The sequence below is a fragment of the Hippopotamus amphibius genome, unplaced genomic scaffold (genome assembly GCF_030028045.1).
Source record: "Hippopotamus amphibius kiboko isolate mHipAmp2 unplaced genomic scaffold, mHipAmp2.hap2 H_1, whole genome shotgun sequence".
Taxonomy (NCBI): Eukaryota; Metazoa; Chordata; class Mammalia; order Artiodactyla; family Hippopotamidae; genus Hippopotamus; species Hippopotamus amphibius.
In genome coordinates, this window is record NW_026648280.1 from 2,708,171 (window position 1) to 2,966,508 (window position 258,338).

At 53.5% G+C, this 258,338-nt stretch overlaps 22 protein-coding genes, 4 long non-coding RNA genes, 1 other non-coding gene and 1 pseudogene across 52 annotated transcripts; 17 read left to right on the top strand and 11 right to left on the bottom strand.

The window, feature by feature from the left end:
* The first annotated feature begins 4,963 nt into the window (after positions 1 to 4,963).
* On the top strand, positions 4,964 to 14,788 carry ZSCAN22 (zinc finger and SCAN domain containing 22). The gene is made up of 3 exons (XM_057719509.1): positions 4,964 to 5,097; positions 8,408 to 8,860; positions 12,139 to 14,788. Exons 2-3 carry the CDS (start codon positions 8,461 to 8,463, stop codon positions 13,128 to 13,130), a joined length of 1,392 nt encoding a protein of 463 aa, XP_057575492.1. The 5' UTR covers positions 4,964 to 5,097; positions 8,408 to 8,460; the 3' UTR covers positions 13,131 to 14,788.
* A 3,491-nt stretch (positions 14,789 to 18,279) lies between these two features.
* Positions 18,280 to 22,079, bottom strand: A1BG (alpha-1-B glycoprotein). The gene is made up of 5 exons (XM_057719498.1): positions 21,287 to 22,079; positions 20,716 to 21,012; positions 19,862 to 20,158; positions 18,822 to 19,109; positions 18,280 to 18,441 (listed from the first exon to the last, which is right to left on the bottom strand). The coding sequence occupies exons 1-5, from the start codon at positions 21,606 to 21,608 to the stop codon at positions 18,434 to 18,436; spliced, it is 1,212 nt and encodes a 403-aa protein (XP_057575481.1). The 5' UTR covers positions 21,609 to 22,079; the 3' UTR covers positions 18,280 to 18,433.
* A 147-nt stretch (positions 22,080 to 22,226) lies between these two features.
* LOC130842932 (uncharacterized) lies at positions 22,227 to 22,730 on the bottom strand. The gene is made up of 3 exons (XR_009050642.1): positions 22,633 to 22,730; positions 22,377 to 22,412; positions 22,227 to 22,291 (listed from the first exon to the last, which is right to left on the bottom strand). It is a non-coding gene; the product is annotated as an uncharacterized LOC130842932 (long non-coding RNA).
* A 2,895-nt stretch (positions 22,731 to 25,625) lies between these two features.
* On the bottom strand, positions 25,626 to 32,403 carry LOC130842930 (uncharacterized). Its single transcript, XR_009050639.1, has 3 exons — positions 31,501 to 32,403; positions 27,599 to 28,564; positions 25,626 to 26,127 (listed from the first exon to the last, which is right to left on the bottom strand). It is a non-coding gene; the product is annotated as an uncharacterized LOC130842930 (long non-coding RNA).
* Positions 32,404 to 39,040: 6,637 nt separating this feature from the next.
* On the top strand, positions 39,041 to 44,047 carry RPS5 (ribosomal protein S5). The gene is made up of 6 exons (XM_057719503.1): positions 39,041 to 39,175; positions 39,880 to 39,988; positions 42,487 to 42,696; positions 42,855 to 42,983; positions 43,748 to 43,846; positions 43,926 to 44,047. Exons 2-6 carry the CDS (start codon positions 39,881 to 39,883, stop codon positions 43,992 to 43,994), a joined length of 615 nt encoding a protein of 204 aa, XP_057575486.1. The 5' UTR covers positions 39,041 to 39,175; position 39,880; the 3' UTR covers positions 43,995 to 44,047.
* Positions 44,048 to 44,788: 741 nt separating this feature from the next.
* On the top strand, positions 44,789 to 49,772 carry RNF225 (ring finger protein 225). The gene has a single exon (XM_057719500.1). It carries the CDS (start codon positions 45,437 to 45,439, stop codon positions 46,415 to 46,417), a length of 981 nt encoding a protein of 326 aa, XP_057575483.1. The 5' UTR covers positions 44,789 to 45,436; the 3' UTR covers positions 46,418 to 49,772.
* A 12,980-nt stretch (positions 49,773 to 62,752) lies between these two features.
* LOC130842924 (iron-sulfur cluster assembly 1 homolog, mitochondrial-like) lies at positions 62,753 to 63,367 on the top strand. The gene has a single exon (XM_057719506.1). It carries the CDS (start codon positions 62,840 to 62,842, stop codon positions 63,227 to 63,229), a length of 390 nt encoding a protein of 129 aa, XP_057575489.1. The 5' UTR covers positions 62,753 to 62,839; the 3' UTR covers positions 63,230 to 63,367.
* Positions 63,368 to 63,931: 564 nt separating this feature from the next.
* Positions 63,932 to 71,932, top strand: ZNF584 (zinc finger protein 584). The gene is made up of 3 exons (XM_057719499.1): positions 63,932 to 64,261; positions 65,104 to 65,230; positions 69,528 to 71,932. Exons 1-3 carry the CDS (start codon positions 64,244 to 64,246, stop codon positions 70,520 to 70,522), a joined length of 1,140 nt encoding a protein of 379 aa, XP_057575482.1. The 5' UTR covers positions 63,932 to 64,243; the 3' UTR covers positions 70,523 to 71,932.
* Positions 71,933 to 73,353: 1,421 nt separating this feature from the next.
* On the bottom strand, positions 73,354 to 82,687 carry ZNF132 (zinc finger protein 132). Of its 3 annotated transcripts, XM_057719466.1 has the most exons (4): positions 82,285 to 82,367; positions 81,133 to 81,273; positions 80,000 to 80,126; positions 73,355 to 76,885 (listed from the first exon to the last, which is right to left on the bottom strand). In XM_057719466.1, exons 2-4 carry the CDS (start codon positions 81,145 to 81,147, stop codon positions 74,955 to 74,957), a joined length of 2,073 nt encoding a protein of 690 aa, XP_057575449.1. In that variant the 5' UTR covers positions 81,148 to 81,273; positions 82,285 to 82,367; the 3' UTR covers positions 73,355 to 74,954. The 3 variants fall into 3 exon arrangements, with proteins under 3 accessions (XP_057575448.1, XP_057575449.1, XP_057575450.1); XM_057719465.1 differs by lacking the exon at positions 81,133 to 81,273 and having other exon boundaries at positions 73,354 to 76,885; positions 82,285 to 82,687; XM_057719467.1 differs by lacking the exon at positions 81,133 to 81,273 and having other exon boundaries at positions 82,051 to 82,687.
* A 19,965-nt stretch (positions 82,688 to 102,652) lies between these two features.
* On the bottom strand, positions 102,653 to 103,400 carry LOC130842927 (ADP-ribosylation factor-like protein 6-interacting protein 1). Its single transcript, XM_057719508.1, has one exon. The coding sequence runs from the start codon at positions 103,386 to 103,388 to the stop codon at positions 102,777 to 102,779; it is 612 nt and encodes a 203-aa protein (XP_057575491.1). The 5' UTR covers positions 103,389 to 103,400; the 3' UTR covers positions 102,653 to 102,776.
* A 169-nt stretch (positions 103,401 to 103,569) lies between these two features.
* Positions 103,570 to 106,618, top strand: LOC130842922 (60S ribosomal protein L17-like). The gene is made up of 2 exons (XM_057719505.1): positions 103,570 to 103,740; positions 106,235 to 106,618. The coding sequence occupies exons 1-2, from the start codon at positions 103,570 to 103,572 to the stop codon at positions 106,616 to 106,618; spliced, it is 555 nt and encodes a 184-aa protein (XP_057575488.1).
* A 2,309-nt stretch (positions 106,619 to 108,927) lies between these two features.
* ZNF324 (zinc finger protein 324) lies at positions 108,928 to 114,884 on the top strand. 2 transcript variants are annotated; one of them, XM_057719478.1, is made up of 4 exons: positions 108,928 to 109,287; positions 110,886 to 111,012; positions 111,342 to 111,458; positions 112,077 to 114,884. In XM_057719478.1, the coding sequence occupies exons 1-4, from the start codon at positions 109,252 to 109,254 to the stop codon at positions 113,495 to 113,497; spliced, it is 1,701 nt and encodes a 566-aa protein (XP_057575461.1). In that variant the 5' UTR covers positions 108,928 to 109,251; the 3' UTR covers positions 113,498 to 114,884. The 2 variants fall into 2 exon arrangements, with proteins under 2 accessions (XP_057575461.1, XP_057575462.1); XM_057719479.1 differs by lacking the exon at positions 108,928 to 109,287 and adding an exon at positions 109,974 to 110,056.
* LOC130843072 (small nucleolar RNA SNORA30/SNORA37 family) lies at positions 109,874 to 110,004 on the top strand. Its single transcript, XR_009050699.1, has one exon. It is a non-coding gene; the product is annotated as a small nucleolar RNA SNORA30/SNORA37 family (small nucleolar RNA).
* Positions 114,885 to 117,206: 2,322 nt separating the features above from the next.
* On the top strand, positions 117,207 to 128,205 carry ZNF446 (zinc finger protein 446). 3 transcript variants are annotated; one of them, XM_057719497.1, is made up of 6 exons: positions 117,207 to 118,305; positions 118,380 to 118,581; positions 118,923 to 119,017; positions 120,229 to 120,313; positions 120,480 to 120,563; positions 120,700 to 128,205. In XM_057719497.1, the coding sequence occupies exons 1-6, from the start codon at positions 117,775 to 117,777 to the stop codon at positions 121,062 to 121,064; spliced, it is 1,362 nt and encodes a 453-aa protein (XP_057575480.1). In that variant the 5' UTR covers positions 117,207 to 117,774; the 3' UTR covers positions 121,065 to 128,205. The 3 variants fall into 3 exon arrangements, with proteins under 3 accessions (XP_057575480.1, XP_057575478.1, XP_057575479.1); XM_057719495.1 differs by having other exon boundaries at positions 117,207 to 118,218; positions 120,477 to 120,563; XM_057719496.1 differs by having other exon boundaries at positions 117,207 to 118,218.
* A 941-nt stretch (positions 128,206 to 129,146) lies between these two features.
* SLC27A5 (solute carrier family 27 member 5) lies at positions 129,147 to 140,823 on the bottom strand. The gene is made up of 10 exons (XM_057719468.1): positions 140,127 to 140,823; positions 139,539 to 139,748; positions 138,972 to 139,130; positions 136,294 to 136,418; positions 135,260 to 135,454; positions 135,086 to 135,176; positions 134,297 to 134,495; positions 133,904 to 134,001; positions 133,644 to 133,774; positions 129,147 to 133,562 (listed from the first exon to the last, which is right to left on the bottom strand). Exons 1-10 carry the CDS (start codon positions 140,812 to 140,814, stop codon positions 133,386 to 133,388), a joined length of 2,073 nt encoding a protein of 690 aa, XP_057575451.1. The 5' UTR covers positions 140,815 to 140,823; the 3' UTR covers positions 129,147 to 133,385.
* Positions 140,824 to 142,705: 1,882 nt separating this feature from the next.
* Positions 142,706 to 146,943, bottom strand: ZBTB45 (zinc finger and BTB domain containing 45). Of its 11 annotated transcripts, none has more exons than XM_057719488.1 (4): positions 146,856 to 146,943; positions 145,560 to 145,650; positions 143,578 to 144,862; positions 142,706 to 142,965 (listed from the first exon to the last, which is right to left on the bottom strand). In XM_057719488.1, exons 2-4 carry the CDS (start codon positions 145,572 to 145,574, stop codon positions 142,709 to 142,711), a joined length of 1,557 nt encoding a protein of 518 aa, XP_057575471.1. In that variant the 5' UTR covers positions 145,575 to 145,650; positions 146,856 to 146,943; the 3' UTR covers positions 142,706 to 142,708. The 11 variants fall into 11 exon arrangements, with proteins under 11 accessions (XP_057575471.1, XP_057575469.1, XP_057575468.1 ...); XM_057719486.1 differs by having other exon boundaries at positions 146,479 to 146,929; XM_057719485.1 differs by having other exon boundaries at positions 146,351 to 146,929.
* A 184-nt stretch (positions 146,944 to 147,127) lies between these two features.
* Positions 147,128 to 151,102, bottom strand: LOC130843056 (60S ribosomal protein L37a-like). Its single transcript, XM_057719716.1, has 2 exons — positions 150,829 to 151,102; positions 147,128 to 147,342 (listed from the first exon to the last, which is right to left on the bottom strand). The coding sequence occupies exons 1-2, from the start codon at positions 151,100 to 151,102 to the stop codon at positions 147,128 to 147,130; spliced, it is 489 nt and encodes a 162-aa protein (XP_057575699.1).
* A 9,413-nt stretch (positions 151,103 to 160,515) lies between these two features.
* On the top strand, positions 160,516 to 166,918 carry TRIM28 (tripartite motif containing 28). 2 transcript variants are annotated; one of them, XM_057719449.1, is made up of 17 exons: positions 160,516 to 161,179; positions 161,538 to 161,650; positions 161,860 to 161,995; positions 163,646 to 163,781; positions 163,858 to 163,974; positions 164,081 to 164,195; positions 164,351 to 164,497; positions 164,593 to 164,707; positions 164,789 to 164,895; positions 164,993 to 165,029; positions 165,110 to 165,155; positions 165,236 to 165,479; positions 165,568 to 165,887; positions 165,967 to 166,090; positions 166,173 to 166,259; positions 166,342 to 166,479; positions 166,565 to 166,918. In XM_057719449.1, the coding sequence occupies exons 1-17, from the start codon at positions 160,816 to 160,818 to the stop codon at positions 166,739 to 166,741; spliced, it is 2,523 nt and encodes an 840-aa protein (XP_057575432.1). In that variant the 5' UTR covers positions 160,516 to 160,815; the 3' UTR covers positions 166,742 to 166,918. The 2 variants fall into 2 exon arrangements, with proteins under 2 accessions (XP_057575432.1, XP_057575433.1); XM_057719450.1 differs by having other exon boundaries at positions 161,863 to 161,995.
* A 669-nt stretch (positions 166,919 to 167,587) lies between these two features.
* On the bottom strand, positions 167,588 to 170,647 carry CHMP2A (charged multivesicular body protein 2A). Of its 2 annotated transcripts, none has more exons than XM_057719501.1 (6): positions 170,266 to 170,435; positions 169,340 to 169,553; positions 168,262 to 168,441; positions 168,058 to 168,188; positions 167,911 to 167,972; positions 167,588 to 167,795 (listed from the first exon to the last, which is right to left on the bottom strand). In XM_057719501.1, the coding sequence occupies exons 2-6, from the start codon at positions 169,505 to 169,507 to the stop codon at positions 167,668 to 167,670; spliced, it is 669 nt and encodes a 222-aa protein (XP_057575484.1). In that variant the 5' UTR covers positions 169,508 to 169,553; positions 170,266 to 170,435; the 3' UTR covers positions 167,588 to 167,667. The 2 variants fall into 2 exon arrangements, with proteins under 2 accessions (XP_057575484.1, XP_057575485.1); XM_057719502.1 differs by having other exon boundaries at positions 167,593 to 167,795; positions 169,340 to 169,549; positions 170,266 to 170,647.
* A 423-nt stretch (positions 170,648 to 171,070) lies between these two features.
* Positions 171,071 to 174,290, bottom strand: UBE2M (ubiquitin conjugating enzyme E2 M). The gene is made up of 6 exons (XM_057719504.1): positions 173,658 to 174,290; positions 172,432 to 172,526; positions 172,271 to 172,309; positions 172,054 to 172,157; positions 171,682 to 171,745; positions 171,071 to 171,596 (listed from the first exon to the last, which is right to left on the bottom strand). Exons 1-6 carry the CDS (start codon positions 173,764 to 173,766, stop codon positions 171,456 to 171,458), a joined length of 552 nt encoding a protein of 183 aa, XP_057575487.1. The 5' UTR covers positions 173,767 to 174,290; the 3' UTR covers positions 171,071 to 171,455.
* Positions 174,291 to 174,967: 677 nt separating this feature from the next.
* LOC130842931 (uncharacterized) lies at positions 174,968 to 184,521 on the top strand. Of its 2 annotated transcripts, none has more exons than XR_009050640.1 (3): positions 174,968 to 175,021; positions 175,402 to 176,749; positions 183,296 to 184,521. It is a non-coding gene; the product is annotated as an uncharacterized LOC130842931 (long non-coding RNA). The 2 variants fall into 2 exon arrangements; XR_009050641.1 differs by lacking the exon at positions 183,296 to 184,521 and having other exon boundaries at positions 175,402 to 175,511; positions 176,638 to 177,256.
* On the bottom strand, positions 178,441 to 188,741 carry MZF1 (myeloid zinc finger 1). 4 transcript variants are annotated; one of them, XM_057719461.1, is made up of 6 exons: positions 188,441 to 188,741; positions 186,498 to 186,933; positions 185,920 to 186,103; positions 185,359 to 185,429; positions 185,140 to 185,260; positions 178,441 to 180,051 (listed from the first exon to the last, which is right to left on the bottom strand). In XM_057719461.1, coding segments are annotated over exons 1-6 (2,250 nt in total). In that variant the 5' UTR covers positions 188,443 to 188,741; the 3' UTR covers positions 178,441 to 178,615. The 4 variants fall into 4 exon arrangements, with proteins under 4 accessions (XP_057575444.1, XP_057575446.1, XP_057575445.1 ...); XM_057719463.1 differs by having other exon boundaries at positions 188,306 to 188,741; XM_057719462.1 differs by having other exon boundaries at positions 186,498 to 187,032; positions 188,306 to 188,741.
* A 1,396-nt stretch (positions 188,742 to 190,137) lies between these two features.
* On the top strand, positions 190,138 to 191,106 carry LOC130843018 (WW domain-binding protein 4-like; annotated as a pseudogene).
* A 2,108-nt stretch (positions 191,107 to 193,214) lies between these two features.
* On the top strand, positions 193,215 to 197,122 carry LOC130842891 (tigger transposable element-derived protein 1-like). The gene is made up of 2 exons (XM_057719433.1): positions 193,215 to 193,345; positions 195,259 to 197,122. Exon 2 carries the CDS (start codon positions 195,372 to 195,374, stop codon positions 197,115 to 197,117), a length of 1,746 nt encoding a protein of 581 aa, XP_057575416.1. The 5' UTR covers positions 193,215 to 193,345; positions 195,259 to 195,371; the 3' UTR covers positions 197,118 to 197,122.
* Positions 197,123 to 198,918: 1,796 nt separating this feature from the next.
* Positions 198,919 to 207,071, top strand: LOC130842888 (tigger transposable element-derived protein 1-like). Of its 5 annotated transcripts, none has more exons than XM_057719429.1 (4): positions 198,940 to 199,057; positions 201,282 to 201,739; positions 204,674 to 204,753; positions 205,161 to 207,071. In XM_057719429.1, the coding sequence occupies exons 2-4, from the start codon at positions 201,340 to 201,342 to the stop codon at positions 206,991 to 206,993; spliced, it is 2,313 nt and encodes a 770-aa protein (XP_057575412.1). In that variant the 5' UTR covers positions 198,940 to 199,057; positions 201,282 to 201,339; the 3' UTR covers positions 206,994 to 207,071. The 5 variants fall into 5 exon arrangements, with proteins under 5 accessions (XP_057575414.1, XP_057575412.1, XP_057575411.1 ...); XM_057719428.1 differs by lacking the exon at positions 198,940 to 199,057 and adding an exon at positions 199,104 to 199,452; XM_057719427.1 differs by lacking the exon at positions 198,940 to 199,057 and adding an exon at positions 199,104 to 199,851 and having other exon boundaries at positions 205,161 to 207,070.
* Positions 207,072 to 208,745: 1,674 nt separating this feature from the next.
* Positions 208,746 to 210,724, top strand: LOC130843057 (tigger transposable element-derived protein 1-like). The gene is made up of 2 exons (XM_057719717.1): positions 208,746 to 208,853; positions 208,988 to 210,724. The coding sequence occupies exons 1-2, from the start codon at positions 208,746 to 208,748 to the stop codon at positions 210,722 to 210,724; spliced, it is 1,845 nt and encodes a 614-aa protein (XP_057575700.1).
* A 2,323-nt stretch (positions 210,725 to 213,047) lies between these two features.
* On the top strand, positions 213,048 to 227,825 carry LOC130842892 (uncharacterized). Its single transcript, XR_009050625.1, has 3 exons — positions 213,048 to 213,592; positions 214,126 to 214,202; positions 227,788 to 227,825. It is a non-coding gene; the product is annotated as an uncharacterized LOC130842892 (long non-coding RNA).
* Positions 227,826 to 227,856: 31 nt separating this feature from the next.
* Positions 227,857 to 234,899, top strand: LOC130842890 (disintegrin and metalloproteinase domain-containing protein 21-like). The gene is given in 4 exon segments (XM_057719432.1): positions 227,857 to 228,246; positions 229,668 to 233,146; positions 233,149 to 233,634; positions 233,637 to 234,899. Coding segments are annotated over 3 exon segments (2,205 nt in total). The 5' UTR covers positions 227,857 to 228,246; positions 229,668 to 232,458; the 3' UTR covers positions 234,668 to 234,899.
* Positions 234,900 to 258,338: the final 23,439 nt, after the last annotated feature.

Genomic DNA, 258,338 nt, shown 5'->3' on the forward strand with positions numbered 1-258,338 from the left:
GTTGTGCTGTGTATCTACTTAATTCATCTTTGTGGTTGAATAATAGTATGTTGTACGGATATACCACAGTTTGTTTACTCAAACATCGCTGCTGTGAACATTCACATGCAGGTTTTTGTGTGGACGAACGTTCTCAGTTCGGGGGACTGAAGCAGTTCGTCTGTCCCAGGGGAGCCCTTGTGAATGGCTCTGAACACACACACTCCCTGCTGCCTGTGCTCACCCAGCAGTACTTCATTTACCAGAATTCCAGCCCTGGGCCCCAAGGTTCAAGCCAGAAGCTTGGAGCCCCACTGCTGTGTGAGAAGTAGGCTCGGGGGACAGACATCCACCCCCGCAAGTGTCATCTACAACCTGGGCCCTCAGCCTGGGACTAAGACCACAATCCTGTATCTGCTGAGGCCAGGCAGCCCGGAGATGGAGCAGAATGGCAGGTGCTGGATCCCGAGGCACCAGGTGAGGCAGATGGCAGGGTGGTGGTCACAGGGCTGGACATTTTCAGAAACCATATCTCCCTCAAAATATGCCCTGCTCTTTGCCTTCCTCAGCCTAGTCCAGGCCACCAACTCCTCACAGGTCTCTGCTGCCCTTTGCCCCCTCCATCACACTCCACATAACACTAGAGGAGTCTTTAACCCTGAACAGTGAGGCCACTCCCCTTAAACTCTCTGTCACTGCCCAAGTCATTAGAGCAGGGTCTGCAAACTCTCCCTGTTAAGCTCTGGATAGCAAATATTTTGAGCTTTGCATTCCAAGAGGCAGGATGAAGGATGTCATATAGGTTCTTATCTAATAAGAGGGAAAACACACACACACACGTTTTTGTTTTTGTTTTTTTCCCTGACAAAATCCAGAACATTGTTGATAGACACTGAAATCTGAATTTCACTTAATGTTGGTCTTCTTTTCACCGTTTACCCTCCCCGCAACCCCTTCAAAATGTAGAAACTGCTTTTAGCTTATAGACCACACAAAATGGGCAGTGGGACCGAGTTTGCTGACCCCTGATTTGAAACAAATTCGCACTTCTTTCCATGCTTTGCAGGCCCTGCATGACCTGATTTCTGCCTGTTTTCCAGGCCTCCCCTGGGGCTCTCCCTTTGCCCACCATGCTCCTCTTCCACCCTGCCGGCCACTCAATGGGGTGTAAGCTTAGCTAGTCAGAGGGCTTCTTCGGCCACTCACGCCCACATTACGCTTTTATCTCTTACCACCTTTGAACACCTTTCACTTGTTCCCTTTCATCACAGACTGTAAGTTTCATGATGTGATGCCCGGTCCTTGGAGTATTTGTTAAATGAAAGAATGAATAAACAGCCTCCCACAGGAGGTACTATTACCCCATTTTACAGATAGAAAACGGAGGCCTCAGGGGAATTGAGCAGCCCAAGGTCACTCAGCAAGGAGTGGTGAAGGTGGATTTGATCCTCGATCTGACAGACTCCACTTACCCACCACGCTTGCTGTTCCCAGCTTAGCAATGACACTAGGAGGAAGAGCCCCAGGGATCTGCTCACCACTTTCACCCCTGTAGGGAGGGGAAAAGGCCCCACTCAGCCGTTCCCTCCTGGGAGTGTCTGTCAAGACCTGGATTCAGGACAGCTGGGACTATGATCTTCAGTGCTCTTGAGTACTTGCCGTCCTGGTAGCTCCACTTCATCCCCAACCGTCCCAGTAATGAGGGATCCCTGACACGTCTGCCGCTGCCGCCACCCATAAACCTGAGAGCTTGGAGCTGAGACCTGATTGTTACACACGTTGTGGGAAGTTCAATAGGTAGGACACGTGCGCTGTCAGAAATCCCAGCAGTAACCGGCTCCTGGCTGGGGAGGGGCCTTGCCTGGAAGGGGCTCAGGAGGGAGCTGTCCACGGTGCTGAAACGTCCCAGGGCTGAACTTTCCAACTGGTAGCTGTGAGCCACGTGCTTATATTGAAATATGAATTAAATAAACTTAAAATCACAAATCTACTTTCCCAGTCACACCACCTGCGTTCCTACTGCTCAGGAGCCACATGGGGCTGAGGGCTGCCAAATTCCACCCTCACAGAAGGTTCTAGAGGGACTTCCCTGGTGGCACAGCAGTTAATAATCTGCCTGCTAACGCAGGGGACACGGGTTCCATCCCTAGTCCGGGAAGATCCCACATACCTCAGAACAACTAAGCCCATGCGCCACAACTACTGAGCCTGCGCTCTAGAGCCCATGAGCCACAACTACTGAAGCCCTCATGCCTAGTGCCTGTGCTCTGCAACAGGAGAAGCCACTGCAATGAGAAACCCTTGCACCACAATGAAGAGTAAGCTCCGCTTGCCACAACTAGAGAAAGCCTGCACACAGCAACAGAGACCCAATGCAGCCAATAAATAAGTTTATTAAGAAAAAACAGTTCTAGAGTTTGATATGGACAGTGGTTACACAGGTGTGTGCATTTCTCAGCACTCATTGACCTGAGCACTGATATCTCTATTTTTTAAATTATCAGAAGGGACTTCCTTGGTGGTCCAGTGGTAAAGAATACGTCCTGCAATGCAGGAGACTTGGGCTCGATCTCTGGTCGGGAAACTAAGATCTCAGGTGCTTCGGGGCAACAAAGCCTGCGCGCTACATCTACTGAGCCCATGCGCCTCAACTAGAGAGCCTGAATGCTGCAACTAAGACCCAGAGCGGGCAAAAATAAAAAATAAAAAGTAATTAATTTAAAAATTATCGGGAATTCCCTGGTGGTCCAGTGGTTAGGACTCAGTGCTTTCACTGCCATGGGCCCTGGTTTGATCCCTGGTCAGGGAACTAAGACCTTCACAAGCCAGTGTGGCCCCCCCCACCCCCGCCAAAAAATTATTGTTTTGAAGGCACAGACTCAAGTCTGACTGCCTGGTTTCAAATACCCACCTCCTCATCATCTGCTTCATAACTTTTGATTTAAACCCTCTCTGCCCCCATTTCCCCCCATCTGCATAACAGAGGGTGGTGACAGTACCTCCTTGTCCCCGCACTGAGGAATTGGGCCAGCGTGGCACAGTGAGCCCTAGAGAAGCTCATTGGCTAGGGGTGGCATGGGGCTGCAGCACAGGGACTCTGTCTAGGCTCAGGGACCGTTTTAGAGGCAGGGGTCTGCTACCCAGCCCCCAAGCATGAAATCAGAGAGCTGCTTTCTATGTAGCCCTGAGCCCCATGACCCCTTGGCCAGGCTGGGTGCCAGGCAGGGATGCAGGGTGTGAAGGTAGTGTGGCCTCGGGCAGCAAAGGCCCTGTGCACTCTTCCTGTGTTGTGTTTCATTTCACAAGGACTTTTCACGGCATAATGCCTTCCATCCTCCCTGGAGACTCTCCCTGTTTTACCCTAGAAGAAACAGGCCCAGAGCAGGGATATGGGGCCAGAGGTCCAGGGCTTCCTGCTCTAAGTGTGCATCCTCCCCGGGACACCCTGGTGGATCCATGGTGGCTGTGCAGATCCCTGTACCAGAGCCCAGGTGGGGTGCCACAGACTAATTCCAGGTGCACAGATCACCCCATCTGTCCATGTGAACTCAAGGTGAACATCTTCTCCTCTTGATGCCTCAGTTTCCTTCCTGTACACTGGGCCAGGTAATGTTGCCTCCCTCACAAGGACAGAGTGAGGACCAAGCAAGCTGATGGAAGGTGCCCACAGCATGCCTGGCCCATAGCAAACGTCGGGGACTGTGGTTCCGTGAGCTCTGGAGGGGAGCAGGAGGGAGCAGGTCCATTTATGGGCTATTTGATGTTTTCTTTGGATAAATGTTACTAAGTCTTTCCCCATTTTTATTGTATTTATTTATTTATTTGGTGCCACTGTGAGGCTTTGCAGGATCTTAGTTTCCTGACCAGGGATCGAACCTGGACCCCCAGCTGTCCTAACCACTGGCCCGCCAGGGAATTCCCTGCCCACTTTTAAATTGAGTTACTTAGGGGCTTTGTTGTAAGAGTTCTTAAGAGGGCAGGGCTGGAGGGTGGGAAGCAGGAACTGCCAGAGAGAAAGCCTTCAGTGGTACAAAAAGGGAGAAAATCAGGGGTAGAGTTGGCAATTGGATGAATTGACCAGGCTCAGTAAGTGCCTGGTGTGCAAATGGGGCTCAGTGCAGACGTGGTTTATTGTTAGGATTATTGGGAATGGGCATCTTGGTGCTGTGCCTTTGACAACAGAAGTGGGACAAGACCACAAGGAATGCAAAGAAGACCCAAAGAAATGAAGGCCACCAGTGCCACCCAGCACTTGAGGGGTGAGATGGGTCTTGGCTGGGGAAAGTGAAGGATTCCTTGGATTAGGGTGCCTGTGGTGTGCCTACCAGTGGTCAGGAAGTGCAAAGGGACCATTTACACAAAATTTCCAGAAGAGACAAATCTACAGAGGCAGGAGGCAGATTAGTGGGGGGCAGGGGTGGGGGGCAGGGGGAATAGGGAGTGACTGCTTATGGGTATGGGGTGATAAAACTGTTCTGGAACTAGGTGGCGGTGATGGCTGCACAGCTCTGTAAAGATACTAAAAACCACTGAATTGTACACTTTAGAAGGGTGAACTGAAGGTATGTGAATTACAGTACCCAAAAAATGGTAAGATTTTTTAAAGGAGAAAGAAAATGGAAAGAGGACCAGATAAAGAGGCACTGTGACCACATCATTCCAGTGGCCTACACACACTACATACATGATACACACCTTCCCCCAGCATCCACAGCCCTCACACCTCTCACCTCACATCCCCTTCACCTCCTCACACAGCCCTCACACCTCTCACACACACACACACACCCCCACGCACCATGCACGGTTCCACCTCCCGCACACCCTCCGGCCGGATCAACTACACACTGCCACCACTCGCCCACGAAGTCACGGTAGCGGTCCCCTCGGCCCACGTGCCAGCTCGGACTAAAATTCCCGGCGTGCCCCGGGCTGCGGGGGCGGGCGACGCGGCGCCTTCTGGGAATTGTAGTCCAGGCGGGCGGGCCGGCGCGCCGGCTGCGGCGCACGAGACGCGGCGCATGCTGGGAGCCGTGGTCCCGGCTGGCGCGCGGGCTCCTCCCTTCAGCGCCGCCGTGTCGCCTCCCGGGAGTGTCCGCCCGCCTGCCCGCGGGTGAGGTGGGTCTGGGGAGGGTCCTGCTGGAGAGGAACGACAGGAGGCCCCGCAGCCGCGAACGCCCGATGGGCAGCGAGGAGCTGACCCCGAGCGGCGCGTGGACCGACGGACGGAGGGTGGACGTCACTGCACCGGTGCGGGGCCGGCTGACCCACCAGTTGTGTGTGCGGCTGGTTGTGTTTCTGGGTCTCACTTGTCTTGGTGTGTGTTTCCGACTGACAGGCTGGGAGCGTGGAGTTGGCTGGGAGGATGTCTGGCTGAACCGATCAAGTGCGCGACTGACAAAGAAGCTGTGCGAGACTTTGTCGGAGGCTTGTGTGCTGCTGTGAGTGAGAGGGTGTGTCTGTGACTGACTGTGTGATTTCAGGTGTGACCGACAGTCTGTGTCTGTGACTGGCGGAGACAGTGACTAGTGGTTATGAATGACTGTTGGAATGATGGTGATGCTGTGAGCGCCTGTTTATTGGACTGACTGAGTGACACTGAGAAAGTTTGGGTGCCGGGATATATTTTGGGATATGACTCACAGACTGTGCCTGAGGTAGGGTGTGTGCATATAACTATGTGATTGGAATATTGTCAGGGGGACTATATTTGGGTGATTTGCAGGGAGTTTACCAAGTTTGTGACAGAGAATTTGTGCTGTGCTATGCCTGCAGCTGAAATTATGTGACCTGCAGTCCCCCAGCTGGATTGAGGTCCACCAGCACCTTCTGTGGGCTTAGGCCTGGCAGGGGCTGTGAAGTCATCAGATTGCGCATCTGCTGCATGTTTGCTGTGTGCCAGGCCTGTTGCCAGGTCCAGTACAAGGAAAGAGCAAGAAATGAAATAACTGCCCTCCTAAGTTCGTTAAGCATTTGCGGAAAGGGGACCTCGACCTGATGCGAGGTCAGCACGTTGGAGGTGAGCTGGGCATGGTCCGCGTCCATGTGTCTCAGAGACTGTCATAAGAGATTTTCCAAAACAGTGGTTTGAGGGGTACAAAAGGGAGCTTGGAAATTGTGCTGCATTTATTGTCAATCCTGCCACCCCTGCACCCCCTCCTCTAAACAATGATAACCTGCATCAAACTCCACCTTTCCTGGTCCCTCTGTTTGCTCAGCACCTGTTTACTGTGCATTTGCTCTAGGCGCTGCGGCTCCAGCATGCCCAGTCTCTCTGGGGAAACATGGTGTGAGGACATTTTCCCCCGGGGCACTCAGAAGGATACTTAGCCTGCTCCCAGGTGCTGGGACAGCTCTTGGAAAAGATAACAGCTGGAGTGGGGACTGGAGGACTAAGAGAAATTAGGTGCAGAGGGGCATTTTAGAAGAGGAGAGTAACAGGGACAAAGGAATTGAGGAATTGGGATAACAGCAAGGGCAAGGTTGCAAGAGGCCCAAGTGAGCTTCACGGTGGAGTTAGGGAGTAGGACACAGCTTTACCAGAAATGACCAGCTGCCACTGGAAGTTTTCAGGATTGAGGTCTTGTTTTACATATGTTGACTTCTCCATGTGCCCAAGGTCATGGCTCAAGTGCCAACAGTTGTTATTTGTCATTTTGAGTATTATATCCTAGCAGGTGTAAAGTGGTATCTCACTGTGGCTTTGATTTGTACTCCTCTGGTAGCTGTCGAGGTTGAGCATCTTTTCATGTGCTTATTGGCCATTTGTATATCTTGTTAGGAGAAATGTCTAGTCAAATCCCTTGCCCATTCTTTAATTTTGGATTATTTGTCTTTTTATTATGGAATTGTTCTAGATACAGGTCCCTTATGAGATATATATTTTGCAAATATTTTCTCCCCTTCTGTGGGTTCCCTTTTCACCTTTTTTTTTTTTAACCTTGCCGCAGAGCTTGTAGTATCTTAGTTCCCCGACCAGGGATTAGCCCCTGCAGTAAAAGCACCAAGTCCTAACCAGTGGACCACCAGGGAATTCCCCTTTTCACCTTCTTGATGGTATCCTTAAAATCACAAAGGTTTTTAATTCTGATGAATTTTATCTGTTTTCTCTTTTGTCACTTACCTAAAATGACTTTGCATTATTTTTAAGGGTATGTGGAACATTGACCACAATTAACCACACACTGGGTCACAAACCAAGTCTTAGCAAATATCAGAGGATTAAAATTGACCAAAGGACATTTTCTGAGCACAACAGAGTTAATCTGGAAATCAGTAGTAAAAAGACAATTAGAGAACTCTGAATTGTTTGGAAACGAAGCAGCAGAGTTCTAAGTAGCCCATGGTTCAGGAGGAAACCACAAGAGACGTTAGAAAATATTTTTAACTAAATGATAATGAAGATGCGAAACCAAACTTGTGCTAAAGTTACGTTTATAGGGAAATTTATAGTCTGAAATACATGTATTAGAAAAGAGAAAAGGCAGAATGTCAATCTTCTAAGAATTCATCTCAGAAACTACAAAATACTTAGCAAATAAAATAAGGGTATGCCCCTGTGGCTCCCTCGGGAATGGGGTGTGTTTCAGATAGGAGACAGATCCACTCTGTGTGAGAAGAGCATATGCCTTAAGCAGCTTGCTGGTGAGGTCAGGGTTTGCTGGGTTTGTAGCTCAGCAGCTGCCCTTCCTTTCATTATCTGGGAAACTTTGGACAAATCTTTTTCTCCTGTCTGTTTTCATACCCATAAAATGGAAAGAAAGCTCCCACCTCCTGAGTTTGCTGTGAGTTTTTTTTTAACTTTTTACTTTATATCGGAGTATAGCCAATTAACAATGTTGTGATAGTTTCAGGTGCACAGGAAAGCGACTCTGCCATACATATACATGTATCTATTCTCCCCCAAACTCCCCTCCCAACCAGGCTGCCACATAAAGTTGAGCAGAGTTCCCTGTGCTATACAGTAGGTCCTTGTTGGGTATCCATTTCAAAGATAGCAGTGTGTACATGTCAATCCCAAAATCCCTGACTATCCCTTCTCCCCAACCTTCCCCACCGTAAGTTCTTAGTCTGTGAGTCTGTTTCTGCTTTGTGAATAAGTTGGTTTTTGTCATTTCTTTTTCGATTCCGCATATAAGTGGTATGCTACGATATTTGTCTTTGTCTGACTTACTTCACTGACAATCTCTAGGTCTATCCACGTTGCTACAAATGGCATTATTGTTGTGAGTTTTAGATGAGTTACTATATGCAAGCATTTAGAAAGGTGCTCAGCATCAAGTGGGCGCTGTCCTGATTATTTCGATCATCTGTGTCTCTGTGAGAGTGAGTCACATCTCACAGGCCCCAAGCTCGCCTCTGCCGTACTCAGCAGCGGTGAGGCAGGCACCCAAGTTCACACGATGACAAAGTTCTGCTCTTTCTGCAGACCCGGTTCCAAGGCTGCAGCCATCCCGTATCTCACTGGAGGTCTGCTGCCCAATGGCCATCCCCAAGAGCCCTGTGAGCCCGGTGCCCTGGGAACAAGATGGCTTTCTACAAGTGAAGGTGGAGGATGAGGAGGCCAGCCTCTCTCAGGTCCAGGAATCTAGCTTTGGCCACACTGCCCACCCCGAGGCTGCACGTTTGCGCTTCCGACACTTCTGCTTTGAGGAGGCATCCAACCCACACGAGGCCCTGGCCCAGCTCCGTGAATTCTGCCGCCAGTGGCTGCGGCCCGAGGTGCACTCCAAGGAGCAGATGCTGGAGCTGCTGGTGCTGGAGCAGTTCCTGGGCGCGCTGCCCCCTGAGGTCCAGTCTTGGGTGGGGGCTCAGTGCCCCAAGAGTGGCGAGGAGGCTGCTGTGCTGGTGGAGGATCTGACTCAGGCAGTGGACAAGAGAGGTGAGGGGGCTGACCGGCAGGTGCCTGTGGCACACCAGGGGCAAAGCCTGGACTGGGATGTGGGGTGCAGGTTTGGACTGGGGCTCCCTCACCCTCACCCGCTGCGGTAAGCGGGTCTGCTTTGACTGCTACCAGATGAGGGGGCTGGATGCCTGGGGTGGGGGCGGGGGCAGAAATGCCGTGTGTCCCGACGCACCCCCTCGGAACCCTCCCTGCGCTGACCCCCAGCATCTGGGTGAGACAGACCTGCCCTAGGCTAGAGTGGGCGCCATCGCTCAGAGATCCACGCGGGTGGCGCAGCCCAGGGAGGTCCCACGGGACAGCAGGGGGACCCAGCCCTGAGACAGCCCAGAGCAGGGAGTGAAGGCTCCTCCCAGAGGGCCCAGCCCCACCTGATGGTAGCATTCGGTGGGGCGGGTGTGCCAGGAACCAGGACGGAGGCCGTGGGCGGGGGGAGCGAGGAGTTTGGCCTCGGAAGGATCACGGAGGCTTGGTACATCCAGCCCCTGCTCTGCCTCCTCCTGGCTGTGTGACTCTTTTTTGCCTCAGTTTCCCTGTCAGTAAAATGGGGATTGTCGTTGTAATACTCACCTCAGTGTCATTAAGAGGTGTGAACGAGGCAGTCTGTGCAGCCTATGAAGCAGTGCCTGCACAGATCAGACACGCACTAGCTGGAGCTGTTAGGAAAATGTGCTCAGCTCCTTGAGAAATGAACCTTTCTGAGAGAGGTTGGTCAGATCTGCTCCCTTGGGCCCATCAGCTATGCCCGGACGGATGTCACAAGGATGGGGGGGGGGGGGGGAGGGCGTGGCCCTTTCCTCCTATAGGGTCAAGAGAGTCTTCAGAGAAAATGCAAAACAGCACTGAAACAGCAAGAAAGAACTACAGTCCAGGCAGGGGGAATGGTGGGAGGCAAAGGCCCCATGGTATGATATGGACTGGTGCATTCTGGGAAGAGCAGGGGGTGCATTGTTTCTAAAATAGAGGAAGAAAGGGTGGTCGGGACCCAGTATTTTTGGCTGGGAGGTTGGAGGAGTTAGTGGGACACCTATGGATTTAGAGGAGGAAGAGATTCTATAGCTGAAATCCCGACTTGGCCACTAGCTAACTGTGTGATCGTGTACAGGTTACTCAACCTCTCTGAGTTAATCATGTGGTCTTGTACCAATTACTCAAGACCTCCCGTCAGCTGGGCCTCAGCTTCCTTGCCTGAAACACAGTCATCAAAGTGCCTCTTTCTGAGAGCAGAATGAAGCTGAAACAAGGCAATGAGAGTTACCCACTGCACTCGGAGCCCAGCACAGAGCAAGTGCCAGTCGTGGCCAGCAGCCTTGGGAGGCACACAGCATCGTCCTCCCTCTTGCAGATGAGGAAACTGCGGCCCAAACAAGGGCAAGACTGCCCAACCCTTGGAGCTGGGGAGTGGCAGAGCTGAGGCCCCACTGTGGACCTAACCAGCAGTTCATCGAGCCACCCCCCTTCCCGGAATCTGTCCAGTAAACGATGCCTGATGGAGCGCCCTCAGGTGCCCTGTGCACCCGTCAAGGCTGGGTCCGTTCAGGAAAGCTTCTGCCTCGTACACAAGCCAGTCTCCAGCTGCCCCTTAGCTGTGCTCTGCCGTCACAGCACATTATAAAGAGTGGGCCTCGGGCTTCCCGGGGACTCAGGGAGGCCAGGTGGGGGCATCACCCACCCACAGCAGCAGGTGTCCACTTGGGGTTCAAGGTAGAGTCTACTGAATCCTGGATTGATCCTCATTCAGCCGGTATTTACTGGCCATCTGCAGACCCGTGCAGGTCCAGGTGACAGGGACCTTGTGGGAGGCACAGAGCTCAAGCCTGCCCTGAGACGCATGTACACAGGCGCCTGGCATGCTCGCTCTCTTTCAGATCCGTTCAACCTCAGGGTTTTCCTCCTGACACTTGAGACAAAATCAGGAGCCTTAAAGAATGGAGAGTTTGTGGGGTTGGTGTGAGGGGTGGATGGAAACCTGTGATACAGGGCTTTTGGTTTTGTTTTTGTTTTTTGAAGTATAGTTGATTTACAGTGTTGTGTTAATTTCTGCTGTACAGCAAAGTAATTCAGTGGTACATATATATACATTCTTTTTAAAAATATTTTATTTATTTATTTGGTTGCGCTGAGTCTTAGTTGCGGCTCCTTAGTTGTGGCTCACCAGCTCCTTAGTGGGATCTAGTTCCCTGACCAGGGATCGAACCCGGGCCCCCTGCATTGGGAGCACGGAGTCTTAACCACTGTGCCACCAGGGAAGTCCCTACATTCTTTTTTATATTCTTTTCCATTATGGTTTATCCCAGGATATTGAATATAGTTGCTTGTGCTATACAGAAGGACCTTGTTGTTTATCCATCATATATATAATAGTTTGCATCTGCTAATCCCAAACTCCCAGTCCATCTCTCCCCCATCTCCCTCCCCCTTGGCAACCACAAGTCTGTTCTCTATGTCTGTGGGTCTGTTTCCGTTTCATAGATAAGTTAATTTGTGTCACATTTTAGATTCTACATATAAGTAATATCATATGGCATGTGTCTTTCTATTTCTGACTTCACTTAGTATGATCATCTCTAATTCCATCCATGTTGCTGCAAATGGCATTATTTTGTCCTATTTTATGGCTAATATTCCATTGTATATATGCACCCCATCTTCTTTATCCATTCATCTGTTGATGGACATTTAGGTTGTTTTCATGTCCTGGCTATTGTAAATAGTGCTGCAGTGACCATTGAGGTGCATGTATCTTTTTGAATTATAGTTTTGTCCAGGTACATGCCCAGGAGTGAGATTGCTGGATCATATAGTAGCTCTATTTTTAGTTTTTTGAGGAACCACCACACTGTTTTCCATAGTGGTTGCACCCATTTACATTCCCACCAACAGTGTAGGCAGAGTCTCTTTTCTGCACACCTTTTACAGCATTTGTTATTTGTAGACTTTTTGATGACAGCTATTCTGACTAGTGTGAGGTGGTACCTCGTAGTTTTGGTTTGCATTTGTCTAATAATCAGTGATGATGAGCACCTTTTCACGTGCTTTTTGGCCATCTGTATGTGTGACACAGGTTTTGATGGTGTGGGAAGACAGCCTTGTGCCCTTTTGTCATCCAAGACACTAAATGAGAAGCTTTCCTTTGGAAATGGGGCCAAATATTAGGAGTGGCCCACGTCTCCCCTTTCGGAGTGAGGCCAGGGCCCAGCAAAGGGGGGAGGCCTGGTATGGAAAAAGTGGTGACGCTGTGGTTCGGATTGTTGCAGGCTGGGTGCTGGGATCTGAGCTCTCAGAGCTGAGCTGTAAGCAGAGCCGTTTGGAAGAGTCAGAACCATCCGACAGGGCCCCTGAAACCCTGGGAGGAGGGCTTTCCCCGGGACCCACCTTCAGCGATGCCTGTGAACCCGAGGGCAGCTCGGAGAGGCAAGCCAGGCTCTCAGGGGAGATGTGGACGAAGTGTGTCACCCAAGAGATGGATTTCAGAACTTCAGGGCCTCACAAGGACACCCCCACAGACCAGCCCAGCTGCGAAGCTCCTGCCTTGGGGGACAGTCCCAGCGTGTGGCCTGATGTCACCTCCCAAGAGGAGACTCCTTCCGAAGAGAAGCTGGATCCGCTGGATGCTCGTGGGGCAGAGCCTCCGGGCACGGGCTCGGGGTGGGCGCCCTCCAGGTGTGGTGAGTGTGGGACGCTGTTCCAGAGCCCCTTGGCCCTGGAGGCCCACCAGAAGAGCCACGCTCGGAGGACGCCCTACACCTGCAGCGCGTGCGGGAAAGCTTTCAGCCGGAGCGCGCACCTGGCCCAGCACCAGGTGGTCCACACAGGCGCTAAGCCTCACGAGTGCACGGAGTGCGGGAAGGCCTTCAGCCGGCTCACCCACCTGACCCAGCACCAGCGCATCCACACCGGGGAGAAGCCCTACGCGTGCACAGACTGCGGGAAGGCCTTCAGCCGCAGCACCCACCTCACCCAGCACCGGCGCATTCACACCGGGGAGAAGCCCTACAGGTGCGACGCCTGCGGCCGAGCCTTCAGCGACGGCTCGGCTCTGATCCGGCACCTGCGGACGCACTCCGGGGAGAAGCCCTATCGGTGCCGGGCTTGTCCCAAGGCCTTCGCGCAGAGCTCCTCCCTCATCGAGCACCAGAGGGTCCACACGGGGGAGAAGCCCTACAAGTGCAGCGACTGCGGGAAGGCCTTCAGCCGCAGCTCAGCCCTCATGGTGCACCTGCGGATCCACATCACCGTCCTGCAGTGACCGAGGACGCCTCCCCACAGAGGCTCGGAGAGAAAGCGGAGTTCAGAAGGAGCTGGGGGGGGGGGGGGGGGCGGAGAGTGGGTGACCAGTGAATTGCCCCCAATGACACGGTGCTGCAGGGCAGACTGCGGGGCTGTCCGGGAACCACTCTTCATTCGGGAACCCAGATGGAGGCCGCTGATGAACATAAAGCTGTGCAGACCCGCTGGAGAAGCTTTTGGAAGGCTCCCACTGCCCTCCGTACCCCACGCAAGGCCCTCTCCCAGAGAGGACAGCTGGGCTGAGGGTGTGGATTGGTCCTCGGAAGCAGGGCAGTCGGGCTCACGTTGCTCTCAGGACTCAGTGGTCTCCGGATGCTTGGGGCGGGGAGGCTTCTGCTGCACACTCCCACATGGAGTCTCTTCTTCCGGTCCTCTCCTGCCTAGCACGGGAGGGAGACCTGCCTGTGCCCACCTCTGTGCCTTTGCACATGCTGTTTCTCTCCACCTTTTCATGTCTGACCCAGGGCCGGCTTCTGAGGCTGCCCCTCCAGACCCTCAGCCTCTCCCACATTTTCTCTGTCCTGAGGGTGCTGTTGGCCGCTTCTCCTTCCCCCTCCTTCCACATCCCACCAGTCATCAGCCCTGTTGGCTTTCCTTACAACCACCTCTACTCCATCTTCTCCACCGTCATTACCTTCTGTGAGCCCACACCGACTGTCACCTGGATTCCAGCAGGGGTCTCCTTCCTGGCCCCTTCCTGCCTTCATCACACACACACACAGCACACAGCACACACATCCCAGACCACACACACACACCACACACATCCCAGACACACACATCCAGACACACACACAGCACACACATCCCAGACCACACACACACCCCACACACATCCCAGACCACACACACAGACACAAACACAGAGACACACACACACAGCACACACATCCCAGACCACACGCATACACCCCCCCCCCCCACACACACACACACTGTTGTTCCCTTTTCCTCACCGGCCTCCAGCAGGCTCTTTCCACAGCCCGAAACTGATTGTGTCTCTCCATGGTGGGAAGCTCTCCACTGCGTCACCTTCTATAGCAAAGCTTCCTGAATGGGTTACAAGTTTGCTAAGACATAAGCCGCTTTGGGTGCCAAGCCGTTTCTCCAGTTACCTTCCTATATGTTTATGAATATTGTCATTTTTCTGTGTGTGTGCAGTGAAGTGAAAATGGTTTCAGAGTACTGCCCTGTGGGATAAACCTCAAGCTCCGTCACCTGCCATTCACAGTCATTTGTGACTGGCCCTCAGCTTTGTGTCCCGTGGCCCCACCTCCCATACACCAGCCACATGGAACAGTATGTGGTTCCTGCAGAAGCCATACTTGTTTCCCGTGGACGTGCCTTTGTGCCTGTGCCTGGAACCCTCCTCTCTTCTTCCCTCCAAGGTGTCTCCAGTATCCCTCCCCAGCCTCCTCGAACAGACTTCAGCTTGCCCCCCTGCTTCCAGAGTGCCTCCTACTTACTCCTCTTAAACCTTCTACCATATTATATGTACTCCTACAGCGCTTAGCGTTTGTGTTTCCGAAGGACACTGTCATCTTCCAAGAGCAGGGGCCGTGTCTTTATTTATTTGGCTGCACCCGGTCTCCGTTGCAGCATGTGGGATCTTTTCGTGGTGGCACGCGAACTCTTCGTTGCAGCATGTGGGATCTAGTTCCCCGACCAGGGGTCGAACTGGGACTCCTGCATAGGGAGCATGGAGTCTGAGGCACGGAATCACCAGGGAGGTCCCAGGGAGCTATGTCTTATTCCCGGTATCCACAGCACACAGGGCAGCAGGCCCTGACCCGTGTCTGCTGAATGCATGACTGATGCCTTCCTGGAGCGGGTCAGCACGCTGCACCCTGCGTCACCCTCAGAGATGCTCACGTGGCTGTCTCCCCACCAGCTGTGGGCCCTGCAGGGCAAAACAGTGCGACTTCTCCAGGGCGCCAGCACTCAGACCAGCCTGGCATGCAGGGGCTGTGATAGAATGTTCCTGTATTGAGTCTGCCCTCTGCAGCCCCAGAGCCCCCTGGTGCCGTGGACCCAGTGGCTGCCAGCACCCTGTCCGTGTGCTCTCTGCCTTCTCACAGGTCTGCATTCCTGTCCCTCTTTCAGGGTCCATGTCTGTCACTGCCTGTCGCAGCCTGTGTTCCTAACTGTCAGGGCCTCCGCCTTCTTCCCTCTGTTTCCCTGACGACCCCATCACGAGTGAACCAGCTGACGCCCCCACACTGTTGTGTGCCGGTCATCGTCACCATCTCTCCCTGTGTTTCTTGCTCCATCTTGGATTCCTTCCTTCTGTGTCACGAGTAAACAGAGACGGACTGACAGGTGAGGTTCAGAACAGGGAGGCTGAGACCCAGGGAGACGGACACCTCACGTCAGCACCTCTGAGAGAGTCCCAGGTACACGTAGACACAGGCCGACTTCCACACAGGGTGCGGCCACGGGCGAGAGACTGAGGAAGTTGACAGACATGGGGGGAGACTCAGAACACGCGACAGACGCATGCGGCATTCGGACTTTTATTTGCTACACGCGGGATCTAGTTCCCTGACCGAGGATGGAACCCGGGCCCCCTGAATTGGGAGTGTGGAGTCTTAACTGCTGGACCATCAGTGACGTCCCATAAGGTCATAGATTTCTTATCAGAAATCATAAAGGCCAGAAGGCAGGGAAAAGCATTTTTTTTTAAAGTGCTGAGGAAAAGAACTGTCAGCCCAAATTCTATATGCAGTGAAAATACACTTCAAGAATGAAAGCAAAATAAAGACATCCTCAAATGAAGCAAAACGAAGACAATCTGTTGCAAGCAAGCCTGCTCTAAAAGAAATGGTAAAGGGACTTTAGATGGCATCCGTTTGATCTTTAAGATATGTATGATGGTTGAAAGCAAAATTTATGACATTGGTAGGGTTTTCAGTGTATGTTAATGTGGTATATATGACAACCACAGCATAACGAGAGGAGGGTATCAAAATTCATTCAGTGATATAGTTGAGATTTGAAGACTTTATATAAATTATGTCAAAGGAAACCATTAGTGTACAAATTTTTTTTTTAATTTTTAAACAGGGGAGCATAAAGAGACCTATATATTGATAAAGTTTCTACATCCCACTTTAAGTGGTAAAATATGAATTCTAAGTAGACTGTGAAGAGTTAAGTCTGCATATTGTAATCCCTAGAGAAATCCCTAAAAAAAAGACTATACAAAGAGATGATCAAAAACTCAGTAGATGAATTAAAATGGAACCTGAGAAAAAATAATCCAAAAGAGGGCAGGAAAGGGGAAACAGACAGATGACAGAATGAACAAACAGAAAAGAAAAAGGTAGACCAAAACCCAAGCACATACATTGTTACAAGTAAATGGTCTAAACATAACAATTAAAAGGAATTTTTAAAAACAAGAAAATAAAAAAATCTACTTTAAATATAATGATTTAGGCAAGCTTAAACTAAAAGAGTGGGGAAAGGTATATAATGTGAAAACTCCATCAAAGAATGCTGTAGGTGAGTATATTAAATCATACTAAGTAGACTTGAGAACAAGGAAAATTACCAGGAATAAAGAGAGAAATTAAATAGTGATAAAGGGCCAATTCACCAAGACGACATAATTCCAAATATGTATGCTTCTAACAACAAAGCCTTAAAATACAGCAAACAAAAACTGATAGAGAACTTCCCGGGTGGCACAGTGGCTAAGAATCTCCCTGCCAGTGCAGGGGACACGGGTTCAATCCCTGGTCTGGGAAGATCCCACATGCCGGGGAGCAACTAAGCCCCTGTGCCACAACTACTGAAGCCCATGTGCCTAGAGTCTGTGCTCTCCAAAAAGAGAAGCCACCACAGTGAGAACCCGCACACTGTAACAGAGTAGCCCCTGCTCTCCCCAACTAGACAAAGCCCATGCCCAGCAAAGAAGACCCAACACAGCCAAAAAATAAAAATCAATAAATTCACTTTTGAAAAAACAGAGCTGAAAAAAAGTAATAGACAAATTCGCAATTGTCGTTGGAGACTTCAACGCCTCTCTAGATTCAACAGAACAAGAAGACAGAAAATCAGTAAGGATACAAAAGAACTGAACATCATCAACCACCTGGATGTAATGCATGAAGTTGCCAATAGTCGACCTTTTTTATCCACAAAGAAATAATTGCCCATGATTTAAACTAACACAAACATATCTTAAAGCATAACATTAGGCTGTTACTAACGTTCACCCCCAAAAGTCCACCTGAAGGAAAAAGAAGAAATTAATTCAAAAGTGGGTAGAAGGAAGGGAATAGTAATTAATGATACAAGTAGAGATTCACAAACTAGAGAAGAGACAATACAAACATGAGCAAAGCCAAAAGGTGGTAAGTTCTTTGAAAAGATTAATGTAATTGATGAGCCCCTAGCTAGACTCACAGAGAGACAGGGAGAAGGGACTCAATGTCAGTCATGAAAGCGGTGACATCGCTACAGACCCTACAGGCATAAAAAGAATGCAGGAGTATCATGAGCAACTCTTTGCCAGTAAATCAGACCTCTCAGAAGAAACGGGCAAATTCCTTGAAAATACACAATGTATCAAGTATTCGTGGATGCCAGCCTAACACACAACTGCTGTATGCCAGCACTTGGAGGGCCAAGCTCCAGGCAGGGGCTGGGCAACAGTGCAGCAGGGTGTCTGGGTGGGGAATGGAGGGCTGGGCGGGTGGGGAAGAACACAGAGGACTCCCACTCCTCCCACAGCTTCAGGCTCGGATGGGGGCGACCTGGCCTCCGGTTGGAGCTGCAGTCGGGCACCACCACCTGGTGGCCACTCAGAGCGGGGAGACAGAACTCCAAAATGCAGACTCTCTCAACTGCCTCCCAGAACAGCCAAGGTATGTCTGGAGCCTCCAGCTGCCTGCCCGCACCTGCTGGGGACTGGGCAGAGGTGACTGGGAGTAGCAGGCAGCTTAGTGGAAGGAGGCGGAAGAAGGGAGTCTTGAAAACTGGGGGCCCAGGAGCCACACGTCAACACCCCTACCCTCAGGATCCAGCCCAGTCCCCTCAGCCCTGGGGCTCCAGGCCCCCTGCACCGGGGGTGCCATTGGCCAAAGACACATTTGAAAGTCTGTCTTCACGTTTATTCATTCCTGGCGTGGGTGAGGGAGCGCCGGCCCCCCTCGCCCCAGGGGGAGTCCAGCTTCCAGCTGCAGGAGGAGGGATCAGAGCCAGGCTGGAGACAGGACTTCCCAAGGACACCGTCAGCAGCCTGGGTCTGCAGCTGGATCAACTTCCTGGACAAACGTGACCAAAGAAAAATGGCAGGGGAAGGAGGCTCCCTGCGCCCTCCCCCGTGGTGAGTGGGGCAGACCTCACCAGGACCCCTCAGGTAGGAAGCGGCTCGGTCAGCTAGCTGCCAGCTGAGGCCCCTCCCACACACAGCCCTGGGCCTCCCTCCAGGTGCTCCAGCTGAGCAGCCACTCTCTGCCTTAGGGCCTTTGCCTGTGAGGTTCCCTGCCTGCAGTTCCCCACGCGCACCGCAGCAGACTAGGCCAGGGTGGGGCTGGGGGGAGGTGCGGGCAGAGCAGGCCTGCAGGAGGGTGTAAGCGGGCAAAGCCGGGAGCCGCCGCCGCCGCCCACCGGACCGAGCTCCGCCGGCCGCCTGGGGCTTCACCTGCCACCTGGAGCTCCACCGGGTCGCTGAGCTCGGACAGCAACAAGCGGGGCCAGTGGGCGCGGTAGCGGCAGCTGTAGGTGCCGGCGTGCTGCGGGCCCACGTAGGGCAGCGCGAGGTCCGCGGAGCGCTGGGCGGCGAAGACCACGTCCAAGGGCTCCTCCTCGCCGGCCCGCAGCAGCAGGAAGGAGACGTGGGGCACGCGGCCCTCACAGCGCAGGACGGCCTCGCGGCCCGCAGTCACGGCCCCCGTCCACAGGGGCCGCAGCTGCGGCTTGGGCAGGGGCCCTGGGCGAGCAGCGGGTCGGTCAAGGGCCGCCCCTCGCCCCAGGCAGCAGCTGCCTGCCCGCCCCGCCAGCCCAGGGTGCTGGCCTCCCACGGGGGTCACCGCGCTGCAACCGTCCTGCCGCCTCTTACCCGCCCCACCCCCCACCCCAGACCGAGCCTGCTCTGACACTTCCTGGGGGCCCCGAGGACAGGTGAGGGGGAGGAAGACACGACCCAGGGGAACGGGGTTCCCGCAGAGGGCACAGCCCAGTCAGTGGTCTGGGTGAGGTGGGACCTGAGCGGGAGTCTGCCTGGCCTCTGCCCCCAGGATGAGGAAATCGGAGGAACACACAGACCCCAGGGCCGGCGGGGCCGCGGGCAGGATTACACCGCAACCCTCCCCCGGGGGCACCTGGGCCCAGGCAGGGACGGGGTCGTAACCTGAGCACAGCGGACAGGGGCACCGCACAGGGAAACTAAGGCACGGGCCAGTGCGAAGCCGTCAGGAAGCTGAACCCTAAAACCTGGGTGCGCCCTCCACGACCTCCACCAAAGCGCTACCCGTAGCCCAGGTGTTCACGTCGGTGGCAAACAGGCCAAAATGCGGGGCGTCCCGGGGCCCTGGCGGCCGCCCTCCCGCCGCCCTGAGGAGCCGGCTCTGCGGGCAGGACGGGGGAGGCCAGAGCGCTTCGCGTCGGCGCCCCGGCGCAGGCGGGCAGCCCCGCTTGGCGCACGGGCAGAAGGCGGCTGGCGGCGGCTGTGCCCACGCTCACCGTCCACGCGCAGCTCCAGGGGCGCGCTGGGCGCCGAGCCCGCGAAGGGCGGCGCCGTGTCCGCGTAGACGCAGCTGTAGTTGGCCGAGTCGACCGCCAGGACGTCGCGCAGCTCAAAGTGGGCCTCGGCGCCCGCGGGGCTCAAGACACCGTGCACCCGGCTCCCGCCCGTGCCCTGGCGCACCAGGGCGAAGCGCACGCCGGCGCGGGGTGCCCGGCACCGCAGCTGCACCAGCGTCCCCGGCGCGGGGCTCAGAGTCGCGGGCTCGGCCGACAGCTCCGGCGCGGGGAGCGTCCCTGCGGGGAGGACGCGGCGAGGCTGGCGCCCAACGCCGGATCTTTCCGCGCGAAAGAGGGCGCCCGGCTCCCTCTGCTCGCCCCCGGGAGGCCCGCCGCGACTGCCCGGCCTAAAACCGCACAATCCTCCCGGCCTGCCGGTCTCCGTCCTCCCTGGACGCTCGCCCACACTCCTGCACTGTCCCTTACTAATTCCTGTGCCCATAAAAAGAGGGGGGTGAGGTCGTGTTTTGTCGGAGGAGCACCTGCCGCCCCCGCGCCTGTCGGCGTCCACTCCTGGGCTTTGCGCCCCTGGTCCGAGGCCTTGGCGAGTCCTGCAGCCCCCACCTGGCCGCGTCCACCTGGACCCCGGAGCGCCCGCATGGCCAGACGTGCGTGTGGACGCAGTTCTTCTTCGCGGGTGCACGAGGCGGGGGCATTGTTCTCGCCTCAGCGGCGGAAACCCAGGCCGGGCTGCTGAGTCGGGACTGAGCCGCGCAGTTACAGGGACGCTCGCCTGGGTCTCTCCTCCCGCTCCCCCAGGGCAGAGCGCCCCCGCCCTCCCAGCCCCGGCTCACCATCGCTCAGCAGCAGCTCGGCCGGCGCGCTGTCCAGCGACCAGTGCGCGAGCTCGTCGTGCAGCCGATAGCGGCAGGTGTAGGCACCGCCGTCCTGCAGGGCCAGCGTGTGCAGCTGAAAGAAGACGCGGTCTGGACTGGTGCTGGCCTGGGGTACCTGCAGCACCTCCTCGCCCCGCCGCAGCTCGAAGTGCACACCGCTCAGGGGCGCCACGCAGGTGAGAGTCGCGCGCGAGCCTGGGCGCAGGACCTCGGCGGACGCTGTACCGACAGTCAGCGTAGGTGGCGGCGGCGTGGCTGCAAGGCAGAGATGGTCACTGGGGCGGCCAGAGGCCCCGACATCCCCGCTGTGGGCCCGTTCCTTGGAGCCCAGCCTCCAGACCTCTGCCCCAGGAACAGCCTTCCCTGTGGCAAACCTTGCAGCTATCAAGGTGGGGCAACTGTGTGGCTACTGTCTCCCAGACCCAGTCCTGGGTGGGCGTGCTCAGGGTCGGGGGTCAGGGTAGACGCTGCTCTGTCCTCCCGGAGCCTCCTCCCCCAGGAAGCCCTCTGGGATGGTCCACACACTCACCCAGCTCCTCTATGGTCACAGGGGCACTGGGCTCCGAGGGGGCGCCTGCCGCGTGGGTCCGGTAGCTGCAGCTGTAGTTGCCAGCCCGGTGGACTGGGAAGGTGGCCTGCCTGTGCTCTGGCGCCTCAGCCACCTCCAGAAACTGGTCGTCCCCCTCCCGCCTCAGCAGGAAGGTCACACCGCGAAGGCCCCCGAGGCACAGCAGCGTGGTGTTCAGGCCCGGCGTGATCCAGGGCACGGGGCTGGTTGAGAGCGAAGGTGGGGGCAGCGGCTCTGTGGGTGGGGTAGGGTCACGGGTGGTTCCGCATGAGTTGGGAGCCATGGGGCCCCAGCCAGCCCTGGACCTCGGCACTCATGGAGCTGTGAGGGAGCCAGGTGCTGGAAGGCGTTGGAAGGCATTGGTGCGGCGGGGGTGGGTGAGGGGGTGGCGGACAGCGGGGAACACAAGAGGAAGCCGGGTTCAGGGCCCCACTGTGGGCCAGGCCTGCCCTAACCACTTCCTGGGGATTCAGTCATTTATTCCTCACAGCCTTCTAGGGTCGGTGCAAACACCACCCTTATTTGACAGATGGGGAAACCAAGGCTCAGAGATCCCCTCTGCTTGCCCAAGGCCACCAGCCTCTCGGGGAGGGGGCCGGAAGAGGACAGGGAGAGTGAGGAGTGGAGGGAGGGAGGCCTCTCCAGCAGCCCCTCTTCCTGACTCCGGGCCCATGAGCCCTCTCTCACCTGCTCCAGTCACCTCCACGAGGTTGCTCAGGCTGGTCCACCCACTGCCCACATTGTAGCTGCAGCGGTAGAGGCCCCGGGTGTCACCGGTCACTGCTCCCAGGGGGAATCTGTACTGGAAGCCAGGTGAACCCAGTTGCACCGGTTCCTGGGCCACCCCATCCTTGAAGAGTTGGAACTCCTGGGCCTTCAGGGGGCCCTCGCATGTCAGTGTCACGCTGGCCCAGGGTTCCAGCAGCGATTCAGCCTCTGCCCACAGGGTTGGCCTCGGGTCGAAGACTGGGTGGGGACGGGGGTCGGAGTGAGGTGCCCAGACAGGGGCTCACCCCACAGCCCCCACCATGTCCATGCCTGGCCCACTTACCTACAGCCTCCTCGCTCACTGGGCTCAGGGCGAGACCTGCAGAGACCCACCTGTGAGGCCCAATGGCTGTTATCTGCCCCCCCCCATTCCTGGCCCCGGGGACCGCAGGGCAGATGCCTCACCCCACAGCAGCAGGAGGGCTGCCCGTGCGGACATGATCAGCCTCACCCCAGCCCAGGAGTGTCTGCTGGGTGATGGGCGCAGCCAGGGCACCCTGGGGGTGTGGGAGTGGGGCAGGGGTGGGGAGGGCACTGACCTCCCTGCCGTAGCCCTTCCGGGAAGGCAGGGCTCCAGGGGTCGGGACAAAGGTCGAATCCAGGCCTCAGGAGTCTCCGCTACAGCAACAATCAATAACTATGCAGAATGAATAAACTAAATTAATAATAAAGAGTAAAATTAACAAAATAAATGATGTAAAAACAGTAAATAATAAATGAAGAAAACAAATAATAAAATGATTTTGTAGTAAATTATAGCAAATATCTTCAAATAATAGAATGGAATCATAGTTAGCAAATAAAATTACCAGGACGTAATAAAATGATTAGACTGAAAATAATGATGAGAATAAGGATAAAACACTAAATATTAAAAATAGATAATGCAATTAATGACAACAAATTAATAATAAAAGTAATAAAATAATAAATTATAGAAATAGTATAATAAATAAAAAATACATTAAAGTGGGAATTCCCTGGCCGTCCAGTGGTTAGGACTCCTTGCTTCCATTGCAGGGGGCACAGGTTTGATCCTTGCTTTAGGAACTAAGATCCTGCAGGCTGCACGGCCGGACCAAAAAAAATAAAATAGCTGAAAGTATAAATGAGTATGTAAATTGATGACCTTTTTATAAATAAGAATTAATAATCCATGATAATAAATGATAAAGTAAAATAAGTAATAAAATTGAGGCAGCTACCGCTGTGTGCTCAGTGTCGTGTGCCTCCCCCACTCCTAGCATCCTGGTTTCCTCTCCGCTCATCCTGCCTCCCAGCCTTCACTGTCTCTTCCCTCTGCCTGGAGGCTCCTCCCCCAGTGACCCTCAGGGCTCAGCCTCCCCAAGAAGCCTTCCCTGAGCCGCCAGTGCCACGTGGCCCCTCTGCCCCAGTCTCTGCATGTCCTCGGGATGTGTGTCCTTCCCAGCACCTCCATCTGCCTGACCAGCCTGGATGGACATTGTCCCAGTGTTCTCTCTGTCTGGCACACAGGAGATGCTCAGTGCAAGCTTGTGGGACGCATGGGTGAGGAGTGAGAGCTGGGAGGTTTTCACGGGCCCTCGGCAAGCAGGAGATCTGGGACTGCACACCCAAGGTGAGGACCAGACCTCCAGGAGTGGGATGACCAGACCTCTTCAGGGGTCCAGAATGAGAACACCAGTCCTCACGCCTCCTACTCTCTCCCATTGGGCTGTGTCTTAGGGAGAGGGGGAGCCCACTGGGGACCATGAGGCCTGGCCTCTCCCCAGTGGCTCACAGCCACACGAATGACTATGGGCAGCTCAGACAACTGTCCACAATCTGAGCACGGGGCCAGGGTCAGGGTGGGAAGTGCAGGTCTGAACTGAATGTCCTGGGTGCAAATGTGTCTCCAGATCCATGGTGGGTCACACACTGTGGAATTAACCAGCTATGGAGAAGGAACCACAGCTCGAGGCGAGAGCCAGGATGCGCTTTCAGGAGGCCCGCATGGTGCCGAGTGCAGAAAATCGAGACACAGGCGAAACCCACCTTGGCCGGCACATGTCCAATGTCGCACATTGGGTGGGCCCACGCGGGGCTTGGGGTAGGCCTGGGCCCTGCCCACGGACTTCAGCTGCCCCAAGGTGCGTGGGGATCCCAGTACTGTTCGGCTGTTGGGGGGAGGTGCCAGGAGGACAGGCCCCCACCTCATTTCCTTCACGACTAACGTGGAAGTGATAGTAGCACCACCTACTGCCAAGTCCACACGCAGAACACTGCAACCACAGCAGTCGGTACCTCATAATTTTATTACTTATTTTTATTTTATCATTTATTATTTTATTATCAATTATTAGTTGTTATTTAGAAACAAACCATCCATTTAAATATTCATTTTTTACTTTAAAGTATTTGTTATTTATACTGTTTCGAACATTTATTATTTTATTACTTTTATTATTAATTTATTGTCATTAATTGCATTATCTATTTTTAATATTTAGTGTTTTATCCTTTCTCTCTATTAATTATCTTCACTATAATCATTTCATTACTTGCTGGTAATTTTATTTGCTATGATTCCATTCTATTATTTAAATTTGTTGTTATTTGTTATATTACTTGGCTTAGTATTTATTTGATTTAGATTTATTTATTTAGTTTATTTATTTATCCCCCCGTGCAGCATGGGGGATCTTAGTTCCCCAACCGGGGATCCTAACCCGTGCCCCCTGCAGTTCAGACTGCGAGGGAAGTCCCCGCTTTATTTTTATTTTATTTTTATTTTTTAAATAAATTTATGTATGTATGTGTGTATGTATGTATGTATGTATTTTTATTGGCTGTGTTGCTCTTTGTTGCTGCGTGCAGGCTTTCTCCAGTTGTGGTGAGCGGGGGCTACTCTTTGTTGTGGTGCGTGGGCTTCTCATTGGGGTGGCTTCTCTTCTTTCAGACCACAGGCTCTAGGCATGAGGGCTTCCATAGTTGTGGCTCTCGGGATCTAGACTGCAGATTCAGTAGTGGTGGCGCACAGGCTTAGCTGGTCCTCGGAATGTGGACTCTTCCCAGACCAGGGATAGAACCTGTGTCCCCTGCATTGTCAGGGGGCTTCTTAGCCACTGCACCACCGGGGACGTCCCTTGTTTTTATTTTAAAAATTGTAATTATTATTTTCCATTTATATCCCTTTATTGTTTGTTATAATGTTCTTCATTCATTATTGTTTGCTGTTCTTATATATTTGGTATTTCAAGTCTTTATTATTAATTTAGTTTCTTCATTCTGCATAGTTACTGATTGTTGCTGTAGCGGAGCCTCCTGAGGCCTGGATTCGACCTTTGTCCCGACGCCCTGGAGCCCTGCCTTCCCGGAAGGGCTACGGCAGGGAGGTCGGCGCCCTGCACTCACCACCACCACCCCCAGCCCTCGCGAAGCCTTATCCCCCAGCAGCCGCTCCTGGGCTGGAGTGAGGGCACTGGGACCGGCCACCAGGCTTCCAGGGACTGCTGCCCCCGTGGGGTCGTGGCTGCGGGCCTGGCAAACCGGTTTTCACAACGACTGGCAGCCAGAGCAGGGCCTCAGGCCACCCCCCCACCCCCCACCCCACACCCCCGTGTGACGTCCTGGGCCCCCAGGAACCTGGAGGCCGAGGAGCCACAGGATGGGAGAAGATGCCGGGGGCAGCCTGGGCGACACAAGACCGCCAATCGCCATGAGATCAGAGGACACGCGGCCACCCAGGACTGAGCAGCGGCCACTGACGGAGGCCGTAGTGCGTTGAGCGGCACCTCCACCCCAAAGAGATGTCCGCACCCGAATCCCTGGGACCTGCGAATGGGGCCTTAACTGGGGAGAGCGTATTTGCAGGGGTACTTAAGGATCTTGAGGACGTCCCTGGTGGTCCAGTGGTTAAGACTGCACGCGTCCACCGCAGGGGGTGCGGGTTCAGTCCCCCGTCAGTGACATGCCACATGCCGCTGGGTGTGGCCAGAAAAAAAAAAAAAAAAAGGACCCTGAGATGAGATCATCTTGAATTCCTGGGGTGGCCTCCACATCCAAGGACAGAATCCCTGTAAGAGGGAGGCAGACAAAGGAGAGGAAGAGGCCAAGACTGGAGTGCGGCAGCTGCAAGCCAAGGAACACACGGAACCACCAGAAGCCGGGACAGATGTGCGGGGTGGTTTCTGCCTCAGAGCCTGCTGAGGGTACGGCCCTGCCAACACCGTGATTTCCTACTTCCGGCCTACAGAACTGAGAGAATAAAGTTCCGTTGTTTGAAGCTGCCCAGTAAGTTGTAATCTGTAGTAGCCACAGGAAACCAATGCAGAGACTGGCCCGGCACCCTCGACAGGATGGGTGGGTTGCATAGGGGGCTCGCTTGATCCCTGGGGATGCAGAGTCAGATGACTGCTCAGTGCCGAGACAAGAGGGTCAGGGAAGACTGGGTGGTCCCAGGAAGCAGAAGCCCCCGTCTTACAGGAAGGGACCCTGAACTCACAGCAAGCAGGGGCTGAGGGCATCGAATAGCCATGTGCACAGGGCACCTCCAGAACTGTCCCCAGACACTCTGATTCCACAGGTGGCTCCTCTACCCGTCTGCTGTGACAAAAACCTGCTTCCCAGCACCAGACACCGCAGATGGAATCTGCAGACCACGGCTGCGTCTCTCTGCGTCTGCTGTCCTGCTCCTAGCCTGCACCATCGAACTACCTTACCTGTACCTGGATGACCTTCTGGCCATAGACCCAGCCCTCAGCAAGGGCTGCCAGGAGCCTGTCCCTAACTCCGAACGGCAGCTGTCCCAGGTGTTCTGAGAGTAAACTCCCATCTGCCCTGGGTGACCATGACCTCCACCCTGAGTGCTGCCCAGCTTTTCTAACTGTCCCCGGGGCTGCTGGTGAATGGGAAGAGGACACGAGGCAGCCACCTTCGGGCGGGGGCGGGGGGGTGCTGCTGAGAGGTTAACGTGACTCGAGCCGAGTCCTGCAAAACCGCATGGCAACAGCCCACGGAAAGGAGATTAGTGAGGCTGGACGTCCTCAGAACTTGGACATGGCCGACTGAGGCTGATAAGAGGGTTTTCAGGGAAGTCCACAGAGGCAGCTTTGAGGTGCGGAGGGCACAGATGCCGTGCCGAGCCCGGGGCGGCTCCACCACCCTGAATCAGGAGCCGACCTCACCCTCCCGACAGCCCCAGAGAACGCAAATCCTAGCGCGTCTGTCCTAGTCTGCACCGTACATCCAATGCGAAGGCAGTGCATGACACACAGTAGGGCAGGAGTGTCCTCTGAGTGCGGGCTAAACTCCCTCCTATGCCTGTCCTCCCGGTGGTGCCTCCTTTCGTGGGCCTCAGTCTCCACGATCGGGATGGGGACGCGGGAGCCAGAGCTACAGCGGACAGACCCGCCCGGAACTGAAGGACCGAGGTGCGGCGGCCAGCCCGGACCCTGAGCGTGAGGACCGGAAGTGTGCGGGTCAGGCCTCCGCCGAGGCCCCCGCCTCGCAGCCTGGGGTCGCGGGTACGCGCAGGACGGCACCTACTTGCTGGGGGCGGCCGGCACGGGTCCCCAGGTCCCTGTCCCGCACGCAGCGCGGAGCCTTCCACCCTCCTCCTCCTCGTCCGGGCCGCGGCTCTGAAGGGTGGGTGCCGCCTCAAGGGCCGGAGGGAGCCCTCGCGGGGGCTGCTGGGAAGCGTAGTCCCGCCGCACCCGGCTCTCCGTCCGCCCCAGGACTCCGGTTGTCGTGGTAACCGAGGCCCGCGAGGCGTGCCTGCGTCGTCGCCAAGGAGATGGCGTCCCGGACGCGGCCGTCGGGTCCGCCCCGCCGGGAGAAAGCTGCTGAGTGGCGAGGACGAAGCTTAACAGCCCTTTCCCCCAGTCAGGCTTCTAGGGTATCCAGACCGGGAAAGGCATGGGAAGGTCACGCGTGGGAAACACCTGGGCGGCTCTGAAACGTCCCGGTGAGCACGTCTCTCGCCAGAGCTGAAGTCAGAATCTCTCCGAGTGGGGCTTGAGCATCTGGGCGTGAAAGCTCCAGGGCAGATTCTAGTACGTGCAGCCGCGTTCCAGAACCGCGGCCCCCGGGGCCCCAAAGGTGGCGCTGAGCCTGCTTGCTCTCCTGGGTGGGATGCGCTGGTCAGCCCCCCGCCCACTGTGACACCCGCATCTGGTGCCCACCTGTCCCGTGGCTCCTGCACCACAACCAGACAGACACATGTGACGTAGTTAGTCGATGCGGCTCACGTGCGGCACTCAGCAAGAGGCTGTGACGGCCCCAGCGGTCTGCTCCCACTGTGTGTCCCCTTCTCCATCCTCTGGGTGTCTGGACATCGAACGCCCCGTCTCGGTGAGGTCTGTCTCCCTGCCCAGGGGCAGTGTCAGGGCTTGGTTGAAGCTGCTGGTGGGCCTTACCACTCTCAGTATGGTTGGAGCGGTGGCTGAAGGGCACTCGGAAGGCCGCTTGCCCATGTGCCTACCCTGGTGGAACACGAAGGCCTCGCCAGGGTTGCTGCAGAGAAAGGGGGGTGGTGTGTCGGCGCACCGGGGAGTGGGCGGGCTCCACTACCGGCTGAAGACGGATACACCCCTTGGGGTTTCTCGCTGCTGGGTCTCTTAGGGCTCAAGAGGCTTACAAAATGGGGACCTCTCATGCCTGCGGGTGCATTGCTGCTGGAGGAGCTTCGAGGTCTTGCAAAAGGACCCCCTGCTCTGGTACACAAAGGGCCACTCCCTGGAGTGAATTATTTGGTGCTGCTGCAGGCCCGCCCACCAAAGACCTTGTTGCTGTCAGGCAGGCATGGAGGTTGGAACCCCAACTGAAGGCGTGCGCCTGTGTGGGGGGCTTGCTCGGGTGGGGCTGCTGCAGGGTCTGCTTTCACAGAAGCTTGTTGCCGAAGATGACCTCCATCCCTCTCCCCACCCTCCACCCCCTGGCCTCCAGGGCTTATGCTGGGAGCAGCACCACAAAAGCACCTCAGTCCACTTCTGGGGCAAGGGTGGAGTGGTTAGGAGCAGGACCCCTGGTTACATAGGGCACTGGAGAGGAAGTGGGGCTCCCACACGGGGTCCCTTGAAATGTCAGGTCCCTGGACTGGAGCTCCTACTGAGGTCCTGCCGCGGTCCTGCCACCCACCACCTCTCCACGCAGGCTTCCCTTCTGAGAGGGGGGCCTCTCAGCTGTGTCCTCTGCTGGGGTCCTAGGCTCCACCTCAGCCCCCCCTGACGTCCCAGGGCAGCCCATTGGGATTCAGGCTGCTCAGTGTACTGGGGCCAGCCTCCAGCTTTGAGTCCTGCTTGCAGGACTTGGAAGAGCTGAGAAATGGAGAAGCTGGCAGTTCCCAAGAGGGGAAAAGGTGCCAGGAGCCATGAAAGCAATCCCCAGTGGCTGAGGCCTCCCGGATGGCCTGGCCAGATTTCCTCAAGGGCCTGGAAAGCTGTAAAAAGGGGAGGACATAAAGAAAGGAGTTGCAGCTAGAGCTGAAGGCAGCCAGCTCAGCGGGTGAGGTGGTCAGGGGGTAACTGTTTCTCCAGGCTTGGTGCCTCCCCTCCCCTCCACTGTCCTCTCTCACCTGTCTGACCACTGGCCCCCAGCTGACCTCTGCTTCCTTCAGATCCATCCCCTTTACCAGCTGCCCTGCACATGCTTCCAGACTGCCCCTCTGACAAGCCACACCCAATGCTGGCCATTTGGTGGCTATGCCAGCCCCATGATGGGAACTGCCTGCTGACCAGGGTTTAGAGTGCAATGTATATGTGTGGTGGACAGAATTATGGACCCCAAAGAGGTCCATGTCCCTATCCCCGGAGTCTGTGAATGTGCCACCTCACATGGCAAAAGGGACTTTGCAGCTGTGACGAGAGATCAGGAGATAGGGAGAGAGTCCTGGCTCATGCAGCTGGGCCCTAAATGTCACAATGCTCCTTATAAGAGGGAGGGCGGAGAGCCAGAGTCAGAGGAGGAGGAGGTGTGATGACAGAAACAGAGGTCAGAGTGACATGGCCACAGGAGTAAGGAATTCGAGCTGCCTCTGGAAGCTGGAAAAGGCAAGGAGCCTCCAGGAGGAACGCAGCCCTGCCTAACCTTGATTTTAGCCCCTAAGACTCACTTTGGACTTCTGACCTCCAGAACTGTAAGATAATAAACATGCGTTGGGACTTCCCTGGTGGTGCAGTGGTTAAGAATCCGCCTGCCAATGCAGAAGACGCAAGTTCGAGCCCTGGTCCAGGGAGATCCCACGTGCCGCAGAGCAAATAAGCCTGTGCGCCACAACTACTGAGTCTGCACTCTGGAGCTGGCATGCCACAGCTACTGAAGCCTGCACGCTTAGAGCCCATGCTCCACAACAAGAGAAGCCACTGCAATGAGAAGCCCGTGCACTGCAACGAAGAGTAGCCCCCACCCGCTGCAGCTAGAGAAAGCCCGTGTGCAGCAACAAAGACCCAACACAGCCAAAAGTAAAGAAATTAATTAATTAAAAAAATAAACATGCATTAAGTTAGTGGTAATTTGCTACAGCAGCAAGCAGGAAATGAAGTCTCCATGAGGCACTGAGAGGTCTTTGAAATTTCCACTCTTGCCCCGCTCCCTCTTATCAGAGCCAGGGCAGGCCTCAGCCCGGAGCCTCTGCTTTCAACATCGTCAAGCACAATTCAGCCAAAGGAGTCTGTCCAGGAATTTATGCTTAGAGTTCCCTTCTTTTTCTGCCTGTTTTTATGTTTTGGTGGATGCTGTCAAGTTTCCTTATCAATAAATGGATCTAAGCAAAAACAAGTGAGTTGATGTAAATCAGCAGATCTCAACCAGGGAGAGTCTTGCCCCCTGGAGGACACCTTGGCAATGTCTGGAGACACTTCCGGTTGTCACAACTGGGAGTGAGGGTGCTGTGACATCCAGTGGGTGGAGACCAGGGGTCCTACAGTGCACAGGACAGCCCCATTCCCCACCCCAGGACAGAACATCAGTACTGCTGAGGTGAAGAAACCCTGGTGTAAAGAAAACCGTGAAGTACAGGAGGCACATGCAAGGAGAAAGGTTTGTTTCGACAAAGTGGAACTGGGCTTGGAGCTAAGTAAAAAAAGCCTGACATGAAAAGCCACATATTCTATGATTCCATTTTTATACAATGTCTAGAATAGGTAGATTCATACATAAGGTAGGCTAGTGGTTGCCAGGGGCTGGATGGAGGGGGAAATGGGAGTGACTGCTAATGGCTCTGGGGTTTCTTTTGGGGGTTATGAAAATGTTCTGTAATTAAGACAGTGGTGATGGTTGCATGACTTTGTGAAGATACTAAAAACACTCAATTGTACACTTTGAAATAGTTTTATGGTACATGAATAATATCGCAAAAAAAAATTACAGTAAATGGAGTGGTCAGTGAAGGCCTCATGGAGAACACGGGATTCAAAACAAAACCTGGGGGGACTTCCCTGGGGGGGACTTACCTGGTGGTCCAGTGGTTAAGACTCCATGCTTCCGGGACTTCCCTGGTGGCACAGTAAAGAATCCGCCTGCCAATGCAGGGGACACGGCTTCGTTCCCTGCTTCAGGAAGATCCCACATGCCGGGGAGCAACTAAGCCTATGAGCCACAACTACTGAAGCCCACGCACCTAGAGCTGGTGCTCCACAACAAGAGAAGCCCCGGCAATGAGGAGCCCGTGCACCACAATGAAGAGTAGCCCCTACTCACCACAACTAGACAAAGCCCATGTGCAGCAACGAAGACCCAACACAGCAATCAATCAACCAATCAACAATATTAGAAAAAAAAAAAAAAGACTCCATATTTCCACTGCAGGAGACACAGGTTCAACCCCTGGTCGGGGAACTAAGATCCCACAAGCCATGCAGCATGGCCAGAAAATAAAAATAAATAAGTAAAAAAAAATGGGAAAGTCATTAAAAAAGTAAATAAGACCTGGGGAGGGGGCAGAGTGAGCCATGAGGCTCTCTGGGGAAGAGCATGTTCAGCGAGGGAACAGCACGTGCAAAGGCCCTGAGGAGGCCTGAGTGGCCAGGATGGAGCTGAGGGGCAGAAGAGAGTGGAGAGTGACAGGGGCTGTATCCTGTGGGCCTAGCAGGCCACTGTGCAGACTGTTTTTTCCTGTGAGTGACACAGGGAGGGTTTTGAGCAGGGAAGGGATGAAATCTGACTTGGGTTTTCACAGGCTCCCTCTGGGTGTCATGTGAGAATGACTGTTTGCCTCTTTGGGGCCTGGCCTGGCCTGAACCTCTACATTTCTGCATGGTTGAGGAGGGTCTGAAACCCCATGGCTATGCCTGACTCCAAGACACAAGGAGCCTCACATGTCCCAACCCAGGTCAGAGCCCCATTCCCCCGCTTCCCTGGAAACCCGGGAAATGGCCTTGTCCCTGGCACCACCCAACCCGAGTCAGGGGGCCAGTTACTTGGCAGGGTCTGCTATCTGTCTGCTCTGCGTCCTTATCCTAATAACCTAGTGGAAGGACCTCTGGTCATTCCCTCCCCATTCAGCCTCCATGCAGACCCCTGAGGGATCTAAGACGCCACACGGAAGTTGCCAGGTGCAAACGAAGAATGCAAAAGCGAGCTCACAGGGAAAGTATTTTCAGCATTCAACTCACAGTGGCTGCCTCTGGGTGGGTCTGGGACTATGGGCCACCTCTTTACGCCTCTGTGATCACACCTTTCCTGTATTTTCTCCAATAAGTAGGTATTATAAAATGGGAAAGCATCACATTTTTGCTGTTACCACATTTCAGCGGCCCACTTATCCTAACACCTGGGCTGAGTTACATGTTGAATCACAAACCACCCCGATATGTGTGTCCCCCACTTTTCAAAAGTTTGCTTTATGTCACTTTGCTGTTATGAAAGACCTACATGAGTACCTATTTTCGCTAAGTGAAAGAAATCTGAAGAGGATTTTCACGTTTAAGAAAAAAGTCAAAAAGCAAAAACAGTGTTCAGCGTTTGTTTTGCAGTGAGCTGAGTGATAGAGGAAGCACACACCCCAATCAGGGAGAGGTGTCTCCAAGCTGCTTCCCCAGAACTATACTCACCATCTCAGCATCAAACTGCCACAGCTTCGAGCTGTGTCTTTGAGCATCTGTGCTTTATTTCTGTTTAAGATGTGTCCTAAGGTAACTGATTCTTCGCTGTACACCATTTTGATGTACAAAAGGTTTCATAGAAATACTCTACTTTCGGACAGAGGGGAACACCTGTGCTTTATTAGGCTGTGTATGAAGTTCACAATTCCCACAAAGCTCCATTCTAACCAGAGCCTCAGGAAGTAGCTCCAAAAGCTGGAGTGTCAGGAGCCTGGCGCACAGCAGAGTTCCATAAACATCTGCTGAATGGATAATCCACTCTGTTTTTTTGTCCTTGCAGTGCGGCTGCAGCATCTTCGTTCCCTGACCAGGGATGGAACCTAGGCCCTCAGCAGTGAAAGCCAGAGTCCTAAGCACTGGCCAGGGAAGTCCACTTTATAACTAAGCTAAAAGCAGCCACAATTCTGAGTGCCCGCTAGGCACCACCTGGCCCTGTGCTAAGAGTGTTACACAGGGCTTCCTTGGTGGCGCAGTGCTTGAGAATCCGCCTGCCAATACAGGGGACATGGGTTTGACCCCTGCTCCAGGAAGATCCCACATGCCACAGAGCAACTAAGCCCGTGTGCCACAACTATTGAGCCTGCACTTTAGAGCCCATGAGCCACAACTATTGAGCCCATGTGCTGCAACTACTGAAGCTCATGCGCCTAGAGCCCGTGTTTGGCAACAAGAGAAGCCACAGCAATGAGGAGCCCACGCACCACAACGAAGAGTAGCCCCCACTCACCACAACTAAAAACCCACGCACAGCAAAAAAGACCCAACACAGCCAATAAAATAAGTAAATTTTTTAAAACAAGAAAAAAAAAAGTGTTACACAGACTGATTCATTAGTCTTCATGTCAAGTTTAGAAAGGCGGTGGCAGTACCACACCCATTTTACAGACAGGTAAATGGGAGCTCAGAAAGAGGAAGCCAGGCGTAGGCCAAAGTCTTAGCCTTCAGGTCTCCAGGAATCTCCAAACTTCAGCGCCCAGAGTCAGTGCAGGGCTTTAAACGCAGCTCCGGCGCCACCGGGAGAGGCTGGAGCTCACAGCTCTCCTTGAGGTGGCTGCTCTTGTTATCCCCACTTTACAGATGGGGAAACTGATGCCCAGAGAGGCAAGCCACGCATCCCGGGCTGAACCCACGCAGCGGGACGTGCATCCACCGTCCCCCACCCGGCCCAGGGTTCGACCTGGACCAGCCCCTCCCATCAGCCCTGCGAGCCACGGGAGCACCGGGACCGCGCCCCCATCCCCAACGGGCTGAAGGGGCGCCCCCGGGGGCGGTGTCCAGGCGCTCCCGCCCTCACGGCACATGGGTGGGTCCCCGGGAGCGCTAGCCAACCCTCTCCTCTGACCTGAGGCTCCCACGCGGCAGGAGGCTCAGGCCGGTCGCCGCTCTAGGCCGCGGCCTCTCGCACCGCCTCAGCTGCGGAACCAACTCGCCGACCCCGCCGCGGCCCCGCCCGGACCGGAAGCGCAAGGAGTCCCGGCGTTCTTCCGTCACGGGTGGCCCGAACGGGCCGCTCTTGGCGCCCGGAAGATGGCCACCTCCGTGGTCCTCCAGGCCGGCGCGGCGTCAGGGTCCCGTTCCCCTAAAGTGACCAGAGGAGGCCGGGACGGAAAGGCTTGAGAAAATGAGGTTCCGCACGGGGTCCACCCCAGACGCTGTTCAGCGGCAGAGAACCCGGCGGGAGAGGAATTGGCTATCTTGTCCAGGCCTGACTCGGCCTTAGGGTTACCAAGGCGACCACCACCTTTCCCTCGCCCTCGCCTCCAAAGCGGGCCGTGAGGACTCCAGCTTCCGGGTAAAGTTGGAGGCTTCCTGCGATTCGCCATCGCCTTGGAAACGCATTACGTCACCCAGCCCGGCAATCAGTTGGGTGCTGGTGATTGGTCGTTCCCAGGGAAGGGCGGGGCTTCGGGCCTGGGTCCACGCGTTCAGTCGGTTCAGCGTACAGGACAGAGGTAGGCCGGAGCGTGCCCCTGAACGTGTAGGCTGTGTGCTTAGACCCCCGCAAGATCCCCATGGCCGGGTGCTCCCTCTCCGTGACCAGTAACTTCTTAAGTTCCCACCTCTAGAACCGCTCAATCCGGATGCCCGGTTCTCCCCCATTTCCTGCCTCTGGGTCCCCCCCTCCAAGTCCAGGTCCCCGTTTCTCTCCCAGTTTGTGTCTCGCACTTCCAGATCGCAGCCACCGGAATCTGTGAGACTCCTGAATTCATGTATCTGGTTTCCAGGATTTAAGATCCTGTACCCACTAATTCTGGATGTTTGGATGTTAATTTTGTTTCTAGATTTATCTCTTTTTTAAAAAAATAAATTTATTTCATTTTTGGCTGAGTTGGGTCTTTGTTTCTGCGCGCGGGCTTTCTCTGGTTGTGGCGAGCGGGGGCTACTCTTCCTTGCCGTGCGCGGACTTCTCACTGCCGTGGCTTCTCTTGTGGAGCTTGGGCTCTAGGTGTGCGGGCTTCAGTAGTTGTGGCACTTGGGCTCAGTAGTTGTGGCTCGCAGGCTCTAGAGCACAGGCTCAATAGTTGTGGCTCCTGGGCTTAGTTGCTCCGCAGCATGTGGGATTTTCCCAGACCAGGGCTCGCACCTGTGTCCCCTGCATTGGCAGGAGGATTCTTGATCACTGCTCCACCAGGGAAGCCCCCTCTGGCTTTTTCTTAACCCAAGCCCCTGAGACCCCCTTTTAATACCCTGTCCTGAGGTTTCCAAATCCAGCAGTCCCTCCTCCCCTCTGTTCTCTGCCCCGAGTGCTGCCCTTGAGGAGACAGGTCTGTATCTGACCCAGCATTGCCACCTGGTCCTGCACATTCTGCCCTGTTGCCCAGCTCCTGCCCCCAATTCCAAAGAGCCACCCTGAACACATGGTCCTGATTTACAGCTAAGCAAATTGAGAATGGGGAAGGGACTTAGGCTAACCCATCTAGTAGGTGAACTTGCTCAGGCATGTCCCTTGCCTTGAGGTCTACATCTTCCACTCCTGTAACAAGCACCCAGGCCAAGCCAGCCACCCGTATGAGTCCAACTTTAGACTCATGGTCAGTGGCCAGGGCAGTGGGAGGCCCAGGGCAGTGGGAAGGATCAGCTGTTCTTCAAGGAGCTGTGGGAGGGGGAGACAAACAGTCCTGCAGGAGTTGGAGAAACAATAAATATGCTTGTTTGTTCACATTCACTGTTCCTTTGAGCAGGTTTGGAATGAAAGAGACCATGCTTCCTAGGTAATTACATGGTTACTGGTTCAGCAGCCTTGTCTTTAAAAAAGGAGGAGCCTAAGGGGCAGAGAGAGCCCCTCTCTGGATCACGCTAGATCCAATAGAAAAGCCTAGTGTTGACTGAACTCATTTGTCTTTTGGGCACTTTGTATGTGCAGATATCCTTGGCACTGGGGGAGACATTATGCAGAGACCAAGGAGAGGCCAGCTGAGGCAGGAGAGATCAGGCTCTGGCGCCAACCACCTTAAACCCCCAGCTCTGCCCCCTTTGGCTGTATGACCCTGGGGAAGTCACTGCACCTGTCTGGCCTCCCTCACTACCTAGTCAGGTTGTTCTAAGGAGCAAATGGTCTGATTCGTAAACTCCTAATGCCTACCTGGAGTTAGCAAGGGGTTTCTCCAGGCTGACCTCAATTAGGACGTGGCCAGAAAGAGGGACAGACACTGGAAAGGTTTTCTGAACAGGAGACGGCAGGACTCCGAGTCTGGAATTGGTATGTGGAGGGGGAGGGAGGCCCAGCCACTCGGTGTCTTCCTGAAGCCCAGAGTGGGAGCAGCAAGACTAGGGAGAACTGCCCCATCCGTCCTTGCATACATGGTTTACTCAGAAGTTACTTGTGAGCAGATAGTGTGTGCCAGACTCAGTACTTCCAGCTGGGGACACTGCAGGGAACAAGCCAAACACACTGCCCTCATGGAGCAGTTAGAGAATCAGGGCAGAGCAGATGGCCAGGGCCAGTCAGCCCAGGGTGAACATGATGCACCAGGAATTGAAGGGGGCTTCTGCAGAGACTTTCCCCCTCCAAGCTGAAGAACACAGCACCAACATCCTTAGACTTATGGGATCAGACTCCAGATTTTGTGCATGTGTCCTGGGGACCTGGGGAGGCTGGACTATGCTAGGCCTGGCAAGTAGTGTGTGATTGTCAGCTTTGCGAGGTGACCGGCTACCCCCCACCACACAGGGCTTTACTACAGTACCTCCCTCCTGCCCTCCAATGCATGGTGGGTCACTCCGGTCAGGTCTATAAAGAAGCCCATTATTAAGTGACCACTGACAGCCAGGGCACAGGCTCCAAACTCACCTTGTCTGATTTAGTTCTCATTTCCACACTGACAGGAAACTGAGGTTCGGGGTGGGGAAGGGGCACTGTCCACTTTTGAGGAGAAAGAGGCGGGGTTGGGGGGCCCCTCTGGATCTTGCCGAGTTGTGAGGGTGCCTGGTGCCTACTCCCAGCCTCCCTGCTTTCCCCCAGCGAGCGCTTCCCCAGCTGCGTCCCCCCTAGGACCAGGGAGGGCCCCTTAATGATCAAAAGGTCCCTCCAGGACCAGAAAGGAGCCTACTTAGCCCCTCTTCATCCCCACAAACCCCAGTGAAAGGCCCAAGGCTGCTGCTCTGCACATAGCAGTGGCTGGTGGCCTAGCCTCTGGGTGCAGCTCCTGGACTTCCACCGACCAAAGCCTGAGGTCTAACTCCCTGCCCAGACCAGCTTCCAGGCCTGTGTCTCCCTAAGCAGTGGCATGATCTGTGACTGACGACAGTCCAAGGGGGCCCAGAGTTTCTGCTCTGAAACGCTCCTGGAATTGGGATGGAGTAGTAGGGGCGAGCCTTTATAATCAGTCAGTATCCTTTACAATGAGTCAGTCAGTCAACAAACAGTGCGGCTGCTAAATGCCTGCAATGCGCATGCCCCGAAGGTGGGCCAGTGGCTTTGCCAGGGACAAATGAAAGACCGCCTGGGTCACGTGGCTGGGCCCCTTCGGGTCTGAGAAGGGGAATGTCCATCCTTGGAGGTTGAGGTGGGCACCAGGAGGTGAGGAGTCTCGAGCGGCCTTGGAGGGAGGCCCACCTCTGCCGGATAGCGCTCCCTGCCATCTGCAGCCAGCATGGATATGCAGCTACGGTGGTCGCTGCCTCTGCGAAGCCCGCAGAGGAGGCTTCCACATCCCAGCTCGGCTCTAGAGTCTAGGCGGGGGATGTGGAGGCTTGGCACGTGCTCTCTACGCAGACCGCGGGGGTCACTGGGTGCGGATGCAGAGTGGGAAGGGCACCCATCACCATGCCGACCCTGCGCTCGACCAGTGACCTCGACAGCTCAGGCCCCAGCTGGATCAAAAAGGGCGGCATCTGCCCCCCCAGACTCCTCCTCCAGGGCCTCGCCGCAACCCCCTCCCGCACGTGGTAATAGGGCAGGAGAGGTGGGGGCCAAAGATAGACAATGGTGGGGCAGCGGGGAACCTCGGCACGGGGTGGAGCGAAGGGTGCCCTGTCGTTGGCTCAAGCCCCAAGCAGCCCGGAGCGCGCAAGTGCGGAGGAGGGGGACCCGCGAGGGGTGGCCGCCCACGCGCCGCGGGGCCCGGGCCACAGCGGAGAGCAGTCACAACGCCCTGGCCGCCCTGACCGCGGGGTCCTGCAGCGCGCGCGTGTCTGCAGCAACGAGCGCAGGACAGACTTCTGCCCTCACTAGATATGGCGGCATTGACCTCAAAGAGACTTCTGCGCCTGTGCAGCCCCCGCCCCGAACTGGCAAGTGCTGGAAGTCGGACATCCGCCAGGCGTGTCTTTGGGCCCGCTTCCGCAAGTACGCATGCGCCTAGGGCTAACGTATGCCGTCTGGCCCAGAGGGCGCCTTTACATGCTCGATCCAGGTTGGTGTGTGAATGCATCGTGTCCTTCTGCGCACGCGCCGTTTCATCTGACCCGGAAGTTTTCGCCTCCGTTAAAAGCGTCGGCCGGCTGCGAGCGGCCTCTTCCTGTCCGTGCCAGGGCGGCGCGTGGTCCCCGCCGAGCGACAGAGACGCCTCGGCTGTGCTTTCAGGTGAGGCTGCCGCGGAGTCGGGGGTCCGAAGGCCAGTCCAGGGTCTTCTGGGAGCCATGGGTGGGCCCCGAGCTCTTGGGTTCTCCACGTGCGGAGGACAGGGATGGAGGCACGGGAAAGACTACTACCGCCTTGTTGCTGATGCCCTGCCGCCGCCTTAGCCTTGCGGCGCAGCGGACTGGGAAATGTTGGTTTGTCTCTACAGTTGTATGTTATTTATATAAAAGGTTTCCGTCATCTTTACGTGCAGGATGCACACTTTGGTCTGGATACGCTTTTCTCTTAAATAGCAGGCCCTAACGCCTCCCTCGGGGTCGGACACCAACCTCAACTTTTGTATTGATAAAGCGCAGAATTCATACCATGGAACCTTTTTCTGAGTGCAAAGCGCCTTGTAGACTCTCTTAGGGTCGCAGAGGTCTTGAAGAACATGATTGGGATTTGACTTCGGGTGAATGCAACGTCAGGGCAACTGGCATTACCTGCCTATCTCTGGGCCGCCTGGGCCTCAGGGGTCCTGGTTGAGAGACAGGTGTTTCTTGCTGACAGATGAATGGTTTTCCTAGGGTTCAGCAAGATGGAACCCTAGGAAAACCAGATGTTCACAGCCTTTATTGGTTCCTAGTAACCTCCCAATTCTTAGGTTGTGGGCTGTCCTCAGTCAGTGGTGAGTATGCTTGAGCTTTGACCGTTTCTATCCTTAGGATGACGGAGTGGGAGACTGCTGCACCCGCAGTAGCAGAGACCCCCGACATCAAGCTCTTTGGGAAGTGGAGCACCGATGACGTGCAGATCAATGACATTTCCCTGCAGGTGAGAGGGTGTAGTGATGTGCGCTCCCCAGCTGGGGGGTGGGGTCACTTGAAACTTGCAGCTGTCCCACTGGTAGAGTTGAAGATGGGACAGGCAAAGGAGGGATCCCTGGACCACTGCACCCATCCTGTTTGTTTTTCTTTGTATCCTGTTAGAGGTTGCTACAGTTTCTGTCAGGAGGTGGTTCCTTGCTCACAGGGAGTATCATGACCCGGAGGTTGTTTACTTTCTTGTTTTGTAGTGAAATAACATAAAATTCAGTTTGACCTTTTATTTATCTTTTTAGTTTCATGTATTTTCTTTTTTAAAGAACATTTGTAAGTTTTGAGTGTTTTTACTTTCCTCAGGTATTGAAGATGACATGGACAACACTTTCATTCAAGCTCTAAAATTTTATTTAAATTAACGTGCTTTAGACTTAAATAAAAATGGGCAGTATTCTTCAAGTTCAGAAGTTGTGCCTTGGAGAGAAGAGTCAAATCATAAAGATTCAAATGCCTGAAAATCTAAGTGCTTTACAGTCGACCCTCGGTGTCCAAGGGGAGTTGGTTCTGGGAGCCCCCAAATTTACCAACATCTCCAGATGCTTAGGTCCCATAGTTGGCCCTGCATATCCACAGGTTCTGGGTTCTGAATCCACGGATGCAGAATCCATGGATTTGAAGGGTCAGCTGCATATTTATTGAAAAAATCTGCCTCTGAGCAGACCCATGCAGTTCATACCCATGTTGTTCAAGGGTCGACTGTAACTGTTGTACCATTTTAAAATGCAAGGGCCCGACATTATTATTTTGCGTGGGGAAATCCAGTTGTCTCAGCACCTTTTTTTTTTTTTTTTTGTCTATTGGAGTTTTGTGCATCTTAAATTTAGGCCATAAAATGCAACTTAAATCTAGTTTATACATTATATGTATGCGTCCCAGCAACGTTTGTTGAAGACAGTATTTCTCCCATGAATGGTCTTGGCACCTTTGTTGATAATCAGTTGAGCAAAGATGTAAGGGTTTGTTTCTGGATTCTGAACTCTGTTTCATTGGTCTCTGTGCCTGTCCTTGTGCCAGTACCACACTGTCTTGATGACTATAGCTTTGTAATAGGTTTTGAAATTGGGAAATGGGAGTTCTCCCGCTATATTTTGCCCCCATACTGTTTTACACTTGGCGTCATTAGGACTTGTGGGGCCTTCATGAAAAGAAATTTAAGTTTTGTGACTGCATTGATATAATGACACAAAATTCAGGTTGGATCATACTCATTTTTTCCTTTTTTCTTTTAAAAGGAATTAAAACTGCTTGTTGCCTTTAAATATATCATTGTACCTAGGCACTGAGTCTAACAGAGAATTCAAACCTGTTTTTCACTCTGAATGTCTCATAGAGCTGTTTTCCTTCATGGGTGGGTTGGCGGGGGGGGGGGTCTGCAAACTTAGAAGGGCCAGATAGTAAATGTTTTATAAAGTCTTTGTGGGTCACATGTGGTCTTGTCACATGTGTGTTTGCTTCCTTGTTTTCTTTTTCTTGGTTTTTTTTGTACAACCCTTTGATAATGTAAAAACTATTTTTCACTTTTCTTTGGTGTTCTCCTGGGGGCTGGGAGAGCAGAAGTCAGCATGGTACCAGCGTTCTCACACTCTTTAAAGCTCTACCATGGGGCCCAACAGCTTAACCAAACTTGCTGGGGCATTTGGTATTTACGGTTTTTTCTTGGCACAGTGTGAGTCCTACTTGCCTATTTCTGCAAGTGTTTCTCTCTAGGCTCAACACCAGACTGTTGTGCCTGCATCAGAATCCTGTGTTCTTTTCCTGTTAATCTTTGTATTTGTAGAAACCCATCATTTGTACACGTTTTCATACCTTTGCAGCAGAATGACTTTGTGTAGGTTTCATGCTGGACGTATCAGAAGTCGTCCTCCCGTGCACATAGTTCCTCTGACCCAGCACCTCCCCCCACCCCCAGCCCCAAACAGTTTAGTGTTTTCTAGATGTTGTCTTGGGATATGTGTGTGTATGTAGGCAGGATCTTTGAATGATTCTTTTAGAACAGTGGTTCTCTGGGTCGCTCTCACTTCCTCCTGCCCCCTGTGGGGGACACTAGGTAGTGTCTGGTACATTTTTGAGTGTCGGTAATGAGTGCTGCTGGCATATTGGATGCTGCTGAATATCCGACAGTGCACAGGACAGCCCCTCCACCACAAAGAATTATTTGATACAAAATGGCAGTGCAGAGTGAAGAAAGCTCTTAAAACAAGACTGGAATCCTGGGTTATCTCCTTAGTTCTCTACACCCTTCCTCCAGGTGTAAAGGAAGTGCTCTTTTTAGTGACTTGGTAGAGCCATTTGCTTGGGTTTTATTTTTTTGTGGCAGGCAGGGGCTCACGGCGAAACCCCCGCAGGAGGGTGAGGGCTCCCCTGCGCGGGTGTCCGGCCCCTCCGGTCCCCTGCCGAGGTCCCTCCTGCTGCTGACCGTCATCCCTCCGTCCCCTCTTCCTGCTGCCCCAGGATTACATCGCAGTGAAGGAGAAGTATGCCAAGTACCTGCCCCACAGCGCAGGGCGCTACGCGGCCAAGCGCTTCCGCAAGGCGCAGTGCCCCATCGTGGAGCGCCTCACCAACTCCATGATGATGCACGGCCGCAACAATGGCAAGAAGCTCATGACCGTGCGCATCGTCAAGCACGCCTTCGAGATCATCCACCTGCTCACTGGCGAGGTAGGGCCCTGAGGCCAGGTGGGCCAGCGTGCCCTTAGTTCACCCGAAAGTCAGCAGCCACCCCCACGATATGCGTGCCAGGGTCCTCCAGGTTTTAGGGGTGAGGGGACGGGGAGGGATGCTGGCTGGGTGTCTGGCTCATGGCCCCCCCCTCTCAGAACCCCCTGCAGGTCCTGGTGAATGCCATCATCAACAGTGGCCCCCGGGAGGACTCGACCCGCATTGGGCGCGCTGGAACAGTGAGGCGGCAGGCGGTGGATGTGTCCCCGCTGCGCCGTGTGAACCAGGTGGGCTTGGGGCTTTGGGGCACACGTGGCTGGCCAGGAACAGCCACCAGGCTGTGGCAGAATCTAGCCTGGGACAGAGGCGGGCAAGTGGGAACGTTCATCTCTGTCTTCATGTTTTACCTGAGTGTCATTTCCTCCAGGAAGCCTTCCTGGATTCCCACCCCACACAGAGCAGGTCCTAGCTTTGGGGCCTCTCCTTGGAATTTGGCTGAAGGGCCGGTTTCATTTGGGTGTATGTTTTTACGCTGTTTTTTATTTTCTTGGACCATTTGAGAATCACTTGCAGGTGTTTTTGACGTTTCCCTGTTCATGTTTCAGTGGGTGTCTCCCAAGAACAAGGATGTTCTGTCCTGTCCCCACCGTCATCCCCAAGGAATTTAACAGCAATCTAACATTCAGCATTACGTCGCGCTTCCAGTTTATGGTGCTGTCCCCAGCATACCCTCTGTATAGCTGTTCGTTTTCAGTCATGGGTTCTAGGCCAGGAGCACACACTACATATCCCTGTCACGGCTAGTTTTGTGTCCCGTCATCAGAGACCTAACTTTAGCCTTTGTGTCCAAACACTTTTGTGCTGCTCAGTCTGGTCCCAGCTCCAGCAGCGTGGCATCTGGGCAGTGCTGTGGGCTCCCACCGTGTCTTGCCTCAGTTGGTCTCTGGGTGGCAGCATGGTAGCCAGCATTCCTTAGGGGCCCAGGGAACTGGAGAACTGTGGCCCTGCCTGGCCCTGCCACCCCTGCTCAGCTGACCCTTGTGCTCCCTAGGCCATCTGGCTGCTGTGCACAGGTGCCCGTGAGGCCGCCTTCCGGAACATCAAGACCATTGCCGAGTGCCTGGCAGACGAGCTCATCAACGCAGCCAAGGTGGGTGAGGACGCTTGGGTGGGAGGGGGTCTCAAGGGGAGGGTCCTCCAACATTTGAGCTAACCATCCCTTCTTGCAGGGCTCTTCCAACTCTTACGCTATCAAGAAGAAGGATGAGCTGGAACGCGTAGCCAAGTCCAACCGTTGATTGCCTGGCCACAGCCGCAATAAACCTGTTTGCCCTTTGGGGGTGGCCCCAGCCACCTGTGCCACTGTGTGTCCTTGATGGGCGGGGGGCAGGGTGGGGGTCGTCTGGGAGCAACTGGTGAGGGGCAGGGTGACCCTGGGGTCTGAGGACCTGTCTGCATTCCTGGCATATGTTCTGGTCTGTGGGGACCTGGGTTCACCAGGGAGGTACTCAGCTCAGGAAGCACCACTGACTCATAACCGTGGCACCCCGGGCTGCAGGCCTGGCTGCCTGGACTGTTCAGCCTGTGTTGGATGTGAGAGGGGTGGGGTTGTCCTGGCAGAGATGTCACTGGTCTGGGGAGGGGCTTGGTGGTGCAGCCCACCCCCCTGAGAAGCAGGTTGCCAGGAAGCAGCCCCAGGGGGAGGAAGCCAAGGCCTGGGCCCTGGTCCAGAAGTTTCTGGTCCCTCCTCTCTGGCTGGACGGGGCTGGCCCAGTCCACCAGTGTGGGGTCTGACTGCCTTCAAGCTCCAGAAGTCCCTCTCTCCTCCCTGGACACACTGCCCCCAGCTCCATGTCCCCCACAGAGCCACGGACGCCCCAGGTTGCACCCACCCTTCAGTGCAGGGGTGGAGGACTCATGAGGTGTTGAAAGCTGGGAGTGGTGGTGGGGATCCCCGCCCCTAAGGAGCTGTTGTCACTGATCTGTCAGCCCGTGCCTCCCCCTTCCTGCCACCCCCGACATCCTGCCGATGTCAGGCTTGGTGTTCCCTGCCCTGGCCAGACCTTCCTGGGGGCGGGGTGGGCAGTCAGACAGGTCTGGTGGGAACCTGCAGTCTGGAGGGAGTGGTCCCACCACGGGCACCCTCCCACAGGGAGGGGAACGGAACGTCCAGCTGCAGGCAGGCCTAGGGTTGGGGTCAGAACAGGCGAGGAAGCGCCAGCCAGAGGGAGGAGGCACCAACAGGTGGGAAGAGCCTGCTGGCTTGCTGGAGTCTGTCACTGGTGGGGAATCTGGCTCCAGGGCTGCTGGCCACCCATCCTGAAGCGCGCATCCTCTCCTGCCTCTGCCTTTCCTGTTTGTCTTCTGGGGTCTCCCCTGGGTCTGTCTGCCCAGCTCTCCTGGGAGGCCCTGGCTCTCCTCCGCGCGCATCTGGGCTCCTCAGGGAGCCACCCTGGTCCGCTTGGCTTCTGCCCGGGGCACCCGCCAAGTCTAGCTCAGGATCTGCGGCGTTCCCTGTCTGTCCCTGTCCCTCATCTCTGACCTTTGTGTCCCACCTGCCTGTCCGCCTCCAGTCCAGATCCTTAACCCGCGCTCCACACTGCCCTTCTGTGTCACTACTCCCGGTCTCCTCTCCTCCCGGGCTCTGGACGCCCCTGCCCTGTGCTGGGGGATCCCTCCAGACCCCCTCTGCCTTCTCCCGCCGCCCCCTTCGCGGCTTCTCCCCGCAGGCCCGGTCCGGATGCCCTGCCCTCGGCCGACCTGGCTCCGGCGGCCCCGGGTCCCCCCGGGCTCGGGGCCCGACAGCCCGGGCTCGCCGTCCACAGCGCGCTCCCCCAGCAGAGGGGAGGAGGAAGACGAAGGCGACGAGGAGGAGGGGGACGGCGGCCCGGGCCCCATCCTGCCGCCCGCGTCCCCCGCGGACTGCCTCATCTGCGCGTCGCCCTTCGACGGCGTCTTCAAGCTGCCCAAGCGCCTGGACTGCGGCCACGTCTTCTGCCTCGAGTGCCTGGCCCGCCTGTCTCTGGCCACGGCGGGCGGCGGCGACGCGGTGGCCTGCCCGGTGTGCCGCGCGCCCACGCGCCTGGCCCCGCGCCGCGGGCTCCCCGCGCTGCCCACGCAGCTCGGCCTGCTGCCCGGCCCCGCGCGCGCCCCGCCGCCGCGCCCGGGCTCCGTGCGCTTCGACCGCCGGCGCGGCCTGCTCTACCTGCGGCCGCCGCCGCCGCCCTCCGCGCCCGGGCCGCGCAAGGCCCGCCCCCCGCCGCCGCCGCCGCCGCCGCTACGCCTCGGCCGCCCGCTGTCGCGCCGCCGGCCGCTGGCCCGCTCGGCCTGGGCCTTCCACGCGGCCGTCGCCCTGGCCGTGCTGGTGGCCGCGGGCCTGCTGGTCTCGGGCATCTACATCTTCTTCCTCATCCCGCGCGCCACCGCCGCCGGCCCCGCGCGGCCTCAGCTCGTGGCGCTCGCGCCGGCGCCCGGCTTCTCCTGGTTCCCGCCTCGGCCCGCGCCGGCGGCGCCCCGGACCACCGCCCGCACGCCGCGCCCCGCGGGCCCCGACCCGGACGCCGCCTCGCGGGGGGCTGCGGGGGGCGCGCCGGCGCCCGAGGGGGTTCCCCCGGAGACGGAGCCGCCCGACCGGCCCTTGGACCGCAGGTGGGGGGCGGAGCCCGGCCCCGACGGGGCCCCGCGGGCGCGCCGCCGGGGGAGGGCGTGGGGACCCCCGTAAACGCACCTGCTCGGAGGCCCCGCGTCGTGTCCTCCTGACGCTCGCCATGGTCCCCGTGGAGGCCTCAGGGGGCGCACGGCAAGCACCCGCTTCCCGAGAGAGGCCCGGCGGGATCAGTCCTGGCGTCATCAGCTCGCGGCAGGGACCCTCTCAAGGAGCACCCCGACCCCGATCCCCGTGGGCATCCCGCTGTGAGGCCCCCACGTCTGTACAGGTGCCGCCGGGAGGCACCCGTAAACCAGTCGGGGACAGCTTGATCCTCATCTCTTGTTGGGAGTCCAGCCACAGATGCCGCCTGAGCCACATCCTGTAGGGGCCCTGCTAGGGGTGCCCCCATCCTTCATCCTCCTCAGGGTCCTCGTGAGTGCACCCCAGTCATCAGAGCCCCAGGAGAGCGCTCGTCCTTGGCTGGCACCAAAGCGGAAGGCTGATTTACACATCCTTTGGGCTTTCTGCAGGTGCCGGGGACCCCCACCTTTAGAGGCAGACTAATCCCTGGCCACACCTGTGAGTGGCGCATTGCAGGACCAGCCGCCCCACTCCTCCCCAGGCTGTGGAGCTTGCTTTCTACTCTGCTGCTTGCAGGCTGAGCCTGGGTGCGACCAGCCATCTCCATGCTGGTCCTGCATTGCTGCCTTGAACACCTGGCTGGGGCTTGGGCGTGGAGGGGGAGGGGTGGCCTGGCCAGGACTGGGGAGGGACAGACAAGGCCTGACCCTCAAAGACGCGCCCACTTGGGTCCCGAATATCAACTTGAAATGGGGCCTCAACTTCCCCTATGGCTAGTGGCTTCTGGGATTCTCCTAATATGCAGAGGGGCAGCTGTGGTCCCTGAGGCTCAAAGAGGCCAAAGTTGCCCTGTGTCAGACAGTGGCTGTGATTTCGGATGGGGGCTTGCTCCTGGACATCCCTGGCCCCTCTCACTAGCCACTAGAACCCTCGTTATCACCATCTCCACTCATTGAATACTCAGGGTGGCTTACAGGGAAGGTGGTCCTCCTCTCAGAAGCTTTCCTGGGTTAGTCACACGGGCTAGATGGCAGCCACCCTCTGCACAAGCTGAGCGTGGGCCTTCCGTCTTCCCCCGGGCCCTGGAGCCCCGTCTGCCTGACTTCACCCAAGGTTGGGATGCTGTGTGTGGCAGGTGGGCATCCAGCATGTTCCAGAGAGACGTGTGACTTCTTTGGGGCTAGAGGCTCCTGTTTGTTTACGTGTGTGTCCTCAGCACCTGGCGCACGTACGGTGGGTGCCAAGTAGTTTAGTAGGGAGTGACAGCATTGCAGATAACCAAAAGGCAGCCCAGGAATGCCTGTGGGCATCCTCGGTTCACCTGGCTCCCAGCCACCCTGACCTGGGCATGTCAGTGGCGCTCCTTCTGAAGGGAGCTGCTGCTTCAGGTGGGAAGCAGGAGGAGCGACTCAGGGCGTCCTAGGGAGTATCTTCCGGGACCAGTTCTTGTCCCACATCCAGGGCCAGTGACACACACAGGGCCCGGGACCAGTGTGCTGGGTCACTGGGCAGGCACAGCCCAGCCCCACAGGGAGGAAACCTGGTCAGGCAGGAGCAGGACTGATTGGTGGCCTGTATGGGTTTTCCCCAGCTGCTGCAACAAATTACCACCAAATCAATTCCTTAGAACACCACAGGTTAGTTATCTTACAGTTCTGCAGGCCAAGACTGTGGAAATCAGTTTCACTGGGCTGTAGTGGAGGTGGGCTATTTCCTTCTGGATGCTCTGAGAGAGGATTTCCTTAGCTTTTCTCTCTCTTCTGTCTGCATTCCTTGGCTTCCTCCTCTGTCTTCAGAGGCAACAGTGTAGCATCTTCCAATCTCTTCCTGACTCTCCTGCCTCCCTCTTTTACTTATAAGGACACTGGGCTTACACTGAGCCCACCCAGATCATTCAGGGTAACGTCTCCAACTCAGTATCCGTCTCCAACTCAATATCCTTAATTTAATCACATCCACAGAGTCCACTTTGCCATGGGAAGTAATGGGTTCACATATTCCAGGGATTAGGATTTGGGTATCATGGGGAGCATTATCAGGCTTACCAAAGGGTCTCAAATATCCCCCTCCTCCTCCCTTCTGTCCTCTACCCAGTCTGGGAGAGTTGCAGTGCAGGAGTAGAACTGGCAGGTATGGGCCCAGCCAGGGGAGTCAGAAATGGGGCCCTTGGCTGGCGGCGCACAGAAGAGATGATGCCTTCTGCCTGAGGGTGTTCAAGGAAGGCTGCCTGTAGGAAGAGACTTCAAAGCTGTATCTTTAAGGATGCTGAAGGGAAAGGACAGCTGGCACTGAGGCAGGGAGCTGGTGGCTGAGGGCAGTGGGCAGGGCTGGCGCCTCCCTGTCCTAACCTGCTTCCTCCTCAGGACTACGGGGAAGGGTTGCTTCTCCACCCTCCCAGCTGGGAGCCTAAGACCTCAGTCTATCTTCCCATAAGATGAAGCTGGCAGAGCTCAGGGGTCGCTGAGCGTCCCTGTTTGCTAATTACGACCTCGATGTCTGCCTGCCCACTGCCCACAGACAAAGGGGATGCCTGAAACCACCCTGGGGCCAGGATCACAGGGGACTCCTCTGACACTCGGTAACCAGCTTCTGTGGCCAGCTGGGGCTGTGTTCTCCCAGCCCTCCCTCTGCCCGCTCCATCCCTCCTGGTTATCCCCCCACACTTGCCGCAGGCTTGCACCTCTTCCAGATGGTCCCAATGCCTGTGAACAGGGAAGGGGGTGGGGGGGGGCCGGGGGTTGGCCTCTTCCTGGCATTGTGCCAGGGGTGCCTTTACCTGCCAGACTGGTTCTCTCTTCTGTAAAATGGGACACAATAAAATACTTGCAGCAAGAATTCCTTCATCCACAAGCATTTGTTGAGCGCCTGCTGTGTACCAAGGGCACACTGGAGGCACCTTGGGAACCAGGGACTTCGCATGGCAGATGATGTCAGGAGGGCTGAGCCCAGGAGCCATCCTCTTGGCAACACTGCCTGCCTCTCCACGCTCCTGGGGCCCTCAACTCCCCAAGCCGTTTCCAGGCCCTCCCCCAGGTCTCCTCCCTTTGCCCCCAGGGGCGCTTGGTGCGCCACCTCTCTCAGGAGGCTCAGGGAGGCCTCTGCCCACACCACGCCCGCCTCCGGCCACTGGGGCCTCTTGTGTTCATGCCGAGGGAACAGGGCCCACAGGGGGCCTCGCTGTACCCTGAGAGAGGAAGTGTGGATTCGAACAGCGACCAGAGAGAGAGCATTCTGCAAAACACCTGCCCTCAACTCCACTCCCTGGCCGGGAAGCCTCACTTTTCCTTCTCCCAGGGCCCCGCAGCCGCAGCTCTCTTCCATCCAGCGAGTTTTCCACTCGTGTCTTTCTTTCCCCTCACAAACCTAAGTGGCGGGACTTCCTAGGTGGCGCAGTGGGTAAGAATCCGCCTGCCAGTGCAGGGGACACGGGTTCCAGCCCTGTCCCAGGAAGATACCACATGCCACGGAGCAACTAAGCCGTGCACCACAACTATTGAGCCTGCGTTCTAGAGCTCATAAGCCACAACTATTGAGCCCATGTGCTGCAACTACTAAAGCCCACGCGCCTAGAGCCCCTGCTCTGCAACAAGAAAGGCCACCGCAATGAGAAGCCCGCCACAACTAGAGAAAGCCTACGTGCAGCAACGAAGACCCAGCACAGACAATTAATTAATTAATTAATTAATTAAAACAAACCTAAGTGGCCTTCGAGGAGGGGACAGGAAGGAGGTTGTCAGCAACGCGGCCCAATTGGAGGCAGTGTTTCGGGCTGGGGCGTGACCGTACTTGCCATAGCAACTTGGCCCGCCTTCGCCCCGCAGCTCTGTTGAGCTGCGCGCGCATAGTACCCGTCCCCGGGGAGCCTGGCGGGAGGGACAGAGAAGGCGCGCCAGGACTAATAGCCAATCGAAAGCCTGAGACCGGCGTTGTTGCTATGGCGATTTTACCCGCCTTCTGCCCATCGCTTGCTAGAGCTGCGCGCGCATCGCGTTCAGGCCGCAGTCTATTGGGAAGAACAGCAGGAGAAGGGGGAGGATGGAGTTGTAGCCTGTGGCCAATCAGAGGCCGGGAGCCGAAGCCGCAGTTGCTATGACGACCTCGGGAAAACTTCCGGCCACCAGGCTGCGGGGCCGCGGAAGGAGGAAGTGATCAGTTTGCATCGCACTGACGGCGCTTCTGCTGAGCTTCAGGCTCTGCGACCTGGACAGACAGTTCCCCGCCCTTGCAGTCGTTCGTGCTTATCTAGGTATGAAGAAATTTTAACGCAGATCAGTGCGAACACTGGTAGATTAGATTACACAGGAAGAGCCCAGGTGCAGTGACTCAGATGTGCTCTTCCAAACCCTAACCCCAACCCCCGGCAGACCTGGGAAGGGCTGGGATCCTCCGACCCAAGGGGGAAACAGGCTCGGGTGGGGACCGTCTCCCCCAGGGGCACACTTTGACAGGGCAGAGCTGGTCGTGTCCTCCTAGGCTGCAGCTTCTTCTGCCCTGTCAGTCTCTGCAGAGGCTTGGGGCCAGAAGAGACCCGCGACCTGCGTCCCTCTCTCTGGGGCATGGATGCTTCCACTCTGAAGGCTGTGGAAAACTCCACACTGGGTATGGGACCTTTCAAAGGAACCTTCCAGAAGTCTACTCATTTTTATTTTTATGTTTTTAATAAATTTATTTATTTATTGGCTGCATTAGGTGTTTGTTGCTGTAAGCGGGCTTTCTCTAGTTGCTGCAAGCAGGGGCTACTCTTCATTGCAGTGCGTGGGTTTCTCATTGAGGTGGCTTCTCTTGTGCAGCATGGGCTCTAGGCGCGTGGGCTTCAATAGTTGTGGCACATGGGCTCAGTAGTTGTGGCTCACGGGCTTAGTTGCTCCTCGGCATGTGCGATCGTCCCAGATCAGAGCTCAAACCCGTGTCCCCTGCATTGGCAGGCGGATTCTCAACCACTGCGCCACCAGGGAAGTCCCTCATTTTTATTTTTAATCATAGCTTTCTTAAAATGTAATTCACACACCATACAAGTTGCCCGTTTAGAGTGTACAATTCATGAGTTGTTAGTATGATCACACAGTTTATGCAACCATCACCAGTATCTAATTCCAGGACATTTTCAGGTCAGAAAGAAGCCCCATACCCTTTCGAGTCATGTCCCATTTCTCTTTCCCCTCAACCCCTGGCAACCATTAGTCTACTGTTTGTCTCTATGGATTTGCCTATTCTGGACATTTCATCCCATAGAATCATACGGTGTGTAGAAATCCACTCTTTATTTGTTTATTTACCTACTTATCTGTTGGCTGCGTTGGGTCTTCATTGCTGCTCACAGGCTTTCTCTAGTTGTGGAGAGGGGGCTACTCTTCATTGCTGTGCAAGGGCTTCTCATTGCAGTGGCTTCTCTTGTTGTGGAGCTCAGGCTCTAGGCATGGGCTTCAGTAGCTGTGGAATGCGGGCTCAGTAGTTGTGGGTCATGGGCTCTAGAGCACAGGCTCAGCAGTTGTGGCGTCAGTGTGAATAACCATGGTCAAGTTGAATCATATATTTTTTTAAATTTATTTTTGGCTGTGTTGGGTCTTTGTTGCTGCACACAGGCTTTTCCCTAGTTGTGGCAAGCAGGGGCTACTCTTTGTTGTGGTGGGTGGGCTTCTCAGTGGCTGGCTTCTCTTGTTGCAGAGCATGGGCTCTAGGTGCGTGGGCTTCAGTAGTTGTGGCACACGGGCTCTAGAGCACAGGCTCAGTAGATGTGGCCCACGGGCTTAGCTGCTCCAAGGCATGTGGGATCTTCCCAGTCCAGGGCTCGCACCCATGTCCCCTGCACTGGCAGGCGGATTCCCAACCGTGCCACCAGGGAAGTCCTGAAATCCACTCTTAAAAACAGCATTGTGTGGATTGTTCTTCCCAGCCATTGGGGCCAACTCAGCCATGGGTGTGGACTCTGGAGCCAAGAGAGATGCACGTGTGAATCCTACTTCTATTATGGCCTTGTTCTTAGCCCTTCTGAAACTCACTCTCCACTTGGGGAGTGGTGGGGGGTACAGTTGGCCTTGGACTTGCCTGGCTTCACTCAGGTTGTGCTCCCTGCTCTCAGGTACGGGTGGGTTGTGACAGCGCTGTGGGTCTCTGCTGGATTTTGAGGAGCCATAGGAGGCCAGACACAAGAGAAGCAGATGGGCCCTGGGGGCTTGTCTTCTGGCCAGCCTCCTTTCAGGCCAGGCATTTGTCCAGGTGAACCATGGACCTACTCAGTCTCTGTTGCATGATGACATTTTATCACATAGTTCATTCCTTATCTCAGGGGGCACCTGTGACGTGTTCTGGGCTCTGGGCTAGCTACTGAGGTTGTAACAGTGAACAAGAAGGTCACAGATATTCTTAATTCTCTCTTCCTTAGAACTCACATTCTAGGGCAGAGCTGGACAGTCCACAGCCAGACAAACCATTCATAGTATTCTTTAGGTCAGAGCTAAGTGTTCTGTGGAAGACAAAGCAAGATGATGTGACAAAGACCATTGGGGACAAAACTTTGATGGTGGGGTTAGGGAGTAGGAACACAGATGCCCAAATGATAGGAAGAATAAGGCAAGCAGAGGCCACAGAAGAGCCTGCAAGGCTGACAAAATGGCAAGAGCAAAGGCCCTGTTGCAGGGACAGGCTTATTGGCACCCTCCGTGAGAAGCAGAGGGCTGTTGGAGGAGGGGTGGCCAAGATGGACAGGAGTGTGGGAGGGTTGATGCTGGTAGAGAGCAGATGTCCTAGCTCTTTCCATGGTGAACATGGGTTCTTTTGTTTCTCTCTTTCTTTTTCCAAAAATATTTATTGTGGGAAGACATTCAGGAGCCTTTCTGAAACCTTGAAAGTGTTAAAGTATGTGGGCCGAGCGATGGGATTCAGAATGTGCTGCTTGAGCAGCGGAGGAGCTGAGGGTGCGGGGCGTGGAGACTAATATCACCCTGTTTGGCCCTGAAGGATGGCTGGTTAGCCAAAGATGGGTAAGATTCCTCAGAGGAGGAACAACCTAAGAGAGGCACAGTCGCAGAGGGGCCAACAGGGGTGGGGCACAGACCCCTAATATCTGAGAGAGGTCTCCTGCCCCCAGGGCTGTTTTGCTCTCCAGGCCCAGCTCAAATCCACACCTGCTCAACTGGGACCCAGAAAGCAAACAAAGATAATTGCCTCAGTCATGTGAGGCCTTTGATTGTTTATGGGTGTAACCTGAGAATGTTAGCCCACGAACTCAATAAAAGCAACCTGGGATGAGTCAGCAGGGCTCTTGATCCCAGAGGTCTTGAGCCCCCCGGTCCCACTTTTCTCTTCAGTCTGTGTCTGTGTCTTCTTCAAGCTTGCGGCACCCGTCACTCACCTCGAGTCGCCGAGCTGGTCTCGGCAATTTATTTATTTGATCGCGCCAGGTTGTAGTTGCATCAGGCAGGCTGCTTAGTTGCGGCTCCAGGGCTCCTTAGTTGCGGCTGGCCAGCTCCTTAGTTCCAGCATGTATGTGGGATCTAGTTCCCTGACCAGGGATCGAACCCAGGTCCCCTGCACTGGGAGGTCGGAGTCTTAACCACTGCACCACCAGGGAAGTCTCAAGCAGGGTGTTTCTATAGAAGGAGTGTCACAAGTCCTCAAGGGAGGTCCTTCTACCCAGAAGACCACCCTCGTGACACATGTAGTCCAGTCTTTTTTTTAATCCAAAATGTGTTTAAAGATATTTTCCCATTCATCTTCATCTTTTTTTTTTTTTTTAACATATACTCCATATGCTTATGGGCTTATGCTTAGCTGAGCATTGAGGAATAATCTTTGGGTGGGAACCATACATATGTGGGGCATGTGGGAGAAGCTTCTAGTTCAGAGCAAATTTCACTGGCACCCGTCCTTCGGTAATAATAATGTGTTAATAACCACAGTGGTGATGAAGTAGTAACACATATTGAAAGTTTACTGAATTCCAAGCACTATAGTTTGCCTGTCATGCCTCCCATTTAAAGCTCATAACACGCCCACAGATAAGTCCTAGAGGTTGTGAAGAAGCTAAGGACATAGACTCCAGACTAAACTATGTGGGTTCACATCCCACCCCAGCTAATAATAAGCTCTGTGCTCTTGGACAAGTAATGTAACCTTTTTTGCTTCAGCTTCCTTAATTTAAAAATGGAGCTAATAGGGAATTCCCTGGTGGTCCAGTGGTTAGGACTCCACACTTCCATTGCAGGGGGCATGGGTTCTATCCTTGATCGGGAACTAAGATCCCACAAGCCACGAGTGGAGTGGCCGAAATAAATAAATAAGTAAATAAATAAATACAAATAAAAATATGGTGCTGATAATGGCCCTTGCTTTCTTGGTGTTTGAGAAGCTCAAGTTGATATGGGTAAAGGATGTAGAGCAGAATTCAGCATGTGCAGTATTTGCTACTATCTCTATATCATACATGAGGACACCAGGGATCACAGAGGTCCAACCGCCTGCCCCAGGTGGCTCGTGTCCCCAGTGAAATTATGCTTGAGTTGGAGTTTGAACCTGGGGATACAGGACTGTTGTGTGTGCAGAGGAAGACTACTTTTCTTATTTCATGCCAAATGTACTAACTTATGAGTTTAGTAAATAATTATTGTAAAACATTAAGCAATCCAAATTTCTAAATAATTACAGGTGGAATGAGTGAAAAATAAAAACTGATGGATTTAAGAAACTAATGTATCCATGTTTAAATACTGATTGCATCCTACTCCTAGGTATTTACTCAAGTGAAATGAAAACTATGTTCACAGGCTTGTATGCAAATGTTCATAGCAACTTTATTCAAAATAAATTAAACATGGAGACCACTCCAACATCCCATTACCACGGTAGATAAACACAATGTGGTGCATCCATAAAATGAAATCCTTTAAGCCCATCAAAAGCAAAGAATTAATGATATATGCGCAACACCATGGGAAAAAAATCTTAAAAGCGTGAAGGTAAGTGAAAGAAGTCATGAAAATAAAAGATAACTTGTAAGATTCCATTTATATGAATTCTAGAAAAATAAAATTATAGTTTCTACCTTGGCTGCACTCACAAGGTGACAGCTTTATGAGCTCCTACAAGGAAAGCTGTGTAGGGCGTTTTTGACTGAAGGCTTTCCCCAGTGGCTGCCGGAGTAAAACTTCCCTCTGGTATTGACCTTGCTGCTGCAGGCTTCAGAGGTGGGGGAAATGACTGAAAGCCTTTCCACACGCCTCACATACGCAGGATTTTGCCCCATCGTGAATTCCTCAGTGGTAAAGAAGGTCTGCTTCTCCTCGCAGGACTTTTAAGCCATGCATGCGTCGGGCGCGCTTTCACCGTGCATTCTCATGAGGTTCTGCAAAAGGGACTGTGGAGGCCCCAGCTGCCTGAGACAGGTACGCACTGAGCAGCGGAGCCCAGACCCCAGGACACCCACACCTCTGCCCACGTCCAACTGCTGAACTTCCCGACACCGCCTTCTCCTGCCGGGTCTCCTGGGCCTTGGTTCCCAGCTGCTCAACGTCAAAGGCGACGAGTCCAGGGCGGCCGCGGGCACCAACCTGCTTTCGCACTGACCCCGGGCGACACCCCCGCGCGGTGCGGCCCCACTGCGGCCGGGGACGCCGGAGCTCGAGAAGGCAGGACTTTCGCCGCGGTCACAGTGCGCACAGGGCGTGGTGGGACCGTCCCGACTTTCGTGCCGTCCCTGCAGGTTCGGTGAGCCCCCCGGACACTACTCCCTGCCACACCACCCGGTCCTTTTGCCCAAATAACCTTCGGGGCCGGCGGTGGAAGCCCCGCCCATCCGCCCTCCCAGAAACGCCCATCTCCTGGGCTCTCATTGGCCGGCGCCTAGACGTAGGCGCAGTGTCTTCTGGGTAATGTAGTTCTCGCCGCAGGGACAGGCGCGCGCCGGCCAGGCTGAGCTCTGTGCACGTTAGAGCTGAAGAGAGAGGCTGTTACTGTTTCGCTGTCCCCGCTGTGGGACGGGCTGCCGCCCACGGAGGTGTCCGGCGGGGCCGCACACCCGCCCTCTGTCCCCTGGGCCTTGTGGGCATTTTACACAGGAGAGGCTGGGCTGAGGTTCGGATTGCCACGGTCAGCCCGCGGCCACCCGTCCCTCGGCGGTGGTCGTCGCCCGTCTTTCTGGGTCCGACGGCGGCGGTGATGATGGACCCGGCGCAGGGGAGTGGAGGGTGCCCCGTGACCCTCCCTCACTCGCTCGGACCCCGTGTGTGGAATGTTGGTCTCCTGAGACTCTTCCTAACCCCGCCCCCCGCACCTCCTTGCCCTTGTCTCTCGGGCTTTGGGGGAGTCACATCTGGCCCAATATCCTGAATCCCAGTCGGGGGTTACGCAGAAGGGTTCCCATTTCTGGCCGTCAACGGGGTAGACGTGGAAAGTGTTAAAGACATAGAAAGCAGCATGTGGAAATGCTTGGCAATGAGGCTGAGCTGGGAGTGTTCCCACAGGTCTCACTTACGTCTGGTGAGCACAGTGAGCAGGGGGCAGGAATCAGGCCTGGAATGAATCCGGGCCTCTGTTCCGAGGATGCTGGGAGCCATAGGAGGTTTAGAGCAGAGGGAGCTGATCTGACTCAGGGGTAAGCAGGCTCCCTCTGGCGCGGGAAGGGAGAACAGACTGTGCCTGAAGAAGGCCCACGAAGAGGCTACCGGTGATGGGGGTTTGCACCACGGTGGTGGCGGTAGAGGAGCCACAGGTGCTTGGACTCTGGATCTGTTATTTCAGTAGGACCAGTCCAGTGTCCTGATGTGAGGCAGAGACAGACAGTGAGCTCTCGAGGATGAGCCTAGGTGTTTGAACTCAGTGACTTGATGGATGGAAGTTTCATCATCTGAGATGAGGAAGTTGGTGGCTGGAGCAGGTTCCAGGGAGAAGATCTGCAGTGCAGTTTTGGAAATATTAAGCATGATAAATCCAGGTACTCCCAAGCGCAGGCACTGGATAGGCACCTGGACACGTAGCTGTGGATTTCTGCAGGATCCAGGCTGGGAACATCCAGAGGGTGGGGCTGGACCGTGGACTAGAATCAGTGTGTGATGGATGAAGGCTGGTGATGAATGCTCCAATAGGGTGGAGGATGGGAGGCTGGGACCTGAGGATGTCCTGCACAGGCAGTTTGAAGGTGATTGTAGGTGTCACTGAGGCTGTCCTGAAGGCTGGGCCTATGTCAGGAGGAGAATGCAGAGGGCGAGTGACAGGAGGCCGAGGCTGCTGAGGGGTAAGTGGACCTGAGGTGCAGCCTGTGGCATGGTGGTCGTGGAGATAGGGGGTCCATGGGGCCTGGGGTTGGGCTGATCTGCCCATCTCTGGGCTTGCCAGGTTTTTATAACTGCCCTCTTTGGAGCCTGGGACTTTTCATGCAGTGTTGCAGATTCAGTGGCAGATGGGGTTACCTGACAGACAGGCAGCAACTCAGGTCCAGGGGGCTGGGCTCTGAATGTGCAGAAATGGTAGAAAAACCTTTAGGTATAGTTCCACCCTCATTCTGCACCAGAAAATTCACAACTCAAGAAAGGACTTAGGAGTGCAGTGGATGTGGAAGACCTTTCCACCAAAGCACCAAACATCTTCAGCATGCAAGGTTTCATACCACAGAAAATCCTCTTTAGTGCAGCCAGTGTGGGGAAAGCCTTCAGTTACAGCTCCACCCATATTCAACATGAGAAAGTTCACCCTGGAGAAAGGCCTTAGGAGTACAGTGACAGTGGCAGAGCCTTTAGCCATAGCTGTCACCTTATTCAACCTCACAGCAGAGAAGGTTGAGGATGTAGACTTTGCAGTGGAGGTATCTGCCAGAAGTTCAACTTTGTGCTATTACTGCATTTTCTATAGCTATGAACCAATTACCACAATGACCAAAATGACCATTTGTTAGCTCAGCTCTGAGATCAGAATTCTAGCACAATGTGGCTAAGTAGTCTGCTCCTGCTGAAATGAAGGTGCTGGATAGACTGAGTTCTCTGGAGGTTCTGGGGGGAAAATCCACTTTCAAGCTCATTCTCGTTGGCAGAATTCACTTCCTTGCTGTCGTAGGACTGGAGTCTCTGTTTCCTTGCTGGTTGTTGGCTGAGGAACACTCTCAGCTCCTATGTGCCATCTACTTTCCCTGACATGTGGGCCTCTCCATCTTCAAGCCAGTAATAGTGGATCAAATCCCTTCCATGCTTCAGATCTCTGACTTCCTCTTCTACTGACAAATGGAGAAAATTCTCTGCTTTTAAAGGGCCCATGTGACTAGCTCAGGCCCACCTGGATAATCTCCCTTTCTGAATATCATCTGTGCCACATAACAGCCTAATCATGGAAATAAAATCCATCATATTCAGTCTCATGGATTAGAATGGGAGAATCTTGGGAGCCATCTTAGAATTCTGCCTGCTATGCTCATATGTTCTAACCATCCTACTGAGGAGATTCCCTGTGAGTACTGGGTATGTGAACAGTTTTCCAGAACTACATTGCACTTTCTGACCAGCCCTGGGTCAGGGCCTGTGGTAGAAGCCATATACCCACTACCAGATGCCACAGTGAGCACCAGTCACCCAGCATGCCCAGGGAGTGAAGACGTCAGCCCTCTCCTTTCCTAGAGGGAATCATGAGTGGTCTGAGCCCTTAATGGGCTTCATGGCTTCCTCACTGATAGTTTAAGTAGACATGACTCACCCTTGGCCAAGAGGATCTGAGCCGGAGTCGGCTCAGGCTTAGAGAAGGTCTCTCTTCTTCATGGTTGTTCAGCCCACACATGATATCCACATGAGCTCTGTCTAGCCTCCAGTTCTTCCAACCCAGGAACTGCCTTCCTCATGCTTCCCTGGATTGTATGATTGTTACCGAAACACAAGTCTGTGCACCCAATGTACAGTGAGGCCAAACAACACCAAAACATTGGTGTTTGGAGCGGAGAAAGGTTTGTTGCCGGGCCATGCAAAGAGCTGGGTGGCTTATGCCTTAAAAACTCCAAACTCCCTGAAAGCTTTCAGCGAAGCCCTCTTATAGGAAAGGTGAGGGAGGGGCGTGGTTAGTGGTTGCAAACTTCTCGGTGTCGGATCCTTCGTTCTTGAGGTCAGGGCACCGTCAGCTAACGATGGTTCCTGTAAATCTCCACCAAGCAAATGTTACTCTCTATTCTGACAAGAAAGGGCAAGGTCCCAAGGCACAAGTTTTCTTCTCGGAGGTCCGGGCCTGGCTAAGAGGAGGGGTCCCTGCAGGGGGGCGGTTACCCTGCCCTGGAGCATTTGTCCAGCACCCAGTCCAGGTCCTCCCGCCAGCGCCCAAGCCTGGCTGCAGAGGTAGATCTCAGCTGGCCGTGCCCTCAAGGCCAGGTCCCCTGACCCTGCCCAGCTGTCATCGCTGAGGGAGCCAGGCGCCCAGGACCCGACTGGCCCTCAGCCTCCTCAGGCCATCCAAATGGTGGGGGCCAGGTCCCCCAGAGTGTGTTCCAGGCACATTGATGCTGCCATTAGGTTACAGAGGCAGGGATGGGGCAGTGGTTCACCGCTGTCTCAGGGCCTGGGCCCAGCCAGTGAGCAGTCTAGGTAAGGGCCCTGAAGCCCTGCAGGACACACCCCCAGTCTGTTCCCTGGGACCCCCCTCCCCTCACCCGCTAGCCTGAGGCCAGGCGAGCTGGGGGGGGAGGGGAGAAGGCTGGAATCTGCCTCTTACCTCACTCTCCACCTGACGACCACCGCTCCCCTGACTGCTGGTTCAGATGGCCCTCTAATGGTCGCTCTTTGACAACTGCTCGCTTGGGGGAGGGCACACTGCAGCACAAACCCGTGGCTCAGTGGCCCACTGATGGTCTCACACGGACAGTTGCTTGCTTAGGGGAGGGGCCCGCTGTGGAGCCAGCCAATGGCGGAGCAGGACCTCTAAGGAGGCTCTAACTGTCCCGCATTAATGGTCTCCCAGTAACCGTTGCCTGGTAACGGGGGTGCAGGGGTAAACAGCTCTCAGCAGTGGCCTAGTGCTAAGGGCTGCACAAGGCAGCGCTCTATTACATAATGACAGATGATGTAAACCATCTATAATTCTGGTTCATTGTGTGGGGTGGACTGAGAACAGAGTTGGGCACTGCTGGCCTGAAGGGGAGTGAAGGCCTTTTATGGGGAATCTTGCTTCAGAGGGGACAGCACGATGGTAGTGAGCAGGTCGAAATTCAGGTTTGGTCTCCTTTGTATTGCTGCCCAGGATCTCCTTGGAAAGAATGAAGAGCTCTGTGGGCTAGATCTTTATTTTTATTTATTTATATTTTAAATTTATTATTATTATTTTTCGCTGTGTTGGGTCTTCATTGCTGCCCATGGGCTTTCTCTAGTTGCAGCGAGAAGGGGCTGCTCTTTGTTGCCCTGCGTGGGCTTCTCATTGCAGTGGCTTCTCCTTGCAGAGCTCGGGCTCTAGGCGCAAGGGCTTCAGTAGTTGTGTTACAGAGTCCAAGCTCGCTCTGCTTGCCACAGGACAGGCCAGTAAATAAGAGACGAGGTGTTGAGGCAAGGAATACGACTTTATTTGGCAAGCTGGCAGACCGAGAAGATGGCAGACTAGCATCTCAGAAAATCATCTTCTGCTGTCCGAATTCGGGCTCCTTTTACGCATAAGAGGGGAAGGGGGAGGGGCCCACTGTGACACCGACCAGTGGCTGGAAGAGGCTGCTATAGCTGCAGCCTGCCTCGCCACCACCACACCCCAGCAGGAAGGTGTGACACCAGAAAGCGGCCAGGTTGGAAGAAGTATGGGGCCGCTCCAACAACACTGTCCTCCAGCTCTGGGCAGAGCTAGCCACGCAAGTGATGCAGACTGCAGTGTCCACATGAAGGCAGTTAGCGCACCCACTACTGGGATCGCTATCCAAGGTGGCTAACGCTGTGGGCTTAGCCTGCTGCTAGTGTCACTGGTCAGCTCATGACAGATGAGGCAGCCTGGGAGCTGGTATCCCCAGAGGGGAGCTCCCACCTGCCCACTTGGGAGTGAATGGGAGGCGAGAGCAGGGCCAGTCTGATGAGCTAGGCCCAGCCTGCTTAGGAGAGGGGTGGTGGAGTGGCTCCTGCCTCCACTGTGCGCTGGCCGGTGAAAGAGAGAGGGAGGAGGGAAGGGCCCACCATGCTTCAGGTTAGGTCCCATCTGGGGAACCCACTGTTACAGTTGCAGCACCCGAGCTCAGTAGTTGCAGCATATGGACTCAACGGTGCTCGGGCATCAGTAGTTGTGGCACACAGGCTCTAGAGTGCAGGCTTAATAGTTGTGGTGCATTGGGTTAGTTGCTACATGGCATGTGGGATCTTCCCGGCCCAGGGATCGAACCCGTGTCCCCTGTATTGGCAGGTGGATTCTTAACCACTGCGCCACCAGGGAGGTCCCTGTGGGCTAGATCTTGTGGCCAGAGTGTCAGGGCTACATGTTGGAGACAGAGCTCAAAACAGATCATAGAGTACAAATTTTTTTTTAAATATTTATTTGTTTGTTTACTTATTTTTATTGGCTGCATTTGGTCTTCATTGCTGCATGCGGGCTTTCTCTAGTTGTGGTAAGGTAGGGCTACTCTTGGTTGTGGTGCTTGGGCTTCTCATTGCAGTGGCTTCTCTTGTGGAACACAGGCTCTAGGTGGATGAGCTTCAGTAGATGTGGCATGAGGGCTCAGTAGTTGTGGCTCATGGGCTCTAGAGCGCAGGCTCAGTAGTTGTGGCACACGGGCTTAGTTGTTTCATGGCATGTGAGATCTTCCCAGACCAGGGTTCAAACACCTGTCCCCTGCATTGGCAGACAGATTCTTAACCACTGCACCACCAGAGAAATCCTGTACAACGTCTAGAAGATAACATGGGGAAAGAAATCTAGGTGATTTTGAGTTTCGCAGTGAGATGACTTTTGGATACAACAAAAAAGCGTGATCCATGAAGAAAAAAAGTTCAGTTGGACATCTCTATAATAAAAAGTTCTGCTCTGTGAAAGACGCCATGAAAGAGAATGAAAAGCAAGCCATAGACTAAAAGTAAAGGACTTTTTATCAAAAACAAACAAGTAAACAACAAAACTCTTAAAACTCAACAATATGAAGTCAATTTTATTTTAATTTTTTAATTATTGTTATTTTTGGCTGTGTTGGGTCTTTATTGCAGTGCCCAGTGTTCTCAGTGCAATGGCTTCTCATTGCAGAGCACGGGCTCTAGGTGTGCCAGCTTCAGTAGTTGTGGCTCTCCGGCTTAGTTGCTCCGCAGCATGTGGGATCTTCCTGGGTCAGGGATAGAACCTGTCCCCTGCGTGGCAAGAGGTTTCTTAACCACTGCGCCACCAGGGAATTCCCCACAGTTCTTATTTTAAAAGCAAGTGGAATGCGCCTGCCGTGTCCATGGAGAGAGGCTGAGGTGGCCGAGCTCTGGCCCGAGGCAGCGGGGCGCCGCGACTGCGAGGATGTCGGCTTCGTTAGTCCAGGCCACCGTCCGGGCTGTGAGCAAGAGGAAGCTGCAGGCCACCCGGGCCGCCCTCACCCTGACACCTTCAGCAGTAAACAAGATAAAACAGCTTCTTAAAGATAAGCCTGAACACGTTGGTGTGAAAGTTGGTGTCCGAACCAGGGGTTGTAATGGCCTTTCCTACACTCTAGAATATACAAAGACAAAAGGAGACTCTGATGAAGAAGTTGTTCAAGATGGAGTCAGAGTGTTCATCGAGAAGAAAGCACAACTGACACTTTTAGGAACAGAAACGGACTATGTTGAAGACAAATTATCCAGTGAGTTTGTGTTCAATAACCCAAACATCAAAGGAACGTGTGGCTGTGGAGAAAGCTTTAATATTTGACTCCTCAGGACTGCTTGGGCTGTAGGCCCCGGGAGAGCTTTGGAAGCTCTAGGGCTTATTGAAGAAATCATGTGACTGTCACATGCTTGAGGTTTGTAATGTATGGCTGCCTTACAAGAAAAATAAAGTGATGCATTTGAAAATGAAAAAAAAAAAAAAAAAAGCAAGTGTATAAAACCAGTATGATTGTACAGTTTGGCCTATAAAAAATACATTTGCCAATAACAGCACAACGGAGGTGGGTGGGACAAAGCTGTACTGGGCTAAGGAGACAGAGTAACTCGAATCTAATAACTGGGTGTACTTATTTTTCCAACCTCATCAAACTCTGCATTTAGTTACACCTCTCTACCCCGGATACAGGGCGTGGTGGGAGCTCGCCGACTCTCGCCCCTCGCCTATTCCGGTGGCCGCGGGCCCCGAAAACCTCTTGGACACCAACCCCCGCGCAGCTGTGTCCTCTGCCGGCGCCGGTCCGAACGAACAGTGATAACCCGACACCGGAAGTCCTTGCCCCGTCGGCGCGGCTCGCTCGGAAACGCCCCTCTCCTGGGCCGTCATTGGCCACGTCGGCGCCGGCGCCGTCTGCGACATCACTTGTGGGAAATGTAGTTCGCGCGCTCCCTGAACGAGGTCACGGGGGACTCGGAGGCGGACTTAACCGAGGCGGGAGCCGCCTGGCCGCGCGCGCGAGGCGGGACTTCCGGCGTTGTCCCCTGTTGCTAGTTTCGCCGCCGCTGGTGTTCGGTGCGAGCACTTTGAAGGCAGCACTCGCGCCTCAGAGACCCCCGGTGGGGGAAGCGCAGGGACCCTCGCCGCGCCTTTGCTTGCGCGGTGACCCCGGGACAGGACCCCCTTTTCCTGAGGCTCGCTGTCGCCCCCTGAGGACGTCCCGAGGCGGCTCCCAGCCCTCGGCACATTTTCCTCAGTCGGCCGCAGGCTCCTGCGCGCTGGGCGAGGTGGCGGCTCCGGATCTCAGCTGCGTCTGCTGAAACCCTCCGCCCACAGGTTCCAATGGCAGAGGAGTCGCAGGTGAGTGGGAGGTGCTCCCCAGGCTCTCACCACCCGAATCCCCACCCAGCGGGTACGGACTCTCAATGAGCCCGTGAGAGGTGAGGAAAGATATGCCATGTGAGGAGGGCTGTGCAGAGACAGAGGTGGAGGAGAGCCGGGAGTCCCGGAGCTCCGTGCGTGGTTCCCGGCGGCTGGGAACCGTTGAAGCGTGAGGAGGTCCTCTATGCAGAGCTGGGGGCCATTGGAGGTGTGGGGAGGACGAGGCTGGATGGGATTGAAGTTGCTCTCTCTGGTAGCGCACCGGAGACACCAATGTGCACAGTGGCATGCGGGAATTGGGTTAGGGTTAGGAGTGATGAGGGTGTGGAGTCGAACCATGCTGCGGTACAGAGTTACGTGCCCGGCGTGCAGGAGGGCAAACTGGTGGGCCCTTGAACGACGTACTCAGGCCTAAGAGAGAGGAGAGCATAGATTTTGTTGCTTCTGAGTGGTGATCTCGGACACAGAGGGAACTGGCTGGCAGGAAATAGGGTGGGACCTGTGTGCTTGGCGGGGTACATAGATGGCATCTCTTTGGTCACCAGCCTGTTGTGGGCCGGATGTAGAATTTAATAGCAACATGAAGAGAGAGGCACCGTTGGTACCGGGGTCCCTGGGAATCCGCTGAGATAGGGGTCTTAGGAGGCGGGATGTATGAGGGTATGTGAGGTATGGGGGCTCAAAGGGAAAGATGATGTCAGTGAGAGATGTGGCAGGACCCTGAGACACAAGTCAAAGGCATGGGTGTGTTTCTCTATTAACATTTTGATGGGCTTTCTGCCCATTTTGACCCTAAGGCTCAGTCGAATTCATCTTTACAGGGCCTGGTGACCTTTGAGGATGTGGCTGTGTATTTCTCCCGAGAAGAGTGGGGGCTCCTTAATTTGACCCAGAGGAGCCTGTACCGTGATGTTATGCTGGAGAACTTTGCACTCATTGGCTCACTGGGTAAGTCTGTCACACTTTCCCCCAGCAAACCGACCACCTCTACCTTTTCTCCATGGGAAGTTCTGTCTGTCCTAAAGCCCACAGAGTCTGTGTGCTCTTCCCCTGCCTCTCTCTGAGCAGCCCTGTTGGCAGCCTCAACATCTGTTGCCCCACAGTTTCCTGGAGTAGGACTTGGAGTTCAGATGTTTACAGTTTGTCTAACAAATCCCACCCAGCTCTGCCTCTTTCTGGAGTGTGACTTTGCTGAAGCGGTGGCCCCTCGTGCTTTGGGTTTTGCCTTCTTCCTCCAAAAGAAATTATATATATATATATTTGCCTCACCGAGCGGCTTGTGGTATCTTAGTTACCCGACCAGGGGTTGAACTCACACCCTCGGTAGTGAAAATGCTGAGTCCTAACCACTGGACTCCAGGGAATTCTCAGGATTGCCATCTTAATATATTTCAATCCATGAACATGGATGTCTTTCTATTTAGCTCTGTAATTTTTTCAACAGTGTTTTCAGTGTACACGGCTAAGTTTATTTCTGTGTGTTTTATTCATTTTGGTGCTCTTTTAAGTGGAATTACTTAATTTCATTTTAGATTGTACATTGCTAGTGTGTAGAAATATAACTGATTTTTGTATACTGATCTTGTATTCCTGCAACCTTGTTAAACTCGTTTATTAGTTCTAACGGTTGTTCTTTTTAGTGGATTCCTTGGTATTTTCTATAGTGTCATGTCATCTGTGAGTAGCAATATTTTTACTTCTTCCTTTGCCTAACTGACTTGGCTAGAACCTGTAGTACTTTATTGAATATAAATTGTAAGAGTAGACATCCTTGTCTTGTTCCAGATCTTATGGGAAAAGCATTATAGTCTTTCACTAATAAGTATGATGTTAGCTGTAGGTTTGTTACATATGCCCTTTTCAGGTAAGGAAATTCCCTTCTCTTGTTTGTTGATCACATTTATTGTGAAAAGTCTTTAGATTTTGTGCAGTGCTTTTCCATGTCTATCAAAATGACCATTTTCTATTCTATTAATGTGGTATATTACAGTAATTGATTTTCTATATTCATAAGAGTTATCAATGGTGTAGTTTTCTTTTCTTGTTATGTTTTTATTCTGATTGATTATGAGGATAATTTTCATTTCAATTGATGAGTTGGGAAATGTTCCCGTCTCTTCTGTTTTCCAAAACAGTTTGTGAAATATTGGTGTTAATTCTTATTTCTGTGTTAATATTAATCTGTGAAGCCATCTTGGCATAGCTTTTTTTTCCTGTGGGGAAAGTTTTTGTTTGTTTGTTTGTTTGAAGTCTATTCAGCTGTTCTCTTTCTTCTTCAGTTAGTTTATCTTTGCTGTTTTTTATTGCCTTCCTTCTTATAGTTTTGGGTTGCTTTTTTGCTTGTTTTTGTTTTTGTTTTTGTTCCTTGAAGTATAAAGTTAGGATATTGGTTGAAGATTCTTTTTTTTTTAATTTTTAATTTATTTTTAAATTGAAGTGTAGTTGATTTACAGTGTTTCAGGGGTACAACACAGTGATTCAGTTACACATATAGAGATGTTTTTTAATATGTGTGTTGTGACATAATAAGAAATATATACTTTGTCTTCGTTCCCAGTTCCTGGGCATGCAGCTCCCAAAACCCTTGGGATCTTTGGAGTGATAAGAGAGTCTTTTGTAAGTTAATGGGTTGATGGTGGCTGGGGACCCCTAGGTCAGGATGGGGGCTGCTCACCAGAAAGACGAAGGCATGATTGGAAGGTTCGATTTTCAGCTACTCCCAACCCCCTCCTCTCTACCTCCCTATCCTGACCTTTGGGGAAAGGAGAGGTGCTGGAGATTGGGCCAGTCATCAATGGCCAATGATGTAATCAATTATGCCTATGTGATAAAACATCTGTAAAAACTCCTAAATGACCAGTTTGGAGAGCTTCTGGGTTAGCAGACATATCGAGGTGCTGGGAGGATGGTGTCATCAAGGGCATAAATACTTCTTACCCCCTACGTCATCAGTCCCCACCCCTGGCATACCTTGTCCTTTTCATCTCTTCCATTGGGCTATTCCTGTGTTGTATCTTTTAAAATAAATCGGTAATAGTAAATACATTCTTTTCCTGAGTTCTCTGATCTATTCTAGAAAATTATTGAACCTGAGGAGGGATTAATAATCGTGAGAATCCCAGATTTATAGCCAGTTCTTCAGAAGTACGGAGGCCTAGGACTTTCAGTTGATGTCTGAAGTGGGGGAAGTCTTGTGGGACTAAGCCCATAACCTGTGGGATCTGATGATAATTCCAAGTAGTTGGTGTCAGAATTAAATTGAATCCTTGAACACCCAGCTGGTGTCAGAGAGTTGGGGAAATGGTGTGGAAAAGCCTGCATGCATTTGGTGTCAGAAGTGTTGTGAATAAGACAGCTCAGAGGTGTTTCTATAATTTTCCCTCTAAGCATTACTTTTTCCCATAACTTTTGGTATGTTGTGTTCTCTTTTTCATTCATCTCAAAGTGCTTTGTAATTTTCTTTGTGGTTATTAGGAGCACTTAAATTCCATAAATTTGTGAGTTTGCCAAGGGGAAGGGGTGGGCAGGGGAGGGGTGGATCAGGAGTTTGTGACTAGCAGATGCAAACTATTATATATAGAATGGATAGACAACAAGGTCCTACTGTATAGCATAGGGAACTATATTCAATATGTTGTAATCAATCATAATGGGAAAGAATTTTAAAAAATTTGTGAGTTTCCCAAATTTCTTTCTGTTGGTGATTTCTATTTTAATTCATTTGTAGTCAGAGAACATTCTTTGTATGATTTCAGTCCTCGGAAGGTGCCTGAGGCTTGTTTTATGTCCTAGCAAGTGGTCTACTCTGGAGAATATTCCATGTGCATGTGAGAATGGTGGAGAATATGTATTCTGTTGTTGCTAGTGGCATGTTCTACAGATATCTTAGAGGTCTAGTTGATTTTTAGTGTTATGCAAGTGTTAATATCCTTGTTCATTTTCTGCGTAGTGGTTCTATCCATATATGAAAGAAATTGAAGTCTCTAAATATTTTGTTTGTTTCTTTCTTTAATTATTGTCAGTTTTGCTTCACAGGAGGTTCTTTTTTAAAAAATTGTGGTAAAACAAACCATGAGATCTACCCTCTTAACAAATTTTTAAATGTACAGAAGAGGTTCTAACAAGGGGCTACTGTATAGCACAGGGAACTACATTCAGTATCTTGTAATACCCTATAATGGAAAAGAATCTGGAAAAGAATACACACACACACACACACACACACACACACACACACATATAACTGAATCACTTTGCTGTACACCAGAAACTAACACAACATTATAAATAACTATATTTCAGTTAAAAAAATAAATAAAATGAACATTACAGCCACCTCTCTGACAATTTTTTAAAGAAATGTACAGAGGGAGTTCATGTTGGTTTCATTCCTGGTTGCCATGGTGACATGAACTTCCTGTGGTATGTGTAGGGGTGGGTCAGCCTTGATTTGGGCTGGCATCTTATTACCTTTCTCCCTTCTAGGCTTTGCACCTTTGAGGTCGCCTGTGATTGCCCAAATGGAGGGTGAGGAAGAGCCCTGGGGTCCCAAAATGGTGGACGTGACTGTGGTCAGCAGAGCAGAGGCCAGGATGGGTCCCAGTCTCAGTGAATGGGGCCAGGGGATGCCTTGGTTTTAGTGATGGGTATTTGTGTGCACTGGCATTTTGGTTCTGGGGCCAGTGACCACACCTTATTCCCACCTTTCCTTTCCCCTCTTCTGGAGTCAATGTGTGGTCTTGCTGTCTGTACCATGGCTCTGGATGACCCACCTCTCTGGCCTCTATGTGTTGTCATTTCCTCTTCTCTGTGCCAGTGCAGAGCTGTCCACTGTGACCTACTCTGTGTGTGACTTGAGATGTGCACATATCCTTCAATAATACTTGAATGCCAGCTACTCTGTCACAGTCATCTTTTCATTGGAGTAGACACATCCTCTTCACAGTGCTTGCTGTCATCAGCAGCTAAGGCCCTGCTGAAACCCTTTGCAGAGGAGTGACTTGGAGACCCTGACTCTCCTCACTGCACTGCGCCCACCTTTGTGTCCTTGCCCTGTTGAGATCTGCCCTGTTCTGAGATCTGGCAGAGTCCTGTTGCACTGGGCCAGCCCTTCCTCATCCAGACCTTTCCCTGCAACCTCCTGGCAATTCTGTGGACTCCTTTGTGGGTGTGTCTGACACGCACTGGTGATGAAGGTGCCTCTTCCCTCTAAGCCGGCTCTCAGTGACTGACTCTTCTGTCTCAGGTTGTCTGTGTAGACTGCGGGATGAGGAAGCCCCTTCCGAGCAGGTGAAGAGCTGCAGAGTCCACCTGTCAGAGAAGCCCTTTCTGTGCAGGTCATCTGGGAAGGACATCCCTGCTGCCTTAGGCTTTCTGCAGTCCCAGGCCACCCACAGAGAGGGGATGCCACGCAGGAGCACCGAGTGCAAGGAGGCCTTCCCACTCGGCTTCACTCACCAGCAACAGCAGGGAGGTCACTCCGCACAGAAGCCCTTCAGGTGCAGTGACTGCGGGCAAGCCTTCCTGAAGGCCTTCATGCTCCTTGACCACCTCATCACTCATGCCAAAGAGAGACCCTTCATGTGTGGAAATGTCACCAAGAAATCAACCCTGGTTCATCCCCAAAGAACTCACACTGGGGAAACATCCCATGTGTGTAGTGAGTGTGGGAAGGCCTTCAGTTACCCATCTAAACTGAGGAAGCACCAGAAGGTTCACACTGGCATAAAACCTTTCAAGTGTGGTGAGTGCGGGAAAACCTTCAACCGCAAAGATGCACTTGTTCTGCACCAGAGAGTTCACACTGGAGAGAGGCCTTACAAGTGCAGCGAGTGTGGGAAGTCCTTCAGTGTTTTGTCTACCCTCATTCGGCACCGGAAAGTTCACATTGGAGAAAGGCCCTATGAGTGCAGGGAATGTGGGAAGTTCTTCAAATACAACCATAGCTTCATTCTTCACCAGAGAGTTCATACTGGAGAAAGGCCTTATGAGTGCAAGCAGTGTGGGAAAACATATGTGACCCGCTCTGGGCTGTATCAGCACTGGAAAGTCCACACTGGAGAACGTCCATACGAGTGTAGCCTGTGTGGGAAAACCTTCACTACCAGGTCCTACCGCAATCGGCACCAGCAGTTTCACACTGAAGAGAGGTCCTATGAATGTACAGAATGTGGGAAAGCCTTCAAACATAGTTCTACCCTCCTTCAGCACAAGAAAGTCCACACTGGAGGAAGGCCATAGGAGGACAGGGACGTGAGAAAACCTTTAGCTATGGCTGGCACCTTGTTCAACATGAAAGGTATCACTGCAGAAAGGAGACTGAGGAGAGAAGCTATTTGAAAGCTAAACACATCACACCTAGCACCCACACTGGGCTGGTACCAGGTACGTGGGAAGGTTTTGGGAGCTACGTTGCACTCTGACCTACCCAGGCTGTTGGCAGTGTTGAGTCTGCCAGTTTCTGTGACAGAAGCCATCCTACCTCTACCACTTGGCAGGTCCCTGTGGTGTGCATCCGTCATCCTGTATGCTCAGGGAAGCTGACCTCTGTGCTCCCCACTTGATAAAGGAGAGAATCATGAGTCGTGGAGACCATAATGGGTCTTATTCCCTCCCCCTGTCTGGTTTAGGTGTGCACATGACTTAGTTCTGGCCAAGAGTAGCTGAGCAGTGTCTGCTAGGGGCTTCCAGGGAAGGTTAACCATTTTCATGGACACTGTTGACACTATATTTGGTCCCTGCTATGCATTTATCCAACCCTGGAACTGATTCACATTGCTCTGGCATGTCTGGTAATAAAGGCTTTTTTGTTTAAATCACCCTTGGTCTTTGGGATATGTGTGTGGAAGGACTGAGAACAAAATTGGGCTCATGAATAGAGGGAATGGTTTCTGTGGGGGTCCCTGAATTTTGTCTGCCTCAGTGGGGACAGCTCCAGTCAAGGTTGGTCTAATTTGCACTGGTGCCTGAGACCTCCAGGGAAAGATTAAAGGGCTCTGTGGGTGACTCTTCAGCCTGGATGTCAGGTTTACTTGTGGATTTAGAGCTCACTTGAAGAATGGGGTGGTCGGTTTAAGATCCCTGTGTGACTAGGGACTAGCACCAGCTGGGTTCCTTGTTCCCCGGGAATGTTCTGCAACCTCCAGCATTGGTCAGAAGAAGCTGTTTCCAGAATCAGCTCAGAAGCCATGCTGTCTGAAATTGAGAATGTGGAGGTAAGTTCTAGACTGGCTGTTAAGTCCTATAGGGACCTACTGAAAAGAGTAAGTAGGCACAGAAGCACTGAAGGAAGTCATGCGGAGCGGGGAGTCTGGTAAAGGACTTGAGCTCATTCTAAAGAGGCATCCAGAAATGTTCCAGGAACCACGGTTTCACAAGGTGAGGCATGCAGAATTTCTCAGGAATTGTAAACCTGTTCTGTGTGTCCAAGGTCACTGTCAGCAAATAATCTATAGGTTTCCTGGATTCTCATAGCCTTTCTGGGCATGTTTACCTCCTGGCCATCGCCCTGGGATTGAGAAGCTCCTGTAGTCCTAGGATGTGGCTTCTGTGACCCAGCCAGTGTTGCTGGTGTGTCTGTATACTACAACCTTGGCTGTTTTTGCTGCCGCTGTCCCACGGCTCCAGGGAAAGAAGTGGTTGAATCAACATATTGATCCAGATCTTATGGTTGTGGGGCCCTTTGGTTTTAAAATTTTGGAAACTAATTTCTTAAAAGGTAAATAAAATGTCAGTTCAGCAAAACTCGTTATATGGTTGTAGCTGTGTTCCTGGTCTAGAAATTGTGCTTCATATCAAGAAGAAAATGTTACTTGTGAGGCATGTTTGGGGAGAGAGCTGCCAACCACAGGCTTGAGGGCCTTTGGGCCATGGTGCTCAGCCAGTACTGTATGTTGAGGTTGGAAACCACTGCTACCTCCTTTAGCTTTAGTAATTCCTCTCATGCACCCCGCCGATGGCAGGAGGGGTGGTGGCCACTCAAGGTAGGGAGTTCTCAGCCAGTCTGCTCAGTGTCTCTCCAACACCACAAGACACATCCACCCCCAGGCCTGCTCAGGCCCTTCTCCCTGTGTGTAGTAATTGTCTGCCTCCAGCATTGCAGTCTGTGTGGGAGCAGAGCTAAGGTCCAGCTGAGCCAAGCAGGGCTCATGTCCAAGCAAGTAGGGGTAGGGTAGACTAAACCAAACTCCTCTCACCCCAGCTGACAGGGCCGGCATGACCTGTCTCCTGACCTCGTGGCCTGCTTCTCTCCCATGTGGTCCACTGGGTCTCCTCATTGTTCTTCCTGCCTGGAGCCTCTGCACTGCAGTTCCCTCTGGCCAGAATACCCTTCCCCTGGAGTCACCTCCTCAGATCTTCCCGACCACCAATTGAAGTAGCAGCCATCACTTTTCTGTCACCTCTGCTTCATTTCCTTCAGAGCTCCAGCCACTCTGCAGTGACCCTCTTCTTTAGTCTGTTTGCACGTTAGATCTCTTTACTGCACATCAGATGGAGATGAAATGTATCCACCACAGAGCTAGGCAAGAAGAGCCTGGCACACAGCAGGACCTCCGAAGGACTGCGCTGGGCCCAGACCACAGCCCCGTCATCACAGCTGGCACCGGGGAGGGTGAAGGTAGTACATCCCCTTCCTGCACTACCCAAGTGCTTACACACCTACCCCAGGCTGTGTGAACTGCCACTGTGCTCTGCAGACTGAATTCACCCAGCAGGGACAAAACCCATAGGGGCTCTCCTACATGAAACCAACATTCTAGTAGGTATATGTAGACTGAATGTTGTGTCCCCCCAAAAATACACAGGTTAAAACCTAACCCTCAGTGTTTTGTATTTGGAGGTGGGAGAATTTGGGTGGTGATTAGGTCATGAGAAACCCTCATGAATGGGATTAGTGCCCTCATAAGAGACCCCCGAGAACTCCCTCTCTCCTTCCACTGTGTGAGGACACAGGAGATGGCTATTAACCAGGAAGCAAATCATCACCATACACCAAATCTGCTGACACCGTGATCTTGGATTTTCCAGCCTCCAGAACTGTGAGAAATTTCTGTTATTTATAAGCCACCCAGTTTATGATATTTTGTTATATCAGTTGGAATGGGCTAAGACACGGGGAGACAGATATCCCTCAAGAAACCACACAACTGGCAACTGTGAGCAGGGCTGTGAAGAGGCCCCCCTCAGTGTGCTGATGAGGCCCCTCTTGATGCTCTGAGTCTATCTTCCTGTCTGTTTCCTGGGGGCTCAAGTGACTTCTGCAATTGGCTTTTACCTTTTAGTGACAGGAAGATGTTATCATGGCTTATAGTCATCATGGCTACTTCTTTTCTTGTAACTTTTAAAAAATCTAGCATTTAATGATTCTTTTTTACACTCCATAGGGCTTATTCATATTTCACCAGTATACATGGAGACAGACACACATATTTCTCGCTTGGTACTGTTTTAGGTACATTCTACATATTTTGATACGCTGTTTTCATTTTAATTCAAAATACTTAAAAAAATTTTTTTAAAAGATTTATTTACTTATTATTTTTGGCTGCTTTGGGTCTTCACTGCTGTGCACAGGCTTTCTCTAGCTGTGGTGAGCAGGCGCTATTCTTTGTAGTGGTGCGCCAGTTCCTCATTGTGGTGGCTTCTCTTGCTGCAGAGTATGGGTTCTAGGTGTGCGGGCTACAGTAGCTGTGGTGCATGGGGGCTCTAGAACGCAGGCTCAGTAGCTGTGGTGCATGGGCTTAATTGCTGCGTGGCATGTGGGACCTTCCCAGTCCAGGTATTGAATCCATGTCCCCTGCATTGGCAGGTGGATTTTTAACCACTGTGCCACGAGGAAAGCCCCTCAAAATACTTTCTAATTTTTCTTTTGATTTCATCTTTGACCATGAATTATTTATAACTGTGATATTTAGTTTCCAAATGAGGGTTTTTCACACACCATTCTGTTCTTGATTTCTTATTGAATTGTTATAGTTAGGGTCCATACCTTGTATTACTTCAGTTCTTTCCCATTTATCAAGGCTTGTTTTATGGCCCAGAATACGCTCCACTTTGGTAAATGTTCTATGTGCATGTGAAAAGAATGTGTTTTCTGCCCTTATTGGACAGAATGTTCTATAAATGTCAACTAGGTCAAGTTGGTTGGCACATCCATCCTGATTATCTGGGATGGATGTGGACTCCAACTATAATTGTGGATTTGTCTATTTCTCCTTGCAGTTCTGTCAGTTTTTGCTTCAAGTACCTTGAAACACTGTTAGGTACATTAATGTTTAGGACTGTCATGTGTCTTAATTCATCTCTTGACCGGAAGGGGTCAATACATTCCCTAAGCCTCTCAAAGGCAATGGGAATGAAGCCATTCCAATAAGCCTAGGACAATCCCATCTCAGGAAAGAAGGGAGTAAAGGGGAGGTATTTCTCTCCATATATACATAGGTGACTGCTGCAAATATTTGGATCCAGGCAGCTAGAAAGAGGTTTATGTTCCAGAGGGGAGATAGTGCTGCCTGGTTCCTAGGCTGCTCAGAAAGGGCAGAGTAGCTTTTGAAGACTCTTCCCCATTAGTGACACATTAGGTGATTTTTCTGTGGATATTCTGCTGCGTGATGTTTGACGTGGCTGAAGATCTTCTCACAAAGACCATTTCTACAAGGTAATGAATTTCCACTCAGGTATGACTCCTTTTATGTTGGGCAAGGTTGCAGAGGCGGCTGAAGATTTTCCCACAGTGGCCACACTCATAAGTCCTTTCTCGGGTGTGAACGATCTGGTGTCGAACAAGTGTGGATCTTTCACGAAAGGCTTTCCCACATTGGCTGCACTCATAGGGCCTTTCTTGTGTGTGGACTCTCTGGTGACGAACCAGGTGAGAGTTATTTCTGAAGGCTCTCCCACATTCACTGCACTCATAAGGCCTTTCTCCAGTGTGAACTCTCCAATGGTAAATGAGGCTGGACTTGCGGCTAAAGAACTTCCCACATTCAGTGCACTCATAAGGCCTTTCTCCAGTGTGAACTTTTTGATGTTTAATAAGAATGGAGTTCTGGCTAAAGAATTTCCCACATTCATTACACTCATAAGGCCTTTCTCTTGTGTGAACTCTCCAGTGCTCAGTGAGACTGGAACTGTGAGCAAAGGCTTTCCCACATTCGCTGCATTCATAAGGCCTTTCTCCAGTGTGAATTCTCCAGTGCTGAATCAGACTGGAGTTGCGACTGAAGGCTTTTCTACATTCACTGCACTCATAAGGCCTTTGCCCGGTATGTACTTTCTGGTGCTGAATGAGGGTGGAGCTATTGCTGAAGGCTTTCCCGCATTCACTGCATCCAAAAGGCCGTTCTCCAGTGTGAACTTTCTGATGTCGAAGGAGGTGAGAGCTTTGGCTGAAGTCTCTTCCACATTCACTGCATTCAAAAGGCCGTTCTCCAGTGTGGACCTTCTGATGCTGAGCAAGGTTGGAATTATTGTTAAAAGCTCTCCCACACTCACTGCACTCAAAAGGCCTTTCTCCAGTGTGAACTCTCCAGTGCTGAATGAGAGCAGAGCTGCGGCTGAAGGCTTTACTACATTGATTGCACTCATAAGGTCTTACTTGGGTGTGGACTTTCTGGTGCCGAAGGAAATTGGAGCTTTGGCTGAAGGCTCTTCCACATTTGCTGCACTCAAAAGGTCTTTCTCCAGTGTGAATTTTCTCATGCCGAGTGAGGTGTGACCTGTTACTGAAGGCTTTCCCACAGTCACTGCATTCATAAGGCCTTTCTCCTGTGTGAATTCTCTGGTGATGAACAAGTGTGACTTTGTGGCTGAAAATTTTCCCACAGTCACTGCACTCATAATATTTTACTCCAGTGTGAAATTTCTGGTGCTTCCTCAGTTTAGATGGGTGACTAAAAGCCTTGCCACACTCCTTACATACATGAGATGTTTCTCCAGTGTGAAACTTTTGGTTATTAACAAGGGTTGATTTCTCCTGTAAGGAATTTTCAACTCTTGGGCATCTAAATGGTACCTCTTCAGAGTTACTTCTCAAGTGGCTGAGGAGAACACAACTCTTGTGGAAGGCTTCTCTACAGTCATTGCACTTGAAGTGCTTCTGTGAGGTATGGACTTCTGGGAGCTGCCCATGACTGGATGGATGTGGTAAGGCCTCCCTGCACTTCGTGCTACTATGTGACTTCCCACTGCCGTCCATGTTTGGGTTCTGCAGGTGGTCATGGCCGCCCAAGACATCCTTACCATCTAACCCACACGTAAAGGGCTTCTCTGATAGGTAGACTATTGAGCTTTTCACAAACAAGTCCCTGTCCCTGATCCATCTGAAGGACTTTTCTCCACTGCACTCCTTCTGATGCTGGTGAAGATTTGCACCAAACCAGAACTCTCTTCCACATGCTACACATGTGTAGGGAGTCTCCTCAGCATGTGTTCCTTGATGTTCATCCAGGTGCAAAATGTCTTTCAAGAATGAGTCACACATGTCACAACTGTCAGCCTTCCGGGTGGAAGGATGTGCACTGGGAATTCTGACCTGCGACACCACTTCTACAGAAGCATTCTGCTTGGAACGTACCTCCTCATCTTCCACTCCATGCCAACAACCTGAAAGCAGAGAAATTTCTAGTTAACTGAGCGTTTCACTTAGTGGAAAGGGTGACTTCATTAGAAATGTGTGACTGACACATACAGGAATGGGTACAAGAGTTTGCTGATAGGCCAAGGGGGCCAGAGTAAGAGTGAGAGGCTCACTGTGCAGGACAGGGCCCAGGAAGCCACAGAGTAAAGGGGCCTCACCAGAAGCAAGGACACAGAGGCAAAGAACTTGAAAAGACATTTCTCAAAAAAAGCTATGTAATATATATATACACAATGGCCAATAAGTACATGAAAAGATACTGAGCATCATTAGTCATTAGAGAAATGCAAATTCAAACCACAATGAGATACCATTTCCAACTCACCAGGATAGCTATAAGAAAAAAAGATAGTAACAAGTTGCTGATGAGGAAGTAGCGACACTGGAACACACATACACTGCAGTGGCAATGTAAAATGGTGCTGCCAATTTAGGAAACAGTTTGGGAATTCCACTGCTATGTATCTATGCAAGAGCAATGCAACATATCTGTACAAAAATGTGTACATGAACATTCATAACAGCCATAATTTTCATAACAATCAGAAAGTAGAAACAAGCCAAATGCCCATCAACTGATGAATGGATAAACAAACTGGTATATGTACACGATGGAGTATTATTCAGCCATAAAAATGAACGAAGCATTACTGATCTGTGCTACAACATGGATGAACCTCAAAAACATTATGCTAAGTGAAAGCCAGTCACAGAAAAACATATCGTATGATTCCACTTGTATAAAATATCTAGAATAAGCAAATCTATATAGTCAGAAAGTAGATTAGTGGTTGCCTAGGAGGAATGGATCAGGTAGGATGGAGAGTGACTGCTAAAGGGTACAAAGTTTTTCTTTAGGTAATGAAAATGTTCTAAAATTAGAGTATAGTGATATTTCTTTATTTCTCTAATTTTTTAAAATTTTAATTGAATTATGTTAATTTATGCTGTACAGCAAAGTGACTCAGTTATTCATATATATTTTCTTCATATTCTTTTCTATTATTTATCACAGGATATTGAATATAGTTCCCTGTGCTAAACAGTACAACCTTGCTGTTTATCCATCCTATATATAATAGTTTGCATCTGATAATTCCCATCCATCTCTCCCCCAAACCCTACCCTGGCAATCACAAGTCTGTTCTGTATATCTGCGAGTCTGCTTCTGCTTCATAAACAGGCTAATCTGTGTCATATTTTAGATTCTACATATAAGTGATAGCATATGGCATTCGTCTTTCTCCTTATGACTTATTTTGTTTAGTATGATAATCTCTAGGTCCATCCATGTTGCTGCAAATGGCATTATTTCATTCTTTTCTAAGGATGAGTAATATTCCATTGCATATATACACAACATCATCTTTACCCATTTGTCGATGGATATTTAGGTTGTTTGCATGCCTTGGCTATTGTAAATAGTGCTGCTGTGAACGTTGGGGTGCATGCATCTTTTCGAGTTTTCTCTGGATATATGCCCAGGAGTGGGACTGTTGAATCATATGACAACTCTATTTTTAGTTTTTTAAGGAACCTCCATACTGTTTCCCATAGTGGCCGTACCAACTTACATTCCCACCAACAGTGTAGGAGGGTTCCCTTTTCTCCACACCCTCTCCAGCATTTGTTACTTGTAACATTTTTTTTTTAATTTTTAAAAATTAGTTATTTTGGCAGTATTGGGTATTCGCTGCTGTGCGTGGGCTTTCTCTAGTTGTGGCAGGTGGGGGCTACTCTTTGTTGCAGTGTGCAGGCTTCTCATTGCAGTGGCTTCTCTTGTTGTGGAGCACGGGCTCTAGGTGCGTGGGCTTCAGTAGTTGCAGCACGTGAGCTCAGTAGTTGTGGCTCATGGGCTCTAGAGCACAGGCTCAGCAGTTGTAAGCACACAGGCTTAGTTGCTTTGTGGCCTGTGGGATCTTCCTGGACCAGGGATTGAACCCGTGTCCCCTGCATTGGCAGGCAGATTCTCAACCACCACACTACCAGAGAAGCTCCTGTAGACTTTTTGATGATGGCCCTTTTGCCCAGTGTGAGGTGGTACCCCACTGTAGTTATCATTTGCATTTCTCTAATAATTAGCAGTGATGAGAATCTTTCTTGTGCCTATTGGCTATCTTTATGTCTTCTTTGGGGAAATGTCTATTTAGGTCTTCTGCCCATTTTTTCAATTCGGTTTTGTTTTTTATGTGTGTGTGTGTGTGTTTTTTTTGTTATTGAATTGTATGAGCTGTTTGTATATTTTAGAAATTAAACCCTTTTCAGTCACATCATTTGCAAATATTTTCTCTCAGTCTGTAGGTTGTCTTTTTGTTTTGTTTATGGTTTCCTTTGCTGTGCAGAAGCTTCTAAGTTTGATTAGGTCCTATTTATTTTCATCTCTATTGCCTTGGGAGACTGACCTAAGAAAATACTGGTACGATTTATGTCAGAGAATGTTTTGCCTATGTTCTCTTCTTGGAGTTTTATGGAATGTGGTGGTATTTATATAATGAAAACATACGAAAAACCACTGAACTGTACACTTTTATTTATTTTTTTTTTGGCACACAGGCTTAGTTGCTCCGTGGCATGTGGGATCTTCCTGGAGCTGGGATTGAACCCGTGACCTCTGCATTGGCAGGCGGATTCTTAACCACTGCGCCACCTAGGAAGCCTGAACTGTACACTTTTAAAAGATGAACGTTATGGTATATATTAGTAAAGCCATTTTGTAAAAAAAAAAATGTCTCTCGGGGGAGGGACAGAACCTAGGCATGGCCCCACACTAGGTCACCCAGCCAGGAACTGGTCAAGCTCAGTGGGATGCTTTCGGCAGACCAGAATGCCTGATCCCCAATCTCTGCTCCCACAAGGCCTCTGTGGGACCTAATAGCTATTAGGATTGCTCATGAGGCTGCTAAAGGAGACACAAGGGGAGTGCATACAGCCCAGTCCCAGCACTCACAGCACCTACAACAGGAAATCTGGGAAGGAAGCAGTGTCTATGGTCCAGCTTTGGGATGAACAGAGCCTTCTATTGGGAGAAAGCATAAAGCAGACGCTGGCCACCAGGTTGGGGCAGGGCATAAGGGCCTTACCAAGTGAGGTCATGAGCTCCAAGTTCTCCAGCATCACACTGTGGTGCAGCTGCCTCTGGGCTGCATCAAGGAGCCCCCACTCCTCCTTGGAGAAGTGCACAGCCACATCCTCGAAGGTCACCAGGTTCTGCAATGGTGAGACAGGTAAGCCATAGGGCCAGTAAGTGGACTGAAAAACAAACAAAATAGTCAAATGGGCACATCTAGGCCCTCAACCTGTGACTCAGTTCTGCCACATCTACCACTGGCATCTCCTCTTCTCATGACCACCTCTGTCCATCCTTCCTTCACCCACCTGCAGCTCATCCCTCTCTTCAGGTTCTCACCTCAGAGAAGATAAAAGGTGTCATTCTCTCCTCACAGTCCCACTGGCCACTGTATCCAGAGCAATCCAAACAAGAGGAACAAGTGGAAGGTGGGTAGATGGATGCTGTTTCAGCTCTAGGTTAGCATACAGCCCCTCTTCGCCCACTGGCCAATTTCCCTTGTGTCCTCCAGATCACACTTCCCAAATACAAGAAAACTTGGGCTCTCTTTTCTCCCTTAAGCCTCTAGTACCACGGCTCATTCCCTTACCTTGTACACATCACTCTTTGGACCATACCATCCTCATAATCTCCACTCCCCACACTCCGCAATACCACTGCCCCTGTCCCTGGACACACCACAGGCATCTCCCTAGTGTACGCATATACCACTATGCACATATCCTGCCGACAAAGGCAAGCAGGATCCAATACTGACCTTGGACTGCCCTTGATTGCCAAAACTTCCCACTGACAGAGACAGCCCTCACCCCTCTATTTAATGCCTCCCTTCTTTGCTGTGTTGTTTCACCTTGCACCCCAGAACCATGAGTAAAATCTCAAACACCCTTATTCTCTTCCAGCTCTAACCTTGTGCATGCTGTCCCTTCACCAGTCATAGCTGTCCCTGTCCTTCCTAATACAGAAATCCCAGACCTGCTGGCCCCTACTCTTGGCTTTGGAGCTCTTAGCTTGGGCTGACCCTTTATGTCCCTGCTACTCTAGCAGCCTGACAAAATCCCCCGGACCCAAGGAGGATGGCCACAAAAACCTGGTGAACTGTAGAGAGGTAAAACAGTCTAACCTCGGGCCCCACTGTTATCTTACCTCAGTTACTTCCATGATTCATTTTTTTCATCCCAAGTCTACATTCTACTCAGAGGCTTGGTCATCATCCTGAACCCAGCTCACAGCTACACACAGTGTCCAAGAACAAGCCTCCACCCCTTGGATGTCTCCAGCCTGGATCTGGCAAAAAGCACATTTGGCAACTCAATTTGGCAGTCTCTGGGACATTCCTTCTTAAAAAAAAAAAATTTTTTTTTTATTTAGGCTGTGCCAGGTCTTAGTTGTGGCATGCAGGCTTCTTAGTTATGGCATGTGGGATCTTTAGTTGCAGCATGTGGACTCTTAACTGTGGGATGCATGTGGGATCTAGTTCCCTGACCAGGGATGGAACCCAGGTCCCCTGCATTGGGAACCTGGAGTCTTACCCACTAGACCACCAGAGAAGTACGTCTGGGACATTTCAAATACAGTATGGCCAAAACCCAACTCTATCTTCCCTCTGAAATCTACTCCTTATGCCAACTTCCACATCCGAAAAACCTATCAGGGTCAACCATGGTATTTCACTGCCACACTTCAGGAAATCTAGTCCATCCTACTTAAAAAGGCACATCCAGGACCCAACCACTCCTACCTCACAGGCACTTCTCTGCTCCAGCCACCAAAAGCACATACCTGGACCACTTCAGTCACCTCCTTGATGGTCTTCCTGCCTCCAACCTCATCCCACCTCCCAGTCTCTTCTCCATCCAGTATCCAGAGAGAGCTTGTTAAGACCTTAGTCAGAATACCTCCCTCCTCTGCTCTAAACTACCCGTGACTTCCACTTACACTGAGAATAGAAACCCAGCACCTCAGTCTGCCATTCCGGGCCTGCCTCCAGTTCCCCTGCTCTTTATTTCCACCAGTCGAAATGGAGACCTGTGGTTTCCCTGAGCACTTCCACATTATACTCACCTCCAAGCAATTGGCACACACTGATCCCTGGGCCAGGGGTACCTTTCCAGACCTTATCCCATGTGATTCGCTTCATATAACCTCTGGCGTAGGTTCATGATGCTGGGGGAAAGTGACTCTCAGAGCCCCAGACTCATGTGCAGGCAAAGAGTCCGGGGCACCGTTCCCGAACGGGCTCCAGGACCACGAGGGCGGGGATGCCAGCGGGTGAGGACCTGTGCGCCCGCCACTCACCTGCGCCGGGTCTGTCAGCGACGCTGGTGGCCCGGTCACAATCTGTGTGCTGGGCGGGGCCGTGCCAGGCGGCGACCGAGTGGCGCCCAGTGGGCTCATCCGAACCCCCACACCCCCTGGGTGGGTGACTGCAGGTTGACGATCGCACTCAGGGCCGTAGCCTTCCCTAGTATGATACGAGAGCTGCCTCCTCGGAATGTGGGACGAAGGCGGGGCGCGCAAACTCTCTGCGTCCGTTCCACTTTCGGGAAAACCGAGGCTCAGGAAGGAGGGGCCGTCAGCCGAGGGTAAAAGTGAGTGCCAAGGTGCGATACACGTCCTAGCACGTCCCCCTCCGCCAGCCCTCTTCGCCTTGCGTCCCAGCAAGTGGCTGCCCCCCCAGAGCCAAAACCAAGACTGCAATGGCGACTCCGGAAATCCCGCCCCATCCTCTGCGGCCCGCGAGGAAACGCCCAAATCCTGACCTCTCACTGGCTCAAGGCTTGCGACCGTCTATGACGCTTTCGTCTGAGCCAATCGCTGTGCCGCCTAGTTGTTGCCTGGGTGATCAGGAAGCGCGCACCTCGTGTCGCGGCACACGAGACACGAACTACCTTTCCCAGAATCACCTTCGCCGTGCGTCCACACCAGTGGTGACCAATGGGAACCCAGGATAGGGGCATGTTCGTACGGGCCATGAGACTCTGACCAGTGATAGCCTATGGGAGGGGCGTTTCCGGATTGGCCTCGCCGGCGGGGGCGGGAATTCCGGGGTCGAACAGCTGTTTCAGTGCTCTGCGTTTCTGTCTGCACAGGGTGAAAGGACTTGGTTGGTGAACTGTGGATGGCGTCCAGGAGGCTCCCTGGGCCCGCGGAAACGGTAGTAGGGTAGAAACGAGAGCCTGGGCGGTCCCGTCTCTGTGCCCCGTGGCCACAGCGAACGTCCCGCCTCCCCAAGCTCGTGTGTCCTCGACTGTCTGGGACCGGCTGGCGCGGGGGTGTCCTCCGGTCCTCCGTCAGGGCCCGTATGTACCTGTGGCCGCCTCGGTGTCTTCTCCCTGTGCATTGTGTCCGCTTTACGGAGAAAAGACCCAGGCTGAAAAGCCACCCATTCTGAAGTCATGACTCAGTATGTAGCTGGACTGCGGACGTGAGAAGCGAGCCGACTGACTAGGCCCGGGTGAGGTAGGGTCTCCTGGCCTCCACCTGGCTGGACTCCGAACCCCAGTGCCCAAAGCCCGCCTCAGAGCCCCAGGCCTGGGTGTTCAGGACAATGGAGCGTTCACAGGTTGGGCAGGGGGGGGGCTCCGTTTCAGAATCCAGTGTGAGAAAAAAGTAGAGAGAGTGGACGCGGAGGGATGTGCATGTGTGAAAACTCGGAGGTGAGACTGACCTGAGAGTATTCAGGAACGTTATCCAGTTTCCACTGCGGGGAACCGAGAGCGTGAGGATAGGACTTCTACCTCTATTGACGGCCTGAGGATGCTAGGAGCCACAGAAATTTTCATTAGAAGATGGATGGTCATGCACGGAGTCAGGATTTGAAACTTTCCCAGTGGATACTGCGTAAACACACTGAACACACTTGTGGGAGAGGGGTTGTGGTGGGGCTGAAAGCAGGCAGCTTCCCGAGGATGAAGCTGCAGATATTCTTCCGGTGACCTGTTCTGGATAGAAGCAGGAGAGGTGGGAGAAATAATCAGATTCCGGATACGTTTTTCAAAGTGGGAGTCGATGGGGTTTCCAGTTACATGGGGAGAGTGAATGTGGTGGAGGATGAAGGACCATCTCAAGTGTTCTGATAAAGAATGAGATGAAGATCGGAGGTTGGCAGGAGTAGTATATTTGGGGGAAGATTAGCAGTTGGATTTTGTAGGTGTAGAATCTGAGTTGTCTGGAGACCTCTTGGTGGAGGTGACACATATGCCTCTGAGCCAACAGGGAATTTCGGTTTGGTCTTGTGATGTCCAGACTTAAGTGCACTGGTGGCCTGGACCAGGGAAGGTCCTGAGAATGGGATTTGGGGAGGAAAGTCTTAGGTTGTGGTTACAGATGGGGCCCGAGGTGAGTGTGTGGTGTCCAGACTAAGGACCAGTAGCTGAGTGGAGGAGGTGGGTGCAGAAAAAGAGAAGCACTGTCCAAACACCGATGGCCACAGAGAGAGTGCTTACCCAGAAAGAGGGCCCATGCTCTCAGATGTGAAAGGGTGAGCAGGTGTTGCAGGGAACAGGGTTTGGGAGACATAATGGGAAGTGTGTGGCAGGACAGAGACTGGGGTCCCAGGTCCAGTGCCCAATGCTCAGATCACATTCATGTGCTGTTGTCTGGTGTTGCAGGACCCAGTGACCATTGAGGACGAGGTCACGTGCCTTTTTTTTCTGGAAGAAATGGGTCTCCTTAGTGCAGCCGAGTGGGGCTTCTGCTGTGATGTGGTGCTGTCTTCACTAGGTCAGGCTGCCATTTTCCCCATGAGAGGTGCTACTGGCCCATGTTCTGCTACCTCTGCTCCCAGTCTACTGTATAAACAACCCCAACAACTTTTGCTTTGGGACCTTGACAACTGTGGTCCAAGGTCAAAAGTGTCACAACCTGAGTAGCAGGTCACATCCAGCTTGGTTATTTTCTGGTCAGGTGACCCAGTCAGGGTCTGACTTTTCAGTCCCTCTATCACACTTCCTCCAGTGGAAGTTTCCTGCCAGCTACCCCTTGTCAGCGCCTTTACTGGCATCATGGGCACTAACATGGTCATTGATTCTGGGGCCACTGATCTTTTCCAATGAGGCCTTCTTGGGGTGTTCGTTTTGCGAGGTTCAGTTCTCCCAGATGCATAAGTAATCCTCATCCACCTTGGTTTGTCATAGGATGAATCACCCTGACCTAGGGCTAGCTGACCTCTCACAAACGCCTTGATCCCCCTTAAGAATTACCACCTCCACCCACCCTTGCCCCAGTGCAGTCCTCCAACTTGAACATCAAAAGGGGACCGGGCGGTGGACAGGGCAGCTCAAATCAGTCCATGACCAGAGAGGCCCATGAAGACCAGTCCTGGTGAGTGCAAGACAGGTGTGGAAGGGCCTGTGGCAGCAGGCTGGTCTCTTACCTGTGTCTTCTGTTACCCTGGCACCAATGGGAGTAGCCATGCCTCTTTTCTCTGCCACCCCATCCTACTTTCCCCTGATTTCCTGTCCCCGGATTTCCTGTCCCCTGGCTAACCCCTCTTGGTCCTTTGCCTCTCAGCCTCTCTCCTTCTCCCCTCTTATGGCAGGTCCTCCACCATTGGCCTCCCTTTCACATATCCTGAACTCATACATATCCTTAAATAGTTCCTTTTTTTAAAATTAATTAATTTATTTAATTTATTTATTGGCTGCGTTGGGTCTTCGTTGCTGCATACGGGCTTTCTGTAGTTGCGGCGAGTGGGGGCTACTCTTTATTGTGGTGCACAGGCTCCTCATTGTAGTGGCTTCTCTTGTTGTGGAGCACAGGCCCTAGGTGCGTGGGCTTCAATAGTTGTGGCTCACGGGCTCAATAGTTATGGTTCACGGGCTCTAGAGCACAGGCTCAGTAGTTGTGGCACATGGGCTTAGTTGCTCCGTGGCGTGTGGAATCTTCCCAGAGCAAGGCTCGAACTCGTATCCCCTGCTTTGGCAGGCGAATTCTTAACCACTTCACCACCTAGGAAGTCCTGAATAGTTCTTAAAAATCTGTTCTTCCATGAGACTGGCTTGTTTCCTCTGAGGAAGGTTGGCACAGTGTCAGGGGTCCCAGACCCGGATGCTCCTCACTGCACAGCACCTGTCTCTCACCAGACACTGAGGCCCTGCCAGCTCCACATTCTGCAGAATCCACAGAGAACTGACACTGAAAGAGACACTCGATCAATGCACAGCAAATGCAGAGGTGTTCAAGGAGAAGCATCCCTTTTCTACCACCAATAAAACTTCAGAATGGGAAAAAAAAATCCCAAGTGTATTTTGAAGCCCTTCACCTTTGTCTCCATCCTGAGAAAGCAGGAGTACGTTCACAGCTTTGAATGTTACATGAGAAAGCCTCCAGCCAGACCTCTATTTCCCTTGAGCACCAAAATGCCCCATAGAAAGCCCTTAAGAGGGCAGGGAGTGAGTATGGCCCAAAATTTTGAGTAAAATTTTGTAGTTCCCCCTGTACGAAAGCATTACACTGATAAAGGACTAACAAGTGTGGAGAAGCGCATTTCCATTCAGAGCTCCACTCTCATTAGCACCAGAAAATTCACACCAGGAAACAGTTGTGGAAATGCAGTAACTACATGAAAACTTTCAGGAAAATATGAAACCTGTTTGATGCAGTCCCCATAGGACAAAGGCATAATGAGTACAGCTAATGTTGAAAAGCCTCTTCTCACAGATTTAATCCTGTTTTGCAGCAGCAAGTTATCACATTGTGAGTGAGGTAAGTAGGAGAGCAAAAGCTGCAGCTCTTGCGTGTTCTGCGTAGAACACTTCACACCGGAGAAGGCCCCTGTGTGTATAGCTGACCTGGGAGAGGTGTCAGCCACACTTCTGCCTTCTGAACAACAGAAACCTCACTGTAGAGAAAAGCCTTCTGCTCTCTACCTCCACCCCTCCTTTTTTTTTTTAACGTTTTATTTAAAATAATCAGGTTCTTTTTTTAACCTCCTTCAATATAAGAGAATTAACACTCAAGAAAAAGCCTACATGAGTAACCTTCAGGCAGAAGCTGGACCTCATGTACAAGGACCGCCACCAGAGGAGACTCTTACTCCAGGTCCACCCTGCACATGGGGAAGTGTGAAGGGGCTGTGTTGTACTTTGTGACTTGTTGGGGGACTTTGGGAGAGCTCTCGCACGCTGGCTCTTATGGAAGAAGCCCTTCTGTGTTTGATGGTCACCTCACAGTTGCTCAGCATAAACAGCCCCTGTTTCCTGTTTGCCCTGCACCCGCTGGCGTGGCATCATGATGCTCTCCCATAACTGAGTTTGGCATGGACTTGACTCCTGCTCTGAGCAAGGGGCCTGATAGGATAGTTTTGGGAGGCCTTCTGGGTGTGGTTCCCATTGTTCGTGGACATTGTGAAGCCTGCATTTGACATGGTGCCTCCGTGGAGCTGCTTCAGGTACTCATAACATGATGGTTTTGTACATGCCTGTCATCACTCAGCCCTGGTACTATCTGATAGTGACTACATCACCAAGTAATCTACCTTTGATACTGTTTAGTGGATGGAGTGAATTGAGAACACTGAATTGAGAGGTGCTCCCAAATTAGCCATCAGGGCCCCCCTATAGCACCTGACAAAAGGCACAACAGCAAGGCATGGAGCATCTCTGTCCAGCTGTGACTCAGTTTGCATTTCTGCCCCATGTCCCCTGTGAAATGAAAGGATGAAAGCCTCTGTTCTGAAGCTTCTGACCTGGAGTTCTCCTGGGGAAGACAGTGTTTGGTCTGGAAAAGGCAAGATGGTGGTCCCTGTTCCCAGAAATGTCTCCCTCCAACAAAACACCCAGGATAAGTGTACAATTTAATGATTTTTAATTAATTTAAAGCCTTGCAGCCATTAGCTTACCCCGTTCCCATTGCCCCAGAAGGTTCCTTTGGGCACTTTTACTCTCAAAAATCCCTCCCCTTCCCGCCCCTGTTACACCTGGAAATCACTAAATCTACTTATATCTCTATATAGTTGCCTTTTCTGGGTATTTCATATTCATGGAATCATACAATATGTGGCCCTTTTGTGTCTGGTTTCTATCACTTAGCATGATGTTTTCTCATGTATCAGCATTTTATTCCATTTTATTACTGAATAATATTCTCTAGTGCAGAGATACCAAATTTTATCCATCACCAGTTGAGGAACTTTTGAATTGTTTCCAGTTCTTGGCAAATATAAACATTGCTGCTAGGAACATTTCCTTACAAATCTTTGGGTAGAGATGTTTTCATTTCTATTGGGTAAATTCCTAGTGGAATTGCTGAGTCTTATGGCAAGTTTATGTTTAATTCTTTAGAAGCTTCCAAACCATTTTCCAAAGTGGTTGTGCCATTTTGTATTCCCATCAGCACTGTAGGACTGTTCCAGTTTTTCCACCTTCTTGCCAACACCAAGATAGCTTGATGTTGTCATCCTAGTGGGTATGAAATGGTATCTCAAGGATTTTTTAAAATCATGCAAAATATACATAACACTTATCATTTTAACTATTTTTAAGTGTGCAATTCAGTGGCATTAAGTAAATTCACATAGTGGTGCAACTTTAACCTGTATACTTCTCCAGAACTTTTTGTTATCTTAAACTGAAACTCTCTATCCATTAAGCAGTCATCTCAGTGTATGTTTTTTTAAATATTTATTTATTTACTTATTTATTTATTATTTTTGGCTGTGCCAGGTCTTAGTTGTGGCATGTGGGATCTTTGTTGTGGCACGTGGGATTGTTAGTTGTGGCATGTGGACTCTTAGTTGTTGAGGAATGGCAGGCTTCTTAGTTGCGGCATGCATCTCAGTGGAGTTTTAATAATTTTTCTCCTGAGTATTGATCTTGGGCATCTTATCATATATACTTATTAACCATCTGTTTATCTTCTTTGATGAAATGTCTATTCAACTCTTTTGCTTGTTACTGATTGGCTTCTTTTTATTATTGCATCATAAAGTTCTTCACAGATTCTGTATTTAGAATCCATACATATATATACACACACACGTATACATATACAAGTATTTTCTCTCAGTCTGTGGCTCGTCTTTTAATTTTCTCAATGCTGTCTTTTGAAGAGCAAAATTTTACATTTTGATGTCAAATTTTATACTGGAAGTCTAATTTATTAGTTTTTTCTTTTATTTATTGTCCTTTTGTGTCATACCTAAAAAATTATTTGCTTAACCAAAAGTCAGCAATTTTCTCCTATGTTTTCTTCTATAAATTTTGGAGTTTTAGCTCTTATATTTATGATCTTTTTCATGGTAACTTTTATGTATGGTGTGAGTTAAGGGTCTAAACTTATCTTTTTTGCACGTGAATATCTAATTTTCCCAGGACCATTTGCTGAAAAGGCCATCTTTCCACGTTATACCTTTGTTGGAAATTCATTAAGGGTATTTTGGTACTCTCAAATTATTCTATTGATCTATATATCTGTCCTTATGCCAGTACCACACTGTCTTGATTACCTTAGCTTTATAGAAACTTTTGAAATTAGGTAAGGAAAATTCAACTTTGTTTCTTGTCAGAATTGTTTTGGCGGTTGTGTTTTGCATATCTGTGAATTTAGGATCAGCATGTTAGTTTCTACTCAAACGTCAGCTGTGGTTTTGATAGGGATTGCATGGAATCTGTACATCAATTTGGGAGTATTGTCATTTTAACACATTGAATCCTCTCATCCATGAACACGGAATGTCTCACAGCAGTCTCTCTGAGCACTGTTTTATAGTTTTCAGAGTATAAGTAATGCACTTCTTTTGTTAAATTTATTCCTGTTTTAATTTTCTTTAGGCTACTGTGAATGGAATTGTTTCATGGATTTCATTTTCAGATTGTTTGTTGCTAATATATTTTGGGTTTTATCCCGCCTCCTTGCTAAACTTGTTTACTATAGTAAGTTTTCTTTTTTAAAATGGATTCCTTCGGATTTTTTTTATGTACAGGATCATGTCATCTGCAAATGAAAACGCTTTTACTTCTTCCTTGCCAGTGGGTATCCTACTTTGGATAACTGCTCTCCTAGAAAAGGCTGAAAGATTTCTATGTTCTAAATCTTTTGATTTGGATGCTAAAAGCTCACCTGAGGAAGGGGAGGGGGCTTTGAAAACTTCATAGTGGTCCAGGAGGAGAGGCTGCTGCTTTCTTGTTCTAAAGGATGTTTCACATCACATCCCAGCCACAATGACAGGAAGCTCTTTCCCTGGGCTAGAAGACATGCCCTCTAGACACCAGACCCTGAAAGGCAGGGTCACCTTCTTGTATTCCTGTAAGAGCCAGGTGGGTATATTAAGTGGTAAAGGAACACAGAGTGTGAGAAAATAGGGAGTGGGAGAAACTGGCAGCCCAGAGTGACCGTGCCCTTTCTGTGGGACAGCCATGAGTCTGCTCTGATGACTGAGTCCTTGTGGGTTGAGGGTGTGCAGAGTTTCTGAGAACCTGCAGGCCTGCACCTCTGCCACATCCATCATTTAAATATAGGGACATCATTATCAATCATCTGTTACATATAGGGGGAACTGAATCACAGAGACTTTGTAACTTGTCCAAGGGCACACAGCTAATTATCAGCTGTGATGTGTAGCTCCAGAGTTTGTGTCCTTTACCAGCTCACTATCTCTAGATGGGGGTGCTGTGGGCTTTAAATAAATAACACATTTTACATAGAAGCCATGTGCTTATTTGCCATACATGTATCTTCTTTAATGAAGTGAATGTTCAAGTCACTTTTGCCCATTTTTTTAAATTAGGTTGTTTGTCATATTAAGTTGTAAGAGTTCTTTACATCGTCTAGACTCAAGTCCTTTGTCAGTATTTGTTTTGCAGAGTTTTCCCAGTCTGTGGCTTACATTTTTATTTTCTTGAGAGTGACTGTTGAAAAAAATTTAAAATTTGTATGAAGTCCAATTGATTTATCTTTTTTTTTTGTTTTGCTTTTTATGATATATTTAAGAAACCCATCAAATCCAAGGTCATGTGCTTTCTTCCAGAAGCTTTATCGTTATAAGCTTTACACGTATGTCTATGATCAGTTTTAACTTTTGCATATGACTTGAGTTGTGGGTGGAGGTTTGTTGTTGTTGTTACATATGGCTGTCTAGTTGTTCCAACACTGTTGGTTGAAAAGATTATCTTTTCCTCATTGAATTGCCTTGGCCAGTTTTGGTACATAGAACCCAAAAGTCCACTTGTCATCTGGCATCAGGCACTAAGTGTATCAGGGGCTCAACTAACACTGCCTTCCTCTGTGGCTGATTCACAGGCCAGCCTTCCTGTAGAGTCAAGATGGATGTCAATAGCCCCAGTCTATAGATGCTTAGAGCCACGAGGGCTTTGTTTTGGGTGTTCAGGCACATGCACACAATCATGTACCCACAGACACACACACACACACAGACACACACACACACGGCAGGCCGCCTGCCCTGCACAGAATCCTACTCGGGGGACTCCAAGGCACGTTCAGGTCAAGGATACTCTACCAAATCAGACTCTTCACCAAAAGTCTTAATTTTATAAGATCTACACATTGCAGACCATTCAGGATACAAAGGATTGATGGGAATTCCCTGGTGGTCCAGTGGTTAGTACTCCACGCTTTCACTGCCAAGGGCCAGGGTTTGATCCCTGGTCAGGGAACTAAGATCCCATAAACCACAAGGCACAGCCAAAAAAAAGGATTGAATTCTGAAGACAGATGTCTGCCCTGTCTTTCTTGGAGGCTTGAGTCCCACATTGCTCAGCTAGACTTTAATTCTGATTCCAAGCCACTCTTCCATGTTGGTGGGAGGCAAGTGAAACACCCAGGAGAGTGGGCCTGAGCAGGCCAACTGTCCCTGGGTACCTCCTGATGCTTGGGATGAATTGGTACTCTGGGGAATCAAACACTTAGAACCAATAGACCTTTGGTATGTTCTGGCATCACCAGGGAAATATTAAGATTCCATTGAGTTGGCTGGTATGCAGAGCCCTGATGGGGAGAGTGGAAGGCAGGTGAAAGGCTTCACCCATGCACTGGGGGCAGTGTTATGTGGCCTCTCTAACCAAAGGTGACTACAAGGGTTCAAGGAGTTGAGCCTTTGATGTGTCCACCCTTTGCTAGGAAGTCTGAGGCCTCAAGGTTCAACTGATTGTAACCCTGATCCCAAGCCCCCCATGTTGGTGGAAGACAGTCATTACACCCAGAGGGGATGGTCTGAGTTCAGAGGATTCCCTGACACCTTGGGATGTCGGGGAGAGCTTAGGCAGACCTGCTGCATGCTTGGCTGACCACAAGCCAGCCAGGAATGTCATCCCTCTCGTGGTCAGCTTCAGGGAACTGGCGGGGGGTGGGGGGCAGTGGCAGAGAGTCATCCTGAGTGGAGTAGCAGCAGTGCCTCTGCCCCACCACATGCTGTGCAGTAAACACTGGGCCAAAAGCCTTCATGTCTGAGGACCCCCAGGGACCCCTGGGCTCCTGGTTTGCTTTTTTGCTGAGTCACAAATGTTAGTCCAGAAACACATATGGAGCCCGTATATTGGGCTCTAATATATAGTTTGCGTATATACCTATAAACTTTGAAGTTTGGGGAAATAGTTTTCAACCTTTACAAAATCAAAAGGCTCCACATAAAAACATGGGCCTCATATACCCGGAGAAAACCATAATTCAAAAAGATACATGTACCATAATGTTCCTTGCAGCACTATTTACCATAGCCAGGACATGGAAGCAACCTAAATGTCCATTGACAGATGAATGGATAAAGAAGATGTGGCACATATATACAATGGAATATTAATCAGCCATAAAAAGGAATGAAATTGAGTTATTTGTAGTGAGGTGGATGGACCTAGAGTCTGTCATACAGAGCAAAGTAAGTCAGAAAGAGAAAAACAAATATCATGTGCTTATGCATATATATGGAATCTAAAAAAATGGTACTGATGAACTCAGTGGCAGAGGAAGAACAAAGACACAGATGTAGAGAACAAACTTGAGGACACGGGAAGTAGGGGGAAGGAGAAGCTGGGACAAAGTGAAAGAGTAGTATTGACATTTATACACTACCAAATGTAAAATAGATGACGAGTGGGAAGCAACTGCATAAGACAGGGAGATCAACTCTATGACTGGTGATGACTTAGAGGGGTGGGATAGGGAGGGTAGAAGGGAGGCTCAAGGGGGAGGGGACACGGGGATATATGTATGAATGCAGCTGATTCTGTTTGTGGTACAGCGGAAACTGGCACAACAGTGTAAAGCAATTATATGCCAATAAAGATTGAAGAAGAAAACAAACATGGATCTCTCACTCCTCTTGGAAACCCAGAAAATGGGGCAACCACGTGTTGACTCCACCATCTCTGACCCCTATACCTGGGAACAGCCCTGCCTCAGTGGCAGCAGCAAACAGGAGATGATGAGGCCAGCAGCTACCATACTCACCTGGAATACCTACTGGGCCACTAAAATCCTGGACTGTGGCCCTTTTCTCAGTCCCAGCGTTCTTGCCTATACAGTGATGGCCTGGAAGTGAGCAGCCCAGGGAGGCTATAGGAATCCACACCACCTCTAGATTATTGCCTGGCAGTGAGCAGCACACCACTGGCTATGCGCATTCTCAAAGGGCATCTGCACTTGTTCGGAGGACAAGGCGAGAGTGTGCAGGACTCCCCTGCAGAGATAAGTCTTTCCTGTGGCCAGGGTCACCATCAGCAAGTTTGGCAAACTCTACAGATCAGGTTTTCTCAAGTGGTTGTTGTTGTTTTTCCCCAGAGAGGTAACACTTGCTAATTTCTGTGGTATAAATTCCACCATGGCTATTTCAGGCTGCCTGCATGATGCTGAACACACTCAGCTCTGGTGAGTGGGATGATGTGCGTGGTCCAGGCACAGCATTGGCCACATCTCCTCCATTTGCCATAGTCTTCCTGAACTCAAATCCAGTGTGTCCACACCCATTCGTGGTTCCACCTGGCCCCTGTGGATCTTAAATCCAGAGATACCTACCTACAGATTCTGGACATCAGGGGCCTTACTGGACCCATGGGGAGGTTCCAGGAGACAGTGGCCCCTCAACACTTTTGAGAGATGTAGGACATTCCCATGAATGCTACTCAGGAATTACTGGATATCCCCACACCAATACTCAAAACCCAAAGCTCTGGGCCCAGTAGGTATTCCTGTATTCCAAAGATACAAGATTTGGCCTAGAGACCTTCAGTCTGTCCCAGGAGGCCTTGGGCCACAAGGCAGATTAGGTTAAACTAGACTGCAAGCTATTCCTTGCTGCCCTACTCTCAAAGTCAGGGCCCCCACAAAAGCTCTCCCCTCCCTTTTCACCATTAGAGCCCAGTTCTGTTCTCAATCTCTCCCCGTACACAATGGGTGGAGTCTGAGGATTAAAGATGGCTTCATCAATAAGGTCTTTATTATGCTCTGGAGGCAGGCAGTTCCAGGGTTGGGTGATTTGGAGGCTGGACCAGTCCATTGCAGGTATCATCTGTAGACTCAACAATGTCCACGAAGAAGGGAAGCCTCCTCTGGACATCCTCAGACTCCAGTTCAGATCCTCCTGGAGAGAACTATGTCAGGGCAACACCCGAGCCACTGGGGACAGGGGAGAAGTGCAAAATGAGGCCACCCCAACAGGTTCCCAACATTCATGGCTCCCTGCAGGGAATGAGAACACAAGCCTGCATTCCCTGAGTATGCTGAGATGACAGGCACATGCTCTGGCGACCTGTCGGCTGGTAGAGATAAGAGGGCATCTGGCAGTGACATAATCTGGCAAGGCACCTGGACAGATTAGAAAGTGCAGTATAGCTCCCGAAAGCTTCCCACTTACCTGGCACTACAGCCAATCTGGGACATGCAAGTTTCAAATTTTGGCTGATGGCTTCCTCACAAAGAAAGCTCCTTTCACAGGAGTTTTTCAGAAGTGAGTCCTTTTATGGAACAAGGAGAGGGCCCTCACTAGTGCTCATCCACTCTTGCCACACTCCTAAGGCCTTTCTCTGGTGTGACCTTTCTGGGCTGAGGGAGGCTGGAGCTCTGGCTGAAGGTGATCCTATGTCCACTGCACTCAGACAGCTCTTTTCCAGTGTGACCCTTCTGGCGCTTAGAGAGGTTTGAGCTGTAGAGGAAAGCTTTCCCGCATTTGTTACATGCATAAGGCTCTTCTCCAGTGTGAACTCTCTGGTGCTGACTGAGAATGTAGCTTTCATTGAAGGCCTTCCCACACTGGCAGCACTCATAAGGCTGTTTTCTGGAGTGAACTTTCTGGTGCTTAACAAGGTTAGAGCTGTAGCTGAAAGCTTTCCCACATTCAGTGCACTCATAAGGCCTTTCTCGAGTGTGAACTTTCTGGTGCTGAATGAGGGCAGAGCTTTGACTAAAGGCTTTCCCACATTTGGAGCACTTGTAAGGCTTTTCTCCAGTGTGAATTCACTGGTATGGAACGAGGTTGGAGGGGCAACTGAAGGCCTTCCCACAGTGGTTGCACTTATAAGGTCTTTCTCCAGTATGACTTATTTGATGCAGAATAAGTTTGGACGTTTGCCTGAAGGCTTTCCCACATTTGTTGCACACAAAAGGCTTTTCTGTGTTGTGAACTTTCTGGTGCCGGACAAGATGGAAGGTGTTAATGAAGGTTTTCCCGTACTCACTGCACTCATAAAGCCTTTCTCTGGTGTGTATTTTCTGGTGCTCAGCAATGTTGGAGATACAGCTAAAGACTTGCCGACACTGTCTGCACACATAAGGCCTCTCTGTGTTGTGAACTTTCTGGTGCCAAACAACGTGAAAGCTACAAGTGAAAGCTTTCCCACATTGGTCACACTCATAAGGCCTTTCTCTAGTGTGAACTCTCTGGTGCTGAGTGAGTGTCTGCAGGTAAAGACTCCCACATTCATTGCAACTGAGATGCGCTTTTCCAGTGTGATCTTTCTGATGTGTTCTCAAGTTAAACAGGTGGCTGAACACCTTCCCACATTCCTTACACACATGGGATGTTTCCCCAGTGTAAGTTCTTTGGGGGTGAACCAGGGTTGAGTTCTCCTTGGGGGGCATTTCCACCTGCTGGACACCTGATGGGTCTCTCTTTGGCGTGAGTGATGAGGTGGTCGAGGAGTGTGAAGGCCTTCAGGAAGGCTTGCCCGCAGTCACTACACCTGAAGGACTTCTGTGTGGCGTGGCCTCCCTGCTGTTGCTGGTGAGTGGAGCCGGGTGGGAAGGCCTCCTTGCACTCAGTGTTCCTACGTGGCATCCCCTCTCTGTGGGTGGCCTGGGGCTGGAGGCCATGGCTGTCCAGGACAGCCTTACCACACTCCCCACATGTGAAGGGTTTCTCTTCACTGTGCTCCTTATGGTGCTTGTGAGAGTTTGCACAGAGCCAGAAGCCTCTATCACGTGCATCACACGTGTACAATTTCTGCCTGGGGTATATTCCCTGGTGCTCAGCCAGGTGTAGTATGTCTTTTAACACCAGGACACACACATCACAGGTGTTGGCCTTCTGGGTGGATAGACCTGCCTTGGGGGGTCCCGGACTGGAGCAGTGTTGCATGAACACTCTGCTCAGGAGGCACCTCCTCAGCCTCTGCTCCACACCAACAATCTGAAAGCAGAGAAATGCTGGTGACATGTATGTAGGCTTTGTTGCGAGAGGGCAGTCCCTTCACCGATGTGTGTCTGACACATTCAGTAATAAGTCTGTAGATCAAGTCAGGGTGAGGTAGAGCCACTGGTGCAGGACTTGTCCCAGCACCTGTGAGAACACTGGGGTGGGGTTCAGGCTGGGAGGAGAGGCAGAGATTCCAACTTATTCCTCAGCTTTCATCAGGAGAGGAGAGATCTGACAGGAAAACAGGACACAGAGCCGTGTGCACAAGCCCAGGAAAACCTAGGGCATCCAGTGCTCCAAGTCTACATAGAGACACGTGCACAGGTCATGATACGTGGACTGTAGGCTAACCTGGGACAGCCCTGCAAAGGGAGGAAAGGTGGGGAGTTGGGGAGAAATGGACATCAGAGCAGTGAGGCTGTCCGTCATCAGGGCTTAGGGACAAAAGACAAATGGCAAGGAGGTGGACTGTCCTCGCTGAAGAAGGAAGGTGGGAGTAGAGTGGGGCCATTGGCCCCAGCAACAAGCTCCAGTGGACACAGGGCAAGTGCCCAGTATAATGTGACCCCGCCCCAATGTCCCCTCTGCCCCCAGCTCCCAGTCACCAGAGCCAGGCCCCCTCCCAGCCTCTCTTGATGTGGCTAGAGACATGGACATCCAGGGTCCTTTGCCCTGTTCCTGTGATTGAACAATCATGCAGGATGTGGAAGATACAAGTCCTGGCAGAAAGCCAAGTGGGTAAGGAGCTGGCCTAGCTCAGGGCAACCTATCCAGTGAGAGACCAAAAGGAGTTCATGTCATCTTTGCAACTGGGAAGAAAACCCAGTATTAAAATCAGCCCCAGAGGAGCGTTTCCCAGGAACAGCCCAGTGGTCTGCACAAGCAGTGACTATGTTGGTGTCTGTGGTCCACAGCACAGCCAGGCTCAGAGAGGCCACCGATCTGGACAGATCTGGGCAGCCAGATTGACACTCCAAGCCCTGAGCCTTTCCCTGGAAGGCTTCAGAATCAGGTGTTGAGGCTCCTCGGGGAAAGGAGCAGGCACACAAGGCAGATGGTCCAGGGGAGGAAGCAGCACCCATGCTCAGCTGTGGGAAGACAGAGCTGCTCCTGGGAGAAGAGGAGGGACAGAGCCTAGAAGAGGAGGCTGGGAGGGCCTTACCCAGAGCGGCCACCAGTGCCAAGTTCTCCAGCATCACTTCGTGGTACAGGTGCCTCTGAGCCTCATCAAGGAGCCCCCCACTCCTCGCGGGAGAAGTACATGGCCACGTCCTCAAAGGTCCCCCAGCCCTGCCATGATGAGGACAACTAAGTCTACCAGACCAAAGGGCAGTAGAAAAATGAACAAAAAACAAAAATTGCACAGGTGCGCCCATACAGGCCTAGACCTCTGACCCTGCATCACACCACCCCTAAACCATCCTCCCCAAACACTCCAGGTCACCCACTTCCCCAAGATGCAATGTCATGGGTGCCACTGTCTCATGTCCCATTGGTCACAGTCACCCTGCAAAGAGTAGGCAGGTAGACAGATGCCATCAATACCCTGAGCCTGGCATGTAGGGCCCCACTCCTTCCTGCCAGGTAATTCCTCTCAGTCCCCAGATCCTGCCTCCCAGAAACACGAAACTGGAGGCCCCCTTTCTCCCAGAGGCCCCCTAGTACCAGACTGCAGCCCACTGACTCAGTTCCCCCGCATGCACCCATCAGGCTTTGTATTCCACATCTCCACACCTCACACCATCCCCCGGCCCACAAAGGCCACTCTGCAAATGGTGTCAGAGCCTGGCTGCTTGGGGAGGTCAACCAGGAGCCCTTCCTGACCCAGACTTCAAAAGATCCCAACTGTCAGGGGTGGCACCCAGATTTTCCTTCATTGTTTCTCCAACGCAGCCTACTCCTACCTTCGACCCGTAGCCACCAAGGCTGGACACGGACCTCTGACATGTCCTAGCCTGTGCCTTTCTGCATGCTGTCCCCTCCCTAAGCCACTGTATTCTTTCCTAAGATACATTCAAAGCCCAGCCCCACCACCTCCCGCCCCAGGCCTGCAACATTCCCAGCTGCCTGCCCACCACTAAGCTAACCTGCCACCCTACTGAAACTCACAGGTCCCACGGAGGGTGGCCAAGAAAGCCTGGTGAGCCACAGAGAGGTGAGCGGACACCAGCCCCGGTCCCTCTGTCATCCACCTCTGCCCTGGGGACCAGGGTCACCTCTGGACCCTCCTCTCCCACACACCCCTTCCCTTGTGGCTGCTACCTCCCTTCATCTGACCTTGTGACACCCACCACCCCTGCCCAGGTACCCGAGCAACCACCCAGTCCTCAGCTGCCCCAGTGCGGCATCCATCACCATGCCCTAAAGTTGCTCCCTCCGAAATCTGCACCTGCGTTCCACCTCAGTTCACAGGCCGGCCACTGCCAACTGGACGTCTGCAAGCGGAGTCCCTCAGCATAACTTAGACCCGCACTCAGAAGGCTCGGGGAGGGACATCCCTGGCTTCCAATGTAGGGGGTGTGGGTTCCATCCCTGGTTGGGGAACTAAAATCCTACATGCTGCGTGGAACAGGAGCGGGGGGGGGGGGGGGGGAGGGGCAGTCTCTGGGACATCTCAGCCTCAACATGGTCAAAACGCACCTCCTGAACTTCTGAACTTCCCTGATGTACGTCTACCTCCTAATCACTGAGGCCAGCACCTGCGGGGACATCCGCACCTCCTCAGCCTCTCTCTCTCTACCCCTCCACATAAAATCAGGCTTAACTTAGATCCAAGCTCCAACCACTTCTCCCAACTACACTCACCGCTCTGGCCAAGCCACTGGTCACTCAACTAGTATATTAAGGTAGCACCCTTGTATGCCTCCTTTTCTCTTTCCTCACCCTCACCTTCCTGTCTTCTGCTCTGCAGCCGGAGGGAGCCTGTGAACACCTAAGTCAGATCACCTCCCTCTTCTGCTCCAAACCTTCCGTGGCTCCCACCACCCTCAGGTGACAGGCCAAGCTCCTGTCCACCAGACACCAGGGAGACCTTCAGTGCCCTGAACACTCCCAGCTGAGCTTCATCTCCAAGCATTTACACATCCTGGTACCTGTGCCTGAAACAGCTTTGCACACCTCGTCCCGCTGGATTCCAGAAATGAGAACCTTTCCACAAGACCCCTGGCCAGACTGGGACCTTGGGCTTGTAGTAACCCCAGGGTCCGGGTAGCGAAGGTGGAGGGGCAGAGTCCAGGGGCACCCCCTCCCCTCTGTCGGGGGTCCTGGGCCACATGGGTAGGGGTCCGAGTGAGTGGGGGCTGCGGGGACCTTCCACTCACCCGCACCGGGTCCCTCAGCGCCGCCGCCATCAGACCCGGGCGGGCCCTGCTGATCCCCACCCCCACCCCAGGCTGGGGGCCGCCCACCGCCCGTTGCACGCGGGGCCTCTGGCCCCAGGGTATAAACGCCGCCTCCGGGGGCCGTGGGGACGCAGGCACCCCGTTACAGGACACTGCGGCTCCTACGGAGCTTGGAGGCCAGTCCCATCCTCCTCACTGTCCACTTCGGCCAGATCCCGAGGAGGGTCCTAGAAAGAGGCCCCGGCCCAACACGCGGGTCCCCAAGGGCGGCGGAAAACGACCTGTCAAGAGCAAAAGGAACGCCAACAATGGCGACGCCGGAAGTCCCGCCCTCTCCGACTGAGCAGCAGGAAGCTGATCTTGTTCTGGGTTATGATTGGTCCCGAACCCACCGACCCCGATGCCTTGTGGTCAATGTAGTTTCCGCCCTGAATCCACCTCTGTGGGGCGTGCCCTCACATTACCCCTGGCAACGCTCAAGCAGCCCGGCGAGGGGCGCTGGGAAATGGAGAGCCAAGAAAAGAGACTGCTGGGGCGAGTCTTTTCTTCCTCTTAAAGGGGCTGCTCCCTGGCTTCTTCTCGCAGAGATAACTGTCCAGAAAGTGACACGTGTCCGGGGCCTCGGACAACCAGCCCTGAGGAGGCCCCTGGGGAAACATTTCTTGCCTCTGAGGGTGTCAAGTGAAAATACTGGAGACTTTGTTTATTAACCTTAATGTCTCTAATTCAGTGGTCCCCAAACTGGTCCCTGAATCAGGAGCATCAGCATCACTGGGAAACTTGCTAGAAATGCAGGTTCTTGCCCCCGCCCCCCACAGAGATGAGCCTGACAAGCCCTCCTGGGGATTCCGATGCTCACTCAGAATCAGCTTTACTTCAAAGTCCTGTGACAAAATTTGGAAAATACAACTTTCTTCATGAGAGGTGATATGAAAAGTGCTTAGAGCAGGGCAGGCACGTGGTGCTATATATATGAGAGAGTTAGTATTGTTATTGTCTTTATTGTCACCACCACCATCATCCCAAGCCTCTTACATACACCTGTCTACAGAATGGTTGCTGACACTGTCGCTGGAAGTAATGCGCAGTCTCTGCTAGGGATAGAAGACAGTTTTATTTGAGCCAAATTGAGGACTACAGCCCAGAAGGCATCCTCTCAGGTAACTGAGGAAGTGCTCTTCAGAAACATGGCGCCTTTTTATATCTTGTCAGAAAAAAAAGAACATCGAACAGGTCAAGGATGCATTCCTTCAAGTTTAACAACAACAACAAAAAGGTCAGCATGCATACAGTGAGTCAGTATGGCCTTGAGAAAAAGATAGCCTTATCATTGAAGGAATACAAGCATTGGTGTCCCAGGAATGGAAATGGAGGCATTTAGACTTTATTTTTAACATGGACATTCTTTACTTCTGGTCAGTGCCCCCTTTTCTTTAATGATTACAGCAGATGTACCATGTATTTTTTTTTTGAGGGATTCCAGCTTTTTTATTTTTCCCCTTTTACACAAAACAAAGTAGAAGAAATAATACAGGATTAAAATTGCAAAAGTAGTTAATTGGTAGACCACACAAACATGAAAATCTGGATAGGCAGACAAGCTTATTTACAACGAGGAAATGTAAATTACAGTAGTTTGTATACAAAACATTAAAAAAGAAAAGTCAAACATATGCTCCGCAGGTGCCACTGTTTACAGCAATATTGAAGGGGAGAAAACAACACTTTATTTAGGGACAGATATACCACAAGGTCCAAGTTTTATAGCATCAGTGCAATAAATTCACAAAACTATGTTATAGCTAGTTAATCAGTCTAAGAATTGTTCCCAAATATGTCATATTTCCAGCCCTCAGACGTTCATTCCTACAGATTTCAACTATTCCATTTATGGGGACCAAAAGCAGCCAGTGTTACCATAAAATGAGACTCTTGAGACTTACCTTTAAAGGCTTATTCTGGTCTTGAAAAATTAGTAGGATAAGATTATTTTCTACTGAAATCAATCTTGACTAAACACAGAAAGAGTTTTGTCCTTTATTGGCTGGTCTTGGAGTGAAGGTCATAGACATGACTCTTAACCTATTACATACTTTAGTTTCAGTTAGCTGAAAATCTGAAATTAAAAGTTGCTAAAAATCCTAAATACCAACTTGTGTAAGCCTGCTACTAAAAAGCCTTTAAGGATGTACTAACTTCAAATTTAAGTACAAGCGAACAAGAGTTCTTCCCCATTTAGGAGGAAGGATCAATGTTTCCTACAAATTGCTAAATTCTGCACAAGGGAGAAATCAGCACATATTAGGCCATGGAGTTAGTTTCATTTTATTCCATGAGGATTCTTCTCCCATAGTATCGAAACAGAATGAGGAATGAATCTTAACTGGTCTCTTCATCAGAAGTGGGAAACTTGGTCTCTATATTCACGAAGCCAGATAGTTTTGGAAGCAGACTATGGAAGCAGATGATAGAACCAGCTTCCTGTAGTCACAGACCACTCATCTTGTAGCCAGCTACAGCAACGATCTACTTGAACAGTTATCCCACATCACTGTTAACTGTACTAAAGGGTGAAGTTCACCACTGTATTATTTTTAAAAGAGTTCAATTAAACCTGGTGAGAAAAACAAGACAAGTGGTGCTGATGAATGAGCTGTCCATATAAGGCCAGCTGATGAGAACACACCCATGAAGACACTGGGCATACAGCCTTACTTGGCAAGTTGGAATTTCTACTAACTAAAGGCAGAGTAAGGGACAGCAAAGAGCTACTTCTGCAACGTTTTAGTATCCAGACAGCAAAACAGACACTGTTCCCAAAGACAATGTACATGCCATTCATCACACTGAATAAAGCAGATGCATTATTCATTTTTCTTTCCTTTTTGTTTGAGAAGCTTGTTTATCTCTCTTTTGGCCATTCCAATGTACTTCGAAATGATTCCATGTTGGTTTAGTCCAGGAAGCAAGAGTAAGAAAGTCACTATCAGGTAGGTGAGAAGGAGGCTGTGGACTTGCTGTCCCACCCAGGCAACCGCAGCAAGAGAAATGATCATGGTCATGAAGTACATTTTAGGCTTTTCTTCCTTTAGCGTAAAGAGGCTTTTCCACCAGCCCACAGCTCTGCGTCGAGTTTTTACTAGATTGCTGCAAATTTCATGGAATCTTTGCTGTTGCTCAGTGGTCCATTTATTGGAGCCAAAAATTCTAGGCGCTAGAATGGGAACAAGGTAGTCAGCCAAGCACAAAAACATAACAAAACAGGAAACACCTGACAGAACGGATGGATCTAGATAGTAGATAGTCAGAAACACCAAAGAAACCACACCCATGATGGCAGGTGGAAACCTGGCTCTTTCCCATCGAAGGACTTTATCTGCCATGAGCATCACTTCTCCCCATCCTTGCAGCTGCTCTTCCAGACTTGCAGTCTCTGCAGCCAGCAGGTTGGTGCTGCGATTATCCCCTTCCGCCATCGCTCCGGAGGTGTCATCTCACCCAGCGCAAAACAACCCCCAAAACCGGCCTCCCTCACAGCCACTAACTGCAACCGTCTGTACCATGTATTTTTGATAGGCCACAAACAGGCTCTTTTAGTGAGCATAAAAGTCGTTACTTTTTTTTTTCCAGCAAGTGGGCTGAGGTTGACCTCTAAATATGGTTCGCTATTCACTTGCCCCAGAAAACCCCACAAAATCATGCAAGTCAAGAGGTTCGAATCTTCCTGTTCACTTTAAGAACACTTGTGAAACTGCCCAGGCCATTAAGGGTATGCATATCCGAAAAGCCACCAACTATCTGAAGGATGTCACTTTAAAGAAACAATGTGTGCAAGAGATAGGATTAAGATGGTGGAGTAGGAGGAGGTGTGCTCACTTGCTCTTGCAAGAGCACCAGAATTACAACTAACTACTGAACAATCATCGACAGAAAGACACTGGAACTCACCAAAAAAGACACCCCACATCCAGAGACAAAGGAGAAGCCGCAATGAGACGGTAGGAGGGGCGCAATCGCGTTAAAATCAAATCCCATAAATGCTGGGTGGGTGACTCACAAACTGGAGAACAGTTATACTGCAGAAGTCCACCCACTAAAGTGAGGGTTCTGAGCCCCCCATGTCAGGCTTCCCAACCTGGGAGTCCAGCAACAGGAGGAGGAATCCGCAGAGAATCAGACTCTGAAAGCCAGCAGGATTTGATTGCAGGACCGCCACAGAACTGGGGGAAACAGAGACTCCACTCTTGGAGGGCACACAAAAAAATGTGCTCACCAGGACCCAGGGGGAAGGAGCAGTGACCCCATAGGAGACTGGACCAGACCTACCTGCTGGTGTTGGAGGGTTCCCTGCAGAGGTGGGGGGTGGCTGTGGCTCACAGAGAAGAAGGGGGCACTGGCGGCAGGGGTTCTGGGAAGTGCTCATTGGAGTGAGCCCTCCCAGAGTCCACCATTAGCCCCACCAAAGAGCCTGTGGGCTCCAGTGCTAGGTAGCCTCAGGCCAAACAACCAACAAGGTGTGAACACAGCCCCACCCATTAGCAGACAAGCAGATTAAAGTTTTACTGAGCTCCACCCACCAAATCTGCCCACCAAATCGGATTAAAGCTTTACTGAGCTCCACCCACCCAGCCCTACCGACCATCATTCCCTCCCATCAGGAAGTACACAGGAGGCTCCTTGATAGCTTCCTCCACAAGAGGGCAGACAGCAGTATCAAGCAGTATCAGCAGTATTTCATCTTGTGGAACTGAAAACCACAGCCACAGAAAGATAGAGAAAATGAAAAAGCAGAGGACTTTGTACCAGATGAAGGGACAGGATAAAGCCCCAGAAAAACAACTAAATGAAGAGGAGATAGGCACCCTTCCAGAAAAAGAATTCAGAATAATGATAGCGAAGATGATCCAGGACTTTGAAAAAAGACTGGATGCAAAGATCAAAAAGTTTACCAAAGACCTAGAAGAATTAAAGAGCAAACAAACAGAGATATGCAACACAATAACTGAAATGAAAAATACACTAGAAGGAACCAATAGCAGATTAATGGAGGCAGAAGGACGAATAAGTGACCTGGAAGACAGAATGGTGATCATCACTGATGCAGAAAAGAATAAAGAAAAAAGAATGAAAAGAACTGAAGACAGCATAAGATACCTCTGGGACAATGTTAAACACACCAACATGCGCATTATAGGGGTCCCAGAAGGAGACGAGAGAGAGAAAGGACCCGAGAAAATACTGGAAGAGATTATAGTTGAAAACTTCCCTAACATGGGAAAGGAAATAGCTGCCCAAGTCCAGGAAGCACAGAGAGTCCCAGGCAGGATAAATCCAAGGAGAAACACGCCAAGACATATAGTAGTCAAATTGACAAAAATTAAAGACAGAGAAAAGTTATTAAAAGCAACAAGGGAAAAATGACAAATAACATACAAGGGAACTCCGTAAGGTTAACAGCTGATTTCTCAGCAGAAACTCTGCAAGCCAGAAGGGAGTGGCATGATATATTTCAAGTGATGAAAGGGAAGAACCTACAACCAAGAATATTCTACCCAGCAAGGATCTCATTCAGATTCGATGGAGAAATCAAAAGCTTTGCAGACAAGCAACAGCTAAGAGAATTCGGCACCACCAAACCAGCCCTACAACAAATGCTAAAGGAACTTCTCTAAGCGGGAAACATAAGAGAAGAAAAGGACCTACAAAAACAACAACAAAACAATTAAGAAAATGGTAATAGGAATATACATATTGACAATTACCTTGAATGTAAATGGACTAAATGCACCAACCAGAAGACACAGACTGGCTGAATGGATACAGAAACAAGACCCATGTATATGCTGTCTACAAGAGACCCACTTCAGACCAGGGACACATACAGACTGAAAGTGTGGGGATGGCAAAAGATATTCCATGCAAATGAAAATCAAAAGAAAGCAGGAGTAGCAATACTCATATCAGATAAAATAGACTTTAAAATAAAAAGTTACAAGAGACAAGAAAGGACATTACATAAAGATCAAGGGATCCATCCAAGAAGAAGAGAAGAAGCGATAACAATTATAAATATATATGCACCCAATATAGGAGCACCTCAATACATAAGACAAATGCTAACAACTATGAGGGAGGAAATGCAAGGCAGAAATGGAGACACAGGTGTGGAAAGCAAACACATGACACCAAGTGGGGGAAGCGGGGAGGGTTGGGGGGGAATGAATTGGGAGATTGGGACACCAAACTGTGCACTCTAAATGTATGCTGTTTATTGTCTGTTAACTGTATGTCAATAAAAGTTCTTAAAAAAAAAAAAAGAAAGAAACAATGTGTGCCATTCCGTCGTTACAATGGTGGAGTTGGTAGGTGTGCCCAGGCCAAACAGTGGGGCTGGACCCAGGGTCGGTGGCCCAAAAAGAGTGCTGAATTGTTACTGCACATGCTCAAAAATGAAGAGAGTAATGCTGAACTTAAGGGCTTAGAGGTAGATTCTCTGGCCATTGAGCACATCCAGGTGAACAAGGCCCACAAGATTCGGCGAAGGACTTACAGAGCTCATGGTCATATCAACCCATACATGAGCTCTCCCTGCCACATTGAGATGATCCTTACTGAGAAAGAACAGATTGTTCCTAAACCAGAAGAGGAGGTTGTACAGAAGAAAAAGACATCCCAGAAGAAACAAAAACTTATGGCCCGGAAATAAATGCCACAAAAAATAAATTCAAATGTAAAAGCAAAAAAAAAAAAAAAAGTCAAGTTAAATCCTGTATACCAGAATGACTTCCTCATCCCTCAATATGTGAATATAAAATGCACTCATTCTTGACTTAACAAGTAGCCAGGCAGGCAATGTTTAATTCTTTTTTAAAGTATGCTAGTGGTAGGCAGAATAATGCCCCCCAACCAAAGGTGCCCAGGACCTAATCTCCAGAACATGTAAATATGTTATGTTACAGGGCAAGGAGGAACTAAAATGGTAGGTGGAATTAAGGTTGATAATCAGTTGACCTTGAAATGATCATTCTGAATTATCTGAGGTTGAGAGGGTGGGAGGAAGCAATGTAATCACAAGTGTTCTTAAAAAATAGAAGAGGGAGGGGGTAGAGATGGAGAGTGACTGAGTCAGGGTGATGCAATGTGAGAAAGACTCAAGTTGCCATTGCTGACTTTGAAGACAGAAAGACCAACGACTCAAGAAATGCTGGCAGACTCTGGAGTCTGGAACAGGCAAGGGAACCCATTCTTCCCCAGAGTCTCCAGAAGCAATGCATCCCTGCTGATGCCTTGATTTTTTAAAATTAATTAATTTACTCATTGGCTGTGTTGGATCTTTGTTGCTGCCCTCGGGCTTTCTCTAGTTGTGGTGAGAGGGGACTACTCTTCGTTGCGGTGCACAGGCTTTTCAGGGTGGTGGCATCTCTTGTTGCAGAGCACAGGCTCTAGGTGTGTGGGCTTCTGTAGTTGCAGCACATGGGCTCAGTAGTTGTGGCTCGCAGGCTTAGTTGCTCCATGACATGTGGGATCTTCCCAGATCAGGGATCGAACCCACATCCCCTGCATTGGCAGGTGGATTCTTAACCACTATGCCACCTGAGAAGTCCCAGACCACATTCTATTTATGGAAAATGTATCTCTAAATAAATCCATCTCTTACCTATCACTTTGTATCTCACTGAATTCTTTCTGTGATGAGACACAAAGAACCTGAACTTCAGTAAGTCCTAAAATCAGGTGTGTAATCTCAAAATACCAGGGGTTGGGACTTCCCTGGAGGTCCAATGGTTAAGACTCCAAGCTTTCACAGCAGGGGGCCAGGGTTCCATCTCTGATGGGCAACTAGGTTCCTGCATGCTGGGTGGCATGGCCTAAAAAAAAGACCGTGGGTTCAAGTCGCAATCTGGGTTTAGGCTGGGTTCGAGCCCCAGTACGTGGGTTCAAGGTGCACCTCAGATGGGACTTGTATATTCTTTGTTTACTGTAATTGCAGGAAACATTCCCTACCTACAAATACATTAGATTTTCTTCAATTATTTCAAAGTGAGCAAAATTTACATACAAATACTCCAAAACTGATACTATCTCTTGCATTACAAAGATGTACAAACAGTATTAATACTACAGACAGGGCTGATATAGATGCTACAAAGATCACCTATAACTTACCTAGAGAGGTAAGCAGGGAGGCAGACAGAAAGAATGAATAAACTTGACACAGATTCGTTCCATATTAACTTACAATAGCCCTATATGGTGGGTACCACTGTTGTTCCATTTTATGTATGAGGACAAAGGACCCTGAAAAAGAGACCCTCAGAGTGGAACAACAAAGAGAAAACCTTTTATTCTCTGCCAGCAGTAGCCAGGCTGCATTGAGACCGCCCTTCCTTTTGATTTTATGTGTCTTACCAACATAGGCTCCCCCCGCCCCCGAAAAATAGGAACGTCAACTTGACATGCTCGGCAAGGCAAGACCTAGACCACCTAGGCACAAGTGAGTCTGGGAAAGCACTTTTTGCGTGGCCCAGTAGAGCAAGGAAAACTCAGAGAAGTTTGAGGAGGTCTCAGAGAATGATTTCAGACGCTAGAAAAACAGACTAGGGGCTTGCAACTCTGCGTGGGGGCTATTCCCAACCCTAACGGGACGCTGACAAGCGGAGGTCACACACCGCTCTGGTACGAAGCCCCAGGAGCCGGGCATGGGATGGGACTCCCGTCGTGCTTCGTCCCCGGTGCTGCGCTGGGGCGGGGGCCTCCCGGGGCCTCAGCAATTCAGCTTTTACCCGCAGCGCTCGCGGACCAGCCGGGACCCCACCGCACGCGCAGCCCGCCACCCTGGCGCGGCTGCAGACGTCACCTCCCAGGGCCCCCACCGGCGGCGCTTGGCCGTAGCCGTGGAGACGAAGAGGGCTCCGCCTACCGCGCTGGCAGGCGGGCGGGAACCACGCCTCCCAGGAGGCACTGCGCGTGCGTCCGCGGCGCGCCACGGGCCAATGAGAGCTCGCGAGATGGGACTTCCGGCGTCCGGGACTGTCACTTGGCTGCCGGCGTCAGGCCACGCCGGTGACGGCCGGAGAGCGCCGGCTCTGGGCCGGTTTTGCGGGAGGGCCTGGAGACCCGAGGTGCGGGCAGCGAGTCCGTGCGAGCGGAGACCCGAGGCGCGGGCAGCGGAGCCCGCGGGCCCCCGGCCCGCCGCCGGCCTCAGTTTCCCGGGGTGCGGCGTGGGCAGCCCCCGAGCCACGTGCTCTCCGGCCTCCACGCAGCCCAGACGCGGCGCCCTTGACAGACCGGGAGAGTGAGGCCCGGCATCTGGGCGCCTGCACTTTTCTGCAGGTTCCGATGGCGGCGGCGGCGGCGCAGACAGACCCGGCGCAGGTGAGGAGTGGGAGCCCCGGGCCCCCACCCGCCCGGGTGCCTCCTTCATGGACCCAAGTCCCGATCGAGGGAGGCACTTTACCTGGAAGTCTTGTCTTCCCCTCGCGCTTCTTCCTCGGTGTTCCTGTCCCGGCCGATTAGACGTGCACCCGTGGGATCCCCCCTTCTGGCAGCTAAGGGGGTGAGGCGTGGAAGTTGCAAGGGGAGGGTCCCCCGTCTACAAAAGCTGGGAGGGAAGCCTGAGGGTAGATGCTTCCGAAACTGAGTTGCTCGGCGGAGAGAGGATATGTATGTCTGAAAGGGCAGGCCGAGGAGTTAAGACTATCCCGAGGGCAGCGGGAATTTTAAGGTATCCCACCGTTTGCTGAGTGGAGAACAGAAGCACGGGGTGGCGGTGTGCAGGGGGGAGGCTATTGCCACAGTCCGGGCAGTGGGGATGGGAAAAACCGTTGGATTGTGGGAAGATCTGCTGAGGCATCAAGTGCGGCGCGGTGGGGGGGTTGGGGGGGGGGAGGTCAGCGTGAGTGTCCTGCGTGAAGGGCTCGTCTAAGGTTTTCCGCCCTAGCACCCGAAGGAATGGAGCTGCCCAGCACTTTCACAGGTCCTCCCCCAGGCAGTGGGGCCAGGATTTGGTAGCTGGTGCTGAAATTGAAAACCCTTGGTTACATCCTTGCCCTGGGACTGTGCCAGTGGCAACTGTCACTCAATGGGACAGAAGGAAAAAAAAAGGACGGAGCTGATGTAGACAAAATTAGGAATTTGAGGGAAAGTAGGTTTCTGGGAGAAATTGGGAAGAGTCTGTGGTGTCACAGAGTAGGGGTGTCACATGGGCCTGGAATTGTACTTATCCAAGGACAGAGTCCTGGTGTCCTGAGCAAGGGAGAGCCTGGGAATCAAACTTAGGAGTAGGAGGGGGTCCCAGGGACTCAGCCAGGGACAGGCATGGGCAGTTAGGGCTCTAGGTTGATGAGGAAAGGCTGGCAGTCCCTGGGGCTCTCAGGGGAAGTCTGGCAGTTGGCTGAAGGAAGGGAGGGTGGCAGCCAAGTGAGGAGGAAATAGAGGGCGCCTGGCTATGGAGGGAGGTGGGAAATGGCTTCTTGTGTGCCCACCAGATTCTTGTGGCCACCCCAGTGGTGACTGGAGAGTTCAAAGAGCAGCCTTGAAATGTCACACCAAGTTCAGCAGGAAAGGGCATCCCTACAGGGATGGGCATGTCATGAGGGCTCTGCAGCTGCGACTTGCACGGTTACTTATACAAGAGTAATGGGGCCACCTTTGGGGAGGCTCTGCTTGTGCAAAGGCTGGAGGATGAGTGGACACCAGGGGCTGTCCTTGGGGTGGCAGCCTGCTGAAGGCCAGGCGCTTCCTCTGGCTGCCTTGTGTAGAGTGACCAGGCCGGTTAAAGAGGCATCTGTGGCTTAGAGGGGGAAGGTGGAAGGGAGGGGCCCAGACAGGTAAGAGAAGTTCCGTCTGTAGAGCCTTGGGGGAGGAGGGTGAGCCTCTGAGGGGCATGAGCCGAGGTAGCCTTTGGGGCGGGGAGCTGGGTCTTGGGTCACACGGCCATAGCTTAGATCATGTCCATCTTCCAACTCTTGTAGGGCCTGATGGCCTTTGACGACGTGGCCGTGTACTTCTCTCAGGAGGAGTGGGGGCTCCTGGATGCAGCGCAGAGGGCTCTGTACCGCCGTGTGATGCTGGAGAACTTCGCCCTCCTGGCCTCGCTGGGTAAGCCCTGAGCCCTCCACGGGGAGCTCAGTTGTTGCCAGGCTGGGCTGCCAGCACGAAGCTCTTAGCACCTGGTAGCCTATGAGCAGCCACGTGCCGGCCAGGCTGAGTGTCCCTGTTAGCTGTGGCGCCTCAGTGCTCAGTCCCCTCCCTCGGTGTTGCCAACATGGTTCTTCTCACAGGAACCACTGAGCTGCTCCATGAGCCCTGCCCTGTGGTGCGATCTCGGGTTTTCATGGTTGCACAGATGATGCTGTCCGTGTCCCACGAGGCCCTGTCTCCTGCCATCTGCCAGGGTCGGCCCCTCACTTGCTTGTGTTCTCCCACAGGACTCTCTGTCTCCCGACCCCATGTGGTCATCCAGCTCGAGCGTGGCGAGGAGCCCTGGGTTCTCAATGGGACAGATGTGACTCTGGCCAGGAATGCCCAGGGGAGGCCCAGCCCTGGTGAGTGGGGACTCAGGGGTGTGAGCTTGGGGCCATCCTGTGGCCAAGCTTCTGTCCACTTTCCCTCCTGGACGCTCTCCTCTCCGGCTTCCCACCAAACTGACTCCTTTTACCATCAGCCTCTTCTGGAGGCTCCAGCTTTGGCTGCCCTTGAAGGGAGCTCCAGGAGCCACCCCCAGGCCGTGGGGAGACCTGCTTAGAATCCTACCCTCAGCCAGTCTGTGTGGCCTCAGACCCTCCCCGTCTTCCCTTGCTGCCTCATCTGTGGGGTCATTCATGCACATGTTCATCGTTGAGCGTTTGCAGTGGCCATTGCCGTTCCAGGCACTGGGGACACGGCCTTACGCGGATGGCTTCTGGTCCTGCCTTGTGGGGTTGACCCTGCTAGGGGAGAGGCAGTCAGTCACCAGAGCTGGCGAGTAAGATCTGTCACGTCAGGGAGCCATGCGTGTAAGGAGCGAAGGCTGCCTGCGGAGTGCCCCAGGGCCGGACTCCGTGCAGGAGGGGAGCCAGGCCCCTGCTCCCCCGCCGCCGCCATGCGCGGTCCTGGGGGCCCCCTCGCCCCCCCGTGCGACTTCTCCAGGGTGACCCCCATGTCCTCTGTTGCTGCACCTTCAGGTTCCCCTCATCTGCCAGAGGACAGAGATGTTTCTGGAGAAGCAGCACTGCCAGGGGCCTGCGGGGATGGCCCCCCTCTGGCACCTCCTAGGGTCCTCCCCGGCGGTGGTGCCTGCGAGCGTCGGAAAAGGCTGGAAGGTCGGCTCGGCGTCTCCCCTTCTCGGGAGAGGAAACCCACCGGGGTCTCTGTGATCTACTGGGAAAGGCTGCGGCTTGGCCCGGGCAGTGGCGAGGCCAGCGTCAGCCTGCGGCTGACCTCTTCTCTGCGGGCCCCACCCAGGGAGAAGGCCCTCGCAGACCATCCAGCGCCAGGCAAGCAGCCGAGGGCGCCGGAGCAGCAGAAGCCGTATGCACGCGAGGCCCCCGGGAGAGCCTTTCCGAGCGCCCCAGAGGCTCAGTGGGGACGAGGAATGGGTGCGGCTTGGCCCGAGCCTCAGAGACTGCCCGCCAGCCCGGAGCCCCCAACGTGGGCCGAACTGGGCGAGGCCCTACACGCTGGCCCCGGCCTCCTCTCTGGGGAGAAGCCCTTCGAGTGCAGGGCTTGCAGCAAAGTGTTTGTGAAAAGCTCGGACCTGCTGAAGCACCTGCGCACCCACACCGGGGAGCGGCCGTACGAGTGTGCGCAGTGCGGCAAGGCCTTTAGCCAGACATCGCACCTGACGCAGCACCAGCGCATCCACAGCGGGGAGACGCCTTACACCTGCCCGGCCTGCGGCCAGGCCTTCCGGCACAGCTCCTCCCTCGTGCGGCATCAGCGCATCCACACGGCAGAGAAGGCCTTCCGCTGCGCCGAGTGCGGCAAGGCCTTCAGCCACCGCTCCAACCTCAGCCAGCACCGCAAGATCCACGCGGGGGGCCGGCCGTACGCGTGTGCGCGCTGCGGCCGTAGCTTCTGCCGCAACTCGCACCTGATCCAGCACGAGCGCACGCACACGGGCGAGAAGCCCTTCGCCTGCGCGCTCTGCGGGGCCGCCTTCAGCCAGGGCTCGTCGCTCTTCAAGCACCGGCGCGTGCACACGGGCGAGAAGCCCTTCGCCTGCGCGCAGTGCGGCCGCGCCTTCAGCCACAGCTCCAACCTCAGGCAGCACCGGCTGCTGCACACGGGCGAGCGGCCGTTCCGCTGCACGGACTGCGGCAAGGCCTTCGCCAAGGGCGCCGTGCTGCTCAGCCACCGTCGCATCCACACGGGCGAGAAGCCCTTTGTGTGCGCGCAGTGCGGCCGCGCCTTCCGCGAGCGGCCGGCCCTCTTCCACCACCAGAGGCTGCACACCGGCGAGAAGCCAGCGCGGCGGGCCCGGGCCGGCCCGCCACCGCTGGCCAGGCCTCCGTCGGGGGCATCGTGCGAAGGCGCGCTGGGGATGGACACCGGGCCCACGGCCGCCTCGGGCCCAGCCACGGTTCCGAAGATGGCTGAGGCTTGAGGTCGCAGCCAGGACCTTCCCCGGCGTGTGCTGAGTCCCTCCCGTGGATACGGGGCCCCTGCCCTCTGCAGAGCCAGGCTTTGGAGAAGCTCTGCGCGTGAACTGCGCTTCCACCTGCACGTGGTGGCAAGATTCGCCTCTTGTCCGCCACAGCTCACTCTTCCATCCGCAAGAGGGCACGCCGCAGAAGGGTCAGGGGGAGGCCAGCATGGTGCCGCCGGTGTGCGTGTGTTTAGACTGTGGGCGCGAACAAGAAGGGCTGGGGTGGGGGGGAGGCGGTCCTGAGAAGTTTCCAAGGTTTCCACCCAAGACGTAGGGTTTGCATGGAACCCCTCCACCGCCACCGCCACCCCCAGGATATTCCCCCAGGCCTCCGTTCATCCAGGGCTTCCTGGGAGCAGGCCCAGTAGATAGAAAGTCACGTGAGGGGCGGGTGCTGGCTTTGGACAAGTGGCGGGACTCTAAGCCTCAGCTCCCTCCTCTGGGGAAGAGCAAAGACTCAGGCCTGCAGAGGGTGTTGGCAGCACCCTGACAGGCTGCATCCTGGTAAGGGCCAGCAAGTGCCAACTGCCAGCCCCCGTTCTGAGTGCTGCCGTTTCTCCTGACAGCTCTGTGGGTGGCTGCCGGGGCTGGTGTCCCCACGTCTCAGATGAGGAAACTGAGGCACAGAGAGGGGCCGTGAGTGGCACACAGCAGAGTCACTGGCACGGCACCAGGGAGTTCCCCGCTTTTCCCCCACACGTAGCCTGCCAGCTCTGAAGGCCAGGTGAAGCCTGCCTGGCTCCCTGCTCAGGCAGACCTTCAGGAAGTGGAGGAGGTGGAGGTGGGAGGTCCCCGGGGGAAGCACAGAGATCGCGAGTGATGGTTCCCCAGCTGTGCTGGTTCATTCAGATTCTGCTGGTCCAAGCCTCAGCTTCGGTTGTGTCCTGTTGTTACCAAAGTCAGCGTTACAGGAGCCTTTCTGTCCCCATTGCCTTGACGAGAGGTGACCATAACAACTGGTTCAGAGGAGACAAGATGGAGCTGCTTGGCTCTGGGGTCCAGTGGCCATGTGCCTGCCATTATCTGAGGCTGTGTGTGGTGCTCTCCCAAGATCCCCTCCTCAGTGTGACATTACCCACACGGTGGGGACCTGGTTGACTTCTTGTGGCCTTCAGCAGACCAGCACCATCTCCACCTTGGGCTTTACCCCCCAGGGAATTTATTGGTGTTTTTACTGGGGGAGAAAAACGACTAGTAGAAGTTACAGCTTGAAATGGATGTACATTGTAAATTCTTGCACGGCACTGTGTAGGTCCACAGCCTCAGCCTCCAGGTCATGGTTCAGAAAGTTTTAACAAGACAGAGTCCAGAGATGTTCTCTAATAAAGGTTTCTTTTTAAAAACATGTGAATGGTAACAGCCTGAAGCTTGTTTCACCCTAGCACAATGCAAACGTGTCATCACACAGCTGCAAGGACTTGGCTTCAACCCTGGTCTCTTTGAGAGGCCACAGGGTAGAGGTGCAGCCTGTCTGTGGCCCACTGAGGAGCTGTGTGCCCTTGGCCGCCGGGAGACCTGGGCAGGGTGGGGTTGCCCCAAGCAGCGGCTCTACTGGGAGATGAGCCTTTGTGGACCCAGGCCTTGGAATCTGAGGCAGGGGCCACATGTTGCGACCCAAAAGGTTGACCCCAACTCAGTGGGTGCTCCAGGTCCGTGACCTCAGAGACCTTGCAGGCATCTGCCATTACCAAAGGGCAGAGACATGACGGCTCAACTCCCCACCTGCCAGCAGGGCTCCACCCCTGAACCCTCAAGTTCCTGCAAAGAAGGGAGACATGGGTGTAGGGAGAGGAGTCACACAGGGCTGGGCACCCCAGGACTTCTCAAAGGCAGGGCCTCTGAGCCACTGCCCCTCCTGGGTCCATCCTCTCTCTGCCCTGGTCCATGCCCTGGCCTCCCCCTACCTCACCTTCCCCCAGGCTGGCCTCCACGAGGGATCCTTGAGCAGGTCACTTCCGGGTCAGTCTGGATGTCTACTAGATGCATACAAACCCCACAGAGCTTACAGAGGGCTCTTGTAGGGAGCCCATGAGATTCAGGAGCAAAGAAATGTTGAACAGCAAGTGGATGCCCAGAGACTCAAATGCAACCTTTTTTGCATCTTGGACAGAAGCTCCTGGAGCCTGGTTCCTACCCTGAGCCCTGCTGAGCCCTCAAGCTGGGCTTGGTGCCCTATCCTGTCTTCCCAGCAGCCTCTTCCCCACTTCACTGAGCTTTTCCTGCCTGTGTGCTTGTCCCCTCCTATCCCTGCATTCGTCCACCCTCCAGCACTCAGGGCTGGTCAGAGGCTCCAGCCCTGTTCCTATGGGAACAGCAGCCATGAGGACCCACCTGCCCCCCATGCCTTGGCCTCTAAGTTGTCCTCCCCCAAACCTTTTTGGTCATGTTGGGCCACGTCCTGCCAACCTGACCCTTCCACTCAACCCTGAACATGTCGTGACTGTAAGTGTTCCTGGGCTTTCTGGATCAGAATGACGGGCTGAACACATACATCTCACTTAGTCCAAAAGCCCACTGAAACCACAGAGTGTTTAAAACAAACCCTTGGGAATTCCCTAGCGGTCCAGTGGTTAGGACTCCCGGCTTCCACTGCAGGAGGCCCGGGTTTGCTCCCTGGTTGGGGCACTAGGATTCCACAAGCCACATGAGGGTATACATCATGGAACAGTCTCCTCATCGGTAGATGGGTGCCTGCTGTCCCCTCGTGTCTGCAGGGCGCTCAGTGGTGGTCGAATGAAGGACCCCAGCACCATCCTTGCTGGAGAAATTCCCTGGGATGGTGGAGAAAACCCATGGGTTAGGCTAGACTTCCCAGGAGGTCCCTGCTTCCTCCTAGGAACACCGGGAGGCGAGTCTCGGCGAAAGACATTCCCCCAGGCCGCCCCTTCCTGCTTCCGGCGAGGGCAGCGCAGTACTCGGGCCGTTGTCTTGGAAACAGCTGGAGCGTGGCAGTCTTGCTCTAGGGGTTACCAAGGCGACCGCCGGGCGACCTGAAAGAAGCCTCAGGTAGGGCTCTGGGGGAAGAGCCTAGGCGGAGCGCCAACGCTGATTGGCCGGAAGGTCACGTTCCTCCCCACCCGTCACCTCTTGCCAATAGGCGCCGGGCCTGTTGTGCACATGCGCAGGATTCGAGGGTCCGTCCATCTCTGCTGTTGGTGAGTCCTAGGGCGCGGATGCAAAGGAAGAGCGGCTGCCGGGAAGGGAAGGAGACCCCCAAACCCTGCGAGTCTGCAGATCCCTCTCGGAGGAACGGGGCGCCTCTCAGTCGTGAGAGGCCCCCGAAAAGGATCATCTGCCGGCAGAGGCCGCGCCTGTCCTTGTTTGCTGAGGCTCATGGGAAACGTAGTCCGAAGGGAGGGGGCGGGGCCTTTCGGAGTAGGCGCGTGATTGGCCAGGGCGGCGTCGCCAGGGCAACGCTCGAGGGGCGGGCCGGCGGGTCTCGTGGGAGGAGGGCGGGGCCGCGCGGGGCCACTTACCAGAAGTGGCCTCGGGTGGCGGAGGTGAGCGCTGGCCCAGCTGGGTGGGCGAGGCCTTTCCACTACCTCCCGACGTGCCCTGCGCGCCCCGCCTCCGAGCCTTTGCCCGGGCCCTCCCCCCACGCGGAGCCGCGTTCCCCTCGCTGGGGAGACCTGCCTCCCGCTCCTCTGGGGAGACCTGCCTGCCGCTCCTCTGGGGAGGGCGCGCTCCGGGAGCTGGCCTGGTCCGGCCCGTCGGGAAGGCCCCCAAGTGGGCGTGTTTCACTCCAGGATCCCCCGCAGGGCCGGGACCCAGTTGCCCGCTGACCGCCCCACACACCTCGTGATTCCGTCGTGCTTTGCTTCTGCTTTTCCAGCGCGCGGGCCGTACCGTGGGTTGCGCACGGCTCTCCGCAGTCAGCGAGCGCGGTGTCTCGCGGTCCACATCAGCCCCTGCCTCGAGCCGTGGCGCAGGCCAGCCCCGCAGGGTGCCCCACTTGAGTCACTCACGATGCCCGAGGTGGTGGGGACAGGCAGCCTGGCCCAGTACTCCCCGTGCATCACGGGCCCCCGCCTCCCTGGCCACCCCCTCCCTCCGCCGCGGGGGCGCGTGCCGGGGCTCCCCGGCCTGACCCCGGAAGCCTGTGCCAACGCCGCTTGCCTCCTCTGCAGCGTCATCTGCGAACAGTTCCCAGGAAGCTCCATCGACAGCTTGCCTGCGAGTGTTGGCTCACGAGGCTTCCTTCTACTCTCAGTTCCAGCTCCGTGACCCCTCCCTCCATGAAGCTTTCCCCAGTTCAGCCTCAAGCATACCCACACCAGGGTCCTCTCTGTCGTGGCCTCAGCCCCCTGGGCTGGGGCTGTCTGCCCACAGCTGCCCTACCTTGGCTGTGGCCTTGTGGCTGGCACCCTGACCCATCCTTTCCTGCAGGTCCTCTTGGTGGCTCCAAGAAGATTCCCGGCACAACAATGCCATCCCCACTGGGCCCCCCGAGTCTGCCCTCTGTGGACCCCGAGGCCAGCCCGGAGTATCCCGAGGCAGCACGCCAGCGCTTCCGGGGCTTCTGCTACCAGGAGGCGGCAGGGCCCCGTGAAGCCCTGGCCCGGCTCCGGGAGCTGTGCCGCCAGTGGCTGCGGCCCGAGGTGCACTCCAAGGAGCAGATGCTGGAGCTGCTGGTGCTGGAGCAGTTCCTGGGCGCGCTGCCCCCTGAGATCCAGGCCTGGGTGCGGGGCCAGCAGCCAGGCAGCCCCGAGGAGGCCGCTGCCCTGGTCGAGGGGCTGCAGCATGACCCTGGGCAGCTGCTGGGCTGGGTGAGTGTGGGGTGTCGGCTTCTGGGAAGGACAGAGTGAGACTAGCTCGCGGATGACTTGCTTCTTCCCCTCAGATAACAACACATGTCCTGAAGCGAGCGCTGCTTCCGGCCACACAGAAGACAGAGGAGTCTTTGGGGAGATCCCACCCTTCAGGGCCAGTGGAGCCCCTCAGGGCAGCCTCTGGGGAGGGGTCGAAGGATGTGCAGATGGAGGGGAATGCCCAGCTCAGCTGCAGCGTGAAGGAGGAGCCTGATGGCTATGGGCAGGAGATGGGTGAGAGTGGGGGTGCATGAGGGCTGGGGGCTCCTTGAGAGAGTGCGAACGTCCCCAGCTAGGGCAGCGAACCCAGGAGAGGTTGTGCTGGAGCTGGGGGCTCCTGGAGGGCGTGTGGGTGTCCCCAGCTGGGAGGGGGACCCATGAGGGACCACAGACTGCAGACCTGGGAGCCCAGGAAGCGGGAGGGAAGGGTTGGCTGCCTGCCCGCCTGCTGTGTCCCTGGCACACACAGGACTCCTCCCTGCTGCAGAGAAGGCCCAGGCTGCAGCGACAGTGCCAGCGCCTCACCTGTGCTGGCTAACGTGGCAGCCCCTGACCCTGTCTGCCTCGCCTCCTAGCACCCTCCAGCCCCCCACATCCAGCCCAGTCCCGCGACAGGCGCCCTGAACAACAGGACCCGACCTCTGTGCCCTTCCGGCCACCCAGGATTCAGGTGAGCAGCCCCTGGTGGCAGGTGCAGGCCCACCGTGGAATAAGAGTGTCCAAGGTGGCTACTCACGGTCCTGCCCGTTGTCCAGGCTCCCTGGCCAGCACTCCCTGTGCTCTCTGCTGCCCCAAAGTGGAGTTGGTATCAGGACACCCCCTGAAGGTCCTGGGGGACAGGGGGACAGGCCAGTGCTTGGAAAGGATTTTGGCCTCAGGTCACTGGGAATCTGGTTTAGAGTGACTGGGACGGGCAGGGGCTGGCTTCCCACTTACAGAGGCGCTGGTCAGGGGCTTGGCAGCCCCCAGCATTCCCGAGCTGGCACCTGGGGGTCTGAACCCTCGTGTACGTGTGGGGAGGGACAGGGTGACCCAGTGTGGTGGGAAAGCCCTAGTGCCACCCAGCAGTCTGGCCTCCCCCGCACGCCTGAGATGAGAATGGAGACGCTCTTCCCAGGAAATGCCTGCAGCTCCCCTTCTGCCTGGGCTTTCCTCCAAGGCCGGCCAGCCTTCAGCTGCGGCCAGCTGGACACGGAAGCCCCTGCCACCTGGAGGACTTGGTTCCTGCATGTGTGCGGTGTCCTCTCCCAGCGACACTGCTCCTAATCCGCTCCACACCGAGAAGTCCCTGGGGACTCAGCCGCAGCCTGAAGGCGCCGTCGCGTCCGCCTCTGGCACCCAGGAGCTGGCCCGGCCATGTCCTGAGGTGCGAGGCTGAGCCGGCCCTCTGCCCCGCCTGCCTCGCCTGCCTCGCTGCAGCCGGGCCCCCACATCCGGGGATGCTGAGGCCCTCGGCACTTCCCCGAGGAGGATCTCTGTTACTCTGGAAACCAGAGGCCTGGGGGAGGTGGCTGGGGTCCCTGCCATTCCCTGGCCTCTTGCTCTCCACGCAGCACACGCTGTTCAAGGCCATCCAGAGGTCCGCAGCTTCCATCTGTGCGGCCAGAGCGTGGGGTGGGGCTGCTGAGAGGGAATGATGCTGGCAGCGTCTGCCAGGTGAGCCAAAAGGCAGCTCCCTTCCTGGCCCTGCGTCCCCAGCACTCACAGGTTCCCATCTCAGCTTCCCCTTTAGCCTCACCCCCGGGGCAGGTGAGGTGGGGCAGGTGAGGCGGAGGTAACCTGCCGCCCCTCAGGTGATTCGCAAGGCTGCGACCATGGGATCGGCCGGGTCGGGTGCTGGGGAGACGGGCCTCCTGTGGGTGATGGGCCGCGTCCCTGCAGGAGGAGTGGGGGCTCCTGGACCCGTCACAGAAGGAGGTGTACTGGGACGCGATGCTGGAGAAGTACGGCACGGTGGTCTCCCTGGGTGAGGACCCCTCTCCTGCGGGTCCTTGCGCGGCCCCTTGCCTCCCAGCGCTTCCCGAGAGGCACCCTGGCCGCCCGCCGGGGCCCCCAGCCCCGTCCCTCATTCGTGCCAACCCCTCCCGCCCCGGTGCCAGGGCTGGCTCCTGATGGGCCCCCGACCCCAGCAGGGTTGCCGCGCCCTCTGCCGGAGGCGCGCGCCGAGTCGGAGCCGGAGGCGCTGAGCCCCGAGGATCCCAGCAGCCTCCGCGCGGGTGAGCGGCCTCCGGCTCCCCGGTGGGGGGGGGGGGGTTGGGGGGGGAGGGGCGGAGGATGGGGGGGGAGGGGGCACGGCCTGGGGGTGCGGGCGGAGTCAGCAGGCCGCCTGGCTCTGCCGCCCCTGCTCCCCAGGAGGAGGTGAGAGCGGGAGCTCTCGGGAGGCGCCGCGGCCGGCGCGGAGCAGGCCCTACACGTGCGCGCAGTGCGGCCGCGCCTTCGGCTGGAAGTCGGTGTTCGTGATCCACCGCCGGGCGCACGCGGGCGGCGCGGCCGCCGAGAAGCCGCCGGCGGGGCCGCCCAGGCGCGCGCTGCCGGGCCCGCGCAGCTACGCCTGCGAGGAGTGCGGCCGCAGCTTCAGCTGGAAGTCGCAGCTGGTCATCCACCGCAAGGGCCACGCCGGCCAGCGGCGCCACGTCTGCGGCGAGTGCGGCCACGGCTTCGACTGGAAGTCGCAGCTGGTCATCCACCGCAAGAGCCACCGGCCCGAGGCCCCGTGAGCGCGGCCGGCGCGGCCCTGCCCGGCCCGGGGCCCGCCCGCCCTGCTGCGCCGCCGCGGCCTGGAGGCAGCGCAGAGCCCGCGAGGGTCCCCGCCGCTCAGCCTCGCCTCCGAAGCCGCTGCTCGCCCCTCGCCGGCCTCCCGCACCCCGCCTTTCGCAGAGAGAGCTCGGGGCGCCAGCCCGCGGCCGGCCCAGCTTTGGCCAGGGGACTTGCAAGCCCCCGCCTGTGACGTGGTGCTGCCCGCGGCTCTCCCTAGCGCCGGGACAGCGTGGCTCTGGTGACCAGGGCCCTTCCCGCTCCTCCTGCAGCAGCCGGGCCTGAGGTCTCCGCGTGGACGGTGTAGAAAGCCCAGGAGAGCGCGGCCGCCTTCTGTTTGCAGGCAGGTGGAAGGCTAACGTCTGTCCACTTGCGGTTTAGATTTTTAACAAGTTCCAGTCTCGTACGGGAGACGCTTCTGCATGAGAACCCTGGTTTCTGGTCCCTGCTGATCAGAGGAGTGCACCTGCCCCTCTGGCCGGCAGCGGGAGCTGCAGAGCAGCTGTGCCCACGAGCCGGGTCGGTGTCTGGCCTACCCTGGCCACACACACCACTCCCTGGCCTTGTTGTCCTTCAAGCTCTCACGTTCCAGCCAGGATGGACTTCAAGGGAACGTCTTTCCAAGTATGGATGGATGCACATGGGCTCCAAGAACAGATGTCACTTAGGCCATGCATGCTGGCAGGTCAGGGTTGCGTCCCCACAGCCCACACGGTTGGTCACTGGGTCGTAAAGCAAGAGGGCGGAGGATCAGCCGCCCGCTGCCCGTAGCCGTCCGTCTGGGTCCTGGGCGGTCACTCAGCACTTTGGCCAGTGCACTGTAGTACTTTCCTGTTGTCGCTCTCACAAACTCAGTGGCTTGGAACAACAGAAGTGTCTTGTCTAAGGACTCTGAGTCGAGTCTCCCTGGGCCCAATCACGGTGTCCGCAGGGCTGCTGTCTCCTCAAGGCTCCAAGGGGGAATCCACGTTAAGGCTTTCTCTGGTCCGTAGACGCTGCTGCATTCCCTGGTCTCTGGTCCCTTCTCGCATCTTCAAAGCCAGCAGTGGCTGGTTGAGTCTTGTGCTGCCGCCTCCTTGTCAGGACCCTCAGGGTTCTGTCTAGAGCTTCCCTGGTAACCCATGATGATCCCCCCCATCTCAGGACCGTGTCTCCTCCACGCCCCACCTACACGCCTGGTCTCATCTGCAAAATCCCTTTTACCCGTGAGATAACATTCCCAGGATCCCGGGATTAGGACATGGATGTGTTTTGAGGGTGTTTTCGTGGGAGGTGGTTTCGGGGAAACAGTTGCACCCAAGGAAGGAGCCCTCTGCAGACTTAGGCACGTGCAGGGGTGGCAGGTGGGTGTTGAGTGTGGCTGTGATCATGCTTACTGGGCAGAGGTAGGGGGACATCTAGGCTGGAGGGGGGAGCCTTGCTGCAGCCGAAACTGGGAGAGAGAAGCCTCCATCTCGGGGGGACCCGTCGTCTCCGTCCCCGGTCTTCTGAGGACCTTTGACCTGTTGACCACACTCAGGCCCGGGGAAGCAAAGCCAGGCAGGACGTGGAATTGGGCACAGGTGATCGTATTACCGAGTCCAGTTTATACTGCTCGCAACACCACAGGCCAGTAAATCAGGAGCCGAGTTGTTGGGGCAAAGAGTAGCCGCTTTATTCAGAAAGCCCGCAGATTGAGCAGGTGGTGCACTCGTGCCCCAAAGAACCATCTTGCCTGAGTTAAAATTCAGGCTTCTTTTATGTTAAAAGGGGAGGAGTAAAGTCAAACATTTCCCGGTTCAGGTCAGCCTCCAGAGAGGACGTGTTCATTTCTTCCTCCCTGCGGTCCTTCACAGGTGGGCCTGGTCAGGATGTTCCGTGTGAGCTAAACAAAGGTATTTTAGCGAATGCTCGTTTCCCGGGAGGCAGGGCTCCCAGAGATGAGTCATTATATGTAATTGAAGCTTATAGGTAACATCCCTTTAGTGATTAACTTGTAATAGAAGACAAAGCTGCGTCCCTGCTACAACCTGGTTGGCAGGCGGGAGACGAGATCTGTGCTGGGGACACTGAGGAAGAGGACAGAGCAGGGCCGAGCGCTCCAGCCGGGCCAAGGGCCCACCACGTGGGGACGGCCAGGTGCGGAGGGAGAGCGGGCTGGCGGTCTTCTCATGCAATTTTCCACGTTTAATAGTAGTTTACGTTCACTTAGAAAAATCTGAAACATACAAGAGGGCGAAGGAGCTCAGGAAACGGTCCCTAACGCTGCCGTCTTATTCTCGGTGTCCACCCACGGGGGCTCGTGTTGCACAGCTTGTGAGGCGGCTGTATGTTGTGAATCGTGTGCTCTTCCCTCACAGCGCCTGTGTTATTAGAAAAGCCTGGGGAAGCTGTTTGCTGGCTGGCAGTGTCTTTTCCCCCAAGCGCAGGCAGTCCCTTGCTGCCGCCTCGGCAGCACCCAGTGCTGTGCTGGACACTCCTGAGCAGGCACCCGGCTGCAGCCTGGCTGTTTCCGCAACACAGACCCCCCGGCAGCGGGAGTGGGGAGTTTTCGGGAGCATGGGATTTCTGTTCTTGTTTTTTTCTTTTTCTTTGTGTATTAAGACCAATTATTTTATAGTTCTGGAGGTCAGGAGTTAAGCCCAGGGTCACTAAGCTAAACTCCAGGTGCGGCAGGGTGGCGTCCCTCCTGTGAGCCCTGGGAGGACCCACTGCTGGACGTTCCCGCCCTAGAGGCGGCCCGCGCGCCGCTCACCGCCCTTCCCCGCCTTCTGGGCCAGCGTGGCCAGTCAGCTCTCTCCCAGGGCGTTGCCCTGACGCTCTCCTCTGCCGCCCTCTCCACGTCGAAGGGCCTTTGTGAGGACGCTGGGCCCACCTGTGTCGTCCAGAACAGCGTCCCGGCTCAAGGTCAGCTGATAGGGCGTGGGATTTTTAAGTTCTCAGTGCATTCATCGGTGTCTTCTGGAAACGTGGGGCCCCTCTGCCTTTCCTGCAGGAGGGCGCCCCAGCAGCTAGATCGCCCTGGACTCTCGTTTTCTACGTCCTGCTCCATCCTGTAGGCAGAACCCAAGGGCGCTGTGTTTCTGTGAATGCCAGGCAGGCTGCACCCTCCTCCCCACACGCACTCATGTGGGCCTCCTCTCCCATGAGCACAGGCCACCCCTTGGGTCACCTCCTCATGCATCTGGTCATCGTTTAAATCCTCACGTCACCCGATCCGTCGTAGTCTTCCATCGCTTTTCTATGTTTGTTGTTGTTAAATATTTATTTATTTGGTTGTACCGGGTCTTAGTTGTGGCACATGGGCTCCTTAGTTGTGACACGCAGGCTCCTTAGTTGTGGCAAGGGAACTCGTCGTTGCGGCATGCATGTGGGATCTAGTTCCCTGACCAGGGATGGGACCCGGGCCCCCTGCACTGGGAGCGTGGAGTCTTATCCACTGCACCACCAGAGAAGTCTCTTCTATCACGTTTCTTAGACCGCTTGCCCCAGCCCGTTCAGCAGGGCAGGTTCCAGAACCTACCACTTTACGTTAGAAACCGGGCCAGACGCCCCCTCCTGTGGCAGCCCCCACTGCTGCCAGCCGCTGGGCTCCCTCTGGGCTGAGACTGGGGAGGTGTCTTCCTGCCCAGTTCCATCTGCGTGCCCCGCCCCCAGTCTCCTCTGATCCTTGCGACCACCCCGAAGGCCCCTCCTCCTCACCCGGTCTCCCTCCAGCCCCTCCTCCTGAATGAAGCCTACTCGAGGTGCCCCTGTGATGGGCAGAGCCAAACTCTGACACGGGTCTGTCTGACTCGGGAGGCATCTGTGGATGTAGGGTCAAGGCCGACAGCGAGGCCCGATTCTAGGTGCCTCCCTAGCACCTGAAACCAGCAGAGCCTCCGAGGGCAGGTGGCACATCCGCCTCCCTGTGCTACTCCTGTGGTAAGAGCCCCAAGTCACAGAGCCCTCCCCACCACGTGGCTGACCCCGCCAAGCCTGCAGAATTATCCCAGCCGGCCAGGGACATCCTGCAGCAGGGGCCACCCAAGGGCCCGTGACCCTGCGTGGCGTGAGGGTCATCTACCCAGTGTATCTCCGCACGTTGTGCGTTCAGCCACCCCCCGTAGCCCTAGGGCTGGTCGAACAGAAGATGATTAAGACGGTGGGCCCCCGGGTGCAGGCTGCCCACCATGGGAGCTATGGTACTCGGTGAGGATGCTCAGAGGTAGGTAGGACACCACACCCCAGAGCTGCTGAGCAAGGCTGAAGCAGGGCCAGGAGAGCACGACTTTGAAGGGACACCACACACTCAGCCATCAAGACAGGTGATAGCTTCATGTTCTACAAAATGAAGATGAATTCAGGGACGTCCCTGGGGGTCCCGTGGGTAAGACTCCACACTCCCAATGCAGGGGCCCGGGTTCCATCCCTCCTCAGGGAACTAGACCCCGCGTGCTGCAACTAAAGGTCCTGCATGCCTCAACGAAAGATCCCGCGTGCCACGACCGAGACCTGGTGCAGCCAAATAAGTCAATAGTTTTTTAAAAATGAATGCAAATTTTGTAAAATGTTAAATTTCAGTGTAGAGATTTTTCACAGCTTTATGGAGATTTTCACATACCATGGAATTCACTCCTTGAAGGTACACAGTTCAGTGGTTTCAGTCTATTCACAGAGCTGTGCCTCCACCATCACAAATTTAAACGTTTTCTCACATTTTCCAAAGACACACACTGTGAGTAGTCATCCCCCGACTCCTCCTCCCCCCGCCCCGGCAATCACCAGTCTCCTTTCTGCCTCTGTGGAGCTATCAGAGCTTGTTTTTTTTGCTGCCGAGTAACATTTCATTGTATGCATGCAGCACACTTTGTTTATCCATTCCTAAGTTGTTGGGACAGTTTGGTTTGTTTGCACTTTTTGGTACTGTGAGTAATGCCGCTGTGAACAGGCACGTGTGAGGGGGTGTGTGACAGACGTTTTTATCTCTCTCGGGTGTAAGATTATGTTAGAGCTGGAATTGCTGATCACATGGTAACAACATGTACCCTTGAGATGACTGTTTTCTAAAGCAGCTGCACCGTTTTGCATACTCACTAGCAGTGTACAGGGTTCCAATTTCTCCACGTCTTCCCCAGCACTCATGATTGTCTTTTCATTATAATTACGCTAAAGGCTGTGAAGTGTGATAAAGAGGTGTTATAGGATCCATCTTTCTAATCATAATCAAATACATTCAGAAATAAGACCGAAAGGGCAAACTATTTTCAATTGAGATATTCTCCTGAAAAGACCTCTGGATCAAAGAAGGAATCACTATTTCACAGCACATTGACTCTTGCCCGCTGAATTGGCCAGGCCAAGAAGGGAGTCCCAACCAAATCAGACTGTGTCTTGCTGTACAATCTATTTGCTGGCATCTAAAAGGGAAAGAGTCTTTGCAGGGGAGAGGGGGAGGGGGGAGAGTACGATAGAACTTGCTTTTTCTCTATTGCGAAATGTGTGTTAGGGCCCTCAGGCCCAAGTCCGTTTGAGGGTGTGGGAGACAAATTTTGGGGTAAAGGCCAGAAGTCACGAAACCATGGCAGAGCAAGGCTCGATGGGGCTCACAGACTCTGCTGCAGGGCCTGCTCACAGGAGTCCTGCTTTCAGGGCTGGGGCGAGGACAGCGTGGCCCTGCGGAGAGGGGACCTCTCGTGCCGGCTCTCCTGGCCATGCCCGCTTGTCACTGCAGACGTTTACACAGGCAGGGACGGTATACAGACTTCAAAGACCAATCCAGAAGAGTGGAACAAATAAATCCAAAATAGAGCTCTCTGCACAGAACACTAAATAAAATAGATTATACCCTTGAACCTGAGCAAAGAAATGAGAGAGGTCACTAAGGTACGTAAGTCTAGTCATGAAAAAGGAGTAATATGTACACACTGAATAGCCTTCTATCAGAGACATAAAGAAATATAAATTTATATGAGCAACGCCATGGCCACACATTTAAAAATCCAGTGGAAGTGGATTTTTTAAAACAGAAGCCCAAGGGATACAGAAATCTATCTAGTTATTTTATGGAACTGGCTTAATCTTATGTGACTACATAAAACTCTAGTTCCTGTATAGCAAAGAGAGAGAGAAACAAGATTAAAAGAGTCTGCACTGAATCTGTGCCACCCAGTACAGATAAAAGGTTAATATCCCGAAAAGACAAAGAGCACCTTTAAATTGATAAGAACAAGGCAAACATCCAAAGGAAAGTTAGCAAAACACACAAATGGACAAGTCACGAGGAGGAACAGGCAATGTCCCTGTCATTTGAAGCCTAGACACGGGATTTAAAGTGGCTACAACTTGTGACTCTGCCTGGCAAGGCAGCAGAAAACAACCAAAGCAAGCCTCCTTGCTGGGTGCAGCAGCCTTTGAGAAAGCAAGCTGGGGACAACAGCAACATTTTAAAATAGCTGACCCTTTCACCTGGGAACACGACTTCTTGGACTTTGCCTTTTTTTTTTGAAATACAGTTGATTTACAATGTTGTGTTAGTTTCAGGTGTACAGCAAAGTGATTCAGTTATACGTATACATATATTGATTCTTCATATGTTTTCTCATATAGGTTATTACAAAATGTTGCGTAGAGTTCCCTGTGCTATACAGTAGGTCCTTGTTGTCTGTCTAATTTATAGTAGCATGTATCTGTTAACCCCAAACTCCCGGTTTATGCCTCCCCCACTTTCCCCTTTGGTAACCATAAGTTTGTTTTCTGCGTCTGTGAGTCTGTGTATGTTTTGTATACAAGTTCATGTATATCATGTCTTTTAAGATGCCACATATAAGCAATATCATATGATATTGTCTCTGGCTTACCTCGCTTAGTATGATATTCTCTAGGTCCACCTATGTTGCTGCAAATGACATTATTTCATTCTTTTTATGGCTGAGTAATATTCCATTGTATATATGTACCACATCTCTTGTCCAATCATCTGTGGATGGACGTGTAGGTTGCTTCCATGTGTTGGCTATTGTAAATAGTGCTGCGATGAACATGGGAGTGTGCGTGTATCTTTTTAAACCATAGTTTTTTCTGGGTATATGCCCAGGACTGAGATTGCACACAGCATGGCCAAAACAAATAAACAAACCCATGGAATTTCAGAGTCCACACTGTGTGTTTACATGAAGCTTAGAAATGGGCAAAGCGAATGCATGGTCAGAGGAGTGTTTACCTTCGGGGGATGCTGACCAGGAGGGCCCTGCGAAGTCTGGAAGTGGACTGGGGCCTGGGAAGGTGCTATGTCTTGTTCCTGGGGTTGGGAGATGCCTCTGGGATTGGACACAGGACAGAGGTGATGAGGTGGTGCCGTCAGTGGGTGGGAGTGAAGGCAGGAGGCTGCCAGGGAGAGAGGCACCAAGGGGCTGGACACCATCTCAGCCAAAAGAAGAGGCCAGACTTCAAGCTCCGGAGCCTCCGTCTCTTTCTTCAGATGTATTTCCTGCACTCGCTCTGTCTCTGTTGAACAGTGTTTGCTCTTGTAATGGGTGAGCCTGCCCTCTCTACCTTTATGTACAGTCAGTAGACCAGACTTACACTGTCTCAGTTTGGGCATCTCATTCTACCCCAGTTCCTCAATTCTGACACACACTGTGCCACACTTTAACATCTCTCTCCAGGATCCGGGTGTGGTTTTGGACTGAGTATGTGTCCTAGTTGGCAGGCAGTGTTCTACTCTCTCCCAAGTGCCTGAAGGGGCAGCTAGCCCTCCAGCCAGCGCGTCTCACTGTGGCCGGAGGGTGAGCTTGCTTTCTGGCCGTGAGGCAGCCTGCGCTACTTTCTATTTTGTGACCTGCGTTGTGTTCTGTGCTTCCCGTTCTGCGTTTGGGTTTTCCTCGCGGTAATGTGGAAGATACACGGCCCGGTTCTCCAAGTGGGTAGCAGCACAGGCTCTCAGCAGCAGGGACAGTGGTACCATATGGGGAGTGGATGCTGAGGACAGGGAGACCGCAGGCCAGCAGCTTCCCCAGGGTGCCAGGGCCTCCAAGGCCATCCTCAGTTTGCTGGAAGGAGTCACAGGACTCGGAAAAGCTCTGGGACTCGGTGACACCATTTATTACCAATACAATGTATATATAAAATCAGCAAAGGGCAAGGTGTATGGGGCAAGCTGCCAGGTGTCCCCTCCCAGTGGAATCTCACAAAAAGCGCTGAATCCTCCCAGCCCTGATGTGGGAAGACTGCAAAGTGCTGCTGTGCAGGGAAGCTCACCTGAGCTTGTTTCCAGGTGCTACTGGGACTCGGTCCTGCAGGCATGGAGCCCCACATAACTGACCTTAGCTACACAGACTCCAGCTCCCAGGCCCAAGAGGCCAAGCTGATACAGCCCAAGGCCTCAGGACAAAAGCACTCTTCTCAGGAGGTCACCAGGGATGGTGGTGTGGCTGGCAAGTGGAGAGAACAGCATATGCAAAGGCCCAGTGGCATGTGGCGGTGCTGTGAGCCTGGAGCCTGGGTGAGGGCCCAAGGCGGCCAGCAGGCTGAGACGGGCGGCCAGGTCAGCGTGGCGCTTCTGTCCTCCACCTCGGGCCCACCGAGGAGCCCACAAAGCCCCCCGACCTGCATAGCCAGCTGCTCGGCCACCTCTTGGTTGGCAGACCAGGAAAGCGGTGGGTTTCTATACCCACAAGGCACAAAACGTCTCCCTTGTCAGTAAGAGGCATTCATCAGACCTGGGAGAGATGACGATACCAACACGACGGACAGAAGAGGGAGCCCAGCTTCAGACACTCTCACAAGTGGACGGCTGACCTAAGCCAGGGCAACCCTGCAGAGCTTGAGGAAGGAGGGGCCTTTCCATAAAAGGGGTATCCACATGGAGACATATGATCTCGACCTCCTGCCGTAACATGAAGGTCTAGTGTGAAAGGCAAAGCAAGGAAGGTAGTTACGTGCCAACGCAGGTGACCACCTTCAAGATCTTGAGGCACAAAAGAGTTTTCCCCGACAAGCTAAACACTACGCAGAACGGGAACACAGGACACAACGCAGTGTCATCGTCAGACATCGTAAACACAGCAGACAGGCTCGCTACAAAGAGGGGGAAGATGTGCCCAGCGACCAGCATCCGGAATAAACAGGAATTTCCACCAGCCTATGAGAAAAGGCACGACCTACGGCGTAATACGGACAGCCGCGCAGAGGAGCAGCCTCTAGCCTCACGTGGCCGCACGGAGGCACTCCACAAAGGACGCTTAACAGATAGGGGAGACGGGGAAGAAAGCAGTGTGCTTATAGACACGTTCAGAAAGAAGCAGTAGCAAACTACGTGGTTACGGCTGGGCTTTCTATAAGGGAAGGCAACGACGTGATTATCGCTGTGATGGGACATCTCATCTTCTGCCCCTGGGCTGGGTTTACACAAACAGCTCCCCTGGTTCTCAGGCCTTCAGACGTGGACTGAATCGAACCGCAGGCTCTCCTGGGCCCCCAGCCCACAGACAGCTGAGCGTGGGCCTTCTCAGACACCACAATCCGGTGAGCCAACCCCTCGTAATAAAGCTCCTTTTATATGTAACCTGACTGCATGCTATGTGGCGGGCGTGATTCTTTTTTTGTTTTTTTGAAGTTTTTTTGGGACCATTTTTAAAGTGTTTATTGAATTTGTTACAATATTGCTTCTGTTTTATGTTTTGGTTTTTTGGCCACGAGCCATGTGGGATCTTAGCTCCTCGACCAGGGAATCGAACCTACACCCCCTGCATTGAAAGGGGAAGTCTTAACCACTGGACCACCAGGGAAGCCTCGGGAGTGATTCATTCTCTGGGCCAACTGGGCTGTCGCTCGTGGGACCCGCCGGTGTCCTACAAGGGCATCTACCACACACCGCGGGGACCCCGCACCAGCAGCCTCCCTGCGGGGATACCACCTTTCGCGTCTCTCCCTAACCAGTGGAATTTTGGGGTGGCCGGGTGGAAGGCTAAGCTGGGTCTTCGCTGCTGAACGTGGGCTTTCCCTAGTTGTGGCGCTCAGGCTTCGTTGCTCTGCGGCACGTGGGATCTTCCCGGACCACGGCTTGAACCCGTGTCCCCTGCATTGGCAGGCAGGTTCTTAACCACTGTGCCACCACGGAAGTCCCCATAGTGAGATCTTTTTATAACGTCCATGCTATGATACCTGCGCTGATCGGGCTGACTAAATAACTCACAGCCGAAGCACCCTCTCAGCCGGGGTATCCTTGACCATAAAGTGGGAACAGTGCTACCACCACCCAGGGAGATGGGATGAGGGTGAGACAGACTGTTGAGTGAGATGTACCCGCACTGGCCTGCTTCCAAGGGCACCCTCGAGGGCTCTTAGGTGCAATTCACTCCTGTTGTTGCTGACCGTGGCCCCTCCCAGCGACACTGCTGACGAAGACACAGGCCCACGGCGACAGCCAAGACAGGATGCCGATATCAGAGACAACAGCAGCCCTTGTGGGGGACGTTCCCTGCACGTCAATCTTCTTTTAACCCCACAAACATATGTTGAGGTGGACATGCTCACCCGTCCCATTTCACAGTGAAGGAAGCCAATTCCCGGGAGGCGAGCGGTCTAGGCATTGCCCTGCTGCCCAGCCTGTGAGTGGCCAGCTCTCAATCCACACGGCAAGCTCTGGGATCCACAGACCCAGGTTCGCGTCCAGCACACGCCCCCCTGCGCAGCTCTCCAGGCATCCCAGCCCTGGCTCTCTGTTGCCTGAGGGTGTCTCTTTGGCCTACATCCCAGATGCTAGCCTCTTCTGTCAAGTGGAAATGCAGTGACACAGCCTCACCAGTCAGGACCCCTTGAATTTGGCGCAGGATTGCAGCATTCCTCATCGGGGGGATGGCCACAGCTTAACCCCCCTCGCAGCATGGTACACGCAAGAGAAGTGGACATCGGCTCAGGCTGGCACAGGCGACAGGCAGCTCGGCACAGGAGCCCAGGGAAGCCTGGAGAGCAGGCCCAGCAGGTCTTAAGGGATGGTCACAAGACATGGCCGGAGCATCTGCTCACAGTGGGGTGGCCAGCGCCAGTCTCTACCACTTCATCCATATACTCCAAGCTCCCTTCGGGCTGGTTTCTGGTCCCAGAGGGTACCAGGGCCTTAAGGTAACGGGGCAGCAGACTGGGCCTCAAGGTGCATCAGCCCAGCCTCTGCTGCTATGCGCCAGCTGTCTAACAATATTGGACCTACTGTGTGCTCCAGGAGGAAGCAGACCTGGGCCAGAGCAGAGGTAGCCAGCCTGGGGCTCTGCTGCCGTGAGCACACAGCTCCCACTCCCTTGTTAGCCCGGGCTCTCCTGGAGGGAACAGGTGTGTGCACGCACCTGACAACCTAGTGTGTGCAGGGAGGTGGGCTGGACCACAGTGGGCCTGGATCGAGTCCAGCTGTGTGCACCAGTGCCAAGAAAGGGCTGTGGTTCCATGGGGGACACACAGGGCTTGCTTGGCCCCAAAAGGCAGAGAAACAGTCAGTGGCAACAGGAACAGCCACATCCTGGAAGATAAGCACAGGCACGGCCCGCCACGCCTGGTCTGCTGTGCTCAGGATGCACACAGCACTGGCCGCCACCACGGAGGAGAAGATTCTCACACGAACCCACCCTAAAACGCCCAGGGACCCGTGGGGCCACGATACTGCCTCGGGGACGTCACCCAGCCAAAACTGCTCCTGCTAGCATCACCCTGCCTGCTGCTCCCACAATGCCCCCGAAGACACTGCGTACTCCATGCTCCAGAAGTCTCTGCATCTGCTCCCCACAGAAAAACTTGCCCCAGGGCCTTTGCACATGCACTCCGCCAGACACACTCCTCCCCCCAGTCACACCCTTCCTGCCTCAGTCGAACGCCCTCTGGCCCTTGTCAGATGGCCCATCACGGCACGTCCCCCCACATCCTCCAGACCACGTCCACATGCGCTGGCCCGGCCCAGCCCCAGCCCCATCAGAGGCCACACATGGCCCACAGATAGAATCATCTCTCTACCTGGAGTGGCTGCGGGGCTGCTGGCTCCTCCCACACCCCTGGCCTTGCCCAGACAGGGCCACTCCTCGAGGGGGGGACTCTGAAGTAAGGTGTCTGGAGGGCACGGGGCCCTGTTCTCCCTGCTTGCTCCCCACCCACGCAGACATCTGTGTACACAGCCAAGTTTATTGTCCCTCTGCTGTGGGGTCAGGGTCACCTGCACTGTGCACCTGGGGAGAAGGCCAGGCTGGGATCCCTGACAGCCCCGTGCAGGTCCGAGCTGTGGTGACAGAACAAGCATCGGGGGTGACCAGCGCCTTCAGGTGCCCCGCGGGCCGCCCTGGCCGTCAGAGCCTCCAGGCTCCCTCACACACCGCCCGGTATATGTCTGGCGTCATGGGCCGGAAGGCGCGGGCCTGGTTGTCCAGCACGAACAGGGGGTCGGCGACCATGCCCACGTCGAAGCCCTCGCGCACCAACCGGGACTTCACCAGTTTGAACGTGCTCGTGGTCTCCAAGGCGTCCTGCAGGGGCAGCGGCTGTCACTGACGGTGACGGCCCCGCCAAGACCGCCCACCCACCTGCGCCAGCCACGCTGAGCTCACCTGGACACGAATGAAATGAGGGGCAGCGTAGGCAGGCAGCCAGGTGTGCACGTACTGGTACAGCCTCTGCCCGTCGAAGGCCTGACCAGGGGCCAGCCGCACGGCGGCCATGCCCACCTTGCCCTCACACCCTGTGGAGCACACGCATGCAGCCCGTGGCTGGCCCTCCTCCCTGGGCCTCAGCAGCCCCCGCCCGCCAACAAAGCTCCCGCACCTCCCACACGCAGCTGGAGGGTTAGAGTAAGGTGACCCCTCCGTACCTGGCACTGCTACGCCATAGACGTTCACCTCCTGCAGGAAGTCCACGAGAGACAGCACGCCCTCCACCTCCCGCGTGGACACGTTCTCACCCTTCCACCTGCGGGGTCGGAGGGGTGGCTGGGACCCGGGCCCCCCGGGAAAGGAGGCCCCGCCCCTGGCCAAGCCCCGCCTCCTGGCCCCCAGGCCCCGTCCCCTCCGAAGCCACCAGCCCCGCCCCCGGAAAGGAGAGGCCCTGCATCCAATCAGCCAGGCTCCGCCCCCCGGAATCCACAAGCCCCGCCCCTGGATAGGAGAGGCCCCGCCTCCCATCCACCAAGTCCAGACACCCCCCCCCCCCCGCTCCACTCCGCGGGCCGAAATCCACAAGTCCCGCCTGAGAAACCCCACGGGACCGGAAGGTGTCCCCGAGGCGGTCGCGGAAGTAGAGGAAGCCTTCTTCGTCCATGGCCAGCACGTCCCCGGTGTTGTAGTAAACGTCGTTCGGGCGCCGCACGTTCTGCACCAGCTTCCGCTCTGTGTGCTCCCGGGGCCCGCGGTAGCCCAGGAAGGGCTGGTGCCGCAGCACCTGGGTGAGCAGGAGCCCTGCCTGCCCTGCGGGGGCGGAGCGCGGGCCCGGCTTCAGCGGCGGACGAGCGCGTCAGGAGCCCGCCAGGCCGCGGCCAGGACCCTGCCGGGGAGGCGACGGAGAGAGCCCCAGAAACCGATCCAGAGACCCAGAGACAGAGACAGAAAATGAGAGGCAGGAGAGAGAAGGCAGCGTCAGGGAGTCCGCTCCAGGTAGAAGGAGGCTCGCAAGGATGGACAAGGGAGAGAGACACATGGTGGTGCCAAAGGGAGACTCTGCCCGACCTTGCAAGGCCCCAGGTGAGAAGACCTAGGAGAAGGTTCAGGACAAGAGATGGACGCCTGGGAGGATGTGACTTAAAAAGAAAGCTCAAGAGAACAGCTCACATGGACACCCTGAGAGCCAGCAGAGCCGCAGGCTGAGGCAGAGGAGCTGAGCAGAGCTGACGCACGGGGAGGGACAGGGCCCCGGGCCCGGGACTCAGGGTCCGGGTGAGGACTGCAGACACCACCGCTGGGCATCCGCCTCAAGGCTTCGGGGGGCTTGTTCCGGCCACGGGGCAGACGGAGGGTCTGCACCCTTCGCACACCCAGGGAAGGCTCCCCAGCCCCCAGACCTGGCTCCACAGGGATGCAGAGGCCCCTGCTGTCCCTCACGGGCTCCTCTGTCTCCACGCTGTACCGCACAAGCTCAAAGGGGGACAGCACCTGGGTGGAGGGTGGGGAGGTGTCGGCAGGTGTCCCGTGGGCTCAGCCTCCGTCGGGGCCACGGTCACGTCCAACACACTCACTCGAAGGAACCAGCTTATCTTGCCCTGGGCCCCACAGCGCCCTGGGTAGTTGACAAAGCCAGCGTTGCCTTCCGTGGAGCCATAGACTTCCCAGATGCGAATGGGGCCGAAGCGCTGCTGGAAGGTCTCCCACACTTCCGCCCGGAGTCCACTGCCAATCGCCAGACGGACGTTATGTGTCTGATCCTCCGGCCGCTGCAGGGATGTCCCAAGAAGCATGAGGAGGAGGTGCCCTTGGGTGTGCGCAGGAACCCTTCCCTGGGGGGCTGTCTTGGGTCCTTACCTAAGGAGCTACCCGGGAAGTGATGGGGGCCTGTACCTAGAGGATCTACCTGAGTTCTTACTTGAGTTACCTGGAGTCTGTACCTAGAGAGTTACTTGCAGGGGTTACCTGCAGAGGTTACCTGGGAGCCTTACCTGGAGGGATACGTAGGGGTGACTGGAGGCCTCATCTGGGGACTTATATAAGGGTAGTTACCTGAAGCTTCTGCCTGGGGAGGGGGTTAACTGGAGGCCTTACCAGGAGGGGTTACTTGGAAGCCTTTACCTGAAGGTAACCTGGGGAGTGACTTGAAGCTTCATCTTGGGGAGTTATCTGGGGGCCTTACTTGGGGTAGTCACCAGGAGACGTTATTTGGAGGGATACCTGGGGACCTTGCTTAGAGACCGTTCCCTGGGGTCCACACACCATTGATCCATAAGGGTGAGGCTAGCTCACATCTAGAGTCCACCGGAGCCACACCCTGCTCTAGGCACTTTACAGGTTTAATTCTCACAATACCCCCTTGAGGTTTTATTCCTGTTTTCCAAAAGAGGACACTGAGGCTGAGAGAGGTGACGTCACCTGCTCAAGATAGCACAGCTGATCATCAAAGGAGCCAAGACTGGAACCCTTATGTGGACTCACTGTCCGTGCCTCTTGCCTGGGGTGTTTTATTGATACCTGCGTGACCTTGCTTGAGTTCTGGACTGAATCTACCTGAGACATTTACCTGGGATGACTTCACCTTGGGGCCCTAATCTTAGCACCTCACCTGGGGGGTGTTGCACAGGTACCGCAGGACCTCGCCGACGTACTGGATCACAGTCACACCGTGCTGCCGACAGTCGTCCCAGAAGCAGGAGGCAGAGAACTTGGGGGCTAGGACACAGGTCACTCCTGGGAGGGTGGAGAGGAAAGGTGTTCAGGTCATGCTTCCAGGCCACTGTGAGACGCTGCTTTGATCACCTGTCTGCGGCCCCTGAAGCCCAAGATGACATCAGACTCATCTCTGTGTTGCTGGCCCAGCCAGAACTTCCCATGAGAAGAGCACAGCCAAACCTGAGTTTGAATCTTGTCTCCAGAATGTGTGGAAAGCTCGGTGCCTGCTACAATGGGAGCACTTTAAATAAGGGCTGTGAGTAGGAATCACTCTTGATTGTGATAGATGTCTTCGGAATGTCTAGCTGAGCAAATGGGTGGGTGGATGACTGGGTAGGAGGATGGAAAGGTGGGTGGAAGGATGGATGGATATATGGGTGTTCTGAAGGAGGGACGCATGGATTAATACATGTTAGAGGCCACTACACTCACTCCAGGAAAGTGCTGCCTCCTTTCCTGATCCCCTCCTCTGCAGCTGGCTCTGCGGATGGCACTCTCCCCACCTCAACCCTAATCCTCAGCAAGACCCCGCCAGCTAAATATCATCATCCCTGCACCCAGAGAGACGATGGCTCATGTGCTTGGTGAGGTAGCAAGTGTATGTCTTCTTCGAGGCTGTATCTTGACAGAAGTGAAATGGAATGCCCTCTCTGTGAAAATGGATGCTGGCTCCTTGAAAATGACAGCTTTGTAAGCAAACCCTAGTGAAATGCCTGGATTCTGGAAAGGTCTTCAAGAGCTGCTAAAACCAGGGGAGAGATTGATAAGGATTTTTCCAATAAAAGCTTCCCAATTCTTCTTCTTTTTTTAAGATTTATTATTTATTTACTTATTTACTTATTTTTGGCTGCGTTGGGTCTTCATTGCTGCTCTCGGGCTTCCTCTAGTTTTGGCAAGCGGGGGCCACCCCCTGTTGTGGTGCTTCTCCCGTCGTGGAGCACGGGCTCCAGGTGCATAGGCTTCAGTAGTTGCGGCACATGGGCTCAGTATTTGTGGCTCGCAGGCTCTAGAGCACAGGCTCAGTAGTCGTGGCATACAGACCTAATTGCTCTGCAGCACGTGGGATCTTCCTGGCCCAAACCCATGTCCCCTGCATTGGAAAGCGGACTTTCAACCACCGTGCCACCAGGAAAGTTCCCCCCAATTCTTCTTGGCCTAAAGTAGGACCCCAGCTTTGAGCAGCCTCTAATATGACAAGTTAGGAAGCATAATGAACCCCACAAGGGTTCTTGCCAAGAATAATTGAACTGAATCCAAAAACATCTCTAGAGGGAACATCTAGTCTAATAAATAGGAAGTGTGGGAGGGAGAGGAGCAGAGACCAAAGAAGCAAGTACAATGAGAACAGTTTAAAACAGTTTAACTATAGAAAGATAGACGATTGGGGACATTTCAACAGGAAGTGTGCATCACATAGTATGAAAGAGTTACTGTTAATTTTTTCAGGTGTGATGATCACTCTGGTTACAGTTTTATAAGTCCTTACATGTTAGAGGTACATACTGCAATATTTACAAACAGAAAGATCGTGTCTAGATGTGCTCCAAAATAATACAGAAAGAAGGAAGGAGTACATATGAAATAAAATTGGCACCATATTAACAATTGTGGGACTTCCCTGGTGGCACAGTCTTTAAGAATCCGCCGGCCCACGCAGGGCACTTGGGCTCCATTCCTGGTCTGGGAAGATCCCACACGCCTCGGAGCAACGAGGCCCGTGCACCACAACTACTGAGGCTACACTCTAGAGCCTGCGAGCCACAACTGCTGAGCCTGCCTGGCACAATTACTGAAGCCCTCATGCCTAGAGCCCATGCCCCACCACAAGAGAAGCCAGCGCACTGAGAAGCCCACGTACCGTAATGAAGTGTAGTCCCGACTTTCTGCAACCAGAAAAGGCCCACGTGCAGCAATGAAGGCTCAATACAGCCAACAAATAGATCAATACATAAATAAATTTACTCAAAAAATTGTTGTGTCTGGGTGAGGATGTGGGAGGCATCATCAAACGATCTGCTCTGCTTTTGTGTATGTTTGAAATGGTCCACGATTTTAAATGTTTTACATAAAACATGAGTGTAAAAAGACAAGTGGGGGAAGGGGAGGCAATAAGCAAAACAGAGCAGCAGCATGCGGATGGTGGCGGAAGCTGGGTGGCGAGCACGCGACAACTCGTGTAGAAAAGTGTAGACGTTTTTATATTTCAATATTTTCCATGTTAAAATTTCAGAGAAAAAAAGACCCGAGCTGTCTGTTGACTGAATTCACGGTCAGGTGTCTAGGGAGACAGCGCCGTGGGATGTTTGGTGAGAGTTCCCCCACTGGCTCCGCGTGGGACAATGACCGATGAGTGACCGACACTCATAGCCTCTCCTGGCACCTCCTGACCACAGCGCAGCCATTAAGGACTATCTGGGTGTCCAGCCCTCTGTCCAGGTAGCCCTGGGGCTCGCTGTCCTTGTCAAAGGTAAGAACCTGGGGTGCTGGGTAACCTGTGGGGCCTTGTCACCCTGACATCCCGTCTGGCAGTCCTGCGGATTGAGGAGGGGGGTTCCTCAAAGAAGGGCTTACCAAGCTCCAGGCAGCTGAGGACCCCAAGGACAAGCCCCATCGTGTGGTACAGAGGCAAGACTGTGTAGACCACGTCGTCCGCTGTGACCCCACACAGGGTCAGCATCCCACTTATCTGCAGCACCCGCTCATACGTGAGGATGGCTGGCTTCGGCAGCCCTGGGGATGAGGGGATGGAAAGAGGGGGTGGGTGCACGGATGGCGCGAGGGGGACCCGCACCCAGGAGTGGGTCTCCAGGGTCAGGTCTGTAGAGTCAGGGGTTTGAGGCTCTCGAAAGGTGGTCAAGTGTGGGACCTGTTGGTGACTCTGGGGAGGGCAAGCTGGATGGGGGCTCAGAGGCTGAACTCCAAAGTTCAGGGTTTCTGTGGCTGTTTACTGGGCAGAGGCAGGGTTCTGGTGCTGACCGTTCAGATAACACTGCGGGTCAGAGTTCCAGCCAGGTGGCACAGTCAAAGGGCAGGGTGGGTTGCGCAGCTCAAGTCTGAGGCCCAGGTCAGGCTTGGGGTCAAGTCACCTGGAGCGTTCAGAGGGTGAGGGCTGGGGCTGGGGTTGCTGGGCACCCTCACCGGTGGTCCCCGAGGTGTAGATGAACAGAGCTGGGCTTCGCAGCTTGATCTCAGCACGCAGGTCAGCGGGCACGGGGTCTGAGGGGGCAGCATCGAGGGCAGCCCCCAGAGCCCCCACGCCCGGCGTGGGGGAGGAGCGGCTGAGGTAGAAGCAGTGGACGTTCTCTGCCTGCAGCTTGGGAAGGACCTCCTCCAGGTTCTCCCGCAGGTCTGTGGGGTTGGGTCAGAGGAGGAATTTAGGGGAGGCCCACCTTTGTGGTGGGGGGGAACCAAGATGTGGGAGAGGAGCCCACTGCCAGCCATGGAGGAAGCAGCCAGAAGAGAAGAGCATCTGCCTTATCGCTGAAGAACCCCGTCATTAGTATTTGGGGGCAAAACACATTGGAAAATAGCCATGGTGAAGAGAAAACGAAACAAAACTCTGGGGCCCTCAGAATTACTTTCCAGCAACTAAGTTTTGGCCCTAACGGCCAGGGGCGGGTGGGGTGCACGGGGCTCCTGCCCAGGCCCCACCAGGACCCTCTGAACAGCAGTCCTCCCCTCCGCCTCCCGCCCCCTCCAACCTCCGCGGGCCTCCGAGGTCCTCACCTGGGTCCACCACCAGCACCCGAGCCCCAGAGCTCAGCACCGAGTGCACCAGGGGCGCCCCGCGGCCGTGCGGATTGATCCAGGCCACCGGGCAGCCCAGCTTGGCCAGCCCCAGCCACAAGCCCAGGGCCGGGATGGTCTGCGAGGGCAGCACCAGGAGGGCGGTGGGCTCCCGAGTGCGGAGGCCCGAGGCGCCGCCCAGCTCGGCCTTCATGACCCACGCTGCCCGGCAGGCCCTGGCGTCCAGCTCCCCGAAGGTGACCGACCGGCTCCCGGGCCCCGTCCACACCAAGATCGCGCGCCCTGGCTGCGCGCGCACCCGCCGCTCGAAGGAGTCTATGAAGGTGTCGGGCGGCCGGCGGCTCAAGCGCACCCAGATGTTCAGGCCCAGGCGGAGGGCCCTGAAGGTGTAGGCCAGGTCAGCAGGCAGCCATCGCAGCCCTGGGGGCGGCTGCGCGGGCAGAAGAGCCAGCGTGAGGGCCGCGGCCGCCAGACTCAGCCAGTGAGGCATCCAGGGGCCCAGCCAGGGCCAAGACAGCGCGGCCAGGCCCAGCAGCGCCCCGCAGGCGCGGCCTCCCAGGAGCCAGCACAGGGCCAGGGCCGCTGCTGCCGGCCACGTGGGCTGCCCCAGGCCTCGCAGCAGCAACAGCAACAACAGCAAGAAGGCCAGTCGCCCCCAGATGCCCATGTCACCTGCTCCTCTCTCGGGGAAATGTCCAGCAGTGCCCACCTCTGCGGGGGCTGAAGACTCGTCAAGCCCCACCCCCTGGCGGGGACCCAGGCACTGTGGACTGTGGGGCGGCTCCAGGACCACGCGTCCAGCCCTTCTTAACCCTGTCTGTCTGTTTCGTTCTGCCTGGTCCTCTGCCTCTGTCCCAGCCGCGGTGCGCCAGGCACTTGGGAAACAGGCAGAAATCCATCTCTGAGGAAACGGAACTTCCAGCCGCACCAAATGCAAATTCAGCAGGATAGCAAGGCAGCTCTGGCGGCGAGCACTGCCTACCCATCTGCAAACCCCACCAGGAAGCTCTCCTGGGGCACCTCCTTAATCTGAACCTGCGAGATGGGGCCTGGCCGGGATGAGCCCCCAGACTCTCACCAGGTACACAGCAGGTGCTCAGTAAGCCCTTGACCGCCACAGTGCCTGAACTCAAACCCAGCTGGGACCCCCCGACCCGTGTGCCCCACGCTGACTCTGCCGTACCCCTGGCGTCCACAGGCACCACGCCCGGGGTTCGGGAGGCTGAGCTCTGGCAGTCTACGCACGGCTGGACCCAGAAGGCCTCAGCCCTCTCCTCCAGGAGGTGGTTGTGGGGGCCCGTGCAGAGAAACGTTGCCACGGGCCTAGGATCACGACACGTCGGGCCCCTGGAGCACCCTACAGGCCACATCCCCTCACCGGCTCCAAATACTCTGCACACAGTGCCCAGGCCATGTGCCAAGCATGTGACGGAGGCAGGCGAAGAGGAGCCTCGGACTCGCAGAGGCTGGCCATCTTCAGCCCCCAGTGGGCAGCCCATGGGTCCCCACAGCCACGTCCTCCCCCGCCCCCTCCCCAGCACGACCCGGCCCGCCTGACCTCGCCTGCCAGGACAGCTGTCCTGGGGCTCCGACCCCCCCAGGGGCAGCCTCGTCCCCAAAACCCCTGGCCCCCTGCAAGTGACCTGCTCAACCATCATGTCCACCGGGACAGGGGAGGGGAAGTCTGAAGGCCGGAGAGTCTGGCTGGAAGCTCTGGGGGGAGGGGCCTGGAAACCTGCACCTTGGGCAGCAGCCGCTGGGACTGTGGCTGCAAACTTCCCACGTGAGGCCACCCTCTCCAACACTCCCCTCAGATGGGGCTGGCCTGCACCCCTCCCCACAGGGCCGAGGGCTCTAGGAGAGTCAAGTGCCAGTTATATGTGCACCCCACTCCCACCCACAGAGGCACAAGCTGGCAAAGCGGATCATCCTGTCGCAGCCCAGGGAGCAGCGGGGGCGCTGCCCACGGACAGGGGCACTGAGCCCCAACACCCACAGACGGTCTGTGAGGGCGAGGATCGCACGGGCCCCGGAGCTCACGCTTCCGGGTTTGGGCCCCTGGCCCACAGTCCTTTATTACAGAGCAGGGGTCTCAAGACCAGGCCTCAGCCCACGATGGGGCCACCTGCGAAGCCGTAGGCGCCAGATGAGGGAGGGGTAGCTCGGGTCCGGGAGCCAGGGACCTCGCCCGGCCTGACACGGGGGACAAAGGGCAGACCCGACCCCACTCACGGGAGGGGAGGGGTGTGAACCGGCTTCGGAGCCATGAATCCGAGGTCAGGCGCCACGGTTGAGCCCTAGTTCAGGCTGCAGATGATCCAGTTCTCGGAGGTGGTCGGGTGCCTGCCCATCCCCAGCCAGCCACCACCTGGAGGGCCGAGTACTAGGAGGAGAGGAATAAGGCGGCCTGGGCTGGAGGAAAGGGTGGAAGCAGGAGGAGGGCCTGCTCGCAGGAGAAGGCGTGGGCTGGTGGGGGGAACGTGGTCAAGCGGCCGCGGCAGGGGTGACCTCCGCGGTGGGCGGCGGGCAGCGACGGGGCGCGACCAGGCCCCAGGCCCGGATCAGGGCGCGGGGTGCGCGGCCAGGTGGCGCTCCAGCAGCGCGCGGTGAGAGAAGACCTTGCCGCAGGCGGGGCAGGGCGCGCGTTCGGGCCGGTGGGTACGCATGTGCACGTTGAGCGAGCTCTTCTGCGTGAAGCGCTTGGCGCAGACGGTGCACTGGAAGGCGCGCACGCCCGTGTGCGTGACCATGTGCTTGAGCAGGTAGTCGCGCAGCGAGAAGGATCGCCAGCACACGGCGCACTGGTGGGGCTTCTCCCCTGCGGGTGACAGGGCGGGCAGCGCACGCAGGTCAGCTGGGAGAGGGCCCTGGGGCGCCTCTGCCGGGCAGGGACTCCCCCCCGCCCCCCAACCCGGACCAGCCATCAACCTGGAATCCCCCCGCCCCGCAGGGACGCTCCTCTCCCAGACCCTTAGGGTCATACCTGGATATCACTGACTGTCAGTGACCCACAACTCCAACACGTAGCCTCCTGGCAGGGAACCCCGCAGATCTAGGACATCGTTGCCCACCAAGGCTGACCACTCAGGTCTAGCCCGACTTCCAGGGACCTTCCCGCCCCCAAAACGCACAGGGCCTGGCCACCCCTCGCCCATCTCTGCCACGCCCATAGAGCGTTCTGGACTCTGGTCGCTGGCCACCATTCTGGGGACAGTCTGGCAAGGCCCAGCACCCTTCCACTGGGAAAGACCCAGGCATACCTGCCCCCTCCCTGCTGGCCACTATAACATCCCCGGGGTGACAGAGGAGGCTGCCCCCCTCACCCTGAGTCAGAGAGGGGAAGACAGGCTGTGTTGATTCCTAGCGTCATCAAGTATTACCAAAAAGCCTCTCTCCAGTGCTCAAGGGGCTGAGACCCACCCCGGCTCACCCGAGTGGATGAACATGTGCTTGGTGTAGTTTTTCCGAGAGCTGAACGTCTTGTGGCAGTGACTGCACTCGTAGGCGGGAGGCTCGGCGCCCGGCGCGCGCGCAGGGGTGGTCGACGGGGCTGCCGTGGGAGCGGCCGGTGGGGCCGGGGCCTCCCCGGGAGGCGCGCTGGGAGCTGCGTCGGGCTGGAGCGCTGGGTAGAAGGCCGGCGGGGGCGCGGGGGCCGGCCCGGAGGGGGCGGGAGGGGGTTGGGGGGGCGGCCCGGGAGCGCCCAGATGAAAGGGGAAAAGCGAGACGGGCGGCGCGGGGGTCTTCACGCCAGGTGGGCGGGGTCCGGACAGGACACAGTCGGACGGGGCAGGGGTCTCGGCAGGACCGCCTTCAGGGGCGGTTTGGTCTCCGTCTTGCCAAGCGGAGACGTAGCTGTCGGGGAACACGTCCTCGGCCGCCGACGTCCCTCGGAGGAAGTCCCTCCCGGCGCCGCCGTAATCGGAGAGGCCGGCGGGCGCGGGCGGCTCCTCTCGCGCGCTGTCAGCCGCGGCCGGGAGGAAGCCGCCCGCGCAGTCAGGGAAGGACGGGGGCGCCTGGCTGTCACCCGGGCCGCCGCCTTCGCCATCCTCGCCGTCGGTCTCGTCGTCGGTCTCGTCGTCGTCGTCGTCACCGCCGTCGTCTGGGGCCGCGGTTAGGGCAGGGTCGGCATCCGACCCCTCCGCCTTGGGAAGCGCAGGGGGCGCGGGCAGCTGCAGGCGGGCGGGCTGGCGCTGCTTGCGTGTATGCGCGACACCGGGGTGGCCCGGGGGCCGCGCGGCCAGCAAGTGGCGCAGGCGGTGGCGCAGCTGCGCGGGCGCGAGCGGCGGGGGCACGGGCGTGGGCAGGGGCGCCGGCGCGGGGGTGCCTGGGGCAGGGGCGCGGGCGCGGGCGATGATCTGCGTGCACTCGTCGATGACCGTCTGGATGCGCAGCACCGAGGCGGCCGTGAGCACCTGCAGCGCTTCACCCTGCGCCACGACTAGCGAGCCGCTGTAGAGGAACTCGACGAGCTGACGCACTGTCTGCGCGGGCACCACAGGCGGCACACGGATCTCAGAGTGGCCGAGCAGCAACTTGTCCTGGAAGAAGGGCGAGCCGGCGGCCAGCACGCAGCGGTGTGCGCGCAGTGAAGCCTCACGGATGCGTACAGTCACATCACAGAAGTGCCCACCCAGCCGCTGCCCGTTGAGGGTTTCAAGCAGGGATCGGGAGAAGTTCTGCAGGTGAATGTGGTGCACCGCCTCCGCGGCCGCCATCTGCACGGGACGAGGGGATGTGGGCAGAGAGGAAGTCAGCCAGGGACCCCACTCTGCCCTGGCGTTCCCATCCCTTCAGCGGGACAGGGCCCAAGGGTGAACCACACCCCCCGGCTTCAGGAACCTCAACCCTCTCCAATGCCCTGCCCCCTCGAAGTCCTGGTTCCCAACACACACAACACACCAGGACTCCCTGCCCCCACTGCAGGACTTCTGCAGCCCCCTCTACCTCTGCAGCCTCTAGCACACCGCAGGGAGAGGGTTGGGGATACCAAGTTTGTTGCCCTCCCGGTCATGCTCACTGCCAGGGTGGGGAGGTGGTCCAGGGCTTGCTTCCCCTATTTTGGCCCACCTACCCACCCTTCCCCTATCTCGGATATCCATAGCCTTCCCTACATCTTCCTCCGACAGGACACCCCTGTGGAGAAGAGGGCAGGGACCCCTAGCTAGAACAGGGTGCCGTGTCTCCCCCACTCCTCACCCTGCTGTCTGTGACTCCCACCACTAGCGACTTCTTGTTGATCCTCCCTTAACACAGCCCCCAACCTTGGAGCATCCAAATCCCTGTGCAGATCCAGGTTATGTTAACTAGTGTATACAGAGGTCTGGCATGAATTGCCTCTGGGGCTAAGCGATTTGGGTGTGCATAGTCACAGAGTTGAGAGTAGGTTGGGCATTAGCCTAGCAGGTGCCCTACCGGAGGAAAATACATGGTCTCTGGCCAACTCCCGCACAGCTAGGGAGAGATGCCTCCTGCAGCCTGGTGCTTCCTGGAATCTTGATTGGGCCTGTGGGGCACAAGGTGTGGCTGAGGCATAGAGAGGGGGTTTGTGGACTGCGCAGGGGTGTGTGATTGGTTGGGCGCAGGTGGAGCAGAAGAGGCCTCAAGATCAGCACGGCTGAGCAATATGGATGCTTCTTGTCAAACTGTGGCCTCGAAATCCCAGGAACGGGAAACGGGAAGGGGTATCACCCCCCAGGGAATTCTGGGAATCTGAGAAGCTCAGCTACTTCACCATCAAGTAGGCACCATGCTTGCTTAGCCTATAGAACAGGGATGAGATACCTGGCTTGCCACACACACCTCCAGTCTGGGGAGAAGCGTCAGTTGGGACACGGGACCCAGGACACACCCTGAGACCCGCCCACGCTGCTCCAGCCTGGCTCAGGTGAGGCCTCTCTTAACCCTCGGGGTCTCAGATTCACCCCCTCTGGCTCCCGACACCCAAACAGCCTTTCCTTTGCTGGCCCATTCATGGTCCATATCTGAGCCGTCAGACGGCTCTGCCCACCTCCACTGCCCCAGTGACCTCCTCGCGTCCCCCACCCCCCGGCCTATTCCCCACGCGACAGCCAGAGGGAGCCTGTTCACACCTCACAGATCGGGACCCTCCTCGGCTCGGAGTTCTCCGCGGCAATTCCTTAAACAGGCCAAGGCTGCACGTGCCGTTACCTCTGCCTCAAGCACCCTCCACCCTCTTTATTCACCCAGCACGGAAAAGACGTCAAAGCCGTGCCCGGCCGATGGGGGCAGAAACCTGCGCCTCAATCCGTAGGGGCCGAACCCCTCCTCTTCCGATCCGCCTCCGCCCTGCTCTCCAGCGGCCTCCGATTACCGTGCAGGTGCAGCAGAGCCTCTGGGCGCCTCGGAACAAAGGCCCACCTTGAGACGCTGCACTCGGACATCCTCGCCACCGCGCCTGGGCGCACGCCTCGCACTTTGCTCCGAGCACCCTCTCCCGTCCTCTGCGCCACTGCTCGGGCCTCACCCTGAGCCCAGCACCCCCGTCTCCGATCTGCGCGGGCTGCACCCGCCCCGGCTGCGGCCGACTAGGTTTCCCGCCTCCGCGCTCTCGCCCGCGACGTGCCCCCGTCCTGCAGCGCCCCCTCACGTCTGCGGCGCGCGCGCCAAGCCTGGCGCCGGCGCCCTTCGCCCGGCACGCCCCGGCCTCCCCGCCGGCCCTGCGGCAGGGGGATGCCCGCCTGACCCCACCTCCGGCTCCTCCTCAGGCACCAGGCCCGGCGGTGGCCGCCTCCAGCTCACCACCTCCAAGGCCGCACTTCCGGGCCGCAACGCCGGCGGAACCAAAGTCCGCAGCCACAGCGGCGCGGCGAAGCCCTAGGTCAGAGCACGCTTCCGGCGTTTCCATGGAGACTCTTCGCCGCCGCCGCCAAGTCGCACTTCCGGCCAAAATCGCGGGGCCTGGGGCAACCAGGCAGCGCCGCCTTAGAGACGGGGCGGGGGCGGGGGCGGAACGTGCGCTGTCAATCTGCGGGCCACGCCTCCTCTGCGCTGCGGGGAGGGAGGTGAATGCGGGTGAGGGTGGGAGGGCGGTCGGCTCGGAAGCCCGGGGCAGGTCCCGGCGGGTTGAAGGCCCACTGCACCCCCGGCCTTCCACCCGTACGGATGGAAGCAGCAGCATAGCTCGCCCCGTGTGTCGGATTCCTGCCCCGAGTGGGGCCTGGGGGCTGCGAGTGGGCTGTGGGAGCGGACATCACAGGGTGGGACCTGACCCTGTGTCCCAGGGAGAAGGTGGAGGCCGCCAGAGTGGAGGCTCCTGCCCCAGGCCCACCTGCCCCAGGGCGAGTGGTGAGCAAGTAAATGTTCACTGAGTGCTTTCGTCAGGCCACACTCGGCCGGTGCTCAGAAGAGAAAGGGGGTGGGGGAGGTGAGCTGGGTCTGCCTGGAGGGTGGTACGCAGCCAGACTGCAAAGACCGGAAGGCACTTTAGGGGACAGAGTCTGTGGGGAGAGTTGTCAGGGCAGAGGAACAGCCTTGATCTGCAAGGGCCTCGAGACGGGGCTGGCTGTCCGGGGCACCCGTGAACCAGGCCCACTAGATGGTGAGGCTGCAGCAGTGGGCTGCCTGGGCCTTATCCCTACTCATGGGGGCTGAAGGAGGGGGGGGGGTGCCTAGACCTCAGTGGACCCCATGCCTTTTGCAGCAGATGTGGAGTCCAGAGTGGAGGGGCTGACTTCTCAGCTGCCAGTATTAGGACAAGGTCAGAGTGCCTGCCTCCTGCCTCAGGCAGCTGGTGAGCGGCTGTGTTGTAGATGTGTTCAAGGCGGGGGAAGGGAGCATTGCGTGGCCCGTGCCCCGAGGAGCCTCATTAAAATCCCAGTCTCATGGCCTCAGTGCCCTTGTTCAGAATCAGTCCTCTGCGATGGCCTGCCCAGCTCACTGGGTCGCTTCCATCCAACTTCCTCTCCCCAGTTCCTATCACGGCTCATTCCTCTCTGGCTTCACAGGCCCCTTGCTGTGCCCACCTCGACCTGACCTGCGGGGCCAGTACTTCATCTGTGTCCTTTACCTTGACAGACAGCTGTTGCCACTGCAACCCAAACAGGAGTGTAGGTAGCAAAGCTGCCCTGGCCTGGGCCTGATTCCATAGGATTCTGGGGCGTTAAGGAGGTGGTCCTGGATTGTTTGGATGGGCCCAAGGAAATCGTAAGTGTTCTTAAAGGTAGAAACAGATTTGAAGTAGGAGAAGGACTCCAGGGTTTTGAAGGTGGAGGGGCGGTGTGAGGAGGAATACAGGGGTGTGGTGGGGTCTAGAATCTGAGAAGAGCCCTGGGAGACAGGCAGCAAGAAAATAGGGACCTCAGTCCTACAACTGCATGGAACTGGGTTCTGCTAGCAACCTGACCGAGCTGGGAAGTGGACTCTTGCCCAGCACTTCCACATAAGAGCCCAGCCCTGCTTACAACTTGGTGGCAGCCTTTGTGAGACCCAAGCACTCTGCCAGGGCTTCTGACATACAGAGCAGTGAGCTAACAAGTGATGTTGTGAGCCACTGGGTTTGTGGTCATGTGTTAAGTCGCAGCCAGAGACTCAGGGCCTCCATACAGTGTCTGATAGACACCACTGTTTTTCCATCTGATGAGTACCTTCCCATTGCCTCTCTTTTGCCGAATGCTTTCTTTCCTTCTTTTAATGTTTATTTATATGGTCGCGCTGAGCCTTAGTTGCAGCTTGTCATCACCTTAGCTGTTGCATGCGAACTCTTAGTTGCGGCATGTGGGATCTAGTTCCCTGACCAGGGATCGAACCTGGGTCCCCTGCACTGGGAGCGTGGAGTCTTAACCACTGCACCACCAGGGAAGTCCCCCCCAAATGCTTTATTTCTGCCTTACCAGCATTTATCGCCACCTTGGTGGTCTCATTCCCCCGTCCCACAAGCAGAGGGACTCGGGGGTGGAAGGGGGAACCAAACGCCCAGACACATGCCTGGAACAACATCAGGGCAGGTGGAAAGGCATGTGTGTGGGCTCTGAGCAGGGAGGGTGGCCCTCGCTTGGGTGATGGAGGTGAGAGCTGCTGTGGAGCAGTGTGGGGGAGAGGGAGGACGCATGGGGAGCACAGTAGACCTAGTGGGGCAGCACACACAAGAGGCCCAGAAGGCAGCAGTGGTGGCTCAGACCTCAGCAGGAAAGGCGAGGCGGGGGCAGAGTCAGGGTAGGAAGGGGAGGACATGGGTGGCTTCAGGAAAGTGCTCAGCAGATGAGGGTGAGATGGAGGACCTGGCCCTGAAGGAGTGTGGGAGGCAGGAGGGAAAACCCAAACCCCGACCCCTCTCAGGCAGCAAAGGAGGTAGGAGCTGCGGCCTCCAGCGACACAAGCCTTGAGAAAATATCTATTTTGCTTTTCTCTCCAAAGACTTGTCCAGTGATTGTGGGGGCATCTCGAGGAATAAATAGTGTGGCTGAGAACACAGGTTTAAGATGCCGGGGGCGGGCTGATGTCGTCTGCAAATATGGAAAACTCCAGACTCAGTCTGAGAGTCTCGGAGGCCGTGGGAGATGAGAATGTGACACTGGCTGACCATCAAGGGAAGAACCCATAATCTCGAGACAATCACAGACACGTGAAAGGAGCAGAAGAAATTGAATTCCCTCGTGACTGGGCCTCCTGAGCTGGCCGAGGCAGCACCCTCAACCCCAAACACACACACACAGTTTTTGTTTTGTTTATTTAATATTTATGTATTTTTTGTCTGTGCCTCATGGCTTGTGGGATTCTAGTTCCCCTGGCTCCAGGCCCTGGTGGAGCCCGAGGAGGCAGTAGGAGCAATGGGTGGGACCGCTCAAAGTGCCTTCAGACTTTGCAGAAAAGAAACATCCCGAGACTTCGCTGGTGGTCCAGTGGTTAAGACTGGTTAAGACTACTTGCTTCCAATGCAGGGGGCCTGGGTTCAATCCGTGGTCGGGGAATTAGATCCCACATACCACAACTAAAAAAAAAAAAACGACCCCACATGCCACAACTAACAGCTCGCATGCCTCAGTGACGATCCTGCGTGCCACAACTAAGACCTGGTGCAGCCAAATAAATAAATAAATATTAAAAAAAAAAAAAAGATAGAAAAGAAACATCCAGATAGACATCAAAGACTGCCATTGAGGGGGCAGAGGTGGGGGGAGGAATAATTGCAACTTTAATTTGCTTTTATATTTATTTTTAATTTATTCATTTATTTATTGGCTGTGTTGGGTCTTGGTTGCTGTTCACGGCTTTCTCTAGTTGCGGCGAGCAGGGGTTCTCTTCATTGTGGTGCAAGGGCTTCTCATTGCAGAGGCTTCTCTTGTTGCTGCGGAGCTCTAGGTGCGTGGGCTTCGGTAGTTGTGCCTTGTGGGCTCAGTAGTTGTGGCTCACATTCTCAGTAGTTGTGGCGCATGTGGAATCTTCCCAGACCAGGGATTGAGACCCGTGTCCCCTGCATTGGCAGGCTGATTCTTAACTGCTGCGCCTGCCACCAGGGAAGTCCCTGCTTTTATATTTAAAAAGACGAAGAACCTCCTACTGGCCCTATGGCCTGAGGAAACCACATGGGGAGGAGAAGACCTAAACTGAAATAATAATCTTTGTGTGTGTGTGTGTGTGTGTGTGTGTGTGTGTGTGTGTGTGTGTTACATAAAGTAACCCATTTATTATAGTCTAGCAACATATCAAATGATGGTGCTTCTACTGTCCTTCAATTCCTTCAGTCTTCTGATGGCAGACTTTACTGTGACAGCAGGAGTGGTGTTGTAGGTCCAGGCACCACCAGCTACCGTTTTCATGCAGGAGGCACGGTGCCAAATGCCCACAGCTCGTCTCTTCATCTTGGTTTTGCTACGGAAGGAGCAAGTGTACTCGGTGTGCTGGCTGATTTCAATTCTCTTCACCATTTTCCTGAGGGAGGCACCATAATGGGTCCCGTATGTACCCACGATTCTGACCTCCTTGATGCATTTAGCCATGTTGCCGGAACCTAGGTCCGAGCCAGAGAGCTGAAATAATAATCTTAACAACACAACTACCATTGTCCTTTCTCCAGGGTCCCTGCACCTGGGTCACATACCGGGCCCTTGGATTAATTTTCAAAAGTTACAAAACCCAAGAAACACAGAAAACAGTAGAGCGCACACTGGAGCACTCACGTTCTCAAATTAGCAAATATTCTTGTTTTGTCCTTTTTTCTTTTTTTGTCCTTTTTTCAGTACACTAAAAAAGTTTTTGTTGTTTTTAAAGTAAAACTTGTAGGTGAAGGGGAAAGTCCCTGGAGGTGGCACGACGAGGCAGTCCAGCCCTTTTGGCCTCTTGTTCCATCTGGTTTAATGCGTCCCCTGAGGCCAGATTGAAATGTTTCTTTTAATCAATGTTCCTCAATTCCTTCCCCTCCCTTCCATATCTCCTGGTGCCCTGGGGCTGGGAGTTCCTGGCACCCAGGCACAGGGGCCCAGTACCTTTCCTATGTCTGAACAGACACTCTGATACAGTTCTCCCATCGCAAGTGCATATATGATCCAATCATTTTTAGTAACTTTACCATTTTGTGTAACACTTTGCATCCTCCTGTTTTAGGACATTTCTATCATCCCCAGTGAGATCCCTCTGGCCATCCACTGTGAGTCTCTGTTCCCACCCCTGCCCCAGGCCACTGCAAACCTAATGTCACTGTAGATTTGCCTGTGCCAGACATTTCATAGCAGTGAAACCGCACAATATGAGGTCTCCATCACTTTGCCTCAGGATGCTGTGAATTTTGTCTGGTTGGATTGTTCCTTGTTTTCCATTCAGGAGCTGTGCCCTTGGCTTCAGATCTGAACAGCACTTCCCTGCCGGGGTGGGTGACTAACGCGGAACCCTCCCAGGCCTGCTCTTCCAGGCTGTCTTTCTGCTGGGTCTGTGGTAGCTGAGGCCCACCCAGTCCTGGTCCCCTCCACTCTGACCTCTTTGTGTTTAAGATACTGATGAACTCTTCTTATTTTCTTTTATTTTCGTTTATTTTTCTTGAATTATGGTTGATTTACAATGGTGTTAATTTACGCTGTTCAGCACAGTGATTCAATTATACGTATACATATACATCTTTTTCATATTCTTTTCTATTATGGTTTATCACAGGATATTGAATATAGTTCCCTGTGCTCTACAGTACGACCTTGTTGTTTCTCCATGCTATGTATAATAGTTTGCATCTGCTAACCCCAAACTCCCAGTCCTTCCCTCCCCCACCCTCTTCCCCCTTGGCAACCACAAGTCTGTTCTTTATGTCTGTGAGCTGTTTCTGTTTCTTAGGTAAGTTCATTTGTGTCATATTTTAGATTCCACATATAAATGATATCATATGGTACTTGTCTTTCTCTGTCTGGCTTACTTCACTTAGTATGATAATCTCTAGGCCTATCCATGTTGCTGCAAATGGCATTATTTTATTCTTTTTTATGGCTGAGTAATATTCCATTGCGTATATATACCACATCTTCTTTATCCATTCATCTGTTGATGGACATTTAGATTGTTTCCATGTCTTGGCTATTATAAATAGTGCTGCTGTGAACATTGGGGTGCATGTATCTTTCTTTGGCTGTGCTGTGCAGCATGTGGGATCTCAGTTCCCCAACCAGAGATCGAACCTGTGCCCCCTGCAGTGGAAGCACGGAGCCTTAAGCATTGGACCACCAGGAAAGTCCCTGCATATATCTTTTTGAATTATAGTTTTGTCTGGCTATATGCCCAGGAGTGAGATTGCTGGATCATATGGTAGTTCTCTTTTTAATTTTCTGAGGAACTGCCATGCTTTTTTCCATAGTGTCTGTACCAACTTACATTCGCACCAACAGTGTGGGAGGGTTCCTTTTCTCCCCACCCTCTCCAGCATTTATTATTTGTAGACTTTTTAATGATGGCCATTCTGTCAGGTGTGAGGTGGTACCTCACTGTAGTTTTCACTTGCATTTCTCTAAAAATTAGCAACGTTGAGCATCTTTTCACATGCCTGTTGGCCATCCTTATGTCTTCTTTGGTTAATTCTTTTAACCTCAGGATTCATCTTTTGAAAACAAGGATGGTTTCCTAGTTGCCTGTCTTCAGAAGCTTCCTTACTCCTTAGCATGTCTAGTCACACCCCCAGGTGACCAGCTGTCCACAGACAGGCCCTGATGGCTGGTTTGTCCCTGCACAGGACCCATTCAGCATTGCTCAGGCCCTTTGCTCCCTATTGATCTGGAAGCCTGACTTTTTTTAAAATTAAGGTGATTCACATAACACAAAAATTAACCATTTTAAAGTGAACAATTCAGTGGATCTTAGTATAGTTGCAATGTTGTGTAACCACCACCTCCATTTGGTTCCAAAACGTTTTCCTCACTCCAGTAAGCTCCTCATTTTCCCCTCCCTCCAGCCCCTGGCAATGAGTAATCTCTACTATCTGTCTCTATGAATTTACATATTCTGGATATTTCATACAAATGGAATCATACAATATGTAGCCTTTTGTGTCTGATGTTTTCACTTAGCGTCATGTTTTCAACATACATGTTTCATGTATGTTGTGGCACATACCAGTGCTTCGATCCTTTTTACGGCTAAGACTCCACTGTATGGAAATACCACATTGACTTATCCATTCATCAAGTGGCGGACATTTGGGTTGTTTCCACCTTTGGCTGCTATGAATAGTGCTGCTATGAACAGTCCTGAACCAGGATTTGTTTGAACACCTTTTTCAGTTCCTTTGGGTACATACCTAGGAGTTAATTGCTGGATCTAAGAGTTGAATCTATGTTTAGCCATTTGAGGAACTGCCAAACTTTTTTCCAGGATTGCTGCCCTATCTTATGTTCCCACCAGCAACGTAGGAGGGTTCCAATTTCTCCACATTCCTGCCAACATTTGTTACTTTCATTTTTTTGCAAAGCCGTCCTAAGTGGGTGTGAATCAATATTTTTCACTGTGGTTTGGTTCTCATTTCCCTAGCGACTAATGACGTGGAATGTCTTTTCACGTGCTTATTGTCCAGGCCGTTTGTATATCTTCTTTGGACTTCCCCTCGTTTTTCAACAGGAATATTGAAGTAGAATTTATACGCCGTAAAATATACCCACAGCAGGTACCCTTCAAAGATCTTTCGTAAATTAATATTCGATATTATGCAGCCATCACCGCAATCCAGTTTTAGAGCATTTCCCTCTACCTTAAAACTTGCTTTGTAAGGTCTGTGTCCACTTCTGCTCCAGCCCCAGCAGCCACTGCTCCTGTGTCTGGCTAGAGATTTATAGCCCCTCAGTGAGGACTGGGGGGGGACAGTGGACCCTGGTTTCTAGCAGAACACGCCCCATCCAGGTGGCCTCTCTCCCTCCCTCCAACATCCCCTTTAGCTCCGATGGGTGGAAAATTAGATCTAAAGATTCGTTGGGCTTTGGGCCAAGTATTGTTGGCTAGAACGCCTCATGGAGGGTGTTAGATGGGCACCATTGCATCTCATGTGGGATCTCAGTGCTTTTCACCCTGACAAGGGGGCCGTGACTGCCTGACTCTGCTCACTCGTGTGTCCCCTGCCCCAGATGTCTGCATTGACACCCCACCCTTCGTTCACGTCACAGCGTATACAATAGGTAATCCTGGCCTGCACAGGAATCTCATTACCACTTGGGAAAGGATGTTTTATGAACTCTAGCATTCAATTATCTCATCAAGGACTGGAGCCATGTGTTCCCCTGAAATACAGTTTCCTTTGGGAAAGCAGAATCGGTGCTGAATTCTCAGACTGAGGAGCTGCCTTAAAGGCAGCACCATGTTGTGACAGATGGGCTTATTTTTCTGACTCTTCTTTTTGAGAGCCCTTAACTCATGGATAGGGTGGATTCACTGTGTGTCAGTCAATGACAGTCACTGTCTTTTCTGATGCTTGAATCGTATCATCAAGTTTGGCTTCTGTGTCCTACCCTAACAGGTTCCTGTCATTCTTTGGGCACTGACTTTGTGGCATAACAAGGTGCTCCAGGCTCACCTGGGGCTTTCCCTGGAATGCTTTCTTCTGGGACCCCTGGTTCCTAACTGCAGGGAAAGGGCTTAAACTCTGGGCTCTGGATGTCTCCTGTCCTTTCCCTCCCTGACCTCCCTGGGGGCCAGAGATTCCCCAGGACTGCGTCAAACTCACACAGGCTGTGGGGCCCTGGACAACACCTTCTACTCTCTGGGGACTAGTTTTCCCATCTGTGAAACGTGGGCTGTAGGCAGAAAGATGGCCCCAAAGACACATACATCCTAATACTCAGAGCCCGGAAGTGTTACCTTATTAGGAAAGAGGATCTTGGCAATTGTGATCAAGGATCTAGAAATGGGGAAGTTATTCTGAATTATTTGGGTGGGCTCTACGTGTAAAAGCGCGTGCATTCTTACAAGAGCCAGGCAGAGGGAAATTTCAGTCATCTGAGTCGGCTCTGGCCAGAACAAAATACTACAGACTGGGTGACTCAAATGATGAATTTACTTCTCACAGTTCCAGAGGCTGGGGAGTCCAAGGTCAAGGTGCTGGTGGCAAGTTAGGTTTCATTCTGAATCCCCTCTCTTGGCTTGCAGGAGGCTGCTGTGCTGCTGTGCTGCTGTATGCTCAGACCTCTGCTTTGTGATCACAGCAAGCTCTCTGATGTCTCTCTTTCTCTCTCTCTCTCTTTTTAAAACATTTTATTTATTTCTGGCCACTCCATGCGGCTTGCAGGATCTCAGTCCCCCGACCAGGAACTGAACCCTGCCACAGCAGTGGAGGCCCGGCATCCTAACCACTAGGACACCAGGGAGCTCCCTGGTGTCTCTTCTTAATAGGACAGCAATCTCATTATCTGAGCTCCTCCCTTGACCTCATCTAACCCTAATTACCTCCCAAAGGCCCCGTGACCAAATACCATCACACTGTATTTTGGGGTGGACACACTTCAGTCTATAGAAAGACACACAGAGGAGAAGGCAATATGAAGTTGGAACAGAGAGCGATTTGAAGATGTTGAGCTTGAAGATTGACATGATGCAGCCATAAGTCTAGGTACCCCTGGAGTCACCAGAAGCTGGAAGAGGCAAGGGAGGATTCACCCCTAGAGGCTTCAGAGGAAGGTGTGGCCCTGCTGACACGTAGATTTCAGAATTTTGGCCTCTGGAACTGTGAATTAAACTTTTGTGTTAAGGTACCAAGTTTGTAATAATGTGTTACAGTAGCCACAGGAAACTAAGGAGGAACCACAGCTATTTAATTAATTACTTAAGTATTTATTTATTTTTGGCCACACCAGGCAGCTTGCAGGATCGACCTGAGATCAAACCCATAGCCCCTGCAGTGGAAGTGCTAAGTCCTAATCACTGGACCTCCAGGAAATCCCCGAACCCTGGTTATTTTCAAGGGTGACTTTAGGGGATCTAGTGCCTTCTCTGCCTGGCCGGCAAGCATGCTTACGTTCTGCTTTCCAGCTCCCACCATCCATTCCCTACCTGGAACCCTTGCAATGGGCATCCGATCCTGCCATCTTCTCAAACCTTCTGTTAGCCCCTTACAGTGAAAGAGAAGCCCAGCCAAAAGCCATGTACGGGGAGTTCCCTGGTGGTCCAGTGGTTACGAATTGGTGCTTTCACTGCTGTGGCCCAGGTTCAATCCCTGGCTGATCCCGCAAGCTGCCTGGCAAGGGGTGGGGCGAGGTGGGGGTGGAAAGCCACTTGTGGTCTGCTGCAGCCTCCCGGTAACAGCACCAGCAGGACGGAAGCCCAAGCACTGTCCAGAGGAGAGCACGTAAACAAACTGTAGTGTATTTCTGGGCACGGAGGGAATCAAGGCCACACACAGCCACACAAATGTGAACTCCGGGAAAGAAGCCAGAGGCTAACATGCAAACCGTGTGTGGTTCCACCTGTGTACCAGGAAAGCCTGTCCGGGGTGGGAGAAGTCAGGATGGTGGCAACTGTGAGGGGCGTGGAAGGCTTCTGAGAGCCAGAGATGGTCCATGTTTTGCTCTCAGAGCTGGTTACCAAGGGTGCTCACTGTACATACTACGTGTATGCTTTTCTCTACATATCATAGCCTCCGTCAAATGGTTTAAAAGTTCACAGAAACATAAAGCAGATTAGTCATTGCCAGGGCTGGTGGAAGCAGGAACGGGGAGTAAGTGCTGATGGATACAGGGTTTCCTTTTGGGGTGATGAAAATGTTCTGGAATTAGATGAACTGGTGGCTGCACAACACTGTGAGTGTATGAAATACCACTGAACTTACACTTCAAAATAGCAAAATCGATGGATTTGATATTATGTGAATTTTAACACAATGAAAAAAAGTTTAAGAAGTAATAAAACTCAAACCTCATCTTGTAGCCTACACAACTGGCAGGGTCGAGACAGTCATCATCTTCATGCATTTGTTTGTCCTTTCACTCACTGAGTGCCCACTGTGGAGCAGGCCCCCAGCAAGACATGGCAGATGCAGCAGTGACGTAAACAGTTTGGAGCTCATGTCCTTGTGATTCTCTCTAGTTGAAGTGTGACGGAAGAGAAGGAGCAAGCCAGAAAGGGAAGTGGGAAGAACGTCCTGGGTAGAAGGAACAGCAAGTGCAGAGGCTATGAGCAGGAACAACAGGTGGGCCTATGTGTCTTGGAGCTGAGCGGTGAGGTCAGAGGTCAGAAGGGACAGACTTATCAAAATATGATTTTTATGTGTGTGGTAAAATACACACAAAATTGCCATTTCAACTCTTTTTAAGTATACAATTCAGTGGCATTAAGTACATTCATGATGTTGTGCAACTATAACAACCATCTAGTTCCCAAATGAAACCTGTGAAGACAGAGAAAGAGATCCTAGTGATGCAGCTGTAAGGCTTCCCCAGGAAGTGGCTTTGGGCGTGACACCTGAAGGTTGGAGGGAGAGTCCTGTGCAAGCGTGGAGTCTGGGAAGTGAAGAGACAGTAAGGATGGCTGTCTGCAGGTGCGTGCCCACAAAGGGTGGTGGTCTGGCTGGCACCTCCTACACATTGCTTCACCCCTTGAGTCCTGTCTGCAAAGCCAGAATATAGACAGTTTCCAGTGGTGCAGGGTTGGAAAGGGTGAGATGTTGTAAAGGGTGGACAAGGAACAAAGGGGATGAGAGTATACAGTGACGCTGGCCCACTGGGGCAAACTCAATACGTGCCCATGTCCTGTCATTCACCTCTGGACAGGCTCCTCGGAGAGGATCTCTGAGGGAGGGTTCTGGCCTGGCCTTGCCCTCCTGTGTGTCCACTCTGGCTTGGCCAGTCCCAGGATGCCCCCTTGTGCTTCCCTGAGTGTGCCTGAGTCTGACTTACCGTTGAACCTGCCTCCACGGATGCTGTTCTGGAACAGCTGCCAGAGTCTAGTGAAGGGACCCTAAGCAGGGGCAACCGGAGGACCCAACGTATCCCCAGGCAGCTGTCCAGCACCCTCTAGGCACCCCGGCCACTCCTCCTGTCACTGCTCCTGCTCCCCGTGTGCCTGTCTGCCTCAGGGACTTTGCACGTGTTCTGCCAGCTGTTTGGAGGCAGCCCCGACTCCTACGCTTTTTACCATCACCGACTTCCCCTGCCTGCCTGGTCCCTGACACCCCCGCGTCTGCCGGGCGGGGCGGTGCGGCGGGGGGTGAACACCAGCGTAGGTACGGCTCATCCCTGCCCCACGCAGCCCGGTGATTTTGGGGCCCAGCGCAGCGTGCGGCTGGGGTCATGGAAAGTGCTTAGCAAATGTTACTAAAGGATTCCGCACCTCATCTTGTGCGCTATGAGCCACTTCGCTGGCCAGTTTTCGGAGGAAGAAGGTGAGGGTCTGCGGCCTAGGCCTCGGAGGAGGGGTTGCGCGGGGGCGGGTCAGTCGGGGGGGAGGGGCCTCGCGCGGACCCGGCGGGGTGGGCGCCCCTGCAGCTGAAGGGGCGGGGCGGGGGGCGGGGCCCGGATTTGGGGGCCGCATTCGAGCAGGAACAAAGGCAGGCGCAGAGACAAAGCCCCGCGGCCCCCCAGGCCCTGCGGGAACAAAAGCAGCGCCGGACGCGTTTCCACTACCGCCACCGCGTGTTGGGCTCCTGGGGCGGCTGGGGTGGAGGCTGCACCCCGCTCCCCCGAGGCTCTTGCGCGATCGAGCCCGCGAGAGGCGGCGTAGGGTCTGCGCGCTGCAGGTTCCGGCCCTCCAGGGTCTCTGCGTCCTCTCAGAGCTGCCCAAGCCTCCCCCTGGCCTCCCCTCCGGAGACCGGGACGGGAGCCCTGCACAGGGACCCCAGGCAGCAGCTCCAAGGCGCCCATGCCTCACGTTTTCTCCGCACCTAGTGACTGCAGACAGGATTCCCTCCCACTGACCTCGCTTTCCTCTCCGTCAGGGCCCCTCCTCCCGCAGCTCCAGCCTGGGGCCCTGCTTCCCTACTTCCCAGCTCAGGCCGGGCTCCTGTCTCCCCCACGGACCCTGCTCCAGCCCCAGGATTCTCCTCACAGACTCTGCTGCTCCCTCAGACTGGATGCCCACAAAAAGACCGTGCTTCTCTCGCACGGGATTCCCACTCCAGGCCTAGCTTCCCCCATCTGACAGGATTCTCCCCAGACACTCTGCTTCCTTCCTCAGACAGGAACACCCTCCCCCCACGCTGATCCCGCTGCCCACGGAGGCAGGCTTCCCCTCCCTACTGATCCTGCCTCCGCCCTCAGATGGGTCTCCCCGCACAGACCCTGCTTCCCTCCTCAAAATTCCCCCACTGTTGCGCTTCAGTCCGCCCGCTCGAAGAGCATCAACGCCAGCGCAGCGGCTGGCTAAAACATGGCAGGGGGCGCTTGGGGAGCCAGGAGGGACTTCAGTCTCGGTGCTCTGAGCCTGTTGGGATCTCTGTGATGTAGTCAGGTTTCAGTGTTTCTCATGTTAAACAATAAAAAGGTTAAAACCCCAAAGTCTGCGTCCCGGCTTACAAAAGTACTTCCTCTGCGGGTTGCGGACCCGTCGCCCCTCTCTCTGGGCCCAGCATCTTCCCTAGGTCTCGGCCCCGCCCCTTCTTCGGAACTCGGGTTCACGCAGCGACTGGAGACCGCCCCTGGCCGCCAAAGGGGCGGGGATGAGGGGGAGGGCCGGACTGCCGCCGCGCGTGCGCAGTAAGCGGCGTGGAGTGGGGACTACAGTAACGGGCGCGCGCCCGGCCGGCGGACCTGGCTGCGGCGGCGACGACGCAGATGCCCCGCCCCTGCCGCGCGGGCGGTGCTGCGGAGGCTGGAGGCGAGGGTGGGAGGAGCCGGCTCAGGCGCGTGCGTACTCGCCGCCTCACCGGCTGCGGCCCGCCCCGGCCCCGCCCCGGCCCCGCCCCCGGGCCAGAGTTGCCCAGCACGCGTGCGCGACGGCGTCGGCGCCAGTTATTTCTGTCCCGCCCCCCAACCGCGGCTCTTTCTGCGAGCGGGCGCGCGGGCGAGCGGTTCTGCGCGTGCCGCGTGGCGCTGGTCTCCGCGACCGCTGAGGAAGAAGCGTGGGCGGCGGCGGCGGCAGGAGAGAGGGCAGCGGCGGGCCGGGCTCTGCAGCGCCCCGCGCGCAGCGGGCGGCGGCCCAGGCGGCGCGTGGCGGCGCTAGGCCTCGCGGCGGCAGCGGCCCAGCCGTTGGCGGCGAGTGCGTCTGCGCCTGCGCGGCGGGCCCCGCGCCCCTCCTCCCCCGCTGGGCGCCCCCCGGCGGCTTGTGAATGGCGGCCTCGGCGGCGGCGGCGGCGGCCTCGGCGGCGGCAGCGGCGGCCGCCTCCGGTAGCCCGGGCCCGGGTGAGGGCTCGGCAAGCGCCGAGAAGCGCGCCGCCGCCTCCTCGGCCGCGGCCTCGGCTTCGGCCTCAACGGCGGCGGCGGCGGCGGCGTCGGCATCGTCGCCCGCTGGGGGTGGCGGCGAGGCGCTGGAGCTGCTGGAGCACTGCGGCGTGTGTCGGGAGCGCCTGCGGCCCGAGAGGGAACCGCGCCTGCTACCCTGTCTGCACTCGGCCTGCAGCGCCTGCCTCGGGCCCGCGGCGCCTGCCGCCGCCAACAGCTCGGGAGACGGAGGTGCGGCGGGTGACGGCGCTGGTGAGTGCGGTCGGGCCGGGGGCGGCCCCTCCCCCACCCCGCAGCCTTAGGTCTGGACGAGGCTCGGGGATTGGGGTCCGTTCCCAGCGTGACGACAGCTGGGGTCTCCTGGCCGAGAGGATAGGGACCTGGAGAAGAGTCTTTGGCCGAATGGGTGTGGGTAGTGAGCTGTGGGCCGGGCACTGAGATGGGGCGACTGTTTCAAGTTTGGTAAAAGAAGAGTTTGGTTCCTGCTCCGGTGGGGGGGAGGATTTGGTTCCTACTCCCGCATGGGATGGAGGTTGGGGCTCAGTGTGGGGATGGGGTCACAGCCTGGATGAGACCGTGCAGTGGCCTTGTTTTTTCTTGTTATTCGCAGTGGTGGATTGTCCAGTATGTAAGCAGCAGTGTTTCTCCAAAGATATTGTGGAGAATTACTTCATGCGCGATAGTGGCAGCAAGGCTGCCACCGATTCCCAGGATGCGAATCAGGTATGTTCTGCCCAAGCACTCTTGCCATGGGTAGGTGTCAACAGCCCAGAGCATGGTACTAGCTCCAGGTTTACTTTTCCCATATTATAAGGTTCTGGGCAGATTGTTTAGGCCAAATAAAAGCACCACCTTTCTTCAGGTTGTATTTCCTGGTTCTGAATGCAGATCTCTCTGGTGGTTCTGTCTTTTCTGACTCTGCGTTTGCTCAGCAGTGCTGCACCAGCTGTGAGGATAATGCTCCGGCCACCAGTTACTGTGTGGAGTGCTCTGAGCCGCTATGTGAGACGTGTGTGGAGGCGCACCAGCGGGTGAAGTACACCAAGGACCACACTGTGCGCTCCACTGGTATGCAGCGTGGAGGGGGCTGCCCTGGCTGTTCTCCTGTATGTGACTTCAGCTGCTGTGATGCTGGTTGCAGATGGTGGAAGGGTCTTAGGGAGTTTCTTTAGGGGGTGCCAGCTGAAGGGCCTGAGGGCGGAACTCAAAAAGGGGGAGGCTGGGGCTGCAGTGGGCGGTGTCTGCCGGTCCAGGTGGAAGGGGAAGAGCCACAGGCAGGGAGTGGGGGGAGTGCTCAGAGGATCTTATTGTGCCATAGTGGGTGTGTAGAAGATTTGAGGAAGCTCATCAGGGGGACCCCCTTCCCCGCAGGGTGTAAGCCTCTAGTGGTGGAGGGATCAGCGTGTACAGATAGGGACATGCAGGGTGTTGGGGAATGACGTGAGGGACCTCCTGGACCTGAGGTTCTCTGGCGCTTGGTTTAAGGCTCTGTAGGGGAAAGTGAGGTCATTAGGTCTTGTGTCTTAACGAGCAGCTGGGGTCCTCAGACCATCACTGACTGGTGAGTGCTGGAAGTGTTCTTATCATTGGTTGACAGATGTTTCATAGTCTAGCTCAGTATTTTCAGACTTTTATGTGAACGTGCTGGCAGTGCTATGGAGAGGGGCTTGGGCTTGGTTTCTGGTCCAGAACTCCCTGTAAGTGGCGTTTTGATAGTGGCACTGTTTTTCCTCCAGCCCAGAGGACAGTTTTCATGGGAGAACTTGGATGGAGGTGGTTGCTCTGGGGCATGAGGAGCTACAAGAGAAGGCGGGGGTCTCTGGGGTTCCCGGGTTCTAGGCAAAGGTCAGGGTACAAGAGGGGGCAGCTGAGGCTTGGCTTGTCTGTGTCTCAACGTTCTTATGTCTCAAGTTGGATTGGTGTAGCAACAAGACGTGATTGGGGAGGAAAGAGGGATAGCTGTACCCAAACATTTTTCCAGTGGCAGCTCTTTCCAGGCTCTGCGGAGGGATGGGGGTCATGGTGTTGTATTAGTCTTTGGGGAGTGTTGCTCTGAGCACTGGGACCCTTTTCCCAGCGCAGGGGCCTGACACGTCTCTGAGGGTCTTGGTCTGATATGTCTCTCTAGCCTGAGAACACTTTGCAAGGCCTCCTGTGGGTTGTTAAGATGGTGTGGCTTCCTTTTACCAGAGAAGAGAGGGGAGGTCACCAGGCAGGGCTTATGAGGAAAATGTACCTGACGGTGTCTTTAGGCCTTGATTTGCTTTTTGTCTGAGGCAGAAAGCAAATGTTGTGTGTACTGGGATGCCAGAGTAGCCAGAATCCACTCTCCTGCTGGACAAGATCTTCTGTGAGTGGAGGAGAAAGGAAGCCCAGTGGCGGGGGGCGGGGTTCAGAGGTGGAGGAGCTTTCTTGAGTGGCCACCTGGAGGAGGTTTCAGTAGAGGGAACAGCGATGAGGTTTCTTCTATCAGAAGTTATCAGCCTTATACAGAAGCTGAAAGGATGGGGGTGTGGTTCTTTTGGTCAGGCTTAGGGCAGAGGGTTTTGAGAGCAGGGATCTGGGCTCTTCCCTGTCTACTGCTGTAGGCCCTCTGGGTTCTTCCAGAAGATAGCCCGGGGTTGCAGGACAGGCAGGAAGTGAGGCTCCAATCTCTGTCTGCTCCTTGAGTTGGAGGTGGTGAGGATGAGCTCCTGCTTCATAGATCCCATTCCCCAGGACCGGCCAAGTCGAGGGATGGTGAGCGCACGGTGTATTGCAATGTGCACAAGCACGAGCCCCTTGTGCTGTTCTGCGAGAGCTGCGACACCCTCACCTGCCGGGACTGCCAGCTTAACGCCCACAAGGACCACCAGTGAGTCCTGAGGCGTGGTGGGTGGGTGCTGCCTGTTCTGGGCTGGGCGCCTGGGCCCACCTCTGTTTGTTCTCAGGTACCAGTTCCTGGAGGATGCTGTGAGGAACCAGCGCAAGCTCCTGGCCTCACTGGTGAAGCGCCTCGGGGATAAGCATGCGACATTGCAGAAGAACACCAAGGAGGTTCGCAGCTCGTAAGTGTGGATGCCGGTGCCAAGTATGGATGCCAGCGCTGTGGGGGGAGGTCCTTGGGTGAGCACCGGACTGACTAGCCCTGACCTCACCCACTCTGCCACCCAGGATCCGCCAAGTGTCTGACGTACAGAAGCGTGTGCAGGTGGACGTTAAGATGGCCATCCTGCAGATCATGAAGGAATTGAACAAGCGGGGCCGTGTGCTGGTCAACGATGCCCAGGTACCCCTGCGAGGTCCTCCTCTGGGGACGTTCACTGTCTCTAGTGGAGGCATCCTGGGGTTTGGCGCCCTCTGCTGGCTGCTGGTGCTCTCCTTGGGTGGGGAGAGGTTTCGTGCTCAGTGTCCTCCTTGACCCCCCCTGCCCTCCACCTGCAGAAGGTGACTGAGGGGCAGCAGGAGCGCCTGGAGCGGCAGCACTGGACCATGACCAAGATCCAGAAGCACCAGGAACACATCCTGCGCTTTGCCTCTTGGGCTCTGGAGAGTGACAACAACACTGCGCTGCTGCTTTCCAAGAAGCTGGTGTGTACTGGTGGGCACCCAGGTGGTGGGGTCCAGGTAGGCACCTCCCAAGACTCTGGAGCCCTGTTCACTGTCCATGTGCTGTCCACCCCCAGATCTACTTCCAGCTGCACCGGGCCCTTAAGATGATTGTGGACCCTGTGGAGCCACATGGCGAGATGAAGTTCCAGTGGGACCTCAACGCCTGGACCAAGAGCGCAGAGGCCTTTGGTGTGTTTCTGTCTTTCTCTTGCTGCACCCTGCCATCCTAGGCCCTGCACCTTCTTACGGTATTTTACCTCCTTACCGCAGGCAAGATCGTGGCAGAACGTCCTGGTACCAACTCCACAGGCCCTGCGCCCATGGCACCTCCTCGGGCTCCAGGGCCTCTGAGCAAGCAGGGCTCTGGCAGTAGCCAGGTGAGCAGAGGAGGGGACCGGGGACCATAGGGGGAGGAGAGGGGCATGGGGTCCTGGGGGATGCCTGCCCACTGAGGTGCACTTGCTTTGCCCACAGCCCATGGAGGTGCAGGAAGGCTATGGCTTCGGGTCAGGTGAGTGACTCTGCCTGGTAGATGGGAGAGTTCCAGTGTCCTCGGTCCACCCCAACCTGTTTTTTCTGTGTTCTGAGCAGATGACCCTTACTCCAGTGCAGAGCCCCACGTGTCGGGGGTGAAGCGGTGAGTGTGGCTGTCCTTTTGTGGACTGAGGGACAGGGTGGTCGTGGGGATGGGGTGCCCACACCAAACCACACCCACAGGTCCCGCCCCGGTGATGGTGAGGTGAGTGGCCTCATGCGCAAGGTGCCCCGCGTGAGCCTCGAACGCTTGGACTTGGATCTCACGGCGGACAGCCAGCCGCCAGTCTTCAAGGTCTTCCCGGGCAGCACCACGGAGGATTACAATCTCATTGTCATTGAGCGAGGTGCTGCGGCGGCTGCTGCTGGACAGCCTGGGACTGCGCCCCCTGGGGCCCCACCCCTGCCTGGCATGGCCATCGTCAAGGTGAGCCTGCCCCCAGTGACCATGGCTGGGACGTGAAGATGTGCTGCCCAGGCGGGCACCCCACTGGACACCTCTCACCTCCTTGCAGGAAGAAGAAACAGAGGCTGCCATTGGAGCCCCGGCTGCTGCCACTGAGGGCCCCGAGACCAAGCCCGTGTTGATGGCCCTGGCAGAGGGCCCTGGCACTGAGGGTCCCCGCCTGGCTTCACCCAGTGGCAGCACCAGCTCAGGCCTGGAGGTGGTGGCTCCAGAGGGCACCTCAGCCCCAGCTGGTGGCCCAGGCGCCCTGGATGACAGTGCCACCATCTGCCGTGTCTGCCAGAAGCCAGGTGACCTGGTCATGTGCAACCAGTGCGAATTCTGCTTTCACCTGGACTGCCACCTGCCTGCCCTGCAGGATGTGCCAGGGTGCGAGGCTCTGTGGGGGTCTGCAGGGTGGCGGGCTGGGCCAGGCCCTGTGCAGCCCCTCATCCTCTGTTCCTTCCAGGGAGGAGTGGAGCTGCTCTCTCTGCCACGTGCTACCCGACCTGAAGGAGGAGGATGGCAGCTTGAACCTGGACAGCGGTGACAGCACTGGGGTGGTGGCTAAGCTCTCGCCAGCCAACCAGCAGGTGAGGGTGGGGCGCACTCCCTTGGTTTGGCCAGCAGCCCCGCAACTCCCCTACAGCGCTGATGTTCGTGTAATATCTGCAGAAGTGTGAGCGCGTCCTGCTGGCCCTCTTCTGCCACGAGCCCTGCCGGCCCTTGCACCAGCTGGCGACTGACTCCACCTTCTCCCTGGTGAGTTCTGGGACTTGGGAGGGTGGGTGGTGCTGGGGCTGTTGGGCCCCACCTTCATTTCACCCTTGGCCTCTGCCTGCAGGATCAGCCCGGCGGCACCCTGGACTTGACCCTGATCCGAGCCCGCCTCCAGGAGAAGTTGTCGCCCCCCTACAGCTCCCCACAGGAGTTTGCCCAGGATGTGGGCCGCATGTTCAAGCAGTTCAACAAGCTGACAGAGGTGAGTCAGTGGGGGTCTGGGGAGGAGAGGCTGGGGGCAGAGAGGTGGGAGAGCTCGGACCCATCCACTGTCATCTGCCCACCAGGACAAGGCCGATGTGCAGTCCATCATTGGCCTGCAGCGCTTCTTTGAGACGCGCATGAACGAGGCCTTCGGTGACACCAAGTTCTCCGCTGTGCTGGTGGAGCCCCCACCGCTGAGCCTGCCTGGTGCTGGCCTGAGTGCCCAGGACCTGTCCAGTGGCCCTGGTGATGGCCCCTGAGGCTGGGCAGTCCCTGAGCCACCCTGACCTGGCTCTGTTCTCTGTCCTGTCACCCCTCTTCCCTCTTCTATTCCTTCTCCCTCCGGTGGCTTGGCTCCCACTCCTTGGTGGCCCATACCCCAGCCCCTCACAATATGGTTTTTACTTCTGTGGATTTAATAAAAACTTCACCAGTTACTTAGGCCTTGGTTGGTGGGGGCAGTGGTTCCGGGGGCTTGGTCTCTGCTTGTTATCAGTTCCTCACCAAAACCCTGTTGGGCTGAAGCGGGGTGGGGCACTTGTCTCCAGCCTCCTGGGTGTCCAGGGAGTGGAAACAGCATCCCTCCTGGGCCCTTTGTGATGTGGGGAGTGTCTGGTGGGCGGGGGGGGGGGGGGGTCACATGGTAGGTAAGCAGACCCAGGCTAATCTGTGGGCAGGCAGGGCACATTCTGCGTGGTGGCTAGTTCCTTCCCAAGTGCTTGCTGGACTTGGGCTGTAACTGTTTCTCATAATCAGACAAGGAATCAAAGTGAGCTGGGTGGGCTGAATGGAGCTGGGCATTGTATCTCTGGGGGACAGGCCTGGACCCCTGGGATTCTACAGGATATCCAGAGGGCCTGCCACCTTGGGAGTGCTGGGCCAGTGTCCACAGCTTACCTTCACCTCCCAAGCCCTGAAGGCCGGGGTGGGCTTGGCCTGTCTACTCCTGGTGAGGTGAAACAATTCCAGCTCTCTCTAGCCCATATCCCGTCTGATCCGGCACACGTTACCAAGCCCCGCCTGAGTGCCTCCTGCCTCAGCCACACTGCTGGACTCCCTAACCTGGCGTGGCTCACATCAGGCTCGTCACACAGGTCCAGAACTATTGTCTAATCTGTTTTATTACAGAAGGTACAATGAAAATGCTGGGCCCTCCACTGGGCTCCTGGGGTGGCATGGTGGGCAGTCAGTCCCTTCGAAGGTTCTTGAGCCGCTCCTCCAGGTCTGCATCTGCATCGACTAGGGCGGAGGCTGCAGCCTCTGCTTTCTTCCCACTGGCAGCCACACTGAGGGAACCTCCGGTGGAGGGGAGGTCTGCAGAGAATGAGGGTTAGGAAGAGAGCCCCTGCAGAAAGGACTGCGGGGAGAGGGAGGGTTGGGCCCGTGGCTGGGCTGCGGGTAGGACAGGGCCCAAGGTCTGAACACTCACTTGACAGCTCATCTGTCAGGCTCAACCCCAGCTCGTCCAGGACCTGGGCTACAACTGCGTCACTAGGTAAGAAAGAGAACTCTGTGAGGGTCAGGTGTACACGGGGGCCAGGCATCCATCCCCACCCCCTGCCCGCTGTCTCCCAACCTCTCCTCTTCATCGTCCTCGTCACCCATGGCGTCGTCAATGGCATCGTTCATCATCTCCTCCTTCATGTCCATAATCTCCGCCTGCCGCTCAAACTCCATCATGATCTTCTGGATCTGGGGCAACTTCAGCTGGAAGTGGGAGGAGGGTGAGTCTGGCCCCTGAGGTTAGCAGGGGCAGGGGGGGGGATCGGGAGAGGCGCACCTGTCTGTTCATGGTGCCCATGGCCTTGGTGACGCCCTTCATGGCTTGTGCCATTGAGTTGTTAGACTTGAGTGTCTGGATCTTGAGGGACACAGCCTGGATGTTGGCCCGCATCAACACAAACTTTCTCACGTACCGCCTCGTGCGCACCAGGTCTTTTGCCATGATACGCACAGCGTCCTGAGGAGTGGACAGAGGTGGCAGGGAGCAATCCTTGGGAATATGCTCACTCCCACTCCACCATGCCCACTGAGGCTTTCAGGGGGCTCCTGTCTGCCTGCTTCCAGTGGTCACTGCTCCCTCTCGCCCTCATGTGTCTGGGGTCACCACTGCACGGACTCCTCTGCAGGCTTCTCACCTCTGATCCAGAAATCAGGAAGAAAGACAGGGCCCACCCTTCAGGAGTCTTTTTCTCTACACATCTAGAGTCAACATCCATTCCTGAATTTCTGTCCTGGCCAAAGAATGTGTCTCTCCCTCGACCTCACACAGGCCCTCACCTCAAGAACGAGATCCTGATTCACACATGAACGTATCCAAAGATCAGCTTTGACTTCCTCCCCAAAGCTCTTCCTTGCTCTGCCCATCCCAAGAAGCGGAACTCCTTAACACAGCTGCTCAGGCCAAAACTCTCACCCAACGAAGGTGCCCCCCCCCTACTGGTTCAGGCCATGTCCATCTCTTTGCTCACGGGCCACCAGGGCCAGTGTATCCCATGCCACATCTCTCTTGAAGTAAATCCTTTAACTCAGCCCTCAGCTCCCACGGTGGTCCACGATTCCATGGGGTCTGGCCCACATCCACTCCTCTGAGCTCACCCATCACTCCCTCATCTACCATCTGCTGTTCTATCTGACAGTTGCCGCTTGGGATCTTCACGGGCTCACTCTCTCGGCTCTGATATCACTTCCACAGAGGCAGCCTTTTCTGGACCCTGAAACTAGGGAAAGCCCCACTCAACTCTTCATTTCCCTAGAAGCACCTCCCTGGTTCTCTTTGTCCAGTTTCGGGCAGTCCCAGTGTCACACCAAGCAACAGCACTGGCCCTGTATTCCAGCCCGTGCCCAATCCAGCTTACCATCTGGCCCTGCTTGGCCATTTTCTTGATGTCTGCAATGATTTTCTTCTCCTGGGTCTCTAGCTTCTGTCGCTCACGGTCCAGCTCTCGCATGGCGCGGTTCAGGGCGCGCTGGTTCTGCCGCAGCAGCTCCTCAGGTGTCTTCCGGCGCCCAAACAACAGGTCCATGGCCGCAGAATCCCACCGGTAGGCCGGGGGGAAGTGTGAAGCCTTGCTGCAGGGTGGTGTGAGGCCCAGAATGAGGGCCTGAGGCAGAGCTGGGGTTGCAGTGTGGATGGGCGGGGACAGATGGGGGCTCTCAAAATGGGAAGGCGGGAGCAGGGAGAAAAGGCGTGAGTGGAAGGCCAGAAGAGTGGCGCCTGGAACCTGGGTAGCCCCAGGGACGTGAGTGCGGACAACGTGCCCACCCCAGCCCCTCCTCCATCACAGTGCCCCCACGGAGGTTCAAGGCGTCCATCTCCTCCAGACCCTGGGAAGAGGCCCTGGAATGTCCGATGGACTGAGACTAGAGACGGCCCTGTGTGGGTGGGCGGCACTTGGAACCCTGGGCGCCAAAAACAGGGTGATTGAGAGGGTCCCTGACAGGAGGAGGTGCCAGAGACAGGGTGGGTGTGGGGGGCTCTGAAGCTGACCGCGCATGGATGGCATTCGGTTTGGGATGGGGGTCCTAGACGCTGAGGGAATGTGGGTGCGGAGAATAAGGTTGGGGGGCGTTGGGGACTCCTGTACGGAGGACGCGATGCTAGGTGCTGCGGTGCCTTGTTCACCCAGGAAGGTCTAGGGGTCTTTTCGGGATCTTGAGCACCGAAGGGAAGACAGCTTGGGGGACCCTGATAACGAGGCAGCGTCCCAGGGAGGGGCGAGGCCCTCGTACGCCGCCGCCCACACGCCCACCCAGGGCCCGCGCCCCAGTAGGGGCCACTCACCGGAGTTGGGATGGGGACTTGCTTCCGTTTCCGGGTCACGCTCCTCTCGCTCCGAGCCCTGGAGCGCCCACCAACGACACCCTGGTTCTGTCGCCTCGGCCTCCGCCGCCGTTTCCGGATTAAACTGCCTGACGTCACACGCCCCGCCGGCGACCGGAATGCTGGGCGGGGACAAGAGCGCGCGTGCGCACTCGCCGGAGACCCGGCCGACACCAGGCGCATGCGCACCAGCTTCCGTTTCTCTGCCGCAGGCTCGGCGTTCCGCACGTTCAAGCCCCCCTTAAAAGAGCCGAGCTGTGGCCGGGGTCCTGGTCCCAGTAGGGTTGGCGCCTTTTGGGGCGCCTTCTGTCCAGCCACCCGGAGGTCCTGCACCCCAGCACGTCACCCACTGTAGGGCCCCGCTCATCTGAGGGACCCAGAGGGCTCGCTGATGTTTCTGGACCTCAGGCATCCCGTGGCACCAGGCAGCGTTCTCCTCTGGCTCACTCATAGCAGAGGGGGATGGAACAGACGGTGCGGCCTTTCGCTTATGCTGCCTTACTGGCCAGAAAGCGAGTGCTTACTGGCTCCTGCCCCTCCGTTGTCCCGGAGTGGGATTCATTCCACCCAGCCCGAGGCCTGGGGCTTGGTGTCCCCCCACCCCCCGCATTCCCAGGGTTGTCCCAGGCACTGGGAAGCCTGCTGACAGGGGAAGGGGGAGCACTCATGCCACCTGTGAGCACATAACTCCCAACACTCTTGCTGCAGGAACGCTGCTGGACATCACCTGCCCCTCCCATCCCACAAAAGGAAGAGGCAGAGGCCATGCAGTAACATTCCCCTTTAATAGCCTGGTGGGTCCTCCAGTGGTGGAGGGGTGGGGTGCCAGGTCCCCAGCCACCCAGTCCCCTTGGCCACCCATCCCAGAGCCCAGAGTAGGGGGGCTGGACAGCACCCAGCGGGGGGCTAGACAAGCCAATTCATTTCCCATCGCTGAGCGGGTCGGGGGGAGGCAGCGCCGACCTTAATCACATGGTGGTTTAAAAAAAAAAAAAAAAAACTAGGAGCGGGTGGCAGGGAGGGGTGGCAGGCCAGGGCATGGGATTGCCCGACCAGCTGCCCCATGCCCCCAACCTGTGGCCCCCAATAAATATTTATTTGCAGGGGACGCCGGGGCTGGTGGCCCTGGCAGGGGTGGGTATGCGCCAGCCCTATTTCAGGCAGCGCTCGAAGTAGGTGGAGCCGATATAGCCACCCCGCATGGAGCGCTGCACGTTCTGCTCAAACAGCCTCCGGTTGTTCTGCAGGACCTCGGCGGCTTCCTTGTTCAGTGGGTCTTCAGGGTTGGGCTCCTGTGGCCAGTATGGGTGGGGGTCAACAAGCTCAAGGGGCAGAGGGCCAACCTCCCCCAGCCCCAGCCCCCCCACCCCTACTCACCAAGAAGAGATACTGCAGGCCATAAATTATGGAGTTTATCGTGAGGACAGGCTTCCAGTCCTCTCTGTGGGCAAAGAGAACCACAGTCAGGGGCTGGTGAGGGGGCAGCCACCACAGGCCCTGCTGGGACCGGACAGGTCAGGCCCGGGGCACGGGACAGTGTGGATGGGACCAGCTAGCAGGAGGGTGCAGAGAAGGACAGGCCAGGGAGAAAGCCAAGGTCAAGCCGCGAGGAAAAAAATGTGGAGATGAAGAGACAGAGGGACACACACACAAGGGGGAAGGAATGGACAAAGACAGGTGTAGTGCAAGGCCACGGGGAGGGCCTGGCAGAGAGGGCTGGGGAGAGCAGTGGAGGGCTAGTGCCCTCACCTGAGGATGTTGAGGCAGACGTTGCCCTCGAGGTCAATGTTGGGGTGATAAACCATCGTCTCACACTTCACCTTGGGGGGGTCATGCGGGTAACCCTGGCCCACCTGGCTCCAGGAAAAGAAAGGGGAGGTGGATAGGTGTCCCAGCAGTACCTGGCTGGGACCTCCGCTGCTGCTTCCTCAGCCTAGGGAGCCACCCCAGCCCACCTGAGACTCACCTTAAAACTGAACACAAACTTCCCGCTCTTGTAGAAGCCCTGTGAAGGAAGAGAAGAGGAGTTAAGACCCTACCCTGCAAGGCCTGGCAGGTGAACCAGGTATCCCTACCTGAGGTGGGGCCACCCGCTGTGCCTGGGAGTCCAGTTGAGTGTGCCCTCACCTCATCAGGACAGATAACCAGCTTGAAGTTGAGGAGGTCGTCTGGATCTGAGAAGCTGATGTCACACGTCTTGGGCAGATTCAGCTCGTTTATGTCTGGATTTTCACAGCAGAAAAGGGAAACAGAGAGGCAAAGGGAGAGAGAGGAGGGTGCTCAGGGCAGGTGCAGGTGCCAGAAGAGCCCCCACAGCCTTCTCCAGGACCCTGGCTCTGTCCTGGGCAGTGGGCCACATCCCCAACCCTCTCTCTGCTCTTTCTGCTCCCCAGCAGGCTCTTCTGGATCTACAGAACACCGCAAATGGTGGCAGTGCTTGAGCTCTTGGCCTAGGGTAAGCTACAACTCTTCTGAATCCACAGCCCTAAGTCCCAGCACCCAACACTTGCGTCCTCCCAACCCAGCTCCTAAATGCCCCAACTGCCATGTGCCCTCCAAGAACCTCTGACTACCCGAAACCCAGGATCTAGAGGAGTCCCCGCTTGTCTGCCCAAACTCAAAGACCTTATCCCCTCTCCAATCTCTGGTCCCCACCGAGCATATACTCCTCTTTCTGCCTGTCATCCCAAACGCAGGTTCCCATCTGACCCCCAGATCTGTGAGTTCCCAGATCTCCTACTCTATACTATTCTGACTATAACATGTTCAGCAGATACAGCATGCTAGTCTAAACCCAACCCAACTCCTATATCTAATCTCCGGCATCCACTATCCCTCCCTCCTCCTCCTGTCACCCCAAATTGCCACGTGACCCCCCCCAGCCCCACGAAACCCAGGCCCCAGAACCTACTTCACCACGCCTGCCTCTGATTCCCAGTGGCCCCAACATAATATACTAAACCTCCCACTCGGATCCTCAGTCCTCGGCCTCCACTATCCATATCTCCTCTGCTTGTCACCCAGGTTCCCGTCTGCTCTCCCAGACTCTAGAGTTCCCGGTCCCCGCCCCCACTGCCACCCTGAGATTCTCGGTCCCTAATATCAGACGTCCTGCTTTCCAAATACCCGTAATGCTCCATTCTCGGCCCCCCATTTCTGACCACGCCAGTGACTGTATTACCCCACCCCTGATCCCTCAATCCCCAGGCCGTGATCTCCGATCCCCACACCCGCAGCCCCCCCCATTTCCGACGCCTCTGACCCCTGGCGACCGCATTACCCTACACCTGACTCCTACATCACCCCAAGCCGGGCCCTGACCTCCGACCTCCACCCCCATCCCGAGTCCCTACCCTTTTGGATCCGCAGCTGCGCCGCCGACGCCTTCTTGCTGCTGCCCTTGGTGCCGCCCGCCGACTCCTCCTCCTTCTTCTGCTGCTTCAGCGAGAACAGCTTGATCATCCTGCCGCCGCCGCCGCCGCTGCCGCCGCTGCGGGGCCCGGGACCCCGGCCACCCGGCCCCCCGCCGCCGCCTCCGCCACTCGGACCCGCCGCCGCGGCCTCTTCAGCTGCTGCCGCCGCCCGCCCGGCCTGCCGCGCCGCTCCGCGCCCACCGCGCGGCCCGCGTCGGCTCCCGTAGTCGGCTCCGGCCTGGCCCGGCGCCTCGGGCTCGCTCGGCGGTGCTCGGACCCACTCGGCTGTTCTCGGGCCCGCTCGGCCACGCCCCCCCCGCCGCTCTCTCTCCCCCCCCCCCCGCCGGCTTGGGTGTCCTCAGGCCCAGCTGCGGCTCCTGACGCGGGGTCCTTAGGCCGCGCAGTTGGTCCGTTCACTCGCTCCCTTAGCGAGGGGGGTGCGGCTCGAGGCGGAAGGGGAGGCGGGGGCTGCAGTGGCGACGGCCGTGTACTGGAAGAGGGTCGGCTTCCGCGGCAGCAGCGGCTTCGGTACTGAGGTCCGCAACGGCCTCGGGTGCCCCACCGCTTCGGATATTTCCGTCGCCTGCCCGCTTCGGCTCTTCCCGCCCGGCCTTCGCTGTGCGCTTGCGCAGCCGCTGCCGCCGCCCCGCGTTGCTCCGCGAAGGGACTTGGGGATCGGGCGCTTTCGGCCAGGCTCGGGTATTTCCGTTCGTGCGGGCCAGGCCGGGCCGGTCACTTCCGGGGACGCCGGCGGGTCCAGGGGAGCGGGGCGGTGTCGCCGCCATCTTTAAGTGGGGCAGATGCGGGCCGCTGCGGTTGCAGTCCAGCCATTTCCACTTGCACTCGTGCGGACGGCAGCGTAGACGGACCAAACCTGGTACTTGCCCCTGGGGGTCACAGACTGAGGCAGGGTCAGGGTCAGCGCCTGAGCAAGGCAGGGGCGTTGCCTAGAGTGTGCGCGGTCCAGCACCTTCGGTGTCCCATCGCAAACCCAAAGAACCCGCTCGCAGGGAGTCTGGTTGAGGTAAACTAACAAATAAAACGTGTATTGTGCCAGAGGGTAGTAAGCACTGTGAGGTTTACGTGGGCTGACACCTTTAGGCGACGGAACTTGGGACGGGGCTGCCCTCCGCGCGGGTCTAGCGTTCCAGCCGGGGTGCCCTACGACCTCCCGCCGTCTGCGGAAGCGATGTGGGCGGGGCCGGCCTCCCCTCCAATCACAGCTTAACGTGCCTGGGGGGCGGGAGGAAGCGGCCCCGAGCAGGTCTGCGACTTCAGGCTGTCACCAAGGGAACCGTCAGGCGGTGAGCGGCGCCGCGAGGGCTGGCCGGGGGGCGGGTCTCTGGGGCGGCCGGAGCTCTGCCCCTCAGCCTTCCGTTGTCCGAATGAGGCTCCTGCCGCACGTCCTATCCCGTCGCTGAGGCGACGTGCCGTCATCGGCCGGAGCACCGAGGCCCAGTCCATGGCCGCCTCTTGGCGAAGGACCCGGCCTCATCCTCACCCCAGGGAGTCGCCTTCACTCCCTCGGGTCTTGTTTTGGCGTCCATCCCGGCCCCAGCCTCTTCAGAGGCTCTGCCCGGGCACCATCGGCGTCTTTGGGCTCCGTGGACTGATCCCAGTCGTGTCTGTGAAGCCGCTCCTCGTTTCACCCCTTTCCATTCTCTTTCCACCATCCCCCTTTCAGCCCTCTAATTGTCCTAGGCTCACACTCCTAACTTCGTTGACTCCCTTGAGAACTGAGTGCTGGAGAGGCGCGGGGGTGAGGATGGGAAGCAGAAGCTGCAAACAGCTGAGGTTTGGGGCCGAGAAGATTGCAACCATCCTAGCGTCCTCAGGCTTCAGACATGGCTGGTCCTGGGACCCACAGGGCTCTTTCCAGACCCAGTTCTCCTCTTCCCCTCCGTTCTGCTCTTGCCGATTATTTATTTTTGTACAGAACATCAGGGTTGATAACCATCCTGTGGTTTCCAGCCAAAGTCTCAGGGGTGGTTTCCGTTGGCCAGCCTGGTTCATGTGTCCATCCCCAGGCCAGTTGCTGAGGCCCTTCAGCTAAGGTCCCATCTGGGGATGGGGTATTGGGTCCCTGGAGAGGTAACAATGGAGCAGCCAAAGGTAGATTAGTGCAATGTCTGATCTCGTGGCGTCCCCACCATCCAGTGGTGAAGACTTGACCATGCAACAAAACGCTGGGCAAAGGGGGCCATGGTGTCTGGACTGGGGAGGAGGGGTTGGCCCAACTGAGGCAGGGGGCTGGGTTGGAAGTGGTGCAGCTAAGCCACATATTCCTTGTCAGCTTCGTGGCCACTCAAGTGGCAGAGAGGCACAGGTGGTTTGGGTGCCAGAGGTGCCTATGGCCCTTGGGTCTGCACTCTCTTAGGAGGTAGGACAGGGCTTAGCACATGCAAAAGTCCAGAGGGAAGCTGGGGCCAGTGCCTTGGAGGGACTGGGCAGAATGTGGCGGGTGAACTGTGAGTGTGGAAGTGTACCTAGGGTTGTTAGCGTAGTCCCTGGGAGCTGACACTGGGAAGAAAGGGTCTGTTTGGGCAACGAGGGAGCAGGAGTAGGCAGGGAAGGGAGACTGAATGCTGTGGGCCTCCAGGCTGGAGATGGATGACTGGGATCAGAACAGTGCTGGGGGTGTGGAGAGAAGTGGACAGATTCAGGAGGCTGGCTTCCGGTGAGAATAACTGGATGGACGTGGCATGGAGAGGCTGGGCTTGGGACTGAATATGGGCTCAGGTACAGACAGTCCAGGAACAGGCTGGCTGGGTACTGTTGTAGCTTTCTTAGATGACCAGTGCTTATATATTCCTCTCCTGGGTTCCTCCTATGGCTCTGGCCAAGTGGGGCCATGTGGGCATTCTGTCTAAGCCCTCAGCCCTGATGATAGTATGGTAACACTTGGGTTCTCCACCTGCAGCCACATGACTGGATTGCAGAGATGTCCCTGGCCAGCTGCAGAAATGACCTTTCATGGGTGGCCCTCACATAGCTGTTCATGTTGATTTCTTCTCAGAGGGCTGTTTTGGCAGGTGGGTCCATGGCTTCTCAAGGCTTTGGTTGTGGGGCCCTGGCCAGATGTCTGCATGCTTTTCATGTTTGTTGTAATTTTTACTGTTTGGAATTTCATGTTTTTATGTAGTTGTATCTGCACAGATTTCCCTTCATGATGAACATGAAGATGATCAAAGATGAGAGCTTTCTTGTTTTGTTTCAGATCATAAAATTCATACAAGTTGTTAAAAAAATCCATGTTACAGGATTTATAAAGTTCCGGCAACATTCCTCCAATCTGAAACCACTAACTACCTCAGTGTTCCTTCATGGGCCTTTCCTGATCTGATTCTCCCAGCCCCTCCCTGCCTTCCTCTCCCCTTTGATTCTGCAGACCCCAGACCAGATTTCTCAGAATCCTCTTTGTGATCAGAGAGAACTATGAGTGCTGTCAAAGGGCCAGGGGACCCTCCACGCCCATCCCTGACTGTGCCACACAGGAGTGTCACTGCATGGGGGAGCTGCTGACTTTGCCAGATGTGGTAGATGCCAGAGTGGCTCTGGTCTTGGCTGGGGCTGGACTAGGGGGGAGGTGGGGGAAGGGGAGGAATAGGTGAGGGAGGAAGGGGGCTGAGGCAGGGAACATGCCTTCTCTAGCATATCTGTAGGAAGCCTCTGGCCCAGGCTGGCTTGTCTTTGCCTGATACCAGGGCCCAAGTCTTGTGGGGATCAGGGTGACTCACAGCAGCAAGGAAAAGTCCAGCTGCACTTCTGGAAGAAGCGTGGACAAACAGGCCTAGAAGGGCTGTTCCTGGAACCCTCTAGGCCAAGGGCAGGCTGACACCTGCCTAGAGTTGGGTTTAAATCCCAAGCCAGACCCTGCTGCATGAAGATCCCCTCTTTGGAACCGCCTCTCACCCACTGTCTCTGGCACTTATGGCACCCATTGGTGGAGTGGGGCTGTATCGAGGCCTGAGCAATAGGATGGAAGGGGAAGTTAGGGCCAAAGAAGTGATGGCACAGGAAGAGGCTGGAGGGTTCCAGAGGTACCCGCCCTCAAGTCTACAGGACACTGAACTGGAACTGGCAGTGTCTGTCCATCTTCATGTACGCTGCTGTCAGCTGTGTTTCCTGTGACTAGTTGCTGAACACACTCATGATAGAGACCTCCCAATGGGGGGAGCCCTTAGGGGTTGTGCACGGGGCCAGGGAGGGAGGAGAATGGGCCATGATGGGAACGGTCACTAGAGGGCTGGGGATTGCAGCCAGCTGTGGTTCTCAGACTGGCTGGAGTCTGCAGGAAGAGGAAAGTCTTGAAAGAATATGGATTCCCAGATAAAGCCTTGTAGCTTTTACACCTAAGAAACGGCTCCCTAGGTTTAAAGTTTCATAAGCACATATCCTCAAGGCCAGCTCTAGCCTGCTGGGCACCAGTTTGATACTTCAGCACCTAATGATCTTGGCTGGCTGGGGAGAACTCTGCCAGTCCAGGTCCTCATCTGGCAGTTGGCTTGGGCAGCAGATGTGTGGGTAGAAGGGAACACGGGCAAACAGTATAGGAACAATGATGCAAGCGGGGCATTCCACAGAGGTGGCCAGGCCGCATCCGCAGGCGGCTCTGGCTCTCACAGGAACCATGTGGTTGCAGCCCAAGTGGCGGACCTGGGGGGTGGGCAGAGAGGGACTCACGCAGGTGGGGAGGCACTGAATGCGTGCAGACCCAGACGCAGGTTCCGTGTCCTGTTTATTGAGCGCCTACTGGGCGCCGGGCCCCAAGAGGGCTGGCTCGTACCCACGCGGTCACAGGCCTCACAGCAACCCCGTGAGGTAGGTGCTCTGCTCCGCCACCCCCACTGCACGGAGGACCGAGGTGAAGGCGGAGAGCGGCTGCAGCAGCGCACTGGCTACTCCGCACTGTGGACGCGCTGGTGCTGGATGAGCTTAGTGCTCTGGTGGAAGCGGCGGCCGCAGTCCTGGCAGGCGAAGGGCTTCTCACGCCGGTGGGTGCGCAGGTGCTGCGTGAGCGTGGGCCGCTGGCGGAAGGCCTTGCCGCACTCAGGGCACGCGTACGGCCGCTCGCCGGTGTGGATGCGCCGGTGCTGCGTGAGGTTGGCGTGCTGCCGGAAGCTCTGGCCGCACTCGGGGCAGGCGAAGGGCCGCTCGCCCGTGTGGATGCGCTGGTGCTCCGTGAGCCGCGAGACTTGCGTGAAGCCCAGGCCGCACTCGCTGCAGTGGTAGGGCTTCTCGCCTGTGTGCGTCCGCTGGTGGCGAGTGAGCTTCAGACGCTGGCTGAAGCGCTGGCCGCACTCCGGGCAGGCGAAGGGCTTCTCCCCCGTGTGCACGCGCAGGTGCTGCGTGAGCGTGGGCCGCTGGCGGAAGGCCTTGCCGCACTCGGCGCAGGCGAAGGGCCGCTCGCCGGTGTGGATGCGCCGGTGCTGCGTGAGGTTGGAGCGCTGCCGGAAGCTCTGGCCGCACTCGGCGCAGGCGAAGGGCCGCTCGCCGCTGTGCACGCGCCGGTGCTGCAGCAGCACCGCACGGCGGCCGAAGCGCTCGCCGCACTCCACGCAGCCGAAGGACTTGTCGCCTGTGTGCACCGCCTGGTGCTCCAGAAGCACGGAGCGCCGCGCGAAGCTCTGGCGACACTCGCTGCACGGGAAGGGGCCTGGGGGTTCGGGCGCGCCCGGAGGGGCGGGGGGCGCCGCGCCGGGGCCCGGGGGGTCACCGTGGATGCGCTGGTGCTGCAGCAGATTGGAGCGCTGCCGGAAGCTCTGGCCGCACTCGGCGCAGCGGAAGGGCTGCTCGCCCGTGTGCACGCGCCGGTGCTCCTCCAGGCGCGCGCTGCGGACGAAGCCCTGGCCACAGTCGCCGCACACGAACGGCCGTTCCTCGGTGTGCGTGAGCTGGTGGCGCAGCAGGTGCGAGCTGCGGCTGAAGCTGCGGCCGCACTCGCCGCACACAAATGGCCGCTCTCCCGTGTGTATTTTCTGGTGCCTCAGCAGGTTGCTGCGCTGGCTGAACACCTTCCCGCACACGTCGCAGCGGCCACCTCGCACAGCTCCAGCGCCCGTGCTGGGGCGACCCCGACCCCGGCTCCGGCCCCTGGGGGCACGCCAGCGAGCGGCGGCCAGCCCAGGCCCCGTGCCCTGGCGGGGATCGTCTGTGGGATCCTGCTCACCTCCCAGGTTGCTGGAGAGCACTAGAGCATGTGAAAAGCCACCTTCGCGGGAGGGTGACGGGAGTCGGCCCGTGAGGCTGGCCACGCCGAGGTCCCAGGGGAGGTGGACGTGGGGCCTTACAGTGTCTGAGCCAACAGAGACGCTGTCCATCTGGAGTGTAAACCCTGCATTGCACAAGGGGGTCCACTCATTCATGACAGAGAACCCACTTGTGCACGGAGCCACTCCAGCCCTGGGGGAACGGTGTGAACTAGAGCGACCTGAGACTGACCAAGGAGGCAGACAGAAGTGACATGGGCGGGGCAGGGATTCTATCTATGTAGACTTCCCGAAGGACCTGACAGTGGCGCAGACCCTTGCAGGAGGTGGAAACCTGGAAAGCTGGGGACAAGCTTTCCAGGTCTGACTTAAGTTTGCAAAAACCACTTTCTGGGGGCTTCCCCGGTGGCAGAGTGGTTAAGAATCCGCCTGCCAATGCAGGGGACACAGGTTTGATCCCTGGGCAGGGAAGATCTCACATGTCTCGAAGCAACCAAGCCTGTGCGCCACAACTACTGAGCCTGTGCTCTAGAGCCCATGCTCTGCAATAAGAGAAGCTACCGCAAGGAGAAGTCTGCAAACGGTAACAAAGAGTAGCCCCGCCCCCCCCCCCCCCCCCCCCGCAACTAGAGAAAGCCTGCACAGCAACGAAGACCCAATGCAGCCAATAAATAAATAAATATTAAAAAACAAAACATAACCAAAAACGCCTTTCTGGAAGGGCTGTAGGGCAAAGATGGGGCAGGTAGCCCTTGCACTGTCCAGGTGAGTGATAATGGTTTCCACAAATGCAGAGCCGTGGGTGGCTCTGCGGGAGGCTGGAAGTGGAGCCAACAGGAGGGGAGCAGGGGAGGGGACAGAGGCAGGGAATACAGGCACCAGGACTTCTGTCTGCTGTGCCTTGCTTGAGATGCCCACGGGACTCCCAAGGGACCACATGCAGGCTGCGAGGCACAGGAGTCGGGCCTGGTCTGCAGGGAAATGTGAACATGGGTGTTGTGGCATATACGTGGTACACAGAGTCCTGGACCTGCATGTGATCAAACAGGAGTGGGTGTCTCTGGATGAAAGGAGCAGGTTCCAGCCATGCTGTGAGCACTCCACCATTAGATGCTGGGGGAGGGAGAAGATGTGAGCACAGGCAGCGGAGAAGAAGGAATTTAAATCAAGGAGGTGGGGAGAGTAGCAAGGGCTTCGGTAGGTGACAGAAAACCTATCAGCTGCCCAAGAAAACTCAGGTAAATTATACTACATCCAAGGAAATCATCTGTGCACAGCAAAACCCTCTGAGTCAAGAGATGAATGACAAACTGAGAAGCTCTCCAGGGACTTCCTTGGTGGTGCAGTAATTAAGAATCTGCCTGCCAATGCAGGGGACATGGGTTCAATCCCTGGGCTGGGAAGATGCTGTGGAGCAACTAAGCCCGTGTGCCACAACTACTGAGCCCATGTGCCGCAAATACGGAAGCCCGAGCACCTAGAGTCCGTGCTCCGCAATAAGAGAAGCCACCACAATGAGAAGCCCGTGCGTGGCAACGAAGAGTAGCCCCCGCTCCCCACAGCTAGAGAAAGGCTGCGCAAAGCAACAAAGGCCCAATGCAGCCAATAAAAAAGAAACTCTCCAGAGGCAAGGGACTGATTAACCAAAGTAGAGAGCACCAACTAGTCAACAAGAAAGACTGACGACCTGACAGATATGGGCAAAGGAGAGGAAAAGGAAAGGAAATGTCACTGATGCTTAAATTCTGTACAATATGCTCAGTCCCCTCCTAATAAGAAAACTGCATATTATGGCCATATTTGTCTACCGTTTCCACACCTTTACTCCAGGAACGCAAGCATCTGTGTGCACTGCTGGTAAGCATACACAGAAGCCAGTGTGGCAAAGTACATCAAAATGACAGATTTCCCACAGTCTGATCCAGCAATTCCACTTCCAGGCACTTCTCCACCAGCTGCGTTCCCCTTGTGTCAAATGACCAGCGTGGGAGGTTCTCACTGAAAAATGACTCGGAGCATGTCAGTAGTGGCCTGGGTGGATAAACAGGTTTGTCCACCGTGAGCCCCACTGGGCGCTGTGCAGCTGTCCAAAGAGCAGGGCATTCGCTGCTGTGTGTTCAAGCGGGAGGATGCACGACAAATATCACGCTTGAAACGGGGTGAAGATACAAGCATCCACGTGTGTTTTACAGACGGGAAGTGAGTACGCGTCTGAATTTGTGCTTGCTCTTCTATGCACAGAATCTTTTTGGAAGTACACACAAAAAACCAGTGATGTTGGCTGTTGGGGCAACAGGCAGGAGAGGGTCATTCCACTGTATGCTCCCTTGTGCCTTCTGAACTTTCTAACATGTGAATGTGTTAGCGATTCAACATGTTCTCCTGATGAAAACACTGGCTGCACAGAAGATGTTTGGTTGAGGGCTAGGGGAGCAGCCAGGAGACCTGATGGTGAGGCCGAGGTGGCTGGGGGGAGCTGCGGTTGTCTGTGGGAGGGTGCAGCCTGAGGACAGAATGGGGCTGCACAGAGAGAACCTGCCGAGGAGCCTCGGGTGGAATGGCCCGTGTGGCTGGAGAGAGCAGAGACTGTGGGGCTGTGGGCTGAGAGAGAAAAGCAGGTCCAGGCTGGAACGTCAGCTACACAGCATGAGCCAAGTCTGGCCAGCCTGCTGAAGACTGAAACAGCAAGTAGGGGAACGTATACCAGATCCTACTCTCGGCTTCAACATGCACACTGACAGACAGGACATAAGAAAAGAGCTTTCAAAATACCTGAGGCAGCTCCAAAGCGAGAGAGGCCACTTAGTGAGGTTCAGGAACCCAGAGCCTGGTGCACTGTGCTGGAAAGTGCCAAGGCTGTGGAGACTGGGGACTAAAGCCAGGCTCTGTCATGACGTTGGGGGCTGGGGACACAGCCTGGGTGAGCCCAGCCCACCCACAGACCTTTTGCTTCTGGTGAGGCTGCAGGCTCCACTGAACGGCTGGGGGCACAGATGCGTCCTCCAGGGCAGCGTTACGATGGGCCCTGCGGCAGCCCCTCACCCAGGATGACACTTAGAGCAGGGACAAACAAGAAGCCCCCAGAGCTGTGAAGGGCAGGCTCCACAGAGTACCCAGGGGGAGCATTCACACCTGAGGAGACCGAGCTAACGAACAAGGCTGGAAATAACATAAGCTATCTCCGAATTCTCAAAGGATGGGTCAGCATCCACAAAACAAGGATGTTGTGAAAAAAGAATGAGTCTGGACCCTTACTGATTGAGAAACAGCAAATGAGGACTTCCGGGTAATAATGGTATCTATTTAAATTTGTTTCATTGTGAAACCTCATTAAAAACCACCATAAAGGTTTTTTTTTTTTTCTTCAAGGCATAAAATCTACAAAGATGAAGAGAAGAGCAAAGGAAACAGACAAACCCCTGATATTTTCTACTCTGGAAAGCAGAATGGGCAAATGGTAACTGTGCAGCAGACCGGAGAAGGTAAATAGTAAATTAGCAGTGGGGAAAATAGAAAAAAAACCAATCTGTTTTACCCCAAAGGTCAAAAAGTTCAGGAGTTGGAGGTACCAGATACCTCTGGCCATGCAGGTGAAGGGGCAAGGGCATCAGGCAGGCTGGGGAAGCTGTTTCAGAAGCTGAAGCTGGGCAGGACTTCTGTCTGCACAGAATTCTGTGGGAACGGTGGGTACTGCTGTAGCTCTGATGTCTGAATCTCTTCTCCCATCCTGGCAAAAGGCTGGGTTGAGGGTGGGAGATGGTACTGAGGAGGTGGACGGAGTAAGTGAAGTCACACTGGGTGCTGAGACACCAGCCTCTCTCCCAGGATGCTGGCAATAGGCTAGAAGTGCCTTCTTAGAACACTCAGAGGAAAGAACTGAAGATCCTCACAGCAAGGGTACCTCCAAGCAGCCCAGCCAGGTTGCCCTACGCCTCCTTCAGTGGCCTCCACCCACCCACTCACGTCTCCCAAGAAGTGGGTCTCCTCGGGGGGTGAACCCCTCATCCCTCCCAGCCCGGATTTGTGGTCCTGGCCAATAAGACCCTCACCCACTTGCTGAGAGCCGCCAGAGGGACCAGAAACCACACTGGGAGAAGAAAGCCTAAAAAAGAAGTTATTGTTATCCTCAGAGAAACAAGGAAAGATGTTACAACTGTAAAAACAACAGGAAGTGGTTAAAGAAGTGAATGGTCAGGGAAGGAAAACATTCCTGGAACTTAAAAACTCTGCTAGCATATACGAAAATCTCAAAGGAGGATCTGGAGGATAAAACTGAAGAAACTTCCTGGAAACTAGAGCAGAAAGAAAGGGATGGAAAATCGCAGTGACAAGAACATTGGAGGATCTGTCCTAGGGTCCAGTAACCAAGTGACAGGAATTCCAGAAACGAGAGAACAGATAATAGAGTGGAAGGAAATCAAAGAGACAATGCAAACCAGCTTCCCACAGTCGAGAAACGTGACATTTCAGACTGAAAGGGCTCACCAACAGGGGTGATAAAAAATGCTTTGACCCAGTTTCACAACAGTTTAAAAATAATGTTTTGAGACTGAGTTAATAAAAAGAATTCTTCATCCAGCCAAAATTCAGTGTAATGTGGAGTGTTAGACAAATGTGTTTCAGATATGGGGCCTATCTCAGAACATTACCTCCCACACCAGGGTTCACGGGAAGGTCCACGAGAACAAGGGAGTAAACCAAGAGAGAGGAGGGGTCCAGGGAACGGGGAGGGAGAGGAGGCAGAGAGCCTGGCTGATGGCAGACCGTCGTAGGCCGTGTGGCTGAGGTGGACAGCACAGGGCGTCCGGCCTGACATGCCTGGAGAATCGAGCAGGCCCAATCCCCACCCTGTGTCAAGGTGCCTCCTGTCTGCCGACGGCGTCTACTGACCTGCTGTCCTTCCCTGCCCCGCCACCCGATCAGTGGGCTGCAAGCCCAGAACCCAGGGGCCATCCAGGATACCCGGGCTGGGAGAGTACCTGGGGAACACAGGCCCGGCTCTCAGGGGTTTTACTGGGGTGAGGAGCAGCAGCTGGAGGGGCCATGAGGTTAGCGGCTTGGCTTTTGAGGGCGGCAGATGCTAGAGCAGGCTGAACACGGCAGGCAAGGGAGGAGAGTAGGGCGATGCTGGAGGAAGAGGGCTGCTGGAGCAGGGCCCGGAGTGGGATGGGCGGGTGTGGCGCTCCCCATGCAGAAGACCCCGTATTACTCACCTGGGGAGAAGATGCCCCCCGCTTCCTGCTGCCACAGGGCCCCAGGGTGCTCCCTCCACGAAGACCCCTCAGGCCCAGTCTCACTATGGGGAGAGGCCTGGTCCAGCTCCATGCCACAGCCCTGAAACCACAGTGGTCACGGCTCGTCTGTGTCTTGCTAGGCCCAGTGAGGGACCTACCCAACCCCCACCCACGGAGGCTCCCAGAGCAGGGGCTCACCTGGGCCTCCTCAGGGAGGAGAGTGGAAGTGGCCTCCTCGGGGCTGGGTAGAGGCCCAGAATCCAGAAGCTCTGGAGAGGAAGAGTGAGGTCAGGCGGCTCCAGGGCGCCCCCGCCCCACTGCCCTCCTCAGTGGCGTGGCAGGTGCTGGGATCCAGGTGGGGTGAGACCTGGCTGTGGACTTGGGGCTGGGCACGGCAGGAGGCTCTAAGCGTCCACACAGGCAGCATGTGGGTGAGCATGTCTGGCGCCTGCCCGGGAGGGGTACGAGAGAAGAGCATCCCCCCAGCGCTCTGGGGTCCTCCCTCAGCTGTGCCCACCCAACTCCAGCCTTCTGTCTGCTCTCCAGCAATCAGCTAATGTCCCCCAGGGCATCTCCTTGGGGAGTGAACCCTGCATGCCTCCCACACACAGAAACTCCAATAGCCAGCTCCATGCCAACGGAGAACATGGAAGGAACCACAGCTGCGACAGTCAGGCTTGCCATGCAAGGGATAACGATGGCCGCTGGCTGGGCGGGACGTGGGGCCCACCAACGCACGAACACATTGCCTGTCCTCACCTGGGTTCTCTGTAACCTCAGGCTCCTCTTTCACCCGCAGGCCCAGCGACGACTCCTGCGCGGCCCCAGGGGGCATCTCAAGCCCGGGTTCTGGAGTCCCAGGTGTGGTTTGAGGGAGTGGCTGGAAGTTGGAGGGCTCCACCTTCTCTGATAGCACCTCCTGGCCTTGTACCTGGACTGTGACCTGGGCAGGTGCCCCCCACCCTCAGGAACTCAGGTAGGGAGTTCACGGGCACCCACCCTATCGTGGGACCCTGGGGCCCTGACTGACCAGGTCCTCTAAGGACCCATGTCCACCATGGGCTAAGCGAGGAGAGAAGGGACCAGCTGCAGCTGCTCTCCTGCTGCGGACATCCACGCTCTCTGCCCACCCTGCATCCATCCCCACGTCCACGACTCCAGGTGATGCAGGGAGGGCCCGGGAGGCTGGCCTGGGGCCGCGTCTGCCCTCGCCCAGGGTCTCCTGCGGGTGACCACCTCCAAACCACAGGGGACCAGTGTCTGGCTGGGCATGGCCGCTGCATGATGAGTCAGAGATTCACACTGTTCCAGCCCTGACCCCAGGGCCACCGACTCACCCATCTCCGGGGCTCTCCCGGCTCCCGGCGCAGCCCCTCGACCAGGGCAGCGGCCTCCTCGGGGCTGCCTGGCTGCTGGCCCCGCACCCGGGCCTGGACCTCAGGGGGCAGCGCGCCCAGGAACTGCTCCAGCACCAGCAGCTCCAGCATCTGCTCCTTGGAGTGCACCTCGGGCCGCAGCCACTGGCGGCACAGCTCCCGGAGCCGGGCCAGCGCCTCGAGGGGCCCCGCCGCCTCCTCGTAGCGGAAGTGCCGGAAACGCTGGCGTGCTGCCTCGGGGCCGGGATCCCATGGGGCGGTTTCGCCCTCCTCCTCAGAGTCCTCCAGCTTCACCGTGACAGGCCCCTCATCTTCTGGGGGTGCGTCGCCTGGGGAGCCCGGAGCTGCGGGCCTCATTGGAAAGATCAGGCTGGGGAGCTGAGGCCAGTGTCCACCCCTGGGGGAGGAATGGGTTGAGGCTGCTGCGAGGAGGACAGTGGCGGTGAACGCTTATTGAGAGCCTACGGTATGCTGTGCTGTTCAATCCCTCGGCCCGCTGAGTAGAAGGCAGATGAGGAAACTGAGTCACAGAGAGGCGGTCATGTACCAAGGATCTGTGGGGCTGGTAAGCCCTCAGTGGGCCTCTCTAGCTGGGCCTGTGTAGAGTCTCTGGTAGCCCCTTGTTCCTGGGCAGCTTCTTAGGCCCAGAAAGTACCTCCTGTCTCCCCCAAATCCCAGCCGCCTTCTACACGCACCACCTAAGCCCTGCCCTCGATTCCCTCCCTACCAGGTGAATGACACCTCCAACACCCACCACCAGAGAATCTGCACCACTGCTACCCCTCCCCCTACCAACACCAGTCCGTCCCTGCACCATCCACTCCCCATCCATGTCTCTCAGACCACTGCCCTCCAGTGTGGTTTCACAGGGAAGCCTCCCTCCCCCTGCCCCACCCCACACTGTGCAAGGTCAACTGCCTGGCCCAGCACCTAGACACCATTCTCCTCCTATTCGGCCCATTCTCTGAGCCTGACCTCTCTCAACACGCAAGGTCGCATTATCTCCTCAATTTCCTGATTTAGGTGGGGCTAGGAGGTAACGGGGAAGTTTTCAGAGGGGGCTACAAAGGCTCCGAGATCACTGGACTCGCAGCCTGCAAGGGAAGTCGGAGATTCTGATCCAGCCTATTTGCCCCGTAACCTTGGCATGCCGCTGTACCACTGTTAACCTCAGTTTCCCCATCTGAGAACGGGCACGACCCCGCGCTCCCACCCCACTCGCGCTGCTCCTTCTGCAGCTGGAGGTATGGCGCGAGCTTTGTGGAGAAATCTTAGTTTATTAAGGAAGTGGATTCGATTTCGAGGACCGCCTGACCCCGGGTGTCTAACCTTCGCCCCTCAAGGTTCCAAGTCAACCTGAAACCCCAGGAGAAAGCCGGGCCTCAGTAATCGGGCCGCCCTGCGGAGCTTTCTGAACTACATGTACCAGAAGCCTAGGCGAGCGACTTCTGCTTTAGGGAGCCTGGGCAGGTCCTGGGGCCGCCATGGCAACTGGGGGCGGGAACTCCAGATTCTGTCGCCGTGGCAACGCGCAGTGATGGACGAGCCGCGCGCGACAGCGCTGCACCCCGCCACAGGCAGCACCCAGGCCCCTGCCCCGCGCTCCGGGTCCAGCTGGGCCGCCGCCCCCGTCCCCACCCGAACCTTCCCGGTTGAGGGCCCCCCGCCCTCACCTCCGCGCACAGCGGGCCGCGCCGCACTCCTGAGCATGCGCACTCGCCGACCTCCCCTCCCCGGCCGTACTATGTCTCCCAGAATGCTCCACGCACCAGCCCGAGCGCCGCCTCGCCGGTCCCTGACCCTTGCCTCAGTTTCCACCCTCCTCCCGCTGTGCCCCGGGGCAGCGTTGTTCGCAACGATCGGGTCACGCTCCGGGCCGCGTCTTCCCGCGCTCCCAGCCTCACATGCAGGCGTCCAGGCGCCCGTCGAAGCGAGCAACCTTCTCAATGGGCAACGGGCAGCAGCACCGCCTTCCCAAGCGCGTATGTCCCGCACCACGTCTCCCTGAATCCTCTACGGGGCTTCCGAGGATTAGCAGGGCTCGGCACCAATCACGGCCCTCGCTAGGACGCCGTCAGCCCCCGTCTCCATGGCAACCCCCTGCGGAGACCGGACCACCCCTTCCACCGCCCTCAGGACAGCAAGCGAGCCTCTCCCCCTTTCGCCCTGGAGAGAGGGTTGGCCGGCTCCTTTCCGAGAGGTGGTCAGCCGGCTCTCTGCGCGCGTGCGCGGCGCGATGACGCTTTTTTGCGTTCGCGGGCGGTAGGCGGGCCCGGGCATCTCCATGGTAACCGGCGGGCAGTGCAGGCGGTTTCCAGGGCAACCCTGGGTACCGGCCGGCGTCTGAAAGAGGATGGGAGAGGTGGGTTGAGGGTAGAAATGCGGAGCGAGAGGGACAGTGAGGACAGACAGACACAGACTCGGGGGCGGGGAGAGTTGTGAGGAAAGACAGTGAAAGTAAGTGAACAGACACAGGGACAGAGACACGGGCAGGACAGAAAGACAACGGCGAGGGATTTCTACTCTTAGAGACCAAGCTTAGAGAGTCAGGGCTGGGCAGACATGTGTGTCAGAACAGTTAACAAGAGGGAGAGAGATCAGGGCGGGATGTGGAGGAAAGGAGAGACAAAGGGAGAATACATTTATTTACAGCGAAAAAGACGTGCAGCTCGAGATTCAAAGGACAGACAAGGATCAGGGGTACAGAAGCAAGAGGGGAGAGAGGGACAGAAATTAGAGATACAGTAAAATGGATCGAGAGTTTTGAAAGACTCAGAGAAGGGTGACAGACGGCAAGAAGAGAGACAGACGGAGAGGGAGGGACACTTAAGAAAATTTATCCAAAACTTGCCAATAAGAGAAAAAAGATGACTTGGAGACCTAACACCGTCTCTACCAAGCCTGCTTCGGGTCATCTGATTCCCTAAGTGAAGCAACTTTTTTTTCACTTAACTGCTTTTGATCAGAGTCCAGATGCTGTGAAGTCAGATGCTAACTTGTAAAAGGTTGATAGGTTGTAAATGCTTTCTGTCCAGTATAGAAGGGTACCCCAAGGTTTTTGTTACCTTGTAGGACACTGAGCAGGACACTAAGATGCCTGCCCACTGCACCATGGGGCACTACTTATCCGACTTGGGCTTTTATTTGTGTTCTTTCTTTCACCCTTTCTGTTGTTCCTTCTCTCTAACCTCCCTAGAACCACCCATGTCATCCTGCTAGTTCCCACCAGAGGAAAATGCATCTTTGACACATGCTCACTGAGTTTGTTCTTGGCTGTTTCGAAAATTATATTTCGACAGTCTGAAGGGAACAATTTCTCCGGTATGGGGGACAGACAGGGAGAAAGAGAGAACAGTGAGACAGACCCTGGAAAGGAAGGAGGTAGGGAGGATGGTGGAAAAGAAAGAGACCAGGCCCAGGTCCGGTGGCCCTCGCGGTGAGCTGGGCCCCAACTCGTCCTACCTGGGGAACGTGAGCCTCAGCTGGGCTTGGGGGTGAGTCCCAGGGCGACTGGTCCAGTCATAGCAGACTACTAGAAGTCACAACCAGAGAAATTCTGTGATTTCCAAGAGGTGCTGGATAGCGGACAATAGGTCTAGTGTTGAATTTCATGAAAGAGGAAAGAATCAAGGAAAATATGGCAAAGAGGATCAGTAAGATTAAATGGAAAAGGCTGGATAAGGCAAAGGAAGAAGAAAAGACATCAAAGGAGTTTGCTGCAATGGAGGCAGCTGCCCTGAAAGCATACCAAGAGGATTCAAAAAGGCTTGGCTTAGAGTCAGAAATTTCAGAGCCAAACATATCACCAGTAACCAGCAGTCTCCCACCCACCTCTGCATCAAATCAGCAGAAAGAAAAGAAAGAAAGGAAAAAAAAAGAAAGAAAAAAAGACCCTTCAAAGGACAGATGGGTAGAAGGCATACCCTCTGAGGGCATAACCATTACTATTATCTTATCACAGGAGCATCTCAGTGGGAGAAACCTGAAGGATTTCAAGGAAACTTAAAAAAGACAGCAGTGAAGATTGTTTGGGTAGAAGGTTTAAGTAAAGATGGTTATTATTATAATACAGAAACAGTGGAATCCAGATGGGAAAAACCTGATGTTTTCATCCCACACTCTGGCGATCTGCTTTCTAGTAAAGTCAATGAAAAGTCATTTGGTACCCTAGAAAAATCCAAATCATCAGACTCACATAATGATTCTGATGGGGAACAGAAAGCAGAAAAAGGGAAAAAAAAGTCTCTGCAGAACTACAAAAGCTGGGGCTTCGCTGGTGGTGGAGTGGTTGGCAATCTGCCTGCCAATGCAGGGGACACGGGTTCGAGCCCTGGTCCGGGAAGATCCCACATGCCACGGAGCAACTAAGCCCGTGTGCCACGTGTTCCACAACGAGAAGTCATCGCAATGAGAAGCCCACACACCACAATGAAGACCCAAAGCAGCCAATAAATAAATAAATTTAAAAAAAAACACAAAAGCTAAAAGTAAAGTTTAAGGGAAAAAAAATAGTGATAAAGGAACTGAACCAAGAAAAAAATACCCAAGGGGAGAATTCATCAGATCCAAATGAAGGAAAATCTAAAGCTCATAAAATATCAAATCCATATTGAGGCACTTCCCTGGTGGTCCAGTTGTTAAGACTCAGTGCTCCCAATGCAGGGGTCCAGGGTTTGATCCCTGGTTGGGGAACTGGATCTCGCATGCATACCACTACTAAGAGTCCACATGTCACAATTGCAAAACTAAAAATAGAGTTGCCATATGACCCAGCAATCCCGCTGCTGGGCATATACCCAGAGAACACCATAATTCAGAAAGACACACTCACTCCAGTGTTCATTGCAGCGCTATTTACAATAGCCAGGACATGGAAGCAACCTAAATGTCCATCAGCAGATGAATGGATAAAAGATGTGGTACATATATACAATGGAATATTACTCAGCTGTAAAAAGCAAGGAAACTGGGACATTTCTAGAGACATGGATGGACTTGGAGACTGTCATACAGAGTGAAGTGAGTCAGAAAGAGAAAAACAAATACCGTATATTAACACATATATGCGGACTATAGAAAAATGGTACAAATCAACTGGTTTGCAAGGCAGAAATAGAGACACAGATGTAGAGAAGAAACATATGGACACCAAGTGGGGAAAGCAGGGAGGGTTGGGGGGCAATGAATTGGGAGATTGGGATACCAAATTGTACACTCTAAATATATGCAGTTTATTGTATGTTAACTGTATCTCAATAACAGTTCTAAAAAAAAAAAAAGTCCGCATACGCAATTAAGACCCGGCACAAACCACACACAAAAAAAAAAAGCTCCTTTGTGTTTGTTTTACGTTACTTACATGCTAAAATTTTAGACTAATTCTAAATGTATTTTATGTGAATTTAAAATAAACATTTTTTCATGTGAAATTGATTTTTGTTCCTAAAATGGAAGCCTACCACATTTCATTGTAATATACTGTATTATGTTGGGTGTCTAAAAATTGCTAATTGTGTCGTAGTATAAGATGCTATGTATTTATTATTAAAAACATGGAAAAGTAAAGTCTTTATTCAATTCTTACTCGTATGAATATATGTGTACTGCAATGAAAATGCATTACTTTTGCACACTGATATTATCTAAGAAATAAGAATCAGACCGCATAAGAGAAGACTCACAACCCGTGATGATTCAGTTCTGAGGATCCTGTCAGAAGGCTGATATAGAAAGTGTATGCATATTGGCTTACCTTACTCAGTGTAAGGTCAAGGGCCAAGGACCAGAACGGCAGCTCAGGTTATGCTTAATATGGAATGAAAATCGGACCAAAGATGTATCTACCTGGTTCAATGCAAAGCGACAACCATTGCTAAAGCATGTTCACCTTGAGCCTGGCACTGTGCTAGGAACTGGCGATGTGAAGGTGAACAAGACGTATCTCTGTTCTTCACCACCTCTCATTCTGACAGAGTCCTTTTTCCCCTAGTCATGCACTCTCTGTGTAGCGGCCTTACGTGTACTGGAAATATTTTTTAGGGTTTATTTAAAACTGTATAGATGACGTTTTGAACAAAAATAGTAAGGTCTCTGACTTCAGTAAAAGGTTTCGTTATTCCTTTAAACAAATTGGAAATTTCCCATTTCCTGGCTAAATTTCTTAAAAAGTGGAATTTTCTTATTTAATCCATTTGAAGTAGGTACCTTCCCTTTATTATTCCAAATTCTTAAAATATTTTAAATAAATTGTACAGTAGTTAATATTTGGTGGTAAATATTTGTGTTTTTAAGGTTACCAGAGTACATGTAAGAAAATTATAGCTTCTTAAAAACTTTATGAAAGAAGAAAAAGGAAGGGAAGAAAGGGAGGGAAGAAAGGAAGGGAGAGGGAGGGAGGAAGGGGGAGAGGGAGTGAGGAAGGGGGAGGGGCAAGGCGGAGGGGGAGGGCGAGAAAGAGACGGAAAGTAGATGGCAGGGAAAGCAGGAGAAATTAGCGGGCGAGAAGGCCAGCCTTGGGCAGAAGCGGCCTTCAGCGCCCCTGCCTGGACCCTGTGCTCGGTGGCCTTGTCGCCGAACTACATTTCCCCGCAGGCCATGGGCGACCAAGCGCAGCACCTAGCGCGCCGTAAGGGGCGGGGTCCATGCGGCCTCCTCCAATCCCGGCTGTCGCCCCGCATCCTCCGCCTCTGTCGGCAAGATGGAGGCTGGGCTCGGCCGCCTCCGGGAAGCGGCACCTGAGGCCGGAGATGGGGAGGGGCCGCAGCCCCGCCGGCCCAGTTGAGGCAGCTGGCCCACGTCGCGGTCCGGAGGTGAGGGAGGCCGGCCGCGCGGGAGCCCGGGCTCCGGGGGAAGAGGTCGAGGCGCTCATACGCTCGGTTCCCGTGGGGGGGAAGGGAACGGACGCGCGCGAGTGGGCCAATCGGAGCCTTCGACGGCCCTGCCGCCTTCTGGGAAATGTAGTCTTGAGCCTTTCCCGGCGGCGGCCTTGGGGACTTCCCGGAGTGGGAGAAAGAGAATGAATGAATGAATGTATTTTAAAATTGTGAGCGAGCAGGTGAAGGCAGGGACGTGGAGACGGAGGGATGGGCGCACGAATGGTTCAGAATTAGGAGCCTCCTTCCAGGCAGGAAGCCTTCCCCATGCCCACCTCCCCTTTAAGACAGGTGCAGCCCGTGGGTCTCTGAAGGTAGCTCTCCTCGGTGCCGTAGACACTCCCCAAACACAAAGACCTGTCAGGCACTTGTCCCTGTTTTTCACACGCATTCCTTCAAAAAAACGTTTACTGTTTTGATCAGGTGCGGCTTTCACATGGTTTGAAATGCAAAAGGGACAAGGCGAGAAGCCTGCCTCCTATCACTCTACTTCTTTTAATAAGTCAGCAGTTGACTATTGGATGCCTCCAAAGTGTTAGACTCTGTTCCTGGGCCTGGGGACCCAACAGAGTGCTCAGTAGGTATGGCTGCTGCCCTCAGGCAGGAGGATGTGATGGATGCATAATAAAATAGAGGTGGTTATGTGTGAGCAGAGACCTGCAAAAGAGGGAATAAGCCATGAAGATTACAGGGAGGGGCCCCCACTGCGGGCCAAAAGCCACAGTAGCAGAGGCCCCGGGTCGGGAGAACCCTTAGTCTGCTCTGAGGATGTGGTCAGGTGTATGCAAAGGACAGAAGGAGGCTTAGAGGCCCTTGACAAAGCTGGTGATGACTGTGGCTTTCACTGAGAGAGCTGGGAGGGCTCTGAGCAGAGGGGCCAGTGTTTTGTTTTTGTTTTTGGCTGCACCAGTGTGGCTTGCTGGGATCTTAGTTCCCCAACCAGGGATCGAAGCTGTGCCCCCTGCAGTGGAAGTCTGGAGGCCTAAACGGTAGGGAATTCCCTGCCCTCTCCCCCCCCCAACTTGGTTTTTACTGAATCATTCTGACTGCTGTGTGGAGAACCACATTCCTCCTGTATCCCCAGGTACTCCATGGTGGTGGCAAGAATTAAGGAGGTTCCCTTCTGTGTTAGTTTCCTGTGACTGCTTTACCATCTTACTACAGACTTATTGGTTTAAAGCAACACAAATTTATTATCTTAGAGTCTTGGGGGTCCAAAATCTGAAATGGGGCTCCTGGGCTAAAGTCAAGGTATTGGCAGGGCTCATTCCTTCTGGAATCTCTAGGCTTCACATTGCCTTCCGAGTGAGTGAAATCTTCTGAGTCCTCTTACAGTTATCCCTCTGATTACATGTTGGGCCTACTCAGATAACCCCAGGTAATCTCCGCCTCTCAAGATGATTAACTTAATCATGCCTGCAGTGTCCCTTTTGCCCTGAAAGGTAATTTACTCATAGATTCCTGGGATTAGAATGTGGATGTGTTTAGGAGCCACACTGATGTTTGACATCTCTTGAGTGAGAAGCATGGAGGTGGGAGATGGGTCAGGATTTCTAGACTCTGTTTGCATCCCCTTGTGGTTGTACGAGGTTTTCTGGGGGAAGAGCAACGTCTCCGAGCAGACCTTTTTTTGGTCTCATAAGCTAAAACTAAGTGAAATGCTCCTCTAGATGTAAAGAATGCTCAGAAGTGTGTATGCAGTGACTTTAGCATGAGGGAGAGAAGGGACTGGGCCTGCCTCTGAAGCAGTGGTCAGCAGGGCTGGGGGCTCTCGTGCAGAGCACGGGAAGGCCAGGCGGTGGTCCAGACTCTCATGTACTCGCACGTTAACGCCCATGTGTTCTCCTCAGGCAGAGGCGGGCGTGGCAGGAGAGGCCCGGAGGCCACTGCGGGCACGACAGTAGCTACCGTGCAGAGGCAGTGGGGAGAGCGCCTGTTGAGGTGCACAGCTCGGGGAGGCGGCATGAAGACAACCCCCCACCCGCAGGTGCTGGGGAAGGCGCCCCTTGGGATTGGCCCCCGCCACAATGGCAGACGGGACCGGAAGTCCATCACCCTGCATGTGAAGCTGGAAGTGCTTCGCAGGCTTGAGGAGGGTGAGAAGCTGACGCAGATTGCCCGGGCCCTGGGCCTGGCCGCCTCCACTGTCGCCTCGATCCGTGTCAACAAGGACAGGATCCGGGCCAGTTCTCAGGCAGCCACACCCGTCAGCACCACCCAGCTGACCCGCTGCCGGGGTGTGTTGATGGGCCGCATGGAACGCCTGCTGAGCCTGTGGATCGAGGAGCAGAAGCGGCAGAACCTGCCCGTCAGCACGCTGCTTATTCAGGACAAGGCGCGCCGGCTGTTTGCCCAGCTGCAGCACGAGCAAGGTGGCGGCGCCCAGGCTGAGACCTTCGGGGCCAGCAATGGTTGGTTTGCCCGTTTCAAGGTGCGCCACAATGTGCTGTTGACGGATGAGCCAGCGGTGGCTGACGCCCAGGCCGCTGCGCGCTACCCCCCAGTGCTGCGCGCCATTCTGGAGGAGGGCTGCTACTCGCCTCGGCAGGTCTTCAACGTGGACGAGACGGGCCTGTTCTGGAAGCGGCTGCCTGAGCGCGTGCTTCTGGCGCTGGAGGGGACAGCTGGGCCTGGGCCCAAGGCCTCTAAGGACCACCTGACCCTGCTGCTTGGTGGCAATGCGGCTGGTGACTTCAAGCTGAAGCCCCTGCTGGTGTACCCCTCCGAGAACCCGCGTGCCCTCAGGGGCTGCTCCAAGGCCAGCCTGCCTGTGGTCTGGCGCTCTAATCGCAATGATTGGTTGACACCTAGCATCTTCCAGGAGTGGTTTACTGGCTGTTTCTGCCCCGCTGTGGAAAGCTACTGTGCCAGCCACGGCCTCCCGCACCGCATCCTGCTGCTGCTGGACAGCGCGCCCTGCCACCCTGTCCACTTGGGTGGCCTCTCGGCCCATGTGCGTGTGGAGTTCCTGCCCAAGAACACATCAGCCCTGATCCAGCCCATGAACCAGGGTGTCATCGCCGCCTTCAAGGCCCATTATCTGCGCCGCACGCTCAGCCAGCTGGTCCAGGAGACGGCGGGTGCAGACCGGCCTTCTGTGCGGGAGTTCTGGCGCAGCTATACTGTCATGACTGCTGTGGACAACATCGCCGAGGCCTGGGCAGAGCTGCAGCCCGCTACCATGAACAGTGCCTGGAGGAAGCTCTGGCCTGACTGTGTGCCTGCTGGTGCCCCTGAGCCCAGCGCCGCTCCCCAGCTCCGCCACAGCGTTGTGGCACTAGCCAGCCACGCAGGCCTCGGGGACGTCGCCGAGGCCGATGTTGCCCACTTGCTGCAGGCCCGTGGGGAGCCCTCACCCGGCAGCATCCCCCGCCAGGATGTGGAGGGTGGGGATGTCAGTGGCTCTGGGCTGCCCTGTGAGGCAGGGAAAGGCCTGGCTTCCAGAAGACCAGAGTCAGATCTCATGGGGGCCACGGGGGATGTGGAGACGGAGGGAGCGGGTGTGGGTGCGCTGCGCCCTGAGCACCTGGCCCAGGCACTGTCCCACTTTGCTGCTGGCCTGCGAGTCCTCATAGAGAATGATCCCAACCGGGAACGCAGCCTGCGGGTGTCCCGGGGTGTCCAGTGTGCCCTCGCCCACCTCCGGGAGCTGCACCGTGAGAGGAGGCGACAGGCCCGGGCAGCTGTGGGATCTCGAGAGGCCCCGTGATGGTGGCAACCAAGGAGTTGGCAGGAAGCCTGCACTCACCCCAGGTGGGGCCCAGAGTGGGTGGGTGAGTGGCCAAGGGCACAGACCCTGAAGGAAAGACCTCTTTGGCTGTTCTGTGTGATTTGGGGCTTGGGTCTGACCTCAGGTGAGGTTTGCCTGATGATTTTTTGTTTCTGGAGGGTAGACATTGCTAGTTGTCACCCATGGGTCTCATACCTCATGCACTGCCATCTTTGTACAGTGGCACCCAGAGTGCCAGGCTTGGGGAACAAGAAGGTGGCGTTCTCTGATTTGCAGACGAGCTGTGGGACCCTGAAGTGCCCGTCCGTGTCAGAGACATACCCTGTAGAACAGAAGTTGCCAAGCACCACCCCCCAGGGTAGCCTTCCTTATGGTGGGGGCCACGGTTGAGACGAGCCTCTCCTATCTGTCAGCCCTGTCCGTGCACTGCTGTGACTCTTCCTAGCCAGCTCTAGACAGGGATTTCTTACTCTCCTTGCTCACCTTCCATGCCATCCTGACCCCTTCTGGCTTCCACTGCTTGTGTTGTCTGAGGGTTCTGGTAACCTCCCAGTGCCCAAGCCTGGGCATGTGTAGCGTTCCTTGGTTGGGAGATGTTTTCTTCCCTGGGTTTCTATGCCGTGGTTGTCTTGGCTTCCTTCCAGGCTCTGAAGCTGACACTTGGATGGCCTCTCAGATCTAGAGATTTTTGGAGAACCTCAGCCACTCCTGAGGGCTCACTGGCCACCTCAGGGTCGGCTCCCACGATGTTGGCTGCAGCCCAGCCTCTCCCTAAGGTTAGAAACATGGCTCTGATTCCAGTGGATTGGCTCCCTGGATGGTCTTGCTCTCCTGTCCCCCTAGACGGTAACAGCAAGCACACTGGGGTATCCACCTGACTCTGCAGACATACCAAATGGGCCACCAAAACCTAGAGAGTCAGCAAGGGAAGGAGTTCTTGTACTACAGCTAGATGAGCCACAGGTGGTGAGACAGGGCTGTCTGGCCTCCGGGACTCCTTTCCACACAGGTACCTGCGTGTGCCTACACACCCGTACACACACACCCTGTCTCTCTCTGACATGCCAAGACTAAAGTTGGGAGAAAGAATTCCTGCCACCTCTGTCCCAGCTGACACTTGCAGTGATGGGTCTGCTGTTAACGTGTAAAAGGTGCCAGGGGCCAGGGAGGGGCTCCAGGGTCCAGCCTTGCTGGGAGAAAGGTCAGATGAGGTCCCTTCCTTGCTTTCTTGGGGAGCGTGGCAAAAGGGATGGCAAGGAGAAGGAGCTTTTCTTAGGAGCCTGGAGACTGACTGGATTAATAAATTGCACAAATTATGAGCACTTGTAGCTTGCTAGGTGTTGGGGACTGGGGTGGGAGAGACTGGCTTCAGGAGGTGCCAGTCCAGAGGCTGTTACACTGTCTGTGGCAACGGCTATGACGGGCGATTCGTGAGGGACCCAGACCTGGCGGGGGGCAGAGGAGAGGACAAGACAGGGAAGACTTTCTGGGGAGGTGCTGCCCCAGCTTTTGAAAACCGGTCATTTCAAAATGCCAGGCATGAGAAAGGGGCCTATTTGAGGCTTTCTGGCACGGTGTGGTTGGTGAAGGCCTGAGGACGGAGAAGCAGGAGCAGCCCCGATGGCGGCGGAGCGCGGCAGAGCAGCTGAAGGAGGCAGGTGACCAGGTGGTAGGAGATGCCGCGTCCCAACGGGCGGGAGGAGTAGAAAGGCAGCTGAGCGGCACCTGGCACAGGCGAGCGCACGGAAAGGGACGGGACCTGAGGTTGAGCAGGCAGGGTGTGGCGCAGCAACGCGCGAATGGGCCCATCTGACTCCACGGCCAGTTTCCCCGGAACCGGAGACACCGCCGGGACCTCAGCGAAGGCGCAGCCGAGCGTCGGGACTTGCACCACTCGCGCCCCCTCTCAGGCCACTGAGGTACTCCATTGCCCGGCGCGGAGCGCTGGTGCCCTCTGCCTTCTGGGAAATGTAGTGTTTGTAGCTCGGCTGGGTCGGTCCGGTGGTGGGCCAAGGACTACATTTCCCAGACAGCCCCGTGGACAGGGCCGGGCTTGCGCACTTTCCACTTCCGGGTACCGGACGTCGCTAAAGTGTTGCAGAAGCATCCTGTTACCTCCCCCGCACCTCCGCGCGCTAGAGTGCAAGGTCGTAGGGAGGCGGGTGGTTGCTTGGAAAGCGAGGGAAGGGGAGGGGTGGGCACAAGGCACCGGAAGTAGTCCGTGGGGCGGTCGGAAGCTCCTGGTCCTTGGGCCCTAGAGTCTTTGTTCCTGTACGGTGTTGTCCGACACCGATTCGCGTGGCTCCGCGGGGCGGTGAGTCCGGGCAGCATAGGTATCAGAAAAGCCCGGGGTATGCTGTGCAGCTTGGCCAGAGGGCGGCAGGAGAAGGGAGGCGGAGGAGAACCACCCGGTTGCCGAGGACCGCAGCGAGTCCGCGGGAAGGGCTACGCGGGGACTGCTGGGACATGGAGTCTGGCGGGGCTAGGTCTGCCCCGGAAGTGATTTGGGCCGAGCTGGGCTCTCGCCACGCCTCCGGGGCTGTGCACGTGCAGCCGCGCCGGGCTCTTCCTCCCGCGGAATTCCTGGGCCTCCGTCCGCTCTTCTACCCAGCTTCCCCCTAAACTTCTCACTTCCCCTGGAAAACCTTCCTGGATTTCTGCAGCTCAGGCCACCTCTTTGCTCCCGCTGCGCCTGCTCGCGTCCCTCTGCAGAGTGAGAGTGCGGGCGGGGGGTTGGGGTGGGGGGGGGGGGGACACGCTCCCGGCACACGGGGATCAAAATCCAGATCTTTCCCTGGCCGAAGGCCCTTCGGGATCGCCCTGGCCACACGGCCTTTGCGTTTGCTGATTCCGCTGCGCAGACTGTCCTCCCCTCTAGCTGTTACCTCAGGGTATCTGGGAATGAGAGCCGGGGGTCGGGGGCTGTTGGATGATGGGGCGGCCTGGTTCAGGGGAGCCGTGACCAGCGCTTTAAAGACGTGCATCGGTGTTGAAAACGACCTGTGTTCTTTAAAAAAAAAAAGTTTATTTTCATTTTTGTCTGCATGGGATCTTAGTTGTGGCACGCAGGATCTTCGTTGGGGTGCGCGGGCTTCTCTCTAGTTGCTGGTCCTGTGCTCAGTAGTTGTGGCACGGGCTTAGTTGCCCCGAGGCATGTGGGATATTAGTTCCTGGACCAGGGACTGAACCCATGTCCCCTGCATTGAAAGGCGGGTTCTTAACCACTGCACCACCAGGGAAGTTCGGATCTGTGTTCTTTTCTGAAGTTCCGGTGGTAGCAAATGGCCATTGCAAAAAAAAATGCGGATGTTCTGCAGACATTACAAAGGAAAAAGCAGATGTTCTCTTCCAATTTCTTTCCCCAGAATTGTCAGCTGAGGGGTTTCTGGTTTTCAGTATCCTTTTATGAACACTTGTAGCAGTAACTCCTGTTTTTTGTTTTGAAGTTTTAGCATTAATGCAATCATGTCAAGTGAGGAGGGCTACAGCTTGTTTTCTTGTTTAGCATCGTAGAGTGGACGTCTCTTCCGGTCTGTTGTTGACCTTGACTAGTTGAGTTGGGCCGAGCCTCTCAGGCCCCTAGTTGTGCCACGAGGGGAGGAAGGCCTTCCAGTGTAGGGTCAGGTTTTGCCGTCCTTGTGTGGCTGCGCTGCAGCTGTCCCCAGCTGCCGTCTTGGCCTTTCACCCTGTCCCCCACATCACTCTGTTTAGTGCCCCACAGACTGCATCCTTCACTTGTGCAGAGCCCCCTTGGGCTTGGACCCTCCCTGGGCACTGAGCCTCTGCTGGTTCCTGCCAGCACCTCTGCTTGGCTGCTGATGGGGTTCTCTCCGTCACTGAGACACTGGACGTGTCCACGCCCCACCCTCAGTGAGCAGCCCTCTCACCTTGGCCCAGTCTGGCCTGAACTCCCGAAGGCTTACCTGCAGGAAGCTCTCCCTCACTGTCCTAATCAGCTTCCCAGTGTGAGGCATCCTCTTGAAGGCACAGATAGGGAGGTCGAGGCTGGAGGTGTCCCCTGCCAGGTTGCCAGCTGGCCAGGTTTCGGGACCATCTGCCCCACAGCAAGTGGCTTTGCAGGGTGTGGGTGGGTGGAGGGGTATGGGTGGTCCATGACCCTGATTGGGTGGGTGTGTGTCCCAGGAAGACGGTGTGTGTGGCCTGAGTGAAGGTGGAGAGGCCAGCTTCCCCAGGTCTTGCCATGGCAGCCGACCCAGCACCCATCGGTCAGGAAGAGCTCGTGATCATCAAGATGGAGGAGGATGAGACCGCACTGTGGGATCCTGAACCGTTCTTCAAACCTGAGCCCCAAACCCTGTTGCCTGGGCTTGGTGGGGACCCCCGGCAGCGCTTTCGCAGCTTCCGCTATGAGGAGGCGGCAGGGCCCCGCGAGGCGCTGGCCCGGCTCCGGGAGCTGTGCCGCCAGTGGCTGCGGCCCGAGGTGCACTCCAAGGAGCAGATGCTGGAGCTGCTGGTGCTGGAGCAGTTCCTGGGCGTGCTGCCGCCTGACACCCGGGTCTGGGTGGAGTCCCAGTGTCCCGAGAGTGGCGAGGAGGCTGTGGCACTCGTGGAGGACCTCGCTCAGATGTTGCAGGAGACTGGTGAGCTGTGGGGCACCGGGCTTGGGGGCAGGGAAAGTGCAGGGGGACACAGCCCGTGACGCCAGGTCCTGAGTGTCTGCCCGTTCTGCCCAGGCCCTCTGTGTCCTCATCTCTGGGGAAAAGACTCAGAAGCTGTGACGTGTTTGGAGACTTTCCTAGCCTTTGAGCTTCCCAGAGATGTGAGCCTGAGGTTGGCGTGGCATTTCCCCCTCTCAGGGTGCACCAGTCTTTATTTCTCTTCCCTTTCTCCTCCCTGGCGAATGCACTAAATGTGTGCCACGTGCCATGCTGGTCCTGTGGACCCAGCAGGAAAGGGAAGAGGCCAGGTCCTTGGCCTGTTGGAGTCGTCTCGTTTGAGAGCTGGGCAGTGAAACCTCCAGTCACAAGCAAGGTGCCCCTTTCTTTGGAAGGGGTGGAGGCAGGAGGAGGTGGACACAGAGGTTGGCTCGGCCAGGGGTGGGCTTGCAGTTCGTGCTATGTGACGTCTTCACCTTGGGCTGTGGATGCGCCTGTGTGCCTGTGAGGAGGTGACAGCCATGCAGCAGGCAGGGCAGATGGTTGGTTTTGGCCTCCGTTCACCTTGGCATTGGCGTTTTTTTACTCATTTACTCACACATATGTGTGTCGTTCCTTTTACCTGCTTGGCCCCTTGTATCAAGGGGTGGAAACCATAGCACTTAAACAAGCAAACAAAAACCCAAGTTTATTAAACTGTAACCCACGTATCGAAACATTGTACAGTTTGTGGGTTTTAGTATAGTCGCAGGTTTGTACAGCCGTCACCTGAGTTCGACACTGTAAGGTGATGATCTTCAGGGAAACGGGGCCCGTCCGCAGTCACTCCCCATCCTTCCCTCTGCTAGCGCCTTGGCAGCCATGAAGCTGCTCGGTGTCTCTGTGCACTTTCTCATTCTGGACGTTTTATTACACGGAGCCACATGCTATGGCTTTTTATGATGAGCTTCTCTAATTGTAACGTTTTCAGTGTTCACCCACAGTGCAGTGTGTCAGCACCTCAGGCGTTTCTATGCTTAGTCCTAGCCCGTTGTGTGGTTACACCACATGCTGTTTATTCATTTATCTGTTAATGGATATTTGGGTTGTGTGTACCTTTTGGCTGTTATGATTAATGCTGATGTGAACCTAATGTATACTTTATTTGTGCAGACAAGTGTTTTCATTTCTCTTGGTTATAAACTCAGGAGTGGAGTTGCTGGGCCACGTGGCAACTCTGGCCTCTTCAGGAACTGCTAACATGCGGCTTGTTTTAAGAGAGGGGATTTAACGTAGAGAGTGTAACCTAGGCGTTGAAGGAGTGAAAAAGTACAAAAAGCACTCTAAGGTGTCGTGGCAGTAGGAACTGCAGGGAACTGTGTCCATCCCTAGAGCTGTGGGAACAAAGGGGAGAGGTTGGAGTTACGATGGTTAGAGATGCAGAGGAGGGGCTGGATACTGCTGGCGGGGGCTTCCCAGGGGGACAGGGTGAAGCCTGTGCTGCACACGTTGGAAAAGTTGCAAACTGGATGCAGCTGCTGCTAAGGAAAACCTTGATAAGGTAGGACTGGTTTTCACCCAGGCATGACCGTGAGGTGCAGGTGAGACACCTTGGATGTGTGGGTCCGCAGTCCTGCTGGGGTGTTTGGTTGTCCTGCAGGGCTCTCCTCTGAGCCGTGGCCAGCGTTCGTCTCCTCAGGGGTCGGTTCCCTGGTGCTGGTTCCCTCCACTGAACGGAGGCTTCAGGGACGCACGCTACTAAAAGATTTTGCATCGTAACAGTGGATGTTGGAGCGGCAGCCTGCTGGCATGGGATGGACTCAGGCCTGGTGCTCCCGGGGACCCTGTGGGGCATGCGTGGTCACGTTCACTCGGGCCTGAAGCTGCATGGTTTCACGTTTGCATGAAAGCTCCTGCCCTTGCTCTGGGCCCTTACCTGCCCTCAGCCTGTTGTGGCCCCTTCGCTGCTCCCACACGGGAGAGGCTAGGGGGCTGGCCCTGGCCTTCTCTGGGTGGTCCTGGAGATGAACTGCGCTGATGCTGTAAGGGAAACCATGATGATGTCCCAAGTTCTTCCTTGGCTGTCAGCTCTGCTGTGTGTTTGGGGGTCCCCAAGACTGCCCTTAGGCTCAATGATTTGCTAGAAGGAGTTGCAGAATTCAACAAGGGTATTGCGCTCAGGGTTGTAGTTTATTACAGTAAAAGGATGCAGATTAAAGTCAGCCGTGGAAAAGGTGCCTAGTCTGGGAGATAGAGGCCGGAGATTCCGGGTGTCCTTTCCTGTGGGGCTCGTGTGGGTCGTGCAGTGATACACACAGGGTGCTCTCCACTGGGGGCCTCACCTGAGTGAGGTCTAGGGTTTCTGCTGAGGGTCAGGCACCGAGGTATGGACCATGACTGGCCTTAGGTACTCAGCCTGAACTCCCCCCAGAGGTCAGACCTGTACAGTGTGGCCCACGGTCACTACCCTGTGACATTGTTAGCGCGAACTCTCTGGTATGACTCAAGAACTTAGGTAAACAAAGATGTTCTTATCAGGCGGAATCTTCCAAGGGCTTAGAGGTCCCCTCCCAGGAGCAGGTCAAGGGCGAGACTTTTGTTTGGCGTGTGAAGCGTGTGGACCACTCAGTGCATTACGGACCACCCAGGTGCAGCCGAAGGAAGCTCCTAATGACCGTTTCCTTGGTGTTCCAGTGACTCGGGTCTCAGGGGCCTTGGGTGTGCTCTCGAGGTATGTACGTGTGTGTTGGTCAGAAAGGGCTGCCTGTCAGCCAGGGCAGGGTGTTCTGTGTGAATCAGAGGGCAGGCGACCTCCGTCCGGCCCAGAGCCCCAGGCCGGGGGGACGTGCTGACTTCCGGATTGATGGCTGGGCCTGGGTGCCTCCCCGCTCTGTTCCCCAGGGTGGGGCTGCGGACACTAACACTCCCCTTTCCCCTCAGCACTGGCCCAGGCCCCTCCCGAGGACCAGCGGTTTGGAGACCTGGCAGAGCCGGCCAAGCCCTTCGCTGATGGAGCTCAGGTGAGCTGCGAGTCCTCCAGAGTCAGAAGTGCCGCGTCCTGCTGAACCCCCCGCCCCCCCCGCCCCCCCCCCCCCGCCCCAGGCTGTCACACGCCGCAGCTGCCCAGCCCCCACTCCACTGCCCCTCTCCCTCAGGCTGGGCCCAGCACCTGCCCTGCTGCCTTGCTCAGCTCCTGGGTCTGAGGGTGGCGCCTCCCCAGGCTCACACCATTTGGGTACAGAGTACAGTAAGTCCCCTACACACAGACCTCCAAGTTGCAAACTTTCAAAGATGCGAACGTGCGTTCGCATGTCCAATCACGTAAGTTAGTTCACGTGTCTGGCGTACGTTGTCACGTGTGTGCATCCTCTACAGGTGGTTGTGCTTTTGTGTACTTTGCAGTGCTGTATAGAGTACAGTAGTACAGTATCTTTATTTCAAGCCCAGGATGTCCGGAAGCAAGCGTAAAAGCAGCGGTGATGTCGCTGGTACTGCTAAGAAGCGCCACGCGATAACGATGGAGACAAAAGTGAAAATAATTGAGAGAGTGGAGCGAGGCGAAAAGATGGTCGATGTTGCTCAGTCTTACAACCTGAATCGTTCAACCATCGGCTCGATTGTGAAGAACAAGGACAAGATCATGGAGCACGTGAAGTCTGCTATGCCGATGACCTCGACGATAATAACGAAGAAGCGTGGGAAGGTGATGGAGGAGATGGAGAAGCTTCTCAGCGTGTGGATGCAGGACCAGAGGCAGCGTCGCGTCCCGCTCAGCTTAATCCTGATCCAAGAGAAGGCTAAGAGCCTGTATGAAGACCTGAAAAAGAAGCATGGCGAAGAATCGGAGGGCAAGTCTTTTAATGCCAGCCGTAGCTGGGTTCATCGGTTCAAGGCTAGAGCCAAACTTCGTGCTGTGAAAGTAAGTGACAGGGCAGCGAGCGCAGATGCAGTAGCTGCCCGGGAGTTTCCTGAAACACTTAGAGAAATTATCGATGAAGGTGCATATTTACCAGAGCAGGTTTTTAATGTGGATGAGACAGGACTGTACTGGAAGAGGATGCCAGACCGAAGTTACATCAGTAAGGAGGAGAAGTTGACGCCAGGCTATAAAGCAGCAAAGGACAGGCTAACTCTGTTGTTTGGTGGCAATGCTTCCGGCGACATGAAGCTGAAGCCTCTCTTAGTTTATCACTCAGAGAACCCAAGAGCCCTTAAAAACATAGCCAAGGGCTCTCTTCCTGTTGTGTGGAAGAGTAACCCCAGAGCCTGGGTTACACAGGCCATTTTCCAGGACTGGTTTTTCCACCACTTTATCCCGGAGGTAGAGAAGTATTGCCTGGAGAAGGACATCCCATTCAACGTTCTTTTGCTGCTCGACAGCGCTCCGGGCCACCCCCCGTTCATGGACGACTTTCACCCCAGCGTGAAGGTCGTGCACCTGCCGCCGGATACCACGTCGCTCATCCAGCCCATGGACCAGGGAGTCATAGCGACTTTCAAGAAATATTACTTACGTCACACTTTTCGTCAGGCAGTGAAGGCAAGTGACGAGTCGGGAACAACCTTGCGACAGTTTTGGAAGGACTATGACATCTACAAGGCTATAAAAAACATTGACTTTGCTTGGCGTGAAGTTACAGCCGTCACCATGAATGGGGTTTGGAAGAACCTTTGCCCACAGTTTGTTCACGATTTTCGTGGATTAGAGAAGGTGGATGAGGAGTCCAAAGAGGTCTTCAGCAACTTAGTGACCCTCAGCGAGAAGCTGGAGCTGGATCTACAAGAGGACGACTTCATTGAACTCCTTGCTGTGCAACACGAGGAGCTGACTAATGAAGACCTGATGGAATTGGAGGCCCAGAGAAAGGATGAGGAGAGACAAAAGGAAGAAGAAGCAACTGAAGAACCGAAGAGGTTCACAACGCAGGAGATGGCAAGGGGCTTTTCTTTATTTGAGGCGGCGCTGTTAGTTTTTGAGGCACAGGACCCGAACGTAGAACGGTACACAAAGGTCGCGGCAGCCGTTCAGAATGCAATCCAGTGCTACCGTGTCATCTATGACGAGAAAAAAAGAGCTACTACCCAGACATCCCTGGATCGCTTTTTTGAGAGGGTAGATAGAATTAAATCCAGCAAGGGAGCAGAACCTGTGCCGTCCATGTCAGGCCTGAGTGAAATCGCAGCCGGCCCTCCGTCTCCTAGTGCTGACCATCCTTCATCTCTACCGTCTCCCACCTCCTCTTCCTCCTCCAGCCAGTAACTCTTCTTGCCTGTTCACTCAGTGCCAGCCCCTGTATGCCCGCTGTTGTACTGTACTACGGTACTTTCCAAGGTACTGTACTGTAAGATTAAAAATGTTTTCTTTATTTTTCGTGTCTGTTTTTTATGTATTATTTGTGTGAAAAGTATTATAAACCTATTACATTACAGTACTGTATAACCGATTGTGTTAGTTGGGTGCCTGGGCTAACTTTGTTGGACTTACGAACGTGTTCTTGAAACAGAACTTGTTCATACGTAGGGGACTTACTGTAGTTGTAGTTTCTGTTGCACAGGGATAGAAAGAAATACAGCAGTCATTATCTTTCCATTTTAAAGAAAATATAAAAATGTAATGAATGGAAAAAATGTATGTGCATTATAAAGTAATTCAAACCTTAACAAAAGCATATGAAGTTCAAGCCCCACATCTAGTCTGCCTCTCCGGAGATGGCCATTGTCACCCATTGTGCATCCTTCCTCCCTCACGTTCACAGGTGCAGTGCACACGTGGGTGTGTGTGTGAACATGGGCACATAGACATTTCCAAAGAGAGTCCCATTAACGCCCTGCACCCCACTGATTTCACTTCGTCTCATGTTGGGGTCCCCTCCAATGGCACAGGCAGCTCCAGCCTTTCTTTTTAGTGGCTCTCATGGAGTCATGTGCCCAGCGTCGCTAGGGCCTGTGGGTCGCTGTCCGTTTCTCATCCCAGAACACACATCCTCATCCTGGCCCCTGCCCCTCTGGCTCTTCTGCCCTGGGCCTGCCTGTCCTTTGGATGGCCTTGAGACACAGGGATGAAAGCTCATCTCTGTGTCACGGGGTGCCTGCATGTCTGTGATCCTGGTGGGTAACCCAGGGGCTTTCCCAGGAGGAGAGAGAGACTTGCTTACACCTGGGTAGGAGGGCAGACCAGCCAAGGAGCATGGCTGGGGTCTCCTGCCAGTTGAGGGGGGAGAGTGGACCTCGCCCTGGCCTTCCCCACCCTTGACTGCCATTCCTGGGTCTTCCTGAGACAGTGTAAGACCTGGGAACGCCTGCAGTGGCCCTGCCCGGATCTGCCCAAGTCAGGCTCAGCCAGTGTCCTGCCGGCAACTCTCAGAGAACAGCCAGCGCTGCTTTACTGTCAAACCCCTGTCACCAGTCAGGAGTGCAGGGCGGGGCTCTGAAGATGCTCTCCTGGAAGAAACAAGGCGCTCAGCCCGCACCACTGTGGAAGGACCTGGGAAGTGGGTCTCCTTGACCGCCTCCAGGCCCCAGGCGGGAGGCCGACTTGTGCCTCACCTGGTTCTCCAGTAGCCCATCTGGGTAGCTTTACCCTGCACAAGTATTTCAAAAACGGACTTCCCTGGTGGTCCAGTGTTTAGGACTCTGCTCTTCCATGGCAGGGGGCGCGGGTTGGATCCCTGGTTGGGGAGCTAAGATCCCACATGCCGCGCGGTGTGCCACACAAACACGTCAACACACAGAAACAGTAAAAACCTTGAGTCCTGACACCCTTAACGACATTGCTCAAGGTCTGCAAGCGCAGGGCCATGAACTGTGTTGGCTGTAACTGGACAGCTTGCTCCCCTCCTTTCCTCGGCTGCCGCCAAGCTCGGGAGCTGAGGTTCATATGCTGTAGCCGCCTGTTCCTGGGCCAGCTGTGAGGTGCTGGTTAATTTCTGGGTTTTATATTTGGTCTGACATCAGTTTGTGGTGTATCATGCCACCCTGGATGCTTCAGGAAGCCAGCGGTAGGTGACTTGGGATGGTGGTGTCAGTGGGGCCATCCTCGGAAAGTGGTAGTCGGTTTTTAGAGGCTTGCTGCAGTCCTGAGGGTGAAGTTTATTTAGTCGATGGGGCCAGAATTCAGCGGGTAGGACGGGAGCTCTGGCCGGATGTGGCCCCTAATCGCCTACCTGAGGAAAGAGACTAGTCAGTGATCTCTAAGGGTTTTACCCAGGTCTCAAAGCACTTCCTACCTGTAAACGTTGTCTCCCCACTTTACAGCGGGTCAGGGCTGGGGCGGTAGCGGCCCTGAAGTCAGCGGGCGCAGGGCGGGAACGTAAGTGTTCTCTTGTGGTGTCCGGAGAGAGTGATGCGGACCCGAGGCTCCCCCTGAAGAGGCCCCCGGTTGTGGGCCAGCGAGGAAGTGCCAAGCGGGACCGTAAGGCCATCAACCTGCAGATGAAACTGGAGGTGCTGCGGCGCTTCGAAGCTGGAGAGAAGCTCAGCCGGATCGGGAGGGCGCTGGGGCTCTCCACCTCCACTGTGGCCACCATACGTGATAACAAGGACAAGATCCGCGCGAGCTCCCAGGCGGCCACCCCGCGCGCGGCGGCCACGCTGACGCGCAGCCGCAGCCTGGTGATGGAGAACATGGAGCGGCTGCTGGGCCTGTGGATCGAGGACCAGCACCGGCGCCACGTGCCGGTCAGCGTGGTGCTCGTGCAGGAGAAGGCCCGCAGCCTGTTTGAGGAGCTCAAGCGGGCGCAGGGCGAGGGTGCCAAGGCGGAGACCTTTGGGGCCAGCCGCGGCTGGTTCGCGCGCTTCAAGGCGCGGCACGGGCTGCTCGGCCTGGGCGCCGCTGGCGAGGCGGTGCGCGCGGACGCGGGGCCTGCGCGCCGGTACCCGGCGCTGCTGCGGCGGGTGATCCAGGAGGGCGGCTACACGGCCCGGCAGGTGTTCAAGGTGGACGAGACCCGGCTCTTCTGGAGGCGGCTGCCGGGCAGCACGGCCCCTTCCCCGGGGGAGAAGCCCGGCCCCGGGCTCCCAGCCGCCCGAGATCTCCTGACCCTGCTGCTCGGCAGCAACGCCGCCGGCGACTTCAAGCTGAAGCCGCTGCTGGTGTACCCCTCGGAGAGCCCGCGCGCCCTCGGGGGCTTCTCCAAGCCCAACCTGCCTGTGCTGTGGCGCTCGCACAGGAAGGCCCGGGTCACTGTGAGCCTCTTCCAGGAGTGGTTCGTGCACTTCTTCTGCCCCGCCGTGGAGAGGTACTGCGCCGGGCACGGGCTCCCGTATAAAGCTCTGCTTGTCCTGGACCGCGCTCCCGGCCGCCCCGGCAATCTGGACGACCTCTCCGACCACGTGCGCGTGGAGTACCTGCCCAAGGACACCACGACCCTCATCCAGCCCATGACCCAGGACGTGGTCGCCACGTTCAAGGCCTGCTACCTGCGGAGGGTCTTCTGCCTCTTGGCGGCGAGGGCGGGAGGCGCAGGCGAGCAGTCAGCGGCCCTGGACTTCTGGCGGGACTACAGCATCCTGGACGCCGTGTACAACATCTCCGAGTCCTGGGAGGAGGTCCCGTCCGCGACATTGAACGGGGGCTGGAGGAAGCTGTGGCCTGAGTGCCTCCAGCATGATGCCTGCGGCCCGCACGTGGAGAGCCTCCCACAGATCCGGCGGGAAGTCGTGTCGCTGGCGCACCGCCTGGGTTTCAGGGAGGTGGCAGAGGTGGATGTGGTGGAGCTGCTGCAGAGCCAGGGCGCAGACCTGTCCAACGAGGAGCTGGTGGGGCTGGAGCAGCAGCGGGCAGCCGGGGCGGAGGGCGAGGACAGCTCGACGGTCTACCGCCAGCTCACCGCCAGGCACCTGGCCGAGGCCTTAGCACATTTCGATGCTGGCCTGCAGATCGTCAGGGACAACGACCCCAACTTGGAGCGCAGCCTCCGCGTCTGCCGGGGCGTGAACAGCGTGATCAGCTGCTATCGGGAGCTCTTCAAGGAGAAGAGAGGCCCCAGCTAGTGTGTGCTGGAGGGGAGGGAGTGTTGGGAGTTCTGAGGCCTCTGGCTGTTGGGGAGAGGGGGTCCTCCCTCCCCATCTTTCCCATGGACGTGACACTGGTCTGCATGTTTCCATTTCATTATATTAATCCCTGAAATTTTTTTTGTCAGCAAATAATTTATTATCTCAAGTGAACTTCTCAAATACATGGTTTCAGAAGCCTCGATGCATTCTCAGGTGACTTTATTGCATCCTGGGCCCTTCAGAGCAGCGCATCCTCGGTTTCCTAGTGGAAGCCCATGAGGAGGCCAGCATCCCTGGGCAGCACCCTTGGCACGGTGTTCCTGCCACCTTGCTCACTGCACTGAGCTCCCCCTGGATTCTGAGGTGAGGCTCACGGAGCAGAGAGGGGTTCTGCTTGTTTTCTGGCCTGCTGATCCTTCAGCTGGGCTTCAGGACCTGCAGGCGCCAAAGGCTGACCCCAGACAAGCACCCAAAGAGACTCAGGGATCCAGAGAGTGGGCCTGGATGGGAAGAGTGTCCGACCACACACCACCCATCTATGTTCCCCCCGGACACTGGATGCCTCTTGTCACCTTGTTCTGTCCTCTGAAATGACGCTGTGCCCCTGCTGCTGGGGTGGGCGTGGGGGACGACAGCCTGTTGTGGGGAGCTGGTGAGGCAGCACGCCAGCAGGCCCCCTGCCTCCAGTGCGGGCGTCCTCATGGCTGCAGGCACCCCTCAGGCCTGCTGCTAATCTCCCTCTCTTCTTGTCTCTCTCCTCCCGGGCTCCCTCTCTCCACCGGTTTCCATTTGACTCCTGCCATGCCCCTTTGACTCTTCTTCCCGTGGACACGGGCTCATTCCAGGCAGTGGTGGCATTTGGAGACAAGGCCCCGGATGCCATGTGGGAAGACTGGGAGGCACCCGATGCCCCACAGAAGGAGGGGTAAGGATGCGTGTTTTGGAGTAGGGTTGGCCTTATTGCAGCACATGCGGGTCCTCAGGTGAGTGGTCCCTGTCTCCAGCCAAGGGGCCCTGTTAGAGGAAGCCTCCCCTGAGCGTGCAGGAGGTGGGGGTGGAGGGTGGGTAGGCGGACTAGCCGAAGTGATTGGTTGGGGGCTAAATGTGGCCTGGAGGTTTTGCTGGGGAGCCCAGGTGCCCTCACATCTCCAATCTGCTGTCCGAACACACCTGTGCACACCTGGCTGAGGTATGCCCAGACCTGACCTCAGATCACATGCACAAAACAAGCACTTCCTGCTGGCTGGACCTCTTACATCCGAGCAGGTAACACTTCTGCCCCAATTCCTGGGCCATCATGGGTACCCTCTTCTGGGAGTGGCTACTGTGTGTCCCTGACCAGGGATGCTGATCTGCTCCTCCTGCATGGCTGTCTGCACCATTCCGTGTAGAATCAGAGCCAGGGGGGAGACTGACTTTAAAGGCCACCTTTGGGCATAGTAATCAGGTAAGGGTGTGCATGGGTCTTCTCTTCCTGGCTGGGGTCTGGCTGGACGCGGGGTAGTTTCCAGCCATGCCGGGGCGGGGTGGGTGGGGTGGCGAGCCCTGGGAGCGGAGCTGGCGGCGGACGGAGTCGGGTGCTGGCCAGCAAAGAGCAGCCCAGATGCCCATGCCCGTCGCTGGGCCTGCTGGGCTCTCCATCCTCCCGTCGGGCACAGTGTTCCCCTTCCCCTGCTGCCTGGCTGGCCTGTCTCCTGCCAGGTGGTAAGTTCTTCCTCCCCAGTGCCATCACCCCCAGCTCCAGTCTCTGTGCAGCCTCAGGGCTGAACCCAGGACCATCTCCTGGGCTCCCCCGCCTGCCCACCCTTGGTGAATGGCCTCAGTCCACCTGTGGTGACAGCTGAGCGTTCCCTCCGGAAGCTCCCAAACACTTCACCCCAGCATCCTCGCCAGGGTCGGTCCCGTGTCCCATTGGGATGTTCCATTGTCACTAAGCCCTGACTACATGCCTGCTGCATGCACTGCTGTGCGTCGTGCTGTATGCACAGGCATAACCCTGCCCCAGGACGCAGGAAGGGCAGCCGTACTGCGGGATATGGGGACACAGGCTGACCACAGGGTGGATGTCAGCTCTCCGCTCACCAGGCAAGGGCAGCCGGGTTTTCAGTTCTTGGGCCCTTTCTCACCCAGCCTGACCGTGACCCGGCTTTGTTCCCACCCCTTTTGTCCCTCCACTGGCCTCGCTCTTGTGAGCAGACAGGACAGTGTGGTCAGTGGTCACAGGCTGAGGCACACGGGCAATGGCGGACCTGCGTGCACCCATGCTGACCACACGGAACGGGCGTTGCACCGGGGCCTGTGTGGGGTGGGTTCACCTGCCCCCAGAGAGGCCGGGCCTCTGCTCCTGGCTCCGGAAGGTCACGTTGAGTCTGATGCGAGTGTCCGCGCTCCGCGGGCCTTGCTCCAGGCCGGTGTGTGCTGATGGCGTGATGCCTGGTGGGGCTTCCTGAGTCCCCCACAGGGGCTGAAAGTCGAGGTGCATACGGTGGCCCCCATGTTGACCTGACAGACCCCAATAAACCCTGCACCTCAGGACTCACTTCCTTGGGTGGCCACACCCGAGGGACCCCTGACCCTGCTCCTGACCTCTGCCCTCGACTGATTTTCATCTGCATCCTAAGCAACTCTGCCAGCTGTAAAGAGAGGGAGCTTGTTCACCCGCCCCTCCCAGCGCGCGGGGCTCTCGTGGGCAGGCCCCTCCCAGGACACGGAGCTCCCCTGGGCAGGCACCCGGGCGGGGCTCGGCGGACAGGACCTGTGCACACAGCCCTCGCTGCAGAGCGCCCCCGGCCCACCTGTTGGTCAGCGCTGACCCTGAGCACCTCAGAGCAGGACCTGAGCTAACAAACAGCAGCTCCTGGACAGGTCTGTGACCCTGGGCTTTACTCTGTGTGGCCTCCCTCCACTGGGTCTTCCAGAGGCTTCTACTGTACCTAGGGTAGCAGGCCCCTGTCTCCACCCAACACCCCTCCTCTCCCTGACTCCTGGAGTCCTCTTGTGAGGAGAGGGTGTTCTAGAAATTGTCTCCCACTCATGGGCCCGTGTGATTAGAAAACAAGCCAGAGCTGCAGCCCCATGTCCATCCTGACCCTCAGGCCCCACACCTGTTCCTTGCACCAGGCCAGTGCAGCAAGGCCCATTTTCTCAACGATGAGCCCCTAATGGGCGAGGATTGGCTGGCCCGGGCAGCCTGACCCAGCCAGCCAGGCCTCCCCAGGTGTGCCTGGGTTGAGGTCTACATAAACACCCCCTCCCGGCAGCAAGCGCACCTGCTGCTGTACCGGACGCCGTGTTCTCTGCTCCGTCAGTAGCCGCGGGGCTGGGCTGGTGGGAGGCAGTGAGGGGCCACGGCTTTGTGGGTGGCCGGTCTGAGTGGGGCTCTGTTGGACTTTCTGCAGGAGTTGCCAGGCTGCCACCTGCTAAGGAAGAGGATGTGTCACCCATACCTGCCGTTGGAACGTCTCCCCGGGCAGAGGTGAGGAAGTGAGAAAAAAGGCAGGGAGGGCCAGGCCAGGAGGGGTAAGTCAGGTAGGGAAATGGAAAGCTTCCAGCAGAGGCCCCGGGGCCAGGACCATCCCGCATGGCCTGCAGCAGCCAGCTCAGCAAGCGTGCTGTCACGGGAGTGGCTCCGAGCCCTTTCCTCCAGCCTGTAAGGTCCTTGCACATATCCAGGGGTTTCACCTGGGGAGGGTGGATAAGGTTCAGGAGCAGCTGGCCTGGGGGTCAGGTAATGTTTACTCCGAGGCACCTCCGCATGGTCCACCAGGTTTCCAATGCGGACGCTGCTCGTGGGGGGCTGCTGGCTGGTGAGAAAGTCCCCACCTCTGACCAACTTCAGGCTTGTTCATCCGTGTAGCAAGTGTCCTGATAGGGTTTTCACCTGTGTAACTGGCGGGTTCTTAAGTATCACCGTGAATGGTGACAGCAAAGGTCCTGAATCAGGATGGAAATACCCCACATGCACAGGTGTAAGAACCCGGGGAGGCCGTGTGCAGCCGGCACCCTTAGGGATGGGCTTCAGACTTGACCCCTCAATGTTCTGGTGTCCAGCCAGCACTTTAGAATTTCTGGGGGCCCAATGCTGACTCTAGGGGTTCCGCAATCTGGCTTCTGTCTGCCTTTAGCGAGACCCGCACTTCCAGGGTCCTACAGAGCAGGGCCTGTGTGACTGTTCTGTGGTTTCTGTAACAAAGGACCGCAAGCTGGGTGGTTTAAAGCAACAGGAATTCATTCTTCCCCAGTCCTGGAGACCAGACATCTGAGATCAAGGTGTTGCAGGGCTGAGGTCCCTGCAGAGGCTCCAGGATAGGGTTCTTCCTGCCTTTTCCAGCTTCTGGGGGCTCCAGGCATCTGTCCCATCTTTGCCTTCATCTTCATGTGGCTTCTCCTCTGTGTATAACTTCTCTCGGTTTAACTTTTTCCTGAGAGTGGCATTATTTCATTCTTCTACATGCCTGAGTCATGTTCCATCACGTACATGTATCACTTCTTGATCCATTCATCTGTCTATGGATATTTTGTTGGACTCCATGTCTTGGCTATTATAAATGGTGCTGCCGTGCACTGTTGGGTGCGTTTTGTTTTCAGATTCTGGTTTTCTCCACACGCACTCTGAGGGGTGGGACTATTGATTCACGTGGTAGGTCTCTTTTTAGCTTTTAAAGGCAATTCCATAATGTTCTGTATTGTAGCCAGTTCATATGGTAGCCCGAGTTTTACCTTTTAAAGTAACTTCCCTATGGTATTCTATAATGGCTTTTACAAATTTACATCACACCAGCAGTATAAGAGTATTCTCTTTTCTCCAAGATTTCTGCAGCATTTATTGTTTTTAGAATTTCTGATGATGGGCATCCTGTCTCGGGCAAGGTGACACCTCTGCAGTCGTGATGTTGAACATCTTTTCATGTGCATTTACTTATTTATTTTATTGGCTGTGTTGGGTCTTTTTTGCTGTGCGTGGGCTTCCTTTTAGTTGCAGTGAGTGGGGGCTACTCTTCGTTGTGGTGCACGGGCTCCTCATTGCCATGGCTTCTCTTGTTGCGGAGCGCAGGCTCTAGGTGCGTGGGCTTCAGTAGTTGCAGCACATGGGCTCAATAGTTGTGGCTCACGGGCTCTAAAGTGCAGACTCAATAGTTGTGGCACATGGGCTTAGTTGCTCCGCAGCATGTGGGGTCTTCCTGGAGCAGGGATTGAACTCGTGTCCCCTGCATTGGCAGGTGGATTCTTAACCACTGTGCCACCTAGGAAGCCCCTCATGTGCTTTTTTTTTGAAACTGCATGAGTAAAATTTAGCTGTTGACATTGGCTTCTCGAAAGTCTACCCTGTTCTGAATTTTTTTGCGATTATCTACCCCAGATCATTTATTAAGGGCAGGGGTCATTTACAGACCTGCAGTCTTTGTGAATATTAAGTGCCCATAGGTGCTGGTTTTAAAGTTGCTGTTATGGAAAATGTCCACAAGAGGGCAGGATTTCCCATGCCCAACTCTGGTTACTATGGTAACCAGAGCCTTAATTGAAGTCATGTTTCTGCGTTGTATATTAGAGACGAGTGTGCCAGAAAAAATACCCCAAAACTTGTCTCATTACTTTTTGTTTTTAATTTAATTTTTATTTTTTATTGAAGTTAAGCTGAGTTACAATGCTGTGGTTGTAGGTGTACAGAATCTTGTTCAGTTATACATATACATATGTCTATTTGTCTGTGGTTTCTTTTCAGATATGTTATTATAGAGTGTATAGTACACCTCCCTTGCTATACAGTAGGTCCTTGTTGATTATCTATTTTATATGTATTTATGTGATTAAGTTCATCCCAACCTTCTAATTTATCCCTTACACCCTCTTTCCCCTTTGGTAACCATATGCTTGTTTTCTAAGGCTGTGCGTCTGTTTCATTTTTGTAAATTAGTTCATTGGTATCAATTTTTATGTTCCACCTGTAAGTGATATCATATGATATTTCTCTACTGTTTCTGACTTCACGTAGTATGATGATATGATGATCTCTAGGCTCATCTAAGGTGCTGCAAATGACATTGTTTCATTCTTTTTTCATGGCTAATATTCTATTGTGTACATGTACCAGTTCTTGTTTGTCCATTCATTTGTTGATGGCCGTATTGGTTGCTTCCATGGCTTGGCTATTGTAAATCTTGCTGCAGTAGATGTTTGGGTGCCTGTGTCTTCTTTTTTTTTAAATAAATAAATAAATTTATTTTTATTTATTTATTGGCTGCATTGGGTCTTCGTTGCTGCACTTGGGCTTTCTCTAGTTGCTGCAAGTGTGGGCTCCTCATTGTAGTGGCTTCTCTTGTTGTGGAGCACAGGCTCTAGGTGCTTGGGCTTCAAGAGTTGTGGCACATGGGATCAATAGTTGTGGCTCATGGGCTCTAGAGCACAGGCTCATTAGTTGTGGTGAATGGGCTTAGTTGATCCGTGGCATGTGAAATCTTCCCAGAGTAGGGCTCAAACCCATGTCCCCTGCATTGTCAGGTGGATTCTTAACCAGTATACCACCTAGGAAGTCCCTGCCTGTGTCTTTTTGATTCTGGTCTTCTCAGGTTATAGGTCCAGTAGTGGGTCAGCCCGAATATATGGTAGCTCAATTTTTGCCTTTTAAAGGCACCTGCATTCTGTTTTCATTAGTGGCTTTTAAGAATTTACATCCTGATCTCTGCACTCGGCCACCACCCCTGTCTTGAATCACAGTGTGTGCGCAGTGCTTGGGAACACGGCCTCTGGAGCTGAAGTGTCCTGTGCAGCCAGTTTGCACAGGAAACTCAGGTCTGAAGGGCTGGGTATAAGGCCTCTACATTTGGCACCCTAAGAGCAAGTGAAACTAGAGGAAGCACAAAGGAAAAGGAAAAAAATGGGAGGGAAGATGGTGGTGAAGTAGAAGGATGTGGAGTGCATCTCTCTCCACAGATGCATCAGGAATACATCAAAAGAAGCAATAATTCCTGCAGAAAAGCAGCTGAATGCTAGCAGAGAGCCTTGGACACCAGAAAGGACTACAAAGATCCAGGTATAACTGGGCATCTGCAGATAAACAATAAAGGAAACCCTCACTGAGGCAGACCCAAGAGCTCCAAGGTAGCCTCAGGACCAGACTCCGGTGGTTGGACCACATGCAGAAGTGGGGACAAAGCCAAAGCTGAACACCAGGGACAGGGGGACTAAGGAAGAGGTTCTAAGATCTTTCCATCAGATATACAAGCTGCAGACTAAAACAACGTGATCAGCTAGGTAGACCCTATGTGTTTGGAATATCTAAGTAGGCAATGAATGTTCCCACAAATGAAAAAGGTCTAGCTGTGGCAGCTGTGGACTTTGGGAGCAAGCACACACAGGAATTGGGCCAGATGAGAGCTCAAGTGCACGCTAAAGGACCCACAGAAGGTCCAGAGTCCAACCCAGAGGCAGAAGAGGGCCTCCTGGGGAGGTGAAGGTGGCCTGAGGCTCAAGGTGTGTACAAGGACAGTTACAGCTGAGATCTCAAGGAAACAGAATTATTACTATTAATTACATAGATTTGACCCATTCTGTTGTCACTTCTGGCTTTTTTAAAATTACAATCTTAGTCCTAAGGGATCTTCATGTTTTATAACATAGCTTTTAGAGTTTATTTTTAACTTTTCATTTTTATCCTTTTTATGTATTTCTCTCTCTAGTTAGCTTTTCTGTAGAGCTGAGTTTATCTCCCCTATCTTATTTTCTCCTTTATCTTTAATACATTTCTATTTTTTTCTTTTCCTTTTTGTATTTCCAGGTATACTATGCTTTTCTGTTGCTCTGTGTTTTATCCCTTTTTATTTTATTTTGTTTAGTTTATCTTATTATACTTTTAATCGATATTATTGGTCTGCTCTGTTTCCTTGCTTTATTCTTGAGACGACACACTGCATTAGTTTTTGTTTTTAGGTTTTGTCTTTATCTTGGTTCTAATGTTAATTGTTTGATTTCGTTTTGAGGCTCTTCAGTCTATCTGGTCGTTCTCTTGCTCTATGTTATATTTGGTCCTTGTTTCTATTTGGTCCCTGTTATATTTTGTCCTTGTTTTCACAATTCCTCTGTTCTTTTTTTTTTTTTTTTTTTTTTTTTTTACCATGGTTGTCAGTTTGTTTTGTTTCTTTGCATCAGTCTTTAGTTGGCACTGTGCTTAGGTTATGTTTTTTACTGGTTTTGAATTTTGCTGGTCTTAAATTTTCTGATTGTGTTCTGGGGTTCTTCTGTCTGGTTGTTCTAGTGCTTTATGTTTTATTGGGTTCTTTTTTTTTGTTTTTCTTATGCATATACATGTTTCCTTGATTCAGTATTTGTTTGTTTGACTTAACCTTTTACCATTATTCTGGGGCTTGGATAGTCCTTTTTAATCCTCTTTATTGCCGTGATGAGCGACCTGTGGAGTCTGGATTCCTCAAGCAGAAGTCAAGTCTGAGGCTCTGGGGAGGGAGCACTGAGTTCAGGATGCTAGAGCACTAGGAAGTCCTCAGCCACAGGGAATATTAATTGAGAGAACTCTCTTGGAGGCTTCTATCAGAGTCTAAGACCTGGCTTCACCCCTGCCTGCAATTGCCAGTGCTGGATACGTCGCACCAAATTACAAACAAGACAGGAACACAAACCCATCCATCAGCACACAGACTACCTAAAGCCATACTAAGCTCACAGATACCCTAAAACACACCACCTGACATGGCCCTGCTCATCAGAGGGAAAAGACTCTGATCCACACACCAGAAAGCAGGCACCAGACCCTCCCATCAGGAAGCCTACTCAATACACTGGACCAACCCCACCACAGGGGACAGAGAAAAGAAAGAAGAGCAATTACTACTAGGCAGCATAGGGAAAGGAGCCATCAAATACTATAAATTAGACAAAATGAGAAAACAAACACCTTGCAGGCAAAGAAGCAAGATAAAACCCCACAAGACCAAATAAATGAAGAAGAAATAGGCAAATTGCCTGAAAAAGAATTCAGAGTAATGATAGTAAAGATGATCCAAAATCTTGAAAACAGCATAGAGAAAATACAAGAAACATTTAATAAGGACCTGGAAAAACTAAAGAGCAAAGAGACAGTAGTGAACAACACAGTAACTGAAATTAAAAATACTCTATATGGATTCAACAGCAGAATAACTGAAGCAGAAGAACGAGTAAGTGAGCTGGAAGATAGAATGGTGGAAATAACTGCCACAGAGCAGGAAAAAAGAAAAAAAATAAAAATAATGGAAAACAGTCTTAGAGACCTCAGGGACAACATTAAGCACACCAACATTCAAATCATAGGCATCCCAGAAGAAGGAGAAAAGAAAGGTTCAGAGAAAATATTTAAAGAGGTTATAGTAGAAAACTTCCCCAACATGGGAAAGGAAATAATCAAGTCCAAGAAGCACAGAGAGTCCCATACAGAATAAACCCAAGGAGAAACACACCAAGACACATATTAATCAAACTAAAAAAAATTAAACACAAAGAAAAAATATTAAAAGCAACAAGAGAAAAGCAACAAATAACATATAAAGGAAAACCCATAAGGATAACAGCTGTTCTTTCTGCAGAAACTCTGCAGGCCAGAAGGGAGTGGCAGGACATGCTTAAAGTCTTGAGAGAGAAAAACCTACAGCCAAGAATACTCTACCCAGCAAGAATCTTATTCAGATTTGACAGAGAAATCAAAAGCTTTCCAGACAAGCAAAAGTTAAGAGAATTCAGCACCACCAAACCAGCCTTACAACAACTGCTAAAGGAACTTCTCTAGGGAGGAAACACAAGAGAAGGAAAAGACCTACAAAAACAAAGCCAAAACAATTAAGAAAATGATAATAGGAACATACATTTCAATAATCACCTTAAATGTAAGTGGATTAAATTCTCCAACCAAAAGACACAGACTGGCTGAGTGGATACAAAAACAAGACCCTTATATATGCTGTCTACAACAAACCCATTTCAGACCTAGGGATACATACAGACTGAAAGTAAGGGGATGGAAAAAGATATTCCATGCAGGTGGAAGTCAAAAGAAAGCCAGAGTAGCAATACTCATATCAGACAAATTAGACTTTAAAGACTATTACAAGAGACAAGGAAGGACACTACATAATGATTAAGAGATCAATCCAAGAAGAAAATAAAACAATGGTAAATATCTATGCACCCAACATAGGAGCACTGCAATACATAAGGCAAATGCTAACAGCCGTAAAAGGGGACATTGACAGTAACACAATAATAGTGGGAGACTTTAACATCCCACTTACACCAATGGATAGCTCATCCAAACAGAAAATAAATAATGAAACACAAACTTTAAATGACACATTAGACCATCTCAACTTAATTGATATTTATAGGACATTCCATTCAAAAATTACAGAATACACTTTCTTAAGTGCACATGGAATATTCTCCAGGATAGGTCACATCTTGGGTCACAAATCAAGTCTTACAAACACATGGAGGCTAAACAATACACTATTAAACAACCAAAAAATCACTGAAGAAATCAAAGTGGAAACCAGAAAATACTTAGAAACAAATGACAATGAAAACATGACCCAAAACCTATGAGATGCAGCAAAAGCAGTTCTAAGAGGGAAGTTTATAGCAATACAGTCCTACCTCAAGAAACAAGAAAAGCCTTGAATAAACAACCTAACCTTACACCTAAAACAATTAGAGAAAGAAGAACTAAAAAACCCCAAAGTGAGCAGAAGGAAAGAAATCCTAAAGATCAGATCAGAAATACATGAAAAAGAAATCAAGGAAACAATAGAAAAGATCAATAAAACTAAAAGCTGGTTCTTTGAGAAGATAAACAAAATTGATAAACCATTAACCAGACTAATAAGGAAAAAAAGAAGATGCAAATCAACATAATTAGAACTGAAAAAGGAGAAGTAACAACTGACACAACAGAAATACAAAAGATCATGAGAGACTACTACAAGCAACTATATGCCAATAAATTGGATAACCTGGAATAAACAGACAAATTCTTAGAAAAGTACAATTTTCCAAGACTGAACCAGGAAGAAATAGCAAACATGAGCAGACCAATCACAAACCCTGAAATTGAGAGTGTTATTAAAAATCTCCCAACAAACAAAAGCCCAGGGCCAGATGGCTTCACAGGCAAATTCTATCAAACATTTAGAGAAGAGCTGACACCTATGCTTCTCAAACTCTTCCAAAATATAGCAGAAGGAGGAACACTTCCAAACTTGTTCTACGAGGCCACCACCACCCTGATACCGAAACCAGACAAAGATGTCACAAAAAGAAAAAATTACAGGCCAATATCACTGACGAATATAGATGCAGAAATCCTCAACAAAATACTAGCAAACAGAATCCAACAGCACATTAAAAGGATCATACACCATGATCAAGTGGGCTTTATCCCTGGAATGCAAGGATTCTTCAATATATGCAAATCAATCAATGTGATACATCACATTAACAAATTGAAGGATAAAAACCACGATAATTCAATATATGCAGAAAAAGATTTTGACAAAATTCAACATCCATTTATGATAAAAACTCTCCAGAAGCTGGGCATAGAAGGAAATTACCTCAACATAATAAAAGCCACATATGACAAAGCGGCAGCCAACATGATTCTAAATGGTGAATAACTGAAAGCATTCCCTCTAAGAACAGGAACAAGACGAGGGTGCCCACTCACACCACTATTATTCAATATAGTTTTGGAAGTTTTAACCACCACAGTCAGAGAAGAAAAAGGAATAAAAGGAATCCAAATTGGAAAAGAAGAAATGAAATTGTCACTCTTTGCAGATGACATGATATTATATATAGAAAACCCTAAAGATGCTAGCACAAAATTGCTAGCACTAATCAATGAATTTAGTAAAGTAGCAGCATACAAAATTAATGCACAAAAATCTCTTGCATTCCTATATACTAACAATGAAGGATCAGAAAGAGAAATAAAGGAAACACTCCCATTTACCATTGCAACAAAAAGAATAAAATACCTAGGAATAAACCTGCCTAAGGTGGCAAAAGACCTGTATGCAGAAAGCTATAAGACACTGATGAAAGAAATCAAAGATGATATAAATAGATGGAGGGACATACCATGTTCTTGGATTGGAAGAATCAACATTGTGTGAATGATTATCCTACCCAAAACAATTTACAGATTCAGTGCAATCCCTATCAAATTACCAATGGCATTTTTCACAGAACTAGAACAAGACATCTTATGATTTGTATGGAAATACAAAAGACTGCAAACAGCCAAAGCAATCTTGAGAAGGAAAGCTGGAGCTGGAGGAATCAGGCTCCCTGACTACAAACTATAATACAAGGCTACAGTGATCAAGACAGTATGGTACTGGCACAAAAACAGAAATGTAGATCAATGGAACAGAATAGAGAGCCCAGAGATAAACCCATGCACATATTGGCACCTTATCTTTGACAAAGGAGGTAAGAATATACAATGGAAAAAAGACAGCCTCTTCAATAAGTGGTGCTGAGAAAATTAGACAGCTACATGTAAAAGAATGAAATTAGAACACTCCCTAATGCCATACACAGAAATAAACTCAAAATGGATTAAAAAGCTAAGTGTAAGGGCAGACACTATAGAACTCTTAGAGGAAAACATAGGCAGAACACTCTATGACATACATCAAAGCCAGATCCTTTTTGACCCACCTCCTAGAATAATGGAAATAAAAACAAAAATAAACCAAGGGACCTAATGAAACTTAAAAGCTTTTGCACAGCAAATGAAACCATAAGACAAGAAGACAACCATCAGAATGGAAGAAAATATTTGCCAATGAAACAACTGACAAAGGATTAATCTCCAAAATATACAAGCAGCTTGTGCAGCTCAATATCAAAAAAGCAAATAACCCCATCCAAAAATGGGTGGAAGACCTAAATAGCCAGTTCTCCAAAGAAGACATGAAGGTGGCTAACAAAGACATGAAAAGATGCTCAACATCACTAATCATTAGAGAAATGCAAGTCAAAGCCACAATGAGGTATCACCTCACACCGGTCAGAATGGCCATCACCAAAAAAGCTAGAAACAATAAATGCTGGAGAGGGTGTGGAGAAAAGGGAACCCTCCTGCACTGTTGGTGGGGATGTAAATTGGTACAGGCACTATGGAAAACAGTATGGAGGTTCCTTAAAAAACTAAAAATAGAACTACCATATGACCCAGCAATCCCACTCCTGGGCATATACCCTGAGAAAACCATAATCCAAAAAGAAACATGTACCACAATGTTCATTGCAGCACTGTTGACAATAGCCAGGACATGGAAGCAACCTAAATGCCCAGCAACAGATGAATGGATAAAGAACATGTGGCACATAGATACAATGTGTTTGTGTTTGTGTATAGCCAAGGGTGGAGTAGGAGCTGGTTGTCCTACTCCAGAGGGGTCAAAATGTTGACTGAAAGCAGGCTGGTGCTTCCTGGATACATTTATCTCCATTATTTTCTTTAAAATAAGATTTAATTTTTTTAGAGCAGTTTTAGGTTTATAGCGTAATTGTTGGGGGAGGGGGAAGGGCAGCGGTATCCCATGTACCTACTGACTCCCACACATGCACAGCCTCCCCCATTATCAGTGCCCTCGGACGGCACATCTCTTACAGCTGATGAACCGTCATGACACAGTGCAATCACCTCAAGTCCATAGCTTCCCTTAGGGTTCAGTCTTGTTGGACGTTTCACGGGGTTTTACAAATGTATGACAGTTGTCCAGTTTTACGGAATCATAAGGGGTATTTCCCTGTCCTAAAAATCCTCTGAAGTCACCGGTTCATCCATCTCCCTCTTCCCAAACTCCACACAATCACTGATCTTTTTATTGGCTCCATAGTTTTGTGTTTTCCAGAATATCACAAAGTTAAAAGCATACAATATGAAGCTTTTCAGATTGGCTTCTTTTACTTAGTAATATGCATGCCTCTTCCATGTCTTCATTCTTTTATTGCCAAATAATATTCTATTGTTTGGATACATCATAGTTTGTTTATCTGTTCACTTACTGCAGCACATCTTGGTGGCTTCCAAGTTTTGTCAACCATGAATAAGGCTGATATAAACGTTTGTGTGCACGCTGTCATGTGGACCTGTGTTTTCTATGACTTTGGGTAAATACCAAGGTATATGATTGCTGGATCATATGGTAAGAGCATGTTTACTTTCATAGAAACTGCAGAAATGTTTCCCAAAGAGGATGCACTGTTTTGCATTACAACCAGCAATGCATGAGTTCCTTTCCTCCGACAGCCTTGCCAGCATGTAGTGTGGTCTGTGTTCCAGATTGTGGCTGTTTGAATACTTGCATACAGTTATCACATCGTGGTTTTACTGTGCGTTTCCCTGATCACGTGTGAAGCCGGGCTGCTTCTCATGTGCTCATTTACCATCTGTTTGTCTCCACTGGGGAAGTTTCTGTTCAGGTCTTTGGCCCATTTTTCAGCCAGGTTTTCCGTTTTCATATCGCTGAGTTTCAAGTGTTCTTTGTATAACTGGGTAGCACTACTTTACCAGTTGAACCCATTACAAACAATGTATCCTAGTCTGTGGCTTGTATTCTCATTGTCTGGCTGTTGCATTCCACAGAGCAGAAGTTTCTACACTTAATAGGATCTAGGTCATCAATGATTTATTTTGTGGATCGTGCTCTTGGTATTGTGTCTAAAAAGTCTTTGTTCATTCTATCCAAAATCATCTAGTTTTTCTCCTGTGGTATCTCATAGGAGTTTTAGAATTCTGAATTTTACATTCAGCTCTGTGAACCATTTTCAGTAAAGTTCTGCGAAGACTATAAGGTCTTTGCCAAGATTCACATTTTTGCATGTGGATGTCCAGCTGTTCCATTTGCTAAAAAGCCCCATTAATGTTCAGAATGGCACAGACAGGAGTAACCTCTTCCAGATTCTGCTTTAATCTTGGGAAAACCAAGGTGTACATTTTGGCAGAGAGCAAGGATTATACCAGGGTTGTGGGCTAAGCAGAGGGCGAGCCCAAATACGTAACAGAAATCCCAATATCAAAAGAAGGAAAGCAGTAATGTTACGTGCTCATCATTTGTGTCTTAGGAGGGGCCGTCCACAAGCTTGACGGGGGCTCAGGATTTAGCATCCGGGATGAAGTCATCACCAGTGGGAAGGTCTTGAGTTGCAGGGGTGTCATCTGGGATGTGGACTGGAGAACCTCCGCGTGAGTTCCTGCTGCAGTGGATGTGGGTCTCAGCATTTGCCACGGTGTGTGAAGCAGTGTCTTTGTGGCAGAGTGGGCTTCCGGTTATAATTGGATGAACGCAGCTAGGCCATTACCAATTACATCAGCAATCAGCAGGCTGGTGTGCTTGGCCAGTCTCTTTGCTCTGGTTGTGGACATACAGGGTCCCGTATCAAATGAGCCACCTGCCCTGCAGGACAGGTTATGGCTAATGCTTCCAGGAGACTATGTGTCCTAGATGCGGTGTCCAACCCTTTTGGTGTGGGGGAAAGACAGTAAAATACATCAAAAAATAAATAAATCCATGGGGAGAGGGAGAGAAGCATTCAGGGGGTTACGTGCCAGACTGGAATTCGGAAAGGAGTTATTGGAGAAGACGTGTGTCTAGGACCTATCAGGGACATGATGGTCCTACTGAGCGATACTCCAAGGCCCTACACTGTGTGTACTGAAAATGAAACGTGTGGTTTACTATTAGTAACGTCTATAACTCCAAAGGAAATACGTAGTGCCCTAGTAGGGCATTGTAGGTCTTAGTGTACACGGAAATATGTGTCATTTTGATTTACATTTCGGGTATCTGTGAACAAGAGATTCCCAGATACTTTTACACTGAAGGGGACAATTTTTGGACAATGGCCCAACAGTTTATTATAAATGTGAAGATGGGGTTCCTTGTTGTCCAGGGTGTCCACTGCTCAGCCCCCTGCACCCACCCTGTCCCTGGGAATAACCTCGTGCTCCTGAGTCCAGAGCACTCTTTGGTGTCCTGATTACACCCCGCAGCCCAGCCCCTTCTGTCTCCCTGCAGGGCTCACACTGATTTCCCTTCACGGTGTCTCTCACACAGTAATGCATGGTCCTGTCCACGGTGCTGAGGCTGTCCCTTTGCAGATACAGTGTGTTCTTGGCACCGTCTCTGGAGGTCACGAGTCGGTCCTTCACAGAGGCTGCATAGGTAGTGCTACCACTACCAGTACTAATGGATGAGATGCGTGCCTGCCCCTTCCCTGGTGCCTGGCAGACGGACCCGGCTCATCCAGGAGCTACTGAAGGTGGCTCCAGGGGCTGCTCAGGAGCGTCTCAGCGGCCCCCCAGGCTGCACCAAGCCTCCCCCAGACTCCCCCAGCAGCACCTCACACGGGACACCTGCACACACAGAGACATCCTGGTCGGGAGACGGTCACATATCCACCGATTCCCTCACGCACATCCACTCACATCCTCAGCATCTCTTGCTCTCCACAAATGACCTTGGAACATAACAGCAAGGACAACCCAGCTCAGCACAAACTCCATGGTGAACTGTCTGCACTCAGTTCTCACGCAGCCGATGCCGAGGCAGGGCCATCACAGAGAGGCGTGGCGTCCTCCGAAGGACGACCTGGGCTCAAAGACGCTCCAGCGGGCCCTTCCTTGGACGGAAGGACACGTGATGTCCCACCCAACCTTACGTCTCTCTCATCACTCAGGGTCAGAGCTGCATCGGGGCCGACGTCACTCTCAGCATCACACACACACTTTCCTAAAAACAAATTCTGTGCAATCGGAGCCCATGTGTGATGTCTGCTTTCTAGGTGACCTGCGATACCTGAACAACATCGTAGCACAGCTGTGGATAATGTGAACCTGCTTCTTGTGTCACATATAAAATATGGAATAACAATGGCAGTGGTCCGCTTGACGTGTCCGCCTGCCTGGGCTCTGCTTTCCAGTTATTTAGTCAAACGCGAATCCAGGCGTTACCCTGGAGGTATTGTGCAGGCGTTGTTACATTCTACCATCTTTCTACTCTAAGGTAGGAAGATTGTCCCAGATAACCTGGATGGGCTTGATTCCATCACAGCAGACCTGAAGAAGACGAAATTCCACAGTGGACAGCAGCTTCATCTGACTCGAGATTTCCAGCCTGGCCCTCCTGACGTCTGGCCCCGTGAGGACTGCAGGTCTCCCGCCGCCCCCACAGTCTCCGTCCTCCAGAGCTCCCAGCACAGCGGGGTGTCCATCAGGCTCTTCTCGAAGCCCCAGGTCAGGGTGCTGACCCCACAGTAGTCTGATCAGCACGCGTTCAAACTCCACTTCCCACCGTGTCTAAACAAACACCACTCCTTTGAGTACTTGTGTCCACTTACCTTCCCTGGCGAGCGCATGCGCAGCAGACAGCAGGCACGTCCGGGTCCACAGCGAGTCCGAAAGTCCCATCACACCTTCCCAGGTGCCTGCAGGAGCCACAGCCTGGGCCACACCTGAGCTCCAGGTAAAGGGTCTGCCCCTGGGGTTTAGACCACAGAAAGGACGTGGCCCCTTTTCAGAGAGCGGAAGGAGGAAGGGTTTGGGGACAGAGAGATGAAGGAGAAAGAAAACTGATTCACAGAAGAAGAGACAACCTGATCGGTGTTCATTGTTCAGCGTTGAGTCTGGGCGAGAGGAGGGTTAGATTTAAAATCCATCAGCTTCTCTCAGGGACTGGTTCAGGGTTAGACTGTCTGGCTGGGACCAGGACAGCAAAGACTGTCCTTGTCTAGGATTTCTATTGAGGGCTCTTCTTCCAGTCTGATAGGAAGCCAGCAACCAGGTTCCTTAGGCTTCCTCACAGCCCTGCTCCTGGTGGCCATCGGCAGTCATTTCTGGCTCTGTAAGTGGCACTCTGCACTGGTGCATGTGAGACTGTATGCTTGTGTTATAGCAGAAGTTTCTAATCAGAAATCTATAGCTGGCAAGGAATTATGAATGTAGAGAGGGTCTACGAGAAATGGTGAGACGCAGATTGAAGCACAGGCTCTGGCAGGAAACCTCCACCTTCCTCTGCACCTGCTTGTGGGGCTGGTCTTTGTGCTCAGTGGGTCCTGAGCATCCCCTGGTGGCCTCAGCCCTGCCTGGTGGTCCTCGTGAAACCTGCAGCCCAGCCCCTCCTGTCTCCCTGCAGGGAAGTTCCTGTCTGGGCTCACCTGGACCTCCCCTCCCCATGTCCCTCGAGCAGTCGGCAGCCGTGCCCTCGGTGGTCACAGAGCTCAGCTGCAGGGAGAACTGGTTCCTGGAGGTGTCTCTGGAGTTGGGGAGTTAACTCCTAGGGGCTGGGGCTGGGGCTGGGGCTGGGTCGTCATTCTAGCATATGGCTGACGACCGGTGCAGCCCCTTCCCCGAGGGCTGGTGGGTCCCAGCTCCAGCAATAACCGCTGGTTAGGATGAGGACTCCAGAGACAGCCCAGCTGAGAGAGAGGGTCTGCAAGGTTCTGTGCTGGGCCGGACTCCTGCACCTGGGACAGGACTCCGGGGACAAGGAGAATCCGTCCCTGTCAGTCACCTTCGGCCACAACCACCCCCACAGACCCATGTCAGACTCCCGAGACCCTCACCTTGGGGAGGTGTCACCAGGCAGAGGAGAAGAGCCAACCGTCTCATCTTCTGCTGCACCAGGGCTCTGCCTTCCCCAGAGACCTCAGCCCTGTCTGCGGAGGGAGCTGTGAGCTCCCACAGCCCAGCGCTGGGTTTCATCCTAGAGCTTGAAGGGGAATTTTCATACTGGAAGCCTTGTGCTTAGAAGTGGGGAGAGACCGAAGAACTCCTTTTCTATTGTTATTTCTGATGATTGTTGACCTGCATATACTCATTCTCCCCACTTTCTGAGAACTCAGATTGTTTTCTATCCGTAATGGCCCTTTTCTCCTTTCTTTGCAGTTAATTTTTACAGGGGTTAAGTGGAAGAAATAGTCCTACTCTATTTTCGGATGTTTGAGAGCTGACACAAAGTTCATTCCCCTCTTCTTCCTCTGCCCACTGCTGGGAAACCTGGTAAGAAGCACAGACAGCTTCTCCCTCCTTCGATGCAGGTGGGAGATCAAAACCACATGAGCCCCGTCTGTGAGCGCAGCACGCGTCCCTCCCACACGCCGGAACCACAGTAAAAACCCTCATCTGTCTCCATTGCTGCTGCTATCAAACCATTTCCGATGTGCTTGAGAGGCCTGCCCTGCTCTCAGGAGACACCTCAATCATGGAGGTGATACATTTTTCAAATTCCTTTCTTGTGTACCTGTGGCATCTTCAGACGGAACGTGTCTCTCAAGCTTTGGTGGGGGTGGGGGTCCCTATGGACGGCCTTGGTGCCCACGATGAATACTGCTGGTGCTGTGAGTGTGGTGTCAAGGCAGTAACCGCCACTGCCACCGCCACCAGCACCAGCACCAGCACCGCCACCAGCACCACCACCGCCGGCACCGCCACCACGACCACCAGCACCAGCACCACCACCGCCACCAGGGCTTGCTTCTCTCGCCCTGGGTGTGTGATGCTGAGGCGGCCCGGTACCCACCGCGCACTTTACGGTGCTGCTTGCTGGCAGCTTGTGCTCGGAGCTGTGCGTGTAGTGCTGCTTCGGTGACGGCATGGATTTAGCGGACTTGCTTCAGAAGTTGTGGTAATTAATCGGTATGTACGGACAGGAGTTAGCAACGGTGAGGGACTCCCTGCCTTCCGTGCCTGGGACAGTGTTTTCCTCCGATGGCCGCCAGCATATCTTCCTAGTTCAGGTTTTAGAGTGACGCATAGAATCATGAGGCAGAGCTGGGCTGGGGCACACTGCTCTCAGGGGAGGAAGCCCCAGACCCTGGCAGGGAACAGCCTTGTGTTGGCAGCGCCGACCTCCCTCTGGAGGTCCCGAGATCTCCTGGGAGGTCCTGATTGTTACCTGCAGGCCACACGCCTCCCCCTGTGAGGAGGTTTGGGTCTGGCTCACCGTGCCCTTGGACGGCAGCATCTTGGGCACAGTCGTACGTGCCTGCATGCCTGGCCTTGGCACTGCACAGCGGTGACAGCACCTGGAGATGCTGACGCAGGACTGGAGGCCAGGCAGTCCTGAGGGTGCCCCTGAGCCCAGACCACACTGACTGCTCCAGTCCCTTCCCTGGGTGCATGCGGAGCCACCACAGGAAAGATTCTGAAACTGGGAACACATAGGTGACACAGGTGAGGCTGAGCCTCTCCAAGGAGACTGCCTCTTCCTCACACCTTTGTACAATGTGGTTCTCAGCCTGGGTACCTGGGAAGAGAGAAAACTCCTGAGTCACACAGACACGTGGCCTCATCCCATCATCCCATTTCTGAAAGAAAAGTCTGATTCTCTTCAAGTGGTTTACGATATGCAGTTGAGTCAGACTTCTCATCATGATGTGTAGGCAGACAGAAGGGCTTGTGGCCTCTGGATTCTGAAGGGGGAATTAGTGCACGTGCGTAGAACTGTGCCTATGAAACTGGGCCTGAGGAAAGCATTTCATGCTGTAGAAAGTACTTTAATGGAAGGCATAGTATGAAAAAACAAGTTAGAGTCCATGGTCAGCTGACAGGCACCAAAGATTGTGAAATATAACTTTACAGTAAAATGAAAATGGACCCAGATAGAAGATGGGAGAAGAAGAAAGAAATGGAAGGCAAACAGGTAACAGCCATGTGTGTAAGCATAATTCAGTGGTGACTGGAGGAAAGGAGTACATTGTCTTGTAAGGGTATACATTAAAAGAGTAGAATTAACATTCAGAAGGTCCGTGGGAATTCGTTTGAGAGAGCAGAGCTGTGGGCACTTAGAGTGAAGCTCTGGGCCTGCACAGAACCAGGGGGTGAGGGAAACATCATTAGATGTGTATGGGCCCATTGTCCTCATCCTCCGCTCTGTGAAGACCCTCACGTGGACGTGGACGCGCGTGTAGCTCTCTCGCTCTCAGAGGGAGACGTATCCAGGGTGTAGGTCCGTCCGGGACGAGCGGGCGCATGAGGACGGGGAGGGACTTGGAGCAGCAGGCAGAGGGCACGGGGTACACGTCCTGCCCTGGGAGCTCATCCCCGAGCACAGTCAGTTTAAGTGACGGGACTGTTTGTGAATGAAGAGGGAAATATTCAGTTTGGAGGTCAGTGAATTGTTTTCTTCTGCTCATGATCTGGTACTGGATTTTTTTCCTCCCCTCAAAACAAGCACAAAATTTCACAAGAGTGAAATATTTGTGTTCTTACCTTGGGCACAGTGGAGAGACGGGATCAGCACACGCATAGGAGGAACCTGCCGCCGTCCAGGAAAGAACCACAGAAAAGGACTAGAGGAACACCCCCTGCGGCTCTCACGTGGTCAGGAGCCGTGTCTCTCCTCACCCGCGGGGGCAAGGAAAATAAAATGTGACAATGAAGGCAGCATCAGAGCACTGGGGAAAGATGACTCCTGCCCTACACGCTGACCCAGAAAGCCCTCAAGTCCACGGTAGCACTCGTGGGCGCAGCCTCCCGCTCTCCCACTGCAGCCCTGGCTGAGCTCACATCCAGGCCCACCCACTGCCACGCCCTGGGACTGTTACCTAATCCCATTAGGAGGCCCACCCAGCAACCCCTTTTTCTCTGCCACTGTCTCCTTGGTCGGACGTGGCCACAGCAGAGGGTGTAGACCGGGCTCCTCTGGTTTCCTGCTCTTAACTGTTCTCATTGGCAGATGTCCGTGAGCAGGGCCCCAAGGCTGGCAGACGACCAGGTCCCCCTGAGGGCAGCCCTCCGGCTGCTTGGGCTCTGGGCGGTGCTGGCTCCAGCCCTGTGCTCTCAAGGCCGTCCCTCATGGCGCTACATCTCTTCGGAGGTGGTGATACCCAGGAAGGAGCTGCACCGAGGCAAAGGCGTTCGGGTGCCAGGCTGGCTCTCCTACAGCCTGTGCTTCGGGGGCCAGAGGCACGTTATCCACATGCGGTGCAAGAAGTTATTTTGGCCCGGACACCTGCTGCTGCTGACTCAGGATGAACAAGAGGCCTTGCAGGTGGACTAGCCCTTCGTCCCTTCAGACTCTTACTACCTCGGCTACCTGGAGGAGATTCCTTTCTCCATGGTCGCTGTGGACACGTGCGATGGGGGTCTCGAAGGTATTATGAAGTTGGATGACCTTGCCTACGAAATCAAACCCCTCAAGTATTCGGAAAGGTTTGAACATGTGGTTTCTCAGATAGTGGCAGACACCGGTGCAACAGGACCTGCGTATGGACCGGGACACAAGGAGGATAGGCACCCACTGTTCCCTGAAGCAGACGTCAGCGTAGCCCCCAGGGTGGGTGCTAGGGTGTTTGCCGCACATCAGGGATTTATGAAAGGATTTGGTCAATATTCTAATTCAGTGTATCGTGTGTACAAAAATGTAACTGTGTGGCAAACCTAGTACATATCGTTAATTTAATGGACTCCATGTACCAAGGCCTTGCTGTAAGGTTCTATCTCATTGCAGTCCTTCTATATAATGAAGGAGACCCAACTGTCATGAATGAGTATAGAGTACCAGATGGTGCATATGCTCGTTATTGTAACAGGAACTTGAGACTAGCTATAAATCCCACTTCAACCTTCATCATAACTCGTGAGGGATCACCACAAGGTCTCTTCCAGCCAGAGATGCATACTTTATGTGAGCCAAGAAGTCTAGTCTTCGTTGGTTATCTAGGCAGACATAATTTCCTGTTAGCTGTTGTAACAACGCAAGTCTCTGGGAGAAGTTTTGGTCTGTGGTGTGACAAGGATGAGTGCTACTGCGTGAGAAGGAGCGCCTGCCTTATGGCAACATACCGCGCTATGACAGATGCCTTCAGTAACTGTTCCATTGCGCACCTGCGGAACATCGTAGAATGTTGGGCCATTGTATCTTTAACACAACGGTGCGCTTTTTGTATGAAAGCATGACAAGAATGCGTTGTGGAAACTATCGAGTGGAGGGTTTGGAGCAATGTGACTGTGGCTCCTTCAAGCAGTGTTATAGCAACAAATGCTGTAAACAAGACTGTAAGTTTGAGGAAGGATCTACTTGCAATGAAGGACTATGCTGCACAAACTGTACCTACTCTGAACCTGGAACACTCTGCAGACCAATTAAAAATAGATGTGATCTTCCCGAGTACTGTTTTGGAAAAACTTATCAATGCCCGGAAGATTTTCATTTGCAGGATGGGACGCCCTGTACTGAAGAAAGCTACTGCTATCACGGAAACTGCACTGACCGCACTCTGCACTGCAGAGAAATCTCTGGAACGCCGTCTATAAATGCTGATGGTGTCTGCTATACAATAAACAAAAGAGGCAGTCGGTTTGGACACTGTTCAAGATTTGAGGAAAAATTCGAATATCATGCTTGTAAAGACACAGATATGAAGTGTGGAAGGCTGCAGTGTAGCAATGTCACTCATGTTCCCCGGTTGCAGGAGCGTGTTTCGTTCCATCAGTCAGAGATCTCAGGGGTCTGGTGTTGGGGAGTAGACAGACACTATTCCCCAGAAACAGGTGATGTTGGTCATGTGAGAAATGGTACCCCCTGTGCTCCTGGGAAGTTCTGCAACAATAACATCTGCAGTGCTAGTATAGAGGCAATAGTTTATGACTGTCTCCCTACGAAATGCAGTCGTAGAGGAATTTGCAACAACAGAAGGAACTGCCTTTGCCATGTAGGCTGGGAGCCTCCACTGTGCTTAAATAGAGCTGCTGGAGGGAGCATTGACAGCGGACCCAGTTCCAGAAGAGTTTGCTCCATTAAAACAAGTGTAGAATCAGTCGTATATTTGAGAGTAGTCTTTGGTCGCATTTATGCCTTCATAGCTGCACTCCTCTTTGGTTTGGCCTCCAGTGTTAAAAGTGTCAAGACTTCCAGAGTTCAGGAAGGCACAGTAGGTAATTAGTGAATTATAAAGCAGATTCCCGACCCCTGTACAACCATTGGTAATACAGACGTAATATCAATGTATGTGATGAAATCAGCAACGAGAGGGCAGAGCTGAAGGTCATGTTCCAGAAGTCTGCAGGGGATGATGGGGGACTTCCACACACCAGGGGCGGTCGAGGGGCGTGGACGGTCTCACGTCCGGTCTCCTTGATAGGGTGCCAATCAGTGCTCTGAAATAAACCTTGAAAAACCGCTTGCTGGTGTCCTCTAATATGTTGTAAACTCTAAGGGAGCAAGCTGAGCCTGAAACTTTGGCCAGGAGAGAGGACCTGAGTCAGCAGCTGGATCTTGACCTGAGTTCACAGGTCCCAGTAATGATGAACGTTTTCATGGGCTTCTTCAGGGGCAGATTCAAGACATTTCTCCAAATTAGTGCTCTTGAGCACTGGGTTTTTCCTATTCTATGTCATCTCTCCTTCTCTAAACCCAAAGTGGGTTCAGGGCAATAGAGGGCTCGTGCCACCAGCACTGGCTCTCTCCTCCTGGGCTGGCTGCGGTCTGCGGGGTGAGCGTGACGCGGGCTCAGTTCCCGCTGCTCCCAGTGAATGTGAGGTTCTTGCCTCATCGCAAAAGCGTCCGTGGACGAAGCAGGGAGGTTAGGAGAGTACAGTGAGAAGGTGTTTCAGCAAGAACATGCTCTCAGCGGGAGAGCAGGTGGGCGGACGAGGAGCTGCTGTGCTGGGTCTCTGGCGAGCTGGCTGTGAGAGGCACCGATGAAGGGGGCACTAGTCCCTGCGGGAGGAGGAGTTTGCAGTCGTATCCTCTGATTTTCCTTCCAGCTCCAGCTCCCCACGGGAAGGAGGGATTTTTGTCCGTATTTAGCTCAGGTCAGAAGGGTCCTGGCGTCGGTGCACGCTGGGCACTGCTTGTCTGGGAGGCTGATGTCATTGTAACGAGACCATGATGAGCAGCAGGTTACGTGCAGATGCAGGCCGGGCTCCGGTGGGGCCGCTCGCTGACCATCCCCTTGCCCACCCCCCGTCCTAGGCCCACCCCCGTCCGTGTTTACCCCGTCCCTGTCCGGCTCCCTGAGGTCTTGTCCCGCAGGAAACCTTCCTCTCTCGGCTCCAGGCGCCCACACTTGCCCCCCGCAACCCCATCACCGTGCAGTTCAATGTGCGGGTTTCTTGCGGGGTGAAGACGAGCGTGAACGCCCCCCTCGGGTGTTCTCAGCCGTGTATACGGGGCTTCCCTTCCTCTCCTGCCTGGGGTCTGGCGGGACACCGGGTGGTTTCCAGCCATGCTGGGGCGGGGGGCGGGGTGGGGGCAGAACCAGGGGGGAGCAGGGTTCGGGTGCTGGGGGCAGAACCGGGTTCTGGGGCGCTGGGGGCGGGGCGGGGCGGGGCGGGGCGGGGCGAGGCTCTGCTGCTGCGGGCGGAGCCGGGTAGCAGCCGGCAAAGAGCAGCCCAGATACGCTCGCCGCCTGCTGTTCTCTCCGTCCTCCCATCGGGCACGGTGTCCACCTCCCCCTGCTGCCTTTCTCCTGTTGGGTGGTAAGTTCTTGGTCCCAACCGCGATCACCCCCAGCTCCAGGGCCTCTGTGCAGCCTCAGGGCTGACCCGGGACCATCTCCTGGGCTCTTGTGGCTGCCACACCTGCCCACCCTTGGTCAGTGTCCTCAGTCCCCTTGTGCAGACAGGCGAGTGTTACTTCCAGAAGCTCCCAAACGCTTCATCCAGGCATGACCCTGCCCCAGGACCCAGGAAAGGAAGGCCTACGGTGGGATGCGTGGAGGTGTGACTGACAAGAGGGTGGACGTCGTCAGCTCACCAGGCAAGGGCAGCCGCGTTCTTGCTCCTTGGACCCTTTCTCAGCTGACTGTGACCCGGCTTTGTCCCCAGGCCCCCACTGTCCCTCCACTGGCCTCGCTCTTGTGAGCAGACAGGACAGTGTGGTCAGTGGTCACAGGCTGAGGCACACGGGCAATGGCGGACCTGCGTGCACCCATGCTGACCACACGGAACGGGCATTGCACCGGGGCCTGTGTGGGGTGGGTTCACCTGCCCCCAGAGAGGCCGGGCCTCTGCTCCTGGCTCCGGAAGGTCACGTTGAGTCTGATGCGAGTGTCCGTGCTCTGCGGGCTTTGCTCCAGGCTGGTGTGTGCTGACGGCGTGATGCCTGGTGGGGCTTCCTGAGTCCCCCACAGGGGCTGAAAGTCGAGGTGCATACGGTGGCCCCCATGTTGACCTGACAGACCCCAATAAACCCTGCACCTCAGGACTCACTTCCTTGGGTGGCCACACCCGAGGGACCCCTGACCCTGCTCCTGACCTCTGCCCTCGACTGATTTTCATCTGCATCCTAAGCAACTCTGCCAGCTGTAAAGAGAGGGAGCTCGTCCACCCGCCCCTCCCAGCGCACGGGGCTCTCGTGGGCAGGCCCCTCCCAGGACACGGAGCTCCCCTGGGCGGGCACCCGGGCGGGGCTCGGCGGACAGGACCTGTGCACACGGCCCTCGCTGCAGAGCGCCCCCGGCCCACCTGCTGGTCAGCGCTGACCCTGAGCACCTCAGAGCAGGACCTGAGCTAACAAACAGCAGCTCCTGGACAGGGCTGTGACCCTGGGCTTTACTCTGTGTGGCCTCCCTCCACTGGGTCTTCCAGAGGCTTCTACTGTACCTAGGGTAGCAGGCCCCTGTCTCCACCCAACACCCCTCCTCTCCCTGACTCCTGGAGTCCTCTTGTGAGGAGAGGGTGTTCTAGAAATTGTCTCCCACTCATGGGCCCGTGTGATTAGAAAACAAGCCAGAGCTGCAGCCCCATGTCCATCCTGACCCTCAGGGCCCACATCTGTTCCTTGCACCTGGCCCATTTTCTCAACTGTCGGGAGCCGTCTGGACAAGCCAATGCTGTGACAAGGTCACCAGGCTCCAAGGAGGACCACAAGGCGAAAACTCCTTGGAAGGGCATTTCGGAACAGGAGAATCGCAAGGCGACCACTCTCCACCCATTTTACATTCTTTTCTTTGTTGATTTGTAATACTATGCTTACTAGGAATCTTGATTAGCCCAGCATGTTCTTTCCCTCTGAAGCAAGGTCCCCTGGAAGAACATCCCCTGAAGGAAACTCAGAAATATTTCTAGGAAGAGGGGCACCATTTGGGGAACCAGGAATGAGAGGAGTGTTTAGGTTATTACCACCCACTTCCCCTCCCTGTTTCTATGTCCCCAGGAAAGAACCAGGGGACACATTCTCTCTCCGTGTCTGCCCCACCAAGTCCCCTCCCACCACTCCTTGGTGGGAAAGGCAGGCACCTCAGGTTACTAATTGCTGGAGAAAAGAGAGGTTTGGCTTTTATTGTATACTCTTTAAACTTAGGAATGCTCATGGTTGCAGCAGGCATAAGTATAGACACAGACATTAGGCATAGGTATGGGTGCTAAGGGCTATAGTTTGCTTAAGATATAAGATTGAGAAGCTATTTACACATGCTTACCTCAGAGTCACAGGGTCTGCAAGGTACGTGAGAACAATGTCGCCTTTTGTAATAATAGCAATGCAATTGTTAGGCCCATGGGGGCAAGAAGATGTTGTGACTTCATGGGATGATTTCAGAGTAAAATGTTCCCCCTGACCCATAACGAAATGTTCCAGATCTGAGATTTGAGAAGTTGGGTACACGGGAGGGGTCCATAATGAAAGAAAGAAACTGGTAGATGCTGAGGAAAGATATGCTCTGTCATAAAAGATTTTTTCTGAGATATGCTTACTATATAAACACACAAAGCTCTGACAATAAAAAAGAGATCCTGCATAGCTGACACAGGCCTCCTGGTCTCTTCCTTGCGCCGATGCCACTCATCCCTTGGGTACTCCTGGACCTGCCGGAGCTGGACTTGGGCACTCAACTATGAGCCCCTGATGGGCGAGGATTGGCTGGCCCGGGCAGCCTGACCCAGCCAGCCAGGCCTCCCCAGGTGTGCCTGGGTTGAGGTCTACATAAACACCCTCTCCCGGCAGCATGCGCACCTGCCGCTGTACCTGACGCCTTATTCTCTGCTCCGTCAGTAGCCGCGGGGCTGGGCTGGTGGGTGGCCGGTCTGAGTGGGGCTCTGTTGGACTTTCTGCAGGAGTTGCCAGGCTGCCCCCTGCTAAGGAAGAGGATGTGTCACCCATACCTGCCGTTGGAACGTCTTCCCGGGCAGAGGTGAGGAAGTGAGAAAAAAGGCAGGGAGGGCCAGGCCAGGAGGGGTAACTCAGGTAGGGAAATGGAAAGCTTCCAGCAGAGGCCCTGGGGCCAGGACCATCCCGCATGGCCTGCAGCAGCCAGCTCAGCAAGCGTGCTGTCACTGGAGTGGCTCCGAGCCCTTTCCTCCAGCCTGTAAGGTCCTTGCACATATCCAGGGGTTTTACCTGGGAAGGGTGGATAAGGTTCAGGAGCAGCTGGCCTGGGGGTCAGGTAATGTTTACTCCGAGGCACCTCCGCACGGTCCGCCAGGTTTCCAATGAGGACGCTGCTCGTGGGGGGCTGCTGGCTGCATGTGAGAAAGTCCCCACCTCTGACCAACTTCAGGCTTGTTCATCCGTGTAGCAAGTGTCCTGATAGGGTTTTCACCTGTGTAACTGGCGGGTTCTTAAGTATCACCGTGAATGGTGACAGCAAAGGTCCTGAATCAGGATGGAAATACCCCACATGCACAGGTGTAAGAACCCGGGGAGGCCGTGTGCAGCCGGCACCCTTAGGGATGGGCTTCAGACTTGACCCCTCAACATTCTGGTGTCCAGCCAGCACTTTAGAATTTCTGGGGGCCCAATGCTGACTCTAGGGGTTCCACAATCTGGCCTCTGTCTGCCTTTAGTGAGACCCACACTTCCAGGGTCCTACAGAGCAGGGCCTGTGTGACTGTTCTGTGGTTTCTGTAACAAAGGACCACAAGCTGGGTGGTTTAAAACAACAGGAATTCATTCTTCCCCAGTCCTGGAGACCAGACATCTGAGATCAAGGTGTTGCAGGGCTGAGGTCCCTGCAGAGGCTCCAGGATAGGGTTCTTCCTGCCTTTTCCAGCCTCTGGGGGCTCCAGGCGTCCCCAGGCTTGTGGCTGCATCCCTCCCATCTCTGCCTTCATCTTCACTTGGCTTGTACTCTGTGTCTGTGTCTCTCCTCTTTTGTCTCTTCTAAGGATGCTGTCACTGGATTGAGGGTCACCCTAACCCAAGATGGCCTCACCTTGAGATCCCTAAGTACATATACAAAGACCCTTTTCGCAGATATGGTCCTGTTCAGGTGTTTTGGGGGGACACATCTTTTGGGGCCACCATTCAAGCCATTATCAGTACATAAAATCACCCTCATTTTAGATTACCAAGGTCCCATATAGATTGGCACAGAGAGCAGCCATGGGGGTGGGGGTCTGGGAAGAATGAGGACCCTGGAATCACCTGGAAAGGATCAAGCCCTGGCTTCATCAGGTGAGCTCTTCCACCACGGGGCCTGTGGAAACAGACACTCCATCCTGTCTGTGGAAAGGGGCCCAGTGTTAAGTCCAGAAGCAGTTACCTCACAAAGTTGGCTCATCTGGGATTTCACCATCAGCAGCGTCACGTAACCAATAACTGAGGCCTTGGAGGAGCTGCTTTCTGGCACATGGTGACAGCACTGTCACTTTAGGCTCAGGAAGCCTAGAATAGGAGTGTTTGAAGGAAAAGAGTTTGGGAGATGGCGAAGCTTGACTGTCAAGCAGGTGTGTCAAGGTTGTCAAGGAAATTTCTCCTTTAAGCCGAAGGCAGACCTGGAGGAGCTGAACTCCAGGGATCTTTTAAGGGGGCTGCCCTGAAGCACCGTCACCTGCATGGTGGTCTCAGCATGAGCTGTGGTTTGAGAAAAGTGTGATGTAATTAGGCTTTATTTTCTGTTATAGTTGGGGAGGGATTTGTAAAGCACCTTGGCTTTTAGGACCAAGGTTTGTTACTGGAACATAATGTCCTCCCCACATGGACTGAGGCTCAAGGTGTCTTTGTCCCCTTCATGTGAGAGTCCAGGGCTGGTGGGTGTCGGAGCCTAGCTCTGCCCATCTTGTTTCTCCTCCCTGCTTCTGGGTGGAGAGCTGCAACCATCAGGGTGGGGTGACCACGTGGGCATCATGACTTTTAGGGTTCAGGCTGGCCCAGCCCCTCACCACCTCCACCACGTCCCCTTGGTAACAAGGGAAACTGTGCCAAAGATCTGCAGTTCAGACTGAAGGTGCTGATGGGGGTGCACATATGGGACGAAAGCATCTCATGTGGATGTAGTTCAGGCATAATTAACATGAATGCAGTCATGTTATGCCTCGTATCTGTCGTGTGCCTCTCCTCGGGGGCCCCTTCTCCGTTCCTGAGGCTCCTGTAACTCACGTACAGGGGAAGGGGGAGGGGGCCCGTCCCGTCGGAGCCCTGACGTACCCTGTGTGTGAGTCTGCTCGGGGCTGCCGTAACAAACACCAGACAGGCTCGTTCAAACAGGGACCTGTCCTCTAGTTCTGGGTGCTGTCTGAGATCAAGGTGTTTCTCCTGAGGCCTCTCTCCTTGGCGTGTGGACAGCCATATTCTCCCTGTGTCCTCACGTGGTCTCCCCTGTGCCTGTGTCCTAATCTCTTCTTGTAGGACATGAGTTCTATATTTGGATTAGGGTCCACCCTAGGGCCTCATGTTTACCTTGATCATCTCTTTCAAACCCCCATCTCCAAATACAGCTACGTCCTGAGGTCCAAATTGAGCATGTGAATTTGGGGGACACGACGGATCTCACACCATCCTGCTTAGGGACCAGTGTGTACCTCGGTCCTTCCTTCCCTCGAGTCACACTAGGGGATGTAATGGCCCAGGGAGAGACCACTTGAGGAGGGTTTGTGTGCCAGTGGGGGGGCCCTTCTCTGCTCTCTTTGCTCAGGCAGGGGGAGCGCAGTGCCCGCCCCCTGCAGAGGTGAGCAGTTCTGGGGCTTCGTGCCGTGTCGCCTGGCCTGCGGAGGGGCTCCGTGTCAGGGGACCCGGGAGCCAGCAGCCTCGTGGGGATGCCGGGGACTCTCAGGGCCTTGGCAGCTGTCTCTCCCAGCAGATACCGCAGTGACGGTGGGGAAACATTTGGGGATTACAGGTGGGAGAGAGTCACAGTCTTCTTTATGCTTCAGAGAGACCACTCTGGGGGGGGACGTGAGATGCACGGTGGAGGCAGCGGTCTGTGTCCGGGCCTGATGGACAAACCAGGCCCAAGACCAGGCCCGGGCCAGGGCTGTGGCTGTAGAGGGGAGTTCGTGTGGGGCCTGGCCACAGACTCTGGAGGAGGGGCTGACAGTCACTGGGGCACAAGGAGAGGGGGAGCCTGGGAGGGCCCACTGTTACCAAAGCAAACGTGGGTCTCCTTGCCCATGTGCAGTAAAGCCAATCTACTGACGCTGGGTTGTGGTCAGGGAAAGTGCAGCTTTAATTGCAAAAGCACCGATACCAGGAGGACAGGTGGCTTGTGATCTAAAACCCAGAACTCCCTGAAGGATTTCAGCAAAGCACTTTTAAAGGCCAGGTGAGGGAGGGGGGCCGCAGGGTGTGTGATCAGCGGGTGCACAGTTCTCTGGTTGATGGTGAGGTGACAGGCGGTTAACATTAGAAATCCTTATGCACCAGAAGCTCTGGGGTTATGTGTTTATGAGCATCAAGTAGTTGTTTCTTCCATTTGGTGGTCGTTTTAGCATCTATAAAACACCTGGAAGTGTGTATCCGATACTATTATCCAGGTGCTTCTGAGAGGAGCCACAGCAGAGCATGTGGGGGAGGGCTCTGTCCGGGGAGGCTCCCATAGGGTCCTGCTCGGTCCCAGCAGGTGTCTGGGCTCAGCCACCAGGGAGGCGGGGCTGCCTCCTGGGCGTGGGGAGCAGCAGGGTCGCCGTCCCCGGAGGGGCCTGTTGGCCCCAAGGTGAGATGGGGATGCGGTGGCTGGACAGAGGCGCCTGGCCTGGGCGAGGGGTCCAGGCTGGAAGGGTCACTGGAATCATCACAGGGAGGAAGAGGAGAGGCCAGGCGGGGGTCGGTGGGTCACAGCAGACTAGGTGCAGGTGACTGTGGTCCTGCTGGAAGCAACTCGGAGCCAGAAAGGAGTGGCCGTCAGGGGCTCAGCTTCCCTCTCTGGTTCCTCTGCTTATCTGAAGCTTCCACTCCCACAGCGAGGAGCCAGGCTCCCACCATCTGCCATTTATCTATGCATTGCTCCTTTCCAGGTTACGTGTACAGAGGTTTCAGCAATGTTGGCTACGTCACCCTGGAAAGAACGTCATGAAATAAAGCCCACTGTTTATGTACAGTCCACTTTGCCTTTAGCCTACAGGTTCCATTCATTTGCAAAGTTTACTTAGGTTAGCACCTTTTACCCCATCCCCTAGAGTAAGTTTTCTCCATACATTTGTAAAGCAGTTAGATTCTGTCGCATTGTGTATTCCATCCTGCAACACTCCTGCATTGTAAATAACTACATTTGAATAGGTTATGATTGACCCTTGGACTGTACAATTCTGTGGGCTTAGACAAATGTGTAGTTGTGGCAGAAAAAAACCGATCCCACCAGAAACCACGCACAACACTCGGAGAGTTGGAGAACTCAGGTTTATTGAGCCGGCAGACCCAGACGAGCTAACGCTCCAAAATTCTGGGGGCCCGTTTCAGGGGAGTCTTCTCCTTATATAGGTTAAAACATAACTGGTACAAACTGATTGGCTGCAAATTACTATAGGTCACGGGCAGTTACAGAGCGTGGGAGTTGCCATGGGTTACACACACGGTAGGGGGTCCTAACAGGAACTTGTAGGAGCCGGACATTCCATTCCTATCAGGACTAAGGTCCCAATTTGCATTCTCACATTGGCTGCAGGTTGACGTTAATGGTCACTTAACAAGTCTGTGTGCAAAAGGTCTCAAACAAAGGCTTGGGGTGGGTGCCTGAGAGCAAGACATTCTTCCCTTATCTGATCACTCTTAGCAATTCATTTTACTGTTTCACTGAGAGTGGCGAGTAAGCCTTTGCAAGATAGAGTAAGCAATTACAAGTATGGAAGTTTCAATTTCCTCATCATAGTGACACGTCTCCATCCTAAAGTGTCACAGGGAACACTTCCACCCCCACCCCATGATCTGCTCATCATCTGTGTAGCTTTGCCTTTCCTAGAATGTCATAAATGGGGTCACACCGTGTGCAGCCTCCTCAGACTGGGTTCTTTCCGTTAGCAATGTGCGTGTAAGGTTTACCCACGTCTTTCCATAGACGGATGGTTCATTCCTTTCTACTGATGGGTAGTATTCCACGGCACGTGTCTGGGAGGAAAAACATTTTTCCCTCTACTTCACAAGGTTCTTGGTTGAGACTCCCCCACCCCTGTAATAAATGATTACCAGGAGGAAAACAAGTTTAACAGCATGTATACCTCCTCTATACAGGGGTGATACCAAGGAAAACTGAGTCACTCCCTGACAGGACCAAAGGCATCACCTTAAATACCAGCTTCAGCTAAAAACAGAAGACATGTGTTGGGGAAGGGGGGAAGCCCGTTATGGCAGGCTGTCATGCAAAGCACCCTAAACAAGGGTATGATTGTTTGCAGATTTGTCAGGACTTCTCCATGGATAAGTTACTTGAGATTTAATTATCCTAGTTCTGATGCAAAGAGGGACATATCGTTACAAATGGAGATTTCTCTATTGTATGTGTCTTTCACAAATGGGCAATCATAGTGTTCAGAGATTCTCTCGCTCTCTTTTTTTTAAAGCAGACTGAATTCTTCTGCTAGAGAGGCATATTTCGGGGTGACAGTTTCTATTTGCCTTGACATGGATGTACCCTAATTTGCTTATGCATTGATCTGTTGTGGGACATTCTGATTTCTTCAAGGTTTTAGCCATATGAGTAGAGCTGCTGTGCATAATTGCATCTTTGTTTGCATTTGGATACGGATGTTCAAAGCAGTTGCCTAAATCCTGGAAGCACGATTGTTTGGATCCCAAGATGAGACTTGTTTAGCTTAGGAAAAAACTGCTAAGCTGTCTTACAAAGTGGCTGAAGTGCGTCCCACCAGCAATGAGGGAGAGTGCCTGCTGTTCCTCACTGTCTGCAGCTGGTGCTGTCATATTTTGAGTTTAGCAGTCCTAACAGGTGTGCTGTGATATCTCATGATTTTAATTTGTGATTCCCTAACAGTATATGATGTTGAGCATGTTTTTGTATGATTTTTACTGTCTGTATATCTTTTTTTTTTTGCCTAGGTGTATGCTCAGATACTTACCCCCACCCCGCCTTTTTTTTTTAAATGGGGTTGTTTTAGAGGTCTTTGTATATTTTGAATCCAAATCCTTTATCAGATACGAGTTTTGCAAGCATATTTATCGCCGTTGTGGTTTGTCTGTTGATTTTCTGAATAAGGTCTTTAAGAGTAGAAATCTTTAATTTTATAAACTTCCCAATATTCCTTTTTTCTTTTGTGGATTGGCTTTCTGTGTTGTATGTTAAAACTCAACGTTCATCATCTACAGACCAAACCCAAGGTCATGTAGATTTTCTATGTTCCTCTGCATCATTTTGATAGTTTTGCATTTTAAATGTCTTTATAAATCTGAGTGAATTTGGTCTCTACATTCATTTCATTTTATACTGTTTCAAGGTAATTATTCATTAACTATTTAGGAGAAGTCATGGGATATTTGACTGTATTTCAATTTGAATTTCTGCAGTACAGTTGATTCCGCAGAACTGCCCTCAGGGGGCGGGGCCTCCGCTGACCTGTGAGGGCGGCTTGGGCTCCCCTCTCCCATTGGCTGGCAGGGAACGCAAAGCCCGCCTCTCTGGTCCGCGGGGAATGCGAGTTCTTCCTGGGACCTGGCTCCCAGCGCAGCTGACGGGAGCCCCGTCTCCTCAGGAGCTGCTGGGGGTGGAGGTGGGGTCTTTGGCTTCTGGATCCTGTGGGGCTGAGTCCGCGCTGACGCCCGGGCTTCGGGCAACCCAGGGTCGAGTCCCCGCTGACAGGAGCCCGGTCTCCTCAGGACCTGCCGGGGCTTCAGCTTTGGGACACGGTGGGGTCCGTTTCTCCCTGACAGGACCCCGTCTCCTCAGGAGCTGCTGGGGGTGGAGGTGGGGCCTTTGGCGTCTGGATCCTGTGGGGCTGAGTCCGCGCTGACGCCCGGGCTTCGGGGCACCCCGGGGTGGCGTCCCCGCTGACGGGAGCCGGGTCTCCTCAGGACCTGCCGGGAGGCGGCGCCGCTGAAGGAACAGGTGAGGAGACGTGGGGAGCAGCGTCCTGCGCGGGGCTGAGCGCGGAGGGCGTCTGTCCTCAGGGGACCCGGGAGAGGACAGGCCTGATGGGGAGAGCTGGGGGCTTTCAGTCCGCTCTTGTGTGTGGTAACACGACGGTGTCCAGTGTTGTGCTGGGGTGTGTGGGGTCCAGGGTTCCCAGCGCCGTGTATGGAGGGGACTGTCCTTTCCCCGGTGTATGTTCTTGGCACCGTTCTTATGAATTAACGGACCACATACCTGTAGGTTTATTTCTGGGCTTTCAGTTCTGTTCTTCTGGTCTGTGTGCCCATTCCTGTGCCAATTCCACAGTGTTTTTTAGTGACTGTAGCTTCGTAATGTTGCTTGAAGTCAGGGAGGGAGATGCCTCCAGCTTGTTGTCCTTTCTCATTGTCGGTTGGGCCATTGTGGGTCCTTTTTTTTTTTTTTTAATGTTTGTTTTGGCTGCACTGTGTCTTTGTGGTGACGTGCAGGATCTAGTTCCCTGAGCAGGGATTGAACCTGGGCCCCCTGCATTGGGAGCACAGCGTCTTACCCACGGGACCACCAGGGAAGTCCCTATTCTAGGTCCTTTGTGGCTCCACACAAGTTTTAAGACTGTTTGTTTTGTTTCTGTGAAATATCTTTGGAATTTTGGTAGTGCTTGTGTAAATGTGTACATTGATTTGGGTAGAATGCACATTTTAACAATATTTTCACCCATGAGCATGGGATATTTTCCCATTTTTTTCTGTGTCTGTTCAGCTTCTTTCATCAATGTCTTACAGTTTTCAGTGTGCAGGTCCTTCAAGTCCTTGGTTACATTTATTCCTAGTTTTTTTGGGGGGATGCAATTTTAAATGGAATTAATTTCTCTTTCTGGTACTTTATTATTAGTATATAGAATTGCAAATGATCCTGCAGTTTTATTGAACTCATTTTTCAGTTCTGACAGTTTTTTGGTGGCTTTATGTGGAAAACTAGAATTCAGAAACCCCACTCTTTCAACTACATACGCGACATCCACAGCATTCCAGACATAGCGGCTACTAATCTTTCCTTGGTGCCTCTTAATACCGTGTGGACTCCTACAAGGGCGATTAGCATCCCCACTTTGGTTGAATTTGGTCTGGGTGAGTCTTGACCCCTATAGCAATGTTTGATGTAATCTCTGATTTTCTGGCATGCTGCTGACATGGTTGTATTAAAGTAATTTTCTAGTAAATTTCAAATCTTTACACTGTAAATAGCAGTAGACAGTTTTCTACATTTACACCAAATACAGCAGTGTGTTTTACCCAAAACAGGGCCACTCTGCCAGGAACCAACACATAACCCAAAATTAGGAATAATTATGGTTTCCACAGTATAATCCACAGGACCACTTCAACTTTCACCAGCTGCCCCAACTTTGTGAGCATGTCTTTTTCCATTCTAGTCCAGTTTTCTTTTCCTGGAACCATCATTGGGGCTTTCCCTCATTTTCAAAAACTTCATGGATTTAAAGTGCGCAAGATGAGCATGATCTGGGTGGCTTTTTCTGTGTGGCTTCTTTCCCTTAGGACGTTTTCCATGTTTTCCAATGTTGTAACATCATTTTTTTCATTGTGATTGAGAACATATAACATTTATTGTTTAAATCATTTTAAGTATACACTTCTATAGCATTCATTACATTCACATTGTTGTAAAAATATCCCCACCATTCATCTCCAGAACTTTTTCGTTTTTCCTAAGTGAAGCTGTAACCAGTAACCACTAACTCTCCTCAACCTCTGGCAATCTTCTACTTTGTCTTTGAATGTGACTTATCTGGATACCTCATGCTCGTGGAATCATAGAATGTTTTTCCTTTTGTGTCTGGCTTGTTTCACTTACATGATGACTTCAAGGTTCATCCACATTGTAGCCTGTGTGAGAATTACCTTAGTCTAATACTTCGGGTGTACATCTGGAGTGGAATTGAGGGATTCTACATTAATTCTATGTTAAAGTTTTTGAGGAGCCCCTACTGTTTTCCACAGCGGCTGCACCATTTTACTCTATTCCTTTATATGGCAGAAGAATGCAGCTTATGTGTCTACCTATTTGCTTATCCATTCACCCGTCGTTGGACATTTTAATTGTTTTTACCTTGGGTTGTTGTGAACAGTGTTGCTATGAATATTGGTGTACAAGTTTTTATTTGAGCACCTGGTTTCAATTCTTTGGGCATGTATCTAGAAGTGGAGTTGTTGCAACATACGATAATTACATTTTTTATATTATTGAGAAAATGCCAAAGTTTTGCACACATAGATTACACCATTTTACATTTCCACAAGTAAAGTTTAAGTGTTCCAATCTCTCTACATTGCTGCCAACAGTTGTTATTTTTATTTGTTTTTAATACAACCATTCTAATGTGTGTGAAGGTTGTGGTTTTAATTTGCATTTTCATCGTAACTACTCCTGTTTGACATCTTTTCATGTCCTTTGTCCATTTGAAAAAATGGGGTTGCTCTTTTGTTGAGTGGTAAAAGTTCTTGATATATTATGGATAAAGACTCTTATCAGATACAACGTGCCAATATTTTCTTCCATTCTGTGGGCCGTTTTTTAACTTTCCGAATAGCCTCTTTTGATGTACAAAGGTTTGTAATTTTGAGGAAATTCAATTTATCTATTTTTTCTTTCATTGCTTGAGCTTTAGTGTTAGATGTAAGAAACTATTGCTAACTGCAAGGTCATGAATCCGTTGGTTTATTCCAGAGTACATACCCTTGGTGTCCACTAGGCTAGGGTTAAGGTCTGGGGTGCTAGTCAGTGTCATGGTTTAGGGGTCAGGGGTCAGGGTTGGAGGGTCAGGGTTGGAGGGTCTAGGGGTCTGGGGTTAGGGTGTTAGGGTTTGAGGTTAGGGTTCTTTATGGTTGGAGTGAGAGTTAGGTTTAAGCCTAACTGGCCCCCATTGCATTTCCCTTCTCCTCTCTGAGGTCTCTAGGATGGATAGGAGTTGTCCAGGGTCACACATGAGTCAGGGAGTTATGCTGGGCCACTGTTGTTCTACCCCCTAGATGTGGACTCAGAGAGAAGAATGAAATGTCTGTACTTTCTGAGTGTTTAAGATCGAACTCGATGTCAGTCAAGAGTTGTGGAGGGGGTAACGTCACACATGGTTTCTTCCTGCCGTCCCATCTAGGAAAGGTGGCACTAGCCATACTTTGACTGGGCAGCCTCAGGTTTTAGCACAGCCCAGACAGGAGGGCACTCAGTGTGCACGTGTGCGTTTATTCAGGACTGGGTGTGGTAACCTGCCAGTCCCCCGTGCTACCTTCTTGAGGGCTGGTGGGGCCCTTCTGGGACTGCAGGCATCCTTTGTCCCATCTGAGTGGGCATCAATCGATAATCAAGCCTCAGGACAGTCCTTGACCTTTGACCATCTAGACAGGCGTCTGTGGTCCTCTCGCTCAGTCCATCCTGGGCCATGTCAAGACCCCATGGACAGTGACTGAGCTGAGCATGCTGCTGTGTAGTAGAACAGCTGCCTGGGCGGTGTGGGCATGCCCTGGAGATGTTTCAACCACCAACATCCATGTGGTTGAGAAAAGGTCTCCCCTCACAAAGCCTCGTAGCCTGGCAAGAAAGGTACTAACCCTCCAAGCATTCGAGTGTGACCCTGACACAACAACCATACAGCAGACCATCGCCCTGCAATCCTTTGTCCTTCCAGTTGTTCGAAACTTGTGACTTTCATATTCATTAAGAATCAAAGATATGGGAGTCACTGGGCCTCCCTGTGGGGGGTTCCCAGTGAGACTGTGTTGTCTTGGAGAGCCATATGCATCCCTGTGGCCTCTGGAAAGCCTTCCAATCATGGGTTCCGTGGCATGGAGTCATTCTTGAGCCTCTCATTACTTCATTGCACAAGAATTTCCTTACCATCCTAGCATTTGGTTTCTTCCTTTATTTATTTTATTTTATTTTTTTTTATTTTTATTTATTTATTTATTTATTTATTTTATTTTTTTTGGGGGTACACCAGGTTCAATCATCTGTTTCCATACACACATCCCCTTACTCCCTCCCTTCCCCGACCCCCCCACCTCGAGTCCCCCCCACCCTCCCTGCCCCAGTCCTCCAAGGCATCTTCCATCCTCAAGCTGGACTCCCTTTGTTATACAACAACTTCCCACTGACTATTTTACAGTTGGTAGTATATATGTCTGTGCTACTCTCTCGCTTCGTCTCAGTTTCCCCTTCACCCCCCGCCCCCTCCCATACCTCAAGTTCTCCAGTCCATTCTCTGTATCTGCATCCTTATTCTTGTCACTGAGTTCACCAGTACCATTTTCAGATTCCGTATATGTGAGTTAGCATACAATATTTGTCCTTCTCTTTGGTTTCTTCCTTTAGTAAAGGAGAGAGAAGAAAGTAGAGAATGAGCGATAATGTTCCTCAAGGTTGGGTAATAAATATGGCCAGGGAGCTGGCATGACCCAAGGGTTCCCACCTCTCAGGGGCATGAATGAGGTTTGTGTGCCTTCTGATGGCAGATGGGCTCTTCTGGACCAACCTGTGAGATGTGAGGACCTGATACCCAAGGCAGGAGACTTGAGTTGTCCACCAACAGTGATCCTGCTTTTGTAGCAAGTGAAAGAGCTGCTTGTGGTCTTGGCAGGACGGTGAGAGCACTGGGTGAGTAGCTGCAGCCCCTGTCCCTAAGTGACCCCCTTTCTTCCTTTCCTGTTAGAATCTGTGCTGTGCAGTGAGCTGTCATTGACGTAGAATCTGCTGCTTTTTCCAGCTAGCATCTGTTCTCATGCCCAAGTCTATGCCTCAGGTTTCCTTTGGGAATTACATCCCACCTGCTTCCAGTCCAGACCGTTCCAGAAGGATGACCCCATGTTCCACCCAGCTTGGAGATGGGTGTGCAACCCACATGTAGCCAGTCCCATTTTCCATCTTCTGGTTCCTATGATGGGTCAAGGATGAGAATGCAACCCAAGCCAGGCCAAAGACCTTTAAAATCACGACTTTTCTTGGAACCCAAGAAAAGGAGAAAGTCTTTCTCAGAAAATGAATGGTGAGTGGTTGTCAGCCTAGAGTTGCCGTTGGCCTAAGAGGCAGTGAGAGAGACTGTGCCTGTGAATGGGGTCCCCCAAAGGCACTGAGCAGGACAAAGCTTTGGAGAGGAGCAGGGTCACACAGAGAGAGTGTGAGCCACTGGACCTGCCATGTCCAAACCCATTCTTAAACTTGCCACGTGCATGTATTAATTTATTGCTGCCATTACAATACATACTAATGTGTTTAATTTCAGGAAGTGTGTCCAGTCGCCGGGAATAAAAAAAATGTCCTAGTTGACACATCGGAATCAATGATCCCTGATCCTTTCTCAGGTGTCCTGCCTGAGTGGGCATGGCTGGGGGACATGAAGGCACTGGAGGGGTCACATATTAGGGGAGCTGTAAACAGTTCTGTCCCTGTTCCTTCCCTGTCTTGGGAGAGGGAAACCCGGGAACAGCGATCACCAGTAGGGGGAAGAGGTTCCTCAGTGGTTTATTGGTCTTTTTGTATTTTCCTTACTTTAGGGTCCTTTTTGGTCATGGGTTTTTACAAAGAAATCACCTGTTTCCTCTAGATTTCCAGTTTGTTATGATAGGTTTCTCTTATTTGACTTTTAATTTTTCCTGTGTAATTTTCAACAGAATCATCACAAATAATGAACAAACATTGACACTTTATTATTAACTGAAGTCTATATTCATAGTCCCTTTGTTATCCCTTTCCTTGTTCCAGGACCACAGAGGCCAGGGGGTCATCATGTTTGTTTAGTCTCCTCTGGGTTTTGACAGTTGCTCAGACTCTCCTTGTCTCTATGACCTTGACCATGTGGAGGAGGACTGGTGAGGTATTTGGTAGACTGCCTTGCACTGGGATTTGCTTGATGTTTTTGTCGTGAGTAGACTTGGCTTTGCAAAAGCAGATCACTCTTCACTATGTATCAAGAGAACAGGCTCTCAAGGGAACTTCTGACTTATATTCTTAACCCTGGTCATGTAGCTGAGGTAGAGGTTGTCAAGTTTTCCCACAGTGAGGTTAATTTTTTCCATGTCCATACTGTATGTCTTCTTTGGGAGAAAGTCATAACGCAGAACCCACACTTGAGGAGAGAGGAGTTCACTTCACATACTTGATGGACAGCTGAGTGTCTTCCTTTTATTAGAGAATAGGATTAAAACCTTACATGTGGAAGCTAAATATGCTCCGCTGACAACACATGGAAACACATGCATGTATCCCAGCCTTTGCATGTACACATACAGATCTCTACATGGAAGTGTGTGTATGTATATTAGGCTAAAGATGCTTTATACTCATGTCTCCAACCTGATCTGTTAAGACATGGCTATTGTACCGTTTTCCCTTTGTTTGTCTGTAACTTCCCACTCCAGTGGTTAGAAACCTAGCTTCTACCATTTGTCATTTATCGAATTCAGTGCTTCTTCATTCGATTCCTGATATACTGATTCCAGTACTGTTAGCTACTACCCGCCATGGGAAAGAACTTACAGAGTCAGCTGCTTATGTATGGTACCTTTTGCCTCTGGCCTACAGATTTTGTTCATTTCCAAAGGTAACTTAGGTCCCACCACCAACAGTGAGTTTTCTCATACATTTCTAAATCAGTTAGATTCTTTGCTACATTTTCTGTATTCCAATGTTTGACATTCCCATATCGTAAGTAACTAAATTTGAAAAGGTTATAATTGTTGGGTTGCTAAAAAATCTATGGGTGTAGACACATGCATAGTGGCAGGTATTCCTCACTAAAGTATGATATGGAATATTTTAACCATATAATCCATACACTGTTTCCAAAATATATGTGTTCCACCTTTTCTACAATATTATATACATGAGGTCATTAGGTGTGTAGCACTTCAGACTGGGTTCTTTCATGTAGCAATAAAGTGTTAGAGTAATTCTTTTTTTATTTCTGTGAAGGAGTTGATTCATTCCTTCATATCTCTGAATACTATTGCATTGCCTTATATGAGAGGAAAAATCATTGCCCCTCTACCCTTCTACATTCTTCATGGAGTCCCACCTTGTAATGAAAGGGAGGTGAACTGGAGAAAAATAGTCGAAAGTGTTATATACACCATGCGTACCTCCTGAGTACTTGAAAGATACCCAGAAAAACTGAGTCACTCCCTGAAATACTGTCCTCAGCTAAGAAGAAACTAGGGACGTTAGGGAATGCAGGAAGCTGTTTAACGGAGGTTATTAGGCAAAGTCCAGTAAACAAGGGTGTGTTGTTTATGCAGATTTACACCCAGGCCCATTCCACTGACAAGGTATTCTTTTCTTTTTTAAATTCATTCATTTATGTATGTATTGACTATGTTGGGTCTTCATTGCTGCACTTGGGCTCTCTCTAGTTGCAGAGAGTGGGGGCTACTCTTCCCTGTGGTGCGTGGGCTCCTCATTCCTGTGGCTTCTCTTGTTGCGGAGCACAGGCTCTAGGCATGCGGGCTTCCGTCGTTGAGGCACACGGGTTCAATAGTTGCGGCTCACAGGATCTAGAGTGCAGCCTCAATAGCTGTGGGAAACGGGCTTCGTTGCTCCACAGCATGTGGGATCGTCTTGGAGCAGGGATCAAACCTGTGTCCCCTGCAGTGGCAGGTGCATTCTGAAGCACTGTGCTACCAGGGAAGTCCTGACAAGCATTTTCTGATATTTAGTCATCATTCATTTCCTGGTCCAGAGAGGGACACATCCTTACACATGGAGAAATCCTTAATACGTGTAAATTTACTTCATAAAAAGGCATTTTTTTACTTGTTTTTCGAAGATCCTCCTGGGTCGGCTGTTTTTAAATCAGTCAAAAATAATCCTTTCGTCAAACGGGCATATCTTGGGGTAGTGTGTTCTCCCCTTGACATGTTTGTGCCCTAATTTGCTTGTGAATTCATCTACAGAAGAACATTCTACTATCTTTAAGTTTTTAGCCATTATAAATAGAGCTGGTGTGCATTACTTGATGGTATTTTTTTTCTGAACACAGTTTTTCAAAGCAGTTGTGTAAATAGAAGAGGTACACATTTTGGATCCTGAGGTGAGACTATATAGATTTGGAAAAAACTGCCAACCTGTCTTCCAAAGTCAGTTGTACATACATTCCAGCAGCATGTTGAGTATATGCTTGTATGCTTAGTTACTACCTGTTTCTCTTCTTTGGCCCGGTGTGTGTTTCCATCTGTAGCAAGTTTTAATGGGGTTGTTTGTTATAATTTGAGTACAAACTCTTTATCACATATATGTTTTGGAAATAGTTTCTTCCAGTTCATGGTTTGTCTTTTGGTTTTCTGAATAAGGTCTTTCATAGAGTAGACATTTTTAAGTTTATAAAGCCCACATTATTAATTATTTTTCTTTAGTTGATAGACTTTTGGTGTTGTGTGTTTAAAACGCATCACCAGACCCAAGGTCATGTAGGTTTTCTTTTATCTTCCAGAAATTTTATAGTTTGGTAATTTAAATTTCTGTATGGGCCATTTTGAGTGAATTTTGGTGAAGTTGTAAAGTTTGTGTCTACATTAATTTAATTACATATGGTTTCTGATTAATTGTTCCCTCACCATGTTTTTTAGAAGATACAGTGAGATACTTGGGTCCATTTTAGTTTGGATTTCCAGACTCCGTATGTGCAGCAGACCTGCATTTGGGGTGAAGCCTTTGGGTTTGTGAGTGTGGTGCTCCCGGTGCTTCTCTGACGTCCCACAGGGGGCACTGAACCCACCTTTCTGACCCTCTGGGCCCAGGTGCACCCTGCCCACAGACGTTGCTCTGTGACAAGTGGACAGGAGCTTTGTCTCCTCAGGACCTGTCAGGGCTTAGGTTTGTGCACCGTGGGGCAGTGTCCACACTGACAGGAGCTGGGTTGCTCAGGACTCACTGGTGAGGACACAGCACAAGAGGAAAAAATGAGGAAGTGGGGAGAAGTGTCCTGGGTGCAGATGACTGTTGGGTGGGTGGGGTGCATCTCCAGGGGACTCAGGAGATAAATGGTTTCACGGGGAATATTGTGCATTTTTAGGTAGTTTCATGTGCAGTGTAGATGGTGACCAGTGTCCTTCTCTGGAGTGTGGTGTCTAGTTTTCCTGGCACCTGTTGTTGGTGGTTTTGGGTAGAATAAACATTTTAATAGGAATTGTTCTGATGCATGATCATGGACTATTTTTTTCTATTTTATCTTCACTTTATCAATGCTGTATAATTTTCTGAGCATAGGTCTTTTATGTGCTTGCTTAAATTTATTCCTAAATAGTTTGTTCTTTTTGATGGAATTGTCAATGGGATTTTTTTCTTAATGTTTCTTTCTGATGGTTCGTTATTAGTATATAGAAACAAAACTAATTTGTGTATATTTATTCCATATTTTGAAACTGTACTGAATGTATTTTTGAACATATTTTTTGAAGTAATCTGAAAAATTGTAATGCTAAAATCTCACTCTTTCTACTGCATCGCAGGTAATCCACAGGACCTAAGACATGGTGGCTACTAACATACTCCTCCCACAGTGCCTCAATACCATGTGGACTCCTACAAGGAAAATAAGAATCACAACTTCGGTTGAACTTGGTCTGGGTAAGTCTTGGCCTCTATAACAAAGTTTGATGGCTGTCCTATCTGATTTTCTGGTATGGTATTGACGTGCTTGCTTTGAAACGTAATTCAGTTTCCAGTCATTTACAATGTACAGAAAAGTTTCCATAATGACAAAAAGTGCACACTTACCCAAGGAGCCAGCACATAACCCCTCAATGAGGACATCGTGATATCCGCATTATTAATTACTACACAGGCCCCCTTCAACTGTCACCCACTGTCCCAACAGTATTTAAATGTCTTTTTCCATCCTGATTCAGTTTTATTTTTCTGGAACCATTACTGATTTTTCCCCTCATGTGGACAACCTTGATGGATTTAAAGCAAACAAGATAAGTATGGGATCTGGGTGACGTTTTTTGTATGGCTTCTTTCACTGAGGATGTTTTTAATGTTCATTTATGTTGTAACAAATATCAGCACAATACTTTTTTTTCATTGTCCTTAAAAATATAAAACATGACACTAATTCATTTTAAATGCACAGTTTTGTGGTATTCACTAGCTTTACATCGTTGCACAAACAAGTTAAATAATGTGTAGCTCCCGTGTGTGTGTGAGATACCCAGGAAACTGAGTTCCTGAAGTGGCCCAAGATCTCACCTTAAACACCATCTTCATCCAAAAAGAAAAAAGGAAGGGTATAGTTGTTTCTGTCTACATTTGATTGCATATGGTTTCCAGTTCATTGTTGTGTCACTCGTTTTGGAGAAGTCATGGGATGTTTGGCTCCATTTCAGCTGGAATCTAATTTCAGAGGGTTCTGCAGGCTTGATTGAAGGTTTACAACCTTGATATTGGATCAGGACATCCCGATGGTGTAACTAGTATTCATGGCTTGTTCCACAATTGAAGTTCTGTGTGATATGAGTTCAGACCGGATAAATTCAGGATACTTTCTATCTATTAAACATTTGTCCCAGTACGAAAGGACAAGAGAAATAAGGCCTACTGTATAAACGTGCGTTCAAAGTAATTGATGGTATAATGCCAACCTCATTTTTAAAAAATTTAGTTTATTGAAGTATCGTTGACACAATTTTGTGTTAATTTCTGTTGTACACCAAAGTGATTCAGATATATAGACACCCATGCACACACATACACAGTCTTTATCATATTCTCATTTCCATCGAGGTTTATTGCAGAATATTGAATATAGTTCCCTGTGCTGCACAGGCAGACTTTGTTGTTTCTCCATTCTATGTATAATAGTTTGCATCTGCTCACCCCAAACTTGCTATGCAACCTTACCGCTGCCTTCCCCTTGGCGACGACAAGTTTGTTTTCTGTATCTGTGAGTTTGTTTGTTTTGTAGATGTGTTCACTCCTGTCTCATTTTCGATTCCACATGTAAGTGATGTCACATGGTATTTTTCATTCTCTGACTTACGTCACTTAGTGTGATGATCTCTAGGTCCATCCCTGTTGCTGCAAATGGAATTATATCATTCCTGTTTATGGCTGAGTAGCATTACAGTGTGTGTGTGTGTGTGTGTGTGTGTGTGTATAAACACACACTACATCTTCTTTATCCATTCGTTTGTTGATAGTCATTCAGGTTGCTTTCATGTCTTGGCAATTGTGAATAGTGCTGCTGTGAAGATGGTGGTGCATGTATCTTTTCTGTTTTTTTTAAAAAGGTCAGTTTCAAGTTCAATCATTAGGGCAGATGTAATGAAGAAGTCTTTATTTATGTAATTATATACATATTTATTGGCTGTGTTGGGTCTTTGTTGCTGCACATGGGCTTTCTCTAGTTGTGGCAAGTAGGGGCCTACTCTTCACGGTGGCGTGCGGGCTCCTCATTTTGGTGGCTTCTCTTGTTGTGGAGCACAGGCTCTAGGTGCGTGGGCTTCAGTAGTTGTGGCACAAGGGCTCAGTAGTTGTGGCTCACAGACTCCAGAGCACAGGCTCAGTAGTTGTGGCGCACGGGCTTTGTTGCTTCACGGCTTGTGGGATCTTCCTGGAGCAGGGATCGAACTAGTGTCCCCTGCATTGGCAGGCAGATTCTTAACCACTGTGCCACCTAGGAAGTCCCTGCATGTATCTTTTTTAACTATAGTTTTGCATATATGCTCAGGAGTGGTATTGCTGGTTCCTATGGCAATTCTACGTTTAGTTTTTTGAGGAACTTGCATATTGTTTTCCATAGTGACGGTGCCAATTTACATTCGCACCAACAGTGTACCACAGTTTCTTTTCCTCCAAACCCCCTCCAGCATTTGTTATTTGTAGATTATTTTCTTGATGGCCACTCTGACCCCTGTGAGGTGGTATCTCATAGTAGTTTTGATGTGCATGGCTCTAGTAATTAGCGATGTGGAGCATCTTTTCATGTGCCTATTGTCCATCTATATCTCTTTGGAGAAATGTTTATTTAGGCCTTCTGCCCATTTTTTGATTTTTTTTTCCATTGTATGAGCTGTTGGTATGTTTTGGAAATTAGGCTGTTGTCAGACACATCATTTGGAAACATTTTCTCCCAAACAATTAGCACAGGTGCTAGGACCACAGGATACCGACATGCACAAGAATACAGTTGGACTCTTACCTCCCCCATATGCAAAATCAACTGAAAATGGTTCAAAGACCTAGATGCAAGAACAAACATTATAAAAAAGAAACAAACCGAAAACTCATATAATAAAACAGGAGGATACATCTTTATGACCTTGGATTTGGCCATAATGTCTTAGATCTGCTACCCAAAGCACAAGCAACAAAAGAAAAAATAGATGAATTGGGCTTC

Bases quoted from the DNA above. Each gene is read 5' to 3' on its own strand.
- CHMP2A (XM_057719502.1), bottom strand. From the start codon at position 170,487: ATGCGCCTGGTGTCGGCCGGGTCTCCGGCGAGTGCGCACGCGCGCTCT. The intron at 169,550-170,265 runs GTGAGTGGCCCC...CCCTGCAGCAAG, and splicing joins AAGTCCCCATCCCAACTCCG to GCTTCACACTTCCCCCCGGC. The intron at 167,973-168,057 runs GTTGGGAGACAG...TTTCTTACCTAG, and splicing joins GAGGACGATGAAGAGGAGAG to TGACGCAGTTGTAGCCCAGG.
- SLC27A5 (XM_057719468.1), bottom strand. From the start codon at position 140,814: ATGGGCATCTGGGGGCGACTGGCCTTCTTGCTGTTGTTGCTGTTGCTG. The intron at 139,131-139,538 runs GTGAGGGTGCCC...CCTCATCCCCAG, and splicing joins CTACACCTCGGGGACCACCG to GGCTGCCGAAGCCAGCCATC. The intron at 136,419-138,971 runs GTAAGCCCTTCT...CCACCCTCCCAG, and splicing joins CCTCAGCTGCCTGGAGCTTG to GAGTGACCTGTGTCCTAGCC.
- A1BG (XM_057719498.1), bottom strand. From the start codon at position 21,608: ATGGCTCCCAACTCATGCGGAACCACCCGTGACCCTACCCCACCCACA. The intron at 21,013-21,286 runs GTGAGTGTGTGG...TCTGCCTTGCAG, and splicing joins TGTGACCATAGAGGAGCTGG to CCACGCCGCCGCCACCTACG. The intron at 20,159-20,715 runs GTGAGCCGGGGC...TCCTCCCCGCAG, and splicing joins CGAGCTGCTGCTGAGCGATG to GGACGCTCCCCGCGCCGGAG.
- LOC130843056 (XM_057719716.1), bottom strand. From the start codon at position 151,102: ATGGCTAAATGCATCAAGGAGGTCAGAATCGTGGGTACATACGGGACC. The intron at 147,343-150,828 runs GTAGAAGCACCA...CCGCTCCCACAG, and splicing joins ACTGAAGGAATTGAAGGACA to CCCACTCGCAGCCCCCAGGC.
- ZNF584 (XM_057719499.1), top strand. The intron at 65,231-69,527 runs GTAAGTCTGTCA...CTTCTGTCTCAG, and splicing joins TGCACTCATTGGCTCACTGG to GTTGTCTGTGTAGACTGCGG.
- RNF225 (XM_057719500.1), top strand. From the start codon at position 45,437: ATGCCCTGCCCTCGGCCGACCTGGCTCCGGCGGCCCCGGGTCCCCCCG.
- RPS5 (XM_057719503.1), top strand. From the start codon at position 39,881: ATGACGGAGTGGGAGACTGCTGCACCCGCAGTAGCAGAGACCCCCGAC. The intron at 39,989-42,486 runs GTGAGAGGGTGT...CTGCTGCCCCAG, and splicing joins TCAATGACATTTCCCTGCAG to GATTACATCGCAGTGAAGGA. The intron at 42,697-42,854 runs GTAGGGCCCTGA...CCCCCCTCTCAG, and splicing joins TCCACCTGCTCACTGGCGAG to AACCCCCTGCAGGTCCTGGT.
- LOC130842922 (XM_057719505.1), top strand. From the start codon at position 103,570: ATGGTTCGCTATTCACTTGCCCCAGAAAACCCCACAAAATCATGCAAG. The intron at 103,741-106,234 runs GTGCAAGAGATA...AAAAAAAGAAAG, and splicing joins TCACTTTAAAGAAACAATGT to AAACAATGTGTGCCATTCCG.
- LOC130842927 (XM_057719508.1), bottom strand. From the start codon at position 103,388: ATGGCGGAAGGGGATAATCGCAGCACCAACCTGCTGGCTGCAGAGACT.
- UBE2M (XM_057719504.1), bottom strand. From the start codon at position 173,766: ATGATCAAGCTGTTCTCGCTGAAGCAGCAGAAGAAGGAGGAGGAGTCG. The intron at 172,527-173,657 runs GTAGGGACTCGG...GTGAAAATCCAG, and splicing joins GCAGCTGCGGATCCAAAAGG to ACATAAACGAGCTGAATCTG. The intron at 171,597-171,681 runs GTGAGTAGGGGT...TACTGGCCACAG, and splicing joins GCCTGCAGTATCTCTTCTTG to GAGCCCAACCCTGAAGACCC.
- LOC130842888 (XM_057719429.1), top strand. From the start codon at position 201,340: ATGGCAGCCGACCCAGCACCCATCGGTCAGGAAGAGCTCGTGATCATC. The intron at 201,740-204,673 runs GTGAGCTGTGGG...CTTTCCCCTCAG, and splicing joins TCAGATGTTGCAGGAGACTG to CACTGGCCCAGGCCCCTCCC. The intron at 204,754-205,160 runs GTGAGCTGCGAG...ACAGTAGTACAG, and splicing joins CCTTCGCTGATGGAGCTCAG to TATCTTTATTTCAAGCCCAG.
- ZBTB45 (XM_057719488.1), bottom strand. The intron at 142,966-143,577 runs GTGAGCCGGGGT...TGTCACCCGCAG, and splicing joins GCACATGTTCATCCACTCGG to GGGAGAAGCCCCACCAGTGC.
- LOC130843057 (XM_057719717.1), top strand. From the start codon at position 208,746: ATGGTGGTGTCAGTGGGGCCATCCTCGGAAAGTGGTAGTCGGTTTTTA. The intron at 208,854-208,987 runs GTAGGACGGGAG...CCCACTTTACAG, and splicing joins ATGGGGCCAGAATTCAGCGG to CGGGTCAGGGCTGGGGCGGT.
- ZNF446 (XM_057719497.1), top strand. From the start codon at position 117,775: ATGAAGCTTTCCCCAGTTCAGCCTCAAGCATACCCACACCAGGGTCCT. The intron at 120,314-120,479 runs GTGAGGACCCCT...CGACCCCAGCAG, and splicing joins CGGCACGGTGGTCTCCCTGG to GGTTGCCGCGCCCTCTGCCG. The intron at 120,564-120,699 runs GTGAGCGGCCTC...CCTGCTCCCCAG, and splicing joins TCCCAGCAGCCTCCGCGCGG to GAGGAGGTGAGAGCGGGAGC.
- TRIM28 (XM_057719449.1), top strand. From the start codon at position 160,816: ATGGCGGCCTCGGCGGCGGCGGCGGCGGCCTCGGCGGCGGCAGCGGCG. The intron at 165,030-165,109 runs GTGAGTGACTCT...TGTTCTGAGCAG, and splicing joins AGGCTATGGCTTCGGGTCAG to ATGACCCTTACTCCAGTGCA. The intron at 166,480-166,564 runs GTGAGTCAGTGG...TCTGCCCACCAG, and splicing joins AGTTCAACAAGCTGACAGAG to GACAAGGCCGATGTGCAGTC.
- ZNF324 (XM_057719478.1), top strand. From the start codon at position 109,252: ATGGCGGCGGCGGCGGCGCAGACAGACCCGGCGCAG. The intron at 109,288-110,885 runs GTGAGGAGTGGG...CAACTCTTGTAG, and splicing joins CGCAGACAGACCCGGCGCAG to GGCCTGATGGCCTTTGACGA. The intron at 111,013-111,341 runs GTAAGCCCTGAG...GTTCTCCCACAG, and splicing joins CGCCCTCCTGGCCTCGCTGG to GACTCTCTGTCTCCCGACCC.
- LOC130842891 (XM_057719433.1), top strand. From the start codon at position 195,372: ATGAAGACAACCCCCCACCCGCAGGTGCTGGGGAAGGCGCCCCTTGGG.
- ZNF132 (XM_057719465.1), bottom strand. From the start codon at position 82,383: ATGAGCCCACTGGGCGCCACTCGGTCGCCGCCTGGCACGGCCCCGCCC. The intron at 80,127-82,284 runs GTGAGTGGCGGG...TCACCATTGCAG, and splicing joins CGCTGACAGACCCGGCGCAG to AACCTGGTGACCTTCGAGGA. The intron at 76,886-79,999 runs GTAAGGCCCTTA...CTCTGCTTTCAG, and splicing joins GGAGCTCATGACCTCACTTG to GTTGTTGGCATGGAGTGGAA.
- LOC130842924 (XM_057719506.1), top strand. From the start codon at position 62,840: ATGTCGGCTTCGTTAGTCCAGGCCACCGTCCGGGCTGTGAGCAAGAGG.
- MZF1 (XM_057719461.1), bottom strand. The intron at 186,104-186,497 runs GTGAGTCGGTGG...GCACCTGCCCAG, and splicing joins CGGGAGAGCCCCGGAGATGG to GTCACAGTCCAGGTACAAGG. The intron at 185,430-185,919 runs GTGAGGACAGGC...CTTCCTCTCCAG, and splicing joins TGAGGTTACAGAGAACCCAG to AGCTTCTGGATTCTGGGCCT.
- ZSCAN22 (XM_057719509.1), top strand. From the start codon at position 8,461: ATGGCCATCCCCAAGAGCCCTGTGAGCCCGGTGCCCTGGGAACAAGAT. The intron at 8,861-12,138 runs GTGAGGGGGCTG...GGATTGTTGCAG, and splicing joins TCAGGCAGTGGACAAGAGAG to GCTGGGTGCTGGGATCTGAG.